We start from the raw sequence: 268,042 nt of genomic DNA on the forward strand, positions 1-268,042 counted from the left end.
GAGAAGGTGGCATGTGGATACAGTGGCACCTCGGGTTAAATACTTAATTCGTTCTGGAGGTCTGTTCTTAACCTGAAACTGTTCTTAACCTGAAGCACCACCTTAGCTAATGGGGCCTCCTGCTGCCACCGCGCCACCAGAGCACGATTTCTGTTCTCATCCTGAAGCAAAGTTCTTAAACCGAGGTACTATTTCTGGGTTAGCGGCATCTGTAACCTGAAGTGTATGTAACCTGAAGCGTCTGTAACCCGAGGTACCACTGTACATGGATTTCTACTGCCGCTGCCCCTTTCTCTGCTACTAGAGGAAAGGAAGCACTTCTTTCCTTTTACCTAGAGAGCAGAGTGGTGGTGTGATGTTTTTCTCCAATGCTTTTTAAAATAAATATTGTTACATAGCCCTTAGCTGTGTTCCTTATTTGTTTACACAAATAATAAGATGGTTCCATTTCCACATTTAAAAGTTTTTTTAAAAAATCCTCCCATAGTATATATTGAAATGTGCATTTGCTCAAGAACTTAAATTTAGATACACATTTTGAGACAAACTACTAAGAATTGTCACAACATTCAGAGCAGTATGGAATCTAGCGGGTGATGAAGCAGCAAGCCAAACATTAGTTTTAGCAGTGCACAGATTGGGATAGTTCACTTGGGAATTTGCAACTATCGAATCATCAATAATTTTTACCCTCACAGTGGACTTATTCAGTGGCTTTGCATTTGGTGGTTTGTTTCAAGTAGATGACAGTCCACATGTTAGGAGAGGGGGTTATTCATATATTGATTATGTGGATCAGAGGGTGCAGACCTCCAAATTCAGTATCTTTCATAGAATCATAGAGTTGGAAGAGACCACAAGGGCCATCGAGTCCAACCCCCTGCCAAGCAGGAAACACCATCAGAGCACTCCTGACATATGGTTGTCAAGCCTCTGCTTAAAGACCTCCAAAGAAGGAGACTCCACCACACTCCTTGGCAGCAAATTCCACTGTCGAACAGCTCTTACTGTCATATGCTAGGAATATGCAGAACATGTCTTTCTAAAAGCCCAGCTTCTCTTGTGCCTTTTAAATCCCACAGTGAACCCAGCAAAGTTTCTCCACAAGGTGGCACTAGTTTATTACTTTTAAACTCTTGCAGCGCAGTCACTGTTAATGTTTTATTCTTGGGTTACGTATCCTTGGAAGTTCCATTTCATTTCTAGACGTTGCCCTGACAAGTGGGTTTAGGAATAATGTCAGAGCTTCCAGGAGTTAGTCATAGGACTTGAGACTAATCCAATAAATAAACCATTTGTGCCGAATCTGGGTATTTATTTACAATCGGTGTCTGAACCTTCGGTTTATTAGGCAAGTTTGAAATTGTTAAAAGTGTTCTTGCTGTAATTTGTACTGAAACTGTCATTGCAAGCTCTGGCTCGTTGAATCTGCTGCTAAACATCTAAAAACTAACTTCCAGGGCCAATAAACCATTCCACCTTAGTTTATGGGTATAATTTTGCCTTAATCCTTTTTCTCCCGGTTGGCGTGTTCCATTACAGCATCTTTCTTGTACGGCACTAGGTGAACAAAATGCATGGCCATACATATGGTCTCAGAGCTGAGGTGGAGGAGTGGGCCGGTCATTTTATAGCTGGCAATATATCTCCTACCTTCCCTTAGGCCTCCTGACATAAGACAGGGGAGGGTAATTTGCGGGGTGTTGGAGGGGTCAAGGGCCCCATTAGCTCATGATTAAGGGCCACATGTTAAAGTAGGTGTGACTTTTTTTTTTAAAAAAAGGGACATTTGGGGGGAAATTGGGTGAGGGAGTACAGTGGTACCTCGGGTTAAGTACTTAATTCGTTCCGGAGGTCTGTTCTTAACCTGAAACTGTTCTTAACCTGAAGCACCACTTTAGCTAATAGGGCCTCCCGCTGCTGCTGCGCCACCAGAGCACGATTTCTGTTCTCATCCTGAAGCAAAGTTCTTAACCCGAGGTACTATTTCTGGGTTAGCAGAGTCTGTAACCTGAAGCGTACGTAACCCGAGGTACCACTGTAGTACAAACCTTTTGGCATTATGGCAGGAGACTAGCAAGTATGGTTGGTAATCATTTTTTAAAAAAGAATAATTAAAAATGGATGATTTTTTTGGCCACAAGAAACCTTTTGGCACTACAGCAGGAAACTATTAAAGCAGTCAAAATTAATTTTATTTAATGACAAGTTGGAGGGTGCTGGGTTCAGCCCATGGACCATGGGTAACTTCCCCTCTTTCTGTGGGGCACCCCTCAATAAAATATTCAGCCACCTGTTGTGATCCTGCTGACCTTCCAGCTGAATCTGTAGGTCTCTGACTTCCTCAGATAAACAGTTTTGAGGCATTAACCCAGTCCTCTTCATCATTCATTGAATTGGCTGAACCAATTCCTCTGCACCTGACAACTCAGCTTTGTCTTCTTTGCCATTTTTCCCTTCCTTTGCTCAGTGTGATTGCACCATTATTGCCTTGTCAGTTTTATCTGCAGTGTCAAATGAGACCTCTTTCCTGCATGGGTGGGAAGCCAACTTACTTTTTTTCTTCTTGCCATGTTTGAACCTTTTGTTGCATGCTCTCACTTCAGTTCCACTTTAGGAGCAAATGCGAGTAATGATTTTAATAATAATAATGATAATAAATTTTATTTATATCCCGCCCTCCCCAGCCAAAGCCGGGCTCAGGGCGGCTAACAACAATCAAATAATCAAACAATCAAATAATCCAACATTCTAAAACATTTCATTATAAAAATTAATTAAAATCAAATTAATGGCAACCGTTAAGCAAAGTTCTGTGCAGGTTGCCAGAGGAGGGAGTCAGGCTGTGCCCTGACCAAAGGCCTGGTGGAACAACTCTGTCTTGCAGGCCTTGCGGAAAGATGTCAGGTCCCGCAGGGCCCTAGTCTCTTGTGACAGAGCGTTCCACCAGATTGGAGCCACAGCCGAGAAAGCCCTGGCTCTAGTTGAGGCCAGCCTAACCTCTCTGAGGCCTGGGACCTTCAGGATGTTTTTATTTGCAGACCGTAGGTTCCTCTGTGGGGCATACCAGGAGAGGCGGTCCCGTAGGTACGAGGGTCCTAGGCCGTATAGGGCTTTAAAGGTTAAAACCAGCACCTTAAACCTGATCCTGTACTCCACCGGGAGCCAGTGCAGCTGGTATAGTACTGGATAAATGTGATCTCGCAGCGAAGACCCCATAAGGAGTCTCACCGCGGCATTCTGCACCCGCTGGAGTTTCTGGGTCAGTCTCAAGGGCAGCCCCACGTAGAGCGAGTTACAATAATCCAGTCTGGAGGTGACCGTCGCGGGGATCACAGTGGCTAGGTCAGGGCGAGAGAGATAAGGGGCCAACTGCTTAGCTTGGCTGAGATGAAAAAATGCCACCTTTGTTATAGCAGTGATCTGCGCCTCCATAGAGAGGGAGGTATCGAAGATTACACCCAAACTCTTAAGGGATGGTGCTGGCACTAATTGCACCCCCGCAAGAGATGGGAGTTGCCCCCCCAATCCCATATCGTCCCGTCCCAGCCAGAGGACCTCTGTCTTCGAAGGATTTAACTTCAACCGGCTCCCACGTAACCATCCAGCCACAGCTTCCAAACATCTGGTCAGTGTGTCTGGGGCCGAGTCAGGATGGCCATCCATCAACAGATAGAGTTGGGTGTCATCGGCATACTGATGGCAACCCAGCCCAAAACTCCGGACAAGCTGGGCGAGGGGGCGCATAAAGATGTTAAAAAGCATCGGGGAGAGTATCACACCCTGAGGCATCCGTTCGTAAATCTTGCCCATCTGTTTGGCTTTGGAAATATAGGTTTCATACGCTTATAGCTGCTTCATTTTAGATGATCTAACAGAGTTGTCATAAGGCAGCCAATTCCTAGTTGCCATTCCCAGAATGCTAACTGGTGTCCAATGACAGCAACTGGTAGCATTTTTCAGATAAGGAGATGCATGCCATTTTTAAGAAGTTGACTTAAACTATTGCTATCAGTCTTCAGAACACAGTACAGAGGTAACATTTTATATTTGATTGCAAGAATGTAGCACACACAATACACCCTGTTCAACTTTAACCAGCCAAGGTTTGCACAATTTCCAATGCATACTAGCTTGAATTTTGTGGCCTTGTACTGCTCACCAGCCTAATGCGAGTAACATTGCTTGAATTCACCAGCTAGCAACTGTGCATAAATCTGAGTTAGGGATGCAGAGGGGTTGCTACTGGGGACATGCTGACATAGAAATGCAGGCTTGCTTCCTTCTCTCAGTTTGCAATGGAATCTTGCCTGGAGCCCTATTGGGGGCTTGCATTTTGATCATCTCCTAGTGGGTTGCTGAGTCACTGGGTCTCCAAGCACTTGCTCTTGCTGGTTCAAGAATTCAGTGCCCGGAGGAGACGAAACTTTAAACTGGCTGGCACACTGCTTCTGCTAAATGAGCCACCCAAGTCAGCTCTTCCGTTCATTCAGGGACAGCTTTTATCTGAATGAATCTCAGATTTGGAAAAGAGCACGTTCAAACCCTTGCATAACTACTGTACCTTGCATACTTTTCTTCCCCTGCTTCTTGAAAAACATGAGGCCACCTGCTTTCTCCTGCACACCTTTTCTTTTCATGCCTCTTGTTTGGAACAGGGGACAAAAGAGGGGAAGAAATGCTCTATGGGACAGGAGGGGACTTTTTCACAAAAATTATAAATGGCTGCTTGAGTGACCTATTTGATCCCTCCTGCAGACAATGCGGGATTGTTCCTGCGATGAAATCTGTGAAGCTTTGAACCTAGGTAGTTTTCTACCATCAGGTGTTTTCTCCAAACAATGTCTTTCTAACAGTATATTAACACAAGCTAAACTGGTTCTTTGATCCAAACCTAGCAAGCCTCCCACTGTATTCTGAAAATTGTGCAGGTACATCAAGTGGTACCTTTTGACCGATCCATTCATTGTATCCCTTCAGCTTCTTAGTTTGCTGCTCCTTACACACTTGTGTGCTTATAGCACTGTGGGAAAGAACAGCCAATCTGTTGTCCTCCAGATGGTGCTGAACTTCCTGAGCCCGGATAATTGGCCAGTTGTCCACTTTAGATGGGGCCGTGCTCTTCTTGGAACAGCAGGTTCATAGTTTAGGCGTGCTCCTGGATCCATCTTTGTTGCTGGAGGTCCAAGTGACCTCTGTCTAGGAGTCCCTTCTACTAGCTTCAGCTGGTAAGACAGCTACTGTCGTTTCTGGACCTTGATAACCTTACCACTGTCATCCATGCGATGGTAACCTCCAGGCTGGATTACTGCATTGCGCTCTATGTGGAGCTGCCCTTGAAGTTGGTTCAGAAGCTGCAGCTGGTGCAAAATGTGGTGGCAAGGTATCACTAATGTGTTATCCTGCTATTGAAAGAATGGCATTGGCTGACCTATCCCAGGATAGGTTCAATGTGCTGGTTTGGGGTATAAACTCCTATAAAGCTTAAGGCTGGGATGCCTGAAAGATCATATCATCCCTTATATACCCAATTGATCACTACACTTTGCAGGTGAGGGTCTCCCGCAGATACCATTTCATCAGGCGGTCCATTCCGCACAAATTAGGAATTGGGCATTTAGTGTTGTGGCGTTTACCCTTTCAAACTCCCCTTAGACAGATGCTGAAGACCTTCCTCTCCCAGCAAGCCTTTTAAGTTGAGATCTGCATCTGCACTGGGATTATTATAAGCAGTTTTTAGAGTTTATCCCTTGTTTGCCACCCTGGTCTCCTTTGGGAGGAAGGGTGGGCTATAAATTTAACAGCGAGTAAATAAAATAAATAAAAACCTCCTCTTTAGAGCAGTCAAGAACACACAATCTGGAAAACAGGAGATCAGGGCAAGCATTCCTCCAACTGCTTGCTGGGGGAACTCCCAATCCTGGGTTTAGCTCATTGTTTCGACTTGTTTTCAGGGTGAATGGTTTTACAGGGGTTGTAATTGAAGTGCTTTCAGCTCCCAGGTCTACAATGGAAGTTGTAAGGTAGGATGTGCAGGGAGTCTTTCCCCTTTAGAACAAGCTGCTCCTTTGATATGTGAGAAGTACCTGCTTGGAATTCTCATCTCTTGCCAAGTGACACTCCATAGCAGCCAATTGTCTGTAATTGCCTCACCTGAATTAAATTACCACCCCCTCCCCACTTGGGAATGGCTGTTGATGCTCATCATAGCTACAAAGCACTGCTTGTCCTCAAGGAACCCTTCCACCACAAAGAGCTGCCTGAGATTAAACGAGAAGGGCTGTCGCTCAGCACCCTTCCGGCTGCGTTGGATCTACTCCACTTGCCCGTATTCTTAATTTGATTGGTACAGGGGAGAGCTGCCCCTGCCTCAGATAGCAGGGGGTAGAATGCAACACAAACCTGAAACACATTAGCATATGTACAGTGGCTCAGTGTGTATTGGCAGTGCCCAGCGAAATAAGTGCACCCTCTAAGTTTGTGGGCATTGTACGGGAGGCATTGTACACAGGCGGACTTTGCTGCCTGTGTATTTACTTATATCCGTGATATTGTGGGGGGTTGGACTATTCAGGGTTTCCCAACCTTGGGTCTCCAGCTGGTTTTGGACTACAATCCCCATCAACCCTGACTGCTGGTCCTGCTAGCTAGGGATCATGGGAGCTGTAGTCCAAAAACAGCTGGAGACCTGGACTAGATGACCCTCAGGCTCCCATCCAACTCTCTATGAACCAAGGGAAGGGCCTGTTCTGCAGCAGCACCTCAGCTATGGAATGTCCTCCCCCCTGAAATGTGACTGGTGCTGATGCCAATAAGCATCTATCTGGCAAGTATCAGAACCAAATCCCACACTGTCTTTGCTTGCTGTTCCCTTTGGCCACACCCACATTTAAAGCCACACCACCTTAACTTTCCCTAAAGAATCTCAGGAACTGTAAAGGGTGCTGGGAACAGTGCCTTGGTGAGTGGTAAAGATCTGTTTTGTTTGTAAGTATCAGTAAATATGGGAAAGAATGTAGGAAACAGTGCCTATGAACCCCATTTCAGCAAGGATTCAGGAATCCACTGCTTTAAATGTGTGGCATGGATGGGACTGTTACAAGTGGAAGATGATTTTGTAGCATCTGGTGTACACTAATATTCAGGATGAATCAAAAGCTTGAGGCCTTTTGCGATGTATCTCTAGATCAATACCAATCTCTCTAGTGCTCTCTTTCTCTTCCAACCTTTCCCTCTTTTGTTGGTACTAAAGCACTTACTACCACTAGCATTCTCCCCCTGCTCTGATCCGCAACATTAACAAATGGCAGAAGAGGGAGCATCTGGGCTTCTTAATATCAAAATATTTCTCTGTCCTGGCAGGCAGGGTCATTGCTTCCTTTGTGTATGTAGAGTCCGGATGTGCAGGGTTTGGCAGCGACATTTATTGGATGCAAACATTTCCCAGCATGACCTCGTGCGCAGTTGTGTCAGTGACCTCACAGTGAACGGCTGTGAGATCTGATCTAACCACCGTACCTTTGTAGCTTACGCTCCCAGACCTTTTCCTTGCTATGACCAGCACTTGGGCATTAACGGGAAAAGATCCTAAAACAGATCTGGGGGGGGGGGGGAGGGAGAAACAGAACAAGAAAGGTGTTAATGAATACTTGGCAATAACAGGTGCCAGACTTTTTCAGCAGGCCTGGAAAACCCCAAGCAGTGCCCACTCCCTGGCTGTGCAACCAGATGTGCTGCCCTTGAAACAGCTGAGCTGGGTGGCACAGTTGCCTATTTGGGAGGAGATATGAGGTCATCTCAGATGGGGCTTTATATGGGAGGGGTTCCCATAGTGACAGACAGAGGTTCACCTTAGTAAGGGGTAGGGTGGGTAAAGTTCTCATTTTTCCATCTTCTCTGGAGCAGGCATTCATCCAAAACACTGCAAAAATCAACAGAACCAGCCTTCAAGGGAAGAACACCCAGGGCAAGCTGCATCATGCCAGCTGCACAAAGAAATGCTCCCTGGTCCCAGCACAAGCGTATCGGTGCTGGGCTCCAGGGGCTGTGCACAGATTGTCTCTCTCCCCCCCCCCCCTCATTTGCAAGCCTGATCCCTTGTAGAATAAACTGGGCTGGATTTGCAGGGAAGGCTCGGCTGCTGTTGGGCAGAGAGCTCTTCCATTAGAGGGGTGAAGTCAACAGGCTGCTTGCTGATGTGGAAAATGGTGATAGCAGCAGCGCTGCAAGTCTCACTGATGGGCACTGGGAAATGGCAGACTCCCATGACCTGCAAAGAAAACAATCAGTGTAAAAATGGAGCCAGTGAAGGAGCTGTAATTTTGGCTGGGTGCTGTCACCATGCTGCAAAGGAGCATGTGTCAGTGATGTGTGAAAGGGCAGGATGTAGGAAATCTCTAGCAGAGAGAGAGTTCTTCTGCACGTTATAAGACTGTTTACAAAGGTTGCATTCCACTCCTAATCTCTGCCAAGCAGTAGCAAGTTTCCAGGGGGTTCCAGGATTGTATTTCCATTGGCAAAATTGAGGGACAGTGGAGCCTAGTTTCTTTAAGAAATATGGTTTCTTGTACACATATTTACACCTGGAGGTTTCAATGGAGGGGGTATAGACCATTATGTTCCAAGAGTGTTTCTCCTTGCCACTCTCATAGCTTCAGCAAGCTTGGGTCTAGAGCAGCAGTCAGTCATAGCTCCTAATATCTTGGTGCAGCCTCCTCCAGCCAACCCTATGATGGCCTTCCATACTTCTTCCTCCTTGTTCAAGAAACAGAGGTGAGAGGAGTCTGGGGTCTCTCCCACAGCAGCACACAAGCTTACCCTCTAAAGGAAGCTGATGATGCTATTCCGCATGTACCTCCGAAAACAGCCTTCTCAAATGTATGCATGTATAATTAATTTTATATTTCACCTTCCCTGCTAGGAGATAACACTCCCCCTCCCCATTTTATCCAATGACCCTGTGATGCAGGGTAGGTTGAGAAAAAGTGACTGATCCCAAGCCATGCAGTGAGTTTCATGATTGGTAAGCCTCTCTAAACTAAATAGCACCAAAAGCTGCAACCTTTCCTTATAGGGGAGTTTGAGAACTCTCAAGGGGATGCCATCCAATTCCAGCAATTTGTCCATTTCTATTTTGCCTATTAGGCTGAGTGCCTCTGTTCCTCCAACTCCCATCCTACAATAGTCAGTTCAGGCAGTGGAAAGAAAGATGCAAAGAATCCATTCTGCTGGTGTTAGGGCAGGGATGACTGTTAAATGGAATGCTCTCCCTCACCAGATGTGATCTTTACTGTGTTTATAGAGCACAAACCCAGATGGAGCATCTATAAAAGAGGATCTTGAGTGCAGGGAGAGGAAGAGGAAGAGAGGATCAGGTTTAGGGCCTAGTGATTTTTGGAGCCTTCCTGAAATCTGCTTTCCCACAGCAGGGCTGAGGACATAGAGGGCATGGGTGCTGGCTCCCGAAAAGCTATAAATATGCCTCTTAGCAGCTAGCCTCCAGTGAAAACATGGGGCTATGCCAGGGCTTGGTTGTGGCATCTGAAAAGCAGGCTGGTGTCATGGCACCAGGCATGAATAGCAAGGGGCTGTTTTGCTCAAATAAGGCAATCGACTCACACGGAGCAGGACCCAGGGAAAAGCTCCAGATTCCCAGGCTCCTAACCAGTAAGTCATGATGGCTATGTTCTTCCTCCAGTGACAGAGGCAGCATGTATTATTAATATGTCATATAATGCCAAGATGACGTCTTGCAGATTCAACCCAGGCACTGTGAGAACAGGGTGCTGAACCTGAAGGACCTTTGGCCTGATTCAGCTCTTCTTATGCAATTAAGTACATTGAAAAGGTCCATCTTCATCTCTCTCCCCGCTTCCACTTTGAATGCATCCCATTGTCTTCCTCCCAGAGTGTTCTTTCCTTCTTTCTCCCACCTCGTCAAGTCCTCATTGCTTCACCCATTCCGTCTACTCTCTTTCCTCATCGCTCTCGCGGCACATTGTGCATCTTCACCCATTCTGGAAGTGAAGCGTGGAGCTGCAGATAAATCGATGCTCACTTGACCAGTTCAAACGCCTGCCAGTAGTGATTGAAGGTGTGATTGAAGGTGCACTTCCCTGGTTAAAACGTCTCTGACTTTCGAGAGGACCCACATGCATCCCTACAGGGGGTGTTCTTTTGGAGGGTGGGCAGAAGAACATGGTTTCCAAAGTCTGGGAACACACAAAAATAAAAATATAACGCTAATATTGTTGCACAAACCAACAGCTGTTGCTTCAAACCTGGAAGGGCTGTGGCTGAGTGCATGGTTTGCACACCAAAGGAGAGACCTTCATCTGAAACCTTGGAGAGCTGCTGCCAGTTGGTGTCTACAGTCCTGAGCTAGATAGACCTATGGGCTGACTTAGTATAAGGCAGGTTCCTCTGTTTCCCTGGGTAAAAGGTGATCTTAGAACTTTTAATGTTATGCTATAGGGAAACCTTGGTAGACTGAGAAACTCCTAACCTGCCCCAGCCTGTACATCATGGCATGCAGCCTGCCTGTGTCTCCTTGCCACCAACTTCTATCCCATAATCCTATGGCAACAGAGATAGGAAGTATCACTCCTGATCCAATCCATCCTTAAAATAACCCCATGTTACTGCACAAAACAGGAGTGTAGGCACACAGACCTGGTGAATTCTCTTGTCTTTACAGTGGATTCCAAACCAGTCATGGGATTTCGACTCTGCCCAGGAAAAATGTGTGACTGGCTGCCCCGACCCACTTGCTTCTCAGATTGCCTGTTGTGAACCTGGGAAGGGTCTGCTGGAGACTCCAGAGCAGAGAAAAGGAACTTATGACCTTCCAGATGTTGCAGGACTACAGCTCCACTCATCCCTGACCATTCACCATGAAGCCCAGGGCTGATGAGAGTTGGAGTCCAGCAACACCTGGAGGACCACAGCAGGCTCTCCACCCCCGCTCCAGGGATGGATGCTCTGCTAGAGAAGCAGGATACGGGGGAAGGCAGAGCATGAAGCAGCCCATCCACGAGTGTGTATGTGAGAGAGTGTCTCCACTCTGGGCAGTCCTATTCTATTTGATTTTAGCTGCGGCTGGGTTTTTAGCATAACCATATGGCTAAGTGTTCCTGGAGGCAGTGGGAGGACGATTTGGCTTGCGCAGCATAAATATGAGCTGACCTGCTGTTCGTAACTTTTCAAAGGCAGAGAAGTCTGAAGCTGTCGGCAGCCAGATGCAGGGTCCCTCCCCCACCCCCTCTGTTCAAAGAGATCCCTGCAGGACTTTTGCCAAGGTCTCCTTAACCCACCAGCCCCCTCAGCTAGATTCGTGTGCTGCAAAGGGAGAAACCCCCCTTCTTGGCTCACGCAGCCTAGCTGCTTTCTCCATTAAATGCACTTATGATACTCATTTTTTTTGTATATACAGCTGGCCAAGTGCAACATCCAGTTTGGCCTGCTTTAGCTACCGGTCTGCCTGAGAACAGGGTCTTCTTTGGCGCCAGGGAGAGAGAGAGAGAGAACTCTGGCTTGTGGGCATCTTTGAGGTTGAAAAGGAGAATGGAGCAATAGCTTGAGGGGGGATGTCACACTGATGGTCAGAAAGCAAACGTGCACAAGTTCAACTGGTTGGTAAGCCTGCCTCTTGTTTGTTTCCTTCCCCTGCAGCACTTGGCACAATCCTCTTTGTTGCGGCCATCTGGATTTGCTTTACAAGATGTGTGACTTGCCTTTACAAAATGTATGACTTGCTCCGGCACAATGCATGAGGCTCGCTTGTCCTCTCTGCTTGCTGATGGTGATAATGCAGGCTAATCCATCCGGGGTGTTGATTGAAGAAGGTTTTTGTCAATGGGATGCCTGGGAATAGATTGACCATTGGATCCCATCTAGCAATAATGGGTGGAATTCAACACCACACTAAGCTGAAGTTCCTCAGCAGACTACAAGGGATGCTAGTGAAATGGGTTGTGGAAGATAAGGAGCTGGAAGTCAGCATGGCTCTCGTGACTGGTTGCTGTAGCTCCGATACTTCCTGCTGCACAACAAGCTTCCTCTAACACAACTGTTCCACTGGATTTTCATATTATTCTCAGCTTTCTGATAAGGCAACAGTGCTTGTGTTTGGTGGTCAGAGAGGGTTGAATCTGGGCCACGGTAATGGGTATGACTTACTAGCAAAACATGATGGAGTTCCATCACCCACATTCAGTCACTACAATGGGAGTTGGGGAAATAATGCCAGCTCCCAGGGCCTGCACGGGACATTTTGCTGCCAGAGGTGAAGCTGGAGCAACTGGCTGCTGAACCTTACTTCAACACTGGTGATGAGACAGTGGCCACATGCACACCATATATTTAAAGTGCATGGCCTTCCCAAAGAACCCTGGGAAAGGTAGTTTGTTAAGGGAGCTGGGAATTGTAACTCTGGGAGGCGTACACTACTATTTGCAGGGTTCTTTGGGGGAGGCAGTGTGCTTTAAATATAAGGTGTGGATGTGAGCAGTTCCTCTTTGGCAACCACTCGTAGCCGAGTAAGATTGTCTTCTGTGAATATGGTCTTAATAGTGAGTCTGTAGGTGACTGTGGAGGCCAATTCTGGATCCGCACATCCTTCCACAGTGGGGACATAGGTTTCTGGGTGGGAGTTGATCACGATGAGGATTTGCCAAATGTGCCTTCCTCTTAGCTTGTTTCTCCCTTTTGTCCTGAGTTTGTGCTTCTTTGAAGTCCATGACACCTTTGGTAAAGGCTCTTTTCCAACTGGAGCACTCACAAGCCAGTGTTTCCCCGTTGTCGGTGTTTATACTACATTTTTAAAGATGTGCCTTAAAAGTGTCTTTAAACCTCTTTTGTTGTCCACCGGCATTACACTTCCCATTCTTAAGTTGGGAATAGAGTTGTATCCATCACTGCACTTGAGGGCAGCAGGTTGACCGAATGGTACACACAATTTAGTTCTCTGGACATCTGGCCACTGCTGCCTGCCCTCCAGCTTTGGTCCTGAGGCAGCTGTCTCCCTCTTGTCTAATGGAAGAGCCAGTTCTCATCAGTCTTGCATATCTTTAATTCTTTCACTTTGGTTTGTGAACCAGCTGTTTTCCTTTCCTTTGCACATGCTTATGTCTTGACCTTTGCAAAAGGTGCTGAATCGGAAAGCCGTTGATTACACTGAAGATGCAGCACTCCTTGAGCACATGCCTTGCAAAAGTTTCAACATGCACTTAAGCTCTTTGTTCCAGACAAAGTTTCCTAGAGCAAGGAAGCTGAGTGATGGATCGCAAAGAATGAGCCACTACAAAGATGTGGACTTGGCTCTCAGGACTTTGCTATGTCAGCTCTGTGGGCCAGCTGCTGGATGAGACCAGGGTGCTGTGACTCAGAACCGAGGAGGCTGTTGAGTCATGCATTGCGGATGCTCAACCACAGCCCATCCAAACCTGAGTGAACCCTTCAGGGATTCAGTCTGGGAAAAGATCAAAGAAGCCGGATGCAGTCAATTTCAGAGAGATTCAGAGATAATATCTTTTTCTGTACCTCTGACCAGCTTTATTGCTAGCCCCACTCTCTGCTGCTTTTCCTGTGGAAAGGTGACAGTACGGTGAGGGTAGATGGACACTGGCTGATGCCCCACATGGGAATCCTTCTGAAATGAGAGAGTCAGGCCGGGGTGGGATGGGGATTCAGAGCAAGGGAGCAAATTTTGTGCAGTATACTCTCCCAGCCTCATCAGCCACTCCCAAGCCATTTATTTTAGATTAGAAGGCTGCGTCGTCAACATGCATCTTCCTCTTCAAAGCATTTCAGGGCAATGCCGCAGACCCCATTCCATCCTGTACCGGCCACTCAGGGCCGCTTCCCAAAGCACATTTTGTCCTTGGAATCTGTTTCTGAGAACACAAAACACACATATCATGTCAATTGCAAAAGGCACCCCCATGTCAGCCCTTCCTTCCAAATATGTTACATTTTCAAACAATTTTTAAAAGGAATATGCCATAGATATTTGATCCCATATTTTATTAACCCATTGACTGCCTCTCAAGCAGTTTACTTTAGGAGGCCTTGCATCACATCCCGGGCTGCCGAAATCCAAGAAGCAGCCATAACTTAGGACAGGAGATTTGGGATGTCGTGCACTGCCTATGCTGCAAGGTACCATCAGGGCAGGAGTTGGGGGTCCCACTCAGCACAGGGAATAGGGCTGGTTCACCACATGTTGAATGAAGTGGAGTGACACACACTATCCTCTAAGATCATTCAGTCCAGAGCCTAGAGTTGCCTATCTGCACCACTTGCGCCTGGCCTTGGAGGCAGAGTCTTGGCCCCTTTGGCTGCCTATGACACAGCTCTGTGGAGCATGCCCGCCTTGAGAGACAGGGTTTGTCTGCAGTCCTTCTAATTCAAAGTGTGCCAACATGCCCTCAAGGGGCTGGCAATTAAGCTGCCTTTCTGAAGAGGCATGAAGCTTCCTTGTTACGGTCTGATAAATGCTGCATTAGTCATATTTCGATCTGGGCCAAGTGGGATCCGCTGCGGTTGAGGAGCCCAGCTGCTCCTGCCCTCCAGCCACTGAGCTGCAGAGTTGCCTGCCTGCCTGCCTGCCTGCCTCCTATTGCAGATCTGACCCCACCTGGTGAGGCTGAGCCGCCCCTGTCTGGTACATCACGTAGCGCTCCCAGGGCACAATGTTAGTCAGAGGTGGTGCGTTGTGGTTTCTCCACTTTTCCAGACTGCCGTGAGCACGGGTAGTCAAAGCAGCTCATTCTCCCCCCTCTTTTGTCAAAGACTCTTTGGCAGAGGATCAGTCCCCAGAGTCCATTTCCAAGCAGAGGCAGTTTTAGGGGGAGTACAGCCAGTTTCAGAATCAAACATAGGGAGCCCCGCAACTCCAATTTAGAATGGGGTGTGAGAGATGGGGGCACCAAATTTTGGCACCGCTCAGGGTGCTGCTGGAATTTGAGAAGCCAAGGTCCGCCATGGTTCAGAGGATCCATTCAGAGGGCTGAGAAGATAGTCTGAGAGGACCCTTGAACATCCTGAAGCCATTGTGGGGTTACTTCAGTGTTCACCTGGCTCAAAATACAATCTGCATTTCCTATGCAATCCCTCGGTTCATTTTTTTGCGGATTTGCTGTACATGCAGGTTCACACGTATGCCGAGTAGGTAATGAAGCAACTGCATTACCACACCATCATGGGCTAAATCAGAAGCAGCCAATGTAGTGCCTTCCAGTTGTCGTTGAACTCCAGCTCCCATCAACCCCAGCCAGCATGATCAGGGATGATAGGAGTTGGAGTCCATCAGCCTCTGGGGGATAGCAGGTTGGCTATCCCCAGGCTAAATTCTGAACAAATACACACTCAGCCCACCTTCTTAGGACATTAGTTTGGTTGTGTGAATTGGCCCTTGATCCTTCAAACTCAAGAGTCCAGACACCCCTTTGGCCCCCGGGATTTGCCAGTCAGGTCAACTGCATTGTTTGCATAGATCTAGTGATGGAACATCTTCTCCTGGTGTACCTCTGTAATGGCACACAAATATATAATTCATTGTGTGAGCCTAGGCTGTCTCAGGGACAGAATGACATCATAAACCCTGAGTTAAATAATTTTCACTCTTAAGATGGTGAGTCCGGTGGCTGAGGGCTGGTGCCTAAAAAGGGAGCTGCTGGCCTGCTAGGTAGGTCTTCTGTGTGCTGCTACAGGAGGCATCTTGAGACCCAGCATAATTGCTGTTGCACCTGCCTATGACCAGCGCAGAACCATACATACAACCTTGCCTCCTGCTCCCTTGTGCTACTCTTGGCATTTTTAGCCTGGTCAGAAACAGACAAAGGCACTGCTTGCTATGCTGCGAGTGCCCAGGCAACCTGGCCTTGGCGATGTCTAACTGGAGCTTTTTCTTTCTAACTGCGCCTCTCCTTTCTCCTTCGGCTTTGTTGCTGCAGACGCCTCCCACCCTCACCCCAAAGAGCAGCTGGAAACAAAACGGTGAGCACGCCTTGGCCTGTTCCTCCTTCGAGGTAGCAGTGGAGGAGGGGAGCAGGGCAAAGGAGGAGAGGCAGGGAGGGGTGTGTGTGTGTGGGTGTGTGTGTGTGTGTGTAGCAGGAGACAGCTCTCTGGCTCTCTTTGTTAATATACATTGGATTCCTTGGGGATGAGGCTGGCTCTGCTCGGCCATGTGGGTGGTCGCTCACTTTGCATCTTCCTCTCAGCAGGAAGACGGGGAAAGCCTGGTCCAGATGTAGGAGAGCTCTAAATGGCAACCTGCTCTGGCCAGTCCCCAGCAATTGCCTCCCTCCCTCCCTCCCACTTTCAGTCCCTTGCGGAATCTCAACCTCCCGCTTCTTTTCAGCAGGCAGGATGGGAGCTGAGCCCCTGTTGAGCAAGGGTGACATCATGCAGCCTCCGCCAGGAGGGAGATCAGAAGAGGAATTTAAAAGGACTGGCATGCTTCGGCACAGAGAGATTTCACGTAGGGCGTGCCCATGCATCGTACCCAAGAAATCCCCCAAGTTGGGGTGGGTGATTGTCAGTGTCGGGTTCTATCAGTTTCACATGTTCCCACTCTTACTTCTCCACATTTCCACTTTTTTTCTTTTAAAAAAAAACCCTCAGCATTTTAGTGCAATTCTCACCTTTTTATCTGCAGTTTTAACTAATATATGTATTATTTTTTTGCAAAGCAGTCTCCCCTAATATAATGCATTTTATATGCTATTTTCACCGATCTATGCATTTTTTGCACACATGACATGGCTGGAGGACTACACTGCAAAATTCTGAGAAGTACAGTTTCAAAGAATAACACCGTTTCAGTTTGTGTATTTCTTCCAGAAAGTACTTAGGTTGGTTCACTTTTACGTGTGAACTGAATCAAAATTCTCCCTCAGGAGGGGTGTCTGCTTTGGGGGGAATTGTAAGTTGTGCAGTTGCTGTACAGTGATGGCCTATATGAAGGAAGTAGTGGCATAGTGACAGAAGGCTTGCGCCTCATCAGTTTTTTGTTTCATTTTAGCATTGATATGTGCTCAGGACATTTTGCTGCCTGAGGCAGAGATGGTACCCTTTCATTTCTGGCTGGCCTCGCCTCTGATTTCAACCACACCTTTCATTTTATTCTGTTGGCAACATCTGTCACAGAGCATCTGTCATATGGTGCTAGAGTGGAACTATCAAAGAAATATGCAAAAATATGAGTATGGACCAATAAATGCAGCAAAATGGTGTACACACCAGTCTCACAAATGCTGCCCCAATTCTTATTCTGGTTTCAAGTTACTGTTGTGCTCTTGATCATAAAGCCAAAGGAAGATTTTTAACAATGGCATGGGTGAGTCCATGCTAGGCTTTTCTGCTGGTAGAGTTCCAGGTTTCTATTCCATGTACCGTATTTTTCGCTCTATAAGACGCACCAGACCACAAGACGCACCTAGTTTTTGGAGGAGGAAAACAAGAAAAAAAATATTCTGAATCTCAGGAGCCAGAACAGCAAGAGGGATCACTGCGCAGTGAAAGCAGCAATCCCTCTTGCTGTTCTGGCTTCTGGGATAGCTGCGCAGCCTGCATTCGCTCCATAAGACGCACACACATTTCCCCTTACTTTTGGGAGAGAAAAAGTGAGTCTTATAGAGCAAAAAACATGGTAATTCAGTGGAAGAGCAGCTGCTTTGAATGCAGGAAGGTCCAGGTTCACTCCCTGGCACCCCCAAGATAGGGCTGAGAATCTCCCCTCTCTGAAACCCTGAAGGGCCACTGTCATTCAATGTAGACAAGACTGAGCTAGATGAACTAATGCTCAATTTAAGGAGGCTTCCGGTTTTCCTATATACGCATCTTCTCTCAACATCCCAGATGATGCAGCTCCAAAAACACTGTAATGATTCCATAATTTTGCCCAGTGGAATTGATTGGCAGTAGGTTTGAGACAGAAAAAGAAAAATGCTTCCTCGCCTAATGCCTGATGAACTTCTGGGATTTCCTGGTGTCATAAGAGCCACTAGATTAAATGGTATTAAAATGAGGTCAAACAAAGGCATGGAGTACATCTGTCCTGTATGAGAGCTAAGCGCCACCTCCATGAATTCCAGATACTGGAGAACAGGGCAAAGCTGCTGCCTTTGAAAACATAAGAAAAGCCTTAATGGATGAGGCCAAAGTTCTCACAGTGACCAATCGGATACCTATGGAAAGCCTGCAAGCAGGACTTGGGCACAAGAGCACTCTCCCCTTCTGTGAATGCATCTCAGATGCATCTGGTTGGCCAAAGCTGGAAAAAGCATGCTGGGCAGCTAAGCAGACCCAATTCAGCAGGGCACCTCTTATATTCTTATTGCCCATGATGCCAGAATCCAATGCTGCCCAGTGCAGTGTGTGAAGGAGACTGCCATCACAGCTGACATCTCTTTGGAACGAGGCTCTGCCTCAACAATCACAGTGTCTATTTGTGATGTATCCTTCCAAACCCGTGCCAAGTGCTGGCTTGTCTCCTTCATATACTGGCTGGCAGAGGTTCTGAAGGATTTGTACAATGGCAGAGAACAGCCCAAACATTCATAGCCTGGGGCCCAACCTGAAGCTTTTGCGAGGCTCTGGGGTATAAATTCGCTAGTGATTTTGGCAAACAGTGCTATAGCATCTATTTTTTCTTTTCCTATCAAAGAGGTCTGTCTTACCATTTTTATTTTCTACCTATGTTTACCAGGTGAAATGCCAAAAGAATTTATGCATACACTGTGCTTTTTCAGCTAGTCGTGATGTCTATCTTGTGTCAGAAGCTGAGCAGCGGGAACCATTCCATTTGTAATTTAAGCGTTAATCATGTTAGTGTTAAAGTCAGCTAACAAAGAGAGGGAAGCACTGCTTAGCAATGAAGCTGATTAGCATGATATTCACTGAGGCAGCACATATCCTGATTGGCTGTCTAGTCCTGATGGAGTTTTTAATCTCTGAATGTTTGGTTAAACGTCCTTTTGCTATGCACAAGGCCTGAACTAAGAAAGACAAAATCTCTCTTTTTATTTCTCCTCAAATTATAGGCTAGGTTTTATTCTCTCCCCCACTTCAGATTCATTAGTAAAGTGACATTGGACTTTATTTAAGGGACTTTCCTAACAAATGTAACATCCAGGATCAGAGGCAGAACACCTCTGAATACCAGCAAATGGAGAGGGTCATTGCCCTCGTCTCCTGCTTGTTAGCTTCTCAGGAGCATCTAGTCACCCAATGTGAGAAGCAAGTTGTTGGAGAAGCAAGGGTATGTTGTGCAGTGGTGATACGTGGATGTCATGACCCGGGACACACACCTAGGTTCATACCCTCTGTCACAGAATATGTGACCTCAGCCTGCTAAGTGCTGAGTCTGCATAAACATGTTACCACAGCCACAACCACAAGGTATCTGTGCCATTGCCCTGTATTGGTAATGTGTTGGAAATATAATAATCTCTCTCCTGCCTGTTTATTTTGTAAGGAATTCAGTGCTGCCTTGAAGCTCTAACTGTTTGCTACTTCTCCCTGCACCCCTTACCTGTGAATAAGGTGCATTTCTGTATTTTGCGGGCATAGCACCCATTGTGGGCCTCTCTTATCAGCTTCCAAAGCAGAGAAGAGCAAGCTAACCTTGAGCAGAAGAAATACTGGGAGATCTTCAAAGAAGAGAAACAGTAAATTCTCCTGACCCAGACAAGTCTTCATGCAGCAGATAATAGAAAAGCAACATTTTGTATGAACTTTGCTTAAAGATACCTGTTGTCATGGTAATTTTGGGCAGGCTGTTCTGACCAATGAAATTTGTTTTAGGGGTCAGCAAGCTATCCATGCATTCTGTTATCCAATCATATTACTGAAAAGGATCGCGCACAAGGTGATCACGCATGTAAATGTTATGAAAGTGTCTTGAATTTTGTATTTGGGGTCCAAAATTTGGAGAAATCCTCTGGATCATTTATTATTGTTGCAGCCTGCAATAAATATGTTCTCCTTCCATGATGCTGCTGTCTTTATTTGGCTAAAGAGGACCAGCGTATTTCCAGACTCCCTTTATAGGGTAACAGCGGCACACTCACAAACCTTAATACTTTGCTGCCATTTGCCACCACAAGCACCTGCTGTTTCAGGCAGCTGCCTCACTTTGTCTAATGGTAGGGCTGGCCCTATCCAGAGTGGATTGCTGCAGTCTACAACAGGCTAGGCTTTTATGGTCCAAACACACTGTGATATGTTTGCCTCTTTGGAGCACAAGAGGCCTCAAAGCCAGTATCAGAAACCACAGCAAAATATCTCCTGAGCCACTCTAGATGAACCCTTTGGAGAGCCAAGCTGGCAGTAAAATACCTGTCTCCTTGATGTGCTGGATGGTTTCCCATTCATGGGAAGCCTGCACAGCTCTAGCTCATAGCTGTCCTAGATGCAGCTATGCTTGCCTTCCTTTCCATGTATTTCCAGAAAGGGCCTGAAACTCGCTGGAAAGCAGCAGAAGCTGTAACTTCAGCCAAGATCTCTACACCACGTCAGGCCTCTGCCCAACTGGAATTGCGATGTTCAGCACCCGTTCTGCGCTATTGGACAGAAGCGATGGTGAAACCAATCTGTGGTTATCAGTCCTTGTTTTTGTTTTCCATGTGAAGAGCCAGCTCTGGTTCCTGGCTCCACTAGGCCTCGGGGGGCAAAACCGCCTGCTCAGAAAACAGACCTGTGGCTTGTTGCCATTTCTTTGTTGTTCTCCTCAAAGAGGGCCACTGTGGCACCCCATATTCTTGGCCAAACCAGGCTCAAAGGCATGTCTGAAAAGTTAGGTGGTTTTTAATGCTTTCTGTCACTCAGCTAAAATCTTTCTTAACTCTACAAAGCAATCTCAGATACAGTTACATCTGTTGTGGAGGAGTGGAGAAGGAGGATCCAGGCAGTGATGATCGGAAGAGTTTGTTTAGCTGTCAAGGGGTTGAGTGGGCCTGGAATTGTTGTAGGCCTGTTTTTTCACTGTGTCTGGGATAGTGGTTTGGCCTCAGGCACAAGAGCCTATGGGGAGGGAAAACGCAGTTTCATGGAAACATCTAACCTACTGCAGAGTTTAGAAGCACAAACTTCATCCCAACTGCTCTGAGGCCTTCGTAGGAACATAGGAAGCAGCCTCATCCTGGTCTATCTAGCCCAATATTGTCTACACTGACTGGCATCAGCTCTCCAGGCTTTCAAACGAAGAAGAAGCTGGGGGGGGGGTTGAATCTGGGACCTTCTACATGACAAGCAGGTGCACTGTCACTGAGTTATGATGCTTCCCTCTTCAAAACTACCAGGAAAGGGCCACCTCACAATTTCTGAAATGGACTCCTTTCATTCCCTACAGCAGAGCTTTCCAAACAACCATACAAAGACCTTGTAATTTGCCTCTGCACTATCATTGCAAAGCTGGTATTCGCAAGTATGACACTTTGCACTGGCTGAAGAATTGACACATAATAATAGAGTTTTAAGGGATTTAGCAGATCCTGCTGCATTTTACTCTATCTCTTGTAAATACAGGCTTGCAGAGAATTTGGCTTCCTACAAGAATCATTTTCGAAAGACACCTTGATTATAGAATCATAAATTTGGAAGGGACCCAAGGGTCATCTAGTCCAACCCCCAGCAATGCAGGAATCTCAGCAGAAAGGCACCTTGATATAAACCCTTTTCTTTCTATGAGAGTAGCAATATGTCATTGCCTTCTTACTCAGCTTTATAAAGGAGGATCACTACCCACAAGAGGACGCAGGGGGTGGAAATGTAATGTCTGTGTTGTGTATGACCTTCTTTTGTTTTGTCTGGCAATATTCAATTTTATTGTTTGCTACTCTGGAAAATACAGATAAACAATTTTTTTAAAAGGCAGCCACAGATGGAAATGAGTCAGAACTGGAAAAGACAGTCACAACTGGAAATTGTGTACAATGACCTAATGTTAAGAACTAGTAAAAATTATCTGTCTTCACTGATCATTAGAGAGTTCACCTAAGCTAACACCATAGACATATAACATGAATAAGTGCAGAATAGCTCTAATGTTTCAAACCTCATTACTAAGAGATGATATTAAGGATAGTATTATTCTTGCAAAGTACAATGGTACCATGCTTCTCAAACTTAATCCTTTCAGGGAGTCCGTTCGACTCCTGAAACCATTTGAAAACCAAGGCGCAGCTTCTGATTGGCTGCAGGAGCTTCCTGCACTCAAGTGGAAGCCACGTCAGAAGTTCGGCTTCCGAAAAACATTTGCAAACCGGAACACTTACTTCCGGGTTTGCAGCATTTGGGAGCTGATTTGTTCGGGAGCCATGCTGTTCGAGTACCAAGGTACCACTGTACTGACATTCTGGAGGCGACCCCGGTGTGTGTTGTGCGATTACCCTCCCTGGCTGCCTACCTTGCATTTATTTTCGCTCTTTCCCCTACATGTGCTGCAAGGAGTGGGTGCAGACTATCATTTCACTGCAGCGCTTGCCACACTTATCACTTGCACAGGGGCGTGGGGCAAAAATTCCCCTTGACGCTTGGCAGGATCAAGCTTGCCCAGGGTGAGAGAACTCTTCTTCTTCCTAGGATAATCTGCTCTGAGTCTGTATGGACTCAAGGCAGCAGCCTGGAGTATCAGTGACTGCTACTTCCTTCAAGCACCCACATTATTTATTGCTTTAGCTGTCACCCTTTGGCTGCTTGTCTCCTACAGGGCCCAGTTCGAGACCAACAGGAGCTAACGGGAACAATCCCAGCATTGTGGGGGAACTGAGATCCTGTCAGTTGCTGGCCTGGCACTCCAGTAACATTCCTGGAGCATGTCCCAGCAGGCTGGGGCAGGGCAGAGATTCCACAGCTCTTTTCTGCCTATCTCCATCCAGGGCACTGAGGCACTCCTTACTTCCTCAGCTTGCTGACCTCTGCACAAGGTCATTCTCTTCCCCTATGAAAGGAGTTAGCTGGCTGGCAGACCCCCTCTCACCAAGAATGATGAAAACATAAAGAGTTTCCAAGGCAGGGCAGGTTCATTGACCCTCAGCTGTCTGCATTCATAAGCAGCCAGTGCCTTCCACTTGTGTGTAACTATGGAAACCACAGGGGGAAACCCTTAAAATGCATTAGCACGTCACTTCTCTCCTACGCAGGATTTGCCAGTGTGCTTATGGGGGACGCGAGTGGCACTGTGGTCTAAACCACTGAGCCTCTTGGGCTTGCCGATCGGAAGCTTGGTGGTTTGAATCCGCGCAATGGGGTGAGCTCCCGTTGCTCTGTCTCAGCTTCTGCCAACCTAGCAGTTCGAGAGCACACCAGTGCAAGTAGATAAATAGGTACTGCTGCGGCGGGAAGGTATTTCTGTACACCAGCCAGAACCAAAGAATCAGAAACAGAGGCAGAACCAATAAAAGTGCACAGTTAAACTATGGAAATTGCTCCCACAATTGGTGGCAGTGATCGCTACCAACTTGAGTGGCTTTTAAAAAGGACTGGAGAAACTCATGGAGGAAAGGGCTCTCTGTGACTACTAGCTAGGATGGCTATGCTCTGCTTTTACAGTAAGAGGCAGCATGTTTCTGAATACCAGTTGCTGGCAACAGCAGGAGGGGAAAGTGCTGTTTCGCTCAGGTCCTGCCTACAGGTTTCCCAAAGGCATCAGGTGGCCCATCACGAGAACAGGATGTTGGACTAGATGGGCCACTGGACTGATGCAGCAGGCTTTCCCTATGTTCTTATTGGATAACAAAAATGATGCAATGGAGCATTGTTGGTACCTCACTGGACAACCTTCTGAACAGCACCAGCCTGAAACATATGATCTATGTCTGCATACAGCAGAGATATGCTTGTGTGCAGAAGATAGGCCTGCTTAGCCCACCAATGTGTGCAATTGCACAGTGAGTCTGGGCACACTAAGCTATGCCTCTCATTTCCCTCCCACCCACCCCCAACACCCAGCCACTAAAAGGAAAATCTGCTTGTTCAAAAAAGTTTTCTGTTTTTGTTTGCAAATTTAACAAGAGAAAAGAGAAAAAGACGATACAAAATTACAAAGAGGGAGGGAAATGATGATGATAAGTGATATACAAGTAGTAATACTAAGAATGATAGACCACCACCAGTTCACATTGCGGACAATCTGCTTTATTATTACTGTTTGTTCCAAAGGAATACTGAAAACCACAAAGAGGTTTTGATGACTGTTTTATTTACTGGTAGAGAAAGGGATGATGGGGAAACTGAAGCACTGGCAAGCGGGGAGTTCCAAATTGCTTGTTATGTATTGGTACCTGTCTTGGTAATGATGGCTTTTAGCTAGCTTTGAACCCTGGGCCCAGAGGCAGGCATAAGGCTGCCACAATCTTTTTCAGGCTGATTTTGCCTCTTTTGCCTGCTTTAATACTTTCAGTTATACAGCTGCTAAAGTCGCAGAAGACTTGTAGGAAAAAAAGAATGACAGACCTAGAGGGGGAAGCAGAGATTAATAGCCAAGATTGGCTTTCTTCCTGCAACATTGTAGAAAAAAAGATGTCAGTGCCCCAATCCATGGGTGTCAGATAAACAGTTCAACACGTCAGAGCTGCAGTGTCTGAAATACAAAACATCTGTCCTGTTGGGCACAGCTGTCATATTTCAAGATAAGCAGCAACTTTTAAGAATGTCTATCGAGATAAAGAGATCTGGCTCCTACACACAGTACCTGCCTCTTCCCCTATCTCATCACAATATCCCAAGTGTGGAGAACCTCACCCCCCCAAGGTCAATTGTGGCCCTCCAGGCCTCTCTATGTGGCCCTCAATACTTTCTCTAGGCCACACCCTTCCTTTGCATTGCTTCACACCCTCCTTGAATGTTTATCCATGGATGGAATGTGTCCTTGAACTCTGATGATGCCTCTTGCTTTTCTGGAAGGGGAACGGGGGGGTGGGGTGGGCGAGGATGTTTAGAAACTACATTGCTGTGTACAAAGGAACAAAATGACATTCGTTGCTCTGCTCACTTTTGCCTCTGCATTCCCTCTGCATTCAATATGAGCTGGATTTTGCTGGGCAGTGATATTCTTCATTAGATCACATTTCAAGTGCCTGTGTTTATTTCTTCTGTTTTGATCACACTGCAACCTGCTACGAGCCCTGAGGACTGGGCGGGAATTAATAAACTAATTCAACAATCGATGTCAGTCTCTTGTTCCTGCCTCGTGTCCTGTGGCTTGCCTGAATCTTGCACACATACATATAGTGCAAGGATCTTCATCATGGGATGAGGGGCTCCACCTGCCATTATGTCTGCTGGGAAAAGACAGGGGGCAGAAGGACAGTGAGGTGTGGCTGCTGTTGATGCTCAGCAGGGATGTAATTAGGGGATCCAGATTTGCAAACAGGACGCCAGTGTCTGTCTCTGGAGCTCCCTTTAATTTCCCAGCCCCGCTCTGCCTTTAACCTAATTAGCACTGCTGAGGCTTTGCGTGTGGCACCACCATGGAGCCTTGCTCGGGAGGACGCCTTCTCCCCTTGCATTTGGCAAACACAATCTCCCACACTGGGCCATATTGCCTGTCTTCACGAGGGATTTGCTCACTGCTGTGGAGTTCTTTTTTCTTTTTTTTCACGAGGGATTTGCTCACTGCTGTGGAGTTCTGTTTTCGAGGTTACCAGCATGAGTTTGACCAAACTGCGGGAGGCAGTGGAGGACAGAGGTGCCTGGCGTTCTCTGGTCCATGGGGTCACGAAGAGTCGGACACGACTAAACGACTAAACAACAACAACACAACAACAACAACAACAACAACAACAACAACAACAACAACAACAACGTGGAGTTCTTTGCGTTTAAAGGATTAGCACAGAGCCACACAGTCTCAGCCTACTGAGAGCAAAAAGGCCTTAACGTTGCCTTGAGAAGAGCCACTGGAAAACATATTCCATTCTCTTGGCTTGGTACAAAGGCTGTGTACACACTGCCAGCTTAAAATGCAGCTAGGTCAGTCCTTTTCTCAATTCAGATGGAAGCTGATCTGGGGGGAAACACATCAGTACGTGCAGGTCCTGTTTTACAAACATTCGCTATGCAAAAATTCACTAAGCTGAACGTGAGGAATTAGTACCTTGCTATGCACACTGCAGATTCAGATATCCTAACAGAGAGCATTTTTTACTTCTTTGTTTCATGGGTGTAGCCAGGATTTTTGTTGGGGGGGGGGGCAGAACCTTAGTCTGCAATGTATTTTTATTGATTTTTATTGATTTGGGGTGGGAAGCTGCCCCTCAATGCCCCCCTTGGCTATACCCATGCCTTGATTACCTCTTGCCGGTTGGCTGAGGAATGGAAGGCGGTCGGGAGCGATTGGACAAATCAGAGAGCATTTTTCTACTGGTCTCGCCAGTGTTTTTTGAGTGGAGGGGGGCAAAATTCCATGTTTGGGAACATATTAGAATTTTCCCCATAAGAATCAATGGAAATCATTGACTTGTTATGTGAACACATGCCTAACATACCATTTGTAGGGAATGCATTGTGTTTAGCATGTGGGACCTGCATGTATTTCACAAGAAATGACAAAATAGAGACAGGATAGATGGATTGTGGTTAACATCATGAGTACCCCACTTCCCAAACTAGCAGTAGGAATGCCAGATCAGCTGCTCATAATGATTTAATAATTAATAATAATTAATAATATAATTGTGTAAGTGTGATCTTTAAAAACGGATAAACAATTTTGGCTGCAAAATAAGGAAACCAGCAATTAAAGCACCCTTGCCCTAGGCAGAGGGTAGAAACTAAGTAAGCTCCAATTAAGGAATTTCATGGAAGAAAAGGGTTAGGGAACTAATTAAAGGGGCAGAAGCCAAAAAGCAGAAGTCATGTTAAAAAGAAAGCAACCATGTGGGAAGCAACTAACTAAAGGGCCAGGGGAGATGCCTCAGTACAGTGGTACCTCAGGTTACATACGCTTCAGATTCCAGACTCCACTAACCCAGAAATAGTACCTCGGGTTAAGAACTTTGCTTCAGGATGAGAACAGAAATCGTGCTCCGGTGGTGTGGCGGTAGCGGGAGGCCCCATTAGCTAAAGTGGTGCTTCAGGTTAGAACAGTTTCAGGTTAAGAACGGACCTCCGGAACAAATTAAGTACTTAACCTGAGGTACCACTGTAATGTTTTGCCAGTCCACACTAGGCACAGCAGACAGGAAGTGCAGCTACATTTTAAGAATCACCACAAATCAAATCTGAAGGGGGAAGAGAGGGCAACACAGAAGAGTTTGGGTGGCATTCTGTTATGTTTTACTTGGAGTAGACCCATTAAGATGAATGAATATGACTATGTAAGGGCCATCAATTTCAATGGGTCTACTCTTGAGTAAAATTTAGTTGAATATCATCCACTGGAATGCAATAGGATGGCAAGGATGTTGCCCAGTGGCATAGCCAACTGCTAGGGCGCCCAGGGCGGTGCACATACCCTGTGCTTGGGGGCAGGGCGAGCCACCCTTGGGGGGTGGGGCAATCTGGGAAAGGGCATGCTGTGTGGAGCCTCTGTGGAGTCCACCTGCCGCTTCCCCCTCGGCTGTAGGGTGGCTGAGGGAGAGGCGGCAGGCAGTCACAAGCCCCACGCTGTCGTTTTTGAGCAGCGTGGAGCCTGCAGGTGCCTGAGCCACCACATCACTCCCAGGAGAGACGCTTCGCTTGGGTGCGCTGCAGGCCCCGCAGTAAGTGCCACCCCCACGGTGTGGCATCCAATGTACCCCGCTGCCCCAGCTACGCCTCTGATGTTGCCTAGATTCTCTGGAAAAACAAACATGAGTGAATGAAATATGCCCATTCTGGGAGAAAGAGCTAGCACTGAAGCAATCTGAGAGAACTGGGAAGCCACAGAAATGTTCAGCCAAGTCTTACTAATTCCAACTTTTTTAAAACAACAACAACCCTGAAAAAGCTGTGAAATGGTTATGTGAACTGGTTTTGCTTCACATTTCCCTAAACTGCTCTCTGTGGCCACTCACATGTGATGATGTGATTTTACCGAAGCAAAATATTTGTCACTTGACCATTCGGCAGGACAGTGTGATACATCTTCTGCCCATGAATGCAATAATAATGTCCGATCACCCCTTCCAAAGGGTGGGCGGGGTTTGCGACACCATGCGGGCTTCCTGGGACTGGGAGCCACCTACCTTGCTACAGGGGGCCATCGCCCCACCCCCATCTCAGCAGGCCTATGGTCTGCCAGCTGGGGGTGGGGTGAGGGCCAGCAAAAGGGCCAATGCTCTTTGGCACAGGCTCCCCTGAAATTAAATAAAGTTGTGGCCAAATTTAAAGCCATACATTGTTGTCATGTCTCATTTCTGGGGAGGGGGCATTTAGCGTGGGGGCTCGTGATAATGATAATGATAATGATAATGATAATGATAATAATTTATTTCTACCTCGCCCATGTGGCTGGGTTTCTCCAGCCACTCTGGGCGGCTTTCAACAGAACATTAAAAACAGAATAAAACGCCAAACATTAAAAACTTCCCTAAGACCCAGTAGCACTGTAGGCTCTGGGTATGGAGTGCTAACTAGTAAGATGCACAGCATGTGAATCGCTCTGGGCAACTATCTGCAGTGGAGCTTCCAAGTTCTGATGCTCCACCCCCCACCCCGTTTGGTTGTGTGGGGAATACAGCCTACTGCTTGAGTCCCTAAAGCTGAAGATTAAGCAATGAAGGCTTTTCTTGGCAGAGCTTCTCCCTACCACTATCACAGAGGAAAGGTCACCTTTCCTTCCTCTGGAAAACCCCTGTTCTACAACTGTGAGCCTTAGGCAGTGGGAAGGGGCAAGTAAGTGGCCAGTGGAGATGGAGAATAGTTATTCTCCCCTATTATCTGGTGACTGTCCAGCACCCAAAACTCAAATGATCCGGTATCCTTCTCATCTGGCACTTCCGCAGGGAAATTAATTTCCTTCTTGGCTCAACCACCAGATTAGTTTTGCAGAAAATGAATCCTGCTTCCAATTTCTTTCCACTCTCCCTCTCCATCTCTTCTGATTTGCTTGACCCTGCCCTTCTCTTCTCTTAAACCGCTTTCTCTCGTCTCTCTCCTTGCCTCTTCTTGTCCAGCCACAGCATTACCATGAGTGCAATTTTGATATTAGATGTTTAATTCCTCCTTTCCATCATTGGCTCTGCTCCAGTTTCAGCACTGCTTAGCTAGGACAAGGACAAAGGAGGCTGAAATGCATGGCTAGCTGTCAATGGCAGGCTCAATCAGGAGAGTCACAGCTTGCAGCTCATCCAGTATTCTTAGGAGAGGAAGAAGAGGAATGCAAGAATAAAGGATCGTTCATAACTCTAAACCAATACATTTCAACGCCATTTTAATGCAGCCATGGCAATTAGGCCACCCTATCCACAAGGTTAGAAATATAGGAACATAGGAAGCTGCCAAGTCAGACCAATGGACCATCTCGTCTAAACAGTGGCTCTCCAGTGTTTGAGACTTCCTCAGCCCTTCCTGGAGATGCCGGGAATTTAACCTGGGACCTTCTGTGTGCAAAACAGATGCTCTGCCACTGAGCGATGGCCCTTCCCAAAAGAGGATTCCTGCCAAGACTCTCTTGGTGTTTCCTCTGTGGGAATGAAAATATAATAGAGACCACCCATGTGGAGTAAGTAATAAAAGAATACGCTGGACACATGTCCTTTGCCTAGCATGGAGCTGATTTAAGGGCAGAATTGGCAATGGGATGGCCTTGAAATGTGTCCCTAGGCATTTGTGTCCCCACTGGGTTTCCACTGGGACAGGTGGTCACCACCTGTGATCCTCAGCATCCCCTTTCTTGAGTTATGCTGCTGTCTGTGTCTCCACATCACTGCTGTGTCCATAGAGACAACAAAGTGATGTCTGTGAGGTGCCTGCAGCCTCAGATTCCTGAAGTTCCTCTCTTAAAGAGGTTCCTGAGAGAAAATGCATTTCCTCTTGGTGGGGGGATGACTGGAGGGCTTCTTTAGAATGACACCCACTCACCACCCCCAACCCCTATCTTTTCTTGCTGGCTTATGTATTAATTAGAATGGGAGACGAAGGGCTTGTATCTTATTCACACCTGGTGAGCTCTCTCAATAGAAGGCAGTCATTCTGCCTGGGGCTGGGATGGAGGATTCCTTTCTAAGCACAGGTATGTGAGAGATGAAGCATTTGATGGATTGAAAACAGCCAGGATTGAAGGAATTGTTTGCTGTTCCTTTTTTTTTTTTTTAAGGAAATTTGCAACAGTGAGGTCACTTTCATTTTTCTTACCTTGAAAGCCCAGCCTTTCCCTCTACCTCCCCTCCACTTAAAGCCAAAATTGCATGTCACTTTAGGAAACCTCACTGTGCACTCAAGTGTTCATGACCACCATTCACGTTTTGTCTCTTTAAATGCCACCACCGCCAATACTCATTGAAATACGGTACATGAGCACCATTGCCGACTCTGGATGGTGCTGGCCCATACTGCTCTGTGACTGGGCTCAGGGGCAACCCTGTCATGATGTGGCTAGTCAACGTCTGACAGTGTGGACCTCCTCTTTTACCTGCCCGCCCACCCACCTATACCACTGCAATTTTCCTCACCACCAACCCTTTCTCTAATCTTGAAACTGACAAGGTGGAAGCGAAGTCCTTTCAGTTTCGCAAATGCCATTGATGCGTCCTTCTGCCTCTCTTTTTGGTCCAGTGAAAAACTAAGCTAATAACTTTACCAATTTCACAATGCCCCTTTTTTTAAAAAAAAGTATTATTATGTTAGCATGTTGAAACTGGCAGGGTTTTCTCACAATATTGCACATTTCCCCCAGAGATGTGGAGTGGGAATGTGACATTTCTGAGCTTCTAGTGCCCCAGTTGGAGGGCACTATCTGTTCAAAAATGGCAGTGCTTTCATGGAATGCAATAGGATTACTTCTAAGTTTTGGAAGATGAAAGTGTTTGTGCAAATAAGAAAAATACAGACGTCTTTCCAACCCCCCCCCCCCCAAATTAAGCTTCCGTCCATTGTTTCCCACATAATTAAAGTGTGACAACTAGAAAAGCCAGAACAACGAGTTCATTAGTTTTTAATTGTGTGGCTTTTGGTTGATTTATAACCTATCAATTAAATTTGCATAAATTGTCATGTGCATTAAAAAAAACCACACCAATTATTCTGAAGTAAGAAGCATAATTTGTTTTTAGATGCTGTGCAAATGTCATCATCTTAGAAGAGACAAAATGCGAGAGAAAAGCAAGACCAGTTCCTTTAAGATGGTGCCGTCTAAATTTTTATGAGTACTTGCATTAAATGAGGTATGTTTTAAAAGATCTGTTGCTTTGTTAATTGAAGGTGCCTCTTTAGTAACTAAAAGTTTTTTTAAAAGTAATTTACTAATTAAACACTGCAGTCCTTTAAAAGATAACCATACTTAAGAGGGGAGATAAGGAAGAGGGCACATCTACAGTATGTGTTACACACACGTTTCACAAAGTTCCAGGAAATCTGACCAGATACTGTGAAATTTGGCCCTTGCTTCCTGCCTCTCAGAAGTTGTATGGTCTATTCCTTTACTAAATCAAGATTCTCAGTCCAAGCCTCCATATGCAAGGCATAAGCAGCTTTCCAATGTTGCAACAGCAGTCTTCTGCCCACAATTATGGCCCTCAAAAACCACAAGTGTTTGAAGAAATCATGGTAGGAGATGGCTGGCAGTAAGGCATACAAATGTATCCAGGACAAATTTAATTCTGTGTTCTACTAATTTCCAGAACAAGGTGATGCTCAGGTAGCAGCACAACAGGTATTATTTTGGGTGTTTCTCCTGACCACAGTACAACTATGTTTTTTTTACAATAAAAACCACTTTTAAAATGTTAGACCAGACTGTTGTGTGGAATATGCATAGTGAACCATTCACAACTAGCCATGTTTTCATTATTTTATTCAGTTGTATTATTTCCTAGTAGCAAAGTCCTGGGTTCAAGTCTACAAGACAAGTGAAGGCTGTAATCATAGACACACATATCAGAGTACATTGCCTGCCCTAGACAGCCTTGGATCTGAGCCCTAACTGAGCGAAGCTCTGTTCTGATTCTTTTCTCTGAAATAGAACATGGATATGGAATACATTCCACCCAGGATCTGGGTATATCTAATTCCACAACAGGATTCAAGACTTCTCCTACTGCATTTCCCCAACAGCTATACTTGAAGACTATCAAAGCAACACATCCACATTTAGGGGACCCCCAGACTGGTGTCTTATTGTGGGTGCATTCTGCAAGATGTTCTGGACACACAAATGGTGCATTTGTGGCGGGTTTATTCTGCGTTATTAGTTGTTCTGCAATGCTTCCGCAGTGCTACCACATTATTGTTGTCCGGAGGATCTATAGCTAAACAAAAGTGAGATAAAAATAAATCAGAACATTTGTCACATAAAAAGTAATAGGAATTAAGAAGCATTATAGGACATAACACCAATGGGAAAAGAAGCAGCGTGACAGCCCCAAAACTTTTGCAGCTCCAAGCAGTATTGAAAGCAGGATCTCATATAATAATAATAATATAACTGCCCTGATAGCATCGTGAGCACAAATACAGTGGTACCTCGGGTTACATACGCTTCAGGTTACAGACTCCGCTAACCCAGAAATAGTACCTTGGGTTAAGAACTTTGCTTCAGGATGAGAACAGAAATCGCGCGGCGGCGGCGGCGGCACAGCAGCAGCAGGAGGCCCCATTAGCCAAAGTGGTGCTTCAGGTTAAGAACAGTTTCAGGTTAAGAACAGACCTCCGGAACGAATTAAGTACATAACCAGAGGTACTACTGTAATCATGCATGCCTAATAAAAAGGACATCTGGGCGAGGGGGGGGTCTTCAGTCCAGCGTTGTGTTGTTGGGATAAGTCCCTGTTGCTTGCTTCTCAATTTATTGTAGTGGTAGCCATCTGAAAAAAGCAGAGTTGGTCTGACGAGAGAGGCAGATATGAAGAAAACTCATTTGTGTCAAGATCCCAGCTGATGCCTTCAGATAAATTTGCTCTCAAAGAACCCTACACTCCAGCCACTCCGTACACTCTAGGCCCGAGGCCAGATCCCAAACTCTTGGCAGTCCCATCCATTCTTTTTTTTAATGAACTTCCCTCATTTAATTGGGACAGGCTGCCCTTCCTTTGTTAATTACACTTCTGAGCAGGAGGCTGTTTCAGTTTGGATGACCGGTCAGAGGAAAGCGAGGAGGTTGTTTCCATTACAGAACTCAGAAGTGTGTGTGTACTGTGTATGCAGGCTGGCAATCTATGTGAAGGAAGCTGAAAGTTATTGTAAGTGTGTGAGCCTGTGGAACATTATCCTCCTCCAGAGGAAAAAAAAGATGATGATAGTCCTATGCAAGCAAAAACTAATGAGTTACCAGAATATGTTCTTAAGGGTGGATGGGATGTTGCACTACTGTCCCCCTTTTATGGTACAGCCCTCTTTCCCCAGTGAAATATCTTGATCCACCTTACCCTTTAATAAATAAAAATAATAAAGTATGAGCATGCCATTTAGACACACTTTGACAAAATTGCCTGCCTTAACATGATGCATTCTAACAACATAGGTTGGGTTTCCTAGATGCAGAATTTGAGATAATTAATAGCATAGGGTTCTCGACACCCCAATGGCACTGATGTTTTAATGGTTGGTTTTTACCATAGCTTATTCACTGCAATGCATTCCAATTTGCCAGTCTTGCAAGAACTTCTCTCTGCCCTGTTATTATTGTGCAACCAAGTTTTTCTTCATTCTTGCGCTAGAGGAAAATGGAGAGGAAGGCCAACTTCTTGTTTCCTTCTCTTTGTGAACATTCTCTTCTCTCAGGCCACGATGGAAATGGAGCAGTCTGCAAATCCCCATGTCTTCCTGTTTGTTTTCTTTCTGGCGGTTAGCTCCTGAACAACCTCTTAATTCAACTCTGGAGCCATTTCCCACAGCATTCATTGACTAAGGACATTTTCTTTGTCTCTGGTGTCTCAACCTTTGCCACACTTTAAGCTGGACATGCTAAAGTTCCCCAGATACCCTTGCAAAATGCATGGGAACCAGGATGTGGCAGAACAACTGAGCTCAGTTCTCTTTTGACCATATCATCTTGCTTCTTTAGGACAGGGATGGAGAACCTGTGCCCCCCACCCCGATGTTGTTGGACTCCAACTCCTGTCTTCCCTTAGCATTGGTCATGCTGCAAATTCAACATCACCTGGAGAGCCACAGGTTCCACACCCCTGGTGTGCATTCTATTCTCATACTTATCCAGACAAGAGCAAATGATGGAAGAAAGAACTCTCATCAGTTCAGCTATATCTATGTTCACAACCAATTTCATTTATACTTTGGGTATCCCTGATGCATAGCTGTCAACTTTTCCCTTTTCTTGCGAGGAATCCTATTCGGAATAAGGGAATTTCCCTTAAAAAAAGGGAAACGTTGACAGCTATGCCATCATGGAACAGCTCTGTCTGGTGAAATGCCACTCTTGGAAAAGCGATAAGCACTGCTCCTGCACATCCATAGGATAACATTATTTATGCTGCATGGCGATGCAGTTGGAAAAATTCCACCATCTCTTGCTTTCATATTCAAAGTCACTAAAGTGGATTGGAGTACACATTTCATTCACAATAAATTCTGAACTAGTTGAAAATGAAAATACTTTTGCAAGTCTGGTAGTGGATTCCAGATAATGTTAAGGAGCTTACCATTAATCCACTTTAAATGACCACAAATGCAGCACAATTACTTCTTAACACATCTTAACCTTTTGTGTGCATGGCCAAGAAAGTTAAAAGGATGGTTTCTCACTGTTATTAATAAAGCACCACCAATACACATGGCACATCGCAAGTGGACAGGTTTCTGACTTCAGGGTTGTTTTTATTAAAAAGCCAAAGTGACATGGATATTTCCTCCTTCCTTCCTAAGCCCAACCCACCATTTTGCCTTTGTGAAACATTTCCGGAAAGCTTCTTTCATTCTGTTTCTCTCTCCCCGCCCCCTCTCTCTCCCACACACACCTGGATCACTAAGCAGCCCCAATTTCTGTTTTATCATTACAGATCTTTCAAAATTCTGCTGACTGGTGAAAACACTAAAGGGTGGAATAATACCCTTTTCCAGGTAAAAACAAATATGCATATTCACATATTGGGAGGGGGGATACCTGGATTATGTAGCAAATGCATGAAAGCCATGCAGCTATCATACAAAAAAAAAGAGAGGATTGTTTAGAAAGACTCTGAATGATAGTTCTCTGTGGCAGGAAGTAGCAGTATTAAGGTCGCCTTCTTTACAATGAAGGCTAAGGTTAAGCCTAATGAAGGTTAAGGTCTGGCTACTGAGTGCAAGCCCTTACACCCTCTGCTGGTTGTACCGTGTCAGGCTTGCCTATAGGTAGAGGAAAGGAGGGAGGAGTGCTGTACCCCACCACCATGAGCTGAAATGTTCCTCCTCCTCATGGCTTCCAGGACAAACATCTGTCCTGCTGGGATCATAGGAAGCTGTCAGAGCATCATCCCATCTATCTCAGTATTGTCTATACCAGGCATCCCCAATCTGCGGCCCTCCAGATGTTTCGGCCTACAACTCCCATGATCCCTAGCTAACAGGACCAGTGGTCAGGGATGATGGGAATTGTAGGCCAAAACATCTGGAGGGCCGAAGGTTGGGGGGTGCCTGGCCTATACTGATTGGCAGCAGCTTTCCAGTGTTTCAGGCAGTGTTCTCTCCCAGTACCAGCCCTACCTGGAGATGCCAGGGATTGAATCTGAGACCCTTGGCATGCAAAGCAAATGCTCTGCTCTCATATGGGAGCTAAGTGTTGACACCTTAGAGCAGAGACCTGCATGGGTTGTCACCCTGGATATGTCCCTTGACTTCTGTCCCACCAAACTGAATGGAGCCCACCAGCCATGCATGATTGGCAGGCCATGTGCTTGATAAGCTGCTGCCGCACGTGGCTGGGGGCTTGCGTTCGACTTGCAGGATCAGAAGTTGTGCAGGCCTGCCGGAGTTCTGCATGGCTGGTTTGCATAACTGAGCAGGGGCGATGAGTCACACAACATGACAATTTATATGACCATTTTCAGTGCAAGCAATGGCTCTTTCAAAAACAGATCTCCCCCCTCCCAAATCTGGCTATGATACAAGGTCAAAAGGACCTAATGGAACTGCCTGTTCCCTAGGAAGCTGCAGCTCGAGATACTAGCTCGTCACAATCCTGGTGTACTATTGACTCTAGAAGACTGAACCATTATCTAAGTTTGGGCGGTTCTTTGCATTTTCTGAAGTAGGCTTGAATGTCTACCTTGAGGGCACAAATGAGGTTTTTTTCTGTCTTAAGTGCAAAAAATGGAAATTCTGACAAGGTCTTAGGCGAGCTAAGACAATACACCAATGTGAAGAAGATGCAAGATATGTTACTCCATGTGGCTAGCAACACTAAGTGAATTTTGTGAGTCTTCCTGGAGCCCAGGAAGACTTGGGATCATGTCGGTGCCTAAAACAATTGAAAACTGTTTCAGCAGGTTTTACTCATTTACAAATACAAAACAAAATTTAGTTGTGAGCAAAGGAAGCAATCAGCAATCAGTAAAATATTTTTGAGGTGTTAGGGAACAGGAAGAAGTTTACATTTCTTCTCTGGGCTCAATCTTAGATTCAGCTCTATTTCACAAAAGCAGTTTTTTCTGATGTCAACTCACATCTTCTTTGGAACACACAGAGAGAAGAAAACTTTAACATTCCATTGCTTCTTATAATATTTTTACATTGAGACAGGCATAGTTAATTTTAATCTTGCATATGGTAATCTTTACATGTACCGTAATTGGTACTTTATTATTTCTTAGATTTTTTTTCCTTCTGCCAAGATTTATTTATGTATAGTGTGCTGTTTATTTCTCTTTGATATTAGTATGATTATGTCTTTTATAAACCAAAATACATTCAGAGGTCTTCTGCTGATGCGTTCAAAATAAATATTTCTAAACCCATTGTAGCCTCTCAGGTTCTGCTTGGTCACTCACTCTCTCACCCACTGGGGGAAATTATGAATCTCACTTTCACTCATGGTGAACCTGTTTGTGATAAGCAAAGAGATGCCAGAGGAAAGGATAAGGGGTAAATTAGCAAAAAAAGATTATAACCATGTGCATTACCGTATTTTTCGCTCCATAGGACGCACTTTTTCCCCTCCAAAAATGAAGGGGAAATGTGTGTGCGTCCTATGGAGCGAATGCAGGCTTTTGCTTAAGCCTGGAGAGCGAGAGGCATCGGTGCGCACTGACCCCTCTCGCTCTCCAGGCTTCAGGAAGCTATCCGCAAGCCTTGCAAGCCCGGTGGGAGTTCCCGCGGGCTCACAAGGCTTGCAGGCAGCAGCCTGCAGCCCCGGCGAGTGTCCGCAAGCCTTGCGCGCCCGGCAGGAGGTCCCACCGAGCGCACGAGGCTTGGGGCAGCAGCCTGTCGCCCGAAGCACGGGGAGCCCTCCGGAGGGCTCCCCGTGCTTCGGGCGAGTGTCTGCAAGCCTTGCGCGCCCGGCAGGAGGTCCCGCCGAGCGCGCGAGGCTTGGGGCGGCAGCTTGTCGCCCGAAGCACGGGGAGCCCTCCGGAGGGCTCCCCGTGCTTCGGGCGAGTGTCTGCAAGCCTTGCGCGCCCGGCAGGAGGTCCCGCCGAGCGCGCAAGGCTTGGGGCTGCAGCTTGTCGCCCGAAGCACGGGGAGCCCTCCGGAGGGCTCCCCGTGCTTCGGGCGAGTGTCTGCAAGCCTTGCGCGCCCGGCAGGAGGTCCCGCCCAGCGCGCAAGGCTTGGGGCTGCAGCTTGTCGCCCGAAGCACGGGGAGCCCTCCGGAGGGCTCCCCGTGCTTCGGGCGAGTGTCTGCAAGCCTTGCGCGCCCGGCAGGAGGTCCCGCCCAGCGCGCAAGGCTTGGGGCTGCAGCTTGTCGCCCGAAGCACGGGGAGCCCTCCGGAGGGCTCCCCGTGCTTCGGGCGAGTGTCTGCAAGCCTTGCGCGCCCGGCAGGAGGTCCCGCCCAGCGCGCAAGGCTTGGGGCTGCAGCTTGTCGCCCGAAGCACGGGGAGCCCTCCGGAGGGCTCCCCGTGCTTCGGGCGAGTGTCTGCAAGCCTTGCGCGCCCGGCAGGAGGTCCCACCGAGCGCGCAAGGCTTGGGACGGCAGTCTGTCGCCCGAAGCACGGGGAGCCCTCCGGAGGGCTCCCCGTGCTTCGGGCGAGTGTCTGCAAGCCTCGCGCGCCCGGTGGGAGGTCCCGCCGAGCGCGCGAGGCTTGGGGCGGTAGCCTGCAGCCCGAAGCACGCGAGGCTTGGGGCGGCAGCCGCGGGGGGGGGGAATAATTTTTTTTATTCATTTCCCCCCCCCCAAAAAAACGAGGTGCGTCCTATGGGCCGGTGCGTCCTATAGAACGAAAAATACGGTAACTTGCAATTGCCAGCCAAGGAGCAATGGACACATTCTTTGCTGGAACTAAGATACTGTATTTTTCCATGTATAAGACTAAGTTTTTCCCCTAAAAAACAATGTCAAAGATTAGGGGGCATCTTATACACCAATAGTGCCAAGGGTGGGTTGGCGATTCGTGAGTCCCCCCAAATATACATGTGTGAGTGGGGGTGGGTGGGTGCTTTTGTATCAGGTTAGCCATATTGATTTGTATGCTGTTGGTGGATTCTTGTCGTTGTCTTGTTGGGCTGTGTATGTGATAAAGATGCTTAGAAAATTCTGAGACATTTTCCTGGCATGCCAAAAAGTGCTTAGATTAAAAATCCAAGTGAAAATTAAAGAGTACATTTTGTGATTTTTACTTCTGTGCAGTTGTTTTCCTTTACCCTGACCCACCCCAGTCTGTACCTTAAACTGTTATTGAAGGGATGATGAATGGAGATGAAATAAACAGTTTGGGGTGCCCTGCCTCTATAGAATCAACAAACCTTAAATATTTGTGTTGTGTCCCAGTAAGGCTTAAAAGAGCTCTTGCTGTTCTAAGCTTGACCTGTGAAAATCAAAAGTGGGAGTGGGAGTGATGTTGGCCCAAAGTAGGGTTGCTTCATGCTTAAAGGGGGTGGGGTTGGGGCTAGAACTGCACATCTAGGTAAGTGCATTTACATTATAGGTAAAATGAGGGTCTTCATACACGAAAGTGAGCATGTGCATGGAACCAAGAGATAGTTATTTCAGATGAATGAATAACATGAAAGTGATTTTGCATACATGACCAGAAATAAGGTCATTCTATTCATTGAATTTGCTTAGGTAAAAACCACTAGAATGTGATAAAGATCTTTCTGTTGTTTTAGAAAAAGGAGAGAATCCCTTAAAAAGACTCTGAAGGGGTTGGGCGATTCTCTCCACTGTCCAACTCAAAAGAATTCATTACATTTTCTACACAGTTTATTAAGGGAACCCATCAAAGCAATGCAAACATCAAGTTACAGAGAACACTTGTTGCTCATTTATGATTTGAAAGAGATCACGCCTCTTCAGTCGTTTTACAACACTGGATCCCAGAATCTAGAAGCCTGTGAATTAAGCACAACACTCTCAAATCCACAGTTGAGCAATACTTTCCTTTGGTTCCGCAGCACCAGCATTCAAATTCTCCAGAACTCTTCACTGGGCTGATGAGAGTTCTAGTCATAAATGCCCTGAGAGCACCAGGTTGATGTTAAAAGTAGCAGATGGAAACCAGCAAAGGAAGGAGAAAAACTAGGTTGGATGCTGAAGCCACTATCTGCATCAGAACCCATTCAATGATCTCTATCCCGTGTGAAAGGTTCAGGGGTGAAAGCCGAAAGGAAATCCCCTTGTTGCCGGTCATCCAATTTGATTTGCATGTTGGCTACTAATAAGGTACTAATGCACTGTTGTGATGATTTGCTCCTTTGGCACATAGGGAAAAATAACTTTTATGACAAGAATCATGATTTCCAGAAGCACATACCTTGCTTGTTACAGAAAACCTGGTCCAAAGGTCTCGTGTTGTGGCTGGGAACAAGGGGTTTATCCTACACCTGAGTTTCCCCACTGCAAAGTTAAACCTGACTTGTACACAGAAAGGCAGAGTGGTCTGATATGCAAAGAGCTAGGTGTGCATCTCAAGGACCCGAGTGTTAGTCTTGCCTTTGCTGGGACCTGCATGCATGGTCTTCCAAAGCAGCTCACTACCGTTATTCCCCTCCTTTGTGAAACTGAAATAATTATAGCCTATTCCCCTGGATTGTTGATATCTGTACTTGTTGTTGTTGTTTAGTCCTTTAGTCGTCTCCGACTCTTCGTGACCCCATGGACCAGAGCACACCAGGCACTTCTGTCTTCCACTGCCTCCCGCAGTTTGGTCAAACTCATGCTGGTAGCTTCGAGAACACTATCTAACCATCTCATCCTCTGTCGTCCCCTTCTCCTTGTGCCCTCCATCTTTCCCAACATCAGGGTCTTTTCCAGGGAGTCTTCTCTTCTCATGAGGTGGCCAAAGTATTGGAGCCTCAGCTTCAGGATCTGTCCTTCCAGTGAGCACTCAGGGCAAATTTCCTTAAGAATGGATACGTTTGATCTTCTTGCAGTCCATGGGACTCTCAAGAGTCTCCTCCAGCACCATAATTCAAAAGCATCAATTCTTCAGCGATCAGCCTTCTTTATGGTCCAGCTCTCACTTCCATACATCACTACTGGGAAAACCATAGCTTTAACTATACGGACCTTTGTTGGCAAGGCGATGTCTCTGCTTTTTAAGATGCTGTGTAGGTTTGTCATTGCTTTTCTCCCAAGAAGCAGGCGTCTTTTAATTTCGTAATAGAACTTTGGGAAGTATTGTGTGTGTGGCAGTACATCTTACAAGTTGCTGTCCCTTCCCGATTCGATTTGCTCTTGGAGCAAGAGGAAAAACTTAAGAGGCGATGAAAATAAATCAATAAATCAAATCCTTACCAAAGAAGAGAAGGCAGCCCCACATCAAGGGGGAAGCTCTTGGGTGTGGCCTCGCCAGCTCCACTCCCAGCCGCCTGACACGCGAGAAGAGAAGCCGCCTCTTCCACCTGAGAGGGTCGGAGGAGGGGCTGACGGGAGGTGCGGCCCGCCGGCTCTTCGCCCGCTCCCCATTTTCCGACAGCCAGCCGGGGAGTGCTTGAACTTAAGGGACTCCGGGGGAGCAAAAAGGCCGGAGCGGCGGCGGCGGCAGCAGCCAGAAGGAGGGGCGGACCCTCCGCACACACAGCCCCTTCGCGCCCCCCGCCCCCCTTGGCAACAGCGCCGCTGGGACTCCGTCCAGATTTCCTCTCGGCTGCCTGTGGAGAGCCGCTTGGTTTCCTTGTCTCTCCGATGTGCATCGCGGAAAGCGCTCAGGCGGGCTCCCGCTGAGGAGAAGGAGGAACTGCAGCGTTGCAAGGGGAGTTGGCAGATTATGCTCACAAGCGGCGGCGGCGGCGGCACCACCACCACCAGCAGGTAACTCCCGCCTTTCGAGGGGGAGCGAATTCCCCAGCAAGCGGTGCAGGAAGAGCAGCCGCTGCTGCTGCTTTTTCTTCCTTCCTTTCTGTGGCTCTGCAAGCCAGGTGGTGGCCGGTGCAGCTTTGGCTCCGGAGCGAAGTGATGCCGCGGCGTCCGGGCGCTCTCCCTGCCTCGTGCCGGCGGGGTGTCCTGCTGCCCCTCTCCGCCGGGGTTTGGTTCGGGGGTGCGCGCGCGCGTTGCCTGGGCTTCGTCCCCGCGCTCCTCCTCCCACGTGTTGCGCCAGCCGGGCCGCCTCCTCCTCCGTCTTCCCGCGCTGAGGATCCCGCGGCCCTCCAGATGGTGGCTGGACTGCAAACTCCCATCACTTGCCTGACCATTGGCGGTGCCGATGGGAGCTGAGGTGACGTCTGTCAACATCTGGAGGGCCGCAGGTTCCCTGCTCAGCGCGTTTACTCGGCAGTAAGTCCCGCGGAGTTCGGTAAGAGTGTTTACAATTGCAGCCTAATTGCACTTACTGGAAAGCGCGTCCCCTTGAACGGAAAGGTTCAGTTTTGCTAGTGAGTGACGTCCAGGGTCTATAATGGGAGGTGCTGGGTCTGAAGAGACTGGCATCTTTGCAACTTCTCTGCAGTCCTACATGCATGGAGCTGGTTTGGTGGTAGTTACTAAGTAGGAAGGAAAAGGCACTCTGCATGTGTTCAGAGGCACTTCACCCTCTGCATTCTCGCTGAAATGCTTCCCAGGATAAGTGGTGGCAACTCAGAAGAAGCCCTCTCTTCATCCATTTTCTTTCACAGTCTGCTTCTACTTCTCGTCTGGTTTTGTCCTCACCTGTACACCAGCTGTTAATAGTTTTTTTTAAAATAATAATAATTGTTCTTCTTCTTGTGGATGTTCTCATGCAGCCAAAGGAATGTCAGCCCTCAGGCCACTCCAGGCAGGGAGTCCCTTCTGAATTCTATAATACGTTGCATTGTCAACCAGCTGTTAAGCCCCCTGGGCCTGTCCTTTTGACAGCTCGCCCCCATGGAGCAGGGAGGGCAGAGTAAATGGATGATTGCAGGGGGTTGTCCTAGATGACCCTTGGGGGTCCCTTCCAATTCTATAATTCTATGATGGTAAGTTCCCCCCCCTCCCGTGGCCCATAATTTGTACAACACCTTTTAAGGCTTGAGGCACACTGTCACCATTTTATTCTCCTTTTACAGATTGGAAACTGAGGCTGAGGCCTTACCCAGATGGCCAATCAAAACACATGCTACCCACATTTCAGCCTTTGTGGGATTCTCCTGCTACAAGCCTCACATTAAAGGCAATGAAGTGATAGCCAGTCCATGAATAAGATGTAGAGGTGTGGGAGCCATATTTTAACATCTGTGCAGATGTACCATCTGGCTGTGGAAACAGAGGGAACAGCCTTCAAAGAACTAAGGAAATCATCATTTTTAAAGCAAAAAGTACATGAAATGAAAGAGGAACATAGGAGGCTGACTTCTGCTAGGCCAGATTATTTGTTGTCCGGTACTGTCTACAGGCACAGGGTCTCATGCAGACAAGGGCGTTCAGAGGGGGGGTGGGGGGGCAGTCCACCCCAGTTACCATTCCGGGGGGAGGGGAGTTTGACAAAATGCCGACCCCCAATTGGCGGCACCCCCGGGACGCGTGCCATGCCCCCTGGGACTCCGGGTACTGGAGCAGGTTGCTTCGCCTCTGCATGCAGAGGTCTTTCCCCATCATGTAATACTAGCTGGAGATGCCAGGGGTTGAGCCTGGGACCTTCTGCATGCCAACCACATGCTCCACCCGTGAGCTGTGGCTCCACCCTCCATCCCATACACCAATGCTGCAGGGTAGAGGGAAGCTTTGTTCACTATAATTAGAATGAATGCAATAACTTTTTTAGGTGGTGGTGTGGAAATTACATTTTTCCCTGTGGTGTGACAAAAAAAACAACACCAGAATCCAAGCTGCAGAAATGCAATAACTCTGCAACACATAAGGAACAATAATGCTAAAACAATCATGCATTTACTGTGGAAAGGACCCTGAAAGTTAGCAACTTTCCAAGACTTATCTTGTGGTTTGTGGCTGAGCTGGAGCTTCAATCCGACATCATATGGTAATGCTGTCCACTGAATGCACTTGCTCTTGCCAAGTCAAAAGTGGTTTCCTGAGGCTATGAATATTAGGCCAAGGTGACCCACCTGTTCATGCATATTGCTTTCAGGACTCTAGTGGAAGACTGGAGTAAGTAGCAATTAGTTAGGCAAAGAAAGTGGAAGGACTCCAGAGTGACGCTCTGATGATTTGAAATAACTTTCTGGCATGGTTTTGCTCAATGTCGAAAGGGGAATCCCCATATTCTATCTAGAGGGTGGGTCCCATTCCTGAGTCTCTGCTCACTTCGGTTACTTATCTTGCATCTTTCAAGGTCCAGAAAGCCTCGCACAAAACCCAGAGCTACTCCAGTGAAGTATGCCTTGGCACCTGTTTTAACAGTAAAGTGTCAGATGAAATATGTGCCCAGGGGGAGCTTGGAGGCAAAAGGAAAGGAAAATCCAAGGCACTAGAAAACCCGGGAACTTAGGAGTAGAAGCACAAAACAGTGAGCAAAAAGCAGCTGGAGGAGAGAGGTGCTGTGAAGGGCTGGGCAGCTGTGCCTAGGGTGGCAGGTTTTACTGTCTGTACTGTACACACCTTTTGCCCCAAGGCTGAGATCTTTTCTCAGCTCCTGCAAAGCTATTCAAAGACACTCATTTGTGAGCTTTGTTTGCCTTTCACAAGGGCTGCAGGGGATTAGTCTGAAGATGTGTAGTGAACACGGACTCCTCTGGATGAGCAGGACATGAAAGGGGTGGGAGACATAGAAAAGCACAGTTTTTACACTTATGTCTGTGTCTGTTCTGTCACACCTACACAGATGTATGTGCTCAGTCTGTTCTGTGTGCACACGAAGCATCTTAGATAGTAATATACGCCGTTTGCATGCAGTGAATCTCCTGACACTGCAGGCACTGTGATCTCCGGCACAGTTAGAATTGCATGTGGATAGTGATGTGTGTGCAACTTGCTGTGAGGCTGGCCCCAAAATTACTCAGGAGAACAACATAGTCCTGGCACTCTACTTGAGTCATGCATATGTCATTGTGTACAATGGTGCTTCCTCTTTGATGAGTATGCCTGGTATTAAAATGGAAAGAATCCCCAAATGTGTAAATGTGTGATACTTGGGAGCTTAATCCCTTGGCACGAGAGCGAGCAAGCAGTTCCATGAACGGATCACCGGGCGTTATTTCCTTTCCTTTTTTCCAAAAAGTGGCTTGGGATGCATGTAGCTTGGAGTAGGACTATGGGGCAGAGGGAGTTTTAACTCTTTGCCCCTGCACCAACCATGCAGTGCAAATGTATCGCTTTCCTAAAGCTGCTGTTAGCATCAGAGGGGGAAAACATACAGACACACAAACTGTACCTGTATCTCTTTCTCTCTCCCTCTCCTCCTCCTCCTGCCACAGCTCCAATCCAAATTTGGGCATGGCTGTTTTTTAGAAGAGGAAAATTGCATTGGGACTTCTGTGACTGACAGTGTAATCCTATGCAGAAGTAAGTTCTATTCAGTTCAGGGAGATTTACTTTCAGGAATATGTGTACAGGATTGCAGCCTGAATCTCCCATGTTGGCACTAGTTTAGCCTTCTGGTGCTTCTGTAGGATGAGAGCAGTAAAGCCAGGGCTTAAAAATTTTTTAGACCATCTAAATTCTGAGCAACCAAATTCTGTGCTAAGAAAAGCTGAATTCTGTGACTAGTATGAATTATGAACATTTTCATAATCTATCCTATTCTCCTTAATTTGTTCTGTTGTTTTTTTCCCCCTCTTGCGAAAAAAAAAAAATGGTTTGATGGAAGCCCTGACCTCTGAGCACTGCAACTTTTGTCCAGTCACCTTCTGATATTTCAGTAAGCGTTTCCCACGTTCCCTTGAGCATCTTTACAGTCAAAAGGGCTGGGAACTTGCAGTTTTAAAAAGGAAAGCTAAGATTGTCGGCACATTCAGCCAAAGTTACATTTTTCTGCACTCTTGTAAAACCGCATAGTAGGCACAGCACTGAGTAAAGCTCTCAGCAGCAGGCGTGGTTCTGGCTTGGCACGTAGGAGACTTAGGGTAGTTCAAAGGGGGGAAAGTATTCGACTCTGCTGCTTACCTTTCTTTTTTGACAGGGAAGCCCTATCAAAGTGTGCTCCAAACCAGCTGAACAGCTATGATGCATTGAGCCTGTTGCAAAAAAAGAGAGGATTGATATCTTTTGTGCAACATTCTTTGAATGATCCAATCCAGTATAATAGGTGTGTGTTTGCAGATCTTGGGCCTGAAGGCTGATGATGACTGTGGCCTCATCTGCACAGTACAGTTAAAGCAGCATTATGCCACTTTAAACAGCTCCCCCCCCCCCCCGAATCCTGGGAAGAGTGGTTCATTAACAGTGCTGAGAGTTCTTAAGAGATTCCCTGTTCCCCTCATAGGACTACAATTGCCGGAGTGGTTTTGCAGTTAGTCCCTTTTCCCATGGAACCCTGCGGCAATTGCGGCAGGAATGGGGAGTCTCCTAATGACTCTCAGCACCCTTAATGAACTACACTTCCCAGGATTCTTTGGGGGAAGCCATGACTGTTGAAAGTGGTATGATGCTACTTCAATTTATAGTGCAGACAGGGTTTATGGGGCATAATCCACAACACTGAAGAATGTCAATAGGCATCTTAATTCATTGGTCTTATGCCTGTTATAGCTCAGCTGCAGAGCTTGGGTTGCCATAGGCATCCCACTTACAATTAATAATATTAACTATGCAAAAACAAAGTACAAGGAGGTCTCTTGTCTGACTCTTCCAGGAGTACTTGATTGCTGCAAAGTAGCACATGGCTGGCCAGGAAATTGATGGTCTTGGAATTGAGACAGGCTTCCGGGAGGTAGGGTGGTAGGGAGCCAGTGTGGTGTAGTGGTTAAGAGCGGTAGTCTCGTAATCTGGGGAACCGGGTTCGCGTCTCTGCTCCTCCACATGCAGCTGCTGGGTGACCATGGGCCAGTCACACTTCTCTGAAGTCTCTCAGCCCCACTCACCTCACAGAGTGTTTGTTGTTGGGGAGGAAGGGAAAGGAGAATGTTAGCCGCTTTGAGACTCCTTCGGGTAGCGATAAAGCGGGATATCAAATCCAAAATCTTCTAGGGATTTCCAAGCTGCAATTGTACTGCAGGAGCTGAATGCAGCGCTATGACAATTCTCTGTGCAACTGACACCTCCAGAGTGCCAGCCCTTTCCTATTTATACAGTGGTACCTCGGGTTAAGAACTTAATTCATTCTGGTGGTCTGTTCTTAACCTGAAACTGCTCTTAACCTGAGTTACCACTTTAGCTAATGGGGCCTCTTGCTGCTGTCGCGCCGCCGCCGCCCGATTTCTGTTCTCATCCTGAAGCAAAGTTCTTAACCTGAGGTACTATTTCTGGGTTAGTTGAGTCTGTAACCTGAAGCGTCTGTAACCCGAGGTACCACTTTATGTCTTACCAGGATTTTCATTCTGTTCTTTGGTCATCTCCTGTTGAGGTACTACATACTTCCTCTAGGTCAGCCTTTCTCAACCTGAGGGTCCCCAGATGTTGAACTACAACTCCCATCACCCCCAGCTAGCAAGGCCAGAGCTCAGGGATGATGGGAGTTGTAGTCCAACAGCATCTGGGGAACTACAGGTTGAGAACTGCTGCTCTAGGTGTTGCTGTACTATAGCTCCCATCATCCCTGAGCACTGGTCATGTCTTTATCATGCTTGCAGTCGCCAATACCAGTGTGGATGACTAGAACTAGGACTGTCAAGTGAGGTGTTGCCGTGATTTTGAAGCAACTTGCAACTGCTCATGTTACGTTCTTGCCTCCTGAGCCATCATCTTCTCTCTTGTTCTCTTTTACAGACTCCCACAATGAGAGGGGAGATGCTGTTCCTCACTGCGCTCCATGCCACGCTCTTTGCTTCAGCGCAAGTTATGGCTCAGAAAAGGGAGAGAGGTAGGTGGATTGTGACATGTGTAACACTATGGAATGGTTCCATAGCTCAGAGTACGTGCTCAGCATCTGAAAGAGCAGGGCCTGGGCCGGGGGGTGGGAATCCTCCAGTGGAGACCTTTAGGGCCACTGTCAGTCAGAAGACCAGGGCTGGTCTACCTCAATGTAAGGCAGCTTTGTGTCTTCATCTGTGCATGCTAAGAACATGAAGAAAAAAAAACCCACACGGGTGCTATGCAACTATATGGTTGCACAAGCACAAGGATTAGCAGTAGCACAATGTTTCCCCCCTCTCCTCCAACCCTGTGCACCCTGCCCCATACCCAAATCTGTTGCAGAAGGTTGGAGGAACCCTCAGAATACATTTGGGAAAGGGAAAAGTAGGAGAATGTTCTGTTGTGCAAAGAGAATTTTTTCTTCTGATGGAATGTTCTCCTTAGCACTACTTTGAATACAACACCTGCCAGAGTCCTGTCCCAAGGATCTTAGTCTGCATTCCAGCAAGAGAGAGTGAAGGGAGAGGAGAGGGTAGCAAAAAGGGGGGGAAAGGGTGAAGGAATGGAATAGGAGAGGTGATGCTTCCAGCACCACTCGGAGGCTCATGCTAAGGGTGAACTTGGTTTGGCTGCATTGCCCTGCTGGAATGAAGATAGAGGTGGCATATGCATAGCTCTGACTCTCTCTGTTTACCAGAGACAGTCCCTGTTTTCTGAATTCTTTTTCCCTGGTGAAGCATTATCTCTGCATTGCAACCTTTGGAAGATGACAAAGATGGCTACCTGCAATGCACTAGGTCCCTTAGACACCAGAGAAGCTGCGAACAGAATGGAACTGCTTGCCATGCTAAGTTGTGCCTTCCCCATTCCTTTATCATGGGAATGCAAGGGACATGGTGTTGTGGAAGCAACTCTTTTGCGTGCGTAACCGTACTGCCTGCTGTGCCTTCATTTATTCATGCCTTGAGGAGAGCTGTGTATTGCCTGCTGTGCCTCTGCTTATGTATCATTTGCATATGTATCATACTGATTTGAGCATTAAAACTTTTGGAAAGAATCAGCACCTGAGTTCGTGGACTTTAGCTAGGATAAGCCAGGATACCTGGTGTAAGCAGCAGTGAGGCTGCTGGCAGGAAGTTGGGTGCACAGGTGCTCCTTCTCACCCATCTCTCCCGACCCCTTCCTGTCCTACTTACAGTCTCCAGGCATTTAACATCCTGGCTTTGAAATAAGCTGGGATTTGTTAGGCAACTTTAAACCATGGTTTAATGCTGGCTTCTGGCCCTCACTTCTTTAGAAGCATTCAACCATAGTCGCTAGCTCGTGTAACAGAAATATATGTTCATGTCATGAACCTGTCATGCAGGGTGCACACTGCTTGCGCTACCTAGAGCTACCCACCTGTCAAATGCGTGACTTTGCAAGTCTCCCTTCACTCCCATTTTAAACATCAAAATCTCTGGTCCAGAGGTTTCCCACCCATGCTACAGCATGACAAGCGGTTTGATGGTTCCACCTATCCTAACCACAACTTAACACTGATAATTGCTCTGGCTTTGCTTCGAGATAGTTTGCCAAAGGTTTTGTTTCATGTTGGAGTGTTTATTTTGCTGAGAAAGGTCTATTGCACTTAGTGACCTTTCCTCTTCCACCTTTTCTCATCCTTCTCTCTTGCCTGAGAGCTTCCAGATCAAAGATAAACATGCAAATGTTCTTGGCTACCTATCTAAAGTTTCTCTGTTCGCATTCATGTTCCATTCAGTGTCCCATTGGTACCAACACACTCACTTCCTCTTGATATCCAAGGAGAAGGAGTTCATAATTTTAAAAACTGATTTTCCCCTTGAGGAGCATATTGTGGCTCTATTGAGTGGAAACTGAGCATCTTATAGCTCCACTGAGGTCACAGAATCATAGAATCATAGAACTGTAGAGTTGGAAGGGACCCTGGGGATCATCTAGTCCAACCCCCTGCAATGCAGGAATATGCAGCTGGTCCATACAGAGATTGAACCTGCAACCTTGTGTTAAGGACTGGCTTCTCTGCAAGTGTTTGCAGATAGCTTGCACTTTACTATAGCACCTGGCAACAGGAGAAAAAAAACAATTAAAAAACCATCTTCAAAAATGTTGGGCCCCACTCCCTAACTGTGTGTCTGGGATGAAACAAAGGAATTTACCATGGTCCCTTTGTTACAGAAAAAGACACTCCTTCTCTATTCACCTCCTAAATCAAATATCATGATTCTAGATAGCATTTCTTTCCCCATTTCAGCTGTGCCAGTTATTAAGCCAGGACTTGCTGTCTCTTCTTTCCCCTCCAATCCTTCCATAGGATGGAGACTTGGGAATTTAGAGGGCCACTTATGGACTTGATGCACAAAGAGGGAACGAGTCTGTCACCCTCTTGGAATAGGAATGGTTCTGTCTACCCCTGTGGGAGCTGGAGCCCCAAGCTATCTCTTTCTGATGACTTAACTCTAAAGGAATGTGGTGTGTATGAGGCACTGAAGTAACTCCCAGTGTAAAGGACACTTGATTGGTGTGCAGATACGTTTCTGTCTGCTTTGTGAGTGGCTGCGAATGGCAGCAGTGAATGCAACGCTAACCTGAGAATACACAGCCCTTTCTGTAAAAGGCTTCTGGTACGGGCTTTTGGCCTGTATAGAAGCAGGGTGCAAGGCTGGCCATACCCAGCCTCTGACCCCAAAATGGAATGCCTATCATGTTTCTGTATTTCATGCCATAACGAACCATCTGAGCCATGGGTTGCTGTTTTACAGTGGTCTGCTCCAACGTCTACACGGCCGACATTGTGTTCCTGGTGGACGGATCCTCTAGCATTGGAAGAGCCAACTTCCAAATGGTCCGGAACTTCATGGAGGGGCTGGTTGCCCCTTTTGTCAATGTGGTGGGTGAGAGAGGGGTGCGCTTTGGAGCTGTGCAGTACAGTGACGAACCCAGGTGAGTCCCAGTCTCTCTGTCCTCCAGCAGTATTTGCAGGAGCTGCAAATTCATGGTAGATGGGTCTATCCAATGGCTGCGGCTGTCATATGGGACCTCTCTGATCAGAGGCAATGTATTGATGAATATCAGGTGCTGAGGAGGAAAAACCACAAGGGAGGATCCTTGCCTTCGTGCCCTGCCCATAGGCTTTCCAGAGGTGCCTGATGGATGACTGTTAAAAAGAGCATGTGCGCTGGCCCTCAGCCTGATCCAGCAGGGCCTTTCTCATAGTGCAGGTGGCTAACTTGTGACCCTTCAGGTCTTTGTAGTTGGACTCCTACCAGCCCTAATCTATATGGCCCAATAGTCTGGGATGATGGAAGTTGGAGTCCATCAACATCTGGATCTGGCACCCCTGTCTTATAGGCTACTATAGAATAGCCTTCCTCCAACCTGTTGGATGTTGTTGGACTCCAGCTCACCTCAGACCTAGCCAGCCAATGGCCAATTGTTGAGGATGATGGGAGTTTCAGACCAACAACATATTGAGTCCACCATGCTGGGGGAAGTGTTCTAGAGCTTTCCATTGTCATAATGTAGATTTGTGCTCAAAGTTCTCTGCATTCCTGCAGTATGATCCTCACAATGCCCAAGGGAGAGAAGGTGCTTCTTATTCACAGAGCTGACTAATTTAATAGAACTTCTGTACAGAGCTTCTTTTCAAATAGGCATTTGGCTGATTAACATTATATGGCCTTTTAAATGTGTCTGTGGGAGGAGGGATATTTGTTTGTTTTGCCTTTGTTTTATTATGCATTTTGTGTTTTCATTTTGCATGTTTATGTTGTGAATTGCCTTGTGGTTTTTGGATGAAAGGCGTTATACAAATTCAGTAACTAATGATGATAATAGTAATAGCTTAAGCTGGCTATAAAAATGGCTAGGGTGTCTTTTTTTTTTTACTTTCAACTTGAGACTTTAGCTCTTTTTTCAAATATAAAAGAAACCTGGATTCACAGCATGGTCTCATTTTCCTTTTCTGAAGAGCCAACCACTCCACTTACACCTGGAGAAACTCCTTAAGAGCACCACTGGGAATTTCTGAAAAACTTTTTGGTGATGCACAAAGCTGCCCATGAAGAAATGGTGGCTCATTCGGTGGACTCCACTCAAGAGATGGGCTGGCAGGTCCTGTGACTTCTGCTCCTGCCTCCTCCCCTGACCTTTCCTTTCGTTTTGATCCCAGGACCGAGTTCACGTTCTCCACATACCGCAATGGGACAGCGGTGATGAGGGCTGTCCGAGAGATGGCCTACAAGTCTGGGAACACGCGGACAGGGGCAGGCTTTCGCCATGTGGCAGATAACTTCTTTGGAGCCAGTCAGATCCGGCCTAATGTTCCAAAGGTACCGTGAGAGAGTGTCTTCTGCTAGATCAGAGAGAAGGGTGGCTGGATGGGTGGGAAGTCAGTGGCCAAAGCAGCAGGGTAATATGCTGATGGGACTTCTTAGCCTCCTGGTGGCCTCTCTTTTGGCTTCTGGCAGTGTTGGAGCATGCATGTCATGAAGCTGAATAATTAGCTATCACTCTCTTTGGGAAGGTTGAGAGAGACAGAAGGGGGGTGCTACCCCCAGGCTGTGATGATGCACATTCCCTTAAAATAGGTCGCATGCGGCAACCCCTCACCATTCCCTCTGCATCTGAGCTACCCAGCTTAGGTGAAGGATCCAAAAAGTTTGCACCAATGTAAATTCAGAAAGAGGCACTTTGCTACAACCCCTTGTTGAGGGTACCTCCATGGCTTATAGCTTTCCCTTCTCTGCATCAGATCTGCATCCTCATCACAGATGGAAAGTCTCAGGATGAAGTTGAGGGGGCAGCTGCAAAGCTGAAGGATCAAGGCATTAAAGTCTTTGCTGTGGGTGAGTGGCTACTGCATTCAGGTCCCGTGAGAGATTGGGATCCAGGAAGGTCAACATTCGCGAGAACTTCTCCCTTCCTCCATCCCCCATACAGTCGTATCTTCCTGTAATCTCTGGCTCCTACCATCTGCTCCCTCACCCTGCCGCTGGTTCTCTGTATGAAAAAGCAGAGCTCGGTGGGTGATGCTGGTTAACATCTATACCAGTTCCTACTTGCCACATGAGGAGGCCCAGGTAGGGAACAAGGACTTTGCAAGCAAGCAGCCTCCTAGTTTTGTTATCCCTGGCAAATCTTCCCTCTCACAGATGGCACATATACCTGGGGTGAACATGTGGACGTGGTTGGCTCTTGTGAGAGCAGGATGCTGGATTAGATGGGCCATTGGTCTGATCCATCAGAGCTCATATTAAGCATTTAACATTTTCAAAAAACCCTAATAAGAACAATACACACACACACACACACACACACACACACACGCCTCCCCAAATGTTATATTTCAACAGTGGTGAATTAATAAATCACATATGATTTTGAATGTTGAACACGTGCAATTGTCCCTTCTTCAACAAGCCATGAAATATCTTGTGTTGCAGTCTTGGCTGTAGCATTGCATGAGGGTACAATGCTAGCCTGTTTGGGTCCGTTACAATTAGGAGAGAAATTGGCACAGTCCTTGTGTGGGTTGCAAGCACTATCTGTACCTGTCACTTACAGCAGTGCTCACATGGTGGCAAGGGGAGGGCTGTAGCTTGGTGGTAGAACATCTGCTTTGGATGCAGAAGGTCCAAGTTTTAACTCCTGGAATGTAAGGAATTGAGGAATGAGAATCTCCTCTGTCTGAGACTAGAGAGTAGCTGCCTGCTCATTGTAGGCAATAATCATCTGCCCTTCACTGTAAACAATACTAAGCTAGAGTGACCGATGGTCAGATTTCCTATGTTCTTGCCTTAGCCTATAATCAAGGGCCATTATGTATCCCAACACTCCAGTGCATGGAGAAGACAGAGGGTTAGGAAACCCCAAAGAAGGGAGAAATGTAGGTCTGAAGGTGGTTGAAGACGATTGCTACCAGAGTCCTCTGTTTCCCACTCAGGCATCAAGAACGCGGACAGCAGCGAGCTGACCAAAGTGGCTTCCACCCCCACGGAGGATTATTTCTTCTTTGTCACTGACTTTAAAATCCTCTCAACTCTCTTGCCGCTGGTGTCGCGGAGGGTGTGCACCAGCACCGGGGGCATCTTACAGCCAGCAGGTAAAAGGTTCGGGGTGGGGTACAGGTGCCGCTCAGCTTTGAAGTGCTGCTTCGGTCCTGATTCTCTCTCTCTCTCTCTGGCAAGGGTTGCAAGGGGTTAATTCCCAGCCTGCCCTGTTTCCATGGAAATGCATCAGCAAATCCTGGAGGAAGCTCCTGATCTAATCAATGTGATACTCCACCAGGAACCCTGACCTAAGCTCAGTGTTGGTTTAACCTCACCCTGCGGGTGGGTAGCATTCAATCTTCTTACCCTCCAGTGCTTGCTGGTGTCAACATAAGTTGCTCATCATTCTACAAATCCTTCCAGCTTTTTTGTTTGTGTGGGTTGGGGGGGGGGGGAGAAAGGAACTGCTTTTCTGAAATTCTTGGCCTTTGCTCACCTTACCTTCTGGGCCTGTGGTGAGCTGCATGTGCCAGCAAGGATCTTGATTTATTCTCTCTGTTTCCTCCCCTCCACTTTAAGGTACAGAGACATATGGTGGCCCCTCGAATTTGGTCTTCCTGGAGCAGGGAACAGATATGCTGAGGATCCGCTGGACGGCGGCTGGTGGTCCTGTAATAGGCTACAAAGTCCAGTATGTGCCTCTCACAGGCTTGGGGCAGCAAATAACAGCTGAGAGGCAGGAGGTGAGGCTTCCCATTTCAGCGCAGTCCTATGTGTCTTTACCTAGCTGTAAGTCACAAAAGGCAGGCTAATCCTAACTCCCCACTGATGGGGACCCTGTGGAGTGGTGGAAACCAGCACCACATCCACAGCCTGGCCACTCATGGCGGGGAAGGGGCGGGGAAAGCCTGGAGTGGATGCAGGGAATGGGACCAACTCCAACCCTGTGAGAGCAGCTTGGGAGCCAGCAGATCCCAGACCAGCTCAGCCCTTCTCTTGGAACACCCTGTTGTAGCGCTTTGTGGATACTGCCAGCAAGTTTTTCCGCCTGGCTGCATGTTTGGCAGGCAGAAGCGGGGAAATCTGCGCTGACAGAGTGACACTTGTGTCTGTCAGTCCACCGGCAGCAACTAGAAAGAGGCCAGCTCAGCTGGCAGAAGCGAGCCGAACAACATCTCTGCTCAGTCCAAGCCCTCCTCCCCAAGCCCAGTATAAGGAAGGCTTGGATTGTAGCTTAAAACATAAATGGTGCATTTTATGTTGTTACCTCTGCCCTCCAGAGGTTTAAACTTAGGGTTGATAAGGAAGTAAATGTTGCAGATATTTTAGTCCAACCATCCCTACATATTGCCATCTTCCCTGGGGGGCGGAAATGAAATGGCTTCAGAATTTGTGGAAATTTTACTTTTTTAAGCACCCAGGAATAAACTTGACCAGAGCTGTGTGTGCATTTACATTTTACTTTTGCACTATTTACCCAGTTTATATGCCCTCCCTTACAAGCTGCAGTTAACTCCACAGAGAGAGAAAATAGAGAGGTCCATGGATCTTGCCTGTGTTTCCCCCCACAACTTTGGGGAGTTTGTGTGATTGGATAGAGATAAGGAAACCAGTGAAGAGAAATGGGTTAACCTGGGCTTGGTGCCTTCCAGATGTTTGGGGCCAACTCCTGTTAGGGGCTAGTCGGTGGGAGTTTGGGTCTGAAAGACCTGGAGGGCACCAGGTTGGCAAAGGCTGGGTTAGACACTCCTTCCTCAGTACCGTTGCTCCAGTTGAAACTCAAGGTTCTCCCTCTACCTGTCTTCTGTTGTGGCCCTTTGGCTGCTTCACCCAGGCTTTACTGTCCAGGTGCTAATTTAGTGTGAGAAGTCCCCCACACAGTTCACTATGTTATAGGAGGCCACTGGTAGTCATGGCTTCCTCCTTCATGTGCACACAGTTAAAATGGATACAAGTGTTTTTGTCACACATGACTAGGGACTGATGCATTCGTCATACTATCTGAAGCTATTTTTTCCATTCATTCCTGCTGTTGGACAGGTTAGTTTGGGACCTGGTGAGACGAGTACCGTGCTACGTGGTTTGAGGGGAGGCACAGATTACCTGGTGACTGTTATTGCTCAGTATGCCAACAGCATTGGAGAATCCGTATCTGGCAAAGGACGTACTCGTGAGTAACGACTTCTGCCTCTGATAATCCCATATTTCCACAACTTCTTGGAGACGTTCTGTGTATGTCTCTCTGTGGTGACTCTTCACAAGAGCGTGATTTGTTTGGGTTTCCTTGTATGCATGTGGGCTTTGTGCATTTTCCTGTGTGAGGATTGCTTTCTGTGTGGGAACATGGCAGTTGGTATGTGAGTTAGTGTGTGAGGTGGCCGCATTTGGGACAATTGCAGCAGTAGGAGGTTCAATGAATGGTGCTTAGTCTGTGCAGTTGTAGCCTATTTTTGAGGAGGCTCAGGGAGGAAAAATGTAAGGAGTTGTATCCAACTAAATTTCACTCAGAGGAAACCCATTAAGTGTCCATTTATTTTAATGAGCCTACTCTGAGTTGGACTATATGTGTATGCAGCCCACAGTTATTGAGGCTGACATTACTTTTGATCTTGGCATCACCATTAATACAGAAACCTTGGGTCTTTGGTGTCAGGCTCCAGATCCACCTGCTGCTTCCCTCCTTTTTAGAGCTCACATGCACCTTGCATGTACGCTGAGTTCATCATTGGAGACCTTTCTATGGGTGCCCGCACCTTCTGAAGTTAGGTACTTGGCAACTGATGGCTGTGTCTTTTTGGCTGTGGCACCCCTTGCTTGGAATATTCTCCCCAGATAGGCTTACCTAACTCCTACTTACATGTCCCTTTGGCAAAGACCTTTTTATTTCCCTGGGCCTCCTTAAATACTAGTTGAATCTGGTTTTTCACTGCTTTTGTGATGCTCATGAGTTGTTCTTTTAACTGCTGCTATTAAAATCAAGTTGCCACTGTTGTGTTATATTTACACTGCAGGTACCAACTGTGTCATTACCAGTGGTGTCTTAAATGGTTTTTATGCACAGTAGTTTTATTGCTCTGTTAGGACTCGCTTTGGGAAGGAAGGACTGATTATAAAGTACAGATTCCTGTACTGCAGGGGGTTGGGCTAGATGACCCTTGTGGTCCCTTCCAACTCTACAGTTTTGTGATTCTATCATTTGTTTTTATTGACTTAACTGTGTTTGTGTTCAGAGCCTATTACTGAATATTGTGTTATATATACATGTGTGTATATATATATATATATATATATATACACATGTATATGTGTGTGTGTGTACACACACACACACACACACACATTCCCAGGGGAACTGAAGGAGGCAGTGGTGCGCCCACTCTTAAAGAAAACATCATTAGATCCCTTAGATCTATCCAATTACCGCCCGGTTTCGAATCTTCCGTTCCTGGGTAAGGTGATTGAGAGAGCGGTTGCTGAACAGCTTGGTGGGTTTCTGGATGAAACATCGGCTCTGGATCCATTCCAGTCCGGCTTCCGCGCTGGTCATGGGACCGAGGCGGCTCTGGTTGCCCTAACAGATGATCTTCGTAGACAGCTGGATCGAGGCGGGTCGGGGCTGCTGATTCTTCTAGATCTGTCAGCAGCTTTCGACATGGTCGATCATGAACTTCTGGACCACCGCCTTGCCGACGTGGGGATCCAGGGCACAGTCCTTCAATGGCTGCGCTCGTTTCTCTCTGGTCGGGGACAGAGGGTGGCGCTTGGGGGGGAATTGTCATCGCGCCACTCCTTGGTGTGTGGAGTACCTCAGGGTGCGATACTCTCCCCAATGCTTTTCAACATCTTTATGCGCCCCCTCGCCCAGCTTGTTCGGAGTTTCGGGCTGGGTTGCCATCAGTATGCCGATAACACCCAACTCTATCTGTTGATGGATGGCCATCCTGACTTGGCCCCAGACACACTGACCAGATGTTTGGAAGCTGTGGCTGGATGGTTACGTGGGAGCCGGTTGAAGCTAAATCCTTCGAAGACAGAGGTCCTGTGGCTGGGACGGGGCGATATGGGATTGGGGGGGCAACTCCCATCTCTTGCAGGGGTGCAATTAGTGCCAGCGCCGTCCGTTAAGAGTTTGGGTGTAATCTTCGACACCTCCCTTTCCATGGAGGCGCAGATTGCAGCTATAACAAAGGCGGCATTTTTCCATCTCCGCCAAGCTAAGCAGTTGGCTCCTTACCTCTCTCGCCCTGACCTAGCCACTGTGATCCACGCGACGGTCACCTCCAGACTGGATTATTGTAACTCGCTCTACGTGGGGCTGCCCTTGAGACTGACCCAGAAACTCCAGCGGGTGCAGAATGCTGCAGCGAGACTCCTTACGAGGTCTTCGCTGCGAGATCACATACACCCGGTGCTATACCAGCTGCACTGGCTCCCGGTGGAGTACAGGATCAGGTTTAAGGTGCTGGTTTTAACCTTTAAAGCCCTATACGGCCTAGGACCCTCGTACCTACGGGACCGCCTCTCCTGGTATGCCCCACAGAGAAACTTACGGTCTTCAAATAAAAACATCTTGAAGGTCCCAGGCCACAGAGAAGTTAGGCTGGCCTCAACTAGAGCCAGGGCTTTTTTGGCTGTGGCTCCGATCTGGTGGAACACTCTGTCACAAGAGACCAGAGCCCTGCGGGACTTGACATCTTTCCGCAGGGCCTGCAAGACAGAGCTGTTCCACCAGGCCTTTGGCCAGGGCACAGCCTGACTCCCTCCCTCGGCAATCTTCGCGGAGCTCTGGCCCAATGGTTGCCAGTGGCTTGAATTAATTAATTTTATAATGAATGATTTTAGAGTGTTGTTTATCCTGTACTTTTGTATTGTTTTATTGTTGTTAGCCGCCCTGAGCCCGGCTTCGGCTGGGGAGGGCAGGATATAAATAAAATTTATTATTATTATTATTATTATTATTATTATTATTATTTATGTGTGTGTGTGTATACACACACACACACAGTGGTACCTTGTTTTATGAACTTAATCCCTCCTGGAATTGCATTCTTAAACCAAGGCGTACTTTCCCATAGCCGTGGGGGACTCAATTTACAAGTGGAACACACTCAACAGGAAGCCAACCATGTTCTGCTTCCAAGGCAAAGTTCACAAACCAAAACACCTACTTCCGGGTTTGCAGCGTTCTTAATCCAAGTTATTCATAAGCTAAGCTGTTCTTAAACCAAGGTCCCACTGTATATTATGTATTAGTGCTGCCATCTTGGATTTTGTAACTGATGGTAGCAATAGGGAGGCTATTGATAGAATATGTCATATTCTCATTTGTGCATCCCACACAGCTCTTAACTCTAGGTTGTGGTGGATATAGCAGTACAGTTTGAGACAATCTGAAATGCAGGGAGCAGGACTCACCTAAATTAGTTTATGACAACAGTTGCATGTTGGCTTTTGGTGTTACTCAGTTGCTCACTCTTACTCTTAACTTAGCAAACTCCTATTGTTTTTCTCCTCTCGACACCTGCTGGTAACTGAGGCAACTGCCTTCGTTTCATCTGGCACCCACTGTGTGCCTCAGTCCCACATGAAGGGCACACAGACATATCTTCTTTCTCTTACAGAGGCTGTGTCTGGAGTGGCAAATTTCCAAGTGTTGGATGCAGGACCCACCTTCCTTAGGCTGTCATGGGCCCCTGGTCTGGGTACCCTACAGGGCTACAGGCTCACGTATCTGGGCAGAGGTGAGTGAAGATCATGGCAGGGTTGGCACGTACGCATCAGAAATACCAATCAGTCCTGTTGTTAGGTGGAAGCGCTGCAGAACAACTGTAAGACTGACTCTGAATTCTTTCAAGAGCTGAAAGGCTGCTGCTTTCACCTACATTGTAAAGCATCATTGGACACAGTGTTTCCCACCCACCCCTTAAGCAGCTGCCGACTAAGCAGAGTAAATGCTGAGGGTGATGATGTTGTGCCTGAATTGTTGCCAAGAAGTACCAGGAGGCAACACGGGCTCTGGGCAGCCGTCATAGGTTATAAGCTAATTTGGTCCTAAGAGGATACTGAGAAGCAACTCTGGAAAATCTTTAGAATGCCTCCTGGTTTTATATCTGGGATAAGAATGTAAGAAGAGCCTGCTGGATCGGGCCCATAGTCCATCTACTGCAGCATCTTGTTCTCACAATGGCCAACCAGATGGTTGCAGAAAGCTTGCATGCAGGACCCGAGTGCAGTAGCGCTCTGCCCACCTGTGATTCCCAGAAACTAGAATTCAAAGACATCTTGCCTCTGACAGTGGAGATAGAACATAGCCATTGTGGCTGTTGGGTGGGTGCTGTTGTCATGTTTTCCTTGCTTTTCAAGGCTCCAGCTGCAGCAGGAGGGCAAGCAGTGCTCTTTGGTGGAAGGCAGGCTGTTGATCAGAAGAGAGAAGCTCAGCCACGCTGTAATTTTCAGAAGCACAGCTCAGCCCCGCTCTTGTGGCAGGAGCTCTTGTTGACGAGGCTTACGCTCTGTGTAATAGCACAGTTTGAAAACAAAGCCTTGAGACAGCGTGGGGTGGAGGAACAGCTTGTGCCAGTGCGTGGAGTCCCTCCGTGCAGCTGTGAACGTGCTGCCTGAGCATCTCCTCGTGTGCCTGAGTGTCGCAATACATGCGCGTTGTTGCCACAGTTTAGGTTGTGCTGCGAGAGAGAGTCCAGGCTTGGGGGAGTGGAGGCTGTTTGGAAGATTCCCTCTACCATTTCCTGTGTTTTGTACCTGTTGGAAGCTGCACCTGGAGCTGCTCCTCCCCAGCCTGCAGCCATCCCAGTGCTCAGAGCCCTGGCAGATCTCCCAGAGCCTCACCCACTGGGTGGCCACACCTGTTGCCATGGCAATGCAGAGAATGCTGGCCCTGTGGGCACCAACATGCTGCTGAGCTCAGCAAAAGCAGCCACCGCTTGGATGCTGTTTGGCTCTGCATGCAGGAGCCAAATGGCTGCAGTGTCAGCCACAGTGGAACCAAACCATGTCTACCCATGCCCCCCCCCACAAGTCCTTTGTCTATCATTGTTGGAGAGGTCACCCCTGGCACCCATTTTCAGCCCCCGTGCTCAGGTCCCTGCCCAGTGGTTTAGACTCCTGCAGTTGGCTGCAGTGATCCAGAAACTCAGAGATGTGTGTATCTGCTGCTAATTTGAGAGATGCCTACATAAACAAGTGGGGGCATGCAAGAATTCATGGTGGGGCAGGGATGGACCCCAGCTAGATGGACCACCTCTACCTGCTGCCATCAGCCATGCACACAGACATTTTCTCTCTCGCGTGCATACCATCTATTGCTCAGGAAGTGCTGCCTAGGTGAGACTTGGAGGGGGCAGTTTGACCCTCCACCATGAACCTGTAAGACTAGGTCGTATTTACCATAGGCAAAGACCCTCTCTGAACCTGCACAGCCCTCCAGTGTGTCTCCTTGGTTGTCCACATGTGGATTGATTGGATTCTCAAATAGACTATAGATTCCTCCAGGAAATGGAAGGAAGATCATAAGAGCATAGGAGGAGCCTTGCTGGGTCAAGCCAGGAACCCATCTAGTGCTGCAGCATTCTCTCTACTTGTGATTCACATGGGTATGCGGAGGTGAAACATAATCATGTATAGCCTTACCCTCCATAATATCACATAGAAGCTGACATGGCCACCAAATTAAAAGCTGGGGTTGCATCATGAAACTGTGATGCATATTCTGTTATGTATTGAAGATGGAGGAATATTCTGAAAGAAGGAGAAGTGCTTGCACCTTGCAGTGGCTTCAGTATGTATGTGCCCCTCAGGTCAGTGTGGGTGCTTTGACTTAGAGCTGTGAATCTCCTCACCTTTCAGTCATTAGACTTGGTCATGTTCTTGACTACATGCGGGCCATTAGCTTAAAATTTCAAAAATAAAAGAGCCAGTGAGGACTTGCTTGCCAGAAGTGTTTTGAAATAAGAAGCAGCTCACATAACCAATGATGTCATTTATGTGTGGGATCTCTGGTAATGCTGTGTGCCTTCACACTTCTGTTATTTGTGTCCCTGAAGTTCTCCTTGTTCATTTCCAATCAAAGGTGAAACTCAGCCCGAGGAGATCAGTCTTGGGCCCAGTGCTACTTCAGCCTTGCTCAGCAACCTTCGTCCCAACACTGACTATATGATCACACTCTACCCGATCTACCCCCGTCAGACAGTGGCACCTGCCGTGATCAATGGCCGAACGTGTAAGTCCCATCTCAGTTAAGACCATCAGACTTGGAGAACTGAGAAGAGAGAGATGGCAAACGAAGATTGTATTCATGCTTTGATTTTTACATTTTCCCCCTGCAGGTAGAAATAATTTCCTCGGCCAGTGATTCTGACAATCGCTGTGTTTTTAATACGTTAATATTCTTATTGTATTTATGAAACACTTTAATTTTTATTGCATCTGTTGCCCATTTCACGACTTTGGATGCATGACCCACAGCCATGATTCATCCTTGTTTCCTAAGATGATAAATCTGCATGTTGGGATCTGTAAACCTATACTTATTTGTGCTATATGAATTGTTTGTGTTATTTATTTAAACAGTTTAGTGGCCAGTGCATGGACAGGCAACCCCGAGTTGCCCCAGACAATCGCCAAAGTTGCTTGTCCCTAAACCTAGCCCCAGTGAGTTCCTAAGGAATTGCAGTCTCTCCCATGTTTTACATGCGTTTGTAGATTTTGAGAGATGTAGGCTGGCAGTGCTGTAGCACTTTTCAATCGACTGCCTATTTATCTTTAGCTGAGGGTTTTAAACCGATGTTTTAGTTCAGAGGAGGCATCCCATTTTAGATATTATTTGGTGCATGCTTAAAACATCAGTATTCATGCACCATGTTTAAAATACAGCTGTAAATACTGGGAACCATTCCCTTCATTCAGTTTGTGCTGCAGTTAATTAAGAATTAATTCTGTGAGGTTGTGGTGCACCAGCATCTAGACTATAGGGTTACTGGTAAATGGCACGTCTAATGGACATGGTAATGGGACAAGGGTAGCGCTGTAGTCTAAACCACTGAACCTCTCGGGCTTGCCGATCAGAAGGTTGGCGGTTCGAATCCCTGCAACGGGGTGAACTCCTTTTGCTCGGTCCCAGCTCCTGCCAACCTAGCAGTTCGAAAGCATGCCAAAAAGTGCAAGTAGATAAATAGGTACTGCTCCAGCAGGAAGGTAAACAGCATTTACATACACTGCTCTGGTTTCGGTGTTCCGTTGCCCCAGAAGCGGCTTAGTCATGCTGGCCACATGACCCAGAAAAACTGTCTGCGGACAAACGCCGGCTCCCTCGGCCTGTAAAGCGAGATGAGCGCCACAACCCCAGAGTCGTCTGCGATTGGACTTAACTGTCAGGGGTCCTTTACCTTTAATGGACATGGCATGTCTTCACATTTTTCAGTGTTGGGTTTTTTTTACCCCTTCTCTATCCTCAGTGGGTTTGTCAGGAGTGCAACAACTGTCTGCCCTGAACATCTCCTCCCAGGGCATGCTGGTGACCTGGCGGGGCGTGAGTGGAGCAACGGGATACCGTGTTACCTGGGGCCTCCTCTCAGGTATGTCTGTTCAGCTGATCCATTTTCTTCCTGTGCTCCAATATCAGGATGCTAGAGCACAGCATGATCAGTCAGATCTGTCACTGTGACTCCACAGATGAATTGACTGTCCCAGAATGCTATGAAAATACACTTTTTTACATGCCCAGTGGGACCTAATCAACTGTAATGATGCCTTATGAAAATACAGGGGTGTTTTCACTTTGCAAATAGCACTATTTGTGAGATGATGGTGTTTCAGCTGCCAGAAAAGAGGGATGCAATTATTTAATTCAATAGGTATATTTGAAGGTTTTTGCGGATGAATATGGAAAGTGCGGGAGGTGGTGTTTTGGGTAGTAAATGTGTTGATCTTAGCTGTTCAGAACAAGACTTCAAAGCAGCTTGGCCTAGGGCCTAATCAGATGGCTGGCTAAAAAAGAAGCAAGTGACTGGTCCAGACAACTCCTTACACACAGACACACACACACAAAGAAGCACCACTGTCTGTGTAAAAAGTATAACTATCATTTATCAAAAACCAATATGATACTAAACATAAACATTAAGCCCACAACTTAAGCTCATTCAACTTGTGCACATTCAGCTTTATGTGCATGGCTAAAAATAAATAAAAAATTTAAAGTGGGTAGACATCCAGGGGAAAGAAGGACTTTAACATTCTCACCAACCATTGCACCTAGTGTGTTTTGACTATATGCAATTTTGGCTTAAGGCACAATCCCCGGAATATGACCCCCGTTTAAGTTGCGAGCTTAAACTGTATATGAAGACCCACTCAATGTAGGATACATGACTATAAAATTTGTTCTAGATATGTGATAGAGTGAACTTTCATAATAAGACTATGTGGGACTTTCCTTGCGCAGTGTGGCAGCACCTATACTTTGGAATTCCCTGTCTATTGACATCAGGCATGCACCTTCATTGCACTGTTTTTGGTGCCTATTAAAAACATTTTTGTTTAGTCAAGCCTATTCAGACCTATAAAATGCTGACATGTGGTGTGTGTGTTTTTGTAACATAGTTTTATTCCCGTTCATCTTTAAACTGTTTAACATGGTTGCATTGATATATATCTTTGTTTACAAAAGAGCATATGGGATGCAACAATTACATAAAATTTAAATTAAAACAAACAGTCGGATAAACGTTAACAAAGTTGTGTTTCACATGTGTTTTAGTCTGGTTTTTTTTAGCTTATTAGCAGCTGATCTTGCCTTTATTGAAAGCCAGTCTCCTCAACTCTTTTAATGGGTAAACTTTCATGTGTGTTAAGAAAATTCCATGAGGAACCAGAAATTACTGTATTTTTGCTCTATAAGACTCACTTTTTCCCTCCTAAAAAGTAAGGGGAAATGTGTGTGCGTCTTATGGAGCGAATGCAGGCTGCGCAGCTATCCCAGAAGCCAGAACAGCAAGAGGGATTGCTGCTTTCACTGCGCAGCGATCCCTCTTGCTGTTCTGGCTTCTGAGAGTCAGAATATTTTTTTTCTTGTTTTCCTCCTCCAAAAACTAGGTGCGTCTTGTGGTCTGGTGTGTCTTATAGAGCGAAAAATATGGTACTCTGGATCGTGGAATCATAGAATTGTAGAGTTGGAAAGGGCCACAAGGGTCGTTTAGTTCAACCCCCTGCAATGTGGGGATCTTTCACCCACAACCCTGAAATAAAGAGTCTCATTCTCCACAGCTGTAGAACTTGAAAATGATAACTAGCCGTATAAACTGTTCCAGCAAGCTGTCAAAATCTCTGCTTTTAAAAAAGAATGTCAGTTATCAAAAGTATTACATCACATCCCTTCTAATAAATTATATAATTAATACCTTAATTACATCATGGCTATATTATATAATGAATTACATAATTCATAGCTTCATCATTATATAATTATCTTCCATTTAAAGCAGCATTCAAATGCTGTTTTTATCTGAAACTTTATCATGAAATATGGTACCACATCTGCATATGTGGTCACACTTAGTAAAGTGGATAACCCAGAACCAATTCGCAGGATCTGTTGCGTCACTGTTGGGTTCCAGTTCTCTTGTTAACTCATTCCACCTATTGACTGTAGCCATTCCATGCATTGCTGGGAGCCCTTGTGATATAGTTGACGGAGAGTGTTGCACTTGGACCAGAGAGGACGGAGTCCAGAGCTCTGCTCCACTGCTCACCTAGGCTACCAGACTTAAAAAAAAAAAAAATTATTAAGTTTTCCATTTTAACAATCCAATAAAAAACGCATTAAAGCATTCCAAATTAATATAATAAAAAAGTCAAATTTTATGCCAAATTATACATCTTCCCATGCTCTGAAGTTCAAGGAGTGATGATCTAATATTGTACTGCATTTCTTAATTAGTCCCAGTAGTCCCAATAAAACATTTCCGATGTTGATCCTCTGAGTTCGTTTAGCAAGTGGGTTAGTCCTTTGTAGTTCTGTGTAAAATATTTTAAGTTTCTTCTTTTTTATCTGCCACCACACTTAACCCTTTGTGAAATGGACAGGATCCAGACATGATATATATTGTAAAATAATCAGTTTGTTCCAGGGGAACTTTTTTCCTTGTTATTGTCGATACTCAGTATTGATGTGTGTCCATGAAGACGGCTGTATTTGTTTAGATGGGACATTGGTCACTTTCAGGGAGACTGCTGATGGCATCCTGTCTGCTAGGGACCATCCTCTCATTTCTGTTTTCTTAGAGTTTCCTATGTCCCTGTGAAGATTAACTTAGTAGATAGCCTCTCCTCCCAATTAAGCCAAGTGTGAGAAGTCCGCAGGCCATTTGAATGCAGACCACTCTAAGGTTCATCTCCGCACGCAGTGAACATCTTCACATGCATTAAATACTCTGCTGTCAACTTTTGTTTGTTTGTTCTGTGCTTTCTCAGGTCAGGATGTGCAGAGAGCTGATGTGGATCCCAGCAAAAACTCCTTCTTGTTGACTGGACTGCAGCCTGATAGTGATTACCTGGTGACTGTTGCTCCAGTCTTTGGGCAGGTGGAAGGGCCAAAAGCCTCCATCAGGAGGAGAACTGGTGTGTGTTGTGTGCCCGAGGGAGTATTTGTGGTTTGTTTGTTTTATTGTTGTTATTAGCAGTAAATCGTGCTAGTAGTGGCCAGGCAAAGTGAGGCCTGTGGTTTAATCATTATTGGTCTGTTCAGCATTCCGTTTATAATGCAGTGACTCAAGTTTAAACTAGCTTTACACAGAGGTACCAGAATTGTTCAGGGCACAGTTCTGTGGTACAAGTTTGATTACCAGCTCACCCCCTCCCCTCACACCAATACAGTCATACCTTGGTTGTTGAACGCCTTGGTACTCATCCATTTTGGCTCCCGAATGCCAACAACCTGGAAGTCAGTGTTCCGGTTTGCGAACGTTTTTCGGAAGCCGAACATCCGATGCAGCTTCCACGGTTTCCAATTGAGTGCAGGAAGCTCCTGCAGCCAATCGGAAGCTGCACCTTGGTTGTCAAACATTTTTTGAAGTCAAACGGACTTCCGGAACAGATTCTGTTTGACAACCAAGGTACGACTGTATTCAAAAGGGGGAGGAGAATGCAAAATACAGTGCACTGTTGCAACTCTGCTGAAGATTGAGTGAGACACCAGTAAAGATTGGTGTGTGTGTGTGTGTGTGTGTGTGTGTGTAGTGTATGTGTGTGTGTGGCAAGATCCCATTATGCATCTCAAAGGCAAAGCCCCTCCTTTTTAAAGAGTGACAGAGCTTGTCATAGTGGGTGTTTTGATTCAGATTGGCTCCCTACCCACCTCCACAAATGAACTTCTCCCATAGTCACAGGCATATGTGGAAAGTGAAGTACTGAGTACTGAGTGGTTCTCAAGCCATTCTAAGAGTCTCAATCCTCCTGAGTCCAGTTTCTCTTTGCTATGTTTAGAAGCCATTATACTCCAGACTCTGAGAATTGTCACTATTGATCCAACGTCTATCCAGTTGGCCTGGAACATCATCCCTAACATCCGAGGTTATCGGCTGGAATGGAGAAAAGCAACAGGTAACCCAGCCTGATTTCAACAATGAGTGGAAGGGAGGTTGTGGGGAAGGCTAAGACAGTGTGGGTAGACTGGGGAAGCTGTCTCTCACAAACTCCTTATGGGAAGGAGTGTGAAAGCTGATTCTTTTCCAGCCACTTCCAGATTTGCCTGAGACGTGATTTCTGAGGGTCCTCCATAGGCATGAGGCCCCTCTCTATAGAACAAGGCTTAAGAAGAAGAGTATAGGGTTGTTGCTGCAAAGCCTGGACAAAACAGGAAGATCTGATGAAGTTGGTGGGCTGGATGTGCAAACGATTGCTGTGACTAAGACGTGATGAATTTATTTCTGCTCCATGCCATTTTCACAAGTGTTCTCTTATAAATCTGTTCCGTTCCACCTTTGCATTAATCTCCAATTTATTTATTTTTAAAGCCACATGGAAATTCACATGTAAATATTTATTTATACACTTTTATGTATATTTTTTCTATCAAAATACACATTTCTAAACTCCTCCCCCCAATATGTGTGTTTTAAAAATGTATTTGACTACATTAAGGAAGGAAAACCTGTGTCAGGGAAATGCAAGTGCTTGTAGAGAACAAAGTTTCAATCCAGGCATTAGTCCAGGAGGTGAAGATCGGGTCAGCCAGACCAGAGCTCATAAATTCCCTAGCATCTTTAAATGTGATTTTGTGCTGATCTCCAGGTTTGGAGCCCCCCAGGACTGTGACACTGCCCACCAATGAAAACAGCTACACTCTGACAGGGTTGCAGCCAGGCACTGAATACCACATCACTCTCTTCACCTTGTATGACGGCAAGGAAGTGGCCACCCCAGTTACCATCTTGCAGACTGGTGAGTAAGTGATTAATGACTTGCAGCATGTTTAGCCCTTGCCACCTTGCTTTCACATCTGGAGAGAAGGAAGGGCCCTTGCAGTAGAGCTGCCAAGTTTATCTCTCTCAGCAGTAGGCTAATATTAGGATAAAGCTGCCTCTTCTGAACCTTGCTCTACATATTGATGAGATGTTTGTCTTTGGGTCAGTTTTGTTTAAAGTGCCAGGAAATGTTTATACCTTTATACAGAAGAAGCTTTTTTTTAATGATCAAAATAAGGAAAATGTCCTTGCAGAAGCTGGGTGGTTAAATGGTGGAATTCTGAATATCCAAGTTAATTTAAATTAAGTAGAACTAAGCCAAAATGCGCCTCCCACTTTAGATAATAATATGAGGCCGGGTGGGGCTTCAAAAGCAGGGGAAATGAATTCATTTGCTCTGTGTGTGGTGTTGTCATGTAAACAAAACAGAATGACCCTGTGCTGCCAAAATGTTATTTTGGTGACTGCATGACCCCTGACTGGCTAGACCACAAAGCATTGAAAATATGTCCCCACCTCTTTTTTAAAAAGAGGGTGAGATCCCCCTTTAAAAATATACCGATGCAGAGGAGTATTGAATGGGAATAAAACAATGCAAAGTACGATAAAATCCTGGGGAATCTTTGGGAAACCAAACCCTCATTTTTGTCACCAAAAACGATTGCTCACAGGAGGTTACTTTGCAATTAAGATTAGAAATCAAACACTGCAGAAAACCAATCTTAAACCAACAGTTCTCCCCTGTAATGTAATTTTTCAAAAATTTATGTAGACATTTCTGCCCCAGATGTGTTGCAATGCTTTTGCTTTCAACATACCTTTAGCGAATGGGATGTGAATGAATATAAACATTAAAGATGCCTTCCTCAGCCTGTTGCCCTCCATATGTTTTGGACTACATATCCCATCAGCCCCATCCAGCATGGCCAGTGGTCAGGGATGAATGGGAGTTGTAGTCTAACAACACCCAGAGGAGGGCACCACATTAAGGAATGATGGAGTAAAGCTTCTGAGCGTGTTTTATGGATGTTTCTTTCATTCGCCATATGGGACGCGGGTAGCACTGCGGGTTAAACCACAGAGCCTAGGACTTGCCGATCAGAAGGTTGGCGGTTCGAATCCCTGCGACGGGGTGAGCTCCCGTTGCTCAGTCCCTGTTCCTGCCTACCTAGCAGTTCAAAAGCACGTCAAAGTGCAAGTAGATAAATAGGTACTACTCTGGTGGGAAGGTAAACGGCGTTTCCATGCGCTGCTCTGGTTTGCCAGAAGCAGCTTAGTCATGCTGGCCACATGACCTGGAAGCTGTACACCGGCTTCCTCAGCCAATAAAGCGAGATGAACACCGCAACCCGAGTCAGCCACGACTGGACTTAATGGTCAGGGGTCCCTTTACCTTCATTCGCCATGGGTGTCAGGTGTAAGAGAGAGCAGGGAGCTTAAGGTCCTTGGAAGAGCCCAAGCCTTCCTCTACTAGGCTCCCAAATGCTGAATGGCTGTAGCTTGGAAAGCCAGGGATGATGCAAGTGGCAGGAGTCCTCTTTGCACTGGGCCACCAACCTGTTTCTTTGACTGCAATACATGTTTATTTCAAGCAGGGGCAGGAGACCCACAGGTGGGCAGGGAAGATCTCTGCAGGTCTGGGATGTTCACATGTGCTGCCTTTGTTTCCCCTTCTCTTGGGAACTGATCCCCATGGTTTCCTCCAGCCAATCAAGTACTAGAATTGTGGACTTGAACCTTCCACACCAGCAGTCACGGCTCATAAGCCAAGTTGGTTGCATAACGTTATGAAAAATCCCTATTTTTCTGCGGCAGAGCTCTAGGCCCCTGGTTGGCCTTCTACATACATCTGTTCCATGTTGATCAGATCTGTACATTATAGCCACTTCCGCCCTAAGGAGAAGGTGGGGTTGCGGGCTTCACGGCCCCTCCACGTGCCCAAGGGGTGGGAAACTAGCCCCCGCACGATTGGGGGATTCCCGGCTGCGTCACCCCCTGGCCAGCCAGTTGGGTTGCGCAGGGGTTGTGGCCTGCCCCTTAAAAGCAGGACGCAGCAGGGGATCTCCCTCTTTGTCCGCCCCCCAGCTGCTCCTGTTTTTCCCACCCACCCGCCCTCTAAGGTTTGCTTTCTCTGACCTTGCTATGGACCTTGGTTGGTCACTGTTGAGGGGCCTGGTAGGAATTTTTTCACTTGGCAAATTGGCACCAGCCACTTGGTTTTCGCCTACCTCTTACCAAATCGTCACAACTTTCTGGTTAGGCATTGGAATAGTTCTGTAGATGGAAAATGGGGAGGTAACGCCATCACCTGCCCCACATTTTGAAGGGTAGTCCGGTAAAGGATTCCGGGGTGGGCGTGGCCCTGTCCGAAGCCTAGGGCCTAAGGTACGCCCCCTATCGGTGACCCTGGGGGAGCTCCTAGTTGATGTGCATCAGCAGGACTCCCCCTACTGGTGATTAACCCTTCCTGGACTTCAAGCAGACGGGCTGGAGTCAGATATAGTCGGTTAGGTCCAATGCCTAAGCCAATACCGCTCATCACCTGTAACCAATAAAGTTGTGGCCTTTTCTAGCCCATTAACCTTATAACTGTGTCATGTGTCATTATTTCTTCCCGGGCGGGGGGGTCGGGAACTCGCCATGCAATAAGCTGTATGCTGCTTTTTTGTTTTTGCTGATGTTCAAAGTTCAATATGGGGGTCCTCTACCCCAACCCTTCTGCTGCAAGTAAATTATGGCTTTCCCTGTAATGAGGACCTGGTGCAACCACTCTGTCTGCTGTGGCTGGTCCTGCTGCTTGTCATGCTGGCACCTTGGCTCCCTTCACTGGCTTCCTTGCATTTGAGCTGTGATTTGTCTTGCAGGGGTGGCACAACCCGTGGGCAGCATCTCTGACTTGAGGGTCACTGAGACTTTGGGGAACAGAGTCAGACTGGCCTGGACGGGTGTCCCTGGGGCCACAGCATATAAAGTTGTGCTACGCAACACCCAGGGTGAGTATCTAGGAGAAGCGGAATTGTGGGGTGAGATTGCTTCACAGTGGTCCTGGTGCTATTGAAGATCCAGATTGCATCCTCAGTTAATAGGAGCAGGGATGCGGGGGGAAGCAGAAGAATTTGGTCCATTAGGGAAAATGGGGCAGTATCACATCAGCCTCAGCCAGAGCTCAGCCAGCACCCACCTACCTGCCTTCTTACTTGCATTCAGTCCAGGAGGACTGTCTGTGTCATCTTCCTCCTTCTTAATGTGAGTGTTGCCACTGTCAGAGTCAGAAGAGCAGAGAAGGGCAGTGAAACCCAAATTATATAGCTCGGCCTGTCATGGCCTGTCATGGCCCTGGCCCCACTCACTGTCAGCCTCTCTGCCTTCCACCCTACCAGTCCCAAATGGCAGCCATAGGAGAGGAGGCAGAGTTGTGCAGTGCAATGCAACAGCATTTGTTGACAGATGGATGCCCTGCCCAGAAATTCTTCCTCAGCCAACTCCCAATACTGTCTTAAATGTCTCTCAGTTTTACCTCACAACCAAGAGGGCTAGGAACTTTTCTGCCCTAGAAAACCAATGTGAGTGCCTCATTTGCAAGTGAAAATCGTGAATGTGTAGCACGTGGTTGCTTTGGTCTCTGCTGCAGATGGCACGGAGAAGACACGGCGTATCCCAGGCTCCCAGACCACCGAGGACCTGACTGATCTGAAAGAGGACGTTGTTTATGTGGTGCGCATATCAGCAGTTATTGGCAACCGTGAGGGTAGCGCTGTTCCTCTCAACATCCGAATCCGTAAGTGTCAACCGACTCATCCCAGATAGTCCTAGGCCCTTTTCAGAAATTAGCCTCCATGCATATGGAAGTAGGAGCAGGGCCACATATGCTAGCACCATCGCCACCAGCTCCACCCTGAGACCTTGGTGCAATGGGAGGGAGAGCCTGTGCCAATTAGGTAGAACTCAGGTGGGTCTTGAGAGTCTTGCCCTGCTTCCACAGCCAGAGGCAGTAATGCTTCTAAATATCAGTTGCTGGAAACCACAGATGGAGAGAGTGCTCTTGTGCTTGGGTCCTTCTGGAGAGTTTCCTGGTTGGCCACTGTAAGAAAAGGATGCTGGAGTAGATGTGTCATTGGCCTGATCCAGCAGGTCGTCTTGTGAGAAGATTTAACAGGTCACTTCCCATCTGCAGTATGGTGATAATAATTCCTCCCTGAGACAGGAAGCACTTCAAAAACTCGCAAGGCAAGAGGGGAGAACATTTTCCAGCCAGAGAGCCACATACTTTTATGGGTAGCTTTCTGAGGGCCACATATCAGTGGTGGATGGGGCCAGAGGGAAATGTGGGTGGAGCCATAGATATGACTCTTTGGTGCCATAGGCTGCATCACAGCCATGCAAATGCCAGGGGTTTCTTCATAGATGCACTCACTCCCATATCCCATTCAGACAAACCAAGGGCATCATCACATGTCAAGGACACATTCCAACTAGGCAATAGCACTTCAGGAAGGTGTGGAGTAGGGCTGGTGAGGGACATGGCCTGAGGAGGGGAGGGATGACCTGAGGAGGGGCGTAGTCTGGGGGCAATATAGACACCCTCTGGGCCTGAAGTTCTCCACCCCTGCTCCAAAGTGGCATGTAAGTGTTTGTGTGTGACCAGTTTTTCCTAGCCAACCCTCTCAATTCTGTCTTTGGACTTGCAGAACGCCCATCTGTGGGCAGCATCACCAACCTACAAGTGGCTGCCCTTGGACCCAGCCAATTGCGGGTGACGTGGAATCCAGTTGCCGGGGTTACCGGATATAAGGTGACGTGGCGGCAGAGAGATGGTGAGTTGTTCTGTGTGTGACAAAAATAATATATTCTGGCTTCAGAATTAGGCTTAATTGGAACTTGGGGGTCTGCTGTATTTAAGGACTAATGTGTAGTGTCAAAACTAGAGAGATGAAATATATCAGGGGTGGGATAGGGCAGGAAGGAAAACTAGTTTAGGACTGCTGCCCAGTTACAAAAGTGACAGCCCATTGGAACTCTGTAGACTCAATTAGCCTGATTAATTCGGGGAAAGTCTCCACATAGGTTAATTCTAAAATGCAATGCCATTTCGGACAGGGTAGTTTAATGAAGCTGTTTTGAACCATTTTTAATAATTGTGTTTTTATGTTGTAACCTGCCCTGGGACCTTAGGGTGAAAAGTGGAAAATAAATAAATAAATAAACAATCAACCAACAGGAGTCTAGTTTAATCAGCAGTCTAGAAATCTCTGAGTTTGTCTTTTATAACCAAGCAGGGAAACAGTTTTGTATTTCAAAGGTGAAATACAATAGCCAGGAATTCTTAGCTTGGGTTTAGCTTATATATAAAAAACCCCCACTCCAGTTGGAATTTGTATTCCTTTGGGCAGCAAAATCTCTCTCAACTGGTCTCTCCTTTTTTAAAACACACACACTCAGTGTTGCTGTTATGAAATACTTGTCTCAGAAGGATGTAGACTGGTTTTGTGGTATGCCTGGAAGCTGTTCTGTTGAAGGATACCTTGTTTGTACTAAGATATGCTGTTTCTGTTGGAAATTTCTGTCTGGACTCTTACTTGGCAATTGTGGCAGAAAAAGATTCCCAGAGCTGCTGTCTGGTAGCTTTCAGCTGAGGGATTTCTTGCCGTAATAGTCCACCCTGTTTTCAGCCCTGCTTTATGGAATACGCTTCCTCCAGCTTGATGTTGTCTTCTCCCCCAGGTCAAGAGTTCTCTCAAGTCCTTCCAGCTAATAGAAACTCCTACACTATTGAGGGCCTGAGGCCTGGGTCTTTCTATCTCATTGGGGTCTCAGCCTTGGTTGGCAACAGAGAAGGGAGTCCGGTTACCGCCACAGCTACAACAGGTGAGGTCAACTCTGGCTGTAGAACAGGGATGCCCACAGCAAGTCCATCTCAATGGCACTGCTCTCAATCATCCTTTTCCGTTCTTTTGTTTTGCAGCCCCTGATCAAGTGGGAATGGTCACCAGCTTACAGGTCCTGGAGTCTCGGAGCACGGATGTGCGAGTCACATGGGTTGGTGTGCCCGGAGTTACAGCCTACAGAATTGTGTGGGGCCGCAGTGATGGTACAGTAGCTGCTCAGTTTATCAGTAGTCTGCCTCCATTGGTGCTGTTTCTGATGCTAATGTTTCTCCCAGAAAGTGAGATAGCAGAACCTTTGCAAGTCCCAGAATCCAAAGCCCATTTGTTTTTCCCAAGTATGAAACAGGTTAAGACAGGGTTTAGAAACCTCTAGCCTTCCAGATGTTGCCAGACTGCAACTCTCATCTTTCTGACCATTGGCCATGCTGACTGGGGGCTGATGGAGTCCAACAATCTTTGGAGGGCTACAGATTGCCCATCCTGGTTGTAGGGCAAGGATAACCTTTTGTCTGTGAATAGTATCAAGATTTGCTCTTGTGAACTGGGATAGACTGAAATGATTTTGCCCATCCTTTTAAACTCTGCTCTGCTTCGAAGGTGGACCTGAAAACAGCAAGCTGGTCTCGGGAAGCACCAATTCCTTTGACATCCAGAACCTGGAAGGCGGAGTCAGCTACACTGTGAAGGTCACTGCACTGATTGGCAACCGCGAAGGAGACCCCGTGTCTCTCATTGTCACCACACGTAAGACTTCAATGGATTTGTGTGCCACATCTCTGTCTAGTCCTCATTTCAAGGAGCTCTGGACACTACTCTGGCCACTCTGTGAGTTAGGCTGGGGGTCTGGAGACGGTGATTTGCCCAAGGTTGCTGGTGAGCTTCATGGGCAAGTGAGTGAGGGGTGTGAGCATCAACTTACTCCTTTTAGGTGGGGTTTGGCACCCTGGATTAGGCAGCGGCTACATTTGTAGCTGTCATCCCAGAAGCTCCCTGGAAGCAGAGGCTGTGAAACAGGGTGTGGACAGGGGTTTTCCGGATCTTTGGAATGCCCATCTATGGGAGAGTGCTGGCTGTAGTACCTAAACAAAAGGTGAAAGGCCTTGTATTCATCCCACATTAAATACCCAAATGGACTCCTGGAGCACCCTACAGGATGAGTCCAGGTGCATTCTTCAGTTCCCCTCAGCAAGGTTCACTCCCTTTATCCCGGACAAATAGTTCCTACTACAGTGCCTTCTCCTATCCATAGCAGCAATTAACCTCCCTGGATCCTCTTCCTTTGCTAATCCTCCCAACCTTTCCTCTCAGCGACAGTCTCAGTTCAGCCAGTTGGGAATCTGCGTGTGACCGACTCCTCTGAAAAGCACATCCGGGTCGAATGGAGCCCAGCACCAGGAAGCACAGGCTATCGGCTTGTCTGGCAGCCGGCAGATGGCGAGTATTGTCTACACCAGAGATGGGGAACCTCAGGTCTGGGGGCCTCTCTCTCTGGCCTCCTTGCCCTTAGGACTCTCCTCAGCCACCCCTGCTTTGCACCCTCTTAAATGTTTCCTTCCTCCCCAGCTAGAACTCTGCCTGGGTGTGTGTGAATTTGCATTTGTTGCTCCACCTACTTTCGTTTCTGGACCCACCCACCTTTGGCATGTGGCCCTTGTAAGGTTGCCTATAAGGGAATGTGGCCCTTGGCCCAGAAAAGGTTCCCCAGCCCTGTTGTGCTACCTACACCTCTCTTCCGCCCAGCACTCAGGAAATTAACTCCCTCTCTCACCCGGGGCAGGCGGACCAGAGAGGAGCCAGCTGCTTCCGGCCAATGTCAACACCTATGACATCAGAGACCTGCAGCCAGGAGGGCGTTACGAAATCCGCATCACCAGCCTGGTGGGCAACCAGGAGAGCAGAGCTGTGGCTGTTGTTGCCAACACTGGTAAATCCTCCTTCCATCTTCTACTAAGTTGGCCAGCCTCTGCAGGCACAGAGATCAGCTAGAAGGCACATTCTGCCTATTTATGAATTTGGGAGATAGTCAAAACGTACCTCGCTCTCGCAGGTGGCCTTAGGTTGCCTCTTGTCTCCTGTGGGGCTCTGTCTCAGGCCTGGCTCTGCTTGGGGTAAGGTAGCCATCTCATGGCGGCATCTTCAAATTACATTTCATCGGAGCTAAAAGGCTTCGTTCACTGTGCTCTCCCGTCTTTCCTAAGTCTCACATATGTGACCTGATAAACGATGGTGGTTGGGAGTTGTGTGTCTTTCTTGTTATTTATTTACTTATTTGATTCCATTTATGGACCCTTTCCCATGAACTATGTCAAAGTGATTTCACAGTAAATTTCTTGGGTGTGTATACCCTGCCAGAGGAGTGGATTGGAGGGCTTATAACTTCAGACAATATTAAGGTGTTTGTATGTTGTCCCCAGAGATAATGTGATGTATAGGTTCTTCTGTTTCTGCCTTGTTAAATGTTTTAAACCCATCTTGCTGTTTTTTCCTTAACTTCTAAAGAAAGAGTTTTTTGTTTTGTTTTTACATCTACAGTGGTGTTTATATACTATATTTTTGTATTGCCTTTCCATGGAAAATGCTGAATGAATCACTGTAACAAACCAGTGGTGGCTAGTTGTGTATATGGCGCTGTTCTCACATCTGCTGTGCTGTGAAAACATCTTTGTGATGAGAACACTCTCACTTATACATGGTAGTTATAACTACTGCAAAGGACTTCTGCAAAGCTCGGGGATGTAAGTGCTTCCATGAGGAGTCAATGGCACTGGGGAGAATGTTTCACTAGTGTGGTAACTACTGTAATTGATCATGATTATGGAGGCTCAGTTGCTTCTCTTGGTGGAGGCAAAGATTGTCTGAAGGCCCCAAACAACTGCCTCACCTTTTTACCTCTGCTTGTTCAGCAGCAATGGGTCGTGTGACCAACTTTCGGGTGGCAGAGATTCAAAGGGATACTGCGATTTTGACCTGGACTCCTGTTCCTGGGGCCACTGGCTATCTCCTCACTTGGAAATCTCCACGAGGTAATGGCAGAGGTTGAGGACCAAACTACTGGGCCATTGAGGGGTGGGTGGGTACGAAAGAGGAAATATTGGCAGTGTGTCCTAGTGCCATCACCTCCTCCAGCTCTTGCACAGCTGAAGACTGGGTGAGGAAAGGCAGCTTGCAGCTAGCTAGCAAGAACAGATCTTGTTATATCTTGGCCTTCGTCCAGCGACCTCAGGGCAGCGTGCATAATTCTCCTCCCCCGTTTTAATCCCCCAACAACCTTGTGAGGTAGACTGAGGCTGAAAAACAGTGATTGGATCAAGGCCACCCAGGGAACTTCGTGGCTGAGTTGAGATTTAAACTGGAATCCATAATCCAATACTTTTTAAGTACTGCCCCACACTGGAAGATTATTCCTTCCTTGGCAGATGTAGCTGGTTCCCCCACCCTCCCCACCCCTCACTTTTCTCCTTTGTCCAGAGGTCATGCACAGGCCGAATCTCCCCATGGCTTATCTTCTGCCACTGGTTCCAAGACCCACTGCAGGCTTGAGATGTGTTACATGGGCACGGCGTCTGTACTGGGTCATCCCCTTGTGGATTTGCCCTTGTTAACTTCCTTCATGCTCTTGCTTTCTTCCAGACGAAGTGGAAGCACAGAGAACGTTGCCTGGGTCTGCCACATCGCACCAAGTGTCTGGCCTCCGCCTGGGCAGGAGCTACACCTTCACCATCCGCCCGCTGTTTGGGAGCGTCACAGGTCCTGAGACTTCTGTGACTGACCCCACAGGTGAGGTATCCTTGCACCTGGGAGGGAAATGCAGGACCTCTCCTATGTTGGAGGGCTTTCAAAGAGGATTGGACAAATTCAGGGAGGTTGCTGTCAGCAACAGCTATTAGCCATGATGGCTCTGCCTCTGCTTCAATGGTCAGAAGCAGTTTCTGGAAACCAAAGGAGGGAGACCACTCTTGTGCTCGAATCCTGCTTACGGGTTTCCCACAGGCATCTCCTGGTATGTCCCACGGAGGACCTTAGGGTCTTGAAACAAAAACATTTTGGAAGTCCCAGGCCACAGGGAGGTTAGGCTGGCCTCAACCAGAGCCAGGGCTTTTTCAGTTGTGGCCCCGATCTGGTGGAACGCTCTGTCACAAGAGACTAGGGCCCTGTGGGACTTGACATCTTTCCACAGGGACTGCAAGACCCTGTTCCACCAAGCCTTTGGCCAAGGCACAGTCTGACCCCCTCCTTTGGTAATCCTCACAGAACTCTAGCCCAATGGTTGCCATTAATTTGATTTTGAACTGATTTTGAAACAAATTGATTTTAGAATGTTGGTTTCTTTTATTGTTGTTAGCCGCTCTGAGCCCGGCTTCGGCTGGGGAGGGCGGGATATAAATAAAATTTTATTTATTTATTTATTTATTTATTATTATTATTATTATTATTATTATTATTATCTGGTTGGCCACTGTGAGAACAGGGATGCCGGACTCGATGGGCCATTGGCCTGATCCAGCAGAGATCTTCTCATGTTCTCATATTGTGCCCAAGGTCTCTCTCCTCACTCCCTGTTATGTGTTATGTTCCCAAGGAAAACAGGTGGAGCTAAGTTGGATCATTTTTGCTTGGGCTGTTTCTGCCAGGCCTTGACATGCCACCTGGACCCCTTCTGTGCTCTGAATCAAAAGCCATTTGGCTGTGCATAACCGTTGTGCACAAGGGCAGCTTCTCATGTGGGTGGGTGGAGAAAAGTCTCTTTGTTTTTATGTCCCTGACCTCTGCTTTGACACCAACCCTACTCATTTTGAAACGTTCCCCTCTACAGTCTGCCGAGACGCCCGCAGAGACGTTGTTTTTCTCGTGCATGCCACTCGAGACAACGCCTACAATGCAGAGGCCGTGCAGAGCATCCTCTCCAACACTGTATCTGCACTGGGCCAGTTGGGTCCTGGTGCCACCCAGGTAATGACTGGCATAAAGGGGCTGCAGCTCTTCCTTTTGGCTCAGTTTGCATGTGCTGTGGGTGTTGGGCCACTTAGTAAAACACCCATGCCAAGCCTCTGCTGCATGGCAAGCCATTCTGGTGCCAAGGCTCCCACTGCGGTCCTGGTGATTTTCACCTCTCTCAGTGCAAAACCTCATTTGCTATGGTTTGTGTCTGTAAGGCAAAAGTGGATGGAGCAGCATGGGAAGCCAGTGGCCAGCCACACAGTGTTTCAGGTGGCTGCCTTGCTGGCCTTCGTGCACCCTAAAGTTGGTCCTCAAGTACATTTCCTGTCTTGGCTGCGGAGTGTCTTGGCTGCAGTGCCCTCTTCCATACAACTCTCTTGCTCTATCTCAAGGGTGGGAAACCCCATTCAGCCTAAGCACTGCAACCCCTTATTAGTGGTAGTGGGCGGGACCAGAAACAAAAGAGGGTGGAGCAATAGATGTAAATTTTTAGCTTTGTGCAGTATGCCTGTTTCTACACAAACTCTCTCACACACACATACAGTACATCCCTTTGGCCATATCCAAGTCCAAGCACACACTCAAGCCTGGCAAAAATACCCAAGGAACATGTGAAGTAGGCTGAGGAGGGGGTGTGGCCTGGGGAGAGTCCCAAGGGCCAGGTGGAGAGGCCTGGAGGGCCACATCCAACCCTGGGCTCGAGATTCCCTACCTCTGCTCTGACTTTTTTTTTCTTTTTCTCCCCCAGGTGGGCATCGTGCTTTATAGCTACCGAGGCCTCCCTTTACTCCGGCTCAACCGCTCTAGTGACTTGCCAACAGTCCTGCAGTTTATCCGCTCGCTGCGCTATGATGAACCCAGTGGCAATGCCATTGGTAAGTGCAGGGCTGGGGGACTGAGTCGTGTGGTGCAAGTTTCATCGGTTCAGAGACTGGGGAGGGCATCACTGTAAGGACAAAACACACACACACACACAAAGGGGGCTTTACTCTAGTTGAAATCCAGAGCTGCGTGTCAGGAGTTGCTCTGTCCTCTGGGCCTGAACATCATCAGCTGCTCTTCTCTGGGATTTGATCTGGAGCAATGTGGGGCTGCTTCCAGTGTGGGACTGGTCTTTATCAAGGGAAAGATAGCCAGAACTGCCACTGGTTTTGACTGTAACTTTAAGAACTGTAACTTAAAGCACATGTGTTTGAGCTTGTTTCTTCCTCCTCCCTCACATTCCTTTTTTCCTTGTGTGCCATGTCTTTGTAAGCCCTAAGGGCAAGGGCAATCTTAAAACTGTTTTTTGCAAGCTACTTTGTGAGTCTTTTCAGCTAAAGGGCAGGGTATAAATGTTCTAAATAATAATGATGATAATAAATCTGTCCATGGAGTTGGCCAGTTACTTCTGTAAAGCCTGAACAAAGTAGTGGGCCAGATCCCAAATAAGAGGTGGCCACTTCCACTCCTGCAAATCTCTCTTGACAATGAACTCTCCCGCACATGCTTGCTTTCTGTGAGTAAGTGTATCTTGGGTCCTTTGCTTTCTTCACTGCAGGAGCTGCCATCAATTTTGCCAAGAGCGACATGCTGAGCCTCGCTGCAGGGCGCAGACCTGGTGTGCCTGGGACCCTGGTGATCCTGGCGGATGGTCCATCCAGCGATGATGCCATTGGGCCAGCCAGGGACCTCAAGGCCGCAGGTAAGGCACACAGGCCCTTAGAGTGTGGAGGGGGGCGGGAATATAAGAGCACCGGAGGACAGGAAACTTTCCTTGCATCTTTTGCCTGTCCTGAATCTTCCAGCATTCAGCTTCATTGGGTGGCCTGGGTTCTATGAGAGAGGGAGAATAAACTTATCTCTGTTCACTTCCCCCACATCTTGCCTAATTTTATATACCGCTTTTGTATGTGTCCCCACCACTGGCACCTATTTTTTGAACAAGATAGCTCCAGATATTGTAACCTTTCCTCATAGGGAAGTTGCTCCAGACCCTTGATTGTTTCGCTTGCCCTTGTCTTTGCAGCTAGAAAAAAAACTTTTCCAGAAAAAAACCTATCCCTGTAGGCCTGACTGAAGGTTCTCTTGGAAAGAATTAGTCAAGCTGCCAGTCTCCTCTTCGGAACTGTTAACGTGCCTTGCCCAGGGAATGGCCAAGCCACAGAACCCCTCGGTGGGCTTACTTTCTCATTCTGTACCTTGCAGGAATCCAGGTGCTGGCTGTTGGCATGAACGGGGCTGACCGTGAGCAGCTGCGCCGCCTGGTGACCAATGAGGACCGGCGCAATGTTTTCTTTGTGAGGAGGGATTTGAGCACTCTGCCAGAGGCGGAAGAGGGGCTTGTCAATGCCCTCTGCAGGGCAGCCGACACTGAAGGGGTAAGACTTTCCTCACAAAATGCAGGGGAGGGATTACCTGCAGTTTGCTAAGCCACTGAATGGAGGGAGGTGAATGGAAGAGTGTTTGCTCTGCCTGTTCAGGTAGCACCGTTGCAACACAAGACGTCTTGAAGCATAGAAGGACAGCCGCGCCTCCTGTTTGTACGTGGCCTGGATTCCTCACACACAAGGGTCTTGTCTTAAGTCATGGGTAGACAAACTAAGGCCTGGGGGCCGGATCCAGCCCAATTGCCTTCTAAATCCGGCCTGTGGATGGTCCAGGAATCAACATGTTTTTACATGAATAGAGTGTGTCCTTTTATTTAAAATGCATCTCTGGGTTATTTGTGGGGCATAGGAATTCGTTCATTTCTCCCCCCCCCCCAAAAAAAATACTCCGGCCCCCCACAAGGTCTGAGGGACAGTGGACCGGCACCCTGCTGAATAAGTTTGCTGACCCCTGTCTTAAGTGGAAATGCCTTGTGGCGTGCATATAACCACATATTAATGTTTAAATGTTTTTTAATTACCTCCAATTTTTTAGCAGTTCTCACTTTATCTGTAAGCCACCTTTAATGGAAGTATAAATAACATCATCATCGCCACCATCATTATCAATAATAAAAATAACCACTTGGTAAAGACCATCCCCTGGAGCACTCTGCCAAGTGGTGGAGGAAATTCACCTCTGGTTTTACATGGTAAAATGTTTGCATCTTGGCAGGACATCACAGGCCACTGGTTGTACCAATTGGTTACAAGCACACTGTGGTAAATTTTATCCAACGTCCAGCACAAAATGTTTTCATGCACCCACAGCAGCATTATAACTATTCTAACACTGGTCTTTTTATCCTTTGTGTTTCCCCACTTCCTCCCTCCCTCAGCCTAGACCAGAGCCCTGTACGGTGCAGTGTCCTAAGGTAAGTCACAGGAAGCTCCTGTTCAGCAGGACTAAGCCAGGACAAGGAGCCAATGCTCTTTCCTGTAACAGGCCAGATAAGAGTAGGAAATGGATACCAGGGGTGTGGCTTTTTTGAGGGGAGGGCTGTACTTCCATGGTAGAGCACATGCTCTGCGTGCAGAAGGTCCCTGGGTCTTCAGGTAGAGCTGGGAAAGTGACCCTGATCACAAACCCTGGAGAGCTGCAACCAATTAGTGTACTCAGCATGGAGCTAGGTTGACCCACTGGCCTGACTCCCTGTGTTCCTAAGTGGGCATTGGCAGATAGAGACCTGGTCAGAAATTGAATTGGCGGTGAAGCTGTAGACAAGTATTTCCAACCTGTATTTCAGACACCAGAAAAGGGTTCTGAGCCTGGGGGGAGATTCACACCCACACTCCCACATGGATAGAATATCTGAGGGGGAACTGTGGGACTAGTTCTGCACATGCCAGAAATGGGTGCTGTGTCCACAACCACCCATGTGCTTGGGCAGGGTGGGGAAGGGCTCTAGGGCATGCTCTGCTGTATGAGGAGAGCTTCTCTGGGCCAGGCCAGGCTAGGCCTAATCAGAGCTTCTCCTTGCATGGAATGAACTCTAGATGTGCATATCAGTATTTCTCCCACCAGTCAAATATGTGGATGGAATGGCGGGGGACACAGGGCAGAGTGTCCTTCCATGGCTTGAGGGCGTGGGAGTATCAGCTGGAGTAAATGAGAGATGTGGTGAGAGCCACCAGAAGGCTTTCTTATCTTGGACAGGGGCTGTACCAGGCGCTCTGACTCTAGGGGGCCAAAGGCACCTCAGCCCCCTTAATATTTGTTTCAAGGGGACAAGCCCCCCTCAATCTTTAGGTGGTCCTGTGCACCACAGGCCCAGGGGTCAGCTCCTCCAGAGCTCTCAGTCTCCTGTGACGTGTGCACAGTGTCACACATGCGCGTGGTGTTGCCCCCCCCCCAAAATTGGGGTCATTCCTGTGCCTCTGGGTTCTACAGTTTATAGGCCAAGGCTGGGGGGGAACCTGCGGCCTTCCAGATATTATTGTACTCCAGCTCCATCAGCCACAGCCAGGGTGGCCCGTGGTCAGCTTTTGACACTTGAAGGGCACATTTTTAGGGCCCACCTTATTTATATGTTTATATTTATTTATATTTATATGTTTGCAAGTTATTTTAAATTGTTTTTCTATTGTGTTCTAATGCTGTGATAATAATAATAATAATAATAATAATAATAATAATAATAATTATAATTTATTATTTATACCCCACCCATCTGGCTGAGTTTCCCCAGCCACTCTGGGCGGCTCCCAATCAAGCTTTAAAAACAATACAGCATTAAATATTAAAAACTTCCCTAAACAGGGCTGCTTTCAGATGTCTTTTAAAGATAAGATAGCTGCTTACCTCCTTGACATCTGATGGGAGGGCATTCCATAGGGCAGGCGCCACTACTGAGAAGGCCCTCTGTCTGGTTCCCTGTAACCTCACTTCTCGCAATGAGGGAACCGCCAGAAGGCCCTTGGCGCTGGATCTCAGTGTAACCTGGCCTTGGGCCTTAGTGTGAAGAGCAGGTAAGAAAGACAGAAAGAAAGAGTAGTCCAGCAGTATTTGCAGTGCCACGCATTAGCCAGCTCTGTGCTAGGCTGGCACAGCATGTGGAAGTGTGTTCAGTTCCGCTTAGAGACAGGATGGAGGGAGTCGGCAATGGTGGAGTCAGACCAATGATGACATGCGGTTTCCTAGGTGACGTAAGGCGGGTGGAGAATAGGAGGGACTTTGGCAGGCGTGGAAATGGCTCTGCACTGTTTCCCACTGTAGCTGTAGGCCAATCCCAAAGCTATTATTATTCATTGAGTTTATATACCACCCTATACCTGGAGGTCTCTGCACCATTTGAGCACTTCCCAAGAGTTTCTTTCCTTATAAGTTGCCCAGAGAGAAGCAGGGAAATGTTTTGAGGTATTTCTTCTTGCATGCAAACTGGGGCTTCTCTTTTCTTTTCCTCCAGGGTGAGAAGGGCGAGCCTGGTGAGATTGTGAGTATCTGAGATTTCCCAAGGAAGGTGATCTCACACTGAAGTCCTTTTAGGGCCTAAAGAGGTGTTGGTCCCTGGGGGTGGAAACAGCAGTTAATCTCTCTGATCGTTTTTGCAGGGACGGAAAGGACGCATGGGACTTCCTGGGCCTTCTGGAGAGCCGGTAATGTCTGCTCTTTTGTGTGGGTCCCTGGGCTGTATGGCATGGAGTAGAGCTCATCTTGTTTGTTAGGGTGCTGTTGGTTTGACTAGAGCCCTTTCCTTTTCAGACTATTGGGGGCGAGGCAGGTGGGGGGGGGGACATCCCTTGGCAGCATCCCAGCCTGTATTTCAGGCAGGTTATAGCTCCCACCACCAAAAGCATTTGGGGAAAAACCACAACAGCAACCAGGCAGGTTGTAAATAAAACAAATCCTATTATTTGTCTTTGGTTTTTTTTCAGGGGCGCAATGGGATCCCAGGTGCTCCAGGCCCAGTAGGACCTCGGGGTCCTCCAGGTGATGTCACTGAGCGGCGGGGTGAGAAAGGAGACAGGGTGGGTACTCACAGCATCTCATGTGGTCTTGAATATTTTACTCAAAAGGGAGCAGAACGCTAAGAATGATGGAGCTTTTATGGGCAGGAAGCCTTCCTTGTTCCTCCTCATCAATCTGTTCAAGATCAGAGAATCCCTCTGGGTTCATCTTAAATTAGAGAATTTAGCTTTATGGTGCCTCTGTTGATGAACTCCCTTTCCTGCAAGATGAATAGACTATGGGAGCTTGTTGCAATAACTTGCCTGCTTGGGTTACCTGGAGCTATCTGCTCTGCAGTCCTTTTGCTTTTGTTATTTGGATCTGACTGAGGGCCTGGCGAGTAACAGGCCCTTCCTTTCAGGTAAAGAACAAATTAGATGATCTGTGATCCCTTTCATTTCTAGTCTTCTAGGACTGTGTGATGATTATGAGTTACTCGTGCGTAAACTGGTGCTTCTCTAGGCTCATTTGCCTTGTTAAACCTTTCTGACTGCACAGCCCTTTCTCATCATGACTGTCTCAGTCACTAGCAGAATCCGTCAGTGGGCGTTTCTTGAATCTCTTCCAACATAAGAGTTGTTTGACACCCAATCTCCTCCGCCTCTCACTGCGCGGGAGCCTTCTGCGCAGGGTGGGCGTAGGTAGCGGAGGACCTGTCCCCTCCTCACTGAGTTCCAGTGAAGAGTCCGTGAGCCCTCTCTCCGATTTCCCCATCAGCTCACTTTTGTTCCTGGTGTTGCGCTTAAATGCTTCCCCCTCCACTGAGCTGCTTCTCCCCCTGCTGCTGGGTCCTTCTCCAGCATCATCTAGGAGCCTCCCCTTCGCCTCCCGCTCTGATGTCAGTTCCCTGACATCCACCTCCCCCCCAGAATCCCCTCCACCCCTGGACCGACCTGTGGGACCAACTTCGTCCCCTTCGTCGGTCGAGGAGGCGGGGAAACCCCGGAAGGAACTGTCACCATCTTCTGTGGATTCGAAACCCGCTTCCCAATCGCTCTTCCACCTACCAACGGGGTGGTCTTCCCCGTCTGACGCTTCTTCCTCCGAAACCTCTCCTCCCTCCTCCTCGGAGTCAGAAAATCCCTCAAAAACCTCTTCCTCATCTGTGGTTCCAAATTGCTCCTCCCAGAATCTCTCCAGGGGTTTGGGTTTGTCCGGGAACCGGCGGTGGAATACCTCCACCAGATACCTGTCCTCGACGGCTTCCGTGGGGACCCACGTGTTTTCGGACCTGGGTTCCCCTTCCCACGCTACCAAATACTCCACCCGGCGCCCTTGCCACCTGGAGTCCAGTATTTCCGTGGCCCTGTGGTGGTGTTCCCTTTCTTCTACCTGCGGGTGTGTGGTGACTTCTCCCTCTTGCCCCTGGAATTCCCGCCCTTCCCTATGCGGTGAGAGCAGGGACCTATGGAAAACCGGGTGTATTTTCATGCTATCAGGCAACCTGAGCTTAAATGCCACGGGATTAACTTGCTGTGTTACCTCAAAAGGTCCCAGCCGTCTGGGCTGCAACTTCTTGCACCCCCCTTTGAAAGGTAGCCCTTGGGTGGACAACCACACCCGGTCCCCCACCCGTATGGTCTCCCCTTCCCTGTGGTGCTTGTCTGCCTGCCTCTTGTAAGTTTCCTTGGCCCGCTCCAAGTTCATCTTAAGTTGCTGGTGTAGGGCCTCCATTTCTTCCACAAACTGCTCTGCAGCGGGTACGCTCCAGCTTTCCTCCCCACTCCCCGGGAAGGCCCTGGGATGACACCCATGGTTGGCCATGAATGGGCTCATTCCCGTGGACACGTGTTCCGCGTTGTTGTACGCGAATTCAGCCAGCGCTAGTTTTTCTACCCAATCGTTCTGCCTCTCGCTGACATAGCAGCGTAGGTATTGCTGGAGTATACTGTTCACTCTTTCTGCTTGCCCGTTGGTCTCTGGGTGTCTCGCCGTCGAGAAACCCACCTCCACCTGCAGTAAGCTCATGAGCTTCCTCCAGAACCGGGAAGTAAATTGTTTTCCGCGGTCGGAGATAACCCTCAAGGGGGCACCATGCAGCCGGAATATGTGCTCCACAAACAACCGGGCTGTTTCCTCTGCCGTTACAGCATGTGAGCAAGCTATAAAATGGCACATTTTTGTCAGTAGGTCGACCACCACCATGACTGCTGTCTTTCCCCGGGACTTGGGCAAATCTGTCATAAAATCAATGGATACCACCTCCCAGGGTTTCCCCAGCGTGGGTAAGGGTTCCAGCAATCCTGTGGGGGCAGCCCGCTCCCCCTTTGCCCTTTGGCAGCGGTCGCACCCCCGTACATATTCCCGTACATCCTCCCTCACCCTGGGCCACCAGAACTGCCTGGTCACAAGCATCATGGTTTTGTGCTGTCCAAAGTGCCCTGCTGTGGGGTTGTCGTGGAGTTGTTTGAGTACCTTTCCCCTCAGGGTCTCCCCCGGTACGTACAGCGCTCCCCTATAGTACAGTACCCCTTCCTTCTCCTCAAACCCTTCTTGGGTCCCTCTTCCGTCTCGTAGTTCCCGGATTTTAGTTTGCGCGAACACGTCGTTTCTGGTCAGCCCGGCTAGTTCTCGTTTCCCCACCAAAGTTCCCCCACACACCCATCGGTCCTCGGGGATCACGTGTCGTTTCTCCGGCGGCCCCTCTCCTTCCAGGTACTCCGGTTTACGCGACAGAGCGTCTGCTCTTACGTTTTCCTCTCCGGGCACGTAGCGGATTTCAAAGAAAAACTTGGAGAACTCCTGTGCCCATCGAATCTGTCTCTGGTTGAGTACTCGTGCGGTTCTCCAGTACTCCAAGTTCTTGTGATCTGTGCAAACCTGGATCTGTTGTTGCGCTCCTATCAGTAGATGGCGCCAACAACGAAAGGCCGCGTAGATTGCCAGCAGTTCGCGGTCATACACTGTATAGTTTTGCTCCGACTTGCTCAGTTTTCTCGAGAAAAAGGCACACGGTTTCCATTCCTGCTTGCTCTTCCCTGGCTGCAAAAAGACCGCCCCTACGGCTCTGTCGGATGCGTCGGTCTCTAGCCTCAGTGGTTTCTCCAGATCCACGTGCAGGAGTTGCTCTTCCGATGCGAACGCCTTCTTCAGCTTTTCGAAGGATTGTTGGGCCTCTTCTGTCCACACAAACTTCTTTTTGCTATTGAGACAATCCGTGATGGGCGCTGTCAAGTGGGCGAAGTTCTTGATGAACTTCCTGTAGAAGTTGCTGAACCCTAGGAACCTCTGTACGTCCTTCCGTGTTTTGGGAGCCTTCCACTCCAGCACTGCCTGCACCTTGCTTGGGTCCATCGCTAAGCCTTTGTCAGACAACTTGTTCCCCAGAAACTCGACTTCTCTGGCGTGAAACTGACATTTTTCCAGCTTGACCCACAACTGGTGCTTCTGCAGTCGTTGTAACACTTCCCTGACGTCTCTAACATGTTGTTCCTCATTGTCTGAATAAATTAAGACGTCGTCCAAGGAGGCTACGCAGTTCTTGTACAGCAGAGACCCCAACACGTGGTGCATGAAAGCTTGAAAACAGGCGGAGCCCGACTGTAATCCAAAAGGCATAACTAAGTACTCAAAGGCACCTAGGGGTGTGAACATTGTGGTCTTCCATTCGTCCCCCTCCCTCATCCTGATCAAATTGTATGCGCCCCTGAGGTCCAGCTTGGTAAAAATTTTGCCTTTCCTCACTCGCGTTAAAATGTCGTCAATCCTGGGCATTGGGAAGGTCACGGGTTCTGACACCAAATTGACAGCTCTATAGTCCACTACGAGCCTGGGTTTATTTGTGTCCTTTTTGTCCACAAAGAACACCGGACTGCCCCCTACTGCCTTTGATTCTCTTATGAAGCCTCTTTTCAGGTTCTTGTCAATAAATTCTCGCAACTCCTTCATCTCCCTATCTGACATGGCGTACAGCTTACCCACTGGCAGCTGAGCCCCCGGAAGCAAGTTGATCTGGCAGTCAAAGGGCCTATGGGGTGGCAGTCTATCTGCCTCTTTCTCGCTGAAGACCTCCCGCAGATCTGCGTATTGTGTCGGCACCTCCCCTTTCCGCTCCACCGCCATCCCAGCCACCCTGGCCACGGTCATTCTTGGGGCTTCCCCCCCTAGACAGTGTTCCAGGCAGTAAGCTGACCCAAAGGTGACTGTCCTCTGATGCCACGCCACCACTGGATCATGTTGTGCTAGCCAGCTCATCCCTAATATTATTGGGGGTCCTGCTAGTGAGGCGACGTGAAAGGCGATGGTCTCCGAGTGCCTGGACACCCTCATTCTCATTGGCGGGGTCTGGTGTGTCACTTCCCCTCCTAGAAGCTCCCTGCCATCAATGGTAGTCACTTGCAAGGGAAAATCCAAAGGCAGTAAGTGGAGCTGGTGCTCTAATGCAAAGTCTTTGCTGAAGAAATTACATGAGCTGCCTGAATCCAGCATCCCTTTCACCTTGACTGGGTGCCCGTTCGGGAGTTCTAGCACCACTTCGATGGCTATTGCCGCCTTGGGGGGGTCTGGTTGGGGCACTTTTACTGGTGGCTGGCCTGGCTGTTGTGCCCCTTGATTGGCAGCCAAGCGTTCCCGTTTCCCTGTTCCTGTTCCTTTACCACCTCCTCCTCACCCCCTGCGGTTCCCACCATTCCTTGCCAAGCCTTTCTTTGAGGGCAGGCTCTGGCAAAATGGCCTGGCCGCTGGCAAAGGTAACACTTCTTGGAGGTTTTCCAATCCTTTCCCTCCTTCTTGCGCCCTTCGCTGGTGCTTGAAACTTCCCGCGTGCGTGCCCCATCTATTTCCATTGGCTCTGCTGGCGGGGAGGGCTGCCTTGGTATTTCAGGAATGCGGTAGTCATGGCAACGTTGCTCTCTCCCTTCCCGCCTCTCCTGGGCCCGCGCTTCCTGGCGCACGCCAATCGCAAGCACAGCCTTGGTCAGCTGATCCATCCCCTGTGGGCGGGGTGCGCGGGAAAGTTCATCCTTAACCGTTGGGGACAACCCCTCCTCGAATAACATTTGTATGGGTTCGGAGCCCAGTTCCCACCCGAGGCGGTGAACTATCATGGCAAAGCGCGACCAGTAGTCCCTAACTGACTGGCTCCCCTGTTTACAGTTCATCAATTCCCGCCTTGTCACACTTTTTTGAACATCAGTGGAAAACATCGCGTCCATTGCTTGGAAGAATTTCCTCAGGTCCTGCATGGTGGCATTCTGCGTCGCCATAAGGGGCCTGACCCATTCCCTGGCCCCGTCCTGCAGGTGACCCACAACATATGCCACCCGCGCCGCGTCATCTTCAAAATCGTTATGCTGCAATTCCAATGCGTACTCTATTTCCGTTCGAAACGCACTGTATTCTTGCGGCTTCCCCCCAAACTTGTGCACCAGTCCCGGTACCTTCCTTGCTATGGGGGTGGGTCTGACCTGTGCTTCTTGAGACCGCCTTTCGTCCAGCCGCGCCGTCAGAATGGCCACATGCTGCTCCAACTCTCAGTTCCTCTCCACCAGCGTTTGCCCTCCAGCTGCTCCCCCCTGGGTGCCTGCTTCTCCGGGCTTGCTCATGATGCTGCCTGCCTGCTGCTGCGCACGAGCAACTTTTCAGGGTCTGACGGATTGCTGTGATGATTATGAGTTACTCGTGCGTAAACTGGTGCTTCTCTAGGCTCATTTGCCTTGTTAAACCTTTCTGACTGCACAGCCCTTTCTCATCATGACTGTCTCAGTCACTAGCAGAATCCGTCAGTGGGCGTTTCTTGAATCTCTTCCAACATAAGAGTTGTTTGACACCCAATCTCCTCCGCCTCTCACTGCGCGGGAGCCTTCTGCGCAGGGAGGGCGTAGGTAGCGGAGGACCTGTTCCCTCCTCACTGAGTTCCAGTGAAGAGTCCGGGAGCCCTCTCTCCGATTTCCCCATCTGCCCACTTTTGTTCCTGGTGTTGCGCTTAAATGCTTCCCCCTCCACTGAGCTGCTTCTCCCCCTGCTGCTGGGTCCTTCTCCAGCATCATCTAGGAGCCTCCCCTTCGCCTCCCGCTCTGATGTCAGTTCCCTGACAGACTGAAATCCTAGACACGCTTCCTACTGGAATAAGTGGGATTTACTTCTGAGTAATATAATTAAGATTGAAACCCTAACAAGCAGATGCCCGTGGTAAAGAATGACTTATCCATCTGGGAATGCCTGTGTGTGTGTTCTTATGCACGTGCTTCTTATTCTTAAGTGTAAAAGGCATTTTCACAATGGCATGTTCTTAATCGCTCTGTTTTCTTCCAGGGATTCCCGGGAGCTGATGGATTGCCAGGGAATCCTGGCCGCCGTGGTGACCCTGGTTCTTCCGGCCAACCAGTAAACAGCATTTTTCTTTTTAACATTTTGCCATCTGTCATTGCGCACTGGGGTATTCCCATTTCCCATGATGCCTTGCTGTACTGAGACATTTATTTGTCTTCATCCACCAGTTTGAACTTAGGAATGATGGGTCCCCCTTGAGCCAAGAGAACTATCTTCTCCTTGCACTAAGTTTGTAGTATTGCCATGACTTAGGTTAGCCTGACCTGACTAGTTGCAAATGTCCTCACCTGGTTATCTGAACTATGAGAGGCTTCAGGAATTCCAGTACTTAGCCTGAGTTTGGCTTCCTTTGGAATGTGGTCACTTTGGGACTTAGTGGCATTTTGTAATATTTGCTTTTATTCAGAGCTTTTTTCTGGGGGGACGCAGGGGCATGCATACCCCTAAACATTTTCAAAATAAAAAAATCCTTCCAGTAGCACCTTTAAGACCAACTAAGTTAGTTCTTGGTATGAGCTTTCGTGTGCAAGCACACTTCTTCAGATACACTGAAACAGAAGTTGCCAGATCCTTCTATATAGTGAGAAGGTGGGGAGGGGTATTACTCAGAAGGGTGGTGGGAATGGGAGATTGGCAGATAGCTGAGATGAGCCTGCTGACGACTCTTAACGACTGTAATAGGTCTTACAGGAAAAGGCAAGGGGTGAGAAGGTGAGAAATGGCTTAGTCATGTATAATGGGATAAGAATCCAATGTCTTTGTTCAAACCAGGTCTCTCCATGGTTTTAAGTTTGGTAATGAGTTGCAATTCAGCAGCTTCTCTTTCCAGTCTATTTCTGAAATTCCTTTGTAGTAAAACAGCTACTTTGAGATCTTGTATAGAATGTCCTGGGAGATTGAAGTGTTCTCCTACTGGTTTCTCTGTTTTGTGATTCTTGATGTCAGATTTATGTCCATTTATTCTTTGGCGTAAGGTTTGGCCTGTTTGTCCAATATAGAGAGCTGAAGGACACTGTTGGCATTTGATGCCATACACAATGTTAGATGATGAGCAATTGAATAGTCCCGAGATGGTATGTGTGATGTTGTTGGGGCCAGTAATGGTGTTGTCCGGGTGTATGTGGCAGCAAAGTTGGCATCTGGGTTTATTGCAGGCTCTGGTGCCAGTGTCCGTATTTTAGTTCTGAAAAGGTTTGCTGTAGATCTCTTAGGTGAGAGACAAACAGGCCAAACCTTACGCCAAAGAATAAATGGACATAAATCTGACATCAAGAATCACAAAACAGAGAAACCAGTAGGAGAACACTTCAATCTCCCAGGACATTCTATACAAGATCTCAAAGTAGCTGTTTTACTACAAAGGAATTTCAGAAATAGACTGGAAAGAGAAGCTGCTGAATTGCAACTCATTACCAAACTTAAAACCATGGAGAGACCTGGTTTGAACAAAGACATTGGATTCTTATCCCATTATACATGACTAAGCCATTTCTCACCTTCTCACCCCTTGCCTTTTCCTGTAAGACCTATTACAGTCGTTAAGAGTCGTCAGCAGGCTCATCTCAGCTATCTGCCAATCTCCCATTCCCACCACCCTTCTGAGTAATACCCCTCCCCACCTTCTCACTATATAGAAGGATCTGGCAACTTCTGTTTCAGTGTATCTGAAGAAGTGTGCTTGCACACGAAAGCTCATACCAAGAACTAACTTAGTTGGTCTTAAAGGTGCTACTGGAAGGATTTTTTTATTTTGACTATGGCAGACCAACACGGCTACCTATCTGTAACCCTAAACATTTTGTGCATCTAAGTTTGGCCTCATTGAAGGGCAGTATTTCAATATGAGTAGGAAAATGAGAGTACCCCTAAACATTCTTTTTAGAAAAAAAGCACTGCTTTTATTTACAGAAACCCAGGTTGAACATAGGTGGGAGTTCACAGCTTAGTGCTCCCAACAGATACCCACTAATCACCCAGAGCTCCAATTTAGCTACCTGGAAATTCAATCTGCCCCAGCCTGTGCTGTCCATTTATACCGTAAGTGAGGAACCTATGACTTTCCAGATGTTGCTGGACTGCAGTTCCTATTATTCCTAACTGGATGGTGGAGTCCAACAACATCTGGGAGGGCTAAAATCTTCCCCATCCCTGATCTTAGAATAATAAAATTGTAGAGCTAGAAGGGACCCCAGGGGTCATCGAGTCCAGCCCTCTCCAATGCTGGAACCTCATCTAAATCATACATGGCAGATCCAACAACAACCTCTAAGGAAGGAGAGTTCACCACCTCCTGAGGGAGTCTGTTCCCCTGTTGAACAGCTCTTAAATCCATTCACACCCACACATAGCTTGATGACATCACCCCCAGCCAAGAAAGGGGGCAGAAGATGGGGGAAGCAAGAAATGTCCTCCTTCCAAAACAGATATTGGCCACCCTTTAGGTCCTTTAATTTCCTCATAAAAAAAGATGAAACTGAGCTATTTTGCTGAATACCAGTTGCCGCAAACTACAGGAGGGGAGAGTGCTCTTGTAGTCAAATCCTGTTTGTGGGTTTCCCACAGAATGGCCACTGGTTGGCCACTCTGAAAAACAGGACCAAAACCAGGATCCCAGTCCTAGGGATCTTATGCTAGGACTACGTACCAGTGCAAATCTCCAGCCAGCTTGTGCCACAGGCAACTTTCACTAACAGAAAACCCAGCTCTAAAAGAATGCTGAGTCGGCAGCTACCCGAAAGGCCCATTCAGCCCAAATCCAAATCCCATGGCAGCACTATGTGGCTATACATCCCACCTGCTCAATTTATGATTCCTATCCCACCTGCTCAATTTATGATTCCTACCCTGGGGTGAGAGAACCCTTTTTATTACTGTCCATTACTGCATTTATTTTCTCCTCCACAGGGTGGCCCTGGCCTTCCTGGACTCCGAGGACTCCAAGTAAGTAAAGGGGTTGATTCCCATGGATCCCCTCTCACTGACTGGAAAGACTCTTACTTATCCTTACCGTTTTCTTCCAGGGAGAGCGTGGAGTGATTGGCCCAATAGGGCCAAAGGGAAGCAAAGGTGAGCCGGTAAGTGCATAGACTACCCCCTAGAAGGCTCAGGTGGGGTCTTAATTCCTAAATTCCTACAGGGCAGTGTTTCAAGACGCACCGCCAAGCCAAAGGTGCTGTGATGGTGAGAACCAGAGTTAGACAGGAGAAACTGCTCTAGCCTGCTCCTTCCCAACCCTGTGTTTCTGTAATCTACCATGGTCCCACAGCCAGTGAGGTGTGTTGGACTAGGAGCTGGGAGACCAGGGTTCAAATCCCCACTCGGCTATGAAGCTCACAGGGTGACCTCAGGCCAGTCCTTGCCTCTCAGCCTAAGCTGCCTCGCAGGGTTGGTGTGAGGGTTAAAATAAGGAAAGGAAGAACCACGTGTGCCATCTTGTGCTCATTGGAGAAAACAAAAAGGTGGGATATAAAATTAAATTAATAACTAATTAGAATAGAATGGAGAAGGATACCTGGTTGGGAGAAATGGTGAGGGGGGTAGGAATAACACTAAGCCCTCACTTTCTTATCTCTTCTGAAATTTGGCATTTGGGTGGTATAACTATCACACACACCCCCCCCTCTTCACACTCCCCCTCCCCACCTCTCTGGAGCAGGGGCATATTGGACCAGCATCTGTTGTAACCCACGTTCAGCTGGACATAGGTAGTCAAGGTTCAACAGCACCGGGACCGGGACCTCATGTCTGGGAGTCCTGGGACTGATTCTTTGTCTGCAACATGTTCTGTTATAATTTATCAGGGCTGCCCTTCCCAGATTCTGCTTCCTTATAGGGACACCAGAGAGCACCAGGAAGCTGAGGCCCAGATTGCTTTTAGGCTTTAAAGTGCCTCCTCTTCTCAGTCGATGACTCTAGAAATCTGTGCACCCTTCATATTTCACCCTGCGCAATCTAAATTCAGCCCCCAGCTTTGCTAGTAATAAATATACTTTACTTCTGCTCTTTGCCTTACAAAGGACCCATATGTTTGGTAAGTCCTAGGGACAGATCCGATTTTTTTATATTATCAAAGGGGGTGGGGGCTTTGTTCCTTCACCACAGCATACCTTGCAGCAGGCATGGCCAGCTCCATGTTTGGGGGGCTCCCCAGCAGTGTTGTGCAGCGTGTCCCCCCCCCCCCGGGTCATCAGTGGAATCCCACCATTGGGCTTGCTGGTGACAAGCAGCAGTGAGGAGGGAAGCAGTCACCTGCACGACTATAATCTGCGACAGATGGATCCAAGCTGCCTGCTGTTCAAAATCTCCTAGCCTAGCATCTCACGGGAAATTTTGAATGTCGGGTGGCTCACACTACGTAACCTGAACCAGAAGGTGCAGGCAAGAGCGTGGCTCAAATTCCACACCATGCATTAGCAGATATGGACTCTGCCTCCGATCCAGCAGCCACCCTTTGATTCTGGGCCCGAGGCACAGTCTAGCCCATTGGCTGCAGCCAGCGCAGCTTATGTATAGTCCAACGCATTTGGAGGACATCTGGTTGCAAAACATTTCCAATCCTTGTTAAAACTATTTAAAACTTGCAGGCATGTCTTTCCCCTGAACTTTCTGCTTTTGTTTTGTTTTTGCTTAACAGTCCAGCATGTGGAAAAGTTTAGGTGACCCTGAAAACTGGCTCATGATGTTTTTTAGTTGGTGCTGGTGGGTGTTACGCTGCTTTTGCTGTCACACATCGCATTTTAACATAACTGGCTGTATTTCCTCCCAAGAGAAACTGAGGCAGCCTCCCGCTTCATCCCTGAACTGTACTCTGTTGATGTGACCTTTGGCCTTTTGTCTTGGGCAGGGGGAGCCTGGAGAGGTTCTAAATGGAGCAGGAGCTGGTGGGCTTCCTGGCCGGAAGGGGGAGCCTGGCGAACCGGTACGTAGCATCTTACAGGCAAGAAATGAGAAAGTGGTTGAATGGGGGGGGGGGACCACGAAGGGGATGGAGGGATAGTTGTACTGCATGAGAACCTGAGCCCCTCTGTACATCAAGCCCCCATCTCTTGAAGCATTCTGCAGCTGTTCAGCACTGCTGCTCTCTCTGTGAAATGTGCGGTACAATCCTCCATGTTCAGTGAGATTTACCTCCACGCAGGTGTGCAGAGGATTGCAGCCAATTGCCTCCACAGTGGGCTAAGTACCGTATTTTCCATAAGATGCACTTTTTTCTCTTAAAATCTAAGGGGAAATGTCTGTGCATCTTATGGAGCAAATGTGTGGTACCTGGGGCTGGGGGGGGGGGGACCCGGGCTTCCCTTGCCAGCCCTGACAAGCTCTGGGAGCAGCAGGAAGGCTGCGCTCAGCCTTCCCGCTGCTCCCTGGGGCTGGCGGTTAGGGAAGCTCGGCTTTCCCCACCACCAGCCCCACAAGCTCTTTGGGGCTGGCGGTGGCTTTCCCCAAAGAGCAGGTCGGGGAGCAGCGGAAAGGCTTGTGGGGCTGGCGGTGGGGGAAAGCCGCGTTTCCCCCACCGCCAGCCCCGGGGAGCAGCGGGAAGGCTGCGCGCAGCCTTTCCGCTGCTCCCCAACCTGCTCTTTGGGTCGAGCAGCTCTGGGGTAGCCCGCGAAGCCTCCGCAGGGCAGCGGGGAGCCTTCATCCCGCTGCCCTGGGGAGGCTTCGTGCAGCAATCCCTGGCTTTTGCAGGAGGTGGGGGAAGGGACAGAGCGAGGCTCTCTCACTTCCCCCACCTCCTGCAAAAGCCCCCAAGAGCCACATTTTTTTCCCTTGAATTCCCCCTCCCCCCAAAGTATTTGCGCTTTATGGTCAGGTGTGCCTTATGGAGCGAAAAATACGGTAGGTACCAACTGGTGGGAATGGTCCTGTGTTTGTTAACTTCGTTCTTTCTTCCTGAAGGGAAGCCCTGGACTTCCTGGAATTCCTGGGTCCAGGGGACAATTTGGTGATCCTGGACCTCCGGGGCCTATGGGACCTCCTGGGCCTGTGGGACCTGCCGGCGAGTTTGTCAAGGTATGCTCTCCCTTCTTGCTGATGGCTGTGTTGTTTCAGCAACTGCACCTTATGCAGTCCATGCACGTACACGTTGCCCCTTTTGCTAGGTATGTAGGCAGGTGCTGCAGCCCCATGTGAATCTGTGTGCACAGGAAGAGGGAGGGAGAGGGAGAGAGAGGGCGACATGCACACACATGTGCTCAAACCCACAAATTTACAGCAAACAAGCTTTACTCTATGCAACAGCTCTTGCCATTTGTCTCTCATCTTCCTCTTTGTATCCCCTGGCACATATATCAGCCTCACATAAATCCCCTCCCTGTTCTGTCAGTATTCACAATCCTCATATCACTCTTCAAGTATGCAGGACTGGCCAGCAGCAGCATAAGCAATCCAAACGGCAAAAATATTTTTGGGGAAGCACCAGTAGAACAGCAAACAGCAGGAGAGACGCATCCGATCGGCCTCCTGTGACATAGCTAAAGTTCTTGGACCACATCTCCCCAATGGTGTGATTTTTTTGGATCATCCTTGACCCTGAAAGTGTGCTCTCACTGAATGCCCCAGGGTTTCTCATGCATATACATGTCACTGCGGTTTCTTCTTACCAGACATAGGCCTACAGAGTTTCCCAGCTCTCCTCTTGGTTGTTTCTATCCTGTAATGTGCATATTGTTGCGTCTATACCCTGTAAATGGCTGTTGCATGATGCACTCTGCATTTGGATGAATACATGGGGCGCTTGGAGATACTGAGCATAAAACTTTGGCTTACGTGTGGGCAATTTTTCTTACAGGGAGAGAAGGGCGACCGAGGTGAGCGAGTAAGTGATCCTTCTTTTCCCCTGGCTGTTTGCCCTTGCTGTTGTGGCACATTTGATCCTGGGAGTTTTGTTTGTGATTGCATAACAATTGAATGGGATTAAGGTCTTCTTTTCCCTGCCCTTGTGCAGCGACATCCTATATTGGCATACTGGTACCCATAGCATTTTTTTCTTTTTTCTTTTCTTTTGCACAATTATTTAGCCTTAATTAAAAGAGCTGTATCATCAAGTATATTTGTAGACCATGGATGGCCCTGTCTCCTCCAGCCCTCCATTTATTCTATATGTGTTCAGCTATTTTTGTTTATCACATTTTATCTGATTATCTCATGGTTTGTATATTCCCCCCCCCCCCTTCAAGGTAAGCTCAGTTTCTCTCCCACCCCCCTCACATTGACTCAGATATTTTTTGGATCTTCTGACTAGCCCACCCCAACTTTCTCATATGCATACCTATAAACATATTTTAGTGTCTTCGTTGCCTTCTGACTAATGGCTCTGTGTATTAGTGATCTGCCAATGTCTTGTTTCAGTTATGTATGCTGATAGTTTTGTTCTCTTCTTGACCTGGGAATTAGTGCAATTTCTACATTTGGCCAATCTCATAGTGTTTTGTTCTCCATCATTGTTTCTTACCTGTTTACATTCACTTCCTTTCAGTTGTGCTAGGAGCTGTAGAAGAAACAGATTTGCGCATACATCGAAACAGTCTGTTTGTTCTGTTAGGAAAGGTTTAGTAAAGCTCAGACACAGATTTCAGACTGCAAAGCTTTAACTGCATAAAATGAATTCAGAAATGAAATTAAATGGGAAAATTCTCTTACATCTAAGCTTAAGAGAAAATTGCACATCTTACTAAACTGGGGTTACTGCCATTCTCAGATGGGCTTCCTGCTTAAATTATATAGTGTACATCTGGACACTACCTCAGTAACTGTTGCTTGCATCTATTTACAATTTGAACTGCTCTTCTTTGAACATCACAACCGTATTAAATAAGCTTTACCTATGTTTTATACAGAACAATCTTCCTGTTCCAGGATTATGGATGGGTCAATCTTCAAGTTAGCTGTATTGTGCTGAGAAGACCATGCTTGTAACTGGTTGCACAATGTGTCCTCTGTTCCCTATGTAATATTATGCTGTGCCGAAATTGCGATTGCAGTGTTGTAGCTGTCCAGAGCCTCACTTTGGTTGTCTTTCTAGGGCCCTCCTGGATCAGGAGATGGGGGTGTGGTCAGAGGAGAACCAGGCCCCCCAGTGAGTATATCCTTTGCCATTCTTTTGGATAGGGGACCACAGAGAGGGTTAGAGCATATGGGCAAATGCAGTGTTTAAAGAGGTGGATGTGAGCATCTGAATGAAGATGCGGATGAAGGCATCTTAATACCCTGCACAACAACCGTATATGTCTAGCATATGAATTGCAAAGGACATAAGATCTTTTGTGTTGCCTTTTGTGCTCTAGGGTATGCCAGGAGATCCTGGGCCAAGAGGACCTCCTGGGCTCTCAGGACAGAAAGGAGACAAGGTAAGACAACCATCTATCTGGCCATGGACTTTGGAGTTTGAGGGCAAGCAGCTAGTAGGTGAACATAATTTAGTGTTCCTCTACCATTTCTCAGTCCCCTGCCAAAGCGGAAACCTGCCTTTTCTCTGCTTCTGCACAGACGCATCCGGGACAGTTAACGCAAGAGTTGTACAGATACGAATTAGTTTGCGATGCAGATACACTTCTTGCTTTTAATCCCTTGGTTCCCTGTAGCCTACTTGAATTTCATGGGTGTTTATTTAAAATATTTCTAGCCCCACCCTTCATCACATGCGACCCAAAGGCAGGGGTGGGACTTTTGATTCTTATGGGTAATAACTTATTTGTTCTGTGTCCAAAGGGGGATGGAGAAGAAGGTTTTCCTGGACCACCTGGACGGCCTGGAGACCCAGGAGATCGAGTGAGTTTTTGAGAGAAAAGAAATTCCTGCTATGTCCTGATGGGATTTAGAGCCTATGAAAACTAGATTATTAGTTTCGTTCTCAAGAGGAAGAGCCTCAGCAAAAGATCGAACAGTTCCAACAGTGTCCACAATGTCTGGGGAAATAGGCACAAGTTTTCTTGAGAGATAACGTGAGTCACGCGGCAGATTCCTCACCTACCAAGTAAAATGCTCTTGCTTTGTCTTTAGGGCCCTAGAGGACCTCCAGGTGAACAGGGAAGCAAGGTAGGTACTTTCAAAGCATTGAAGTGTCCTAGAATTAGGGCCACAGCATGTCTCTCTTTGACTCTTTCCATTTTCTGTCACCCATTCAGAGAATACTCTGCAGTAGGCCCAGCCTAGTTCTCTGGTATATAGGGTTGCTTTTCCTTCACAGGAAACTCTTAATTCAACCCCCCTCAACAATGATCGAGGTTAGAAACTCCTTGGTTGCTTTGTAATGGGCCCCTTCACCCACACTTGCACCCTCATCCATTGTTGAATAACTTGCACCCTTAAATGCTGCTAACACACCCACTATTTTTTTGTGACAGGGAGACCGAGGACAGCCTGGTGAGATTGGACCACCAGCAGAGAAGGTGAGCTCTGATTGGGAAAGGTGACTATATTGTACAGGTGGAGGCAGAATCTTGTTGAGCCAATATTTCTTTCAGAGATGGAAGATAACCAGCAACTTGGTTTGGGCAACTGCTGTGTATTACGTGATGAGACATCAAGTGATGTGCATTCATGTGTAATGAATCGGCCGCGTATCAGTCAAAAGCTGATTCGCAAACGTGTGTCCATCACTTGGTGTCACATCGCTTTATAGCCCTTGACGCTTTAACGTGTCAACTGCCTCCTTTCAAACAGAGCGATATGAAAGCCCTGTCTGTGGTGTATGATTTGGGATGCTGTTTTCACATGTGCATCTCCCGCTTTGGTGCTGTAGTCATCGAGAGGTGAACACACCTGTGTGAATCAGCTGAGTCAACAGTACCTCTTTGTTCCAAACAGGCTTTGCGTATGCTGGCGGCTTGCAGGTAACATTGTAAGGTGTTGTGTGAGATGCCTGTGTATAGGAGGAGCTGCCAGTATTTGCCTTAGGATTCTTGGATCCCTTCCCCACCTGGAAGAGCTTGGATCTGGGCTGAGGATTCCCCAGAAGGAGTAATGCAGGCATTGTGGTGGGTGCACACCTCTGCGTGGAAGCAACCTGCATTCTGTATCCTTGTTCTAATGGAAGCAGATCCACACAAAAAAGAGTAGACATTGGCTCCTCTCAAGAAGACAGTTTTTTCAGAACACTCTATGACTCCTTAATCTGCCAGACATGTACTAATTTTCTCATTTCCTTTTCCCTTGTAGGGAGACCGTGGATTACCTGGCCCTGAAGGAGAGAAGGTACATTCATTCAAGAGTAGCCCTTCTGTACCTGGGGGCTCACTAGATTCTAAGCTCAAAGGACTTCCCTCTCTGGGATAGTTGGTGTGGTATAGATAATTCATAATAAGTAATGCATCAGAATTAATTAGTGGATAATTAATCTGTTTGGCCTATACCAGGGAAACCTGGCTCAATCCCTGTTCCTTAAGTTCTTAGTCAGTGTTCCTCAACTTAACGTGCTTCTCAAGCACATTCTGGTGATAAACTGGAGAGAAGCCTATGTACACCACCCTGACCATGAGGGAAAAGGTACTTGCAGAAAGGAGCTGCTGTTGAAGAGCTGTTCTGTTCTTAGACCTCAGTAGTGAATCTGAGTGTTGTCCAGACTCCATTGCAGGGACATTGCTAGGTACTTCAAATCACTCGGGGCATGTGGCCATTCCACAAATCTGCATAAAATTTGTGTATGCAAATTTACATGTGCACTCACAGATGTAGGCCTCTGATCAAAGCCTAAAGGTAAAGGTAAAGGTACCCCTGCCCGTACGGGCCAGTCTTGACAGACTCTAGGGTTGTGCGCTCATCTCACTCTAGAGGCCGGGAGCCAGCGTGGCCAGCGTGACGAAGCTGCTCTGGCGAACCGGCACCAGGGCAGCACACGGAAACGCCGTTTACCTTCCCGCTATAAAGCGGTACCTATTTATCTACTTGCACTTAAGGGTGCTTTCGAACTGCTAGGTGGGCAGGAGCTGGGACCGAACGACGGGAGCTCACCCCGCCGCGGGGATTCGAACCGCCGACCATGCGATCGGCAAGTCCTAGGCGCTGAGGTTTTACCCACAGCGCCACCCGTGTCCCTTGATCAAAGCCTAGCTGTCCTCTAATCAAAGGGATTTTTTTTAAAAAATAAGAGCTTAAAAAAGTGGGGAAGAGGCAAGATATCTGGAGCCCAGCACAAAAGATCCAGGACTTAGATCATTTGAGCCACCTGCTAACAACTTCCCTGCACAGGTGCAAATATTCTCCTTGGCCCTACTAACTTCCCTGTTTTCCCTTGTTCCAGGGAGAGCAAGGACCCGCAGGTCGTCCAGGTCCATCTGGCAGAGATGTAAGTATGGGTCTTTCCTTAGGCTCAGTAGCTGACCCTGCTGGAGAATCAAGATGAGAACCAGCATTTAGACAGGAACCAACTGGTGATTCTACCCCTCTGTATATGCCCATCTGGCCACTCCAGAATGTAGTTAGTACTACTGCAAGCGTAACTGGTATTGCCAGGGTGAGATCCATGGGTGTTGCCATATTTGTGATGAATATGTTTCCCTTTGATTTTTTGGAACAGGGCTTGCAAGGGCCGCCTGGCCTTCGAGGAGAAAGGGTAAGGACTCTTTAAAATAATGAACAACTAAAACAATACAACGAGTGAAATAATTAACATATTTTGAACAGTAATCAAACGTTTCCAAAAATCTGGGTAAAAAGCCTTTGCATGTCTTCTGAATATCCCTAAAGTTGGGGCTAGGCACCCCCCCCTCCTGAGGTTGGGAGTTCCAGAGCCTGGTCACTGTCCCACAGACCTCTGAGGGCAGCCAGATTACCCACAAGGCCTACCCTGCGGATTTTAATTGCTGGGCTGGTCTCCTTGCGGAGGCTGGATAGAAATGTAACCACGTGGCTTGCCAGATTCATTGCGACCCCCTTGCTTTTGTAGTTCTAGGCAAGCGGGAAAACTGAGGCTCATCAAGCCCCTGAGAGACAGCTGGACATGAGCCACAAATTGTGCAGGCCTGGCCCACAGCATTCAGAATTCAGAATGTCTAGTTGGTTCTCCTAGTCAAAAAAAGCTTGACAAATCCACTGAGGAGAACTGAGCTGTTTCCAGTGCTACTAATTGCATATATTGATTAAATTCTGCTCTTTTGGCCGCCTCATAATATCTTTCATGGTTCATAAATAATTGGCTCCTGGGTGTTGACCCCCACTAGTGTGAGACAAGCGGGGTATTGAATCTGCATAGCTTGGTCTGGTGCCAATGAAGCCCCTAGTCCGAGTGAAACCTTTCTAAGAGGGTTTTGCTATACTTTCTGAATCTTCTTCCTGTGTCACTTCCTTCCACAGGGAGACCCAGGGGAACCTGGACTACCCGGGAAACCAGTAAGTGCCCCTTTGTTGAACCCACATAGTTGCCCATGAATGACTACCGCATATTTTTGTGTGAGAGGAGGATAACTGTTGGTGAAAACCTTTCCAAACGCATCCTAGCTCTCTTCCCTAACCCCCCCAACCCCCGCCCTGCTGGTGGTTTTACTCCTGGGCTGGAAATAGTGGCCAATGTATAATCTCTCATCCCCTCTCCTTGAGGTATTTCCACCTTCACATTAGCTACTGCAAGCAAATTGGGCAACTAGAAATTATGTTGTGTGCCATGTGTGAGAACGTGCATATAGCACCCCACAGAGGCACCTTGGTTGTTGCATGGATGGAAAACAGACGGGAGGCTTTTTATGCCACCTGCACCCCTTCACCATCTTGCACAGCTAATGTGCAGATGGAAAGCTTCATCACCTCCTCACCCTGAAGTGGGCAGATCCTGGCCTCCCTTCCTGCTTTGCGCACAGCTTGCAACCAGTGGGTAGGAAGTCCCTTTCCATGGGTTGATATTGTTAAAATTATACTCAGCAGGTTCTTCCCTTGTGTGTCTCTTCTAGGCTTCCAGTCAGTCAGGAATCAAAGGAGACAAGGTAACAGCATGGAAACATATCTGCTTCTCAGTAGGGACTTGCAGAGTAGGCAGTGTAGCTTAGAAACAACCCTGTTTACTATATATTCTTTTGGAGAAAACCACTGTGAATTAATTATTTCAAGCCCACCGTTGTGCCACACTCTTCTTTTTTCTGGTGGTTTCATCCCTCAATTTGGGTAGCGTCTTACAAAACAGCAGTGCTCATCTCCATTAATAGTATGGGAAGCAAGAGATTGTCACTATTAACTACTGAAGCTGTGTTGCTATCTTCTTTCTTTAGGGAGAGAGGGGCCTTGTAGGACCAGAGGGGCCACCTGGACCCAGAGGAGATGCCGGGAGCAAAGGAGAGCGTGTGAGTGGTCAAGATGTCTCAGCGCATGCCGGGTGTGATGATGCAACATGCAGAACTTGATTCTTTTGACTCCAGAGTCCGGATTTCAAGCCAAACTGAGATGCTCACTGCTACAAAGTTTGTCAGGGATTATATACATTTCTGGACAGAAGCCTAACAACTTTACTCTGAGAAGTAAAGGCAGGCTAGAAATTTGTTAAATAACAATCGTAGTAGATTTGTGTGGCCACCTATGAGGAAAGCAAATGCTATAAGGCCAAGCTAGAGAAAGTTGCAAAATTTACTCATTGTTTTGGTGGCAGGAAGCTGGGTGGGCAGAGCAGGATGGTGGTTCATCCTTGGTGGAGGTTACAGAGCTCCTTCCACCGGCTGCCTGTCGAAAACGAAAGATGGATTTCTCCCTCCATTCCACAAAACATTTTGCCAGGCTCCACTTCAAACCCCTACCGTTTGAGATGATTAATGATGACTGTGCCCATCCAGTTAAGCAAGATCTGACTAATGGTTGAAACTCTCTTTTTATGGCCATTTGATAAAAAGATAGTTCACTGCTACAGGTAATGAAATCCCATCTTTCCATATAGCAGGACCAACTTGCCCAAATCTTATTAATATGTGTTGTGGAACTTTAGAGTAAATACGATGTGAAATCAGTGTGCATGTTTTACATGGGGAATACATACATCACATCTCCTCAACTGGTTTTTATCCTGACATGGCTTTGTTTTTCCGTTTAGGGGCCGCCTGGACTTGGTGTCCCAGGCTCACCTGGTCCAAAAGGAGAGCAAGGGGACAGGGTGAGTCCTATCCTAATTTCCTAGATCTGTGTTCAGGCAATCAGCTGTGCACCAGGGCTCTGATGGTCCCCCTCTTTACTTTGAAGAAGAGGGATCTCTTCAGCCTCTGCTCTTGATTTGAAAATAATATTTATTAATAATTTCAGAATTACAAAAAAAAATAAAAAACAACACTACAATACATAAAAAGAAGAAAAAACGCAAAACATAAAAACCAATAGAACAATACAGCAAAAAGAAAATAAAAAGAAGAGGGGGGAAAAGACACAAATCCCATATTACATATCTTTAACTTCCATTTGCTTGTTTCGTTGACCTCCTCACACCTCCCTTTTTGTATTCTAGTTTAGTTAGTTATTTCAGCAAATTCTTTCCATCTTTCTCAATTTTTGATTAGATAATTTATCTTAACAATTTAACCTATTAATTAACTCGACAGATCCTTTCCATCTTTCCCCATATTCTGTTATTCAAATTACCTTAATTTATTTAACCTTATCTTACCATAAAATACCTTAAAGCTTGAAACTTATACTCAGTTATACATAGCTCCTGATATCATTTCTACTAGAGTCATATAGTTTCATTCCAACATTTTCCCTAATATTCATTAATTTTAAGCTAATTCCCTAAATAAAAATTTTCTTTATAAATTTTCTTCCAATCTTCATCCAACGTCTCTTCTTCCTGGTCTCGGGTCGTGTCAGTCCTTACTGTCCATTCCATCTAGTCCATCAACCTGGAAGTCTTATGTCCGAGGCCCTTAAGTCTCTTCCATGTCCCTTCTGCAGATCTTCTTCTTGTTGTTTATACTTGCACTTTTCCTTGTCTTTTGTTGGTTGCTTTCTTAATTTCTTTCCTTTCTCATTGAGGAGTAGGTCTCTGGGGGGTTCCAACCCAAAATTATCTCCGTCTCCCTTCATCAAACCAGCCCATTCCCCACAGTCCCACTCCCCACAGTCATCAATATAATCCAAAAAATATTTACGAGCATATTTCGAAGTCTCTCCAAAGTTAAGAGCCTCCTCAGCTCCAGACTCCCCCTGGCCCACTCCAACTTCAATCTTCAAAAACAGTGGCTTATGCTCCTGTAGGGCCTTGGGTCTCTCCATTTGTATTATTTGAGGTGCAACCGCAGCCTCCTCCATTATCTTCTGCACTTGCCCAATCAATACAGGTTCCTGAGTTGGTCCCTGGGTGGTTTCTGTATCACTATTCACTATTTGTCCACGGTTATTAGCCACAACAGTCATCAAATCCATTTTCTCATTCATCAAATCCATCTTCTCGTGCATCTGTTCCAACAAAGCACTTGTCTTGCATAAAGCAAGCACCAAAACTTCCTCCCAGCTCATATTTAGTCAAGGTCAAAAGGACTAATCCCACGATCCTAATCTCACAGCTGTGGAGTCTCAAGTAGACTGCAGCAACAATTTAGCAAGCTCCCTCTAGAGGAGACAATTTCTATTTGTATCCATCTTTTTAAGGCAAGTCCAACAAAGGAAAATTACTTTCATTTTTCAGATATTTTGTTTCTTTAGAATGCAAAGGGCAACATTGGAATCAGTTTATTTCTCTTCTTTAGCTATCTGTCAAAGTATTCCATTCACAGTCAATGAACCTCTCCAACAATTTCTGTCTCTGACACCCCGTTCCCAGGTTAGAGACGGTGGAAACTTATCTTTCTTCACTCCCTCTCCTGCAGGCGTTACACAAAGTCCCCCCCCCCTTTTCTCCTGCTTCCAAGGGGGTTTCAGTAGTTATAAATGAAGGAAATTTAGGCTTTTTAAATGACTTACCAGGCTTTAGCTTACAAGGTTTTTGCTTCAGTCTATATACAAAAAGCGGAATGCGGACTTCCTGTTTTGAACCTTCCCGCTTCGATGTCAAATTAAGATATTTCTTGATCCAATTTTCCGTTTCTACTCACGGGTGCTTATTTGAAGTCCAATTGTCCACAGGAAAAAGTCAGCGCTCTCCGGCGATGGCTGTGCGGCTTCACTCCGTGAAAGTAGCAGTCAGTTCGCAGCACCGCGCCGCTCACCCCACTTCACTCCAGAATCCCAAAAAGGGGTTCCCCGTGAGTGGGGGGCGCTCCTGGTGCCCTGCCGAACCCCATGTTCCCAGGCTTCCTCCGCCTGGGATTTCTAGCGGGTCCCCACCTTCGCCGCGGCGGGAAGACCCAGTTTCCACGGAGCCAGTTCCTCCAGTCGGAGGAACTCCGCCATTCGCCGATGACGCTAACCCGGAAGTCCCAGCCTCTGCTCTTTGATTTGACCCAATGGGCTGATGTCTGTGCAGTGCCTTGGTTCTCGCCTCTAGTAGGTTCAAAGCTTGCCATTATTTGCACAAGCAGCAGATGTGAGTCATGTCTGCTCAGCCTGCTATATATTCATGGGGAAGGGTTAGGACTGTGCATCCGAGGAAGAGTTATTTTCCCCCTTTCCCCCATGGTGTTAGCCCTTACTTATCTGAAAGAGAATGTGGCCTCGCCCTCTGTAGGAGCCTCTGCTTTCCTGAGTGACGTGGAACCGTATTAATTATCTGCTTCTTCCCTTCCAAAATAGGGGATTGTTGGTTTGACTGGCAAGACAGGTGCAAAGGTAATTATTGTGCTTTGGCTGAAGGGAGCAAAAGGGTGCTGATGAAGTCTGGTTTAGGCAAGTGGTGCTTGCATCATTATAATGTGTGTGTGTGTGTGTGTGTGAGAGAGAGAGAGAGAGAGAGAGAGAGAGAGAATGTAATGTGGGGATAAGGAACCAGTGAACCTCCAGGTGTTGCTGGATGACAACTCAGGTAATTCTTCATCATTGCTCATGCTGGTTGGGGCTGAGAGCTAAAGTCCCAGCTAGTGAGCTTCATAGCATAGCAGGAATCTCAACCGCCCCAGTTCAAGTCCAACACATTATCCTGGCTCTCAGAGAGTGGTTCTATGCAGGCTGCGTAGGCGTTGGGGGTAGAAGCACCTTTTAGCCTTTTCAGAGAGTGTTCCAGTGCCTGGTGGTCAGTTTGGGGCTCCTTTAGGATCCTGCATTATTTGTATTGATGTCATGTTCATTTCCTTGCCCAATGGTTCTCTTGCTTAGGGTGACCCAGGAGACCCAGGTGAGAGAGGAGAACCAGGAAGACCTGGACTTACCGGACAGATGGGTCAGAGAGGAAAAGAGGTAAGTAAGAGAAAAGAGACTTCACCTTTTTCAGACCTGGGATCTACCTTTAGCCTAAACTTGCATTTTGAGTACCAACCTTTTTTTTTTTTTTTGCCATGCATTTGTATGTGACCATGCTGCTGGCCTGTTGCTTTAGATTGCAACAGGGCAAGGCATGAGCATACTTAACAAGTAGATTCATTTGAGGGTACTTAGGCTTTAACATGGGACCTGTTGAAGGTGTGGTTGCATTGTGGTGATAATAAGAAGGATGGAAACAACTTCTGTGCTGTGGATTCTTTGCTTCTAGGGTGAAAGAGGTGACAAAGGAGATGAAGGAACCCCAGTAAGTAAGAGCTTCTCAATTTGCCACCTCCCACTCTGATGTTCCTGCTTTTTCTTTTACTTATCAAAGGCAAAATGCAAAAATAAGATATTTATAGTCCACCAACTGTCCATTTTTTAAATATAGCCTACATGTAATGTTTGCAATACCAAAATCATGTTCAAGTACTTAGCCCTCTTTCATTTCTTTCTTTTTCTTTCTCTCCCAAGGGTGAGCCAGGTCTACCGGGCAAACCTGGAGAGAGGGGTCTGCGGGTAAGTACGGTGGAAGCACTGCCCAAGCAGGTGATGTGTGGCATGAAGTTGGTAATTACTTCTAAGAAAAGTCATGGAGAAATAGAAGCAGGATGCTGTAAACACTGAAGCAGGGGAGTGGGGGTGAGATGACTTGCCAGCACTGACTTGCCATCCCTTCAGTGGCACAGCATAAAACTCCATCCTTTGAGCCTGGGCTTTGACATTGCAGAAGAGCTGCTGTGCAATCTTTTGCTTCTTGTATGGGCCTAGCCTGGAAGGTTGACATATTAGCATAAGCCAGAGGTTTTCAACCTTTTTGGGTCCATGGTTCCCTTGACCAACTGCATTCTTTCTGCGGCACCCCGTGGGACTCAGAAGCCCAGTTGTGTCACCCCTTGCCTGCAGAGCTGACAGTCCCTCACCCTTTATCAGGCACCCTCCCTTGTCGAGTGTTTCCTCAGCCTCCTCTCTCCTCCCATCTCCTTGGGAGTCCTCTGGGCAGCCACAGCTGATGCCCCTGGTCTTTGAGCTGCTTCCCCTGCTCCAAAGAGAGGTGCGTCCTCATACTGCCCCACATGGGGCTGGGAAACACCCCCTGGCCAGCCCTAGAGGCATCATTCGCCTGGGGAGCCTGTAGCCAGGGCTGCTACAACAAACAGCTGTGCAAGCCTTTGGGAGGCAGAGATGCAAGAGGGCATCAGAGGAGGGAGGGAAGGAAAGAGGGACAGAGGCCAGTGTTGCCTGCAGAACTCGCTTGACCATCATTCAAGGCACCCCAAGGTGCCATGCCACACTAGTTGAAAACCACTAGCATAAGCAGTGCTGATTAGTGGTGTTCACAGGGTGGAGGTGGCCTGCAGCGTGAAGGTTTGGAATCTATTGATCCTCCTTGTTCCTTAGATGAAGTTGGAGGATTTCCTTTTCATCACAGCCTTGAATTCCTCAGCCCTCTGATTGCCCCCTTCCACTGACTAGTTCCACAAGGCAATGCCCCAGGCCTTTCCCAGTGTGGTATTGACTACCTGATTATTTTCATTTCTTTTTCACATTGCAGGGTCTGCCAGGAACCCGAGGGCTCCCTGGTGAGAAGGGGGACCAAGGCGACCCAGGTGAAGACGGGAGAAATGTAAGAGCCCATTGTGCACCCCTTGACTCGGTTGCAGCACCCACCTACCCCAGGCTTGCTTTTACTATGTTGCTTCTTCTCTTTGCAGGGCAGTCCTGGAGCACCAGGGTCAAAGGGCGACCGAGGAGATCCTGTGAGTAGCTGTGCTTTTCCCACTAAGGGCTGCTCTAGCCAATCTATGTCGTCTGCTTGAGATCTTGCCCAGAGGCCTAGGCCTTGCTGTGGGGCTCCAGATGAGAACGGACAGGTGCATGGTTCCTGGCACCAAACAGGGCTGCAAAACAAACATATTATCTTAATACAGAGCCACCTGGAATGGCTGGGGCAACCCAGTCAGGTGGATGGGGTACAAATAAAATTAGTATTAGTATTATTACAACAACAGCAAGCTGCCTCCATGTTTCTTCCTGACCATGGGAACTTCCAGACACACACAGACACACACACAGATCCTTGTCTAAAATAGATGCAGTGAACATTCAAAACCTCCCAGCAGTGCCCTTACAGGGGCTGGCTTTTGCTCTCCGCACTCCTCGTTCAAATCTATTTCCCTTCCTTGTGTCCACACTGGCAAGCCGAGTCTCCTGTGCCCCCCAAGCTCTTGGCCTACACAAGTTCTGGCTCCTTTCTGTTTCCCTGAGCGCTCAGTGTGGCATGCTCCAGTGCCATCTGTTTGCGGTCACATCCCAAAGGTTTTTGGCACTGAAGATGAAACCTGTTGTCGCACTTCTTCACATCACACTAATAAGGGCAAATCCTGGCAAGGGGTGCTTCGTATTCTTCATATGTTGATGCTGGAGTTGGCAGCCTGCCTCCCAGGGAAATGACTCTGAAGGCTAATGATGCAGCAGCCTTGCTGGGGCTCAATATCTGATCAGTGCCTGGATGGCAAATCACCTGGGAAAGCTTCCTAAAATCCTACCATGGAAGAAAGGCAGGATATAAATGTCATTAATCATCCAAGCAGAGGAGGCTGAACTAGCTGGCCATCTCTGAACACCCAGCCCTTCTTGACTACATGTCCAGCATTACCTCTCTGAAAGAAACCTGGAGCCCTCAATGCCCGCTGGAGATACAGGAACGTGTGCTTTTTATAGTGTGCATCAGGGACTCCCCATCCTCCTTACTAACAAATGTGATGTTTATCTTTGCTCTTGCCTGGGACATAATGCTGAATCTTTGTTTTCCTTTCTTCTTCCCACTTACCCCCTTCCCCTTGCAGGGTCAGCCTGGACCCCCAGGCCAGACAGTAAGTTCCACGTTTCCCTCCCCAGAGGCAGTATTTTGCTTTGGCTCTGACTTTGCAAGTGTCTAACATACCCCTCCTCTTTTCTGCTCTGCAGGTTGGTACGGGACCTGGAGGAGGAGGGCAAAAAGGCGAGAAGGTGAGTAATCTGGCTCCAAGATCCCATCCGCTCCACCTGCTGGCGGGAAGATGGCGGGCTCTGGACTGCGGGCATTCTTGGTGGGAGCGGAAATCCCAACAGTTATGTCCTGCAAAGAGATGCTCCTTAGGGGCTAGACTAGACAGAACTTTGAATGTCTTTGCATTTAACATGGTGTCAGAGACACGGCCGGCAGAGAGGAATCCGCAGAGGGGGAGGAAGAGGCAGAGGAAAACAGAAGCTTGATTCTTTCTCACAACGAAAGGGAGATAAGCCCTCCTCGCTCTGGAATGCCGCCTGTATGTTTTCGCAGCAGCACAGAGATGAAGGAGCAGGAGGCAGGTGGTAGGAGGGGGGTGGATTCAACTCCAGAGGAATTGGCTGCACCTGAGTCTCCAAGAAGTAGGAGGCGGAGCAAACGATTAGAACAAAGGAAGACCAGCAGGAAGGCGTATTATCTGGCCTTGGAAGGGGCCGGAATTCAGTCAAGTCAACTGACTCCGACAGTGAGGAATGAGTTGTGAAAAGCTTGGATTGCTGAAAACCTGTTAGTGCTAAATAAACCTCAACTAGTGAAACTGCCAGTGTTCCATGTCTTGTGTCAGAGAAGTGCTAAACCTGACACATGGAGGGTGTTTTTCATAAAATAAATGCAAATAGAATCAATGGGGGGAGCTGATAAATAATCAAGATCACAGGAGGTGTGTGGGGGGGGAATTAACCCTCCCCCTTCCCCCCGTACTACAATCTTCTGCTTTTTACACAGGGAGGAAATCCCATATGGGCATATGAGCATCATGTCCAGTCTGACCCTCAGAGAAATCAGTCACCCTTGGGCATTCTTCAGAAATAGTTCTGTGGATATTGGTTAATGAGAAGCGAGGGCATGCTGTTGTTGTTTCCTCACCCACTGCACCACTGTTTCCTTTACAGGGGGAGCCAGGGGACCCTGGAGAAGATGGAATGAAAGGTGTCAAAGGAGATGCTGGTTTACCTGGCCTGCCAGGAGAACGAGTAGGTGCCAGTTCATTGGAGTTATATCTGAGGATACCCAAAACCTCATCAAGCTAAGACTGAGGCAATGTAGAGCAGCCATTGGAGAAGAAACAAGCTTTGGACATAAAGCTGATGAAGGGCAGGTCTTTAGGTTTGGAATGGCTTCATCTCCTGTTGTTTATGGCAGGGATTGCTGAACTTTTTGGGGTCTGTGTCTCATCTATATCGGGAGAAACCACACACCACAATCTGTTCTCTTGGCTACAGCAGAATGCTTCTTCCAATTTCAACAGGAGAAGACCACTGTGGGGGCCAGGGAGGGCCTGTGGGGGCACATGGGTGCCTGTGGGGGCCATGTTAGTCACTCGTGTTTATGGTTTTCTCTGTACATTGCTTTAAGTAGGAAGGGTTGGGGCATCAAAGCAAAAGGTCATCATCATACCTTAGAGAGGGTAATGTGTAGCAATGAGGGATAATCTCAGGGGTAAGTGACTTAGTAGTGGATAGCAGGTGGCTCCCAGGGACGTATTTCTCCTTTCCAAATGGGCCCTCGCTAGCCTTACTTCTAATGACCTTCCAGCGGCAGTCAATGGCATTTTTATTTAGACAAATCTCTGGCCCACAAGCTGACTTGTAAATACGTTTGAACTGGTTTTAAACTGGTGTCCTGTTGTTGATGTTTTAACTTGCCTTGTTTCTGAGTGTATTATATTGCTGTTTTATTTATCACATTTTATTATATTTGTATGACTAAGAACCCTTGGGTGGAAAGACAAGGTCTGTTGGCCTAAATGACCTAAAAATTTCTAAACATCAGCCAGACACTCCATTCTCACACCCTCTTTTTTTGCCCCTGTCTTGCAGGGAATTGAAGGCTCCAGAGGTGTCCCTGGAGTTCGTGTAAGTCTTTTTCTCTCTGCCTTGATGTGTCCTGCTCCCCATATGATTTCTGGAGAGCTTAATTCCCAGCTCTGCTTGGTTCTTTGCAAACTGAGCATGTGCTCACCTCTTTCATTTTGCAGGGTGACCCTGGAGACCGAGGTCCTGTGGGAGAGAAGGTAAGAGAGCTCTGACGTTTAGGATGCTAGAGGTGAGGGTGAGAACCATGGAAACCCACTGTATTTATCACTCCCCCATGTAAATGCTGCACCCACTTCTATCCACAATAGCAACAGCTTGTTTACTTTTTTAAAAAGAAAGTTGAGGTTTTCTCTGATGCCAATTTTTGTTTCGGATAGCGAATTTTGGATTTAAAAGGAGAAATTATAAAATAGCTACAACTTTATATACTAATGCAGTGCACTTCTTCCGTGGTTCTTGCTACCACTGTCTCTGATATTGCTCAGTACCTCAGGAGCTTTATGGAGCCACTGAAATTATGTCTGATGATAAACAATAGTGGCAGAGATCCCACAGCCCTAATTCTGCAGATAAGCCTCTGCCTACTGCCTCTTAAAGATCAGAGGCTTTTTCACTCTTTCTGCCTTTTAAAGACTGCACAGAGGCTTATCTCCAGTCTTAGTGATGGGAGATACAACTGTCAAAGAGTGGGCAGAGGCTTATCTCGAATCTTAGCGCTAGGCAGCACACTGCTAAGATTGAAGATAAGCTAATGTCTTGTCTTAATGCTGTGGTGCTTAGTGCTAAGGATCTCTTGTCTCCAATCTTAGCACTTAGTGCTTAGACCAGAGATAACAGAGCTTCTCGTGTGACTGACAGATGGGCATGGCTTGTATAATTAAGCCCATGGGCTAAAGGTTTTCCAAAGATCCAGAGCATACAAAACTTTTCCCACAGCTCCCATTCTTCCTGCTTACCACCTTCCAGAGCACTGTGGTCCAGAACACTGGGCACTCACTCTCATTTAATTCTCCTCCAGGGTGACCGAGGCCCTCCAGGGCAAGATGGCCGGAATGGGTTAGATGGGAAGCCTGGTCAAACAGGACCTGCAGGCCCAAGGGTAAGTGTAATGCTTGGTAAAAGATACAATTTGCAGGTATAGCTAAGCCACAGTGGTACTGTGTCAGCTGTCCTGTGAGCTGCTCTAAAGACCATACACAGAGTGATTAGGACAGGCAGCCATTTTGTAGCATTTGCCGTCTGCCTTAGCAATATGTCTGTAATATGGAAGCTGGGTTGATGGAGGTTGATCTTTTGGCCCCAAATTAGAAGAAGTCCTCAGAGTGTTTATTGGACCAGATTAGTTGGTGCAGGAGAAAACTTTTGACTTTCACAGCAGTCGTCATTAGGCAGAATGTGATTCTGACTAGTGATGAGAGCTTTGTAATGTGAAAGCTTGTACACTCTTTAACAAGCCTAATTTAGTTTTAATTGGATCATCACTGGATCTCATTGTGTCACATTAAAAAGGGACGTAAACACATTTGTCCAAGTAGTAAATGTGTTCTTATAGTCTCCTAAATGAACCTCTTGTTTTGCTCTAGAACCAGACCTGACTTTAAACGTAAGAAGAGAGATGTTTCTGTGAAAAAACAGACTTTGTGCCTCTCCAGCACTGTGTGTAGAGAAATTGGGGGTTGGGGTCGAGTACCAATAAATATTAGCTGTTGCAAATAAAATAACAATGATGTGATTATACCTGCCTCTGGGGCTTGTTTAAAGTATCTTACCATCTTAGACTTGAAATAAATAAATAAAATGGTGTTGCATCTCCTGCACACTAGATTCTAAGTTTGCTGTATGCCTAGCTCTCGATCACATCCATGTCTTATTTCCCCCCCTAGGGTGATCCTGGGAAGCAGGGCGATCCTGGCAGAGATGTAAGTATGGGTACCTCACATCAGGCTATGTCAGTTTTGAGCTCAAATGCTGATACTTTCTCTTGCAATCCTGTTTCAAAAGTGGGGTGCTACTTAGAAGCTGAAATCTTACAGCAAGTCCATCATTTACTGTTTCTCCATCTCCTTAGTCTGCTTGAGCACAGCTCCTGGCCTTTCTTCTTGTCAGTGATTAGCACTTAAACACCTTACTGTGGTCTTCAGGGACTACAGAAAACCCTGGATGTGATGGAGTTGGTCTATTTTAATTTTCCTCTTGCTGATCATAGTGCAGTCTGTATAGAGTCCCGTTGTCTACTTCTCACCTCTTTGCCTCCCCCCACTCTTTTTGCAGGGTCTCGCAGGTCTGCGTGGCGAGCAGGGTCCTCCTGGAGCAAGTGGCCCCCCAGGACCTCCAGGATTGTCTGTGAGTAATGTGCTTAAGCATGAAGGATGGTATTCTGCACCCACTGATAGTATCGTGCAGCTGATCCCTGATAATACACACCCAACATCATACTTCCCTGTAGTGACTCTTGTTATGAAGTTGCTCTTCTTCTGTGTCCCAACCTGTATGTCAATTTTACATGATTTGATAAGAGGAATAGTGAGTTTGCAGGACGATCAAAGAGAAACAGCTTTGCTGTTTGTAAGGACAGTCAATGGGTGGTACATTTAAGACTGGACCTGCACCTGGGCACTCCCAAGAGGCAGGTGGTGGAAGGGTGTAGTTCTTCTGAAAGGAGGAAAGGTGTGCTTTCGGACGACCCTGGCATTGCTTTGGGTTGAATGCAACCTTCTGCTGCATAATTGTACTAGATTGCCTCTGTTATGTATCTGCACAGGCTGTAGTGCAGATTGCATTGGTCGCTAGCACATCAACCCTACCAGCCAACATTTGACCAACCCACAGTTTTACATCATGTAATCACAGCCTTGAAACACATTCTCTGAGCAGCATGGCCCGTACAGAAACTGGGGCGTTTTAACATCTCCTGGAAAGGTCTCCCTTTCCTCTTCCTCCTTTTGAAATTGTTATGTTTAAATCTTTTTTCACTGAAGGATGAACGCCAGGGTAGAATGAATGAAGGGTGATCTTGTGCTCGGTTGATGCAGATTCAAATCCCAGTTTGTTTACGGTGATCTTGGGCAGTTCAGTGTCTCGGTTCCCTCTCTTGGCTCACAACTTGCATTTCTTTTCCAGGGCAAGCCTGGCGATGACGGCAAACCTGGGCTGAATGGGAAGAATGTGAGTGATGGGCCTGACCCCCATCCCCTGCTGGAGAAGTGGGGCTTCAGGCCTGACAGGCAAGGGATTGTATTGGTGGGGTGGAAGTGTGGGTGACTGAAAAAGCACTTTTTATCAGATATTGCAGCAAATGGGAAGATCAGAGCGGTTGGTATCTAAGCAGACCATGGAGCAGTAACATAGATGTGACATTTTATTTTCCAGGGTGAAGATGGGACTCCAGGAGAAGATGGGAGGAAGGTAAATGCCCTATATGTTTTCCTAGTATGTTAGCCAAACCTCCTCCTGATAGCCAGCCTACTTGCAGCCTATCAGAAAGCTGGGTGGGCATTATGATGAAACAAACCCCTCATCAGAGGTACCATTATTTCCAGCATGACCACTATCCTGCTGTAGCTCATAGCAGCCACTTTGCATTAAGAGTGTCAATGAGCTGTGCAGTGATGAGTGTAAGGCAGCAGCCACTGATGCAGTGGGGCAGAGCTGCCCTTCCAACACTGGTGTTGCTGCAGCTTACCTGGACTGGGCTGAAGCAAGGCAGGTTGGCAGCGAGGTTGGGACAGTACAGATACATGGGCAGAGGCAATCTGGCACTCCCACCACAACCCTGACCTTGCCACCACTCCAGCCCTGCCCAGGGTATGCTGCAGGGATACTAATCTGGAGAGTGCAGCACCTCTCCACCACCTGGACTGCTACTAGGTATAGGGATCCAAGGAAGCTTGGACCTCTCTCTTTAAGGAATACAAGAGTGGGAAGGCATGGCTCAATCCTGTCTGCACTGCACAATGGTAATTTTAATGATAAAATCTTGTTTTCATTTTTCCTGTTCAGGGGGACAAAGGTGAAGCTGGAGCGTCCGGCCGAGATGTAAGTACCATTGCCTTTGAAAGGTGGTATTATTATTATTATTATAATTATTATTATTCCCAAACAACTTTATATTTTAAAGAAAAGAATCTCACATCAGGTTACAGCACATTAAAACGCCACATAAAACATTACTGAAGAATGTCAAATATGAAGTATATATTCTAAGCAGCGTAATTAAAACATTAAACATTTCAGAAGAAAACATTACTTAAAGGAAGTCAAATATAAAATGTACATTTAAAACAGCGTAATTAACAAGAGAATAAAATATTATCATAAGCATAAAACAAGTTTGCCGGTATCCCCACCTCAGCTAGCAATATCCCTTAGGTGCCTGTGACTCTTGGGCAACTAGATCACAGGCAGTGCTGCCAACTACAAAATGCAATTGTATTTTCCCAGCAATAAATGAACAATATGCTTTGCATGCTGGGTAGATCTTCCATAAACAGCTCAGGAACACAGTGCCCTCAAGGACCACCTCTCTCCATATGAACCCATGTGATCATCATCTGAGGCCCTTCTTTGTGTGCCTCCCCCATGCTAGTTCTGGAGGGTGACAACATGAGAACAGGCCTTTCCTGTGGTGGCTCCCCACGTGTGGAATGCTCTCCACATGGAGGCTCACCTGGCACCTTCATTATTCACTTTGAGGCATCAGGTGAAAACGTCTCTCTTCAACCAGGCCTTTGGCTGATTAACATTCTGTGGCTTTTTAAATGTGTTTGTGGAAGAGGAAATATTGGTTTGTTTCTGTTTTATTTTGTGTTCTCACATTGTATTTTTCTGTTGTGAACTGCCCTGGGATCTTTGGATGAAGGGTGGTACACAAATTTAAATAATAATAACAATAATAACACTATTATTGGGGGAAGATATCTGAATCCCATGGGCCAGATTCAATTAAATAGTTGTGCTACTGGGAGGCAGCAGCCCAAGTCCTTCCTGGGGCTTTCCTTCCTGTGTGCACCTTCTCCCACCAAATCAGTTTTAGGAGATTGAGAGAAGTCAACTTGGGGGCATCACAGGGAGATTATTCCATCCAGCAAGCAGAAATGCTCGTGGTGACTGAACAATCATAGCAGCGCAATGTTGAATTCCTCCCCATGCAATACTTAAGCCTCTGTTTGTTCATATGTTTATTCTTTACACACTGACAGTATAGAAAAAGCCCTGTGACTGCAGCTGGGCATTGGGTGGGATTGTCAGCCTCAGCTTCTCTGTTGCTCAAAACTCACTGCTTTTCATGTCACTGTGACCTGACCGATAAGTTGATGTTTTTTATTTAAGATGCTATCTGAGTTTGAGGCACAACCTGACCCTGAGGATATAGCTACATCCTCCAGATTTTGGGGGGTAAACCTAAAAAGGAATCATTAGAAATTACAGGGTTTCTGGGACCTTTAGACAGGTATTTGGAGGCATTCAGAGGTTTTACCTCTACTGCCAGAAGCAGTCTGCCTCAGAACCCCAGTTGCTGGGAATGACATATGGGGAGAGTTTGGTTGCACTCGGACTCTGCTTGCAGGCTTCCCCCAAGCATCTGGCTGCCACTCTGAACTAAATGGGTCTTGGGCATAGCTGTCAACTTTCCCCTTTTCTTGCGAGGAATCCTATTTGGAATAAGGGAATTTCCCTTTAAAAAAGGAAAACGTTGACAACTATGGTCTTGGGCTTGCTCCAGGAGGGTTCTTATGTTCTGAAGGAATACAGGCTGTCAAGCAGTACAGATTAGAGAGAGTACTAGAAAATTACTGAGGGGAAGCTGTAGTTAATTACTAGAGCTTCATTTTCTTTTCAAAAAAATTGTGTGTGTATAAAATATGCATACATTGGGCTTTTCTCCCTTTTTTGGTAACGTACTCTACAATATGAAGTACCAGTACCTCTTTTTTTGCTGCCCCTGGCAGCCATTTTGTGCTGATGCCCACAGCACTTCTATCAATATATGAGTACTGATGCACCTCATTCACACACTCCCCCCCCCAAGAAAAGCACAGTGTGTGTGTGTGTGTGTGTGTGTGTGTAGTAAATTGCTATTGGATACCTCATGAGAAGAAATTAATCAATGAGATTGTTGATGATGATAATAGTAAATAAATAAAGGATCCCTGGTGAATCCCCAGCCCCAATGAGCTTAAAAGGGCCTCAGGCAGCAGGGCTGAGAAACCTGCGAAGCCACTGACAGTCAGGAAAAGCCAGATGGACTCTGTATAAGGCACCCCCTTCTGTATTACGTGTCACTGCATATGTTCTTTGCTGGCAGGGTCGTGAAGGTGTGAAAGGAGAGCGAGGGACCATTGGGCCTCCAGGCCCCCCAGGGCCACCGGGTATTCCTGGCGTGCCAGGGCAAGTTGGTCCTCCAGGCCAGGTGAGTAGCCTCCTCATGCATAATAAGCACCACATTATTTTTGCCAACCTCACCAGCAGAAAAGGGCGGACTCTCCCAGGATGCTGAACCGAGAGCAGAATTAGTGTTGTTTAGTGTGAAAGGGTGGCGCTGTGGGTAAAACCTCAGCGCCTAGGACTTGCCGATCGCATGGTCGGTGGTTCGAATCCCCGCGGCAGGGTGCGCTCCCGTCGTTCGGTCCCAGCGCCTGCCAACCTAGCAGTTCGAAAGCACCCCCGGGTGCAAGTAGATAAATAGGGACCGCTTACCAGCGGGAAGGTAAACGGCGTTCCGTGTGCTGCGCTGGCTCTCCAGATGCAGCTTGTCACGCTGGCCACGTGACCCGGAAGTGTCTGCGGACAGTGCTGGCTCCCGTCCTATAGAGTGAGATGGGCACACAACCCTAGAGTCTGTCAAGACTGGCCCGTACGGGCAGGGGTACCTTTACCTTTACCTAGTGTGAAAGGCAATCAGAGTTGGTCTCTCTGCCTTCTGCCCTATCAGTCCCAATTGGCACCACTGCTTCAAAGTCCTGGGGAACCTTGGACTTCACCTCACTGCCTAGCTGGTCAGACATTGGGAGGTCTGGGGGAGAGGTTTCAACTTCCCCCACCCCAGCATACTTGATTCAGTCAAGGCCACTGTCCATTGGATAGTGATTTTTGTTCCTCAGGAGCACAGGGGTTGGAAGTCTTTTTAAGTTCTTCATACAGTCAAGAATTCTGTCCCTGCACTCCTAATAGCTCACTAGAAGTGCTGGGGAAGAAGCTCCCTCCCCAGGATAACAGCCAAGGTCACTGCACACAGCAGTCTTGGCTCTGTTGGCTGGAGAGTAAAATGTGTGTAAGAGAGAGAATGGGGAAAGTTGTCTGTGAGCATGCACACTCATGAGTGTGCAGCCCCCAGCCCTGGTATCCCTTATACTGGGAGTCCCGGCAGAGCCCATGTGGTTAAGGATTCATTTGTGTTGAGTGTCCTTGCTTAGTTGCTGTTTTGCTCACCACTGTTTTGCTGTTTTCAGAGCATGCCAGGCCTCCCAGGGGTTTCAGGACAAAAGGTAAGCAAAGCCTTCTGCTTCAACTTGCACGCAGTTTGATGGAGTAAGAAAATATAGCTAGCACATTGCAAACCTGCCTCCGTGTCAGCTGAACTCTCTCTGGGATTTTAAAACTCAGCCTTGAAAGTATGGGGCATCCTCCTATGGCCACTCTCATCAGATGAGCTTATGGCCAGAAAATAAACAAGGTAGCTGCAAAGGAGGCATGCTGTGGACTGGAGTTCTCTGCATATCTGAATCCCTACTGGCAGTAGCAGGATATATTGCCCTGTGTGCCACAATCCATGTTGCATGACTCCAGGCCCCTAGACCCAAAGTACCCTATATGTAGAGCCAGAGATATACCGTATTCTGCACCCTTAGTCAGAAATGAATTTCTCTCTTCAGTACTAACTCCTTGTATGCATTGTGTTCCAGGGAGACAGAGGGGAGCCCGGATCCAAAGGAGATCAGGTGGGTATCTCTTAAAGCCACAAAGCACCTGAAAAAAATTAGAATGACATTGTGGCCCCAAGTGTTGGAGCCCCTTACAGAGGGGTCGTTGACTCAGTCTTGTGGAATCCCTGTTTTATTATTAGCTGCAGTTTGCACTGAGTTCCACCTGCCGCAGCAATCACTTTTCCTTTTGTCATGTAAAACTGTGATAAAATATATGCATCCCACTTTGAGAAAGTGTAGATTTTCAAAGGACTCAAAACACATTGGAACCAGGACTTAATGGAATCTTATTGGCAGATCACTTGGGTTCTAGACCATCCCCAGTCTGCACTGGGCTACATGAGGCCCTTTGGCATATCATGCAGCGATGCATATTAATGGGGGTATTGTCATGCGCAACACACCAGAGGCTTCTGCCCACATGAAATGCAGTCTAATGACCATCGATGGGGGCTGTTACATGGTGTACAATGCACACTTATTGAGTACTATAGCTATACACAATGAGCCTTATTTTGTTTTCCTTCTCTCTCTCCCCCACCACCCCATCACTTACAGGGAAGACCAGGGGAAGCTGGGCTTAGAGGTGAACCTGGAACAACACCAGTGAGTTAACAGACATGCTCTTTCACCTTGAGGGTCTGGTGGGGGGACATGACACATGTACAGATTTGCTCTCTGTTTAAATTAACTATAGACCCTGGGAGAGGGTGTGGCGGTGTTTGCCTTCTCCCAAATATGCCTTGTGGCTTGAGTCATGGAAGGAAGTATTTGCTCTGTAGGTACCTTTCTGCAGTACCTCTGCTTTCCACTTGTAGCACACTGTGGTCTGGGTTCCCACTGGTGGATCGGAGGGGGGACTGATGGATGTTCCTGACAATGTATAAGAGATGGTTTTTGTTTTCTCAGTTATATGGCATTACTGTGCCTCCTCATTCCCATAACCTCATTCCCATAACTGGAGTATTCTGGTGTGTTTCTCTGGAGCACTACTTGGAAAAGAAACTCACATGTGTAAAAATTTATTAGTAATGGAAGCTAGGGAACTTGTCCAGCAACAAACTGGTGAAATATAGAACTGTCTCAGTGGGAATCCTGTCCTAAGACAACCATCTGCTGGTATAGTTTCCTTTGTGTGTCTCCAGTTGGGAGTTCCCTTCTGCAGAGAGCAGCTTATATATAGGCACGGCATCAGAGGGATCTATCAGGTATGGACTCACCTAGCTCTGTGATGTTGCTCTGACTTCTTGATGGTTCAGTTGTGCTGTATTGTGATGTCACAATAGAGCTGATCACCATAGGGAGCAGCAAGACAAGGAACACAGGAGGGCGGCCAGAACCCTCAAAGCAAAGAGTAGAGAGTTTGATATTTGTTTGTAATTTATCTCCCCTTCCTACTTTTTTTGCTAATGGGTTTCCTCCTCCTTTTGTCTAGAATGTTGAACGTGTCTTAGAAGCGAGTGGAATTAAGGTATGAGTTGGCAGCCTCATCTGCCATTTTGCCTCCCAGGTTATGCTTTCCAGTGTATATCCATCGTGGGACCTGGTTCTTTCTGGTGAATAACTAGGCAGATGAAGGGAAACGTTTCTAGGCTCTCTCCAAAGCGCTAGAATTAAGCTTTAAAACCCTTAAAGAATTAGCACCATGGTACCTTAAGGACCATCTTACTTAGGGTTCACTTAGGATGCAGTGATGGTCACCAACTTGGATGGTTTTAAAAGAGGATTAGACTAATTCATGGAGGAGAGGGCTACTCCCATAATGGATATGGTCTGTGTCTACAGTTGGAGGCAGCAATGCTTCTGAATACCAGGTGCTGGAAACCACAGGAGGAGAAACTGCTGCTGTGCTTGAATCATGCTTGCTGCTGGTTTCCCAAAGGCATCTGGTCAGCCACTGTGAAAACAGGTTGCTGGACCAGATGGGCCATTGGTCTGATCTAACAGGCTTTTTTTAGGTTCTTATACATCATGAACATCATAAACAAATGAAGGTTCTCGGATGCATCTTACAGTATACCGTATTTTTTGCACCATAACACTCACTTTTTTCCTCCTAGAAAGTAAGGGGAAATGTCTGTGCGTGTTATGGAGGGCATGCCTACGGGTGGCATGCCTACAGATTTTCCTCCTCTAAAAACTACATGTGTGTTATGGTCGGGTGCGTGTTATAGAGCGAAAAATACGGTACCTTAAGGTTTCTGATGCAGGTACTTGGTACAGCATCAGCACAGGCTGCAGGGATGGTGGGGGGAGCTTCTGTGGCCCACTGTCCTTTGATCTCCATCACCAAGGATTTCCTCTAGGAGGGCCTGCACCTGGTGTTGGCCTAAGGAGGAAGTAAACTAGAAGTAATGCTGGTGTACCTTCTACTCTGCTGCCCAGAATGTCATTTTTGGGTGCTTTTAGCATCCATGCTGAGGTTGCCTCCAGTGTTTCAGCTTCATGCTCTCCATGATGACCATAGGGCTCTCTCAAGTTATCATTGGTCCGGCACACAGGGCAGGGCATGTATTAAGTTTGCCTTTTGCTCCAGATGGAGGAAGGGATGGTCTGGAAATAGGGTGTGTGTGGAGATCATGCTGTTGAGGTTTGTGCTTAAAGGTTTGTGCACAGGGTGGTGGACCAATTCTGCCTCTTTTCATTTCCTTAGCAGACAAACTCAACTCTCCCTCCTTCTTTTACAGATTTCCTTACTGCGGGAGATCACTGGTGCGTTTGAAGGGAGTTCTGATCAATTCTTGCCTGCCCCTGTCCGCTTGAAAGGCACGAAGGGTGACAGAGGGGATCCAGGAGACAGAGGGCCCGCAGGCAGAGAGGTGAGGTTTACAGTTCCCTAGCTATCGTGCTCTGATGTTCATGCAAAGGTCTGATGGAGCAAAAGAAATTTCACTCGGTGCCAAAAGCTGTTCACTATTGGTGCTAGTCCAACTTCAGGGGAGGGGAGTATTCTGCAGTGGTGGCGCCACTATCAGGAATGCCCTTTCGGAACTGAAGGATATAGTGGAGCTAGAAGTACCCAAAATTCAGTGTTAATGTTCAGAATCTGATTATCTGACATGGGAGGTTAATAGCAGCTGTAGCTGCTGTGACCTGGTTCAAAGCTCCTTGTGGAGGGATCCATCCTGTTGGAGTTACCAGTCTCCATGATGAAAAGCATTTGCAGAGGCGCTTTGCTCATAGAAATCTCTGAGCTTCCTGTTGTAGAGAAAGCTGATCTGAGGCCTGCTAGATGATGCTCTGTATTTTTTTGCAGGGGCTCATAGGCTTCCCTGGAGAAAGAGGCCAAAAGGGAGACAAAGGAGACCAAGGCCCCCAAGGCCCAACGGGGCGTGCCATTGGAGAGCGGGGGCCAGAAGGACCATCTGGCCAGCCAGGGGAGCCTGGGAAACCTGGAATACCAGGGGTGCCAGGCCGGGCAGGAGAACTTGGAGAGGCTGGGAGGCCTGGAGAAAAGGTAAGCATATTAAAAGGTGGGAACAGAAAGGGACACCATTAACTGGGAAGGCACCTAATGTGACTAGGAGCTCAAAAGCCCCCAAGTAACCTTGGCCTACCCCTCCAGTCACCACATTTTCCGAATTCATCACTTCCTCATAGTCATTGCATGAGTTGGATAGAGGCAGAGCAAGAGAGGTTCTCCTAAGTGGGATTATCTGAGGGAAACATGTCTGAACATCAGATTATTTGTTTATTTAAAACAATGGAAAGTTGCACAGTTAAACCAAAATAAAGCCATGTGTTAACAATATACATAATAGACTCATGGCACAGCAGCAATAAAACTATGCTTTCACATTTCCTGGATAGCTCATTAGTACTTCTTTTCCTGAAACAGTTTTGTGGTTCTTTCTAAAACTCATCATTTTCTTTTTCCAGGGTGATCGGGGTGAGAAGGGTGGACAGGGAGAGCCGGTGAGTGGGGGTTTTTGTATTATACTTTGAGTCCAAAGCTATCCATCTTAGGACAGGTGCTAGATAAATCATCTTTAAAATTATCCATGCTGGGGTATTCATAGAAGAAGGAATTTGCCAACTATTTGTTCACGCTAAAAATATATGACTTGTAGTGTAAAGTGAATTCTGGAAAATTAACTTCTTTTGATATTGGCAGTTGCATTCTCTTAAGTGAGATGTGAGGTTATGTTATATGATCATTAGCTGTGTGTGTACCTGGATGTTTTGTGACTAATTGGTTTTGCCCCCCCCCCCCCCATGTTACAATTTTGTCAAGATAAACATTGGGTTGGCTCTAGACTTAAGTTGGTCACACTTTACTCCCGTTGAGATCAGTTGTATTTATGTACAGCATGACTAATGCTCCACTGATTACAGTGGGACTAAAGTACTGTACAACTAATTGGGATCCAACCTATTAATCTGGTTCACACATAATACTAAGGCAAACCATGACTTAGCATAAATGCATGTATATATGGGTTCCCAGAAATCAGATCACAGCCACTTTGCTTCTCCTCTGGTTCTCGTACTGCTGCACTTCTGTTGCACTGAGTTTAGCTTCACATATCATCTGAACCCAGACTCACTCCAGACAAACCACAAACTGTCACCGACTTTTATTCTTAAGAGACAACATGAATCTACCTTGGAGGAGAAAGGGTAAGGTCATGTCCAACTATCATGGATGCAAGCTCCACTGATCTTGGATGCTCCTGGTTACCTAAATTTGCAGGGGGGTGGGGATAGGAAGGGTATGTTTAGATTGCTTTAATTGCACAAGAAAATACAGGTCTTAATTGGTTAATTTGGGAGAAACAGCAAAGGTGGTGGGAGGTGCCTTGTTGGCCAGAAAATGAAAAGGAGGCAGTGGAACAAATCTCTAGAAGACTGGAGTGCATGTTTGATATGCACATCCTGTATAAACTGAAGCTGAAACTATATACCAGATTTCAGAGGCATACAGAAAGTTTAAGGGAAATATGCTTGGGGTTTGGAGAGGTTTCAGAAGCAAATAGACAGCAACAATCAAACGAAGCTGTGGACCCAGTCTGAAAGCTTAAGGAGAGATTTGTGAAAGGGGTCTATCGTGTGGTCTTGAGAAGGGAATAAACATTGCTGCTTTGGCTAAAGTGGAGAAACTCCTTTCTTGGAGTTTAAGGAGAAAAAGTATTCAGGAAAACTGTCAACCAGACAGGGCACTTGTAGACTGGTTTCAGTATGAATACAACTATATACTTCTCTTGCTGTTGGGGTCTGGTTGTTATAATTCTGTGTATAGGCAAGAGCATAGGAAGAGCTATACTGGATCATACCAAAGGCCCATCTAGTCCAGTATTCTGTTCCCACAGTTGCCAACCGGATGCCCATGGGAAGCCCACAAGCAGGGCATGAGCACAATAGCTCTCTCCTGCTGTTTGCCTCCTAGCAGATGATATTCTGAAGCACTCGACCTCTGAATAATATATAGCCTCCATGACTAGTAGCCACTGAAAATTTTAATTTATTAGACTTCAGAGTGAATGCCAATCGGTCTCTCTGCATCTATCTCTGAGAACAGTGTGCATTTACAAATGCAGCTTCAGGACAAAGATTATATACTTGTTTTGAGGATATACATCCTTCTGAGACAATATATTTGCCTCAGGGTAATTGGTGTCAGTCCAGTCTGGAGCAGGCACTGAGGGCTGCCTTACTTGAAAACAAAGTAGAGAAAGTAGACAGTTCTTGAATAATGAAATACATGTGGGATAAGGAAAACCCACAATTCTGCAGATAAGCATTGGAGGGAGGGAAGCGGATGTGTACCACTATTGTGCTTGCTGTTTTTCTGCTCCAAATCACCCTCATGTGGCTTTTCTCCACCAGAGAATTCTAAACTCATGTTTATTTTTTTTCTTGTTTAAAATATTCATGAGTTACTTTTCTAGTAAGAAGTCTCAAAAGTGATGTACAATCATAAACCAAGCCCAAAGCACATGTAAATAACACTAAAATATTTAAACTGGAAGATTAAAAGCCAACACCTCAACACAAGTTTGGAACTCTGCTCAGGTCAGGGAGAAATCACTTGGGGGAGGGTAGTAAAACAGAGAGACAAGCAGACAAGGACAAGGTTAAGAACCCTCCCCTATACTGCTTTTTGGTTCTGAATCCCATTCTCAGGAAGTTTATTTTCTATATTTTTTTCTTTCTTTTTAAAAAGTGACATCTGGGCCCTGTTACAGATGTTTTGGCTGTAAAGTGTAGTTCTGAATGATATACCTGTGGTGGGCCTATCTCTCTGTATTCCTCATTCATCCCACGCCTTTAGGAGTTACTGGACAATGCTGTTGTGACACATTGTGGGTGGGGGTGAGTAAGACTTGGATCACTTCTTTGGCAAATCCTCCATGTATTTGATCATTACCCTGTTTCTCTTGTCCCCAGGGCAGAGATGGCTTACCAGGGCCACCAGGGCCACCAGGACCCAGGGTGAGTGATTCCTTCAACCATATATATGTGTGTGTGTGTGCCCGTCCCCTAGATGCTGAACTCATATTAAGCTTGTTTACATATTGTACTAAACACATCTAAAAGCTGTTTCTACACAGGCGCATATATTTTTGTAAAAGAATGTACACTTTTTTATTTCTGTAAAAGAATGCACATAGTTTGATTTGTACAGCCCAGCTCTTGTGAGCACAAATGGTACACTTATTGAATGTAACACGAGGAAGACCTATAATAAGTCAATGTAAAATGGTGTTGAGTTATATCCTGAATTCTTTGAACTCTGTGAGAAAATCCCTGTGAGAAAACCCAAGAAAAGGGGAGACATAGACATGTTCTTCTGCTTCTAGTCCTTGTGGATTGTACCCTGTGGTCATGAATGCCTTGCCCTAGACAGCCTTGTGTGCTTCCTTGGACTGGCAATTCAGTGTTTTGAAGCTCAAACAGATCCCAACCCTTTACTCCTTCCTCTGTTGCTATTTTGCCCTGCCTACTTACTGGCTAGATTTCTAATGGGAATAAAAATTAAAGCTTTTCCCTAGCACGTGCTGCTCTAAATTGATACCAGGCCTCAGAAGATAGTGTTAAGCATTTCCCATCTTCCAGCTGAGTCCAGGGTCTTCAAATTTCGCTGCCCACTTTAGTTAACTAGAAAAAGCTCAATGAGTAAGTTATGAATGCCCATCGATGTGAGGTCAATCTCACCCCCCCCCTTACACACACACACACACACACACACTTCTGCTCCTGGGCTTAAGTTTGATTCTGTGTGAACTTTTTTGAATTTGGGTCATAGCCTAGAAGAAGAGGAAGAGTTTGGATTTGATATCCCGCCTTTCACTCCCTTTAAGGAGTCTCAAAGCGGCTAACATTCTCCTTTCCCTTCCTCCCCCACAACAAACACTGTGTGAGGTGAGTGGGGCTGAGAGACTTCAGAGAAGTGTGACTGGCCCAAGGTCACCCAGCAGCTGCATGTGGAGGAGCGGGGAAGCGAACCCGGTTCCCCAGATTACGAGACTACCGCTCTTAACCACTACACCACACTGGCTCTCATAGCCTAGAAAAATCAACAGATTTAATCAAGCATGAGGGATAGCTTGGATAGCTCAGTTGGTTACAGCATGGTGCTGATAATGCCAAGGTTGCAGGTTCGATCCCTGTTAGGGACAGCTGCATATTCCTGCATTGCAGGGGGTTGGACTAGATGATTCTCAGTGTCCCTTCCAACTCTACAGTTTTATACCCAGGAAAAGATGGATCCTAAACTGCATGTGGAACAGACACAGGTACCCTGATTAAGTCAAGCAATTCCTATAGCTCTATTAGCGGTTAGTTCTTGAGAGGTTATCCAAGTATTGGAATATCCACATAAATGTTCTTTGCATGTAGTGGAGAACAGTATGTAACATTCTGTCGGAATACAGACAAAACATGAGTGTGCAAGGTCTTGTCTCTGTGCAGGAGGAGAAACCCCATGTGCAATTCTTCTTATTTTTCCAGGTGGATGGAGTGGAAGGGGGCCTCCCGGGGCTTCCAGGAGAGCGTGGGGCTGCAGGACCCAAGGGAAGCAAGGTTAGTGCCCTTTCCATGCCAGTCTTTTCTCAGCCAATGGAGACTTCCCTACCTATGCACATAGCAGCTTTAGGGAAGTTCCCCCCTCCTCCCCGGAATAGGGCTATGCTCCACTCTTCTAGTGGTTTTAATAATTTCAGTTCTGAGTCCTGTATTTTTCTGACCATGAATGATAACAGAACTGGCATTTAGCTCCCCAAATCAGGAAGCCTTTCAACCCACAACAGAATCTGAGACTGCAGTATTGTAAACTTTCCCCACTTTGAAGACCCTTTAGTGGGGCATCGGGGTTTTTTAACCAGTTGATTAAATATAAACAGAATTGCTGAGTCCCAAACCCGCAATTTATCTGCCATTTTGAGATAATGAAGAATGTGATGAGATAACATAAAAAGGCTATATTAGAAATCTTCAGTATGTTCTTTCTGCTTCCCTTTTAATACTCGTCTGTTAAAATTTGCTAAAAGATTCACTTAAATATTAGTTAGCTTGCATCACAATCCAGCATAGGTCTGCTCAAAAGTAAGTCCTTTTGAGTTCACTGAGACTTGCTTCCAAATAAGTATGCATAGGATTGCTGTCTTAAATATTTGCCTAGTAAATTACAGCCCTAATAATTTGAAAAATAAAAACAACAACAAAGGCGTGAACCATGTGATAGACACAATCTTGGGAGGAGCAAGGTAGCAATGCAGGCATCATTGTTGAGCTTCACATGATGGCATTTGTTACTACTTGGGCATTATGGGTGATGAAAAATAACTAGACCAGGAATGAAGCATCCATGACCCTCCATATGATGGATTCCCAAATCCCTTCTGCCATAGCCAGTGACTGGGTTGATGAGGGCTGTACTCCAGCAGTACCCCAGAGGGCCACAGAGTCCCCATCCATGGACTAGAACTCACTTCTTTGAGGCTTGAAGCAAACAATTCCCTTTTTCCTTCCGCTTGTACAGGGAGAGCCAGGAGAAGATGGCGAGAAAGGCTCTAGAGGCGATAAGGTCTGAGTATAGTAAGTCTCCCGCCCCTGCATCTCTCCGGCTTCCCCTGTGCCTGCTCTGTGCCTTCGCTTGCCAAGAGGGGGACCTTTTCTTTCCTGCCGAGTGTTTGGCTTTTATCTTGCTTTGAAAATTCTTCTTTTTCTCTATCCCTTTCATGGGTTTCATGAAGAACTCAGCAGTGCTGAGCGAAAAGGGGGGTTACTTGCCCTCCACCCAAGCAGAGGTGCAACAACAGCTATGACTAAGAGTGGGATATCCCTGCTCACCAAAGCAGGAATTTCCTGGCCTCGCCATGCTTTCCTTCAGAACTCAGCTTTGGGAGCTTGGCTTGCTTATTCCCATGGTTATTCTCCCCCACCCCACCCCCTTCCAATACCAAAGGATCCTACTCCACTCCCAGAATTGGGGTAGAAACCATGGATAATGACTCCTGGCACTCCATTCCTCAAGGGTTAGGGTCTTGACTCTCTCTGGGTTCATGGTCTTAAACTTCCTTTATGCCAGGATAGCATAAAGTTCTAGTTCAAGGGCCTGGAAGAAAGGTGGGACATGAATGTACTAAATAATATCAAAATAAATGATTCCAGTAGGACTTCACATGCTTACTTTTTTCAGGTTTGCTCTTGATGTGTGCATTCCCCACACGTCTCACTGTTTCTCGGGGGTGGTGGTGAGCCAGGGCTGTCCCAAAACATTGGCAGCCTCCATCCATGCCCTCGGTTGAACTGAGCCCAAGTCCCATCCTGGTCTCCTGGGGAAGCAACGCAGACGAACGCATCATAGTGGGCAGTCAAGGAGAGCTGGATATGGATTGGCCCTTGGGATGGAACGTTGAAACAAAGGGCCCGCCTACTTGCCTTTGTGACATCAAACAACATTTTGAATTGCAGGGTGAAACTGGGCAGAAAGGGGAGAGAGGTGAAGCCGGCGAGAGAGGCAGGGATGGCGCTCCAGTAAGTATTGGTGATGGACCACTGGTGGAAATGGTGGCAGGGGGAACATAGTTCTGAAATCGCAGTTGCCACTGCTTCTTCTAATAATAAACAACACCCTGCTTTGGGGAGCAGTGGGGTTTGGGGACATATTCCATGCCCACCTGCATTTGATGCTGCAGAGATGGTATTTGATGCCTTGTTGGCCTTCTGTTTTCTCTCAATGACCTTGAATTTTATTTTGCTCTAGGGCCTTCCAGGAGAAAGAGGCCTTCCTGGCCCAGAAGGGAAAGCAGTAAGTAAAAGTGGGGGGGAGGAAGCCTCAGTATTGGGGTGGGAAATGTGTGTGATTTGGGGAGTAGGACAGAAGGTGGGAAAGAGAGAGCAAAGAGAAAGATTCAGAGCTCAAATTTTAGGAGGAAAGGTGGAGGGTGGGCTTATAGAAATCCACAAGTCGTATTCCCCAGGTCCAGCCTAGGCTTTCTCTCCATAGCCTTCTGAAAACAGTTGCTAAACTGGCATTCCAGGAACATAAGTCTTGCTTCAAGGCTTTCTATCTGCCACCCATAAATCTGTATAGTACAGGGTGGCCTAAAAGTTTACAGTTGAATCAGTGAAATTCATCACAACGGATTATATGGGTACACATAACTAACACACAACAAAGTGGCAGTTAAATTTCAGGCTGGCAGTTGGAAAGTAGAGTGGAGTCAGATAAAAGGATTATTTTTCTTTACTGATACTGTGAAATGATGACAGCGAACTTGAGTCAAGAACAAAGAAAGTGGATTCTAAAGCAGTATACCTACTTTTGGGACACCCTGGCAGAGAGACAATATTTTTATATTTATTATATTATATTATATTATATTATATTATATTATATTATATTATATTATAATATTCAACTTGTTATTTCTTTTTATAAGAAGCAATACAATTACATACAGAAGCACACACTGTTACTTTCTGAATGCTTTGTGTTTGAGGTTTGTTTCATATTCTGCATATTTTGCAGAAGTTGTTTTGCGGAACTTGTCCATCTGAATATGTTATTCCAGAGGTTGTCTGTGTAGCTGGTGGTTTTATCTGACCAGATTGTTGGTTACTACAAGCTATGAAGCTGCAGTAGCAGCCTTGTTCCACAAAGTCATCCATTGTAGAAGTACTTCATGCTACCTCTTCTCCACTTTCTTAACATCTGTGCTAGCGTCATAGTCCAGACATAATTGTACCAGATCTCCAAAGAGATTTGTTCTTCAGTTTTCCAAAATTTATAAGTTGCTCTTATTTTCCCCTTTACATCTTGATAATAGTAGTGTCTGCTAGGCTGGGCACTTGTGATCTCCTCACTCTGACCCATGGAGTCTGGGTAGAATCCCTGAGGCACTGGGAGCCCTGAGTGGTGATGGGCAGGGGGTGATCCTTCTGCTTGTTGGGCAGACAGTGCTTTACCAGCAGCAGAAAGCAAGGGTGAGATTCAAGGAGAAGAGAGAGATATCGTGGGGATAGAGGATTCTCTTCATAATACATTTTCCTTTCACACCTGGTTGGAATCCATCTCTGTTTTGCTGTGTGCCTCCTTCCTTCCCCACAGTAATAACGTGCTTTGCCTTTTGTGTTGAGTGTTCTACGCTGATGTAACAAACCATTTCTAGGACACTCCCCACCCTCTTGTCTTGAGAACACAGTGGGTTTTTGCAGGAATCCACCTTCTATCGATGCTGTCCCTTGCAGGCCATCATCCTACTGAAGAGGACTCAACTGAAGGAGCTTCCTATTCTCCAAAACCTGCAGTGAGGGTTGTTCAACAGTTCAGCCCGGTTCTTCTACTGAGTGGAGCAGCCCTGCTCCATAAGAATGTTCAGAAGCATTCAAGCATCCAGACAAATGACTGGAAGCTTCCGCACACTGTCTGTGATGTCATGTCCTCACTTTCTTAAGGCCTAAGGAGCCCCAGTGGAATGGTCTGTGTGGTGTACACATAGGCCATAGCCTTAAATCTGCCTCAGTAGAGCTCCTTTGTGCAGGGGAGCTCCCTTTTAGGACAGAACTCAGCACTTCAGACAGCCAAGAGGAAACAGGATAGCAGCCTCAAATCTCCCGCCCCCCCCCCAAAAAAAAAATTACAGTCGTACCTTGGAACCCAAACACCTTGCAATTTGAACGTTTTGGCTCCTGAACGCCACAAACCTGGAAGTGAGTGTTCCAGTTTGCGAACGTTCTTTGGAACCCAAAAGTCCTGACACAGCTTTTGATTGGCTGCAGGAGCCTTGGTCCCCAAATGCTTTTGAAGTCGAACGGACTTCCGGAACGGATTCCGTTTGACTTCCAAGGTACCGCTGTATGTTTCCAGGCCATTCAGAGGACAGCCTGTCCCCTTTGTTGGAGTGCTTTATGTTGCTGGTTCATGTGTGTCTATTTTCTGTGTCATTCCCTCCCATCCAGGGCCTGCAGGGTGTTAGAGGGCCCTCCGGCCCAGCTGTAAGTAACCTTTCTTGGTAGGCCTCAGCTGACCTGAGTCATTGGCTGTGGTTGGCTTCCTCCGCTTGTTCGCTGTCTCTCTCTTCTCTCTCTGTCTGTCTGTCTCTAGTGCGGTAGGAGCAGCTCTGCCTTGGCATTGTGTTGTGAGATAAGGCAAGGGCCAAGCAAGGCTTGCTTGAGGGATTGCTCTGGGTCTTGCTAACTCTCTGGATATTTGAATTGGATCTTTGCAGGGCTTGCCAGGCTTCCCCGGAGTTCTGGGCAGACCGGTAGGTGCTCCCTTTGCTTCTCCCACCAGCTTGCTGTATTTCACTTGCCCCTCTCCTTGCATTTAGCTATATGCCTCTTGCTAACAGTTGTCTGGGGAGTGTTTTCGTCTTCACATTGCACTATAAGCTTTGTAGGGGAGAAGGTCGGGGCAGGGGGAAGTCGTTGGCAGAGCGGTCAAATCAGAGGCCTGGGTCCAGAAGAAATGAAGCCACTTTAACCTCTCTCTGTACCTGTTGAATGGGGGTTCAAGATAATGTTTAAAATATTAGCTTGCAGTTAATATTTGTAAACCATTGTTGATGTTGTTGGAGTAAATGCATGAGGGAGAGTCCACAGCTCTAATAGCAATTAAACCGTGAGGTCACTGGGTGATTGTAGACCAGGAGTGGCTAACCATGTTTTTTTGGCCTGAGGACCATATTCACCCTTAGCCAACCCTCTAGCACCTGCGTATCAGTGGTGGGTGTGCCCACTCAAAGGACTCACAGCTCTTCTCAGGTGACCCGTGCATATCAGCTGAGGAAGGAGGGTTATTACCCACTCCCTGCTCATCAAATGATTCATCTGGTGACAAGTGAAGGAGTCATTTGCTTCTGCATCCAGGTGCTGAGCTGTGTTGACTTTATTTTTCGTCCCTCCCCCCCTTTTTTGCTGCCACTACTAAAATAAGTGGGACCTTACAGGTGGCATCGAAAGTGCTTGGAGGGTCAGGTCAGACCCCCAGGCAGGGGCTAAAGATCTCTGCAGTAGGCCAAACGACCATCTCTCTGCCTCAGGCTTTCCTCCCTCACCCCAATAATTTAGAGGTTGTTTTTCCTCTCCCTGTGAACCATTTGAGAGATGTGATGTGTACAAATAAATTTATTTTCTGAACTGGAGACGTGCAAGTATACAAGTATGCTTCACAGGAACTTACGCAGTCATTGCAGCACCCAAAAAAGTACAGGTGTTGTTGTTGTTTGTGGAGAATCACTGGGAAATGTACTGTGTCTTGCCAGTTCACACAATCCTTTCCCTAAGTGTCTCTGAGCATGCAGAGGCTTGATTGCATTTTGGAAATTCAGTGGTGAAAATATCTGTGAACTGTCCCAAAGTGGAGAGCTCTCTAGGAAGAGAAGTTCATATACTGAGCTCTGGTTTCAGTGCTCCATTTCCAGTACTGATTATGTTTCTTCATTCATTTCAGGGTAACCAGGGAGATACTGGACCACCAGGCCCTCCTGTAAGTAAAACTGGCTTTTTTCCATGAGATGTTACTGCATCCTAAAATCTGCTTAGCCAACCATGCATAGAAAAATAAGGGTCCCCAGTGTTTGGGGTAAGAATATGTAGTGTGTGCAGTCTGGATTGTTCCATTATCGAGTAGGCTAAGTTCTCACAGGAGACAGGACCTCCGACTTGATCAGAGACAGAATATGATGTATTGTACAAGAGATTTCTGGCAATAGTTGCTTCCCTCATTCTGTATCAACCTTGTTGTGCTTTGGTTACTGAAAATAATTGCCTTTTTTCTTTTCAGGGTCCTATTGGCCCTCCGGGCGCTCAAGGTCCACCTGGAATAAAGGTATGTATCTGATATGATCACCAAGAAGCCAGAGAATGATAGGGCTTTTAGAACTGCTTTCTACCCAAACCAGTGACAGCTGGAGGCTTACACTCCCAGCCTTCACCATTATCTGTGGGGAACACCAGAAACACATCTCTGAATTCCCATGGAGAACTCCATATCTAAGAAAAAATGGCATTGGAACCCTATTATGCCAGGTGGTTAGTCCACACTCTTCTTTGCAGAAAATGAAGCAATTAAAACTTATGTATCTGACAGACACAGGTTCATAATAGTGAGTTGTTTCGTTTTATTCTTCCTATTTACAGGGCGATGCAGGAGAGCCTGGCTCCAGCATCCGAGTAAGTACCTCTAGCCTTCCCTCTCCAGCCCAGCTTTCCTGCTGGTTCCTAGTCTCCTAGCCTAATAGACGTCATTTCAGGGCCTTCACCCATTGCCTAAGTGGTTCTCATGAGTTTTACCTTTCCTTTCTGACTGTTGATATCTCAGCGTTTCTTGAAAAGCCTGGTTAGTTGGGAATTCAGTACCATCGGTCCAGCTGCGTGTAAGTTTGATCAGAGGTTTCTCATCTCTTCATTGCAGGGTTTACCGGGTCTCCAGGGGAATGTTGGACTCCCAGGATCAGTAGGACCACCGGGACCTGCAGTACGTGACCAATATGTTTCCCTAGCTTCAGAGCTATTGGAGAATTAGGTTGGGAAGTTCATGTCTCCTCCTTCATGTTTATTGATGCTTCTTGTTTGCGTTTATTTTCAGGGTCAACAGGGCCCTCCAGGGTTGCCAGGACAAGTGGTAAGCTTGCTTTGCACCATATGCCAACAGACTCCTCCACACGCCATGCCACTTTACGCAACTGATGGTCGTTCTTCAATGATTCAGGCTTTGGTGCCTGCTTGAGTTGAACCCCCATTGGTACATTTTGGGCCTAATGCCCTTGTGTTTCCCTTTTTGACAAAGAGCAGCTTCACTAACCAATTCTCCTCTTCCTGTGTGGTGGGATTCATTCTCGTTGCCCACTTATCCGAACACACCCAATATGCAACTGGTTCCCTGGCCACCGTGCCCTCCGAGCAAACCTGTTTGTCCAAAACAATATGGAATGATTTTGTTGCAAAATATATTTCCTCTGTTGTCCCCCGTGTACAGACAAGTGCAGGCACTAATTCCAGCTGTTTTCTCTCCATGTCTTAGGGTGAACCTGGGAAGCTAGGTGTGCCAGGAAGGGATGGAGTGCCAGGGAAAGACGGGGAACCTGGACTGCCTGGGAAAATGGTATGGCCTGCAGTGTGAGGTTGTAAGCTTCCTATCTAAACTGTGATTCTTTTCAAGACTGGGCAAGACACCAAGACTCAACTTACATGATCTCTTCTTGCCTGTGCAACCAAGGTTTGGTTACAGAAAATGAACTTGATGCATCAACTTTGCATTCTTAATACCTCTGGGGCATCATATGCAGACCAGAAAAAATCTTCTAAGCCACCTAACTCTATCGTTTTGTATGAAGCATGAGGATTAAGCTTGCAGGTTAGAGAGCAGTAAAGTATTTCCTGTAATGGTTCAGATCACATTTTTTGATAGGGTCAAGTTAGCCATTTTTGAAGCTGAATTCAAGACATAGGGCAGTGGTTTGAAAATGAATTACAGTAGTCATACTTTATGATCAAAGAGGCCACCTTTTATGTGAAGTCCTCCTCTTCAAAGAAGCAACTGCTCCCAAGCATTTGAGAGTCGCTAGCTGCAATCCTGATTGCACAGCCCAGGGGAGTAAGAAACATTTAACACAGTGGGACTTGCTTCCAAGTAAATATGCATAGAATTGCATTGTCATTGTGGGGCAAGGGAGCCTACCTAAAGTCTTACATGTTATTAACTGCTTTTCAGGGTGTCCCAGGACCAGCAGGACCTGCCGGACCCAAAGGAGAACCCGGGGATGCTGGGCTCCCAGGACAAGTGAGTAACAATCTCCTTTTTTTCCTGGAGCATATGCTTTATCTTTCTCTCATTTGTTCTACTAAATATTTTTGTTCTAGTAAATACTGGCTGAATTTCCCAAATATACATTGTTTCTAATGGTTATTTGTTTAAAATATTTTTCCACTGCACTTGGAAGCACTCAAGGTAACTTGCACACTAAAAAAAAAAAAAGACAATTATAATTTTTTTACAATGAACATTCTCTCTGTTTTGTTTTATTTTATTTAATGAAATTCAATATACCGTTCAATTCTAGTAAAACCTCAAAGCGGCTTACAAAACAACAAGAATGTTAAATTAAAATTACCAATAAAGGTAATTGTCTCACTTTGCCTTTAAGCATCCATCTCTCTTTCTCCCTGACTGTCTATAGAGTGTTGTGGGGCCTCCTGGAGCAAAAGGCGAGAAGGTAAGCTAAAAACAAGAAAACAGTACAGAGAACAAGGTGAGGGGCACCAATTTGGGGGTCACCTCTGATGTCAAAATGTATTGGACCCGCCTGGTACAGTGTACTGAACAACAGTATGATGCATTCTGGTGGCACAAGTTGACAGAAATACAGCAGACCTGGGTCCTTTGGCAGCTCAGTGAGGATTGTAGAAGCAGTTTTAGGATTATGACTCGAAATCTGCTTGCCATACAAATATTACCCCTTGAAAAGTGGTGGTGTCTGCAGTGGGTGCAGATCAGTGCTAATTTATTTATTTTATATTTTCTTACACTTCTAGCTAACCGTACTTCTGTCATGCAATCCAAGGTCATGTTTGTCTGGTTTGCAGGTGGTGGCCCATCCAGCCACTGACCCAGACCTGCTGAGCTTCCGCATAGTGGTGACCTCATATAGAGCTTTCAAACTGTATCATGGAACTCGGATGCCATAACTTGTCAGAACTGTGCTGCCTGTTCACTAGCGCTGTGAGCTATGGCTCTTCTGTTTCAAAAATTTTCCAGCAAGACTGAAAAAGGAGCATACTCTCTCTGTGTTCCATAGTCTTCATGGAATCTAAAGAGGGAACTAAATTCAGTCAGATAAAACAAATGTGCCTGGCACTTACTTTCTGGAAGTGTGGGGAGAAGAGAATACCAACTTTTGAGGGTGCGGTGGGAAGGTTGACTGGATTTGAAGGGAAGCTTCAGCAGTACTGATAATCTACATTATCTGTTTTAGGGTTCACCAGGTGACTTTGATGGGGAAATTTTTGGAAAACCGGTGCGTTGGCCTTTCTTATTACTTTTTTTTCCATTTCTGTTTCTCAGACTCTTGTTTCCCAAGCCAGGTATCAATGCTGATCTTTCTACTTTACAGGGTCCCAAAGGTGATCGAGGCATTCCAGGCCCTCGAGGAGAAAAGGTGAGAAACAGATTTCCAGGAAGGAGCCTTGGTGCGCTCTCTCTGAGTCTTTGTCTGTCTCTCTCTCTCTCTCTCTCTCTCTGGAAGCTGAGGACTTCGTGGAAGCCCTTGAAGCCTTGGCTCATTTTCAGTGTAGATACCTCTAGATAACTTTCCTTTCTCCATGCTAGGGTGAACCTGGGAATCAAGGAGATCCTGGAGATCCTGGAGAAGATGTACGTACTATGTAAAATGAAATGCTTGATCAAGTTATCACTGCAAGGAGGGACCCCTGTCCAATGAATGTGACTTGGGTGTTGGAAGAGTAACCATGCATCATCTGATTTCCTAAAATGGGGTGCCTGTTTCCCTAGGGAGGCAACCTCCTAGGGTGAATGATTGAACGAGTGTGTGTGTGCGTGTGTGTGACTGGAGGGACAATACGCTATGTAAAAACATAGCTGCCTGATATTCATGAAGCAACACAATCCTACCTAGATGAAAATATGTGGATAGGCTAGGCAGTGACAAAAGAACCTGAGGCAAGTCGTGGACAGGTGAAAAATAGACCTTGTAAAGTGTGATAGATTGAAATGACTTTATTTTTAGAGTGGCTATTCCTAATTTAGTGCAATACCCTGGGGAGGATACCCAGTACCAACAAAACTGGGCAACCTTTTCTTTAAAACCCCCAAAACAGAACTCAGTCTATAACATACCCAAGCAACTAGTTCAATGGTTACTAATGCTTAACAAAATCTGCCTTCCTGTAATTTAAATCCATTACTTGCTAACATCTTCCTGCCTATCCTCAGAGGATATGATGGCCATCTCTTTTATAGTGCCTTTTTTGTATTTGAAATGTGTTGCCACATTCTTTTCTCTCCTGCCACCTTAGCATCACTCTTAGCAATGCATCTAACACCTTTTGCTATTTTTCTGTTTTTGGATTTTAATAGGGAGCCAAAGGATCATCTGGAATCAAGGGAGAAAAGGTATACAGTGGTTCTCATGTGTTTTGTTGAAGCTTCTGTTGGTTAAAGTCCAAATGTTTATTAAATCTTATAAGTGTGCTTTTCTTGTCCATGTACAATATTCTTAGATGTTCCTAACTCTGCATTGTCCCAAGTATCTGTTAGTGGCCAGGAACTCAGTAGCAGTCAGAATGGTGCTCATAAATGGGGACTGAGGGCATCCATGTTATATTTCATCTGAACTATCCTGTTCTTGTCCAGTTTGTAGCCCACAGAGGAAGCTTGCCCAGTCCAGTCCAGTCCCCACTGAGCCTGCTAAGTTAGGGAAGTTGTTGTCTCAACCAGAGCCCAGAGTCATCTTGGGTTCTATCCCCTTGGAAGAGCTGTGAGCAGCCTTTAAAAGGCCTGTAGCTATTCTGCAGTCGCATGGCTCTGTGTGGTTGGGGAACAGGAGAAGCTGCAGGTGACTCAACCTCAGACACTGAAGATGATATGAGAACCACATCCTCATCCCAGGACAGTGTAGAAGTAAGTGCTGTCCTTCAAGGGGGACAGCCAATACACCATCTACATCCGCCTGAGATTGACACTGGGACCCCAAGGTAGGGACCATGACATCAACTTGCTTCCCAGTCAGTGAGTCACCTGAAAATGAACTAAATTATGCCATCCCTTCCATGTGAGCTAACCACCCACCATTAGTGCTCTCAGTACAGTCTATTTGGACATAAGCAATCAGATCTTAATATTTATTCATTATCTAGGCACACAATTGCTTTTTCTTTCATCCGCATCATTCAGGGTTCACTTGGGATTGGCCAACAGGGACCTCCTGGGCAAACTGGACCTCCAGGATTAAAGGTAATCCCTTTCTTGTTACTTCTGTGATCCCATGGTATGCAGCTTTTCGGAAATGTTCACGTTTCCCCCCATTTTGCTCCTTTGCACAGCTTTAGCCTCAGGATGCATAAGCCTCTTCAAACTATTTCAGCACTGCCTTTGGTGGACAGCTCCTGCTGAAGAAACTTTGCTATTCTTCTTATGGTTTGCAAATCAGAACCAGGAAAAAGTAACATCAAAGTACTATGTCTTAGAATACAGAACCAAATACAGAGGAATGTTAATGTTCCATACCTGAGATTGTAAATTTGGAAATTGCTTCATTCAGTACTATACTCTAAGCCTGGGTTTTGGGTTTCTGTTCCTTTTGAGTTTTAGCCAGATAAAAAAGATATTTCAAAGGCACATAATCTATTCAGTTCTATTGTCTAGGTGTATTCGAAAGGTTAGAATAATAATTATAAAACTATGAGTGCAAGCCTCATACTTAGTCACTTCCTTTATGAATTTGTAGTGAAAATGGTTGTCAGATGTTTGGGATGGAGGAAGAAGGGGGCGTGGCCATAAGGATTACCTATTTCTGGATCTGACATAATGTCATGCGGTTTCTTTTCAGGGAGACCCTGGCTTGCCTGGACCCCCAGGACCTCCAGGTTCACCAGGCGCAGCTGGGATTCCAGGCCAGCCAGGTCTGAGAGGAGAAAATGGACCAGCTGGCCTTCCAGGACCTTCAGGAGAGAGGGTAAGGGAGGTCACCGCCATCACCCTTCAAACTCCAATGCTCTTCCTTCCTTTGTTGTCAAGATAAATTAATGGTAGTCTTTGGGAGCCACAAGGAGCTTCAGGTGTGTAGCTGTTTCAGGACTGAACATTATTCTTTTGTCGGATGCTTTGTTAGGTGCCCCAGGATTGGCATGTGATTCTGAAGTTGTCCATAGCAATGAAAATTGTCCTGGTTTATTTGGGCTTCATTGTAGCTTTTGAGCAACCCAGCCTGGTTCTAAACGAAGAGGGACATCATGTGGTTCTGGGTTTGGGTTCACTGAAAAGGATGGATCGTTTCTAGCCCAGCTTAATAAAAGCTTTTGCAGTGACAGCTGTTTTCCTTACCAGGGTCAGACTGGCTTTCCTGGAAGGGAGGGCACCACAGGACCTCCAGGTCCACCTGGACCACAAGGACCAGCGGTATGTACAGCATTTTCAATGTGGGTGTATGGTGAGGATTGCATAGATAGATAGACAGATAGATGCATTCTAGCTGGATCCTATCCCATGTGCCACAGTGTTCCTTGTGTGTATTCCTGTGTGGGTGCTGCAATATTAACCTGTTTTTTTTCCCTCCCCCCCCCCTTTTCCCCATCACTTTTTTATTATAGGGTACACAAGGCATTCCAGGAGTGAAAGGTGACAAGGTAAGCCCTGATTTTGCCCAGTAGCCTCCAGAAGCTCTGAAAAAAAGATGGTGATCCACACATGGCCCCACCTGCTTAATTTGTACAGTGTGCTGTTGCTCAGGGCTGCTGGTCCTTATGAATCTTGGTGCGTAGAATTTGGTAGAATCTGGCAACTGGTTAAGAAATCATATTCATATATATATATATATATCAGTTTCTAGTGTAAGAAAGGCAGGTTTTAGCCCCTATAGTCTCAGATCAGATAGTATCAGTTTAAGATCTTGCAGGAAGTTTGTTTCTGCCCAATATCACACTATATAAACCCAAAAAAGAAGAACTAATTAACTGCTGCTCTTATGAGACTTAGTTTTTTGCATTATTCAGAGAATTGTTTTTTTAAAAAAACACCTTTAATACCTTATTACTTAAGTTATATCAAGCCTATTTTTTCCTTGGAAATATTCTGACAAAGTTTGAGAATCTTTAAATAGATGCAAAGCTTTGCTGAGTTGCTGGCTCCTTAAATTTATTGAGAAAAGGTTGCACATAGCAACAGGATGATGGATGGATTTTCATTTTCCTCATTTTTTAATTTTATTTTTTTTAGGGGGCCATAGGTATTGGGCAGCCAGGTGCTAGAGGCGAGCGAGGAGATCCAGGACCCCGGGTATGTATCTTGATTCTGCTTCTCAGACTTAGACCAAAACTTGTGGGGTGGAATCAGCTCACCTCCATATATAGGTGTGGCAGTCTAACTGTATCAGACAAGCAGCAAATAGAGACAGAGTAGTTGGCTATGTGGGATTTCGCACTATTGGAAGGAAAAGTCTGTAGCAACCCTTTAGTTTCTGGTTTCTATGAGGAGGAGGAACAGATATTTATGGCCATCAGGCAACAAAAACGACTGACACCATTTTGTCTTTCTGTAGAATAAACCTTTAGAAACCCAAGCAGAACCCCTACTTTGATATTTTCTGAAGATCTCCTTAACTCAGGTGTTGCCAGTTTGGCAACCTCCATATGTTGCTTGACTACAAGTCCCATCATCGCTGAAGAGTGGCCATGTTGACTGAGTCTGATGGGAGTTGGTTTCCAACAACCTCTGGAGGATGTCATGCTGGCTGCCCCTGCCTTCGCTTAACTTTGATATGGCATCTTCAGGATTCATCTGCTTGCTGAGTGTTGTGATAGGTTCTCGTGTTAGGTTCAGTCTACAGCTACAACCGCAACCTCTTCCCCACCCTGTGCTCTTTCCTTTCATCTGCTTCAATGCCCTTCTCTTCTTTTTTTCTCAGGGTGAAGATGGTCGCCCAGGCATGGAAGGAGATCGCGGGCCTGCAGTAAATATCTTGACTCCCCTTCATTCTTTCTCTGATTCCTCAAACCTGAGCATAAGCGTTGGTTGTCATTCTGAAATGACCTCCCTTCTGTTTTGTCTTTAGGGGCCTCCAGGAAACAGAGGGGAGAGAGGTGACAAAGTAAGTAAAGCCTTTCTTGTGGGCTGGGCTGGGGAATTGTAAGAGGGAAATGAATGAGGTAAAGGCTGCCTTCGTGCCCTTCCTTCCTGCTGACCATTGAAATAGCAATATTTTTAGGAATAAAACTCTGGATCTGGACCACTGAAGGAAGGCTAAATCAGATTATTTGTCTCCTAGTGTTACCCACTGGTGTAACCACTCTTGGGCTTATGAGCAAAGGGAAGCTTATATTGCAGAGACTGAGAGTCAACCTCTTTTTTTTTTTTAATGATATTTATTGAAAAAATTTTAAATTACAGAGAAAAAACAAAGCAGAAAAAGAAAAAAGAAGAAACAAAGAAAAAAACAAACCACATCAAACAATACAAATTCAAAAAACAAAAATACACCGCAAACAGACAAAAATAACTCCATCATTCTCAAATCCTCAACTCTCATTACCTTCTTTCTTTGACCTCCTCCTCCTCCCTTTTTTTGTATCCTAGTTAATAATTATCGCAGCAAATCCTTTCCATATTTCATAATATTCTGTCATTACATTACCTTAATCTATTTTCATCTTCTCTTATAGAAAACCTTAAAAACTTAAAACTTAAATCTTATTTTTACCGACTTCTCACAACCATAATATTCTTACCTAATTCTTTAAACATTTTTACTAGAGCCAAGTAATTTCGTTCCAGCATTTTTCTAACATTCATCAATTTTATAAAACAATCCTGGTAATAAAAAAATAAATAAAAATAATCGAGTCTTCCTCCAGCGTCCCTTCCTCCTGGTCCCGGGTTTTGTCAGTCCTTTGTATCCCATCGATCTAGCGCATTAACCTGGTAACCTTATGTCCGAGGCCCTTAAATCTCTTCCATGTCCCTTCCGCAGCTCTTCTTCATATTCTCCTTTCACTCGTGGGAACTCCAGCTTGGTGATGTTTTTGACCCTTTTCAACAAATCAGCCCCTTTTCCATAGTCCAGACTCAACTCCATGTGGTATTTAAAAACATGTTTCAGAATCCCTCCAAAATTGAGAGCCCCCACAGCTCCAAACATCTCACGGCCCATTGCCAGACTCGGAAAGTCCAAACATCCCTACATAGGGGGGTCTATCCAACCCCCCATTTCCAAACCAATCCAAACTTTATCTTTCCAAATCTGGCTTTTTCCAAGTTCATTTGTCAAATCCAAAAGCTCATGTTCCTGCAAGGCCGCAGCTCCCTCCATCTCTGGCGCCCAAGATTCAGCAACATCCTCTTCTCTCATCTGCTCTGTCAGGACACACTCCTGATCTAATTCCTGGGTGGGCTCCACATAGTTTCCCACTGCCTGTTCAAAAATTCTGGCCGCATTAGTCATCAAATCCATCTTCTCATTTAACTGTTCCAGTAGGGCACTTGTTTTCCAGAGAGCACACAATAGAGCCTCTGAATACATTGTCCTACAAGGTCACAAGTCCATTCCCACAATTGTAATCTGTGACAGCTGCAAGCTCCCTGGGAGAGTCAACCTCTATAAGTGACTTGAGGCAATGAAAACGTCTGGCTTTTTTAGCTTATTCTGTAAATTTTTATTTATTATATTTCTGTTTTGCTTTTCACTCACACAAATCACAAAGTGGCTCACAAACAATAAATAACAATAAGAGAACATCACAAATCCAACATGAATCATATAGTATGATTAACAAATTATCAGTAAAACATTTACAAATCATCAGGAAAGCAACGGCATTCTATAAAACGCTATTAACAAAACGACTAAAACAATAAGCTGAACAACACACCCACAACAAAAGTCGTACTATAAAATTCACAAAGCGCTACAGCACTCATAATCCACAAAACAATATTAACAACATGAACAAACTAGCAACCAAAAACAAATGAAGCACTCCCCACCCCCAGGACTCATAATCTTCCAGTCAGTTCATCAAAAGACACCTACACATAATGTCCGTGGTGGCAACATGGTTCAGAAGGTTCCTAGGGATGGAAGGTGGGGCAAGGCAGGTGGAAAAGCCATTGCCCGGTGGCCAGCACAAAGTCTCACTCCCTTTAATATTATAAATATTTGAAATTATATTGACAATTCTCCAAATACGTTTGCAGCTGGCCTAGTCTGAGGAGTAGAAAATAACCTGAGACTGGAATCTTGAGAATGATGAATTCAACAGACTTATTTTCACCTTTACTTTCTTCTCTCCTAGGGAGATGTTGGGCTCATGGGGCTGAAGGGAGACAAGGTGAGAGCTCCATCCGTGGCAGGATTGTGATGATTGAACACAACCTTGTGGGATTCCAAGCCCAAACCCTTCAAAGCAACGAAGGAAAAAAACACATCCCTGCTGGCAGAGCTACTTCTGCAAACACCATGTTTACGCCTGGTGCATGTTAGTCTGGCCTTGGGAAAGAAGATATCAGGGTGTTCACTGATGAGCTTCCATCCACATACAGCAGTAGCTCTGCTTATAGAGAGTCAGATGGTGTCTGTATGGGGAAGGCTGTAGCTGAGAGGTAGAGCACATTCTTTGCATGCAAAAGGTAACAGGTACAAGCCCCAGCATCACCAGGTAGGGCTGAGAAAGAAACCCCTGCCTAAAAGAGACCCACTGCCTGTCATTATAGACCATACTGAACCGGATACAGCGATGTTCTGACACACAATAAGGCAGCTTCCAATACTGGTATAGTTAGCGGTATGTGATGTTATCCCCAAACTGCAAGTTTTTTCCTGACCTCACAATTGCTCTAATCATTCTGTAGCTGTGAAGTAAGCTGGTGCTCTCTCCTGGATTTTGCCATGTTGTTACTGAAAATTTGAATTTGCCCAGGAGAAAGTGATTTTTGCTCACATGACCAACAGGAATGGGGGATGCAGGCATATGATCTGATTGGCAATTGCTTTATCTCAATTGCAGGGTGACACTGCCGTTGTGGAGGGCCCACCAGGTGCCCGGGGGAGCAAAGGGGAGCCAGTAAGTGTCTTGGCTTTATATTAAAAAAAACCCTCTACCATGTGGGGGCGGGGGGGGACATGTGGCACTGAAGTCTGCATCCCTAGTCCTTTCAACTAGTTTTCTTTCCTTGTACCTGTTGATGTTTCACCCAATATCATATCATATATACCGTTTGTACTCTTCCGACTGCACTGCTGGTTATTTACTTACAATCCCTCTTTCCCATCCTTTTCTAGGGAGACCGTGGCCTAAAAGGGATGGAAGGTGACAAAGGTGACAAAGGAGACCAAGGCATCTCTGGAGAGAAGGTACCAGAGCAAATCCCTGGGTACCTGCATACGTGACTTGCATTGGGTTGGGATTGTATACCTGTGTCTGAAGGCAATGAGCAGATATGGGGCCATATTTTACACAGATCATAAAGCTGCCAACTCAGAACAAGTGGTAGGGGGGGGGGGGTTTGGGGGGGTGCTGCAAAACACTTCATGGACATCAGCAAGGCAGGCTGAAAGAAGAAGGTTCAAATTCTGAATTCTTACTGGTGCACAATAAGGTTACCAAAAGATATAATAACGGTACAATCACTTAAAATTATCCATGACTTCAGAAAGCTTAAAGTGCTTCCTGAAATAAAAATGTCTTCACCAAGTTCCAATAGGGAGGAAGCTTGTCTGATCTCGGCTAGGAAGAAGTTGAACACATGACTCCTAAACTCTGGCTTTGGCCTATAGTAATTTTGGAAAGTGATTTTTGTCCCTTCAGCACCAGGATGGGGCAACCAACTTCTTTTCTCTGTTGCCCATATTTTTCATTAACGTTCACTTTTATAACTTATAGGGAGCGAGAGGTGAGCAGGGAGAGAAGGGGTCAGCAGGATTCCCAGGAGCACGTGGTCCTGGTGGGCAGAAGGTAAGAAGTTATCTCATAGTTCGCTGATTACTGTTGTCCTATATGACTTCAGGAATGACACCATTTGACTGGTGGGGATGTTGGGTGTGAAGAACGCTTTTTCGTTTAGGGTGGATTTAGGAGACAACTGCTTTCCTAAAGACTACTGCACAAATGACACCGCAGGTTTCATGTCTAAAAATATAGGATGGCCATACTCAAAGGTTGCAATCCAAAATATTGGTAATATGGCTGGTTGACAGCAGTTGGATATCGATGTGATCTCCTCTTCTTTTCAAGTATCATTGCAGGTACTTTGAAACTTCTGCTAGCAAGAAGGCTGCCATTCTGGAGTGGCCTGTGCATGTTAGAAAGTTCAAAGATGTCAGCAGAATGATGCCCTTTTGTAGTCTTCATTGTTTTTAGAGACTCATTGAGACCAGCAAAAGTTTTAATTTAGATTGTGAAGCTGAAATGGCCATCTCCCAGCCTTTGATCTTTATTGTATGCATATCTGTGTGCAGGTTTCTTCTGTAGCATACCTGCCCACTTGACTTCTCACCTTTGTATTAAGCATTTCCATATTGTGTATTTGCACAGGGAGAAGTTGGTGCATCGGGAGAACCAGGAGAGCCGGTGAGGACTTGTCCTTTGCTGCTCTTTCTGCTCTGTCTTACGCAGATCGCAGCCTGAGATTCACAGTGACTTTCCTTCCTCTTTATCCCTCCAGGGCCAACCTGGGAAGGATGGCATCCCAGGCACCAGAGGCGAGAAAGGAGACATGGGTCCTTTTGGGATGCGAGGTCCAAAGGTGTGGCATGGTGTGATTTGCTTTCTTTTGTGTTTCTCCCTGTGATCCCAAGAGATAGTTTCCAGACAAGGAAGTACTATGTGAGCCCTGCCACAAAACAGAGTGGAGCTGAACCTCTCCGGCAAAGCTATTTTAATATACTTGGGAACTATCAAAGGGGAGGTTCAGATTTTGTGGTTGTTGTGGGGTGTGTTGTTGCTTCTTATAGCCCGAGACTGCTTGCATTATCAAGAAAAGGTTTCTTCATCTTGTAATCCATGATTGCATGTAAAAGGTGCCTCTGTAGCTCATCAGCAAAGGGTGTGAAGATCCTTGGATTATACTGGCAGAATACATCCTCTGCTGGCCTGGCACAGTGGGTAAAAACCTTGGATTGGATGTGGGAGATCCATGTTCAAATCACTCCTCAATCATGCAGCTTATTGGGAAATTCTGTATTATTCATCCTGGTCCATTTCACCAGATGGTTATCATGCTCTTGTCACCAATGGGCTTGCTGTTGTTTTGTCTCGGCAGGGGGCAGGAAATGTATTCTAAAATCCTAATATTTTTTTGTAAAGAATGGCAATGAACTGTGTACACTGAACAGTACTATAAAAATGGTTTAAGACTCATTTGTGGTGTTCTATTTCTCATCTACCTGTTGTAGGGGGACCGAGGGATGAAAGGAGCCTGTGGCCAGGATGGAGATAAGGGGGAGAAAGTAAGTGCCAAAGTTTCTCTTGGTTCCTCCCCCCCCCCCTTTTGCATTATGACACATTGGGTGGTACTTAAATAAATAAAAATGCCAGTGTAAGGATTAGCGCTAGTGCAAGGGGATTCCACCCCCTCTCTAAAGCACTAGAAGTTTTCAAAACATTGGTTTGGGCAGACACAGAATCTGTATGTGTAACTGCACAGAAACTCCAATCAGCTGAGCAATGGGGGGGGGGGAAGGTTGCTGTTCCTGTTCCTCAGCAGTCCCAGCCTCAGAATGATTGCTGTCCCTGCACTGCTGTCAGCAGCACAGGGATAGCAACCACTGCTGCATCAGGATCACTAGGTATTCAAGTCTTTAGCCTCCCCTTTCTCCAGCAATCCTGATGCAGCTGAGATCATTCTGCGTACATGTGTAACTTGTGGCTGTGTGTGAGAGAGATGTGTGACAGTGCAGCAGCAGGAGAGGGTGTGTGTGTGTGTGATTGTGCTTATGTCCCTGCCCACCACTGTGCCTGCCCGTCACTTCTTGTTGCCCTTGAGGGCAAAAAGGTTGCCCCCCTCTGTCCAAGAGAGCAACCGCTCTTCCTATGAAGAGTTTGTGAGCTCACTGCCATGGTAATGCCCAGCATTTCCTTCTCTTGTGTCCTTTCTCACTATTGGACCCTCCATCTCTTCTAGGGAGAGCCTGGCCTGCCAGGCCGAATGGGACTTGCCGGAAGGAAGGGTGACCCTGTAAGTGTTCCAAACACATGTCAGTGAAGCAGTGTGTGGCAAGATATGTGTTTGGAGAGGTCAGCCTACCTTGTACTTTCTTTTCCTAGGGTGAGGTGGGCCTGCCTGGAACCCCAGGAATCCCCGGGAAAGAAGGCCTCATTGGACCCAAGGTATGGACTAGAGAACATTTATGTGGACTCAGTTAACTGGGCTGGAGGATGGCCAGTAATATGAAGCTGCATCCCAGCAAGATGGAAGTACCAAGGATGGGAACCAGGCAGAGGGCCTTCTCAGTAGTGGCACCCGCCCTGTGGAACGCCCTCCCACCAGATGTCAAAGAGAACAACAACTATCAGACTTTTAGAAGATATCTGAAGGCAGCTCTGTTTAGGGAAGCTTTTAATGTTTGATGCATTACTGTATTTTAATATTTTGTTGAATATTATTATTATTATTATTATTATTATTATGTGATTCTTGGGTCTGGTTTTTCTTTTGTGTGTGGGGGGGTGGTCTTTATGAAATGCTTACTCTTACAGACACATCTAAAAAGTCCACTTAAGTTATATACTTGATCAATATGTTGTTTTTTGTTATTAGGGCGACAGAGGATTTGATGGCCAACAGGGGTCCAAAGGAGACCAAGGAGAAAAGGGGGACAGGGTATGTTGTTATTTCCCTGGAAAGTGGTGAGGTTTCTGGTTTCATCAGAATCAAAGGTAGTCTCAGACTGCTGAAAAATTTGAGAGCATCCCTGCATGTCCCTTTTCTGTGCTCTGGCACACAATGCGATGCCCTCGGACATGCGCTTCATCTTCTGTGCGTCTGCTGGGCAACTTTGAGGGTGACGCTTGTGAAACCTCATTAATTGCTAAGCAAAGCTGTTTCCGTCAAAAATTGCAAGGCCCTTTGAGTAAAAAGTGTGGCGTGTGAAACGGGAATCACATTGTCTACATATAACTATGGTAGACGTATTTCATTCAAGCGCATGACGAAGGCAAAAAGAATTGCTCCATAATTAAGAAGGAATGGTATTGGCATCAATGAAAATGAACAGTGGGCCAGTATACTACAACATGTAGTAGGCATCTGATAAATGCTTCCCATCTGATAGCAAGAACACGGTTGTTAAGGGCTGTAAGCAGCTGTGATAACACTGGAATCCTCCTATCGGTGAAGTGTGTTTTGTTTTTGAAGGCAGGGAGAAAATCTTCTTACCATTTGAACTATTTTAGTCCATGTCGGCATTGCATAATATTGGCCTTATGCAGAAGCAAGGGGCAATCAGTTTTGTTTGCAGGTTAGGGATAGCATGTTCCTATTCTTATCCTCTGTTCCTTATTTCATAGGGTGCTCCAGGCATTATTGGCTCTCCAGGACCCAGGGGCAGTGATGGACCCCCAGGGCCCCCTGGTCCCCCTGGCAGCATTGGCCCAAAAGGCCCAGAAGGGATTCAAGGGCAGAAGGTAAGGGCCCATAATTTCCACACCACTTTCCTGAAAGCCAAATGTCTGTGCTTTTAAAAAAAAAAAAAAAAAAAAAAAAAAAAGTCGATTTGTTGCGCTAGGGCTTTGATCCGCTTCATTTGCGCAAATCTAAATCTCCAGTTTTGCGCTTGAATCCCTCCCACAAAATAGTGATGAACTGGAGGCCCTGTGTCCCCCAAACCTGCTGTCTCTTCTTCTTTTTAAAGGGCCACATAACTTTTGACAGGCTGGAGAGGCAATGCAAGAAGTGCTAAAAAAGAAGCAGCAAAATAAAGCAATTGTCTTGGTGTGTTTGATTTCCCCATTTTAGGGTGAGAGAGGGCCACCAGGAGAGTCCGTTGTAGGAGCCCGTGGAGTCCCGGGTCTGTCAGGAGAAAGAGGGGAGCAGGTTTGTAAATATGTCTGTAAGTCCCTTTGGAGAAGGCTAGCTGGTAGGATCCTTCATTTACTTTGAAATAAAGTAAGGGTGAAGGAATTCCATCAGTTCTGGTTTGGTGTTATTCAGATTTACCCAATGTGCACAGGCTACTCTGCAGAGAGTTTGAGCTATTGAGCTAGGTTGTCCAGGGGCCTGTAGGATTGTGGAACTGGTAAGTCCTTTCTGCACAAAATGCACACACACTCACTCCAAATTTCACTGGAGATTTCATCTGGCTGGGCTTTAAAATCTGCCACCAAAATCTCTCTGTCTGTGTTTAAGCCACAACCCTAGAACAGAAACCTCATCATACCTCAAGTCTTCTGGCAAAGTGAGAAAACTCAATTTGACAGGAAGCTCATTTCAGCCTCTCAAAATGCTGTACCTTTATATATATTTGCTACATGTCTTCATGAAACCTCGGTTTTAATTTGGAGTGGCAACTTGTAAGTGCTTTAATAGATAAAAGAACACATAAAGAACTATTTCAGGATCAGTAGTTACTTTGGTCACACTAGTATCTCCAAGCCAATAAAATGGAACCGACAGGCTCCAGACAACAGCAGCAGCAATGCCCAACTGAAGGAGCCCCAGTGTTGAAGTTTCCCAGGGATCACGAGGAAGGCTGGGGAAGGAGCCACACACTGAGCAGGCCAAGACTGGACAGGGTCAGGCAAAGGAGCAAGTTCTGTAGAAGAGTTGAGAACCATAGCTGGAAGGAGTTTGTGGTGGGTACATTAGCTGTAGCTGCAAGGAGGATACAGGAAAGAAAAAAATATTAGGCACAGCGGGGAGGAAAGGGAAGGGAGCGAGGGAATCTCTGGCTATCAGCCAGATCCATTTTCTTTCAGCCATAGGATCCTTGGATACCCTTGCTCTCTAGGCTGTATTCTCAGTAGTACAGATCTGGAACTAGCTGGAAAACTGGATCCTCACCTCCCACACCCTTATATGCCAGATTGGCGGGGAGGGGCACCCTGTTGGTCACCTGACATCACGATGGTGTCTGGTGACATGTTTTCCTTTGCCTGCACCATTTGAAATCAGACTTTGCAGGTAAAAGGAACAGCACTTGCGGGGTTGGCAATCAGCTGGTTGGCAGCGCTTGCAGAGCCGTTTGCTTTTGAAAGCAGTGCTGCTGTTAGCAGGTAGCAGAAAATGATTAATCAGGGCCATAGGTTCTGAATAAGGTGCAGCTCACCTGGGCTAGGTAAGGGCCAAAGGCTTACGTTATTTTCTCACAATGGCCAACCAGCTCACAGCAGGACATGAGCACTGTAGCAGTCACTTCCTGCTCTTCATTCCCAGCAATTCATATTCAGAGGCTTCCCACTTCTGACACTGAGCACCTTCTCTAGCTTATATTGCAGATCTTCCAGAAATTGAGTATGTTTCTTAGCATTATAGTGTATTGTCTTCTGTCATCAACTTGCTGAATTCCTTTGGTTTTTGTTGACAGGGAAGTCCAGGGCTTGATGGCCTCCGAGGAGAGAAGGGAGATCCTGGAATGACGGTGAGGAGAGAGACCTAAGTTCTGTGGCATGACATTCTGAATAAAAACTCTGGGATGGGATGGCCATTTCATTATTGCTAGTCCTATAGTGGCCAATGGTGGTCAGTGCAGCCAAGTTTCTTCCTTTAGCAAGATGTCAAATTCAAACTCTTGGTCCTGATTTCCTTTAAACTAAGGTTACCAGACGTCCCCGTTTCCCAGGGACAGTCCCCGGATTTACAAATCAGTCCCCTGACAAAATCCTATCATTCCTACTGAAGTTGAAAAGTGTCCCCAGATTCATTGGAAAAAATCTGGTAACCCTACTTTAAACTTGCTCCCTGCTGCTTCATCCATTTTGACTCTGCTCTTGCACTGGAATGTCTTTAGGCGACAAAAGTTTGTGCTCTTAATGTTCCCTGCGTATATCTCACATTGCTGCATCAGCCATGGGAGACTCATGCAGGGGTAATAGAACTCATCATGCTATGCACTGTCTCCTCTGCAGGAAGAAGAGATCCGTCTGTTTGTCAGGCAGGAGATGAGTCAGCACTGTGGTAAGGCTCCACCCGCCACTAGCCTTTGACCACCTGCACCTCCATCCTGCTGTTCTCTCCCTTGACTCTTCCGCCTTATTCTGTCTTTCTGAGCGCCCTTCTCCTCCTAGTTTCACAGGTACCCTAACTGGGCCTGAAACATACTTGTTCCATGGTGATAGGGACTCATGTATTTCTCAGGCTGTCCCTTCGGGAGTGTTCTGTCCGAGCCAAACTACACTTGCCGTGCAAAAGATCTGGGACTGGATTATTGGCTGGTGCCTTCTTTTTTTAATTGAACTGCAGTTGTGGGTAGGTGGGAGATGCAGCAGGCATGGGGGTTGTGGGGTGTTCAACTCTTCCCTCTAGTGCTGCTGTCTTAATCAAAATCCACCTCCAGGGGGTTTTTTTGTGGGGGAATAAGTTGCACAGGGGAAAAGGCAGGCGCTAAAATGGTTAAATTCCGCTTCCTCACACTTGCTGCTGCGCCAAAGAAATTGACAGCCCCTCACCCCATGGCTATGTTTCGGTTGGTTTCAAATCTTCCACATAGCATGTAGTTTGGCCTTCAGTGCCTGAGACCCAAAACAGGGTGCCTGGATGAATTAATCGCCTATTTCTCATTTCAGCTTGTGGAGGCCAGTTCTCCCCTCCTGATCGACGTGAGTATATTTGTTTCTGATGGATCGGCTTCCTCTTTGCCGTAATCAAAATCCCAACCAGCAGGAGTGGCTGGCATGGTGGGACGGTGCCAAGGACCTGCCCTCTCCACAACTGCGTTGCTGCCTTGTACCAGAATGGGGTGGGGCAGAACGGCAGCAAGTTTGGGGTGTGGGGGGGCACCAGCGGCAGCATCTGATTGGCTCTGCGCTGACCTCGCTGCTGCCAAGCCCCACCCCAGCACCTTCCAGGGAAGCAGCAGCAGTGCTGCTGTCAGGAGGGCAGCTCCTCAGCACCACCTCACCATGCCAGCTGCTCCGGCCAGTCAGCGGTAAAGAGCAGCATCCTGTACCTCATTGATACATCAATACGGTTTGTACTTCCAGGTATGCAGCAGGCTTCATCAGCTCACTACATCCTTTGTAATGGGCACTGTTTTTAATCAATTTATTAATTAGCGCTAGAATTCTTTTCCAGCTATATTTTGTAAATGTCAAAGTATTAATGACCTGTAATGTGAGTGTTTCATAGCACTATCATATTCATTTTGGGGGGGAACAATACAAGGCAGAACTTTCCAATGGCCTCCATTTTAGCAAGCTGTTCAATGGTAGCATCCGAAAATGGGTTATAATGCTGAGTTTGATGCTTGAATGGGAACTTAGTGAAATGAGCAGCAAAGCTTTGGGAAAACCTAGCACAAATTATCTTCCTCTTTGTTCTCAAGGGAGAATGGTGTGTGCGGGGAGAGGAAGCAGAGGAATACAAGCAGAGGAGGAATTTTGGAGGGGCTGTGGGAGACCATGAGGATCTCAACAGCACAGGGAGTCTCAATAGCATGCATATAAAAAGCATCCCCAGAAGTTCCAGCATCAGGGGTGGGAGGCTCTGAAGCAGGGCAACACCCCTCAGTCACCTGTGCTCAGGAGCTTGTGGTCAGAATTGTATTTCCAGAGGTGCTGGGAGGACTCGAGGGATTTCTCAGGACTCCCACCTGCCTTCACCTCCTCCTAATATCTCACAGATAAATGCTGCATACCTGGGAGCAGCCAGTGCTGTTCTTATTCGTCTCCCTGGCGTATACTTTCCGCTGTTTCGCTAGTAGAAGCTTTCCATGTGTTGTTGTGTAGTGCTGAAACGTTGATCCACCCAAATGTGCCAGGGCTCAAGGGCACAGTCCCGCTTCCAGCATGCAAAACTGGGACACAATTCAGCCGTGCAGACTCTGGTCTGCTTTGCAGAAGGGTCCTCTGCCACTACAGGAGGAAATGCCTGGCTGAATTGGAAATGCCATTGGATTGGGCTGCTGGTTACATTTGGCCCATCATGCAAACCTTATGTCAGGATTTTCCCTGTCTGATGTGTTTAATGGCCGACTTTTGTGGAAGAGGGCAACACCGGGTTGAACTCTTGAACTCTGGCTGTGGGGTGGGTGGGGGCCTGTGTTTCATGTCTGGAGTGGGAGGTAGTACAGCTTGTCAGTCACTCTTACGTGCTTGTTTATGTTTGTGTTGTGACCTTGCCCCTCCCAGGTCTCCTCCCCAACTATCCATCCACCCAACCGTTCCCATCTGTCAATGCTCAAATAGTCCCTGTGCTTAAGTTGTCCCACGCTGAGGAAGAGGAAGGTGAGTCTTGTCTCTTGCTGTTTCATGTGCACAGCATCACCTCTGCTAGCATGCGCAGGGGTTCTGCCACCAACCTCCCCTTTCCTTGTCTTTTTGCTTCCCTTATAATGCCAGCCGCAGGAAAATGCAAGCTGTTTCAAAGGCAGGATTCAGTGATAGGCTTGGATCTTTTGAGGGCAGGGCCATTTCTGCATAACGAACGTAATAAAGTGAAAATAGCAAAGCATCTTATGGGGATGTTGAAGACTTAACACATTCATTGCAGTATATAGCTTTGCAGACCAGAGCCCTCATTGTCAAATGTATGGTCTCCTTAGCTTATCCATTTGTCAACTGGGGAGGATTAAGCTTTCTTTATCTGGCAAAGTGCAGTCTAGCCAGTAAAAAGCTTGTGCCGTAATAAACTTGTTAAAGACTAGCAGTCCTTTTTGTTGGTTTTGCTACAACAGATAAACATAGATGGAATTGATAATATTGCATTTAGGGTGGTAATAAGGAAAGAAGTACTGGCAGATCCTTCTCAAGGTGACAGACCGTGAAAGGACCGATGGCTACAGAATATGCCAGATACGGAAGTAGCCCAAAGGTACCCTTTGTTGGAAAGCTGCCATTTGATCACCCAAAATACATAAAGTTGCTATGCCCTTATACCGTGGGGCTTGTCTTTGGGCAATTAACCGATATGGCATAGATCAACAACAAGCTGTGTAACAATTCTTCATTTCATGCATAAAACTAAGCCAAACTATGGCTTGCTGTGAACAAGCAAATGCGCAGGTTACCATGCTACCAGGGCTAAGTCATGGGTTGGCTTAGCATTACATCCAAACCCGAACTTTTGGTTTGTCTCCCCCAGACCAACCATGGGTGGTAAACCAAAACAGACTTTGGATACAATTCCTGGTTTGTCTGGAGCAAGAGCTCTGCTTCCACAGTTGGAGGCAGCAATGCTTCTGAATACCAGTTTCTGGAAACCACAGGAGGAGAGAGTGCTCTTGTGCTCGGATCCTGCTTGCTGGTTTCCCACAATCATCTGGTTGGCCACTGTAAAAACAGGATGCCAGACTCGATGGACCATTGGCCTGATCCAGCAGGCTCCTCTTACTTTAAGTGTGCTCAGGATGAGACCTACCCATTTGTTCTTCCTTCCTTGCCATCCATTCCTCATCATTCTTGGATTCCTTCTGAAGCAGCCGTTCCTGTTTTGTAGGGAGCCAGACACGACACGTAGTGAACGTAGATGACCCTGAGTATGAGTACATCTACACAGAGGAGGACTATGAAGAGGGAGCAGATGGGACAGAGAGCCCTATGCTGAGGGATGGTGAGCTCCATTGGTCTGCAGAACACGTTTGATGGAATTGGGACATGCTCTCCTGCAGTTGCCCCTTGGGTGGGGGTAGCAGCAGGCTGGCGCACTTGCCTCCTACTGAAGCCCAATGAAAGTGATTGGGAATCTGTGGGAATCTGTGTGAAACGAATTACTGGCTTTGGGTATCCCCTGCCCCATAGCATATATTATATTGGATAGAAAACCACGGCAGTTACTGGTGCTGCATACTCCTCCATGACCACTAGTTGGCAGCCTTGGCAAGAAATATTGTAATTAAAAAGCAGCTGGGTGGAGAAGTCACTTTCCTTGGCCATAGGACGAATGGGCTTTGAAAAATGGAGAGCTTTGGTAGATGTGCCTCCCACCTGTGGTAAGCAACAAAGTAGAGATCACAAATAAGCAAGGAAGATTCCATGCCCTGATTGAGAATAGAAAGAAGCTTCAGTATCCAGCAAACACTTTATTAATTTTGATAAGTAACACCCCCCACAGCTGAACTAGCCCCTGTAAGTTGGTAGACCTTAAATTTGCCTCTTGGGCTGGCATATCACTGACCAGAGCTTTCTAACAGAAGGAGTGTAGTGGACTAATAAAAAAGACTCCTTAGGAAGCCAGTAGTTGGGCCTATTCTGTTACTCCCATACTTCTTTTCCTTGCGAGTCTCAAGGATTTTTAAATTTTTGCACTGTGTGAACTATATCCATAGTACACAAGGTCCAGTTTTTTTCGCTTTTGATCTTTAATCTGCAGGGGCATGGGAATAGCAAGACTTGGATGATATAACAGCTACAGTTCACTTTCCTTTTTTGTTTTATTGTGTGTGTAGATAAGATGGTGCTAAACTGTGATCTCCTTTTGTTCTGGGTTTTGTTTTTGGCCAGAAATAAATTCTGGGTCTCCTGAAACACCTTTCATGCCCTCGCCACCCCATTCCTTCTTCCCATCCTGGGGTGGTAGGGAGGATGGGGAGAAGCCCAATACAGACACTAGAAGCTTCTCCTGTGGCCATGACTTCTTAAACCAGTACTCTGCTCCCTGTTTGTAGAGGTACTGAGCCCCAGGGCAGCTTCCAAGCATGAACGGCAAAAGAGAGCTCCCTCTGAGGAAGGTAAGCAGCAGACCTGCCTTGTGACCTTTCTCTCAAAGGAGCTGTCGTCTCCTTTGCTTCCATCCTCTTGGAATGAATAACGAGCCATTTGCTCCACCCGCTTCTGGTGTTATAAATTGTAAAAAGCAGCTTATCTAGGCCAAGATAAGGAACACTGAAACCGTGGGGTGCATGCGGCCTGCCAGTCCCCAACACCACCACCTGCACCATTACCATCAGGGCCAACCAAGATGGTGGGAATATCGGCAGGCTGAATATGGCTCTGCTCCGCTTGGATCCTGAGGTGGCCTAGTATTCTTTGTAGAGGTGGCATTTTCTGGCAGGGCCAGTCCTCAGACTCCTTTTAGAAGAACTCAAATCTAGTTGTGATGGCACTTGGAAGGCATGTTGCTCAAACTTCTGTAGATAAAAATAATGACATGTGTCCGCAGCTGCATGTTTCCAGTATAAGCCTTATGTCTATACTGTGGATGAGTAAACTTAGCTCCTTGTGAGGTGACAGAAGTTAGAAGGAAATCTGTAGGCTGAAGTACGTGAATGACAACATCCTAGCATAACCTGCTGATGTGTTAACTACCAACCCTGTGTGGCTCTTTTCCACCCTACTCTGGCACTGTCTTAGGCACAATAGAAGGTCTGCAGTGTTTTCTGTTGAGGTTCTTCTCAGTGTAACACCTAAGAGTGGATGCTGAAGCCCTAGGAAATCTAATGTATAGGTTTGTTTCTTCTCCCTGCCTTCCAGCTGAGCCATGCTCCTTGCCCCTGGACGAGGGAGACTGCAGCAAATACACGCTAAGGTGGTACTATAACCAAAGAGTGTCTGAGTGCCGGCCCTTCATCTACAGCGGTTGCAGGGGGAATAGCAACCGCTTCCATTCCAAAGAGGACTGTGAGCTTCAGTGCAAGTCATAGGCTGCTGCAGGTAAGATTGGTTCAAAGAGGGGCCTGGGAGCTGCTTCTCCATCTTTTAGCAATTCCTAGATCATCTTTCCTCAATACTGTGCCTCTAGACGCTATTGTACTACAGCTCCCATCAGCCTCATCCAGCATGGCTAGCAGTCAAGGGTGATGGGAGTTGTAGCCTGACAGCATCTGGGGGACACCAGCGACTCAGCTATACAGCTGCAAATAAAACATTTTAAGTGTGTTTTAAGTGCAATATACAATGTGACACTAGATGGCGATGGCGAGCCTTATGGAAAATTCAAGGTCTTTTTAAAAACGCTTTTTAAAAAAGCATTTTCAGAACGGTTTTTATATGTGTGTAGATTCCACCCAGGTTTGGGAAGTCTGTCCTAAACCAACATGTTGAAAGCAGGATCAGTTTTAAATACTGTTTTCAAAAATTGATTGGGTTCTCTCCCTCTCTCTCTCCCTCCCCCCCCCCCCCCATTTTGGTAGGTGGCAACACATTGGATCAGAACAGACGTGTATAAACTCTGAAGTGGGTTTTGGATTCTGGGAGAACTGACCAAAAGAAGAGCTCCGGCTCCTGAGGCTCCCAAACTATTCTTATCCTGCAAAAGGTCTTAGAGTTACACACACAGAGTACATTTGGTCTGAGACTCATCTTGCAGCCATTTCTACTGCCTGCAGCACAGTTGCGCGTGTTTGTGTGTGTGTATTTTCTATGTGTATGTGTGCGTGTGTGGGCTGCTTCAGCTGGAGCAGAGAAACGGTGCTATTCTTTTTTTAAAAGTATTTTGGTTGCTCTTGGTTTATTTTTTAAATTAAGGTGAAATTTTTATCAAATGAAAAACATATGCATAACCTCTTTTATATATAATATAAAAAGAAAAAGAAAAGACATATTTTAATTAGAGCTCTCTTAACTTATTTGATGCTGGCCGACTGATGACACATGGAATGTATTATATATAGCCACACCAAACTGATTCTCTCAATTCAGGTTTGCATCCTTTATGACCTTTTCCTCTTGGTCCCCTGTATGCCCTTTCTGTTGCAATAAGAAGTGCTATGAGTATCTGAATTCAGAAGTCCCATGATGCATTGCCAAAGCTACAGTTCTAGCGATGCTCCAAATGGTTTGTTTCTGCAATTCTTCTGTGAAACTTGACCCCCACCCATCCCACCTGCCCCAGCTTGTCAAATGAGGCTTGATGAGTACACCTATGATTTGCCACATCTGCAAATCTGGTCGGAGAGTTTGAAACTTGGGATGGACTAATAGGGTAAAATGATTCTTATGGAGTGTTTCTTAAGGACATGACCAGGAGGAAGGATCTTCTAATTAGCTTTTCCTCTTTCTCAGAATCTTCCAATGCCTGCAGTGTACGTACACCTCTTCGTTTTTCAGCTTTAGGCTTAAAATCTGCTTTGGGCAAAGTAACTGCACAAGAAATCGTATGCAAAGCAGATGAAGTCCAATCTTACCAAGACCCCTATAGATGTCACCTCCATGAAAAACAGGGAGTTGAAAAACTGGAACCTGAGTTTCCAGGCAAATTAGTGGTTCCATTTAGCTATTGTGATTAATCACCATTAATAAACAATAGTGGTTCCATTTAGCTTGTGATTAATCGCCATTAATAGACCCATTCACTGTGAATTTGTCCAGCCCTTCTCACATCCAGTGGCAGTGAATTCCATATGTTAACTGCATTGTGGCAAAAGAGGCTTCCTTTTTCCGTTCTGAACCTACAGATTGTTCTGAACCTCATAGTATTTCATCATATTTTAAATAACACTACTTATTTTATAAACCATCATCCTTTAAATGGCTTGATTTCTAAACAAGAGTCAAATGCTAAACCTTTTCTTATAGGTGAAGCTATTCAGTGCCTTGATCACTTTGATCGTTCTTTCCCATCCCTTTTCTAATGCTATTCTATTCTTTTTGAGATTGGGCAACCAGAATAGTAAGCAGTCTTCCAAATGTGGCTGTGCCACATATTTAAATAAAAGCATGATGAAACTGACAGGAATTATTAGGAAAGAAATTGCAACTATACTTAGCAATGTTTTTTCAGTGCTGCTGCACATTAAGCCAACGTTTTCAGTTATCTCTTTCCGAGGTACTTACTCAACCAATTCAGATCCCACCAAAGAGTATAATTGATTTTTATTTTTATTTTTGGCCAGAAACTTTCTAAAATACTGTTGTGGTTGTAAAACATTTTTTTTTTGTCAGAACCTATGGGGAAACACCCCTCCTGTGTAAATATCACTCTTAAAAAAATGAATTCATTTGAAGAAGTTTCACCTTAATCCTGAACAGCAAGCAATAGTCTCCAATAAGCAATAGCATTTTGGAAGACTCCAAACAAAAATCAGAGCACATGTATTTTGTATGAGGGGATTCTGTATGAAACACTTGTTTTTATGTTTACCTGCTGAACAATATTATGGAAATAATCAGTGAAATGCTGAGAATGGTGCTATGCTGTTATTATGTTGCTACCACTACAGGGCATTTTAAAAAGCTTGGCAATCATGTGCATTTCAACCTTGTGTTTTTGTTATCGCCCTTTCCTTTCCCAACAACTAAGCTTGCTATGCTATCTCCTCTGCTCAGTCCTGCTTCTCTCTTTTCTCCTCGCTCTTTTGGCATCCTGTGTGCTCTTACGATCAGCGCAGATTCAGACAAAGCGGCTGTTTTTTAAAACACCTTTAAAGAAATAGGGAAACAGCTAAATACAAACATATGGCATGTGAAGAATGTAAGAAGAGACCTGCTGAGTCAGGCCCATGCCCCATCTAGTCCAGCATTCCTGTTCTCCCAGTGGCCAACCAGATGCTTATATGAAGCCTGCAAGCAGGACCTGAGCCACAACACTGCTTTCGCCACTTGCGATTCCCAGCAACCGATATTCAGAGGTGTACTGCCTCTGATAGCGCTTCCCACTAATGTCCTTGTGGATGCTATCTGGTGCTATTACAGTAATTATTTAGTCATTGTGTATATAGGAAAGCAGCAATTTATAACCCACTGGATCTGGTGTGGAGTAAACAAGTTGTGGGTTGTTGCCTTTGAAGGGTGGCTATTAAAACACCTCAATCTTAAATGTGTTTGTAGAAGTACCTTTACTTTTTAGTGGAATTTACTTCCACCTTTTGGGCACCACCCAGAGGCCATTGCGCATGCCTAAGTCCCCTGGCTCAAGTACACAGTACCTGACCACATATGCACACCATTCGAAATCAGTTGGCTTAAGCACACTTAACTGGTGGGTTGTTGTCTCAATTCCTGTTGGATTTCACCAGAACCTGTGAAAGTTTTAAGGTGGTAGCCAAACCCACTGGTTTCTTAGAGCGGTACTTCATAGTTAAGGCTACCTTTTTCCTGTTAAGCTCTCTTGAGTTTGCAGAACATCAGGTGTTATGCCACCAAATTGTAATGCTGCTTGCTAGCTCCAGAGAGACTCTTTAATCCAGAGGGACTCTGACAATAATCCCAGCCCTTTCCCAGTCCATGAAGAGATGTTGCTTGCCTTTTGTATTTCTGGTGTGCAAATGCAATCAAATGTAAAGATGGCCTCCGAAAATCAGAGAAGCACAGCAAGTTAAGTGCAACAGGTGACTCAGGTAATAATTTAATACTGGCATCTGCGGGACAGTTTCTGATGGCATCACCTAGAAGTGTTCGTTTTGAACCCTCCTGTCCATAGGACACAGTTGACTATATTACAGTAGTTTATCTGCCTGGGGTTGGTAGTTTGATGTTGCTGACTTTGGACAGGATGGCTTTGAATGGACTACCATAAGTTTACTGTAGCCAACCTGATGTCCCACCTCAGATGCTGTGAACTACAACTCCATCAACCTTGACTGTTGGCCATGCTAACCGGGACTGATGGGAATTGTAATCTGCAACTTATGGAGGGCACTGTGTTGTCTACCTGTGCCTTAACCAGCTCTGTGTTCCTTTGAACAAAGGGAAAGTCACTGTCAATGTAAAATTACATGAGAAAGAACCAGCTATCTGCTATCTAGTGTTCATTGTCTCCATCATGGAAAAAGCATGAACATAGGAACCTGACCATTTTAACAAAAGATGGCAGGGCTTCAACCCTGCAAAGAAGTCATGTGCTCTACTACTGCACTATAGCTCTTCATCTATACTATCAGTACCTTGCAAATTCCAGAAGAGTAGCCAAGTTTAGTCTTTTGTAGAAACAACAAAGAGTCCCATGGCTCCTTAAAAGACTAACAAGGGTATTCCAACATGACCTTTCATAGACCCGGTATATGAATCTCACTGCTTAGTCATTCAAGCTGTCAAAAAACAGCCATTCCATCTTGACTGTACCTAGCTAGACCACTGGATGAACTGTATGGAGGAACTCAACATATTCCTTGCATTTTGTCCTCTGTCCAGTGTGTCTGCAAAGAAAGAAAGAAAGAAAGGTATTTTGGTCAAAGAGCACCACCCCCTTGGTGTACATATGATCTTTGCTGCCATCAATCACTATTTTATTCCCAAGATGCTGGCTGCAGAATAGAGATGCAAAAATAACTGTTGTTTCTTCTTTTTGTAAGATGCCTCTAAATATGTATGGTGCAAAATCCAAATGCAGTAAATGAATAAAAGTTTGTTTTACCTCATTCAGTCAAGTGTGTTTGTCAGCTGTTTTGTTAGAACCCACAACAGGACAAATCCCCTACCTCTAATCCCACAAGAAATCAGCCTCTACCTGAAGCTGGTTCTGAAGGTCTAATCTCCTCAGAAACACTGTGAAAGGGAACCACTTCTCTGTGTTCCCATCCCAAGGGTCCTCATTCACTTTTCCCTCTGCTTCTTGATGGAAGATTTGGGTGGTGTACCAACTGAAATAAAAATAACATTCTTGGCAATACATTCATTTTTATTACAGAAATCCTTCCCCATAGCAATAAGTTCATCCTTCCCCAAATCTCTAAATTTTTCTTTATGTCTTTCCAAGTAGTTATATAATTGTCTTTAAAAATATTTATGTTCTTATCTGTCAGCCATACACCTAAGTATTTAACTTTTTTTCCATAGATAATTCCACGGTTCGTTGTAAGTCTTTTTTATATTGCTCTGTCACGTTTTTCACCAAGACCTTCATTTTATTTTTATTTTATTTGAAACTTGCCACCTGACCAAACTCCTGGATCCTACCCAAGACCCTCGGTATGCTGCTCCTCGGGTCTTCCACAGTAATCACAAGATCAGCCACACCACCTTTCCTATGCCCCTTAAAATAGCCTGCTACCTTCTGTTGTGTTGTAGGACCCTGTCCCATCGTCAGTGCTGAAGGTTCAACTTACAGTCTGGTTGGTTTCTGCATGTGGAGTGCAGTTGGGAGGGCGGGTACACCACCATGTCCTTTGCCTCAGGTAACAAAACGTTTTGGGCAGTCCTGATGCAGTTATCATGTGTTGTCTTAAGCTGTAACATAAGAAGAGCCTGTTGGATCAGGCCAATGGCCCATCTAGTCCAGCATCCTGTTCTCACAGTGGTCAGCCAAATACCTGCAGGAAACCTGCAAACAGGACCTACACACAAGAGCCCTCTCCCCTCCTGTGGCTTTCTGGCAACTGGTATTCAGAAGCATTACTCTCTCCAAGTGTGCAGTTTCAGCCCCTGACTCAAGCCTCAACACTCCATTACATCACAGTGGCTCACGCATTGTGAGTGGCGCTGGCCACTGTGGCTTCAGAGGCACTGTAACAGCCAATCCCTTTTGTCTAAACTTTATTCTTGGCTGTCCACGTGCCAGTAAGACTATTTCAATTAAGAAAGGCCAACCTGATTCCCTGCTTTCCTCCCCTAATGGCTGTGGATAGCAGAAAGCAACAAACCATAACTGTTGTTTGTGCTGCTACTCTTGAAGGTCAAGGCAGCCATGAATTTGGGAGCAGAGCAATGGATTTGGCTCAAATGGGCTCCAGCACATGCTCTCGTCTACCAGTTGCAGTGAACAGAAGGAGAGAACTGCTAGATCAATCAATCCAAAAGCCCATCTAGACCAGCATATCATTCTCGCACTGGCCAACCAAACGCCTATGGGATACCCACGAGGAAGACCAGAGCATGAAGTGGTGAGGGCATCAGCTGAACCTTGCTCTGTGAGGCTTGGCATGGAAAATAATGTTTTGAGGCAGCCCTTACGTAGGGCTTCTTAACCTGAGGACAGAACTCCTTTAGTCTCATCATTTCTTTCATCTCATCAGCACTACAGCAATGCAGTGAGGCACTGTCCCCTGCAAAGTAGTTTTTCCTGCCTTCCTCCCCTGCCGCAATATTATAAATAAACCACATTAAATGAGAAGCATGTGTGTGTAGAGGTAGACATCTTACTCACACCATAGTTAACTTTCTATAACAATAGCTAAAAAGAGCATCAGAAAAAGCTGTAAGGTCATGCCTCCCACCCACCCTTGATGTAACTGAACACTATGGACCTTGGGCTTTCAAAAAAACGTGCAACTGCATACAAAGGTGACGTGTCCTAGTTTTCACTGTATCATCTGGGCAGCTAGAGTTCAGTTAAATAAGGTATAAGTGGTGGTGTTGCTTATTTTTAAAAAAAACAAACATTTGGATTGAAATGTGTATTACCTTGGGCTTTGAGACTGCATGTACACCCACATGCATGTACACCCACACGGAGGTTGCCTGTTGTGCTTGGTTTTGTACTTTCCAACAGAATTTATGCTTGCAGTAGAGTAGCTAAAGAAAGTAGGGATCGGGGGATCTACTGTATAGCCCTCCAGATATTCTTGGATTATGACTCCTCTCGTCATTCTAGATCTCTGACCATGTTGGTTGGGGACTGATGGGGAATTGGGAGTCCAACAGATCTCCTTACCCCTGATGTAAAAGAAGCTGAATTACTCACTGCATATTAAACAGGCTTCCAGAGCTTCTTGGATATAAAGACTGACTTTGGAATCAGCCCCAATTCCCAGGTTTCTGGTTAAGATGCCATCCTGGTTTGGATTGTATATACAACTCATATAAGACTGAAAAATATTGTGACAATTCAAGATGCATTTTCCTTCTAGCCTAACTATTGTTTGAAAACAATAGAAGTAGAAAATGATAAGGGGTGATACATTGTGTAGCTTAGATGGAATAAGTCTCTATGTTTGACATGTCCGGATCACTACTTGGGGTATTATTCTCCGGAAAGAATGCTTTTTAAAATGTATCCATTAGAAATTTTATGAACTGCTATCTCAAAAAAAATTTTTTTAAATCCTAGCAGTGTACAAGTCCTATCTAAATATAAAAGTTGACTAAAATACATAAACCAATGTATAACAGAAATAAAACCACAATAAAAACAGATAAAATCAGTAAGACATTGAAAGCAAATATAACCTAACAGTGAAGTTTTCAGCAGTGCAGTGATGGCACCTGCTGCAAAGCTAGCAGGGAGCAAATCTGAAGCGTCACCTTTTGTTGCTGGACCCTGACTCCAGCTTCTTTAGTGAACATTTTGAGATAACAGCGGCTGGCAGCTTGGTGCAAAGTACACAGGCCACTTGTGTAGTGTAGGTACAGCACAAGCCGCCACAAGACGTCCCTGCGTACTCTAGCTGAAGCTCACCACCGTCAACATGTTCTTTGAGGACCACTGGATCGACAGTAGGTACATCTCTCTTTTTGAATATTTGCAGAATGTAAGAGATTGGTATGAGGTATTTTGAATGAGCTTCTTGCTTGCTTTCACCTTGAAAAGGACAAAGTAGCATTCCACAGCAGACAACAGGAAGTGTTGATAAGCGTATAATTATTATTAAACTAATGGAATCTACAACTAGGTCTCAACAGCACAATTGAAGAGACCGGTGGTGAAATTTATTTGGGGAGGGGTCTTTACACAATAGTTAAGATTCTGGTCCTCATGCTGGTTAGGTTAGCATTTTCACAGCAAACCTCTAAGCATATGTTGTTAGGAGTAAGCTGCACTGAGTAAGTATATTTAGTAAGAACATTTAGGATTGCAATTTTCATTTGGTCCCATTGCCAGCCTATTCTTTTGTCTGGTGAGCAGGGAGAAGCTTAAATTCCTCTGACCCGAGGGTTTCTTTTTTAAATTCAGTTCAAGGAACAGAATATTCCACTATGGTTATGCAAAAGCATGGGACTACTTAGTAGCTCATTTAAGACTAGTATCTTGCTTGGCAAGCTTGTCTCTACTGCCGATTCAGTTCCAGGTTGAAACAAGCTCTGCTGGTTTACAGTGCAGTGGTACCTCGGGTTACATACACTTCAGGTTACAGACTCCACTAACCCAGAAATATTACCTCGGGTTAAGAACTTTGCTTCAGGACGAGAACAGAAATCGTGCTCCAGTGGTGCGGCGGCAGCAGGAGGCTCCATTAGCTAAAGTGGTGCTTCAGGTTAAGAACAGACCTCCAGAACGAATTAAGTACTTAACCCGAGGTACCACTGTATATGTCCTTGATATGCTTCACATTTCCACCACCTAATACACCTTCAACCCCTAACATTTTGTTACACGGTTAAGTGATCCCTGCTTTCTCCAAGTGATGGAAGGCCAACATTACAAAATTACAGGATTGTTATCTTGGATGAGAGAACCCTGGATACTTAGGCACTGAGAGAATGCTTATGGGGTCTTCATTAAGGTTTGTTTTATTTACGAAGTATGTTGGAAGAAATAGGCCCATACAGGCATGACTAAGCGAAGCATGATATATCCCTTTATTTGCCCCTATTAACAGTTTAATAAGACAAATTCTTATGGGGGGGTATTTTTGTTTGTTACTACGTTATGTATTTTTGTGTTTCTATATTGTAAACTGCCCTATGATCGTAAGATGAAGGGCAGCATAGAAATTTAAAAAACAATGTAACAAATAAATTTGAGAGGTGCAGCTTTCTCCCAGAATGGGAAAATGGGGAAACACTTCCTTGACTGACTTCTGTTGTTAGGCAGCTAATCAAGGCACTAAAACCTTGTCAGGAAAAAAAACCAAGAGAAAACACAAATAAGAATAAGCAGCAGAGGACTTTTACTCTTATTCATGAAAACCAACTCAAACGATACCATAGGATAACAGCCGTATTGGAACAATTAGAATTAAGCACTGGTGGCTCTCCAAACAGCATCAATGCAAATGTTCAGAAAGGAACAGCCCTTCTTTTCAAGTTTTATTTTTGTGAAGTTGACAGTTCCTGGCAAGATGCAGTTCTTCCAAAGAGGAGGGACTTTCCCACAGTCAGAGTATGGCCATCCTGAAAGTCAATTAGCTTGTCCAGATGAATATATACCCAACTGCGGTTGCCCACTAATTAGGAGAGTCCAGGAAGCGGAAGCAGTCGCTTGCGATCTTCCACACTGTGCTGTTGTTTGTGGTCTGTGCTGTCAGCAAGAAGCTCTGGTTGAAGTACTGCTGCTCGTTCCCATCAAACTTGACGAACCCGTATGTCACGATCAGGATCGTGTTGTGGTTCTCTGTCGCTTGCTCGTGAACAGGCTGGCAATCAAAGGTGGTAATTTGAAAGTCGCTTGAAGGCAGCTTTTCGAAGAACTCCGCAAGGGCTGCTTGCCCAGAGACTGCATTCCCATTCCAAACGAGGGTCGCTTTGTCCTGGTAGAGTTTGGTCAGCGCCCGCCTCCTTTTATCCATGGTTTCATAGTAAATATTTGCGAATTCTTCCGCAGCTCGGCAAGCTTGATCCACATAGGTTTTAAAGTTCATCGAGGTGGCCATGTGGGCGGCGTCTCTCAGCGGCTGAGGCGGGAAAATAAGAGGCGGAACCTCCCTTCTCTTGCCCGCAAGGGTCCGGAATAAACCCGATTCCCTCAGTCCTGCTCGAGATTTGCTCCCGCGCTGCCCACGCGTAGCTCTCCCCTCCGCCGCGGCACTTCCGCTTCCCTCCTTCTCAAATATCCGCGTTCCTTGAAAGCGATTGGTCAGGATTACGTTCTCTCAGTTCCCAATCCGGCGCAGCCATTGGCTTGAGAATCAAGGACGCCTCGCGGTCATCTCCCCGCCCCGCGCCCCTCCATCTCCGCCCTACTGCTGGCAGCCACGTCGAGCCCTCGGCTGCCCACCAGGCGACGAGGGCGCATGCGCGCTGCTGTGGTGCTGAGCTGTCCCGGTGACATGCTGGCAGGAAGTGGCGCCTTTGCAGGAAGTCGGAGCTTCAGGGATGCTCAGGGAGGCGCAGTCCACCTTAGTAGCCTGATAGCCCTTCTCGGGGTCCGCGCTCCTTGCCTCTCCCCTTGGCCGGGCTGGGTCGCCTGCCGGCCTCGGCTCTCAAGCTTCTCCGCGACCCCTGCAGCAACACAGGGACAGGATGCTGAAGAAGTTCGATAAGAAGGACGAGGAGTCCGGTGAGTTAATGGGAAATAGCAATTCATTTGTCGTCCCAGTTGGGCAGCAATGAAACTACTAGAACGTTTGCAAAGCTAAGCAGGGTCCAGTATGGTTTCGAATAGGATGGGGAGCCGCCTCTTGACATTTCTGCATTGCAGACAGTTGGGCTAGATGATCCTCGAGGTCCCTCGCAATTCTACGATTTATATGTGAAATTCTTCTTACATAGGAATTCTTTTAGGCATGTATGTTTTGATTGTTGAATTGCTACAAGATGCTTCATGGGAAGCGATTCATCAGATAAATAAAGGTGATCTTAAGGGAAGTGCATCTATATCTCTTGCACATCTTATTTTAATAAGGCCTGAAACTGTTATTATGGTCTTTCTGCGCAAGGTTTCTTTTGTTCAACCATAATATACTTTTACTGTACGGTGGTTCCGCAGTTGTATACTTTCCCAGTTCCATTTCCGTTGGAACATTTATCTACTGTTTTTGCTCCATCTCTCCTAATCTCTTGGGCCTCGCTTGGCAACTTATAAAGCCCTAGGCAAGCGCTCTTGGACTGTTTTAGTTGTACAGTTCCAAATGTGACATTAGGCAGTCTATAAATAAATAGTGCTTACATTTGACTGGTGAGTTTTTTGCAGGTTTGGAGAGAAAGCAAAATGACACCTTCTCCTTTCCTCTCTCTCTGTGTGTATAAGGCAAGTGCCTGTCGAGGGCTTTCTCTCTCCATCTTTATTTCAAATATTGTACAGCTTTGTTGATTGATGTCTGCAAGCCACCCTTCTTTTGAAACAATAGGGGTGCTCATTTTAGGGCAGAACCTTGGGTGGATGAGGGAACAGCTAATGAATTTGGTTGACAACTGAGTTTCTTTTGTGTGTAAGCTGTGAGTACAAAGGAAACTGCCTTATACCAAGCCTGACCATTGGTCAGTCTAGCTCAGTATTGCTGACTCTGGTGGGCAGCAACTCTTCAGAGTTTCCAGACAGAAGACATTTTCAGCTCTGATGGGAGATGCTGGGAATTTGAACCTGTTTTATTCTACATGCAATGCATATGCTTTACCGCTCAGCTATAAACTGTAGATGAGACAGGACTGCATAAATTTTATTAGTTTTGTTTTTGGTTGTACACTTGCTTTTTCTTGCTTTTTCAGCAAAGGGCTGGGAAGTGGTATTTGAATTCATAGCATACGTATCAGAAATAGGGTTAATAGGTGTACCTATCTTGAGGTTAATAGCAACTGGGGGGAGGATAGAATTGAACCTGAGACCTTGTTCACACAAAGCATGTGCTCTGTTGCTGAGTTATGAGATCTTCTCCCATCACAAGTTTTTCTGTATGTAAGACTCTTTTACAGAGTTGGCAAATTTCCAAGCTTCTGGTTGCTCAAGTAGCTAAATATATCTAAACTTTTTGAAATACTTCCTTCGCTTTCACAGGGTTGGTTACAATGGTGTTAATTGCATATAGCTTTTCAGCCTCAATATACGGGTTGACTTGTAGAGGTCTTAGCCTATCACATATGAGGAATTCCCAGATCTATATTAAAAGTTCTTTTTTGAGGATTCCAAGGTGATAAATATTCACCCCAGCAAAGTTGATGGTGGCTGAAATTCAGGGTTTCCAGCTTACATAGTGAAAAATCCTTGGTCGTGATCACATTTGATGTTCCTTTGTTGCAGGTGGGGGCTCCAATCCATTCCAACACTTAGAGAAAAGTGCTGTGCTGCAAGAAGTAAGTTCTTTAACAGTGCCGGTCTTTTTCTCAAGGAAACACATTTTGGCATATCTCTGAGATTTCATATCTTTCTTCCTAGGCTCGAGTATTCAATGAGACACCTATAAACCCTCGGAAATGTGCTCACATCCTTACCAAGGTTTTGTATCTCATAAACCAGGTAATGGGGAGACTTTTATTTTTTCATTTACAATGGTTTCTTGTTAAACCAGAACTTGTCTGCCTGTTAATGCTCATGAGCGGAGCTTGTGCTGTGCTGCTTGGAAGAACGGCTGTTTCAGTAGCAGTGGGTTGTGAATTGTCTTGGTAGTGTTTCCTTTCCCCCCTCCAGGCTGATGAAGCAGGTACTGTCATCAGGCAGCAACCAAGTAGCCTGTGCCAGTTCTCAAAGTGACTCTCTTTTGAAGAGGTAGTTGGTTCTTTGCACCTGGGAAGGTAGCCTCCTTCCAGCAATTCCTGTAGCCAAGCTGGTGCCAAAAGTATTGCTCTGCTTTCCTTTGGACCACATCAGTGAGGCCAAGAGGGAGGTCACTTCAGTGCTGCTAATGCAACAGTTTGACTTCATGCCCAGAGGCACACTCCATTGTCTCTTGAGACAATGGGGACAGACAGATGCCAGCAAGAAGCTCTTGTAGCAGGGGTCCTCTTCCACAAATATGATGTTAACAAAGTTGCTTCTTTCTGACCTCCCAGCTGAGGCAAACTGTTGACATGCACTTCCATCTCTTGCTTAAAGCAATTGCTAATGTAAATGTGATTTCTGCAGCAATGCTCACTGCAGTTTATTCCACCATTGATTCTAGTTGCTAATAAATGTTGATGGGTTTCTGCCCTGCGTTCCAGGGGGAGCACCTTGGTGTGATGGAAGCCACAGAATCCTTCTTTGCAATGACCAAGCTGTTCCAGTCCAATGATGTAAGCATGCCAAGTCTGCCTCTATATGTTCACATAGGGGAGGGGAAGAGTACGAGAGGCCTATCCTTTAGTGCAGGGCTGTCCAAACCCCAAGAGACTGCAATCTACTCCCACTATAAAACAACTGACAGTGATCTACCCGCTGGATTGTCCAAAGTTGTTGAGCTTTTTTTTAGGGAGCCAGAGTTGTTGAGTTGAGGGTCCTAGGATCGACCACAGACGTCCCACGATCGACCAGTAGATCACGATCAACCTGTTGGACAGGCCTGCTTTAGTGTGCAGTCCTGGGCAAGAAATCCTTTTGCCAAAGAGCCACTTTGGCAAAATGGTGGGGTGGCAGGTCCACTCCCAAAATGGCCTGAAGCCATTGTTACATTTGTTTCTCATAGAGTCATAGATTTGCAGAGTTGGACCCAAGGGTCAGCCTCCTGCAATGCAGGAATCTCAACTGAAGCATCCATGACAGGTGGCCACCCAACCTCTGCTCATATGCAGCCTCCTTTCCTCTCATGACAAAACAGTTTATTTTTTGATATATGCTATTGATCAAGTGCAGTCATGGGAACATAGGAAGTTGTCTTATACCAAATCCGGCCATTAGTCCATCTAGCTCAGTATAGCCTACACTGATTGGCAGTGGTTGTCCAGGATTTCAGACAACCAATCTATTTCAGCCCGACCTGGGGATGGTGAGGATTGAACCTGGACCTTCTGCATGCAAAGCAGATGCTCTGTCACTGAGCTATGACTCGTACCAAAATATGTTCTGGTTGAGACAATAGCAAATCTTTGGCGACTCCTGTTCCCCCCCAGAAATGATAGCAATATTGATTGATTGATTGATTGATTGATTGATTGATTCATTCATTCATTCATTTATTCATTGATAGGTATCCCACTCTTCCTCCCAAAGGATCCCAGGGCAGTGACATTATACCCTGTCCATTTTTTATGCATCGTAACACTTATCTCCCTTGTTTTTCTGCCAGCCAACTCTCCGCAGAATGTGCTACCTGACCATCAAAGAGATGTCCAGCATCTCAGAGGATGTCATCATTGTGACTAGCAGGTGATTCCTTCTTGAGCTGTTCTCCATGCAACTGTTTCCCCTTTTTTTATTTAAGTTGTGTGTGTATGTGTATGTGTATCTCCTGAGACCCTTTTAGCCCAGTAGGGTTGGCAGCAGTGCCTATAGGAAACAATGAAGTTGGTGGGAGTTTGAGAGGAAGAAATGATCTTCTTGAAAAAGGGTATTGAAAGACAGGTGCTGAAGTCCTCTCAGTGCAGTTGGGCAACTCCAACCTGGAGCAATCCAAGCATGTTCACTGCAGCTGGGAAATCAAGACAAAACAACAAGATAATAGTGCCTTCTTTCTTTTCCCCCTCTTAAAAAAAACAACCTATTGCTTTTTTATCCTGTGGGTACTTTAATGAGGATCTTTCTAGCATACATGGAGATAAGGAATGTTTTGACTCCGTAGAAACTGTTAACAGCAATGCTTGCCAATGTTTGCAGGCAAATTTGAGCGGTAGTTTGCACCTTCCTTTTGAGTGTGTGAGAGCATGCACATTTTGAAAGACAACGAACCACATTGTTAAGGTGTAGCAACTCGTATTTTAGCTTTTGTGCTGTATCTTGTGATTTACGTATTAGCTGTTTTCCTGCCCCCAATGAGGCCGGCACATGTTGCGAAATCATCAGTTTCATAAAGTAACAGGCTACCATAACTTCTCTATTAGGAGCACACTCAAGGATTTACAGGGGTACACATTATCATATTTATTGTGGCCCTTTGGGCCACTCCCACCAAGGCATTTCCATCTTGTTGAGAACGTGCTTCTGTTTCTTCCAGCCTGCAGCTCTTGTTGTGGAGGTGGTGGAGGAGAGATGATTAACAAAATTAATCCTCCTGGCAAACTGGGAATATCCTCTCACTCACCCAAGTTTAGGATATTCCAGCATTCTTCAGCAGAGTTTCTTTTTCTTTGAGAAAAATAAGTGGCTCACGTAAATGTAAACAAGCTTTAATAATAAACTGAGAGAAAACTGTAGCAAAGTAACATGATGAGCGAGACTAAAACAGCATCATGAGTCAAGTCTGAGGCAAGAAAACAAGAAGAGGCAGTTGGTCCCTCTTAACGGACATTCTTAACTGAACATATCGGATCACATTGAAGAGAGGGGCTGATTCCGGATCAGAACACACAATCCCTGCCCACCAGATACCAAACATTCTACTGATCAAATTAGGTCCCAGTGTTTTTCTTACAGCTCTCGCCACTGTTGTCTACTGTTTATGAAAGCAGTCCTAAAAACTTCCTTATTTTAATCCAGTTTAACCAAAGATATGACGGGGAAAGATGACAACTACAGAGGCCCTGCTGTACGAGCCCTCTGCCAGATTACCGATGTAAGTGCTGCAGTGTAATTCTTTGCCGGCGGATCTTTTTCTTCCGGCTACCCTTGCTGTCTTTCCGCATCCTTCCAATCACTGCCTCTCTTGAGTCCGCTTCTTCTCCCTTGCTTCCTGACTCGCTTGCTTCTTTGTTGCTCATTTTGCCCCTTCTCTGAAGTCCTCCTGCCAAATGGCCTCCTGTTTCTGCTCTCACAAGCATCTCTCGCTTTGCCATCCCCGCAGACGACCATGCTGCAGGCCATTGAGCGCTACATGAAGCAGGCGATTGTGGACAAGGTGCCCAGTGTCTCCAGCTCTGCCCTTGTGTCGTCTTTGGTACGTAGGTTCTTGACACACAGCCTGTGCCCTGAGCGAGAAGGGCTATGTTCAGATAGGAGGAGAGTTACATTGTTTGCCCATCTGTAATAATAAGGGTATACGCTTCTTTTTGTGAAATGCTAGGACCGGAGAATGTACTTCTTTCCAGGAACTTGGTGTGTCTCTGTTCTTGGTTCCTTGGTGGGCCATTGCTGCATTTTGGGGAAGAAGCAGTGACGTTCTGAAATGTATACCTTTTGCCAAATTACTTTTCAGAAGCATTGCCTTCCTGGGTTCTGAGACTGTTTCAAGCCACAGGTGGAAAGGGGGTGGTGGTGATAGGCTGAACTTAACATGTACAGCTCATAGAGCCCAAAACTTGTGCCAGATCTTTCTGGGGTCTTCCCTTGCTTCTGCTGGAAGGACCCTTATTTGGATTGCAAAGGCCACTTCTTTATGTGCCTCCTTGTTGTTATTTTTCTTGACAGCATCTTCTGAAAACAAGCTTTGATGTGGTAAAACGCTGGGTGAATGAGGCTCAGGAGGCAGCTTCGAGTGATAATATCATGGTCCAGGTAAGAATCTTAAAGCCACTTTCAGTCATTTTTAAAAAATGACATTGAGTTTTAGGTGTGTGTTTCTGGGTTGATTTGTGGCAGGGAAAGGGAACCTTTGCTCCGCTGGCTAAACTTGACCCACCAGGGGTTCATAGGTGCCCCACAAGTCCTTTCCCCCCAAACCACACCAACCTTATACATGATGTCCTATGTGATGTTAGGTGGGGGGGCAGGTAGAGATATGACTGCCAGTTCACAAGCAGGAACCTCAAAGTGCAGACTCTACTGCCCATTGGCTGGTGGGTGGTAAAGTTGAAGCTTTGTGCCCTTTAAGGCACTATGTAGGGTTCTTTACAAGATAGGCAACCCTTCCAGCTCTACAATTCTATGATTCTAAGCCCTGTGTGGTGCTTTGACGTCTCAGCTTTGGGACTTCAAAGTGCCCAATCCCGTGACATCAAAGTGATGTATGGTGATTGACAGGTGGACTACCACACCCACCTGTCACATTTGGCCCTGATAGCTAGGATCTGATGAAGTTCTAGCCTGTGAAGTAAAAAAAAGTGGAAATAACCTTGACCCCGATACGACCCATTTCCCCCTCTCCTTAATGTCTTCCAGTATCATGCCCTTGGCTTGCTATATCACGTGCGCAAAAATGACCGCTTGGCTGTCAACAAAATGCTGAACAAGTTCATGCGCCATGGCTTAAAATCGCCTTTTGCCTATTGCATGATGATCCGAGTGGCCAGCAAACTGCTGGAAGAAGAAGCTGGAGGGTAAGTCCTACTGCTTGCTATTGTTTTTACATCCCAGGAAAAAACATTCTGCATAGTGCTACACCAAACATTCCTCAAATTTGATATTGGGCTTTTTTTTAAGTGTTGGAAGGTTTCCCCAAAGCACCTGCAAGTCTTACCTTTCTTACGTTAGAGAGCCAGTGTGGTGTAGTGGTTAAGAGCGGTAGACTCTTAATCTGGGGAACTGGGTTCGCTTCCCCGCTCCTCCACATGCAGCTGCTGGGTGACCTTGGGCCAGTCACACTTCTCTGAAGTCTCAGCCTCACTCACCTCACAGAGTGTTTGTTGTGGGGGAGGAAGGGAAAGGAGAATGTTAGCCGCTTTGAGACTCCTTTGGGTAGTGATAAAGCAGGATATCAAATCCAAACTCTTAATAAAATGGGGGGGGGGGAGGTCTCCTGCTTCTAAGAAAGTAGGAAGTCCATTATAGGAACATAGGAAGTTGTTTTGTAATGAGTCAGACCATTGGTCCATCTAGCCCAGTACTGCCTGCACTGATTGGCAGCAGCTCTCCAGGATTTCAGGCGGGAGTCTCTCCCAACCCTACCTAGAGATGGATTGAACCTACGACCTTCTGCTTGCAAGCTGGATGCTCTACCGTTGAGCTGTGTCCTTTCACCAATCAGTTTTGGCTGCATCAGAACAGCACTGAGAGCAAGCAAAGCTATTTGGTCTGGGAGGCATGGCCCTTGATGATACTGCCTTGCAACCAGATCTGATTCCTCCCACCCTCTAAAACTCATATGCCGCTCAATGGTGGCAACCCCCCCCCCCCTTCAAGTGGATAATACACCTCCAAGCAGTTGGGTCATTTCTGAAAGTTCAATTTGCTTTCCCAGTGGACAGCCATGCAAGTTTTTAAGTCAAGCAGTTGGCCTATGTGTGGGAACCTGACTCCTCCTTTTCTTCTTCCTCCTCCTCTTTTGGTGTCCTAGCCGTGACAGCCCCCTGTTTGATTTCATTGAGAGCTGCTTACGGAACAAGCACGAGATGGTGGTCTATGAAGCTGCATCTGCCATTGTTAACCTGCCCAGCTGCTCGGCTAAAGAACTGGCGCCGGCTGTGTCTGGTAAGTCTTTTCATTGTTGAAGGAAAGGGAGACTTGCTGGACGCAGGCCAGTTTGTTACTGGTCGTAAAACTAAAGTCTCGCTGTCACTTCCTTGCTGGGTTCAGTGCAGGATTCTCCAGCATCTTGAGGGTTGCTGTGTATTGCAAAGCAGGCCTGTGAGTGCTGTAGGATAACATCAGCAAAGTGACATGCAGGCAGGCTCATTGATTGAGATGGTGCATTTGGGCCCTGGGAAGATTGGGTATGTGATGTAAGAAAGCCTTTGCCTAATGTTAGGCACCAGGCCAAAATGTTCCTCTTTAACCAGGCCTTTGCTTGATTTGACTGACATTCTATGCCCTTTTAAAATGTATTAGGGGGTGTTATTGGGTGGTGGTTGTTTGTATTTTGATTATGTATTTTGTGGTTTTATAGTCTGGTTTTTCCCCCTGTGAACTGCCCTGAGACCTTCGGGTATAGGGTGGTGGAATAATAGTAGTAGTAGTAATAATAATAATGGTGATAATAATACTAAATTAATAATATAATATTTGCTAAGAAAAGTGTACTCTAAAAGGAATCAAAATCCACTGTGAATATTAAGAGAGGCGTAAGTGAGTTGATGAACAACAACTTGATGCAGGAACAAAAACCGGGCCATGTCTTGTCATCTCCAACAGGCAGCATCAACCAGGGGTAGCTAACATTGTGCCCCCCCAGATTTTGTCAGACCTCAACTCCCATCATCCCAGGCAGGCTGGTCAGTGGTCAGGAATGATGGGAATTGTAGTCTAGGAACATCTTGAGGGCACCACATTGGCTATCCCAGCTTAGATTTGGTGACTGGTGGACAAAGCAATGTGCATTTGCCTCCTCTGGGAATGAGAGAAATATGTCTCTTCTGCAAACTTCTTGTGTTCCAGTTTCACCCCTTACGCAGGCTGTGAACTGAATCATTGCAGTATGGCTGGTGTGACTATCTTGCCAATAATACTCTATCATTATTATTATTCATTTTACAGTGTTACAGTTGTTCTGCAGTTCACCCAAGGCAGCACTTCGCTATGCAGCAGTTCGAACCCTCAACAAGGTAAGAAGGCTCAAAGAACTCTGTGGCCAATTGGGTTTGCCTGCTTGGGTAGGGCTAAATTCTTAGTCCTTGGATAGGTGAAATAATAAAAAAGAAGTGCCATTGATCCTATGAGACCAGCTGATAGGAACAGATTTCACCGGTTCTTTGAACCACCTCTCTGGTTATGTGTCCATTTCTTGGTTTTCTGAACTGTGGTTTAAGAAACTGGGAACAAGTTTTGAGGCCCACATACTTCTTCCCCTGCACACTGTCTTACTTTTAAGTCGCAGCTCCTTTTTGTATCCCAGACAAGAAAATCTGGGTCAGTGTTCCACTAGCAGGATCAACTGTGAAGATATGTATTGCTAAACTGGCATTAAACTCTGCATTTTGTATGCAAGGTGGAACTGTAGCTCAAAGATAATAAGACAAGAGCTGAAGTTGGAGCACAACAAAAACAGTTTAATAAATGGCAGTTTGTGTCAGAAACTTTATGATTCTTGCCCATTGTGCTGTGTTGTGAACTCTCCCAGGAGCTCTTGTATTGAAGATACTCTATATTCTTGCTTACAAGTTCAGCCAGCCTGCAGGGAGCAAATTCTTCTTTCTGTTCCTCGCCACTAGGTTGCTATGAAGCACCCGTCTGCTGTGACTGCCTGCAATCTTGATTTGGAGAATCTGGTCACAGACTCCAACCGCAGCATTGCTACCCTGGCCATCACCACCCTGCTGAAAACCGGCAGCGAAAGTAGCATTGACCGGCTCATGAAGCAGATCTCCTCTTTTATGTCTGAAATCTCCGACGAGTTCAAGGTATGGAAAGACTCGTGCTTGGGGCTTTTATTGAGCTTTTCTGCATGTGGGATGTGGGCTGGTGTGAGACGCAACTCCCATTATTCAGTGTGCTTGTTGCATTCCATGTTCTTTCCAGGTTGTTGTGGTACAGGCCATCAGCGCCCTCTGTCAGAAGTATCCACGCAAGCATGCCGTCCTCATGAACTTCCTCTTCACAATGCTGCGTGAGGAGGTAAGTGTCGCCATTTGCATCGCTCTCCTCATTATTGGCTCGGGGCAATCTTTCTCCTGCAACCTGTGCTACCCAAAATGGAAGCCTGCGTGACAGAATTATGACCTTCACCTTACAGCTTGGACTGCAGGAATCTGATACGATGTAGAAGTCTTTTAACCCAGTATGTTTCCGAGCACAATTCATAGTGTTTGTGCTGACTTTTAAAGCCCTAAACGGCCTCAGCCCAGTATACCTGAAGGAGCGTCTCCACCCTCATCATTCTGCCCAGACACTGAGGTCCAGCGCCGAGGGCCTTCTGGTGGTTCCCTCACTGCAAGAAGTGAGGTTAGAGGGAACCAGGCAGAGGGCCTTTTCAATAGTGGCACCCGCCTTGTGGAACACCCTCCCATCAGATGTCAAGGAAATAAGCAACTATCTGACTTTTAGAAAACATCTGAAGGCAGCCCTGTTTAGGGAAGTTTTTAATGTTTGATCTTTTATCGCTTTATGATTATGATGATTATTAATATTCTGTTGGGAGCTGCCCAGAGTGGCTGGGAAAACCCAGCCAGATGGACAGGGTATAAATATATTATTACTAATTTATTAATTTATTATTTCCCCACTTGAGTAATGTCAGTCAGATGCTACCACTGCTCATAGGGCACATGCCTACTGCAGGCATGTTACATACTTGTCAATACAGTATTAGCTAAAACCCACTCACCATTTCCTGCAGAAAAGCATTGCTTACTGATTATGCTGTACTTATTTGGTGAACATCCTTAGAAGCCTCCACATGACTGGGAACCTTGATAAGGCAAAGCAGTCACAAGGAGACTTTTACATGCATTTAGTCAAGCCTGCTTAGAAGACCACATCGGACCTTCTCACTCAACATGGTTCAGGTGCACACAAGTGCGCATGAGGACAGTGGGGGCTCTATGCAGTCTGTTTAATATGTAAATAAGGCTACAGTTTGGGTTGAGGGATTTTCTAAGGTGCTGCTTGGTGTTAGATTTTTTTTAACTGTCAGCCTGTCTCCATATTTTAGATTAGGGAAAGGGAGATGTTTTGGGTCCATGGGCCAGGTCCTTATCAGAATTGGCCTTGTGGACCAAATTTGACAGGTGGGTGCTAGTTTTGCCAGCCCTGGGTGCTAGTTGCCACCTGTCTTGCCACCCCCTTTGGAATGGGCACCAGCTCCCAGCCAGTTGTTGCCCATTTCAGCATACTCCCCCCCCCCCGAAAATCTGCTCTTGGGAATCTTATTAGCAGCCTGAGTTGTATCAGCTCTTTCCTTTGCCAATGCCACAGTGCTTGCCAAGGAATGAGTTACCCCCTTAACCATTTTTACAGGCAGATCACTGACAGAAGTCAATTATTTTTCCAGATACTTTTTTCTTCTTCAAAAAAGCAATCTGATGCAGTGTCTGTTTTTCTAAATATATTAACCAGCTGGCAATATTTTCAGTTGTATTGCTTTCTAGTAAGATCTGGATAAAACTACGGCTATTTAAGCTGATTTTTCTTTCCCTCTGAAAATGGAATGTTCTGTTCTGATAGCTTTTTGTGTGGGTGGAGAGTATCGTCCTGAGTATTCTGGTTTCAGATGTTCCTTCCATTCCGTTTATTCCTAATGGCTCCAGGGCAGACAATCTGAGACGGCCGCAGCTTCAGATATGGACCGAACTTTAGATGAGGCAGCACATTTTAAAATCCTATAGGGCAAACAATGGTCTCTTTCCCTGCAAACTGTGATGGGACGATGAGCTGCTTGTGTGTAAAATCCTAGTCCCTCAGAGTTTGGTCAAGTTTGCAAACCTCTGTCTGTAACGGAGCCCCTTAAACATGGCTCCGTCAGTCGCTGGCAGATTCCGACAGTGGTTGCTTTCGGAATCGCTTCCAACATAAAAGCTCCTTAACGGAAACACGTCTTCTGGACTCTCTGCGTGACAGTTTCCGGCGAGGAGTGGGTGTCCCTACAGGAGGTCCTGAAACCTCCCCACTGTTTTCGCTGGAAGTGTCTCTGAGCCATCCCTCCAGCTCCCTTTCCCTCAGCTCAGCTCCTCTCCCCCTACTGGTTCCCTCTTCAGCTGCTGAGTCTCTCCCAACCTGTGTGAGCCCTTTCACTTCCCTTCCTTCCGATGGCAGTTCCCTGACATCCACCTCCCCTCCAGGGCCCCCTTCATCCCCTCTCGCCCCCTCCTCTACGGGCGGTGAGGAGGCAAAACCCCGGAATGAACTTCCTTCATCTTCCGATGTCCCGAACACTTCTCTCCACCTGTTGCGGTTCCTGGTCTCGAAGTACTCCTCCTCCTCAGAGTCCATCTCCCCTTCCCCTTCCGATTCCGAGAATCCTTCCAACTCCTCCTCCTCATCGGTGGTCCCAAAGTATTCCCTCCGGAACCTCTCCACAGGCTGAGGTTTCCTTGGGAACCTTTGATGGAACGTTTCTATCAATACCTCGTCATTGATATCTTCTGCCATTACCCAAGTGTTTTCTGACTCCGGTTCTCCTTCCCACGCTACCAAATACTCCACCTGATCCCCCTTCCATCTGGCGTCGAGGATTTCTGCCACATGGCTGCTGCATTCCCTTTCTTCTATGACCGGTCCCCGAGTGGCCATCCCTTCTCGTCCCCCCTCATACGGTGACAGTAACGACCTGTGAAATACTGGGTGCAGTTTCATGTGGTTGGGTAACCGGAGCCTGAAAGCCACTGGGTTGACCTGTTGAATGACCTCAAAGGGACCCAATCTCCTGGGTCTTAATTTCTTACAACCTCCTTTGAACGGCAACCCTTGGGTTGACAGCCACACCCTATCTCCCACCCTTATGGTTTCACCTTCCCTTCGGTTCTTGTCTGCCTGCCTCTTGTATTCTTCCTTCGCCCTTTCTAAGTTGAGTTGGAGCTGACGATGGATTGCTTCCATTTCTTCTACAAAATGCTCGGCTGCCGGGACACCCCATCTCTCCCCTTCTCCCCCTGGGAAAGCCCTGGGATGACACCCATAATTAGCCAAGAAGGGGCTCATCCCTGTGGACACATTCTCGGCATTGTTGTAGGCAAATTCCGCCAGCGCCAACTTTTCTACCCAGTCATTCTCTCTGTCATTGACATAACACCTCAGGTATTGCTGGAGGACCCCGTTTGCTCTTTCCGCCTGCCCGTTGGTTTCAGGGTGCCGGGCAGTCGAAAAGTTGACCTCCACCTGCAGTAAGCTCATGAGCTTCCTCCAGAACCTGGAAGTAAATTGTTTTCCTCGGTCTGAGACCACCCTCAATGGCACCCCGTGCAACCTAAAAATGTGTTCTACAAATAACTTCGCTGTCTCTTCCGCCGTGACTGCATGCGAGCAGGCTACAAAGTGGCACATCTTTGTTAGTAGGTCTACCACCACCATGATGGCTGTTTTCCCCTTGGACTTCGGCAGATCAGTCATAAAATCTATCGACACTGCCTCCCAAGGTCGTTCTGGGGTTGGTAAGGGTTCTAATAGCCCCGCCGGTGCCCGCCTCTCCCCTTTGGCTCGCTGGCATTGCTCACACCCTCTTACATACTCCCGTACATCTTCCCTCACCTTAGGCCACCAAAATTCCCTGGTGACCAACCACATGGTTTTGTGTTGTCCAAAATGCCCCGCCGTGGGGCTGTCGTGCAACTGCTTGAGTACCCTCCCCCTTAAGTCTCCTTCAGGGATATACAGTGCCCCTTTGTAATACAAAGCTCCATTTCTTTCCTCGAAACCCCCTGGTTCCTCTCCCTCACCCCTAAGACCTCTGAGCTTATTCTGGGCGTATTCATCATTCTCTGTTTCCTCTACCAGTTCTCTTTGTCCCACCAATGCCGCCCCACACACCCAGCGGTCACCTGGAATGACATGTCTCTCTTCGGGTGCTCCCTCCCCCTCCAAATATTCAGGTTTGCGTGAGAGAGCGTCCGCCCTAATGTTCTCTGGGCCTGGCACGTAACAAATCTCAAAGTTAAATTTGGAGAACTCCTGGGCCCATCTCACTTGCCGTTGGTTGAGCACTCGTGCCGTCCTCCAATACTCTAGGTTCTTGTGGTCAGTGCACACTTGCACCTTATGTTGTGCGCCAATTAGCAGGTGCCTCCATCTCCGGAACGCCTCATGAATGGCTAGTAGTTCTCGGTCATACACCGTGTAGTTCCTCTCGGATTTGTTCAGCTTTCGCGAAAAAAAGGCACACGGTCTCCACTCTGATTCCTCCTTCCCTGGCTGCAGAAGCACCGCCCCAATCGCTCTGTCTGATGCGTCAGTTTCCACTCTCATCGGTTTTTGTAAATCCACATGCAGGAGTTGTTGTTCCGAGGCGAAGGCCCTTTTTAGTTCCTCAAATGCTCGCTCCGCCTCCTCAGTCCAAACGAACTTCTTCTTACTGCTGAGACAGTCCGTAATGGGCGCCGTCAGGTGGGCAAAGTTTCGGATGAACTTACGATAGAAGTTCCCAAATCCTAGGAACCTCTGCACATCCTTCCTTGTTTTGGGTGTTTTCCATTCCAGCACCGCCTGGACCTTGCCGGGATCCATGGCCAATCCCTTGTCTGACAGGCGATACCCCAGGAATTCCACCTCCTTGGTATGAAACTGACACTTCTCCAGTTTCACCCACAGCTGGTTGGCTTGCAGCCTGCTCAACACTTCTCTGACGTCTCTCACATGCTGCTCCTCATTCTCAGAATACACCAACACGTCGTCTAAGAAGGCCACACAATTCTTGTAAAGCAAAGGCCCCAGGACGTGGTTCATAAACGATTGAAAGCACGCGGAGCCTCCTTGTAGGCCGAAGGGCATAACTAAATATTCAAATGCCCCCAAAGGGGTGAACATGGTGGTTTTCCATTCATCCCCCTTCCTTATTCGTATCAGGTTGTACGCCCCCCTTAGGTCCAGTTTAGTAAAAATCTTTCCCTTCCTGACCCTTGTCAAAATGTCGTCAATCCTGGGCATAGGGAAAGCCACTGGTTCTGACACTGCATTTAAGGCCCTGAAGTCACACACAAGCCTCGGCTTGTTCGTGTTTTTTTTATCCACAAAAAACACTGGGCTGCCCCCCACCGCCCTGGACTCTCTGATGAACCCTCTCTTCAGGTTCTTGTCAATGAACTCTCTTAGCTCCTGCATCTCTCTGTCTGACATGGCGTACAGCTTGCCTACAGGGAGCTGTGCCCCAGGGAGTAAATTGATTTGACAGTCAAAGGGTCTATGCGGGGGTAGTTGGTCAGCTTCCCTTTCGCTGAAGACGTCGCGGAGATCTGCGTATTGTCGTGGTACCTTCACGTTCTCCGTTACTTCAGTCCCTGCTAGGGTGGCTTGGGCCCCTGCCAAACCCTTTCCCTCTTTGCAGTGTTCTAAGCAATGTGCTGAACCAAAAGAAACCACTCTCTGATGCCAGCCCACCAGCGGATCATGTAACGCTAGCCAGCTCATCCCCAATATAATGGGAGCTCCTCCCAAGGTGGCCACATTAAACGCTATCAGTTCGGTGTGCCTTGCCACCTTCATTATCATTGGGACGGTCTGCAAGCTGACTTCTCCTCCCAACAGCTCCCTGCCATCGATCGTGGTCACCTGCAGGGGGTTGCTTAAAGGGATCGTCTGTATCTGGTGTTCAGCTGCAAACTCTTTGCTCATGAAATTGCAGGAGCTGCCTGAGTCCAACAGCGCCTTTATCTTTAGAGGGTGTCCGTTTGGCAGCTCTAGCGCCACTTCTATCACTAGGGCGGGTTTAGGAGGTTCTGGCGTGGGCACTTTCACTGCTCTTTGGCCTGGCTGCTGTGCCCCGACGGTGGCAGCCAGGCGTTGGCTTTTACTTGCTTCGGTATTTCTTCCTCTCTTCCCTCCACAGCTCCTACCATCCCTTGCCATTCCTTCCTCTGGGGGCAGACTCTGGCAAAGTGACCTGGCTGTTGGCAGAGATAGCATTTCCGGGCGCCTTTTCCCTCCTTCTTTCCCCCCTCACTGGGCTTTGAAACTGCGCGCGCGCGCGCTGTTCCGATTTCCATCGGCTCTGCCGGCGGGAAAGTTGGCTCTGGAATGTCTGGAATGCGGAACTCCTTCCAACGTTCCCCCTTCCCTTCCCGCCTCTCCAATGCTCTCGCCTCCTGGCGCGCTCCTATGGTCAGCGCTGATTTGGTCAGCTGGTCCATAGACTCCGCCCTGGGCGCCCGGGAAAGTTCGTCTTTCACAGCCGAAGAAAGCCCTTCTTCAAAGAGCATTTGAATGGGTTCCGCCGATAGATCCCACCCCAATTTATGGATCAACATGGTGAACTCAGTCCAGTACTCACGGACAGATCGGCTCCCCTGTTTGCAAGCCATTAACTGTCTGCGGACCACTCCCTGTTCAATATCGCTGGAAAACATCAGATCCATGGCGCGAAAGAACTTCATCGTGTCCTTTAGGGCGTCACTATTCGCTGCCATCAGGGGTCTAACCCAGTCTCTCGCCCCCTTTTCAAGATGCCCAATCACGAAAGCCACTCGTGATTCCTCGTCAGGGAATTCATCAAACTGCAGATTGAGGGCATATTGCATCTCTGTCCGAAAGCCATGATAGTCTTTGGGCTCCCCCCCAAACTTCTGCACCAATCCTGGTACCTTTCTGACGAGCTGGGTGTCTTTCCCCTTTTTGTCTGCATCCTGAGCCCTCCTCTCCTCAAGCCTCGCCGTCTGCAGCGCTAGCTGGACCTCCAACACCCGGTACCTTTCTTCCAGGCTTGGACCCGCTCCAGCTCCTGCTTCTCCGGTTCCGGCTGGGTTGCTCATGATGCCTTCTCCTGCACAAGCTGCTCACGAAGACTGTCGGAATGCTGTGATGGGACGATGAGCTGCTTGTGTGTAAAATCCTAGTCCCTCAGAGTTTGGTCAAGTTTGCAAACCTCTGTCTGTAACGGAGCCCCTTAAACATGGCTCCGTCAGTCGCTGGCAGATTCCGACAGTGGTTGCTTTCGGAATCGCTTCCAACATAAAAGCTCCTTAACGGAAACACGTCTTCTGGACTCTCTGCGTGACAGTTTCCGGCGAGGAGTGGGTGTCCCTACAGGAGGTCCTGAAACCTCCCCACTGTTTTCGCTGGAAGTGTCTCTGAGCCATCCCTCCAGCTCCCTTTCCCTCAGCTCAGCTCCTCTCCCCCTACTGGTTCCCTCTTCAGCTGCTGAGTCTCTCCCAACCTGTGTGAGCCCTTTCACTTCCCTTCCTTCCGATGGCAGTTCCCTGACACAAACATAGCCTATTCTACTTGTAATAAGCAGCTGTTGGTTGTATCTGGGAAGATGAAATGCTCTTGTTTTCCTAGTATGCCATTTTATGAAAGAACCCAATATTCTGTTTATTTGGGGGCTTCATGGACATGAAAACATTATTGCTTGATGGGCTGTCCCACCTCTGTCCATCCATTCTGTTTGATATGTGCCTTAATTTTGTTCTTGAAAACCTTCCTGCCAACACTGTGATTTATAGCCAGTCCCTGGGGACTCTTCAGCAGAAGATTTAGGCTTGGAACAGAAGAAATGCAGAGCTTCAAAACCCAGCGCTCTGCATGCTGGAGGCTGTACTCGGGGTCCCTCCAGGCTGTCGGTGTTTTGTGGAAGGGATTCAGGCGCTTGCCGGATCATTAGCTTTATGCAATTAAAGTGGATTAAAGTGTTCTGTCTCCCTAGCTCAACAAATCCACTATTGAAAAAGGACACTCTTCGATTTGGAAAGTGGCAGGGAAGTGCACCGAAGTGCGAGTTGAACAAATGATTAATGGGAAGATGTCTAACTACCCAGCAAGCAAATTGGGATGAGTGCAGGATGAATGCTCATTGTCTCTACAACAACCCAACTGGCACGAATGCTCAGCACAGATTGGACTTGATCTAATCTCTGTATAAGCTTTGTGCAGACAAATTGGGAAGAATGCTGAATAAACAGGTTGTCTTGAACAGCCCTAAGGCTTTTGCACCTGTGCCTTCCAGTAAAGTCTGTCTCTGCACTTTTTTCAGGCTTTTATTCTCGTCCATATGCATGAGAAACCCTTTTTGGTATCCTGTCTTCTTTTTCCAACAGAAGGCAGCAAGCAAAAGAATTATAAAAATGCAAATGGTTGGAGCAGGACAATGGAACAGGCAGGGGAGGTGGCAGGATGTCCCTTTATAAAACGAAAGCATAAAAGATTCCAGACTCTTTGCTAAACAGTGCAGATGAGTAAGCGCCCTGACACCCTCTTGCCTTGAAATGCAGTTGAAAATTAATTATTACCCAGTAGCTTTTCTTTTCTTGTTAAGAAAGGTACTGTAAAAATAGAGCCACTATCCTCCACTGAGCTTTCACCCTGACTCATTCATGTTCCTGTCCAGGGTGGCTTTGAGTACAAGCGAGCCATTGTTGAATGTATCATCGGCATCATTGAGGAGAACTCGGAGAGCAAGGAAACCGGACTCTCCCACCTGTGCGAGTTCATTGAGGACTGCGAGTTCACCGTCCTGGCCACCCGCATTCTCCACCTGCTGGGCCAGGAAGGGCCTAAGACCAACAACCCTTCAAAGTACATTCGTTTCATTTACAACAGAGTCGTCTTGGAACACGAGGAAGTCAGGGCAGGTACATGCACACATACAAGGAGCTTATTGAGTCAGGTTGTCGGTCAGTCTAGCTCAGGATTGTCTGGGCTACCTTGCTGTGCCTCTCCAGGATTCAGGCAGGCAGGAGTCTTTCCTGTCCAGAGGTGCCAGGATTGGAACCTGGGACCTACTGCCTGCAAAGTGTGACAGCCTCTCCTCCTCTTTATGCCGTTGGGGGTAGATGAACTTTCCGGACTTGAAATCAAATCAAGGTAAATGGTCACTTGCTGGAATGGTCAAATCGAGGTAAATGGTCACCCAGCTGGAAGGGACAATGGACAGGGATGGTGGAAATTGTAGTTCAGCAGCATCTGGAGGGCCACAGATTCTCCATTCCTGATGTAAAGAATGTACTGATAAAGAAAGATGATACCTTACATGTTATAAGAGGATATCAGCTGCAAGGGATCGTTCAGATACTTGTGTTATATGTTAGTTCAGATACTTGTGTTATATGAGGTTCTAATGATAACGTAAAAGCTATTTGTTCCTGGTTCAGTCCTGTGAATATATTCCTATTCCATGCTTGGCTAAACCTTTAAGGCAGTGGTTTTCAACCAGTGGGCCATGGCACCCCGGGGTTCGCACCATGCATGATGGTGAGGGGTGCTGCAGGCAACACCAACCTCTGTCCCTCTTTCATTCCCTCCCTTCCTCTGATGCCCTCTCGCGTCTCTGCCTCCCAAAGGCTTGCACAACTGTTTATTGCAGCAGCCCTGGCTACAAGTTCCCCAGGTGAATGATGCCTCTGGGGCTGGCCAGGGGGTGCTTCCCAGGGCCCTGTGGGACAGCATGAGGACGTACCTCTCTTTGGGGCAGGGGAAGCAGCTCAGAGACCAGGGGCAGCTCCAGCAGCTTCCTGGAGGACTCCCAAGGAGAGGAGAGGAGAGAGGAGGCTGAGGGAATACTTCGCAAGGGAGAGTGTTTGAAAAGGGGTGAGGGACTGCCAGCTCCGCAGGCAAGGGGTGACATAACTGGGCTCCTGAGCGCCACAAGGATGCTGCAGAAAGAAGGTAGTTGGTCAAGGGAGCCGTGGACCCAAAAAGGTTGAAAACTTCCGCTTTAAGCGGCTTCCCACACTGTCTTCTCCAGCTGATCATCCCTGTTTCCTTTCTTGCTTACAGGTGCTGTGAGTGCTCTGGCTAAATTTGGGGCTCAGAACGAAGAAATGCTCCCCAGTGTCCTTGTGTTGCTGAAGAGGTGAGTTGTGATTAGAGCAGCATGACCACATAGATCTAACACAAAAAAACTCTCCCTGGGAAAGATGTGTAGTTTTTTGCTGTTGAGACAGCTCTGGAAAAAGCCAGACATGCTGACTGTGTGGCCTAAGCTGATTTCATAATTACTCCTGCTGCTATGTGGTCAGAGAGGGCTGGCATGGACTACAGTACCCTGCAGGAATCTGATTGGATGTGGAAGTCCTGCTGATTTCCCCCAAGCAAACGATGCACAGACCTGCTTTAAATTTCTGACTTCCTTCTGATTTAGAAAAACTGGCTGGCTGGTCAGTGCTACTGGAAACCCAGCCAGATAGGCGGGGTATAAATAATAAATTATGTTGTTGTTGTTGTTGTTGTTGTTGTTGTTGTTGTTGTTGTTGTTATACCATTGCAGCAAGGACTGTTGCTGTTGGATCCATGTCCCTGGCCAAAGAGGCAGAGCAGACAGAATTGAGACATCAGGGTTTCATGTGGCTGGATTTGAGGATAGAGTCAGTGCAAAAGGCTTAAGAAAATGAACAAAACATTTTTAACGGGAGCAGTAACGTCTCACTTTGCAAATCCCCAAAATAATAAAAACCGGGGGAAGGGAAACGCAAAATTGGAAAATGCCGGATAAAAATATAAGACTTCCTCAGATGGAATGGAGGAGAACTGTTAGGGGCCTAAACATAATAACCAAAAAGTGCTGACACAGCCTTGGGTTTGCTTCCAGAAGGAGGACTGAAGGAGGGCAGGGGTTGCGTGCATTGATGCAGTTCTCTGATCTTAGTCTCTGCAACAGATTAGGAGCTTAGCAGGGTCAGCACAGATGCCTTGGTCGAAAGAAGGGATTGTTCCCAGGCTCAGATGCACTGAGGTGGCCACCCATTGCAGATTCACTCTTGTATTCGGCACCACAAAACAGTCTTAATGGGCTCTGAGTAAGCAGCTGTTTCCTGACAGTTGTCAGCACTGGGACAGGCTATTTATGCTGCTGATCCCTTCACCACAGAGCATGCCGTCCTCTTTATTGACCATCTGGATTGGATTAACTTGGATAGATCCATGTGAATTCAAGTGATTCCCACTGAGCAGAGCTCTCTGATCTTGATTTCAGGTGTGTGATGGATGATGACAATGAAGTGAGAGACAGGGCCACGTTCTACCTGAGTGTCTTGGAGCAGAAACAAAAAGCCCTCAATGCTGGCTACATCCTGAACGGTAACCAAGATGCCGGTTTGGGGGCATGTGAAACGTAAAGTCATATTTACGGCTAGAATTTGCCAGAATGTGGAACAGGTGTTTTGGGGAGTTTAAAAAATAAATAAATCTTGAAGACTGTGACAAAGATTTGACAGTTAGAATTGTAGGTGCTGTAGTTTGGTTTGAAACTTCTGTTGTGTTTTTCTTTTCTTTTCTTTTTTAAAAAGCTGACTTTCAAATTGCTCAGGTTAGATTGGGAAGCTGTTTTGTAGCCCAAAGTCTCAGGGCAAGTTTTATACTGATATCAAAATTGTTCACAATCACATAAGACAAACCAAAAGGAAGGTCATGCATACATCTGCTGAATAAATCCGTAGCTCTAACTCAGGGAACTTAAAATTCTCAGCTTGTTCACCCTACCACCCCAGAACAATGCCACCCCTAGCTTACTTTTTAAAAACAAATAAATAAATAATATTTTATTGATATGTTTCAGTGAGAAAATAAAGTAGAAGGAAGGGGGGGAATGAAAAAGGAAGAGAGACCCGTAGCTTACTTAACTTTTATTTTTGCTAAAATTCACCACATTGGCTCTTGCCAAAGCTATATACAGACTGACAAGGCCAGCTCAAAATGTTTACCTGCCTGAAGTGAGGCAGAAGTCTGCCCCTTCTCCTCCCAATTCCCCATTCCACATGGAGAAGCCAACTGGCCTGGCCTCTGAACCTTCCTTTGACACTGGTGATGGGATAGCATCCTGTGCTGCGTGTGAGACAGCTGGCTAGTTTTGGGGAGCCAAAAGAGGCTGTGCAGCATACGTGCAGGTCTATCCTCCAATGGAAGGGAATGACCAGGAGGCTTAGGAGGGACCGGACCCTGCTGCCCATCTACCCCAGTATCTGCTGCCCAAGGCACTTTGCCTAACAGTAGAGCCGGCCGTGCAGATTGATTTCCCTTCTATCCCAACCTAGTAACTGTCACCTTCCAACCAGCTCATCATTTCCACCTTTAACATAGTGCAGTTCCTCTCAGCCAAGGGGGTTGGTTAGAAAGAAGGAACAGGAAGGAAGGCAACAGATGACTCCTTATTTCCACACCCGCCAAGCTAGAACACCAAAGTGCATTGTGCAGCATTGATGAATTGGTGGTGGTGTAGGGGAAGGCTTGATGGATAGCTCTGAAGGCTCCTTTTAGGTTGCCAGCATTTACTGATACTTTTCAGGTCTGTCTAATCTATTTGTGGGTCAGCAGAGATGGCTTCGTGTAGCATGAAGGGCAAATGGGGATTTTAGCCTGATTTCCAGATCTGCTTCTCTTCCTGTGCGGATTGTATAATAAGGGATAGCAGAGCCTCTGTGTCCCCTGAGCCCTGAATGGGAACAGATGCAAGCCAGTTGTTTTGTACGCAGCTCTCAGGAGGAGAGTCGTCTCCATAGGTACCCTTTTGAGGTTATGTCCCCAGCTCCCTGAAATGCAGATATTCATCAGGAATGGATTTGCAGTGAAGCATTTGGTTCCTTTGCATCTGGATAGGAATATCTCCTCAGTGGGTAGTTGCTCCTAGCTCAATCAGCAACCCATTTAAGCTGTAGGGGATTAAATTGGCCCCAAGCCAAGCCCTTTAAGCAGGTTTTGGGATGAGGCCATATGGAAGAGCAGATGTGGAGACTTAATTGAGCTCTGATTTATAAGGCGACAAAGAGGTCCCTGGTTTCCTGTTAAGTTCAATTTTGGTCACCCTTTCTCTTCTCCAGGATTGACTGTATCCATCCCTGGCCTGGAGAGGGCGCTGCACCAATATACACTGGATCCTTCTGAAAAACCCTTTGACCTGAAGTCTGTTCCCTTGGCAACTGCCCCCATCACTGAACAAAGAACAGGTAATTGTAGAAATAACAAGGGACAAACTTTCTCATCAGTGTCTAGCACAGCACGTTTCTTGGGGACTTTCCAGTTCTCTCTGCCCTTTCAAGGTGGCCCAGCTTGAATTTCATGGGCCCTTTTCACAGCAGCACCTGCGATATTATGAATTGCTTCAGTTTCATCTTGCTAAGACATCAGGGACCGTTTTCTTTTCCCCTTATGCTGCTACCTGATCAGAATATTGGTGCCATCTTCTTCCATTACAGTAATCAACCTGCTGTTTGTTCCAATTCTGGCTCTCCTCCCACCTCCTGTCCTGGTTTTCTAAATGAGCACCAAAAATAAGGTGCTGTTTCTCTGTAAGAGGTTCAGTTCCCCCTTTGAATTACCACAACAGAGCTTCAGGTTAGCAAACGTGAATTACTGTACATGTGCTGTGTTTTTCTTGCTCCATTTGCAGAAAATGCTCCGGTGTCTGCCACCAAGCAGCCAGAGAAAGTGGCAGCAACCAGACAAGAAATATTCCAAGGTACGATATCACCTTGTATTTGAGTATAGAATGTGACAGTTGAGCAATTTGTAAGATTATTCCCTCAGTCTTTCGATATCTGAGATTTTTCTGATAGATGTAGTGTGTTAACTAGAAATGTTTTTGGGGAGAGTAGAGTCAAGATCAACTACTTTTTAATGTATATAGCAGGTGGGGGAACTAGATCTGGCCATTGGGCTAGTTCCTTATCTCCCCCACTTGTGGGCCAACTTTGACTAAATAAAAACGGACAAATTGCCAGTTCCAGATGGCATCCACCTCAAGAACTCAAGTGTGAAATTGTTGATCTTCTAAACAGAAATGTGAAACTTGTCCCTTAGATAAACCTGCATACATTAGCTACTTTCCAGTTCTCAGGTAACACCATTTTTAAAAGAGGGATCCAGCGAGGATCCTGAAAGTTATAGGTCAGTTAGCTTAATGTTTGTTTGGGGGAAACTGGTGGAAAGTATTGTTAAGGATAAAATAGCCAAGCATATAAGAACAAGTCTTGCTGAAGTAGAACGAGCTTAGCTTCTGTGAGGGAAAATCCTTTCTCACAAACCTATTAAGAGTTCTTTGACAGTGTCAACAAGCATAGAAAGAGGTGATCTGTGGTGTTCTTTGACTTTCAAAAAGCTTTCCACAAGGTACCTCACCAAAGACTGCTGAGTAAGCAATTCCTGGATCAGGAATTGGTTAGGTGCTGGAAGCAGAGAACAGGAATAAATGGAAGTCAACCAAGGATCAGTACTGGGACCTGGGATCTTTAACTTGTTCATAATTGAGTAGGATGCTGGACTAGATGGGCCATTCTCCTGATTCAACAGGCTCCTCTTCTGTTGTTCTGTACTTAAATGTTTTTATCCATGTTTTACAGATGAGGGAACTGAGGCTGGGAGTTGTTTATTCCCCTAAAGCTATAGTCTAAGTAGAGCAGAAATCTTGAATAGGTTCCACTTGCCAATTCTCTCTGTGTGTGTGTGTGTATTTTAGAACAATTAGCTGCTATCCCAGAGTTCCGAGAACTCGGCCCGCTGTTCAAATCCTCTTCCGAGCCAGTGGCTCTTACAGAATTGGAGACGGAGTATGTGATCCACTGTACCAAGCACACGTTCACAAACCACATGGTGTTCCAGGTGGGTACTGCGTTGAAAATACACAAGTAGTGACAGTAGTCTCTTCCATTTATAGATGGGTTAATGTTTGGACATCTCAGAGTTGTTTACAGTATAACAGATGCACAGTGGGTGCAATAAAAATAATGTCACATGGTTTACCTTCAAATAAGCGCCAGATATGGTTTCCATATCCATGAAAACGGTATCAGTATAAATAAAGTCAAATAGCATTTGAGGCAGCATAAGGTAGAATCCTAACAAACATAAAACACCCTTTTCATACCGCCACTTGCCCAGTCTCACGCTCACAACATCCGTTCCCTAATCACTACAATCATTCACTACCTCTGTCAACCAACCAATTGCACTCAGCACCCACGTACAAAGAATTGCTGCCAATCATATACATATAAGAGACTCTCCTTCTCTGGAGGGTAGGACCCTAGCCAATGGATTCAAATTACAAGAACGGAGTTTCTGACTAAACGTCTGGAGGAACTTTCAGACAGTAAGAGCTGTTCCAGCAGTGGAACGGGGGTCCCTCGGGAGGTGGTGGACCCTCCTTCCTTGGAGGTTTATAAGCAGAGGTTGGGTGGCCGTCTGTCATGGATGCTTTAGCTGAGATTCCGGCATTGCAAGGGGTTGGCCTAGAGTAGACGATCCTCAGGGTCCCTTCCAACTCTATGGTTCTGTGGTTCTGCATATGCTTGCACACCTCTCTGTCCTCCATTCAGGCAGTCAAGAGGCATACCTAGAGGTCAAGGACATATTCTCGCGAGATAAAACACTCAGAGGTTCGAAGCAGGGCTGTGGCTGGTGAAGAGATTGTGGCCTGGGTAAAGTCTCAAGAGGCTTCTTAGTTAGAGAGCTGCCTTTGGTCCCTGGTTCTGAGGTTCCCCATCCCTGCCTTAAGACTTAACCACATTGGGTCTGGGTTTAAACAAAATGAGTAACTGTGGTTCATTAGAAACAGAAGCAGAACCTTCCAATCTTCTTGTGGCTGAACTGGAGGAGGAGAATGGGGGGCATGCAAATAACATGGAGGCCTGGTGCCTAGAATGATTCATTTGGGGTTGTCCCTGCCAGAGGCCTCAGACCAGAGCATTTCCCTCAGCTAAGCATGGTCAGATAATGGATGCATGCACCACAGCTCCACGAGGGTAGGTTGGATTAGCTTATGGCAAGGCACAGGTTCCTTTTTATATCTGAAAGATGGGGAGATGTCCTAGTGGGTGTCTACCTGACCCCATTACAATGCTAAGAATCACTTTTGATGCTGATCCTAAAATATATGCAGATTTGTTTTACTACTGAAACTGTATATGCCTTGGGAAATGTGCACTCCAGTGGGGATGCTGGAGGATGGAAAGCCATTCTTAAGGATGTTTCAGCCCAAGAAATATTGTAGCACAAGAAGCCAATGCAGGCGACTCTCAACTTACACTGGGGTTATGTTCCGGGGATAGGGTGTAAAGCCAAAATCGTGTATTGTCAAAACTCATGGGGCTCCATGGCATGGCAGGTGGGATTGCCAAAGTCTTTCCCCCCCGAAATATGCCTCTTTTCCACCCATTTTTTATATTTGATTGATTGCCAAGCACTTAAAGCTGAATAGTTAAATGTGTGTAAGTTGTGAGTTATTGTATATGGAAGTTGGATCTTCATGGAAGCAGGCTCTGTGCCTATGCTGGCTCAAGAACTGCACTGGCCTACAGCTTAGTTGGGTGTGGAGGGTCAACCCAGGACCAGTGCAGGCACTATGTCTGTAGATGCACTAAAGCAGATGCCTTCTGCAGTTATCGCCTTAAATGTGGGTCTTAATAGTGTGTCTTTGAAAACTATTGATGGAAACCAGTTAACCTGAAAGACCGCCTACTCCTCTGTAAACCAGCAAGATCATTTATATCCTCTGTATATCTCACCTTACAGAATGTTATAGGATGGTGCCCCCAAAATGGGCATTTTCCGCTCTTGCCCCTGTATTATGGAACACCCTTCCCTCTGAAGCAGCAACCACCAGTCACTTCAGATATCTTATAAAGACACATATTTTGGCCCAGGTTTTCCTTAATCCCTAAGATCATACTCTGACTTAATGTAAATTCCCTGAATTTTTGTTTTTATATATTACTTTTATATTACCCTTTTACTGAGCCCAGGATCTCCGTACATAGTGCCCAGGTTTGCGCCATGGAGAGGTCCCTTCGGTGCTGCTAACACAGCAAAAGCAACATGGGGGGGCAGCAGTTAAGAGTTTCTGGTCTCTGCAGCCACAGCAGGTTGCTGTGATTCTCTGACAGCCTGGCTTTGCTCCCAGAAGGACACTCCATTATCTCTTGAGACAGACAGATACCAACAATTGGTTTTATGTTGTATTTTTTGTTTCGTTTTTGTGTTGTATATTGCTCAGAATTATTTTTAAAGAAAGATTAAGTGACTTAGAAATGCTTTTAAATAAACAACCCCAAACTTTACATTACAGCACAGTAAAGTACATTCTGTATTTTGTGCCATGACGTTCCTTGATTTTCCCTGATAGTTTGACTGCACAAACACCCTGAATGATCAGATCCTGGAAAATGTCACAGTGCAGATGGAGCCAACTGAGGCATATGAGGTCATTGGTTACATACCTGCCAAAAGTTTGCTGTACAACCAACCTGGCACTTGCTATACATTGATTGCATTGCCCGAAGAGGACCCAACAGCAGGTAACAAGATTTTCTCTGTTTTCTTCCCTTCTCAGTCAGACCAAGCTGCCTTATAGTTCTGAGCTTGCAGCCCCTGTCCATTTTAACAGACATTAAATGACTTTTGAGAATTCACGTACTTTTTATTTGAAGACTTGTCTGAAATGCAGTGCTTGGTCCTGTCAGTGCAAGGATCTATTTTGCACAGTGGGACTGACTTTGCCCGCACGTGCCCTGCACCCGACTAAAATGCTCCAAATGGGAGCCGGGTGGGGGGGATCCTGGAACAGATTTAGAGGCATTCTTGGAGAGAAAGGGGAATGTACCATTGTGCCAGTGTAAATCCTTGTGCAGATGGGACAGTTTATTAGCACTGCCTTGGACATAAGCCTATAATAACAGTGTGTGAATTGTAGGCCTAAAGACTTCTAGACACCCTTTCTGTGGAAAAACCTTGTTTACCTTGAGTGAGGTTGTTAGGTTAATTTGACTTTTCTGTCTAGGGGAGAACTGTCTTGTTGGGAAATTATAACATTACAAGCACTCCTCTCAGTCCTCAGTGACTTTTTAATAAATAGGCAGACTGGACATAGGAGCTGAGACAGGAATATAAATTAACTTGTACATTTCACATTTCTTTGTGCTTGATTTTTTTCTTTTTCTTTTTCCCCTTTCTGCAGTGGCCTGTACGTTCAGCTGCATGATGAAATTCACTGTCAAGGACTGTGACCCGAACACCGGTGAAGCAGAGGAAGAGGGCTATGAGGACGAATATGTGGTAAGAGGAGATTTAGCTACTTTCCTGTCCCTTTTTCAATGTCTCCTGGTCAGGTGGTGAAATGTGAGCCAAGGCAAGGCCATCCAGGGTGACATAGCTTTGCCTCCTGACCTCCTCTGGGGAGCTGTGGCTTGATCTAACAAATGCATTAGAAACCCTGTCTCATCAGGGCCAGAGGATGGATTGACCAGCTTCTGAGCTAACAGGCTGTTCAGTCTCAGCATGTCCAGATGGCTAAGTGTCAAACCTGGGGTGCCCCGTCACCAGCTGCTCACACACAGACCTGGCTTATAACCAGCTGAATGTTGGCAGCCATTTACTTGAAGGCTGTGACGTCTCCTGGGGCATGACTACTCTCAGCTCCCTGTTCTATCCCCACATTTCTTGGATAAAATGCTCCAGCAAAGCTGTTTCGCTTGTAATCTTTTGGGTAAGGGAGGTTTTTTTTAAGCAAAATACACCCTTCCCGGCACACTTAAAATACCAAAGGCTCTATTCCCCCCCCCCCCCAAGTATGAATACATAATAATATGCTCTAGAGAGTGTAGCTGATGCGCTGTGTGGAGGATACTGATGAGCCAGCTTTTATGCTCAGTGGGTTTCATTTTCTGTATCAGGGCCATTGATTTCCTGTCAGCTTAGGGCACCGTGGAAGTGTTCTGAGTGTCAAACCTACAGGAACATTTTGCAGGGAGGGCTCCTTTTTCCCCCTTGCCTGGGAGTTGTTGTTTTCTACTCCCACCTGCAACTGATATTTTGAGCCCGGGCTGTTTTACCTACTCCTGTGCAGAGATTTTGCTTGCCCTAAGACTGTCTTCGCCCTGCAGCTTCAGTCCCATTACACAGGGCGGCATTTCTTATTTCTGCTCTGAAGAGCAGACTGCACAATGCAACTTGAACCTGGCTCTGATCTATTGATTTTGCTTCTCCGTTTCTTCCTCCCCACCCCCGCCCAAGTGTCTGGCAATTCTGCTGAGAGTCACATCCGCTGTATGCGCTGCTCCAAAAGCTGCCCACTAAAAAGATCATCATTTAAGAATGGAAAAAAGTGATAGCGTTCAGTCTGCATTTATGTCGTATTAGAAACATAAATGACACACTGTGTCATGCTGCTAAAGGCTCAAAACATATTCTTTCTCTCTTTTGGCTGGTGTGCAAAGTTATTTCTTAGAAGGGCAGCACAAGCCCCTCCTTCATATGCAGACCATAATGTGAGTCAGGCTCCCTACAAGGAGGCCTTGTGTTATGAGGAGACCAAGCTTCCTTCCTCACCCTCAGGAAATATCATGCAGATCAGTCTGTTTTGCATATTCTTCTTCTTCTTTGGCGATCACTCGTAGCCGAGTAAGATTGTCTTCCATAAGTTTTAACAATGAGTCCGTAAGTGACTGTGGAGGCCCATTCTGGACCCACACGTCCTTCCACAGTGGGGACATTGGTTCCCGGGCGGGAGTTGATCATGGTGTGGATTTGCCAAGCGTGCCTTCCTCCTAGCACGTTTCTCCCTTGCGTCCTGAGTTTGAGTGTCTTCAAAGCCCATGACACCTTTGGTAAAGGCTGTAGAGCACCCAACTCACGCATAGCGGGCATGATTCATGGGATGAACTCTTGTCAGCAGAAGCCCAGTGGGAGTGCTGCTGCTTGTGCAGCAGGGCTTTTCCAACCACCTCTTCCACTGTGTGCCCCCTCATTGGCTTTTGGAGGAGATGGTCAGGAAAACACTCAGAAGAGCATGCAGGGAGAGGGGCAATTCTTCCATCTGGCAAGCTGATGTTTGTAATGGCGTGACTTGGAAGGGCACACCACTCCTCCGTCCAGCGTGTGATTTGGGTGCTGGCCCAGTGATTCTGTGGAAAGATGGGCATTAAGGGATGTTGAAGACTAGATGGCTGGTAAAGGAGAGGGAGTATAGAAGAGGAGGCAGAGTCACAGGCATATAGAGTACAATGCAAAATGCAGAACACCGTGGGGACCATCCCTCTAAATCCAGGGGTGAGGAACCTTTTTGACTCCAGGGGCCAAATCCTCATTAGGATCAGCCTCATGGGCCAAATTCTGTGGGTGGGTGTGGCTGCTGATCTGTCAGTCACATGACACATGATTGGCAGGTGGCCAGCCTGGGGAAAAATGCAAGCCCTTTAAACCATTCTCCTGTCTTAAAGCTGCTAAGTGCCCTTTGAAGCAGCCTCCAAACCCACCTTTAAATTGGAAGGGGAGAGTTGCCTTAATGTGACGGGGGTTACAGCTGTTCAATGAGCCAATGGCAAAGCTTGATACAGAGTGATATCATTTTAAATATCCTTTTTTTATATATTAGTTGGAAGACATTGAGGTGACCATAGCAGATCACATCCAAAGGGTTCTGAAGCCAAATTTTGGAGCAGCCTGGGAAGAAGTTGGCGATGAGTTTGAAAAAGAAGAGACTTTCACGTTATCCACAGTGAAAACACTGGAAGGTAATATTTGCGGGGCTCTTGATATGCTTTCTCCCCCCCACCCCACCCCACCCCACCCCAAGTTTTTAAGTATTTTCTCTTGGATTCTGATATGGTCCCCAATATATTTCTTTCCACAGAGGCAGTAGGCAATATTGTCAAATTTCTAGGGATGCAGCCCTGCGAGCGGTCAGATAAAGTGCCTGAAAACAAGAACTCTCATGCCTTGTACCTGGCAGGTGAGGAGTTGTGCTAATATATTGGTTTCAATTTTTGTGGTGATCCTAATGGGTATGGCTGAGTAGATAACTTATAAAGTAACTACCAAAGTATAACACTGGATAACTGTTAGCCAAAACATTATTAATGTAAGAGCCATTCTAATTTTCAGGTCTTTTTCTTTTTTCTTTTTAAGTGTCGTATGTTTCTTTGGAATTTTAGTTTAATGCTCTCGAGGTACCAGAGATGCAGAATTCTTGTAAGCATTTGAGATGCTGATGGATAGCCTAATGCTATTGTCGTACTCATATCTACTACAGGTGTATTTCGGGGTGGCCACGATCTCTTGGTTCGTTCTCGTCTTGTCCTGACAGACACTGTGACAATGCAAGTCACAGCACGGAGTGGAGAAGAACTTCCTGTGGATGTTGTCATGGCCTCTGTTGGTTAAACACAATATAGGACTTGATATTTCAAACTCCGAAGCCAAAGGGGGTGTTGGAAATGTATCCCCACTACTCTGGACGCTGAGAGAATCATTAGAACATTAGCTCTTTTTCTAATTAGGGGGGTGGGACATTGTGTGAGTTTAAAGCTATTCTTCAAAGTATGATCAGAGGTTTTCTGAGATACTGAACCAGTAATTTTTTTCAGGATCTCTAAACCATTTCAAAAGAGCATCCTTTTCATATCAAACTCTGCAGGATCCCAGTGCCTAAAGGTGCTCACACCAGCTCCTGTTGTAGTAACAGTGTGTCAGATCTTTTCTGTGATCAGTGAGAGCCCTTCCCATTATGGCAATTTCTATTTGTGTTTGACATGTTTTAAGCCCTTCAAAACAGATCATAAAACTAAAAGAATGAATTTACTCTCATTGCCGCTACCAGTTTAGTTTCTTTATGGTGGCATTAAAACAGACCTTACCTGTATCCAATAAAATACAGTAACGCAAAAAGGCTGCCTTGGTATTCTCAAGAATTTGATAGGAAAAAAATGCCTCAGAGTAGTATCTCTTGCCCACATTAGAATGCAATTGCAACCACAGAGTACAAATTCAGTGGACCTATTACTTGTTCATATGAAAACTGACTGACTTCCCTTTCCATTAAGGATAGTTGACCCCAGTTTTTCTTTCATTAAAACAATTAAGTTATGCACAAATGTAAAAAGATGTTTCTGGTGGCAGTAATTGGCAGCAGAGAAGCAGCAGGGGTGATCTAGAGTGGAGAAACAGTGAATAGAGAAATGTTTAGCTTCTGAGCCCACTATATTGCTCCTATTCACCCTCTACCAAAGCAGTTTTTCTATGCTAACAACAGCAAAATAAAGCAATTGGCCTACCATGTTACACAGTTTGCTCCTAAAATAGGGTGTCTCTTTTTTGTATTTTGCAGTATCTGGAAAAAAGAATTGGTCTAATAAATTGCTGATCATCAGATTGCTTCATTGATTGTAATGCAACTGTTTAAATAATTAGCCAGCATTTTATTTTATTGAAGGTACTTGGAGTTTTGTTTTATTTATACGTGCTAATATTGTGCTTTGTTCTACTCTGCATAATTTTGTACATAAAAGTTGTGCCATGTAAGCCAAGATTTAAACAGTATAGTGTTCTTTTTGAAAAGTATGTGGTTGGTCATTATGGTTGTGAAGGGGGTTGTGTACAACCACATTTCATAATTATATGGCTTTGGCAAGGAGAGGAATAGTTTTACAGAGAGCATATAAGGGCAAGTTCACCCATAAGTTATAATGCTCAGGCTTTACATTCAGCAAAGCTCCTGCCAGTTCTGGTTCCTTCAGAGTCCATACATTTTCAAACACATCACTCATATTCACATTATCATTTATAGGGGTTGTTCCCCAAATACCTTGCATGTAGCTCAAAAAATGTGTGCAATGGCCCTAAGAATTGTCAAAGACGGCACCAAATATATTCAGCATTAAAACACTTCTCTTCCATCTGCTTCAAACTCCCATTAGCAAGATGCCTTATATTAAGTCAGATCATTGGTTCATCTACTCCAGGCTTGTCTACTCTTGAACAGCAGTGACCCTCCTGGGTTTGAGATGGGTCATTCCCATCCCTACCTGGAAATGCTAAGAATTGCACCTGGGAGCGTCCATTTGCAAAATAGTTTGCTGTTCCACTGAGCTACAGTTCTCCCAGCAAGTCTCTTGCTGTCTTGTGATCATTCTCCCACCCTAGCAAATGCACATCTTCTGGTTTTGCCTTACACATTGTCTTTTCACAGCTCAGAAGTTTGGGGTGCTGATATTCAGGGCTTGTGACGCCTGTTTTTATAGCTGTTGCTAAAGTCTGTCTTTACATGGCAGTGGGCTATCCTGCACCAGAAACATATCCCCTGGATTCGTCAGCTTGATTATATTTCTATACTCTTTTGATGAAGTCAGCCTGCTGTCCTTGTGCATTCAAAGCGTGTGGGGAAAGCACATGCAGTGGCACAAACGGGGGGGGGGGGGGGGAGATAACCAAACAGAAAACAGCCAGGTGCAATGACTGCCAACATCACTTAATGGCCTGTAGAAAAAGAGAACAGGTTATCCTCTCAGAGGCAGAGGATGGATGATGTCAGGGTGGAATTCAGGGACAGGGAGGGCAGCCAGCCTACCTCCATGTTTTAAAGAGTGGCGTCACCCTTGGAGTCTCAATATTAAACCTTTAATTGTCTTCGTTTAATAGAAATATATAGAACATACATAGAGATAACATAATGGAAGATGACAGGGTCCCCAAGGATGTGCTCTACGGGGAGCTGGCTTCAGGCACCAGGCCTGTTGGCAGGCCAATTCCATGTTACCAAAATTTCTGCAAATGTGAGCTTAAAGGCAGGGAACATCAAGCCCGCTGTGTGGGAATCCCTTGTAGGCGACTGCAGGACCTGGAGACAAGTAGCCATGTCATATATCCATAGTAGTGACCAGAGGAGGAATGACCACTAGAAAGAATGCAGAAGGAAGAAAGGCCATGATGCATCTGCCCAGCTGCAACAAAACAGGTCTCACCTGTATCAGATTTTACAGCCGCAGCAGGCGCTATAGTTCTCCAACACATTGACTTCACCCCTGAAGGTGCACTCCTCCATTGTCTCCTGAGACAGACAGATGCCAACAAGCTTGCAAGGAACCATGGCCAATGTAGTAACTGCTGAGAGTGAATTCCTGTTTAATTATTATTTGTTGCTATTTTGAGAGTTAATTTTATTGTGTACTATCCTAATGCATTATTGAATATTACTTAATTTGATATAAGTTGTTTAAGTCTATTTTTTTTATGATTTATTTGTATTGGATCAGATTGCTAAAAGATGTGTGATCTTTACTTTTTTCAGCTGTAAACCACCTTGTGTTAGTAATATAGAAAGGCGCTACATATGCAAATTAAAAGTGGAATGACATGAAAACGAGATGTCCCAAGTGTGTGGCTCCATACTGCAATCCAGACTGCGATTTAAGTAATCCGCATTGAATATTGCAGGATCTGCCTCTGAGTAAACATGGCCTAAGATTGTGCTGGATAGTTTTACTGCAGAAATCCTGGGGCATACACGAGAAGCACGCTTGGTAACATGCATTTTGGGGCACGAATATTGCCTGTGGTTTCAGCTACTTTGGCAACTACAATACTGTCATGATAAGGTTGTATAACCACCCTGGGCTCTTGCAGGAGAAAGGGTAAGATAGGGTAAGGTAGAAATGCAATAATAATAGTAGCAATTTATTATTATCATTATTATTATTATTAGCATCTCTATCCTCCTCTTTCTCCTGCAGGAGCCCAGGGAGATTAATAATTGCCATTATTATTATTATTATTATTAATGTTTTATATGTGTTGGAAGCCGCCCAGGGTGGCTGGGGAAACCCAGCCAGATAGGTAGGGTATAATTAATAATAATAATAATGTAACAACAACAACAATTTTATTTAAAAGTGGGCCTTTCTTGGCATTCCCTTGAAAAGGGCCGAGTTGTAGAAACCCTAAGTGTGCCTAGTGCTGCACCTATGTAAGGAGGCCAGATCCCGAGGGGCCCCGAATCCTTCCCCCGCCCTCGCGCGCCCCTTCCTCGCTCGGCGTAGCGCAACGGCCCATTTCCGAGGCGGCGCTTTGAAAGGCCCGCCGGGGCGCGGCGACGGGGTGGAACCACCGGGCCGGGCTGCTGACGTCACCACCAGGCCCGGAGCCGGAGCTGCGACGCCGCCGAGGAAGGCGCGAAAACCCCGCGAGCCGCCCCGAGAGGGAGAGCTCTCCCTCCGCCTCTTTCCCTTTCCCACCCCGTCACGCGAGAGCGGAGCGCGCGCAGAAACACCCTCGCTGAGGCGAAGAGCGCTGCGGATTCCGACGTGCGAGTCCACACACTGGACGCCGCCCCGGGCCGAAGGTTGCCCTCCTCAGGGCAACACAGTCCGCGCTTCTTTCCCTCGGCAAAGGTGGTCGCCGCCTTTTTCAACCCTTAAAGACATCCCTCAGGTAAGGAAGGTGCCCTCTCTCTCCCTTCCCCACCCTCCGTTGTTTCAGAGCTGCTACTTTTTCCTTCTTAAACCAAGAGCGGAGATTCGTGGGGAGGGATAGTTTTCCCCTCTGTAATAATGCGTCTTTGTCAAGTTGCCCGTTCTGATGATGACTTTTTACTGGCTCAAATTTCAGTCTTTTTTAAAAAAAATAATGCAGGAAAGCTGTTATTTGCCACAAGGAAGTTAAACGTGGGCTAGAGGTGTCGCAGAAGAGCTGGATTAAGGGTTTTTTGGGGGGTCTTTTCTGCAGCAGAGATAGGGCAGGTACCCACATCTGAACTTTTTCAGGAAGGAAGCGTATACTGATAGTGAGCTGTGAAGCTCTAGGTCTTACTGGCAAATTAAAATTTAACACACACGCTCCAATAAGCTCTTAACTCGAATGTGAAATTGCTAATCTTCTGACAAAAGTATGTGGCTTGTTTCTACTTTGGGCGTTAGTACCTGAGAACTAGAAAGTGGCTAATGTAGCAGCTTTTTTAAAAAACAAAGAGGGATGTAGGGGAATCTCGGAAACTGTAGGCAGGTTAGCTTCTGTGTGAATGAGTGTAAAGGAAAATTTAAAATAGAATTATCCAACATATAGAAGAAGAAATCTTGCTGAAGAAAAATCTGCATAGTTTTTGCAAATGTTAAGTCCTGTGTCTCACTAACCTTTTAGAATTGTTTTAGAGTGTCAGCAGACATATGGATAAGGGTGAACCAGTAGATATTGTGTACTTTCAAAAAGCTTTTGCCAGAGTCCCTCACCAAAGGCTCCTGAGTAAGCTTAGCAACCATGATACCAGAAAACAAGTATCCTTATTGACTGCTAACTTCTTAAAGAACAACCAGCAGAGAGTTGGAACAAATTGGCAGTTCTTAGACCAGAGGGATGTATGAAGTTGGGTTGTTGGCATCTGTCTATCTTGAGAAACAATGGACTGTGCCTCTGGTGGTGAGATCAAACCATTGGAGAATCACAGCACCTGCTGCAGCTGCAGAGACAGGTAGCTTGTAACTTGCTGCCTCCCAATATTGTTTTTGCTGCATTAGCAGCACCGAAGTGGCCTCACTGGGGCACAAGCCTGGACACTGTGGGCTGCCCACACTAAAAGATCCCCACCTCTCAACCCATCCTGGAATGATCTCTCCAGAAAGGCTTGGGATTCTATGAAAGGTGCACATCATGGGCACATGGAATACTAGGATTTACTTCTCTGTGTTTGCATTTCTAGAACTGAGACATTGGAGATTGCAGGGGTGTCAGCCAGATTCATAGGCCTTTGGTCTGAGTACATCAGCTTTTTGCAGGCCACTGAAGAATGTGTGGGCGAACAGCTGTTGTACTGGGAGCAGATCGTATCCGCCGTGCCTGTGAATACCGTGATAATCAAGGAAAGAGAAGGTGTCCAGAATGGAAAAATGCTGACAAATATAGTCCATCCTACAATAAGAGCCCACAGTCTAATAGCCCTGTGCTTCTCTCCCGACAACACTTTGAAAAGGTGAACCCCCCAAATATTAGATTTGTGCTTAGCGTAACTTTCTGTTCAGCTACTTTTACATGTATAGGTGCTTTATGTTAGCTTTGCGAGATCAAAATTTCACAAATAAGGGGAACTGTGACTGTCTGCTCAGTGGAGCATTTGTGTTCCAAAATTAGAGACATCTGTTATATTCTGTAAGTCTAATCATCTAGAATAGAGAGCTTCTGAAGAAGCAGTCTTTCAGAGTAAGACATTTGTCACTCTTTGCTTTATACGTGAGGCCAAATTTTGTCCAATCCATCTTTATTTAAGACACAGATGTGGAACTTGTGTTGCTGGACTCCAACTCCCATCAGACCCAAGTAGCATGGCCAGTGGTCAGGAATCCTGGGAATTTTCATTCAACAATGTATAGAGAGCCACAGGTTTTCCCATCCCTGATTTAGGGCATTATGGTCAATGTTGCCTTCGTCAATGACTCCAGCAATGAGGCATGGTTGCAATAATATTTAATGTTCACTGTGTTTCCAGTATTGCTGAGGGAATGTTTCCGTGTTTCCAAGACTACCAAACCATCTTTCAGCAAAATACAGTTTTGGTATATCAGTGGGGAAATGGTGTGAAGGTGTTGGATTCATATGAGATGTTAACTGCAGCAGCCCCCTATAGAAATTTCCCACTATCCAACAGTGTGTTGAGCTGGATGTTCTCAGTAGCACTAGATCCAGCTGACCCCCGTCATGCCATTTCATCTTCATAAGCTCTTGACTAGTGTTGATAGCAGCCCTAGTAAAGGAGCCAAGACTGAAGTCTTTGTATCCAGGCATTGTGATGGCATCACACAGGTCTTTTGCAATACATAAATAAGAAGAAGAAGAAGAAGAAGAAGAAGAAGAGTTTGGATTTGATATCCCGCCTTTCACTCCCCTTCAGGAGTCTCAAAGCGGCTAACATTCTCCTTTCCCTTCCTCCCCCACAACAAACACTCTGTGAGGTGAGTGGGCCTGAGAGACTTCAAGGAAGTGTGACTGGCCCAAGGTCACCCAGCAGCTGCATGTGGAGGAGTGGAGATGCGAACCCGGTTCCCCAGATTACGAGACTACCGCTCTTAACCACTACACCACACTGGCTCTCATTTTCTTTTCCTTCTGCATCACCCTATTTTTTTCAAATAAAAGTTAGATTTAAAAGTTTAATAAATATGCTTACATTCATCTTTATATGTACAGTGGTACCTCAGGTTATGTACATAATTCGTTCTGGAGGTCCGTACTTAACCTGTAATTGTTCTTAACCTGAAGCACCACTTTAGCTAATGGGGCCTCCCGCTGCTGCCGCGCCACCGGAACACGATTTCTGTTCTCATCCTGAAGCAAAGTTCTTAACCTGAAGCACTATTTCTGGGTTAGCGGAGTCTGTAACCTGAAGCGTATGTAACCTGAAGCATATGTAACCCGAGGTACCACTGTAATACAATCATTAAATAACAATTCTGTATACTGAGAAATTACTAATAATTGCAAAGCTTACATTTCATTTAACTCAATCTGCATAGGCCTTCATATGGAGGATTGAGTTGCTAGTCTAACTGAGAGTGATAGGAGAAATGTATGTTGGGAAGTGAGAGATAGAAACCCTTCCATCAGCCAGAGATGATTATTTATCTGTAATGTAGCATTACAGTCTAAGCAGGCTTCTCTGCACTACCTTGTTTCCACAGGATGCTATAATTGTGTGTGGTGGTTCTGTTTAAAAAACAAATTCCTGCTCCAGCAAACAGACAAATACAATATTGGATTGGTGGTTAATTATATTTTCTGATTTGCAATAAAGCTGAGTTCTCAAATCTTGGAAGATAAGCACTTGTTCTGACACGATTTCACTCACAGTACAAGAGTAAAAAAGGAAAAAAGTGAATTTTAAAATAATCTGTGTCTCAAAATAGTATAAATGCACAAACCTGAAGCCCCCGCCCTGTCACCTTTTCAAACCAAAAATTTGCAATCCATTTCCTCTTTCATTTTCCTGCCTAGACAGGAAGCTGCCCTAAGTGCTTGTGGTTTATTAGTTCTTTCTCAAATGCACATACCAAAGGTATCTTGCCCTTGTTGGCCAGAGGAGCACAACATCATTGCCTTGTCTAGGCAGAAGAAGAGGGTGTATATGCAGGAGTGTCAGGTGGATTTCAAAACAGCAGGGAGGTCAGCAAGTTGGAGGAGTGAATGGGTGTCTGGAGTCCTCAGTACACTGCTCTTCTACCACGGATGTCAATAAACATTTGCTACACTGTATTCCTTAACAAACTAGTTTCAGTGGTATTTACCATTAAGGAAAAGTTATCATACATATTGATTCAATATTGAATTAGAGCTTGTGCTGTATTTTCTGATGTTTACATGTGTATGCATGCTTTAAAATCTCAGACCAGTAAGACTATTTTGGTATTTGTTTTCATTGAAACCATTTTAAAAGTTGCCCTCGGGATAACACCGAAACTGAATTTGAATAGAAACTGGCAAACAGAGAAATGAAACCCGTTGGTCTGTTTCAATTGTTTCAACTGAGAAAAATGAAAGAAATGACTCATAAAAACCGGAAGGTACATTGTGAAGAGGGTAAAATAGCAGATTTCAAATTCTGACAGCACAATCCTACACACGTTTACTAAAAATTAAATCCCACGATGTGTTCTACTTGCCTGTTTTCAAATTGTATTTTTTAACGTGGCTTGCCTGGCTATAACTCATGTCTAATTTACCCTTGCATTTTGTTGGTTCCTTCTGTAACTATTGTAGTCATATAGTAGGGTCTCATCACAACACAGAATTAGAGCAATGAATCCCAGAGCTGTTAAAGTGATAATTAACTTGCTGCCTTCTTTTTAAATATAAAACTTGGTATTTTTGTCAGTAACCGACTTGATTAGAATCACTTTGCTTATATAATGAGAGACAATGTAGAAATCTAGTACACCCTTTCACCCCAATCTACCTAGGAGGCATAAGTGTATAGAAGTTTGCATCTCTAACTGGACAAAGAGCTGCTTGTGCAAACAGGCGCTCCACACACGTTTTCCAAATCTGAACACCTGGGGCTGTGCACCCAGCCCATTTTAGAAAGGTAAAAATCCCTCCAGTTTGGAAAGGTGAATTTATCAACCATTTTCTGCATTCCAACATGATTTTTCAGCAGGAATTTTGCTGTTTTCTGTGTTCACACTGTACACACTGATTACTCTGAAATCTTCTTTCTGTGTTTTTGGATGCTTCTCAATATTTCTTCCTGTTTCCACTTTATTAAAGGATGCCAACTCTTCTGAACGTGTCCTTGTAGCTATGCGTTGGGGGCTGGTTCCAGCCTGGTTTAAGGAAGCTGACCCATCTAAAATGCAGTATAACACTGCAAATTGTCGGAGTGATACCATGATGGAGAAACTTTCCTACAAGGTTAGTTTTTGTGTAGCCTTCCATTTGAAAATAAACTTCTTCTTTTTTTTGAAAGTCTGTCTCCTCCTGGCCATGCTATTTTCGGTATGTCTTTTGAGCTATACACAAAAAGTGAAGCTTTTTCCTAGAGGTATTCATAACAGTTGCCTTGCCGCACCAAATGTAAACAATCCTGAACTGCATGCTGTGAACACAGCATCATGATTTTCCTGAAAGGGAAGAGCCCAGCAGGTGATAGCTTTCACATGCTGTGCTTGACAGAGCAGCTTCAAGATAACTGGCTGTTTGGTATCTGTGCAGGTTCGATTAGAGAAGAACATAAGTAATGTTGCTGGTATGGGAGGCTTTGGGAAATACAATAGCAGAAGTGGAAGTCTATGAAAACTCACTGGAAAAACGGTTTGCTCTGGATACTGTCACCTCTTTCCATTTGCATCCCACCAACTTCATGCACACAAATGGACAGTCTCTATTGGGGGGGAAGCAAAGGGTCATGAAGAAGTAACATGCATTCGACTGAGGAAATGAGAGATCACATTGGAAAGTTAACCCTCCTTGTTTCTCTGTAACTCATTTATTCATTCATTCTGTCAGATTTCTTACCCACCTTTCACCAAAATGTCCCAAGGCAGGTAACAATATAATCATACCACTATAAAAACAGGTAAACAATTCCAAACAAAAACAGCTCAGTATAGATTAAACAAAATGGTGGGTCCTCAAAACCAAATATCCTCACTATCAAAGTCTAGAGTAAAGAGGTATGTATTCAGCATATAGTAAAAGCTACATGATAAAAATGCTAGACACACCTCTGTGAGTTCCACAACAGAGAGAGGCCCACTTCTGACCACCTTTTCCTGCACTTTTGAAGGATGGTGGAACTATCAAGAGAGCCCCTTCTGCCAACCTTAACACCTGGGAGTCTTTTCCTCCAGCAGCACAAGTCATCATCTAACTGTGGAAGAGCCCCCTCAAGGGCATGTTGCCATCACACAGCAGTTTAGTCGATGTTTAGGAGGGGAAACCTCATTGTTCCTCTGACTTTGTAAATCTCTCATTTTCCAGCCTATAAACACATTCCATACTTCAACACTTCCTTTTTATTTCTGAGCACAGTAAATGCCCTAAAATAGCTAAACCCCTTGACTCAGTATTATGTAGAAGTTGGAATAGGTCATGGATAAGCTTCTCTCAGAGCATGCCAGACAGTGCCTTTTAGCACGTAGATGGGTGTCTTTCTCTGGTCATTAAGTAGCATTCTCAAACACTTGTTCATTAATGTTGGATTCGGGATGCAGGCTTGAACCTTTTTTCAGTTCTCTGAAATTGATCATGGTATTGACCCATCCCAGGAAGAAATCATTTGCTAGAGAGGCGTTGCAAGGCTGTCTTATGTGAAATGATTTCACCAGTGAAAGTGCCTTAGCACTCAGGAAGTGTGAGTCGCATTGGTGCTAGGAATAGAAAAGCTTTCATATGAACGGTTGGTGCATCAGACTCCTGAGAAATTGGAGAATTTGCACCATGCAAATACAAATTTAATTAACAACAACAGAATGCGAGGTGGTATGGTGCTTGTTGGCAGCAAGACTCTTTCTCCCCAGTTTCTCCACCTGCTTCACAGCTCCTTTTGAGAGCCTTTGAATGCAGATCAGCTAGCTTTGTTGCCAAATTCTTCCGTTCCAAAACACAACACTGAACTGCCTCTTACTATGTTGCTGTCACAGTCTGGGCTCTTAAGAGCAGAACTGAGCAAAGTGCACTGGACCCTTTCTTTTCCTCCAGTGACATAGCCTTGCTGCAACTGCACATGCTCCCAACTTTTTGTGAGAATTTTGTGTGATGCTCCGATAGTGTGATTCCTGTCAGCTCTTCCATCCTAATTTCTCTGACTACTTCTCGGAACAGGAGCATGGCAAACCTTGGGGATTCCTCCCTGTTGCTCTCCTACCTTTTTCTATGTTACAGGTGTGTGTTCCTCTTTTAATAGGTGGCTTTGTTTTCATAAAAATTCAACTTTAGAAATGTATTACATTCGATCCTAAAAATAAGATTTGTCCTCAAATCTTCATGTAGAGGCACAAATAAGACTCATAAGACCTTGTGGGAAAGTGGCCTAAACTCTCATCTACATTTCTGGCAGGGATGAGCAGAGGCTTGTGTAAGGAAGGCCACTTTAGGATACATCTCTGAGATCAGTAAAAGCATCTGTTAGGCTGATAACGCGAGTTAATTAGAAAGGTGTAACAGCTAGAACCAGAGTAGAGAAAAATACAAATAAGCACTCTAAAGGGATGGTAAGGATTCTTAAACATGACTTGTAAGTGGAAAGCTCACAAACATTCATTAAGGAGCAGAATGATAGGGGATAGGGGAATTGTTCCTCACACTCTGTATATGTAGAAACCGTTGCAATAGTATCCCCAAAAAGCACCTGAGCTGCACCAGGAACTAGCACAATTGTAGGACTGTTGCCAATCACCACCATTTTAGAATCCCTGTTGTGTTAGGAATGTCATTGGGTCAATAAGTGTAGATGTAGTAATTAAATTTCTGTTTCCTTCCAAGGATTGTAGTGAAAACAAATGAGTCTGTCAATTTTGTCAACAGCTCCATGTGAATTCACATTTGCTCTGAAGATCATTTCTTTAGAATCCTATGTGATACTATTAAAGTTGTCCCATCCCAAATGTTTGTTTTTAACTATTTGACGTTGCTATTTGCATGAATTACCAGTAATAAAACTTGCTCCCCCTTCCCTACATCTCTCTCTCTCTCTCTCTCTCTCTCTCTCTCTCTCTCTGTCTGAAAAGGGGCCTCTGTTAAAAGGCAAACGCTGTGTTGTGCTGGCTGATGGCTACTACGAATGGCAACAACAAAATGGACAGAAGCAACCCTATTTCATTTATTTCCCCCAGACCGAGGATAAAAAGGTACAACAGCAATACGTTCATATTTAATGCTGAAGTGCTCATTGGCTCTTTCATTTTCATTTAGTTTCCCTGGAACTCTTAACTTGCTTCAGAAGGTTTTGGCTTTATTATTTTGGTCAGACTGCCTTTCCCCATGAAGCAAGGCCACCTGAGGGTAGCTGTTGCTGAAGGTCATACATTTCTGTTCTCCTTTGGCCATGCTGAAAGTTCAGCATAACAGTATGTCGGAATTGTTCATCTTTTATACATGTAATTTTTTAATTTCATTTCTGAATCTCTTCCCATGAGGCATCCTGAAGCAATTTACAATATTTAAAGTATTTTTGCATTGCCGTTCAATTCAAAATTCCCAGGACAGTTTAAAATAACTGAATTCTTTTAGTTACTAAAAGAGTACAATAGAATGCTAAAAGCAATTGCAGCAAAGTGCAGAATACATCACAGGTTAAACCCATAGGGAGAAATGGGTATTTGCCTTGCACCTAAAAATAAACAAAAAAGGCAAACCTCCCTAACGTGAGAATACCCCTCTCCCATAGCCACCCAGAGGCAGATTTAGGCGTGTGACCAATTCATTTGCACTGGGCATGGAGTCTCAGGGTTGCCGCAACTTTGATGTAGAATGGAAGGGGGGAGGCACTGAATTTTGGCATCGCACAGGGTGCTGCTGAAATCTGAAACCCCAAGATCTGCCCCTATAGCCACACAACTCACTACAGATCATGAAGGGAACCAGAAGAAGACCTCTGAGAAGATACTGGCAGGTTGAGGTGGGAAATGTGTACTTAAGTAGCCAGGTCCCAAGCTATGCAAGGGTTTAAAGGTAAGCACCATCAGTTTGAATTGTGTGCAGAAATAGACCAGAATCCAGTGGATCTCTTTAAGAACTAATGAGTAGTGATTACAATTCCTGGTTCCCAGTTAGTAGCCAGGCTGCTTTGTTGTGAACGAAAAGCAGTCCTGAGAGTCTTCAAACACAGCTGCATGTACAACATGATACTGTAGTAAAAGGTTACCAGGGCATGGATAAGTGCAGAAAGTTTGTTTTATTCCAAAGGGGTGCAGCTAGTGTACCAGCTTCAGTGGATGAGCAGGCTCCATGCTGTTGCGACCACTTTATCCTCTAGTACAGGGGTAGCAAATGAGGTGTCCTGCAGATGTTTTTGGACTCCAACTCCTATCAACGCCAGCATTGCCAGTGGTCAGGGCTGATGGGAATTATAATTTAGTAAAATATGGAGGGCACCACACTGGCTACTCTGCTCTGGTGACATAGCTAGAGCAATGGACATTTCTAACTAGATCAAAGCACGTTGGGAGCTGACTAGAACACAAGTGGCAGAAGTCTCTAGGGAAATGTCACTGAATGTACTCCCGTTATTGAGCTTACTCTGGTTGAGCGTAGGAAATACTTCTCTGCACCTTTGAATCCTTGGGGTCCTATCTAAAAGAGCTTTTCTGAGTGGCTTAGTGTCTATTCCAGCTTGGCCCACTGGGCGATTTTAGTGACATGTTTGTTAAGCACTTGTTAAGGATGATGTTTCTCATATCTGCCTCAGCCTAGATTCTACTGATTCAGCAGTTCAGTCTATTGATGTGTCCAGAGCACCATCTAGTCTTGGGTTAAGGAATCAATTTCACATATTGAAGTCTGAGGACTTGGAGAAAAGCAGCCTATCAGTGTTTTCTCAGCTTGTGGCCTTAGCTTATTACATCTAGTAGGAGAGGGATAATCTGGGTCTAGAAAGTAATAAAATTGCTTGTTATAAAGAGTCCCGTCTGCCTTGAAGGAGGTAGTTGTGATGCCATTCTTAAAGGAACCCTTCTTGGACTCCAATAACTGCAGTAACTATTAGCCATTTGCAAAGATGCTTATGAAGTGTTGCAATGCAACTCCCGACAATATGGGATGAAAAAGACCCTGTGGATCAATTTTGATTTGGTTTCATGAATGGTTTTGGCGCAGAAACAATTTTGGATAACATTCACTGGGAGAAGGACATGCCCACTGAGATTCTTCTGTATATCTCAGCAGCTTTCAGTACTGTGGACCATACTATTATTCTTGATTCGTCTTCTGAGTGGGGGCACAGTGTTTCTGTCAGGGTCAGCCCACTCATTAAGTGATGCGAAGCAGCCACCTCGGGCAGCAGAAACCCCCGAGCTGATGCATGACCTGCCTCTATCGCTGGTGGAAAAGCAGCCCCAGCATCAGCACTGATTTCCCACAAGATCTTGTGAGATTTCATCTTGCCATAAATTGGCACAGATGCTGGCACAGCTACTGGCACAGTTTCTTCAGTGGTAGAGGCACTGAAGATGTGTGGCGCAGGGACAGGTGGCATGGCACTTCCTGCTTTGCCTCAAATAGCGAAACAGGGCTTGCTGCCCCCGGTTTCCGTGGTTCTGCTTGTAGCTGAAATGCCAGTTCTAGAACTTCTGAGCAGCAAAATGGCACCTATGCTGTGGGGTCCTGCTGGGCTATTGTAAACACACAACTTATGCTCAACACTAGTGTCTTTTTTACATCAAATGAGAGTGAAATCATGGACGTGTTGAATTGCTGCCTGGAGGCAGTGATAGTCCTTATGAGGCTGATGGTCCCAATGAGGGCTAACAAATTGAAACTTAATCCTGAGAAGATGGTAGTATTGTTGATGGGTGGTTCATCTATCCAGGGAGGTGAATTCAACCTTCTCCGGAAGGGGTTGTGCATTTGAAATATTTATGTTTTTTTAAAACACGATTCCTTAATTTTGCAGCTCAGCAAACCAGATATGGAAGGTGAGGATGAAGATTCAAAGGACAGAAAGTTACTCACCATGGCTGGTATTTTTGATTGTTGGGAGCCCCTTGATGGAGGAGAAACATTGTACAGCTATACCATCATCACAGTAAATGCTTCAAAAGATCTAAGTTCCATCCATCACAGGCAAGGGAGAATAGCTCAATAAGTGTTTGGTGAAAATCATATTGTACAGTGGAACTAGTTGAGAATAAGGCTGCTTAAGTCTCAATTCCCATCACTTCGGTGTACCAACTAGTGTAGCATATGATTTTTATATTATATATAAAAAATAATCACACCTCTCTCTCTATATAATGTATAACTTTTAAAGGAAGGTCAGAGAAATACCCCCCCCCAAAAAACCCCCTCCTTTGTCCTCTTAGAGAAAAGGATCTGAGTAGAAGTTACTTGTTCTGAGTTTTGGCTCATAAAGAATTATGTTTATACTATATTTTGTGGTTGTCATTTGAATTATTCCAAAACGGTTACCTGGCTTCGTCATTCAGACCCCTTGAAAAATAGGGCCTCTTTTGAATGATTGTGCTGCAAATTCATGCAGATCTTAGTTGCTGAATTTTCCTTCCTTTATCTCCATCTAATATTAGGAATCTGATTCTTATTGATGCTTCAACTGTGGTGTGTCCCCCCCCCCCCCAACCATAACATGCTGTATACTAATTTGGGTTATTCTGTTCACTGAGATCTGTACTGTTTAACTTGTTTAGAATGCCAGCTGTCTTGGATGGGGATGAGGCAATCAGAAAATGGCTGGATTTTGCAGAAGTACCCACACAAGAAGCTGTTAAGCTTATCCAACCCACAGAAAACCTTGCTTTCCACCCAGTCTCAACCATAGTGAACAATTCCAGAAATAATACACCAGAATGCATTGTACCCATTGAAATGGAGATCAAGAAGGTAAGATTTGGGATTTTAAGGTTTGGGAAAATAGGTAGGGTTATTATTCTCACATCATATTTAACTTCAACTAGGGCTACATTCACACCATACACTTAAAGCACCATGATACCAATCCAATCCAAATCACTTTATTGTACAGTGGTGCCTCGCAAGACGAAAAGAATCCGTTCCGCGAGTCTCTTCGTCTTGCGGATTTTTTCGTCTTGCGAAGCAAGCCCATTAGAGGTTTAGCGCTTAGCGCTACAGTATTAGCTGATAAGCGGCTTAGTATCAGTTGTTAAGCGGCTTAAAGATCAGCTGATAAGCGGCTTAGCATCAGCTGTTAAGCGGCTTAAAGATCAGCTGATAAGCGGCTTAGCATCAGCTGTTAAGCGGCTTAAAGATCAGCTGATAAGCGGCTTAGCATCAGCTGTTAAGCGGCTTAAAGATCAGCTGATAAGCGGCTTAGCATCAGCTGTTAAGCGGCTTAAAGATCAGCTGATAAGCGGCTTAGCCATCAGCTGATAAGCGGTTTAGCGGCTTGGGGAAAGGGGGGGGGGGGAACCCCGCAGGAACTCGCAAGACATTTTCGTCTTGCGAAGCAAGCACATAGGAAATTCGTTTTGCGAAGCACCTCCAAAACGGAAAACCCTTTCGTCTAGCGGGTTTTCCGTCTTGCGAGGCATTCGTCTTGCGGGGCACCACTGTACTAGCCATTGGCCATGACAGAGCTGAATGAAAAATAAATACAAGCTAACAGGGTGTCGCACCACACTATGATACCACTTTCAACAGTCTTGGCTACCCTTGAAGAATTATGGAAACAATAGTTTGATAAGGATGCTGAGAGTTCTTCCCCTCACAGAGCTACAATTCTCAGAGTTGCCTAGGAAGAGGAATTGATTGTTAAAACACTCTGGGTATGGCTCAGGGAGGAGAAATAGGGATCAAATAACAGCTCTCAGCACCCTTAACAGACTACAGCTACCAAAATCCTTTATGGGAAGCAGATTGTTTAAAGTAGTATCACAGTGCTTTTAAGGGGTGCTCCAAAAACCATGATGGTAATAGGTAGATTCTCTAAACTACTCTCATCATTCCTAATCAACCTTTAGTTCATGATAGTGGTATACTTTTCTAATGGTCCTTGTTCTCTGTCTCCTAGGATACCAAAGTCAGTGCAAGTAGCAAAATAATGATGAACTGGTTAAAAAACAAATCTCCCAAGAAAGAAGATGATTGCGACGGCTTACCAAGATGGTCCAGCCAGTTTATCCAAACCACACCACCTAAAAAGACCAGTTCAAGCTTAATACACCAGTGGCTCAAGAAGGAAGATGGAGAACCTTCTGCAAAGCATCCCAAAATTCAGTGACTTATTGTTACTTGCACTTTATTCTTAAAACACATTTGGCAGTTTCTACTGATTTGAATTTGTGGAGTGGGATTGCAAATATTCTGACTATGTGGGCCTTGACATTTAACACTTTTTCTTGTCTGTAGTACAAACTGGGGTGTGCATTTTATATACAGTGTTGCTATTCCCCTGCCAACCTTGGGAGAGCAATTGTACTTCAAATATGTGAGACACTTAATATATTTCTCCTCCTAGGAGAGAAACAAAGATTCTGTAAGGCATGTTTCTTGTCCTGGTGTCCATCCAGTACACTTATTGGATTCTTTGGCGAGAACAGACCACCGTTACAACTAAGATCTCCTGTTGCAAAAATAAAAATAACTGTTCTTAAAGCATTATAAATATCTTATGTTCATCTTATGTGGCGTGGGGTGTCTCCTTCACATACTTTGTAAGTATGAGCTGTATTAGTGGGAAACTGCTGTGGTGGTATGTCTGTAGCTACTGTTTTAATTATAACTGCCCAAATTTGTGATGAGAAAATGAATAGCAAAAATTCAGTACACTGGCATTGTAGAAGGAATGAGAGTTTGGGCCTATTTTTCTGACATCAGACTTACTCATAGTCGGAATTGTACATGTTTTCATGTTTTCATGTTTTAAGCAAGGTTGCCTGTTTCAACAATAAGAGATACTTCTTTTGGTTTAGTTTCTGGCTAGCAGTGTTCTTGGCATATCAAAGGATTATTTTGTAACCTCTTTTTAGTACCATTGAGCTGCTCTGGTACTCTGCTGTGTTGAACAACACCTGCTAAAAATTGATCTTCTAAAAGGGACAAAGCACATGCTGTGATGTTTGTGGTCTTAAGTTTTGAATAAGCAGGTGCAAATCTTACTAAAGCTCACTATTTGAGCACAGTTTAGCAGAAGCCAGGCTCTCTGGAAAAACATTCATTGCTTTTATTTAAATAATGGTTGTAAAAAATAAAATGCGTTTCTATCTCGTTATTTTTTTGTGCATTGCCCAATTCCAGCTAATCATCAAAACACTCGTTTAGGCTACAGTGTTTACTCAGAAGTAAATCCCACTTACTCCAAGGTAAGTGAGGTTAGGACTGCAGCCTCAGAGGCACTGAACAATATGCCTGTCTTGTCTTGAAGACTACAACAATGAACATTAGCACATGAATTTGTAAGAACTCTGGCTATGTTAAGAATTAATGCTGTAAGTGTATCATGCTAGCCCATGAGTGTTTGCAACATTTTATAAGTTCAGTACAGTGGCACCTCAGGTTACAAACACCTCAGGTTACAAACTCCGCTAACGCGGACGTAGTACTTTGGGTTATGAACTTTGCCCCAGGATGAGAACAGAAATTGTGCGGCAGCGGGAGGCCCTATTAGCGAAAGCACACCTCAGGTTTAGAACGGTTTCGGGTTAGGAATGGACCTCCGGAACAAATTAAGTTCGTAACCAGTCTTCAACAAAGTCAGATAATTGGTCCATGTAGCTCAGTATGGCCTCCACTGACTAGCTGCCTCTTCCAGGTTTCAGTCAGGGGTCTCTCCTAGCCCCACATGGAGATGCCAGTCATTGGACCTGGGACCCTCTAGATGCAGGGCAGATGCTCTACCTGGGCCTTTTGACACAATGTCTCTGAATGCAGTTCATACTGCCTTGTAAGTAATGTATATGAATGACTTGTGTGTTTAATAATGATACTGCAACGGCCCGGTGCTCTTTTCTTATGAGTTATGGAATATGTGTTCATCAGAAGCCTCTCCAATTCTTTCAGCTCTGGAAAGCCTCCAGAAGCATGAAGGCAAATTGTCTCTATTCTAGAGCCTTCTTACAATGTATATCACAGTGCTAAGTCCACCAAATAAATTGGTTTAGGCTTGGAATGTAAGTGTTTTGGAGGATGCCTCAAATTTCTGTACAATTATGTCCAAAGTTGGTCTTCCTACGCATGGGTTGTCCATTTCAGTAATTTAAGGAAATAATTAACCTAGCTTGCTTAGATTCTTCTTGCTTAATGTCTAGCTGGGCCTAATTTCTGCTGAACCTAGAAACGATTTCACTCTCCCCTGGCCCTAGAAGTGTATCCCTGACTCAGCGGTTTCATCTGCCCCCTAAAGTCCAGTCTGGCAATTACAAGTGTTGGGGCATGCTGGAGACTTAAGATTTATTGCAGCAAGCATTTGTGGACTAGAGTCTACTTCAGCAGATGCATATTCATCCGTTTCATCTGGTAAAATGAGACACTGGTCCACAGAAGCTTATGCCATAACAAATCCTGTTAGTCTCTAAGTGCCACAACATTCTACTGTATTTTGCTGCAACAGACTAGCACAGCTATCCCTGTGTGAAGTCGCTGGTCTGGCTGACAATGTTTGATTTAGCATTATTTGCAGCAGGTATTTATTTATTTATTTTTAAACTAATTTAACTAGAATAGGAATGCTTGTGATTGGAGCATGGCCTGCTTGGCCCAACATACAGTACATCACAGAACAAGCTTGTTGGCCAGGCTCTTCTAAATACAGATGGCTTTCTCACCAGCCACAAAAACAGTAACAAAACTAGGCCCAGCATAACAGGCACAATTTGCTGATCCATGAAGGTGGCACAACTCTTACTACAATCCTAACCCCCATATAATCTCAACCTAAATCCTTCCAGATGGGTATCCCCCCTGCCCCCACCCATCAATTTAAACTGGTGTAAACCCTCACATCTTCCCCTGCAGATTTCCTGAGTTAATACTGCTCTGCCTTTCATTTCAGGGTGACACAGTATGCTTGTTTTAAGAATGCAATGTGACTCTTAAGACATTGACTTCAAATTTCACTTCTATCCATGAACTCACTACAACTAGGTGGCTTTAGGCATGCCACTGTCTCTTAACCTCCCCTGTAAGAACTTAGCAATACTGACTTTTACTAGATTGTTAAATCATACCAGGATAACACATGCAAAGTGCTCTGTGCAATAAAGGCACTATATAAAATTCTAATTCGTTATTGCTGGATTAGGTTTCCCCACCTCAGATGTGTCAATCGAGAAACACTTGATTTGGCCTTTTGACTAAGGTTTGGTTGGGGTTTGGGCACAGGCTTGCCTGCCTGCTTTGGGATAGGCCAGCATCGTCTTTGACATAGAGTACTGCAAATTAGGCTTATAGAGAGAAAGCAATACCCAACCGAGAGGATCTATAAATAAGTAAGAAATGTCCTCCAGAAGGGCACCCAGATACCGCACAAATAAATGGGAGGAGGTGTGTAATCCTATCATGCTCTTCCTCCTCAGGCCCTGCCTGAGTTAAGCCCCCTTGTGAAAAACCAGACGGCCTTAAATGTTTGCCTTAATTGCGGGTGCTGCATTTGCCCTAGGGCGGGGCGGTCGTGATCCTAAACTTGGATTTGCACCTGCGGGTTAGTCTTGAGCTGGGTTTGGGGGGCAGACCAAGTATTTAAAGCAATTCAGCTCGAGAGAGAGGGGATTGGGGAAATTACGCTAACCTTGGCTGCCTTCTCACCCAGAGGTGCGGCTGCTCCAGGTGGCATTATCAGGAGCAAGTGCAGCAGCCGCCTGCCCGCCTCCTCTTTCCCCCGGTGCATCCCTTTGTCACGCCGCGCCAGAGACCCCCCGCGTCTCCCAAAGCTGCTGCTGCTGCACATTAATATGCTTCACCAGCAGCTCTCATTGCAGGCGGCCAAGCCTGCGCGTCTGTTGCCGCTCCAGCTCCCTCCGAGTCCGAACATGGACGACGCGAGCTCCTATGCAAATCAGGGATCGGAATACCCGCCAATAGCGGCGCGGCTCCGCGCTCGCCCCTGCCAATGGGAAGCCGCCGGCAGGCTGGGCTTGGATTTATATCCTCCAGCATCTCGCGCTTGTTATTGTCACTGCAGCTGCGGCTCTCGGACGGAGCGCTCCGCTTGGCGAGGCGGCGAACGGTGAGGGGAGGGAGGTGACCCCTGCGCGCGGCGAAGCCGGGAGCGCGACCTGCGACCTGCTCCCTGCCAATCCGCTCCGGGGTTGGGTTGCAAGGCGGGGAGGGGGCGGAGTTGCTCCGGAACACGCGTCAGGCTCGCAACCTGCGTTCCCACGTTACTTTGCTAACACTCTGTGGTGGCGGTGTTTTTCTCCAGGTCTTTCTCCTCCTCTGCCTGCTTCGCGCCGGGCCTCGGCTTGCAGCCCTTTCGGAGCGCCCCCCTGCCCGCCCCCTCCAGCCCAGCCGCCTGCCCGCGATGTCCGGCCGAGGGAAGTCCGGCGGCAAAGCGCGCGCCAAAGCCAAGTCCCGCTCGTCCCGCGCCGGCCTGCAGTTCCCGGTGGGCCGCGTGCACCGGCTGCTGCGGAAAGGCAACTACGCCGAGCGGGTGGGCGCCGGGGCGCCCGTCTACCTGGCGGCCGTGCTGGAGTACCTGTCGGCCGAGATCCTGGAGCTGGCCGGCAACGCGGCGCGGGACAACAAGAAGACCCGCATCATCCCGCGACACCTGCAGCTGGCCATCCGCAACGACGAGGAGCTCAACAAGCTGCTGGGCGGGGTGACCATCGCCCAGGGCGGGGTCCTGCCCAACATCCAGGCCGTGCTGCTGCCCAAGAAGACCCAGAGCTCCAAGAAATGAGCCCGGCCCTGTTTCCGAAGGGGAACAACAAAGAATGGGCCGGTGATGTGTCCCCGCCACCCCACCCGCAGGATCCGACCCAGCGGGCACCGGACATTTTCTCCCTTTTCTCTCTGCTTCACTTGGAGCAGCCAGCGCCGGGCAGATCTCTTCCTCTCCGCCTCCTCTGCCTTGGCGCAGCCATCGCTGGGCCGCCTCTGCGCCTCCTCTCCTCGCTCTGGTCCTCCCTGTCCGCCTGGCGCTGCAGCCGCCGGGCTTCCCTCTCGCCCTCGCCACCCTCTTTCCTTGGCACTCCTGCCCTCTTTCAGTCCCAGGGATTGATGTGGGAAGAGCAGGCTTAAATCATTTTTCTGTGTCGCGAGAAGGGCACGTGCTGCGGGCCTGGTGGCTGCCACCTAGTGCCCTGCAAATTGATTTCTGTATTATTTTTCCTCCCTCTGTCTCTCTCTTCTCATTCTCCCTCCCATCCCCATGATTTATCCCCTAATCTACTACCCTGAAGCTGCTTATACCTGCAGCATCTGTGCAATTAGCTTTTCTTTTCCCTCCCCCTCCCTCCCTTAAAGCCACTGTTAATTTTTCGGGAAAGGGGATTTGGAAAGAAAGGACAGTTTTGGAACTAGAAGAATGATTTGTGCATCTTGTTTTTCTTGCATTGGGACTAACTGGAAGAACGGAAGTCACGAAGCAAGGTGGAAGCTGCAAGCCTGCCCTAGGAAGGCAAGGGACTTGGCAGTGTGCCACCATTTGTGACCATGGAGGCTTTCTGCATCCTGTCTGTGCACCTGTCAGGGAGGGAGGATGAAGGCAGAGCCTCTCCATTCATTACTGTTCTGCACAAATATTCCGTCTACTCTCTTAAAACTGCTCTGTCACGGAGCTCAATACAGTGATGGATCTATCTACCTGTTGTTGCTGCACATCCCCATTCAATGTGATCACAAACTTAATAAAATGTTGGAGGGGGGAGGGGAGAAAAGGAAGCTGCCAGAAAAACCGTAATGTGAAAAGAGCCACTACTCTTGTTGAGAGAAATATTCATCTCTTCTCAAGTGCTAAGCTTTTTTTCTCCCCCTTCCTTGTTTGCTTTATGATGAGGTATTGTGTCACTGTATTTGTACTCCATTCCTAATTGTGTGCTCGTGTTAAATTTTGATTTTATTGTTGCAAACCTTTTTTTAAAGAAAGGGGGAATCTAGTTTATGAAGTTAACAGCCTTGGGCTGGAGGCAAACAGTTGTGTGAGTGAGTGTGTGTGTGTGTGTGAGAGAGAGAGAGAGAGAGAGAGAGAGGGGAAGGTTATCGGACAGTGTCTTCGGTTTCCTAAGGTATACACATCTTGTCCTACTGTCACTTCTGGCCAAACATGTTTGGGGTAGGGTTTTGAATGATGTGAATCATTTGGGCCAGACACAAAAGTGAGATGAGTGCACAGGCCAAGAACAGTAATTGTCTTTCAGACCAGCTATTCGGAGAGGGAGGGCTCCTATTATCTATCTCTAGCCTTGATTGGTGCTGCATTCAGATCTTCTGAATGCGCTTAGCAGCTTAGCTGGAACCTCATTTTAAGCAAGAGTTCTTGGATTTAGGTCATATTTTTGTCCTGTTGACGTCAGCAGAGCTAAAATCAAAAGTATTTTAGTATAATGGCTTTTGTGGTTTTTCAGCCTAAGTGATGGTAGGTCTGGAGGTGCCTGAAGCTTCCTTGAGACAGAAGCAATTACGTTGTATTGTCTGTTCTGTCCTCCTCCCACCCCCATTCCCTTTTGGATTATTAATTCTGTTATAGACCTTTCCCCAACGATGGAGGTTTGGCATTCTGTATCTTTGTTTTGCACTTTAAAACTATACACAGTTTTTTCCCTGTTCAGAATTTCACGCCTGGTGCATAAAATAGAGTGCAATTGTGGCATCTGTTTAATTGTAATCCTCAGTGGATTAATTTTTGGGATTTGGGTTTTTCTAGGGGAAAAAACTGAATTTATACTAGAGTAAAATATCTAGTTAATGTGTTGGTTTACTAAATTGGTGTTTGGGTAACGTATGAGCATGGAAGATGGCCTAGCTAGTCCTGTGGTGCATAGTAGCTATGGTACTCTAGAGATGGTATCGGAGCCAAATCTTGCTTGCTTGCCTAGGTGAAAAGTTTATAGAACCACGTGCATGCAGCAGTGTCTGGGCTATTGAGCAAGTAGAACTTGTAATATTTATGGGCAACTGTGTATGTGCTGTCAAGTAGCATGTGTTCAACCTATCAAGTGAGGTGTAAATCTGTGGATGAAGTATTGTCTTGCTCTGGTTCGACTAATAACGCATAGGTTAGTGGAACTTGGATGCTTTAATACCTGGGTAATGAAGGTGGTTTGTTCACTCCTTAGTGATACCGGAGAGGTAGAACCTTGATCTGCTCCTGTCTGATTTGTCTTGCCTATCTCCCACTGCAGACCCAGGAAAAAAGACCCATTGTTTCTAAGTTGCTATCTCATTCCTCTGGCACTGGACCAGTGTAAGGCTCTTGCTTTCTTCTAGAATGAACATGGATTGCATAATTGTGGGGAAGAGATTGTTTAAATGCAAATAACTACTGAAAAATAGGAAATGAGAGTTTGTGTTTTTCTGTCTTATTATTTCAAGATCAATATTTTGTGTTCTGTCAAAAGACTGCTTTGTATTTATTAGAAAATGCAGAACTTGTGATACTGGAAAAGTGCAAAACCAATATTCTTATTAAACCGATTCAGTCTTGAATGCACGTCAAAGATGTCTCTTGTCAACACATCACTTAATTAGCTGTTTGGGGGTTACTGAGTCCATGAAAGGTTTTTTTGTGGTTTGAGGTCTGTAATGTGCATTTATCCCCTACTGTCCTGAAAATACTGCTGGAAGAGAGGGAAGGTGGGCAGTGGAAGGTCAAAGGTTTGGTCTAGTAACTCTGACTTGACTGCAGTGTGAGCCATCTGTCTTTCAGCTCCCATGTTCCCTCTTTCTATCTAATAGCAAATTAAATGGTGTTGATTAATAAATGGGAAATTAATGTTCGTATCAAATCTTAAAGCCCATTTTGCCCAAAGTATCCTTCTGTGGTCCTGGCAGTGGAGCCCATTTTTAAAACATTTATCTGACTTGCACAACCAAATGCCTCATATCTTCCTCACTTCTCTGGCACCCAAATGGCACCCTGATCCCAATATATTCCCCTGCATGCAGAGAACTCTGCACAACCCAAGGTTTCCCATTATTCCTGACATCAGTGAAACCCATGCTCTATTAATCTGTGTTAGAACCCGTCAAGCAGTTATTTGGTGGTGCCCATTCAAAGTTGACATGACTTGCTTCCGAAAAGTGCTAGCATCGGAGTATGAAGTCCTGAGGAAGCCAGTTCAGTTGGATGCAGTATTCAAAGTAAATGGGGACAGGATTAAGCTGTGCAGTGCATTTCTTGCTGGTAGAACTTGCATTGTGCTCTCATGTATTCTCTGTTCAGAATTAATGAAATCTGTTTAGCAATTAACAAATATAACCTTCCTAAGCCCTCATCGCATGGCCCCTTGGTATATTTTAATTTTAACTGTGTTTTAAATGTAAAGCTGAAGGGAAGAGAACATGATTAAATCAACAGATGGTAAAAAGTAATATTAGAAAGGGATGTCAGTTCTACAAAGGGGCTTCGCTGTGAAGAGCTTAGGGTCCCATATGTGAGCATCTAAAAGGCTGGTGCTTCCCTGCAGCCCCTCCCTTTAGTACCTTTCTGCCATCTGTTTATGGCAATGGGTAGAGCTGGTGTGTGGGGTTGTGAAAACTTAAATGACACTAAAAGAAAATAATTGCTCTTGTCCAGAAATGGCATTCCTTACAATAGCAGCTAGTTTGCTCTTCTATCTGTGGGAGTCTATAGTTAAGTTTGCAAGTAACACTAAGCCAAACCATGAATGTATCGATGTCCAGACTGCCAGAGAGGAGAGATTGTGGCTGCTTTGTTCTTCCTCTGAGCTAAGCTGTGATTTAGTTTAGCATATTATCCAAACCCAGACTTGTAGTTTGCCTTGCTCCAGACAAACGAGGAACTGTAAACCAAAAGCAAACCTTGGAGTTTACTGGAGCAAGACAAGCCATGAGCCTGACCTGCATTTTGATGACATCTAAGCTAAACCATGACATAGCTCACAGGGGCAGGAGCTAAGTGGCTATGGTCTCCAGGAATCCTGATGGCTTAGCATGGTGTATGAACTGTGTCTGTATATTGCTTGAATTAATGGCACAAATGTGAGTTTTTCTGCCCTGTCATAAGTGTCACCGTTAACTTTCCCCTTTAATGCAGATGGAAATGAATGAATGGTGGAAAATAGATTCAGGAAGAGAATGCAGGTGGCAAAGTGTGTGGAAAAGCTTAGAAGTGACTTGAAAGCAGCAGCCTTTATATCCATTTTGGAAGATAACTCTGGATTGAGGGTGAAGACAGGAAGTCTTGGTGATCGGTCAATTCAAATGTACAGTATTGCTTAGAAGCATAAGTCGTTGCAATATATGAGGATCTTGGTGAACAGCATTAATGACCACTCTACAGAGTACCAAAAAATAAAAATTTATTCTAAATTTATTAGATTCCCAATAGTGAACTGAACAGCCATCTTTAACAAACTGGGGATATGCATTTAAAAGGCCTTCCATCCATACTATAGAATACTGTTGAAATCTGATGTGAGCCGCAGCAGATAGGTCAGGACTAGCACTGTGTTGCCACACGATGCCTCTCAACACATTATTTAATATAGCACTTGGATTGAAAAATGTGCTTCTATAATCCTTAAAACAGTTTAAGGTAGTGGACACAGAGCTTGTGTAAAAGGAATGAGAGATCTTCAACATAAAAATGTCTCCAAACTCCCAGCGGACTCTGCTACCTGCTACTCTTCTGTTTGAACCTGTAGCCTGAGAGCCTTGCAAATTATAGAAGGGGGTGCTGTGGTTTTTCCCCTCTGCCTATTTTTCACGTGCCTGTTTCTGCCTTTTGGAAATATCCTTGCAGGGAATTAGGGTAATTATGGCTCCTTTTGGAAAAGGTGAAGTCATTTAATGTTTTCCTTCTCGGGGAAACATACCATGCTGCTACAGTGGTGGTTGTAGCTATCTGCGCTTAGATATAACAGGGGTAGCCAGAGTGGGGCCCTCCAGGTGTTGAACTACAACTTCCATCAGCCCCAGCCAGTAGTTCCAAGGTATTGGATGGTGGGAGTTGTAGTTCAACAGCTGTAGCACATGGTGTTCTTTTCCCCCCTGTGTACAAAGCCCATAGCTTAAGTGTGGCTTAGTTGGATGCTGCTGGTTAAAGCTTGAAACTGTCGGATCATTCTGGAATGGACAAAGTTGAACAGTAAGAAATGTGAAAATACCAGTTCACAAAAGTGAAAGTATCTCCATGCATGATTTGAATAAAGTCTATCAATATAGTTTGCAGGGGGGTGCCTTGCTCCTGTATGTGCATTGGGTTGTGAAGTTGGGAGAATATCTTACCATCCTGTCTTCTTAAGTAGTTTATCAAGATAGAGGTTTTTCCTGAAGTGCCAAAATCTAGCCCACTGCAGTTAGTTCTAGGCTACAACTCAGGCTATATTTATTATAAGGATCTTTCTATGCCACTAGTTTTATCTGGACATTTAGAATAGTATTATCACCCTTTTTGTACAATTTGGATACCCCTTACAGCGGCACACTTGCTATGTATTATTACGTTCTTCAGAACTATATGGTGGTGGTTATATTTGCAGGATGGTGAGTTATGGCACCTATTAGGGACCATTTCATGGTGGGTGATACATTCTCTTACCCTCCCCCTTAATTGTAAACCTGAACTGTGTGCTGTGTGTTTTCTTTTATGTAGAGGATTCCTTATGGACAAGTGCCAAGATTAAAAGGGAAGGAGAAACAGTCAGGCTGCTCCTTCTACAGGCTTGGTCTTAGTTCCTGATCCTAATGTGCTCAGCTCTTGGAGCTCCTTTAAGTGTTCTCCAAGGGGCTGAAAGTTAGACCATAATTTAATATGTGGGGTGATATTTGTAGTTACAAGGTTTGTATTAGCAGGGCCCTGCTCTACTGCACCGTTTCTGCCACCCTAAGCAGGTGCCCTCCAATTCCCTTCTTAAGGTTATACACTTCCCTGACCTGAATAGCCCCATGGCAAGATCCTGCAAAAGCAGGCCTGGGGCTAGCCCAGCTTCCCTCTTTCCCAGGCAATATTCTCCCTAGACGACCATTCCCCTATCCCAGATGGCACCACGGTACCAGCCTCTGCCGTTCATTTCCCACTTTCACCTCTTCGTTTGCTGCGACTGCCCCTTCATATCGCCGCCACTGACAGGTAACGAGCCACGGAAGGTGCAGCAGTGAAGTCCCTTTTCCAGCTCTGGGGTGGAGCTCTTGTTTTTCTTGCAGTGCCAAGCGGGCCACTGGCAGGAAGGGTGGGTGAATATGCAACTACCGCCCAGCATCATATGGGATAGTTAAGAGCAGCACTGACTATATATATAGTCACATATAGTTTTTAGCTTAGGAAGTGAGCTACACTGCAGGGCTGTTGTAAGCCACTCCCGCCCCTCACGCTGGATAAACGAGAGGGCGGGTGGCAGAATGCAGCGGTAGCAGCTCCGGAGAGACGATCAATTCACGACTTAGTTGAGCACTTTGGTGCCGCCTCCCCCCTTTCAACCTGCTATCTGCGAAAGGAGTGACGCTACCGGCGCAGCCAAATGGCTTGACGTAACCGCCCCGGCCAGCCAACCAGCGGGCGTTTCCCCACTCGTGCGCACTGGCGCCCGATGACGTAATCCCCCATGTACGCAAAAGCTAGGCTCGCCCCCTAGAGGCTTCTTTTTAGCAAGGTGCATGTGCGGGGTTTTGGAGGGGAGGAACCGCCAAACCAAAGGATTGCCGCCGCCTCCCTGGAACTTCAGGTCCGGCTCGGATTTTTATGTGGACGACGACCTCCAACTTGCAATACCTACTACGATATGGGTGAAAAGTGACCAAGGGCAGAGTTTTTGGTAACAGGGCAATGCAATGCCTGCCGGCCTTTGCAGAAAATGGAGCTCAAATCAGAGAGGAAAGAGCTCGTTTGAAATGATTGACACGCCCACCTCCGGAAAACTCCACCGGCAGAAAATTAAGCGGGTGGAATGCGCATCCTTCCCCCCCCCCCACGCACAAGCTACAGCCCCCCCCCCCGCCTGGTACCCAGCCTCCTCCACCCTATAGCCGCACCCCCATTATCTCTGGTTAATCCCACTAGGGCCACCTTTTTCCTCCTTCAGCGCGTGTCAATTCTAACGCCCCCATTTCCCACCCTCCCTCGCCATTTTCATTTGCCTCTTGCACACTTAAAACACACGGAGGAAGCAGCGAGTGAAAAAAAAGCATTTTAAACGATTTATTGAACAAAAAACCCAAAAAACACAAGTGCGGAGGGGAAAGGCTACCGAAGGCAAGACACCTTTGAAGGCAGTATGATGATCTTCCACGAGGAGGGAGATCCCCTCCGATCCCCACCTTCCCTAGAACTGAGCATCTACGCATCCCGCCCGGTAATAGCTGTGCAGGCCTTTCAAAGGCAAAAACGAAATAAAAAAAGCACCCCGCCACAATCCCACTTGGTCCCAACCGCTCCCCATTTCTCCCCTCCCTCCTTGCATCCCGAGAAGCGCCTTTTTAAATGGAAAAGCCAAGACGCCCTTGCAAAGCCGTTGCCATGGCGCCGCAGCGGCATCCGAGGGGCGGCCACGACGGCCGGGGAAACTTTCGGAAGGCAGCCAAAACGCCCCCGTCAGCATGGAGAACCAGGGGCAAGCAGGGAAGCGGCGCCGCCTATCCTCCATATTTTTCGGGGGAGGGGGGCAGGAAAAAATAAACTCTTCCAAATTAAAAAACAAAAGAACCCCGCACAAGCCCTCAAGTCATCCCCCCCCTTTATTAAAAAAATAAAATAAAGGGCTGGGGCGAATAACGTATTCCTCTCCCCTCCAAGGAACCGGCGGCTATGAAGAAAAGGTGCGCCTCCAACCCACGCCCACCCCTGACCCCCCCCCCCAAAAAGAAAAAGCTACAGAAACGAAACCGGGTAACATGGCTGTGCTGAGAGCAATAAGTCACAATGTCTCGAGGCTCCACAAGTCCAGGGCCCCCTGCCCTCTCCATCTGCGCCTCATTCATTTCCTGCTCTTGAGCGCCTTGGGCTTGGCCGACTTCTTCACCTTCTTGGCGCTGGGCGAGGCGGCCGTCTTCTTGGCAGCCTTCTTGGCTTTCACCTTGTCCTTCTTGGCGGCGGCCCCGCCGGCGCCTTTCTTGTGCGACTTCTTCTCCAGCTTTTTGCTCTTGGCCACGGGCTTCTTCTCGACCTTGCGCGACGCGGGCACGGCCACCGCCTTCTTGTGCGACTTGGCGTGCGAGGCGCCCCCGCCTCCTGCTCCGGCGCCCCCTTCTCCGCCCTCCAGCTTCTTCCTGTTGAGCTTGAAGGAGCCGTTGGCGCCCGTGCCCTTCACCTGCAGCAAGGTGTCGTTCTGCACCAGCGCCTTGATGGAGTACTTGAGGTAGGTGCGCCCGTTCTGCTGGTCGAACCAGGCCACTTTCTTGGCTTCGTTGTAGATCTTGGCCAGCGAAGAGCCGTTGCGCTCGCCCAGCTTGCGGATCGCCTCCACCACCAGCTGGCTGTACTTGCCCGGCTGGTTCTTCTTCTTGCTATTTTTCTTCTTCTTGGAGGGCGACAACACCGACCCGCCGCCGCCTTTGGCTTTCTTGGCGGCGCCTTTCTTCTCCGGAGCCAGAGGCGCCTCTTCCGCCTCGGCCAGGGGCAGGTCGGCTTCTTCCAGCTCAACAGACATGCTGGATAAAGCGAGACGGCGCTCTCTCCAAGAGAAAAAGACCAGGCTCGTGTGCGCGCTCAGGAAGCAGCAGCAAACGCAGTCGCCGAGCACAGCTCGCCTCTGCTCCGCCCGAGAGAAAGCCGTCTGCCTGGGCGGGCTCCGCCACAGCTCTTTATATGCGCCAGGAGCGGACCACGTTGAGAACAACAACAGGCAGCGAGGAGGCCGGCTCCAAGTTGTGCTTTTTGTGGCCCCTTCGGCGAGCTCTCCCGCCCGCGTCCGGCGGCCTAGGGTGGGGCTGCCGGCGCCAGCGGCTGCTCCCGACGGTGCCTGACGGAGCTGCCCGGGCGCCGCAGCCTCCCGGGGCTGGGAAAGGTTCCCTGGAGGCGATTTTAAGGGCGCACCCTATGCTGGGGGAAGGCAGAGGATGGGGGCGCCCTGTATGGAGGGCTCTGGGGGGCCCCGAGGGATCCGCACGGCACGGCCAACGTGCGGACCCGGTAGAGAAGAGGGCGCCGCGTGCCGCTGGCCAGTCGTGGGGCGCCGGCGACCCTCGGGGGGGTGACTAGCCCAGGGTTAATTTGTTGCAACTAACACACTGGACGCCCTCACGTGGTCGGCTGCAGCAGCAACGGAGCTGTGGAGCTCATTCCAGGGGGGTCCCCGCCCGATCTGGAGGGGCCGTGACTCAAGGGGTTGCGGGGCTCAGAGAGGGCAGGATTTGGCCGCCCAGGGATCCTCGGTTGTAGGGCGGCAGCACCTTCCAGTTTGGGCTAGAGGGGGTTGCAAGCCCTCCCCCTACCACGCGGGCACTCCCGACGGAGGCGCGTTTGGTCTCTAGTATGAAGTGGTATGGAAGGGCAAAGGGGCGCTGCTATCTGTGCTGCTTTTGGGGGGCGAGGAGGCGCGATGTATATTTACCATAGGAAATGCCCAAATTGGTGAAACAACCGATGAAGCGAAGGTCGGGAGGGGGGATTCTTGAACAACCAGGTGGAGGAGCCTGCAGAGAAGGCGTTGGGTGCTCACTCACTTTATTGCTTTTGAGTTTGTATATATTTATATTTGCGAGTTCATTATATCAGCCTTGGTAACTCCTGTTAGATGGGGTTGGGGTGGCCATGTCTCAACTTGGGCTTCGTGCGGGGAAATGAATATGGAGGATGTTTTCAGGATCTTGCCACTTGTCTTTACAGACACGGGTAACATTGCAAGGCACCCGGAGATAAGAGGGTATGTAAAGTCTAGCCACGAGAAGTCTCTCCGGGCAACTCCGCACCCCACTTCGAGCTACCCAGGGAGGGGGCGGCGCCCTTTAGTTTCTGGTTAAAAGAAAGCGATAATCGGAGGCGTGCAAAACGGGGAGAAGATCAGCGCCGCGGGGTGGGGGCGGTTTGGTGCAGCGGCTCCTTTTCAGCCAAGGCGCACCTTGGGGCTTTTTTCCCTTTTCCGGATTTGATTGGAAACAGATCGGGTGGCAACGGACACTTCCTTCGGGGAGCAGCTACTGGCGGCAGGAGGCATCTTGCTCCGCACGCGGGATGCCATGGATTTATCGCGTCTGCCAAGTCTCCTTCCCGCCCCCCAATTTGAACAGAATTTAAATTCCCTTTTACCCACGTTAGCTTATAAGCTATCTGAGAGGGCGCCCGATCCGGACGCATTTAAATAAGGGGGCGCGCATATGCCCCCCCATAGGAAGGGGGCTGGCAGGGAAAGGGGGGGCGGGGCGGCACCACCTCTGCTTTAGAAGTGCAGACAGCCCTAGCCAGTGTTGCCAAGAGCACTGTGTAAAATATGTGTGTGTGTGTGTGTGTGTGTGTGTGTGTGTGTGTTTCTTTTTATATTAGGGGGTGGGGAGAGAGATCTTCATGCAGGGAAGAAAACGAAAGCAACCCAGCGCGGTTACTGAAGGCAAGGGAGCTTTTTAGCCATGGAATCCGCCTACACCATCAAAGCCTCTTCTCTGCTGCCACCTTTTAAAGCTGGTTCACGATCGCTCTGGGAGGGAGAGAAGCAGGCGCGTTACACCCACTTTCAACTGCATCCTCCTGCGCAGGAAAAGTTACCCCCACCTTCCTTTGCCTTGAATCTGATTTGCTTCTTATGCCAAAAGGGAAAGGGGGGCGGGGAGGCAATTCAAACCCTCGAGCTCCGCAGCTTGCTTTCTCGCTCCCCCTCCCACTTTCGATAAATCTGACACCCGTCCTCTTCCTCCTCCTCCTCCCGTGTCTTATTATTTTCTCCGCCATTTCGCTCGCTCTGCCTCCCTCTTGCACGGCTTTAAAAAACAGCAGTTCTGTGCAGGAGGTAAAAACCGCGCTCTGGGGAAGAGCCCACCCCGTAGACGTCTTGCAAAGCATGTTGGGATGAGGTGGACCTCGGTTTACCACACAGCTTCTTCTGCTCTTAAGCAAAGGATCGCTTTTAAACCCATTGGTTATGCCTTAGAACAGCCTGAGGTTTCTATGTAGATGTAAAAAAGCACGTTGGTGAACCGTGGGGATTTTATTTTTAAAACCTGCAAAGCTGAGACCTTATCACCACACTGCTTCTCATCTAGGTAACTACCGACTGGTCAGTTTGACATTGATACCTGGACATTGATACTAGAACAGATAATTAAACCGTCCATCTGTAAGCACTTAGAAAAGGAAAAACCCAGCATGGGTTTCTCAAAAACATGTCATGCCAGACGAATCTTATTTCTTTTTTTATGGAGTTACAAGCTTGATGGATCAGGGGAATACTGTGGACATGGTGTATCTTGATTTCAGAAAGGCTTTTGACAAAGTCCCCCATGATGTGGAGAAGCTGGTAAAGTGTGGGCTAGACATGGTAACTGTTAGATGGATTTGTAGCTCCTTGACTCACCGAACCCAGAGTGCTCACTAATGGTTCCTTGTCTCTTGGAAAAGTGACAAGTGGGATGCCACAGGGTTCTGTCCTGTGCCTGTTTCTGTTCAACATCTTTATAAATGACTTGGACAAATCAAGGATAAGATAATCCAATTTGCAGATGACATGAAACTGGGAGTGGTAGCTAATGCTGCAGAAGACAGAATCAGGATTCAGTATGATCTTAACAGATTGGAGAACTAGACCTAAACTAACAAAATGAAATTCAATAGAGACAAATGTAAGGAATAAACTTAGGCACGAATAACCAGTTGCAAACATAAGATGGGGAACACCTGGCTTGCCAGTAGTACATGTGAAAAGGATCTTAGTACCACAAGCTTAACATGAGTCAACAGTGTGATGTATCAGCAAAAAAAAAATAATGCTACTCTAGGCTGCATCAACAGTAATGTCCCAGTCAAGGGAAGCAGTAGTCCTGCTCTGTTCTGCCTTGGTTGGATTACACCTACAGTACTGCATCCAGTTCTGGGCACCACAATTTAAGAAGGATGTTGACAAGTTGGAACGTGTTAAGAGGAGGGCGATCAAGATTATCAAAGGTCTGGAAACCAAGCCTTGACAGCCTTACAAAACTGAATTCTGCACTTTTCCCCAGGCTCTGATGGAATCACAGTGTACACACATCCCCAATAATAGGGAGTACAGTGTAAAATATGGAAATGCCAAAGAGCATCAGCTTATAGGTTGGCCAAATTTCCACATGGAACCCACTAGAGAAAAGGGAGTGTTAATAAACAAGCTAAAGAATTACCAACCCAGTGTGGTGTAGTGGTTAGGAGCGGTAGTCTGGTAATCTGGGGAACCGGGTTCACATCTCCGCTCCTCCACATGCAGCTGCTGGGTGACCTTGGGCTAGTCACACTTCTTTGAAGTCTCTCAGCCCCACTCACCTCACAGAGTGCTTGTTGTGGGGGAGGAAGGGAAAGGAGAATGTTAGCCACTTTGAGACTCCTTCGGGTAGTGATAACGTGGGATATCAAATCCAAACTCCTCTTCTTCTTCTGACCAAGGCAATAGAGTAGGCCTGTTACTTCCCTTGAATGGCTTCCATAACTTCCTAGCCCTTCTTATTACATGTGTTAAAGATGCACAGCACTCAGAAGTTTTAATAAATTTTATTCCAAACTGCTTTGGGGCTAGTGGCATTGGTGATTTGGAATACATGGTCAATCCAAGAGTTTACCGCTCTGTCAATGCATTATTAGCTCCTGCTTTTGCCTTTTTGAACCATAGCAGCTTTGCATGTGTGCGGAATTGACAGAGGACATGCTCAGTTGCCATGCATCTCGAGCCTTGTTAGAACCCAGAAAAAATAAAATTTCAGTTGACATGCAGGATATCATTATCTACTACACTCCTATGTCCTATACAGGACATTGCATTCCCCCAAACAGGCAGACTCCCAAGAAAAAAGCTAACCTATTTTGTCTAGTCTTCCAACTTCCAAAAGATTCTAGCTGATATTTAAGGATACTCAAGTGACAATGATGGGGAAGGCTATAGAAAATCCAAATTGTTCTATGCCTAGGAGAAAGGAATTCATTATAGACCAGTTACTAGAAATGAAATCATTAATATGAACTTTTCATTGAATCAGCTGGTCCAAAACAGCTTTTGATCTAATAAAAGGAATCAGCTGGGGGGGAGCCCTTTTTGCTGATTACCTCTGTACCGCCACCAACTTCCACCCTGGTTTTTTTTTGGGGGGGGGGGCTTTGAATCAGCAAAACTCTCTTCTGTTAAAAGATGCCTCTGCTGGACCAGAAACCCTTCCCTGGGGTCCAACCCACTGATGCCAATTCAAGTCATCACAGAGCAAATATGAGGTTTTCTAATGAGGGTCCATCAATATGCTTTTGAAAGAATGTAGATCGAAGACAGTGATCAGACCATTCCAATTTCTACAGAACTATGGTATAAGTGAGAGCACGGGTCCAAAGCAAAATAGCCACTCCAAGTTCAGCAGCATTTTCTAACTATACTACAATGGCAACAGCCATTCCCTGTATCACAGCAGAAGTTTCCTGAAGGTATATTGGAGGGCAGCTGTCAATGGTTTAAAATCCATAAGTGAAGACTTGTTGCCATGACAATTTTATAATTCACAAGCATTCTTGGTGTTCACAACACAGAAATTAATAGTGGGCTCTGCTATGACATTTTCAGTTCCTCCTGGGTTGTTTTGATTTGTCAGCTTCTACTTCACTGGAGCCCTGGGAGGCCTGGTGTTACAAGATGCGGTTTTGAACAAGTCATGCTTTTCAAGTGGCAATTTAGTTTGATCAGTGAAGTACGCTTGAAGATACTGAAGCAGCTGGCTACACTGAAACCTGCAACGGCAGAAAAGGCTGTGCCATCGCAGCGCAGCTATGAAGTAAATCAGCTGCAAACCTCTTTTGGAAGACAAAGAGAACATTTCTGAGAAGAAACCATAGACCATGAAAAAGGCAAAGAAATTTAGAGGAGCCCAAACCATGTTGCAACAACCATAGCACATATCCATTTTGTGGCATTCATGTACCATATAGCCATGGGTGGATGTTTTGACAAGTGAAAGAAACTAGCTGCACAGGCAGAACAAGTGTACAGCAATCTGCACTGAAAAAAACAGTTCTCGATCTACCTTGTCAAAGGCATAAAGGTGGGACACTGCAACAATCCTACTGACAATAACCATACCAGAAGGCCTGTGCATACATGGTAACGGAAGAGGTTACATTATATACTGGCCTAGATCATCCAATTATTCCTGGCATTGGAGGTGAGCTCCATCACTGAATGCCCGGAGGATAAAGAACAGCAGCAGCTCCTTGAAAAATGTTCTAAGCCTTTCCCGCTATAGAAGAATTTTACTCTGAAATACTACCAATTAACAGTGTTTGCTTTCTAGAGCTCAAGGCTTTTTGAAAATCACATTGACCTCATACACAACCCACTACCATGAATGCATGGTTTCAGCATTGCCAATGTTCAGAGAAGCAGAAGTGCTCAGTATTTTTATCCATGTTTAATTTTGGAGGGATACTCCACACATGAGATGCCTTGAATCTAACTCTTTCATGAGTCATCTATATGGCTAGTGGCCTATATAGTGGTAAGGTTTTGGAGCCAGCTATTGCATTAAAACAATCCGTCCTACATTGTACAGCAAGGATTTGACCCCATTTCTGTTAAACAACATATACAAACTACAGAGTGGAGGAACTAAATATCTGTTCCTTCTGATATGGAACAAGAAACTGCAGTACAACAATGAGAGCTCTATTGTTCTCCAGGCAATTAGTTAGCTATACAAGACAATGGCCCAATTTGCACTCAGTGCTAAGCCAAACCATGGCTTAGCACAAATATGCAGGTGTGTGGGTTCCTGAGATGCAGAATGCAAACACTGTGCTCCTTCCCTGGTCCTGCTGTGCTACATAGGAATAAGTCAGGGTTTAGCATTGTATGAACCTGTGGTTGTGGTTGGTTTCTGCTCAAGCCAAGAACAGCAAGCCAAGAACAACAAACCTCGAAAATGGGCTCAGTTGCAATGCCAAACCTTGGCATAGTTCTGGGTAGCTAGCAGTAACAGGACAGGGCGTTTGGGAGATGGCTTTCAGCAGAATTTTCACTCCAGGAATGCATTTGCTCATTCATGCTAAGCCATGGTTTGGCTTAGCTTACATGCAAACAAGGTCAATGTCAAGCCACAGAAACTATTCATATAGCTCATGATGAGAATTAGCATGGTAAGTCTGAGCATGTTAATGTTTGCTGTCACAACTTTTCCCTAACAAGAATTAAAAATATTAAAGCAACACAGCTTTACTTCCTCGCTGTTGCAAGCAGTAGCTGAGATTTCTGCTTCATTCTACCCTTTCCCTGGCTGGCTAAGGTTATGCTAAGGGGAAGTAATAGAACAGTTAAAAGTGGGCAGTGGACAAGAAGAGATTAAAATTAGCTCAGGAGCTTCAGTTTCAGTAACGTGATAAAAATAGAAACAGGAGCAAGAAGTTTTGTTCTTGTTAAGTTTATTGGCATGTTTCTTTACAGAAGAGCTCTGCCTACATACTAGAATGTAGACCTCTGGGAAAAACAGTAGAAGGGCTCCATTTAAGAAAGCTACAAATGCAAGAACAAGGAGAGGGCAGAACAAAGTTGCCAAGTTTCCATCCAGAAAATCCAGACTAGTGACAGTAAGAGAGAAAGGGGAAGGTGCTCTTAGTCACCAAGAATGACCATCACAACCCATATGGAGATTGTTCTACAAGACAGACATGTTAGATTCCTCTTTACATTTGCAGAATTAATCATGAAGGGTGGTGGTGGTAAAAGGCAAACAAAGTGATCATTCTGAAAGCTGTATTTAATTTTTCTTTTTAAGTCCAATAATCCAGTGTGCAAGGTTATGCAAATCATCCTTTGAAGATTTAGCTACAAAGAAGCCAGACAATATTTTTCCAGAAGATGAAGCTTTTTGGCTCTTAAAATCAATAAAAATGTTTACATAATTCTTGCTTCTACTGTACAGAATACTGCCTCTATCTGGACTTGTGTTGCTAGCACACGGCATTCCACAAGTGTCCTGTTCACTTCCTAAACAACCTGTGTTTCAGTACTTAAACATGTAATTCAAGAATTTTACACTAATTTATACATTTTAATTGGTTGCATATATTAACATGTACTATAAGATTTCTCCTAAAGAAGCCATTACATAATACGTGGATACTGTAAAAAGATCTGATTAGTTAAAAGTAACAAGCATTAACAGATACATACAAAACTCAACCTAGTTGGATCGAATGCTGAGCTTGCAATGAACTATGAGTAATCAGCCTTTCCAGTTGCAGCCTTCACAGGGGAAACACAAGACATTAAAAGGTAAATTGTTACAGATTCTGTACATAGTTTCTTTCCGCTGGGACACCTGGAAGTAGCTTAAGTTCCAAACATAGTTTCCTCTTTTTAAAACTAGGAGAAAGGTCTGCTACCATGAAATAATGAGATGGGATGTAGGGACATGGGAGGCGTGAAAAGGAATGGGCTTACAAGTTGTTCATGGTAAAATGGGTGATTTTGGCCACTGAAAATAGGATCTTGTTTTTCTTTTTACACAGAAGAGGGGCTGTGTGTGTATGTGTTTGAAGGCCTAAGTGTGATATCTGTTTGTGAAGGACTGTTCTCAACCCCTCCAGCCCCACCTCAGCAGCTGCAGCTCTCCGCAGAGGCTTTCGCCCGGTCATTCTTGTCTAGTTTGATAGGTTCGGGAAATTCATTGTAAAGCTCCACTTCAGTTTCCTATAATGAAAGAAAGAAAATGTCACCAACTACAATTTGGTCCTTTTATTCAACTAAGTGGGTGCTAATAGCACCACTTCACCATCATGCCCAATACCTGCTTCCCCAACTCCTGTTCTCTGGAGGAAACAAGCAAAGCAAAGTCTTCCTAACTTGGATGGAACCAAGTTAATACTACAGTTTATGACAGGAGAAGGTGCAATGTAAAAACCAGGTGCAGCACACCTTGAAGTGCCATGAACTGAAACACACAATTCCAACTGTTGATGACGTAAGAGGCATCACTGCCTATGGGGATGTATGTTCATCCCACTTTTGCCTTTGAAAACAGGTTTTTGCAATGTTTCAGAATCCTGTTCAACTGGAAAACATATTGGACAAATGCCAGTGCACAAAGGCATCAGTGCCTCCATCACCTATCTCCAGCCATCGCCTGGTTTGATATTGCATATAGAATAAGGACCGGACTGCCAGAAGAGGGCACTAGAACTCATACCTGCTTAAGTGCATTTCGTGCAATTGTTTGGAAAGCCTGTTCCACGTTAATGGCCTCCTTGGCACTGGTTTCAAAATAAGGGATATTGTTTTTGCTGTAGCACCAGGCCTGTGCTCGTTTTGTAGTAACCTGTAATAGAAGCAAACTCCTTTAAGCTCTTTATAATTACCAAGAGTCAACCGCATTCATCTTCCATGTCCGTACCAGCCATCTTTTTTCACTGCCAAATAGCAAAGCAATTTGCATTGCTAAATGTAAAACCCCATGTTTCCCAGAATCCCCAGGAAACATTGTTCACCAACTGTTCTCCCCATTTCCCCCCCCCCCACTCCCATTGTTTTCTCTTCACTATTTAAAAATAGCAGGCTTCTGCAGACAGGATTCAGTTTAGCATCCTTAGGAGATCCTGGTTAATGGTGGTAGATTCAGAATGTTTGCTTTGATAATTATTCTAATTAAACCCCACAGTATGCATCAACCAGCTTACTTGTCTGTTTTCAAGGTCAATCTTGTTTCCCAGCACAACAAAAGGAAAGTTCTCAGGATCCCGCGGACTGGCTTGAATGAGAAACTCATCTCGCCAGCTGTCGAGAGTTTTAAATGTGTTGGGAGCCGTTACATCAAACACCAGCACGCAGCAGTCTGCTCCTCTGTAGAAGGCTACTCCCAGAGACTGAAACCGTTCCTGCCCTGCTGTATCCCATATCTGCAAGACATTGGAGAAGAACTCTTAGGGACAAGCTCAGATCAGGCCTCAAAATCATACTGACTGAAGTTCCTCAATGCCATAACGCTGCTTGTCAGAATGTCATACAAATTTGGAAGGAGCACATTCGTGCTTTTGGAAAAAGTATCAGCATGCCCCTAATGGAGAGTAGGTTCTTAAAGACCAATAGTGCCAATAGTTTGGCAAGTGAATTTGGAGCAGCCTGCCAAATGTGGGAAGGAAGTGCCTTTACCCCTTAAACAAAGCAGGACCATCTAGAATTACAAACCATTCCCCATCCCACCCAGTTCAGAAAATTGCAGGCCATGCAGAGGAAGCTCCATGCCATGCTGAGCTATATAAGAGCAGGCTAGTCTTTAGTCTGCATGGCAGAAAATAAGCCTCTCCTTCTCAGCTCTCCTGCATCCTATACTTGTGCCTGTGATTTTTTCTACCTAGATGCAGGACTTCACATCTATCTGTTTAATTTCATCTAATTGTTTTTGCTCAGGGTTGTTTTTGCTTGTGGTGTTGCTGGGAGATGCCCAGCATTAGAGCAGGTTGCCAGAGGGAAAAGTTTTGTGATGCTACTCAATTTGCCCTCTGACACTGCAGGGTAAGGGGCAAGCCACTCTCACTTCTGTCGCTACTAACAAGACACCATAACATAATTTAAGCATTCTGTAGATATTTGACAACGGCTAGTTTAGAATAGTTGTCCAACTATCAAATATGCCATCCCTAGTAAGATCTGGATTCTTTTCCGCTCGTGTCATCGCATCAAGGGTCTCTGTCTCTCACGCACACTCACGTTTGCCACTGCCTCCTCCAGAGGCTCGAGAAGAGCAAGACATGTTCTCAACAGTGTGCTGAGCCTTGGGACCACCAGTCAATCATCCTATTGCTTTCCAAGCATCAATGCAGGGCCTGGTGTGACTGGCTCTTTCGAACTGGGCATTCCTCCCTAACATGCTGTTAGCCCTATCAATGCTGTCTAGCAGAAAGGCAGATTATATACACCTAAACACAAAATACAATTTGTAGATCTCTGCAAGTTGCAGAAATGCAACAGATACAATTCTTACCTGCATTGTGACTAGCCTGTCATCCACCATCACTTCCTTTGTGAGGAAGTCGGCTCCTATTGTAGCTTTGTACTGGTTACTGAATTTCTTGTTCACATACTGGTTCATGAGAGATGTCTTTCCCACCCTATGGGAGGAGGAAGAGAGAAAAGCCATAAGGATACAAAGAATACATGTTGTTGTGCACATACAGTATGCAGCCATATTCTAATTACAGAAGAATACAAGTTACCCTGCATCACTCTTGGATTTATTCAGGAGTGTTTTAATCCTTAGGACTACAAACTAAAATGCTGGTGCATTGGTGGCAAACTTACGACTCTCCAAATGTTGTGGGACTCCTAACTCCAATTAGCCCCAGCTGGCATTGCCAATGGTCAGGGGTGATGAAAAGCTGCAGTCCAGCAACGGGGGGACGGGACGACAGGATACGCACCCCACCTTAGATCTGAAGGTACGTGAGACCACCACATTGCTGAAGCTAACAGGCCAGAGTCTGGTCTGAGTCTGCATGTAAGACTGTTTGGAAAGCACCTACATTGCATTGGGTTTCATGATATAAGAATAGCAGTATATAAATGAGAAAGGTAAAGAAATCCAAACAACTAACTCCTCTCAGGGGTCATTTCCGTAGTGGCCCTGTATTAAGGTGCATCTGGGATCACTTCCTCATAACCCATTTAACTGAGAATACATCCTAATTTGTTCACAGGGAGATCAGAAGATGTTGCACCAAGCAAATGTCACCCTCCTCGCCAGTGCATTTACCTGTCACTTTCCTTCTTGCAAAAAGTATGATCTTTTGTTGAAACAGTTAGTTGAGCAAGACCTCAAAATCAACTTTAACTGCATTAACTTGAATTTGCCACAATAGAATTTCACCTGAAAATAGCAGCAGTCTGGAAGCACCCAAAGCCTGTCAGTTGCTTTTAAGTGGGCTTTGAGTGTTTTTATTGCCATCTGTTTTTTACTGAAATGATCTTGATCTTGAAATGCCATTGCTCAGTTTTCAATTAGAGTATAGCTGTTTTCTGGTCTGCCTGGAAATTTTTGTATCCTGCTGTTTAACATGCATTTTTAAATACATGTTTTTAAGTTAGTTTCAAGTGTTTTTGAAAGGCAACATAAAACCCTAAAAAATAAGACAATTCAGCCCCGTGTTTAGCATTCTACTTATGAAAGAAATAGTTCACCCTCCAATACATCCCTTTAATAATTTGAGGCTGAATTAGGGTCAGGAACAAGTTATCCCACAGAATAACTGAAACAAGAGGCTCAAAGAGATTGCATGAGTTATCTGAAGCAGCACTTTCAAATATAATGATTAGATGAATACATCAAATGCACTAACAGTAAGGTGGGTGATATATTCTTTGTCTGGAAAATAAAGGATTCATTTCAACATGCCAACCTTCACAAATGTGGAATTAAAACAGCAAATTGTGCTGAAAGCCTTGTGTCTTTACTGGACTAGGCTTTAATTCCATTAATATCTATAGGTGCTGAAGTGAGCTCTTTCACAAGACCAGTATCGAGATGTGGCCCAAATTTATTTTCTATTGAAGCGACTCTGCCTATTAGGTGATACAGGGTATGAAAATATGTGAACAGTCTGTAACTGAGGAAAGGAAATCAGTATGGATGGAATAGTTTTGGTCTTTCACTTACACCTTTCCTCTAGTATGATACAAGATCATATGTGTGTACAACAGATTGTTTAAGGAAGCTTCACTCTATCGACTGAGAGGCTGGTGTGGCACATTAGCAGAATTTGCTATTTCACAACTATGACTGCAGCGGCCAATCTCTTTTACAGAGATGTACTCAATATGGCCACAACATCTTTCAGAAGCCTGGGCCAAGTGACATCAGATCTGTTTATTAAGAGTAGAATTTGGGTCACATTACATTCCAGGCAGCAAATATGAAACTGCTTTTCCACTGACGGTTGTGAAACAGCTTTACTCACAAAAAAACCCCATCCATTTGCATTAAGCATTTGGTATTCTATGACAGCATGGTTTGTACCACGCTGCTTTAATGCCTAGAGCACTGCTCTTAAGAGAACTGGTAGAGCTTTATGATCATTGATTTTTCTGTCGCACATCTGCTCTCTCTCTTGTGGGAAGCTCCAAAAAGCCTGGATTTCCTCAGCCATGCAGTATGTAGGTGAAGCTGTTAATTGCCTAGGCAGCATAATGCAGGTAGGATGTTTTGACAATTTATTCAGCACTGAAGGTTAGATCAGGCAGCAACAATATAGTTGTTTTTAAGTTTACACACCATCTGACTCTGAAGAATTACTCTACAATAAAAAATAGTCTTAATTCTACCAGGGTTATGAGTTTTTGTAAAAAAAAAAAAAAAAAAAAAAGGGTATCTGTGTAATTTGAGCCTTTAAACAATTTCCCCCAGCAACTACGGACTGAAAGCGGAGTGCTGGTTTATTTATTTTTATTATTTTCTTCATTATTCTTGAACTTGTTTCAAAACCTAAATCCACTTCTCCCTTTTGTGGTAATTCACACAACACATGCAACGCTGCAGGCCAAGCTGCTTCCTTTACTTCTGATCACAATTCCATGGCAGCAACAATTTGCATTTCAACAAGTGTTTTCCTGGATTCTGCATGGCTCACTGATGCTGCACAGCAATTTATACAGTGCCAGTAAAGCAAACAAAACTTAGGTAGCTTCCCAGGTAAGATAGATAGGTCCCCGTTTGTAAAGAGCTTCCAACTACCCCAGCCATATGCATTTCAAGTGAGCGTTTTATGATGCAGCAAACATTGTGCTACATCCAATAGTAACAGACACCACTTTGTTGAGGCTCCACTTACCCTGAGTCGCCAAGGATGATGACTTTGAGTAATACTTTCTTCCTAGAAGTCATTGTTCAAGGGTTCAGAAGATCAGTTCCAAGTGCACTTACTGGACCAAAAAAGAGAGAGAGAATACTATTTTAAAAAAAAAAAATGCAGCTCATTTGCTGCTTGCAGCATCTCAAAGTACAGGACAACCGATGAGCAGGTTGTGTGGCTTCAAGCTAGGTTAACAGGTACGTACTGCCTCTTCAGATGCATACTTGTTAAACCCGTAGGGTTTGGCCTACTCTTATGACTAGAAAACACGAGGACCCATCAGGCTCTTCAAGTTCTGGGAAAGTCTGGCCATGAAACACAAGTAGTAAGGAAATAAAATGTATCCAAGCAAGAGCAGCAAAAAGTTGCTTGACGGGGAAACTAGGCTGCCACACTATCTAATAATGAAGAATCCCAACGATTAACAATGGCTTGCATGCAACATACTTTTTTTTTATCCAACTGCCTGAATGCTAACAGTCTTAGTCAATGCTACTATGCACACCGCAACTTCAGTCCTCTTTAGGCTTCAGATTTCACAAGGATTATCCCTTGTGAAAGAACAAAGAGTCTCATCTTACCCCTATTCTATGCATGAATCATGCATTACTAACCAGATTAGACTCTGCAGCAAGGACTCCAGTTCAAAAGTCTTAATTTTCACCAAAAGATCTATAACAAGTTTAGAAAGCGGTTTGGCTATTGCATAGGGAGAAAAAAGATGCTCCACAAGATTCAGGTTTACACACACCCTTCAGGGATAAAAACCCCTTCGATCTACAGTGGCCCACTGGCAGTTAGTTGCAATGCTCTGCAATGTTTGTATACCAAGTGCTGGAGAATGAAAACAGGCAGCAAGGAAGCTTTCACAAGCAGCCTCTTCCAAAGGAAGCAGGATGAAGGAGAGCAGGGGCTTTTAAGAAGAACCGATGAAGGCACAAGAGCAAGGAAAAGGTTTCACAGTTCTTTGAATGCTGGACAGTCACTATTGTCAAGGTAGCAGCATCTGTAAGTAGTTCATAAAACAGCTATAAAGTTCAGCTGGTCAGCAAATGTAGAAGAGGAAAATATCACAAGGGGCATGCAGCAATTAACCAAAAGTTCTATATGCAATTCATACACCAGAGATTGCTAAGCTGCACTGATAGCTTATGACAGCAGCCTTTTGCAGCTTCTTTAAAAAAAAAAAAAAAGTACGGCAATGGTTAATCACTGGGCTTGCTCATTGAATGGACAAACTAGTATCTGTACTCAGTTCCTTAGAATTTGTTGTTTTAGCTGGCACTTAAGGGACCCAGACATTGTGCAACGGACTCACTGCTGTAAACTTCTACTGCAGGCAAGGGAAATTTCCATCCTGTGTACCATATTAGGCCCACACTATTTATTATTTTGATAAGCATGAACTAATATGCAATTGACATAAGTGACACATTGTTAATATCACATTTTAGCAGAAATTGTTAATACACATTTTATTTGGTGTTTAAAATAAAAATATTGGTACCATACTTCAGTTTTCAAAACACTCTACTCTTTATTGTTAAACTCCTTAGCATATTGTCTATCCTTAGCATATACTTAGAGGCTTCAAAGCACACACATTTCAATAATCCTTGAGTGTCAGTCAAGCACAAAAAATGGCACCCAGATTTTTTGAAGTGCTCACAAATGGAGAATCTTTAGATGCAAAATGCACCTGGTGCCCTGCTAATTTCAAGCCCAGTATCACAGTGTCAGGCGAATGACAGGAGGGCAGTCCCACCCTCTTCAAAGTGGTCCACAATAGGTGGGTGAGGTGAGGATCCAGCACACCAGAGGTTCCCAACATCTGTTCTAGAACTCTGATTTTCCACACTGACAAACCCAAGGCAACTCTTACTTCAAGACTTAAGTGCACAGCCAAACTCTAAGTGAAATCATTTTTAAGAGATCACCTAAAGTATCCATGAATTTTTACTTGTTTCATGCTTTTGAAATTATATGCAGAAATGCAGCTTGTAATAGTTCTACAGAAATTCTCTTTTGAGCTGCATAAAAGCACTACCACATAAGCTTCCCATTCCTGCAGTGTTAGAAACTCAGATACAGTCGTACCTCGGCTCCCAAATGCCTTGGGAGTTGAACGTTCTGGCTCTCAAACGATCGGAAACCGGAAGTGAGTGTTTTGGTTTTCGAATGTTCTTTTGGAAGCTGAACGTCCAGTGCTGCTTCCACTATTGTTTTCCGGTGCGCCTGCGCAATCGGAAAACAATCAGAAGCCGTGCCTTGGTTTCCAAACGTTTTGGAAGTCATACGGACTTCTGGAACGGATTCTGTTCAACTTCCGAGGTATGACTGTATACAAGTTAGGCACCAAATGGCTCCTTAAACCAAGGCTGCAGTTGCCATTTTGGTTAAGACGGCTCTAAAGTCTTATTTTTCAAATGATGGACTGACTGATAATGATTCTCAGTTCAGCAGACAATTTTGAGCTGGTTTAAGAGCTTTTAGAACTTAAAGTAGAAAAGTCACTTGATCCAGGGCCTATTCTGATTTTTTTTCTTAAAGGTGACTGCTCCTGCTCAGGCTGCACAATAAAAGCAATTTGGTTCCAGAAATTCATTCCAATTGTGCAGATAAAATGTAACTGATAAAATTCTACAGGATTGGGTATTAGTGTGTGAAAACAGTCTAGATCCAATGATCCCCAGATGATGGAGATGTCAGACCCCCAGGCATCCTCACTTGGTTACAAGTGGTCAAAAGCCTCGTGCCATATGCGCCTGCCGCTTGGCTAATTTCAAACACTGCATTCCTGTTTGAGGCATTCAGTCTTAAAAACCCCACACAACCAAGGAACGCTAGCAGTGCAGCAGCAGAAGCAGTAGTGCTTATGAGAGTGTGTTACTGCCCACAAAAAAGAAACTAGAAAAGAGTTACAGAGCATGTCAGATGATCATGGCCACCTAACATTTTTTAAGGTGGGAAATGTCATGCTTGGTACACATTTTGTTTTCCATCTAGACACATTGAAAGAGCTAATGATTTTGGTTACAAGGTGTCTCATGTCTCCTGTTCGCTATTCACAGCAACAGCATTGCATTTGAGCCAACTAGCTTAAGAGGAGCTACACAGGAACAACTGGTATGTGGAAACTTCCACGTAACTGAACTGCTGTACAGTGGTACCTCGGGTTACAGACTCCGCTAACCTGGAAGTAGAACCTCGGGTTAAGAACTTTGCCTCAGGATGAGAACAGAAATCGCACAGCGGTGGCGCGGCAGCAGCGGGAGGCCACATTAGCTAAAGTGGTACCTCAGGTTAAGAACGGACCTCCAGAACAAATTAAGTTCTTAACCAGAGGTACCATTGTACTAAAAAATGGGTGAGTTGAATACAGTGGTACCTCTGGTTACAAATTTAATTCCTTCTGGAGGTCTGTTCTTAAGCTGAAACTGTTCTTACCCTGAGGCGCGTTTTCACTAATGGGGCCTCCCCCTGTGCATGTGCCTCTGGCGCGCGATTTCCGTTCGCATCCTGGGGCAAAGTTCGCAACCAGGAGCAGCTACTTCTGGGTTAGCAGAGTTCGTAACCCAAAGCGTTTGTAACCAGAAGCTAATTCCTCTAACTGCACAATTTCCAAGGAAACACTAGTGACTGCAGATCAGTTTTTCTATTACTGCTTGTCAAAGAAGCCTTGTCCCTTCCCACTGAACGATTTTGTCAGGCACAAGGCAACTTGAGCCATTATAATTCTGTTGCAAAAGCACGAACTGTAATAGCCTCAAACATTTTGGTACTGAAATTGTCTACTTAAGAAATGGGCACGTGATATAGGCATCTTTGATGAAGCAGCACAAAAATATTAAGACCAATACTAAGATAATCAGAATATCCTGCCTTATGTCAACTTGTTATTAACCTGAAAATTGGCTTAATAACTGTTCCTTTAGACACCTCAGATACTGCCCCAGCATTCTCTCTTGCAGCAAAATAAACCCGAGACAGTTAACAGGACTTTTGCTTCTTACTGAATTCCAACAGCTAGCATTGCTCACACATAGTAAGGATGAATACTACCATTGAAAAGTAGTTTTTTTGAGTCACTTGTGAGAAATACTTAATAAGTCCATGTGACAGCCACAATTAGGAGAGTCAATTGTTCAAGAGTGGCTGCCTCATGCTATTCGATATACAGCCTTGGCCAGTTCAAGCACTTCTACCACCAAGGCATGACTAAGGACTCCTGAAGACTCAGAAGGATCACATGCTTTGTAAACATCCACAGAGCCAGAGCTTCCTAGTGACGAGCCAACAACGCATCTCAGTTTCAGGCTTTATATAAATCCTCCGTGCCCTGCTGCAAATTCAACCTTTGGTGATCAGCTGGACTAGTTTAAGTACCGTATTTTTCGCCCTATAGGACGCACTTTTTCCCCTCCAAAAATGAAGGGGAAATGTGTGTGCGTCCTATGGGGCGAATGCAGGCTTCGCACACCTCTCCGCAAGCAGCGGGAGCCCAGCGCTGCGCTCCCGCTGCTTGCGGAGAGGTGCCTGCATGCTGAAGCCTGCGCGCGCTGAGCTCAGCGCGTCCAGGCTTCGCGGACCTCTCCGCAAGCAGTGAGAGCCAGCGCTGGGCTCCCACGGCTTGCAGAGAGCTGCCTGTTTGGGGGCTGGGGTCGGGGGAAGCTCGGGCTTCCCCAGCCCCGCGCCTGGGGGGGAAATAATTTTTTTCCCTCCCCCCCCCAAAAAAACTAGGTGCGCCTTATGGGACGGTGCGTCCTATAGGGCGAAAAATACGGTACATCATGAGTAAAGTCAAATTCAGCATTTAGTTTTGGGCCATTATATTCCAATTACTCCAGAGGCCTGAACAGTTTGGAGTTTGCCACAATGAAGGCCAAGGTGCTAACAACTACCTAAACCAGTGTTTTCCAACCTTTTGCCAACCATGGCCCTTTCAGACCGTGTTTCTTTCCTGTGCCCACCCCCTACGGTCCTACCGGTAGAAAGGTAGCTATTTAAATGTTTTGTTTGTAAATAGAGTATGTTTTATTTTATAATTCATACCAAATACAATTACATTAAATGGTAGGAACCCAATAAAATATTGTTAAAGCAGAAAAAACACAGAATCATAGAGTTTGAAGGGATCCAAAGTGTCATATTTCTAGTGCACCCCCCTGCAAAGCAGGAAACTCAGCTAAAGCATCCATGACAGATGGCCATCCAACCTCTGCTTAGAAACCTCCAAGGAAGGAGAGTCCAGAACCTCCCAAGGGAGATCCATCTTTCATGTATTATAAAAAGTAAACAACACTTATTTGACTTCAGTTATTAGACAAAGAGGGGGGAACATACAGATTACAGTCCAAAACCATACCCTCCAACATTTTTCCAATGAAAATAAGGATGTTGTATTCCATAATAATAATTTTACTATTTATACCCCACCTATCAGACTGGGTTGCCCCAGTCACTCTGGGCAGCTTTCAACATATATAAAAACCATAATAAAACATTAAACGTTAAATAAACTTCCCTACACAGGGCTGCCTTCAGATGGCTCGGGGGTCAGATACCCCTCAACATTTTTCTGGTGAAAATAGGGACGTCCTAAGGAAAAGCAGGGCATTGTGGAATGAAATCAGAATCTGAGACAATTTCTGTAAATCCGGGACTGTCCCAAGTGGTCCTCACTGACCTGGTGCAAAAAGATCTTGTCATCTAGAGCCCTGGCTGCCTAGATAAAACACTATAGCCCCACACACCTTCACCTGGGAGTAAGCCCCACTGAGGTCAGTGTGGCTTTCTTCTGAGTAGACACTTAGTAATTTACTAGATACAAGTCAGCAGCACCAGACCTTATTGGCTAGGCTCTGGGGTGGATCCCTGATCTGCTAGGTGCTGAGGTGGATTGCACCCCAGCGACTTGCAGAGTGTCCCAGGCTGCCACCAGCACTGGCAACAGCTACAAGCAGTGATCAAAACAGCAACCTTAGCAATCACCCTCTCCAGCTGGAAACAAACCAGGACTGCTCCAAGAAAATGCACGTGGCAAAAAGAAGCACTAGGCCACCCCCTTACCTGCTTGTTATTGGCCAAGCATATAGCCAGCCAATCAGATTTTTTTTATTTTTTAGGAAAAGATCTTTTTCTTTTCTTCTCACTTCACTCTGTGCCCCGCCCCCATTTATGTAATTTTCACCGGGGGGGGGGGGGGCTGGAATATCCTGGAGGCCCCAGCTGGGAAACACTGACCTAAACCATACAGTCAGCAGCTGTCATGATGGAGATTGTAAGGAAAACTAAGAGCTATGCATTTTTAGGATTTCAGATGCCTTCTGCACCAATTAGTACCCCTGGTATTCCATCAACTCTAATTTATGAAGAAGTTGGACTTCCTTCAATTGTGGCCCAAGTCCATAATTAACTGTTTTTAAAAACTTCAGATACAGTAAGATTCTTATTATCTTATGATACCTCAAGTTATAGAATTGGCTCTCCCGGAAACTCTGGAGATAAAAAATACTCTCTCAACATCAGGGGCTGGAAACCTTTCCGGCCCAAGGGCTGGATGCAAAAGTAGGCATGCAAATGCATGTAACTCTTACCTTTGTACAATAGATTTATATTCCAGCTGCACAAATGCCATAGGTTTTTACAGACAAAGCTCCCTCCCTCCAGAATGAGAGGCATTTGCACTATTCAAGGAAACATTCCAGGCAGTCAAAAACAGTGTGGCCTGGACAGAGTCCTGAGGGACAACTAGAAAGGTCTGGAGGGCTGCATTTAGCCCCTGGCCCCCAAGGTTCCCTATCCCTGCTCTATATACCCTTGGATTACCCAAATCACAGATGCTAAAATTATTGCTCTTAAAATTGTCTTTGTTCAAAAAGACTGAGTTTTAAGTTCAAAAGCTTCCAGCTGAACTTGACTATGTAAAGATAAACACTGTAGAGCTCCTATTTGGTTTAATCTTGCTTTTCCCAAGCTCAAGCAAGCCTTTATGGCTATTCTCAGAGTATGCCATTGACCATGATTGATGGCCAGTACTGCTGGGCTCATCTGACTCAGGATGCAATGTGGAAGATCTATTTTATGCTTCGTACTTAATCGTACTTTGCCTACTTTATCGGGATTACATTCAGCATCTTTTTTCTGGAATGGTACCTTTTTATACTGGTTGCTGCATGGCTATCTATTTATGTATTTATATTTATATTTAGTTAGTTAGTTATTAAGTACTGAACTTATATGCCGCCCTATACTTGGCGGTCTCAGGGCGATTCACAGAATAAAATCAAAACATAAAACCACAAAATACACAATCAAAATAAAAACAACAACCCAATTATCCCCCCTCCAAAAGCCACATTTTAAAAGGGCATAAGATGTCAATCAGATCAACCAAAGGCCTGGTTAAAAAGGAACGTTTTTACCTGGTGCCTAAAGGTGTATAATGAAGGCACCTGGCCAACTTCCCTAGGGAGAGCATTCCACAGACGGGGAGCCACTGCAGAGAAGGCCCATTCTTGTGTTGCCACCCTCCAGGAGGAGACACATGAAAAACGACCTCAGAAGATGATATCAGGGTCCTGGTAGGTTCATATGGAAAGAGGCGGTCCTTGAGGTATTGTGGTCCTGAGCCATTTAAGGCTTTATAGGTCAAAATCAGAACTTTTAATTCGGCCCGGAAACTAATTGGTAGCCAGTGCAGTCGGACCAGGATTGGTGTAATATGCTCAAATGATCTTGCTCCAGTGAGCAACCTGGCTGCTGACTTCTACACTAGCTGAAGTTTCCGAACCATCTTCAGAGGCAGACCTATGCATAACACATTTCAGTAATCTAACCTTGAGGTTACCATAGCATAGACAACAGTAGTTAAGTTATCCCTGTCCAGATAGCGGCGTAGCTGAGCCACCAGTCGAAGCTGATGGCAGACACTCCAGGCCACTGAGGCCACCTAAGCCTTGAGTAACAGCTAAGGATCCAGCAGCACCCCCAAGTTATGAACCTGCTCCTTCAGAGGAAGTGTAACCCCATCAACAGCAGGTGATCTCCCACCCATCTGGTCTAGGGTACCACCCACTAATAGTGCTCAGTCTTATGTGGACTGAGTTTCAGTTTGTTGCTCTCATCCAGGCCATTACTGAGGCAAGACACTGGTCCAGTACTTCCACTGCCTCGCCTGCAGATATAAAGGAAAAATAGAGCTGAGTGTCATCAGCATACTGCTGACAACATACTCCAAACCTCCGGATAACCCCACCCAGTGGTTTCATGTAGATGTTAAACAACGTAGGGGATCAATGCCCCCACCTTCAAATCAGCTTCTTGCTGCCCAGCCAAGAAAACAAGGTCCAGAGTGTGGCTTGCCATGTGCTTTGTGCCGGGGACATACTGGGACAGCCCCATGGTTGTCATGGCAGCCATGAAGTCGTGAGCTGCCCCAGAGCCTGAATGTTGAAGTCTCCCAGAACCAGCAGTCTAGGAGTACCCAACACCTTCTCTGAGACCAGTTCTGTCCGCTCAGGCAGGGAGATTGCTGGGCAGCGAGGCAGACAGTAAACCAGCAGAATCCCTAATCTGTCCCAATTGTCCAATGCCAGGAACACACACTCTAGATTCCCACCCCACCCCACCCTGGACAAAGAGCCTGGAGATAGAGACTTTCTATAAACCACAGCAACTCCCCCTCCCTGACCCTCGAGTCTAGCCTGATGCTGCACTGAGTGCCCAGGCGGGCACAGCTGGGTGAGACCAACTCCACCCTGCTCACCCACCCAGGTTTCAGTGAAAGATGCCAGATCAGCCTCCTCATCCATAATCAGATAATGGATGAGGGAGATTTTATTCTGGACCGACCTGGCATTCAACAGCATCAGTCACAGACCCGAGGGCTGGCTGATATGACAACCACAATTCCCCAGGTTGGAGAAGGGGGCTGGCACACAGGACAGTCACTAACTACCTGTGCCATGTGCACCTTAACTGGCCTGCCCCACCTCCCATGCCATACCTTCCGCTACCCAGAACCACTGTAATTGGGCCTGCCCCTGCTTTCAGAGAAAGCTAGAATTATCAGGGTGATACCCAATTTAATTTTATTGCTTTCTTCATCCTTTGTTTTACTGCTTTCTTATCCTCGAGTCTGGCTTTTGTTTACTGTGCTTTCTATACTTTTTTTAAACTATCTGTATTTTCAAATATAATTTGTTGCACACCTTTGAGCCGGTTTGAATCTCAATTTTTGCAAAGGCTCCAAGCAATAGAAATTTGACCTGCTCAATGAGTGCAGAATTAGCAGTTAAGGTCTGCATTACATTTTTAAAGGAATATCTGGCACCTTTAACACTCTGGTAGTTACCACTGCTTAAGGAATGCCATGAATTCACACAATGTTTGCTACTTCAGCAGTCAATGGCATTTAGGGGCATGGTGTGTATGACCCTCCCTAAATATTTTTCTTTTGAAATAACAGTTTAAAAAACTATAACCTGTAACCTATCTACTGTGTCTGTAACAGCAGTACTTCACTACATAGAGTATGTTTTCAGATTTATATATACTTCGCCAAGAACCTTCCTGTTTTAGAGTTATGCTGGAAAGAGGCTCTTAGGAGTTTGGAAAAGGTTTGCAAGCTACTTCTGATATGCCAGATACTACCTAATTCACACCATGTTCCAAATTCTGTAGTTCCAAAGCATTTTCTACTCATTAGAATTGTGAAGATTTTTTTTGCTGTTTTACTGTTTTCTATCACAACAGCAATTTATTTATCAAACAGCTTGCATAAAACAAAAGCTGAATTAAGTTATTACAGGAGAGGTGGGGAACCTTCAGCCCTTGGGCCTAGTTAGGCCCAGCACATGCCTCAATTTGGCCCGCCGAAGTTTCCCACAGACCACAGCCACCTGCCACATACCTGAGGTCACAGGCAACATCAAATGTGAGGAAAGGGTGGGTCCATTTGTTCCTTTGCAAGTGTGGCTCCCTGTCAGCACCAATCAGCTGATTGATGCTGAATGGAAGCCCTGCTGGGAATTCTCTAGAGCAGCTGTGGGGGCTGAAGGAAGTGATTTGAATCAGCAACTTCCTTTGAACTTGGACAGGTGTCAATCACCTGACAGATGAGTGACCATGCCCACTTACCCAAGGTGGCCTATTTTTTGGGGGGGGGGGTGGAAACTGGCCCATCAGCAGGATCCAATTCCAAACCCCTGCATTATTAGGGTGGTCTCCAACCAGGTAATATTCAGAATACAGCAAGAGAAACTGACTTTTAGTCATTCCTAATTTTAAGCACATTAATTTTAATGGATCTACTCAGAGCATGACTTAGATAGTACCCATAGTTAATTTGCATCTGCTAATGTGTATATATTACCTCACATGGGGCAGATTATTCTGTATTTGGCCGCTAGGTATTTGGCCACAAGCAACTAAACCACCATTTCACAATCACTACCAGGTAGAATGTAAATTAGGAGACTGCAAATTTAAAGACTACAGGGCGAACTATCAGTCACACAGGTAACAAGTCAGCCTCTACTAGCCTTGCTACTTTACTGATTTCCTGTACACTTGGCCTGAATATGCCTTTACGCTCCTGACCAGTTGCTCCCTCCTTTAAAGAGGTATTTGGACACCAGGCCTGTCAAGTGCCAATCTGGAGGAATGTAAAGAGTCAGAAGCTTCTGGAAAAGTACAGGTGGCATCCATACCGGTTCAGCAGCTCTACATATATTGCATCTGATGAAATTGTCAGTTCTCCCATATAAACATGGGACCTACACTGTGCCACAGATAGAACAGGCTCTTTCTGCATTACCCTTAGGAGTCAGAAGCTGTTCTACTGAGTTAATATACCGGTATGTCTCAAAGCCTAGCACACTGTGGCAGGTTTGTGCTTCTATATTGTAGAGCACAACTATGAGGGGAGGGGCCAAAAGAGAGGATACCTTGAACATGCTATGCTACTTTGAAGGAAATAAATTCAGTTAAAACTGAACAGTATTTCAGTTTCTGCACATATTAAGCAAGTTCCTATTGCCAACTTTCTTTCTGGTGGCATGTCTTCCCTCCTCCTGTTCACTCCCTCTGGTGTCCATAGGAACAGTACTTGGCTCAAGGCTGCACAGTCAGATTACAGCATCATGTGTGGGCTCAGGGTGCTTAATCACTTGCCCCCCCCCTCCTTGAGAAAACACTCCATGTCTGCTTCCCCACCCTGTCAGAATGAGCCTTTGATTTTCTATAATGGTTTTATATGCATTGTGAACTCAGCACAGTTGAATGATTCTTTTGGAAGTGAGCAGAAGTATAAGCGATCAGCATTTCTCCCCTGAGTTTCTAAATGCAGCTAGGATAGAGCCACACATTTGAGTGGCAAGTTGTACTTTTCCTATAAATGCCCCTCCTCAAATTGAGAAGCAGCAAAGACACTAGCAAAAGCTTCTGAACAGCTGAAAGTGGCAGTTCAGCCTCTGAGGAGGTAGGGTGGAACTAGGCTTTGCAGTCTGATGTGCTCACTTGGTTGTTGCCAGACCCTAGATATATTAGAATGGTTATTTCACATGGTTTTTCAAAGTAAGCTCAAGGGCATGCAACACAAAATCTCACTGCTAACGCATGAATGATTCAATGGATTCGTCTGCCTTCAAATCCCTAACTCTTCACCACCTAGATCGACAGTCAACTTTGGCACATCAGCCCTGCCTCCCACAGATTCTGGAACCACTAACAGTTGATACCTAAACATGACTGCCAGTGCTTGCTTACTTTTAGTCCTTTAGTTCCAAGCTTGAGGCACATGAAAGCAACAGAAAAAGATTCAAGAAGGGCTCAAGGTAGGAGGGTTCCATTAGCATTACAATGGCATACTTACGTTACAAGGGTTTGGAAAAAAATAAGCTAGATACAGAAAACCAGATAAATCTATTGAGTTAACAACAAGAACTAAAATGAGTAATTCGTTAAGCAGCAAGTACAGGTAAAGAAGTTATCCTGCCACACAACCTGTCCACAAGATAAAGCAGAGTACTGGACTAGTTTTAGATCAAGTCTTATTTCATCATTATAAAAACTTCTAGCAAGGGAACAACTCACCTGGTTAATGTAACTTGTTTCCTTACCTAGCCACAAGGAATTACTATCCTCATGCTAGTTTATCAAATATAAACCAGGCTTCCATCTTACCGAGCCTTCACTTTTAATCTGGGCACAATGGGCAGTTTCAAACTGCCAGATCACACAGGCAAATGTATTAGACAACCTGTGTACAAGCTGAATTAGTGAAGCACTATGATTAAGTAACAGATAAGCCCCTCCCCTCTTTGAGAAGACACCCTATGCAATTTTTATTTAAGAAGTCAGCAATGCTAGATCTTGTATGATACAGGAATACTTTTAGTACTCAGGAGAACAATGCAAATCTTTCTATCAAGCGTTTATGGTCTCAACTCTGAATTAGCCTTTATGGCAATTAAAGTGCCACCTCCTTTAAATTTCACAACCCTCAGTAATTTACAGGTTCGTATTTCACAACAGCATCTAAAAAATTTAGTTAAGAATAACCTGCTTGCTTAAACAGGCAATACTTTTTGCCAACCCCAAGGTTTATTGAGTGCTCCATGTTCTGGACAAAGTTGTGCTTCCACTAAAAGATCAGGTGGGCAGCTTGGAGACCTCCTGGCTCTATTACCACCATTGGAGGCACAAGTGCCATCCCCCAAGTGCAGGGTGCCTTCCAGTATTAGAAATTAGCCAGGCACCAGCTGCATTTTGTGACTGACGTGGGTCCAACTGCAACCATGTGGAGATTTCTGATGCCAGGTTGGTGACTCAGAAAAGCAAAATGTCACTTAAATTGAAATATTTCTCTTGAAGCTCGAATTATTCTGGATTGTTTTAATATGTTGCATACCGCTTTCAGATTTGTTCTGTAAAATATGAAGCAGTATAGAAATGAAATGAACAATAATAATAATAATTCCGGGGGGGGCAGGGTGCCAAGACATTCCAATGTGTCAACCACATTGGGTTTAAAGTGCTATTGTGCAATTATATTATATATCTGAGTTTCTAACACTGGTCCCTTCTGCTGCCTTTCACAAATAACCCTACAGCAATCCTATCTAGACATACAAGAGTTTAGCTTCAGTGGTCTAGACTACATTACTGCAACACATTATATGTATTATTGTCTTTGAAGCTGCCATTATACTGCAGAACTCAGCAGCCAGATTATTAATGGGAACTAGAGGGTCTGAATATATCTCACCAGTTCTGGTGAAGTTGAATTGACTAACAATATGCCACTGAGCTCAATTCAAAGTAATGGCTTTTACCTATAAAACCTTACACAACTTGGAACCACAAAACCTAATGGATGGCTCTGCCATATGAATATATCTGGAGCCCAAGATAGTCATCCAAGGCCCTTCTCAAAATTTGCAAGTCCTCCCTAGTGAAGTCCAGAGGCTAGCTATGAGTTAGCAGGCCTTTCAGCTGGCAGCCCCTGCCCACCCTCTCTGTTATGCTCTCACAGGTCAAGGCTCCTAGAATCAACTCTTTCTGGCACCAGGAAAGATGTTTTGGTTTTAGCACTGCTGCTGTTTTAGAGGGCATTCTGTTGGTTTTGTGACAAGTGTTCTTTGGTGAATGGAAAGGATATTTCCTCAAGTATTATTGTTGGATAGACACTTCTTAACGTGCTTTTGTATGGATTTTTATTCTGCAAGCTGCTTTGGGACTGTTTTGGTGCAAAGCAACTCATCAATATAACAAACAATATTAGCTAATCAGGCTGGTAGGCTTGACCAGACTTTCTACTTTTGAAAGTTTACATTAACAGCACTACTGAGAAAACCTGCCATGTAGTTAGGCTCTCTTCTATGTAAGAAATGGCTTTATAGAACAGCAACAATGACATCACCAAGGGCAGACCAGTGCTGGGCAGAGAGCTTCAAGCACAGCTGCTGCATGTAAGCTGCAGCTTTGCTTTAAAAAAACAAAAAGGAAAGCTCATCAGCAGATATGCTTGTAGCAATATGTGCCAGAACGATAGCAACTGATAACAGAATGCTCCATGAAATGCCTGCATGCTATACAGCAACTCCTAGTCTATTCATCTACCTACCAATCATTCAGCTGTGATACATAACCAAGCCATGTTTATACAACCTACCTTGTTCTTACGAGCCTGTCCTGACCTAAGTCAGAGCAACAGTCATTGAACCAGCCCTCTGCTGGCTGAATTCCAAGTCCCTGAATGGACTGAAAAGCATCAGGGTGCAAGTGCAAATTAGTGACTATCCCACTACACACAAAATGTTGTACTCCAGTACATCCAATGGTGTTAAAAGGGTGCTTCAAACTTTGCATTTGGGGCATTTGTATAGTGCAGAGTGGTTTCTTGAAAACCTATTTCTCAAGCTTAACATTAGATGTTTAATTCTACACTAGTCAGGGTAAACCCAGAATTGAGCTATGTTGAAGCTATGCAGGCTCTCTTTAACTGCATCACTGACCCTCATCATATATTGTTATAGAGTGCCATGGGAATCATATTGATGCAAAGCAGTGTTAGAAACTCAGATACATAAGCTAATCACCAAATGGCACCTTAAACTTAGGTTATGGCCACCACAACGGAATGTCTAGTTGCCTTTTTTTGCAATGGGATTTATTATAATTAATTTCATTTATATATTTCTTTATATTTTAAAGAGAATTTTTTCAAAGAGTTATACAACACATTAAAACAAAACAATCCAGAATAAAACAAATTCAAGCTTCAAGGAAAATATTTCAGATCCTTCTCTAAATGACATTCTGCTCTTCCCATATTTATTTACCTACTTAATTTATATACTTAATTTATATACTTTTGCCCCACAGCAGAAGTACTCTAGGAAGCCTCTGTGGTGTAGTGGTTAGAGTGTCAGAATACGACCTGGAAGATCAGGGTTTAAATCCTCTCAGTCATGAAGCTCATTGGGTGACCTTGGGCCAATCACAGCCTCTTAACCTACCCCACAGAGTTGTTGTAGGGATTAAGTGAGGAGGGGGCAAATCATGAACTCCTTGGAGAAAAAGGTGAGATATAAATGCAATAAATAAGCTCTTTTGCTTACCTGCTTAAGAAAGCTGGAGAGGCTAGCCAGATGGAGAATCAGAGATTCTCCAAATCAGAGATCTCCATGTGGTTGCAATTGGATCTACACCAGCAGCAAAACACACCTGGCTAATTTCTAACACTGAAAGCAATGTATATGGACCAATTCACAGTGCCTCCTGCCTGCACACAGTTCTATAGTACAGTGGTACCTCTGGATGTGAACAGGATCCGTTCCAGAGCCCCATTCACATCCAGAAGCGAACGCAACCCGCATCTGCAGATTGCGATTCAACGCTTCTGCGCATGATGGCATTTGACCGCATGCGTGAACGGCGAAACCCAGAAGTAATGCACTCTGTTTCTTCTGGGTCGCCACAGCGCGCAACCCGAAAATACTTATCCCGAAGCTACTTCAACCCGAGGTATGACTGTATTAGGTTGAGCTCTCTGGGCAGGCTTCATCTGAGTTGTTGTATATGTGGCCTACTCATGCAACTTATCCCCCCTCCCACTCCTGAATATGCTCAGGGGTGTGGGACCCCTAAAACAAGATTAGGGGGCATGCAGGGGAAGAAAGGGAAATGTTTCCTTACACAAGCGAATTCCACTTAGCATTACATTAAATTCCAGCCTGTAGTTTAATTTTGTTATTTTTCACACACTTGCATGAAATGGCAGATTGGAAGAAACATATTTACCAGCACTGGGGAGGGCAGAGAAAAACGTTGTTAAGGAAAGCACAGAAGGAAGAGTTTTGGACAGCTGAATAATGGCACAGAAGATAGAGGGAGATATTATCTAATGGGGATGAATATAATTGTCAGCTAGTGTTAGGGTGAATGCTTCCAGCAGTTCACCTGAAATGCAGCTACTGTAATGAGATCACCCATCAGACATGGATGAGGCCCCTGCAGAGTTTGCTCATACTTTCTTCCTGCACCTTATAACTAGTCAAGGCTAAAAGTATAAGACTTGCAAGTCAGCATCAGTGAGTGGATAGATAACCCCGAGAGATGGTGTTGCTGCAACAGAAATGATCTTGCCAATGATATTACAGAGAGTACCTCCAGCTATTTCACAGAGGACTCCAAGAAGGCTTCGTGCATTCATCTCAGTATCACAAACCTACTCTGAGTTGGCTAATCCCAAGTGGGGGGTGGGGAGGGAGAAATCTACCTTAATGTTTTATCTTCTGAAGCTATCAAGAGTGTGCTACACGGCTAGGATCTGGATTTAAGAACATTACCCTCATGCATCTCACAGAAAATCAAGTACATACACATTTAACTTATCTGCAAAACTGGTTGAGGGTGTGCTTCCCAAAGAAGGTAAGGCAGGGCAACAACTGGTGCATTATCTGTCTTCAGGCTACTGCAAGAAAACTGTCACCCCAAAATTAAGGAGACTATGGTTACTCAACGTGGTGCCCTCCTAATGCTCCTGGACTACAGTCCAACTCTAAACAATCCCACAGAGTTTTCAAAATTAGCCAGGCACATTTTGCACCTGGCTTTCGACCACTTGCAACCAAGTGAAGATGCCAGGATGCCAGGATGGTGCCTGACATCTCCACCATTTGGGGATCATTGGATCTGGGCTGTTTTCATAATAATATAATAATAATAATAATAATTTATTATTTATACCCCGCCCATCTGGCTGGGTTTCCCCAGCCACTCTGGGCGGCTTCCAAAAGAATATTAAAATACTATGATACATCAAACATTAAAAGCTTCCCTAAACAGGGCTGCCTTCAGATGTCTTCTAAAAGTCTGGTAGTTGTTGTTCTCTTTGACATCTGGTGGGAGGGCGTTCCACAGGGAGGGCGCCACTACCGAGAAGGCCCTCTGCCTGGTTCCCTGTAACTTGGCTTCTCGCAGTGAGGGAACCGCCAGAAGCTAATACTCCATCCTGTAGAATTCTATCAGTTATATTTTATCTGCATGATCAGAATGAATTTCTGGAACCAAATTGTTTTTTCTGTGAAGACTGAGCAAGAGCAGCCTGCCTTAGGAAAAGCAGTCGGAATAGGCCAATATATATGTGGAGTGTCCCCTGAATCAAGCGACTTTGCACTTCTCAAAGCTCTTAACCTAGCTCAAGGTAGTCATCTGAACTAGCCAGATGTTTAACTGAGAATCAATCACAGGCAGTCCATCATTTGAAAAATAAGACTTTAGAGCTGTCTTGCCTCAAAATAGCAACTAGACATTCCGTTTTCGCAACTGCAACCTTGGTTTAAGGAGCCATTTGGCACTTAGCTTATATCTGAGTTTCGAACACTGCAAGCCAGCATGGCCAACATTCAAGGGTGATGGGACTTTTAGTCCAGGAATATCTGGAGGGCACATTGGATACCCCCTTCAAGTTTTATCTACTCGGGCTATATACCAATTGCAAAAATACCTGGATGGATGCATCTTGGAGAACAATTATGTATGTGGTTGTAGCTGCCTATTTAGATTACTGCAATGCGGTGTACAAGGGGCATCCTTTTAAAAAATGGCCAGGAAACTGCAGCTAGCTCAAGACAGAAACACAAGATCATCAACTGGGGCTGGACACTCTGGTGATATTATGCCAGCACTTTACCAGCTATGTTGGCTTCCAATCTCTTTCCATACCCAATTTCAATGGCTGGTTTTAAGCTTTAGTTCCCTTAATAGCTTGTGGCCAGGTTAACTGAAAGGTTGGCTTCTTCCATATATACCTACCTGAACCTTACATTCCTCTTTGCACTCCCACCAAGTAAGGCCAGTTGGATGGCTACTAATACGGCCTTTGTGGTGTGGGCACCAAAACTATGAACGAGGTTCACTAAAGAAGCTTGCCTGGCACTGCTTCTAATTGTTTCTTCAGTGCCAAGTGAATACATTTTTATCCATGCATTTTAAACTAACTTATTTTAATAAAACAAAAAGGCAGGCTCTAACCATTTACTGTTTCGTCTGTTTGCTAGAAGCAAAGTTACATTGTATTTTTATTTTAACTGTTGCGTGCTTTTAATATTGCATCTTGTTTAGTTGGGGTTTGGGGGTTGGCAGATTGCTCTATAAACTGACTACAGAATATTTGTTGATGGGTGTCCACAAAGCTAATAACGATGATGCCAGCTTTCAACAGCAAGGTAGAAACTAATCCACTGTATAAAAGTAAAATTAACATTCTTTGCCCTGGCCAATTTTGCTCTAGTTGCACTCACTGCTGGCATGCTGCCCAAAAGGATATCCAGAAAAGAACACAACCATCAGGTTCAAACAGATTCACCAACTATAACTACCATTTTTGGCCCTATTCAGTGTACTGCTCCCTTCAGACAAAGGCAGTCTGCCACCTACATAGACATTCGTTTTAACAGGGAGCTTCCAACTATGGAAGGAAATCCAGTACCGTTTCAGTTGATTTAACATCAAGTGGCTTGCATTAAAAATGTTTGCTATAACACCACACTTCCAGGATATCCCTTGCCATGTATAATTTTGAATACAGGTTGAATTCAGAGCACACATATATAATTTAACTGTTGTCAGCTTTCTTTTTCCTAGGAGGCTGCCTTACACTAGGTCAGACCACTGGTGCACAGAGTTCAGTATCATTTACTCTTACTGGCAGTAGTTCTCTGGTAGCTGGCATAAGTCAACACCTGCTACTCTAGAGCCGGACTGAAGCCGAAACCTTCTGCACACAAAGCATATGGTCTCACACAGTATGAAATCAAATTTGTTGAACTGAAAATGCCTTGAGTCTTGCTTTAATAGCTGCCAGGTAAAGTAAAAAAACTTCAATACCAACTTAAAAGTAATTTTTTTTTTTAAAGCTTTGTACTGCAGCTTGCAGCTCTAAGGTGATCTATTTCCTGTATTCTGAGCAAAAAAATTCCTTCCAGTAGCACCTTAAAGACCAACTAAGTTAGTTCTTGGTATGAGCTTTCGTGTGCAAGCACACTTCTTCAGATACCTGGTATCTGAAGAAGTGTGCTTGCACACGAAAGCTCATACCAAGAACTAACTTAGTTGGTCTTTAAGGTGCTACTGGAAGGAATTTTTTTGTTTTGACTATGGCAGACCAACACGGCTACCTATCTGTAACTGTATTCTGAGTTTATCCTTTCTTGCGTCTGTTTTTAAGAACCCTTGGCTGGAACTTTTATAAGTACTGTATTGCATGCAGGAAAACATATGCAAGAGCATCTTTCTATTACTGAGACACTGAATGAAGCAGACATTTCTACAGATTTTGTACTATTTGTATTTTATAAGACAAAGTTATTTTAAAATTCATCTAGAACATAGAGGTTATGTTGATGAAGTCCAGGATGTGACCATTTCCCCCCTAAAAAGTGATTCTGCATAAACATGCCAGGATTTCGAAAGACGAGAGTGACATGTATTTCTTTGCTTCCATTAAAGACATGGCATTTATTTGATACCTAGTCAAATCATAGTTAACTATTCATAAACTAAATCATGTGCTTAATCAGCTGCTGCTGAAGTCACAAGCAAGACAGTATGTTTGTTCTTCCCAACTAAGAGGGCATGGCTTAGAACAGGAAGAGTTTTCTGGATGTTTCACTTTTCAGTCTCTGAACAAAGTAAATATATTCTGAAAATGTATGCTGCCTATAAGAGATACTAGATTACATATGTTACATCTGACGAATAATCTGCATCCAGGAGTGTTGCGTTATTGTTGACCTAAATATTACGCTGGTCCGATTTTCAGCTGGCTTTAAAAAAAAGGGTTTTCTTTTACGTACTATGGTAGTTAGTATTTGGTAGTCATTAGAGTAAAATCAGTTTTAGGGCCCAATACGTTTTTGTTCTTACCATTTGGCTGATGCTTTAGAAACAACATGCTTCTATTGTGCTCATGCTGAAATATTTTTAGTTTAGCAAACTGGTTTAAAAGAATCAGCCTGACAAGATCTACTACAATAGGACTAAGATAAGATAAGATCTTTATTTAAGGACATCAGCACTTCAAACATTGGAGATCAGAACACCTGCAGTCTTGCTCTGACCAGTGACTTCTAAAGCATTACTCACGGGCAACACTCTAGGATGAGAAGATCACATTTTGTTTACCATCCCAACTTATCAATGACCTCATGTTTAGCTAGTAAGATAACATGTAGCTGGCCCCATTTATTTAACATTCAAGGTATTCAGAGCAGATTCTGTAATAGATTCTTCAAATAACTACTCTCTTAGTTCTCTGTGTAAATATCGCCACATCATTCCACACATGCAATTCACCAAAACTAGTATTGTCAAGTCACAATCATTACTAATAGCTTATGTGCAACACTCCACTCAGGATTAAGTCCAGTTGCATTCAATGGGACCGAGTGTCTGGCAGCATGCTGCCCACTAGGAAAAAGCACCGCCCTCCACCACAATCCCCCCCACCCCAAACTCTGCATGCACTTCGAGAGCTCCTTTTTAAGCACGGCAAAGGAACAAACCAACCTCCTCGGGTAATCACAAATATAAAGCTACACGGGAAAGGTGGAGAAGAGAGCAAAGGCTATAAAAGTTCGGCAGTAACACGAACAGGGCTAGCACCCCCACCGGGAAGTCATGCAACATGCCTTGCTCCAGCCGGCAGCTACGGGAAGCTTTATTGTTTGGCCGGGAGGGGCGGGGAGAAGGAACTTGGGCTGGGCTTGCAAGCTGCTCCTCCGCTCTCACCTTCCAGAGCTTCCCGAGGACTCGGGAGCCGCACGGTCCCGGGCGGCCCGCACCGTGACAGCACCCTGGGGGAGGGCGACCCCTTTCCCACGTTTCTTTGTTCCGGGAAGGGAGCTGGTGGAAGGGAAGGAGGGAGCCAGACAAGGAAAGAGGAACCAACCCTCCCCCGCGGCCCGGGCTTCTCTTGCCGGGTCTGCCACACAGGCACGGCCGGTGCTCGCGGGGGAGACCCGCTCCTGTGACACCCAGGCGGAGGGTAGCGAAGCGGGTAAAATATCCCACCGCCACCCCCGCGCCGCGAAAAAACCAACCCGACTTTGCTCCCCGCCTTCCTAGAAGACCAGGGCGGGGCCCAGCCAGCCGCTCCTCGACGCCCCAAACCCCTCAGCAAACGCGGCCCCAGCTAAGAGGCAGGAGGAGCAGCCGCAGCCGCTCCGGCGCCGTTAACGGAGCCGCACCCAGCCTCCCCTCCTTCAGCCCCGGCGAGCGAGCCGAGACCGCCGCACCCGGGGCCTCGCACCCAGCACCGGGCCCAGCGGCCCTAGATCCCGAACAGCCTCCGCCTCCGCCCTCTCTGTGTCTCTCGCTCTCCCGCCCTCCGCCCCACAGCATCGCCCCCTCCGCCCTCACCGTATACGAAAAGCTCGGCCGCCGCGCTGACTCGCCCCTCCGCTACCTTCGGCTCCCTCTATTAATGGGGCCAAACACCCTCCCCGCTTTCACTTCCGCCTCTTGCTCGCCCTCTTCCGGTCACGGGACCCGCCCGCCGTGTTGACGCTCTGACGTGATGGGGAGGCGCGAGGGTGGGGCTGGCACAGGGCGGGGCTTGGTGTCCCAAGGCGGCTCGGGGAGCGTCTGGTGCGACGACGGGCGGGCCGGGCTGATCTCGGCGGTGTTTGGCCGGCGCCCCACGTGACTTAGATGCGGTTGAGGGGCTTCTGGGAAATCTGGGGCGGACTGCTCTTTGAGCCTTGGCAGCCTCCCGGTGCCGGGTCGAGTTTACTTTGAAGAAAGCAGGCCGCAACTCAGTTCCCCCATCTTGGCTCAGAGGCTTCTGGCATTATATACCGTGCCTCTCGCTTTCTCTCTCCAAGAGTTTCTGGCGCTGTAGTACTTTGTGCCTTTGCACTAGCTTGTTCTACGCCTCCCCCATTTAAAATGTTGTTATAAGAATTTTCAATGTCATCAGCTTTTTATCATCTTCATACTCGGCGAGAGGTTCTTTCAAACTAGATATGCCTCAGTGTCTTTCCTCTACCCCCCCCCCATCAGTTTAAAAGCTGTTCTCCCAGTAGTCTGGTTTCATCCTGGTTCAATTGGAGCCCCCACCACATTTGTACTAGTCCCAACTTGCCCCCAAATGTTCCCTGGTCCCTAAGAAATTAAAAAGCCTCCTTCCGACACTGTCACCCTCGTCTCAGCCACACGTTGGTCCACGTGGAACCAGTTGTACCTGTATTTCAGAGAAGGCTACCTTGAAGGTCCTGGCTTTTGACATCCTACCCAGCAACTTAAATTCTGATTCCAGGAGCTCACAACATTTTCCTATGCCATTTATGTATTAATTAAATTTGTATACCGCCCAATACCCATAGATCTCAGAGCAGTTCACAACCTAAGATTGCTAATGGGTCATGGTCCATATTGTAATTTTTTGTAAGTCAATGATGATAAGTCCCATTGAAAGCTAGAGACCCCAGGATTTACTTCTGACTCAGAGTAAATTCTGAGTAAACAAGCATAGGTTTGTGCTGTTAATTCCCCCAAGGTAAAGGTTCCCCCCCCCCCAATGTCGGGAGTTTTTCATTAAATGTTTTTAATTGCTTTTCTTTTGTCTTTTTTGTAGAAAATTGGGCTATCTCACAAATAAAAACCTGGGAGAAAATCATAGAGAAAATCAGTAATTAAAACCTCTACTATACTAGGAACAGAAACACATTTGTGCAACTGAAAGAGGTTATTCAAGAGGCTATTGCTTACTAATCCCCCTCCTGGCACTCATCAGAAAGCAATAAAATGGACTGAAGCCACAAAAGGAAATATTTAATTCACTGCAAAGTACCTGTGAGGAGGGAGCAAGGAAGTGTGCCAAGGGGCTCCCAGTCTGACCTGGAAGTGGTATTGTAGGGAGAGAGTCCTGAGGATGCAACACTGCTCTGTCCAACAGAGGATTAAGGCAGGGGAAAAGACACATCAGGTGTGGGTCCTAACTATCAAGAAGGGGAAACGAGCTAAAGAACCGACACATAGCAAAGGAAGCCAAAGGGAGCAGCAGCAGAGAGCACATAGATGAAGGAATGAAATTTTATTATGTTATCTCCAAAATTGATTGAGCTATAATAATATGCTGATATTTTGGCTTTATAATAGCCTCCAAGATCTTCAGGATGAGGCCTGTTTTCATCACCCCTGTCCCTGAAACTGGGATACACCATATTTCCAAAGATTCTCGGCCCTAGGGCAGGTGTCGAGATCCTTTGGTCCTTCATCAGTTCCATCAAGCATTGCCAATGGCCAGGGATTATGGGAGAACATCTGCACCATTTCTATTCCAAAGGCCACATTTCATTGTGAGTAACCTCATCCCAGTCAGGCAAGAGCATTTGTGAAGGGGGGGCTGATGAAGAGTTTAGCCTGGAGAATGCAGAACAAAAAGAATGTCTGAAGGGGCCCTAGGCAGCAAAAACAATGCAGGAGGCAGCACTCCAGAGGCGTACTCATTGTCTCTCAAGACCTAACAGCTAACAGTAGTAGTGTAATCCTAACCATTTCCTTAGAAGTCTCACTGAGTTCAATGCACTCTTTGTGTTGTTAAAAGCCTCTTCATTTTCTAACATTTTTCTCTCTATGCAGAGTGAAAATTTCACTCATCCTGCAAACACTGATTTGCACACCTGTGACAAATGAAACAACTGTGTTTTGATTGGCTGAGGTAGAAAGCATCTCATTCTGACAAATGAGAAGTCTTGCCATAAAGAGACGTGCATGACAATTTTGCTCTACACCAATGAATTATTTTTGTTATCTTGGAATGAAATTGGACTTAGAAGGATGCTGGTTAAATTTGGACAGCTGTGTAAAAAAGAGCATCTAAAAACTACAATAAAACCAAGGT

The 268,042-nt window shown here is 46.0% G+C and overlaps 6 protein-coding genes, 5 long non-coding RNA genes and 1 pseudogene across 22 annotated transcripts; 4 read left to right on the forward strand and 8 right to left on the reverse strand.

Moving 5' to 3' along the window:
* Window positions 1–6,735: 6,735 nt before the first annotated feature.
* On the reverse strand, window positions 6,736–16,327 carry LOC308472207. The gene is made up of 3 exons (XR_013983350.1): window positions 15,376–16,327; window positions 9,933–10,211; window positions 6,736–7,598 (listed from the first exon to the last, which is right to left on the reverse strand). It is a non-coding gene; the product is annotated as an uncharacterized lncRNA (long non-coding RNA).
* A 14,929-nt stretch (window positions 16,328–31,256) lies between these two features.
* Window positions 31,257–47,538, reverse strand: LOC308472202. 2 transcript variants are annotated; one of them, XR_013983343.1, is made up of 3 exons: window positions 47,453–47,538; window positions 40,965–41,491; window positions 31,257–32,390 (listed from the first exon to the last, which is right to left on the reverse strand). It is a non-coding gene; the product is annotated as an uncharacterized lncRNA (long non-coding RNA). The 2 variants fall into 2 exon arrangements; XR_013983344.1 differs by lacking the exon at window positions 31,257–32,390 and having other exon boundaries at window positions 39,414–41,491.
* COL7A1 (collagen type VII alpha 1 chain) lies at window positions 41,363–163,609 on the forward strand. 6 transcript variants are annotated; one of them, XM_080996632.1, is made up of 120 exons: window positions 41,363–41,480; window positions 47,445–47,538; window positions 50,315–50,495; window positions 51,724–51,883; window positions 52,306–52,399; window positions 53,497–53,655; window positions 54,122–54,285; window positions 55,583–55,712; window positions 59,164–59,283; window positions 61,629–61,778; window positions 63,013–63,132; window positions 66,029–66,175; window positions 67,040–67,156; window positions 67,847–67,996; window positions 70,884–71,012; window positions 71,651–71,797; window positions 72,708–72,833; window positions 73,741–73,884; window positions 73,982–74,107; window positions 74,502–74,648; window positions 75,213–75,338; window positions 75,682–75,828; window positions 76,808–76,927; window positions 77,535–77,681; window positions 78,718–78,854; window positions 79,591–79,717; window positions 80,383–80,526; window positions 81,030–81,202; window positions 82,090–82,125; window positions 84,157–84,183; window positions 84,302–84,346; window positions 84,626–84,718; window positions 90,951–91,022; window positions 93,873–93,908; window positions 93,989–94,042; window positions 95,812–95,886; window positions 96,861–96,974; window positions 97,753–97,779; window positions 98,986–99,039; window positions 99,248–99,310; window positions 99,672–99,731; window positions 99,963–99,998; window positions 100,307–100,351; window positions 101,121–101,156; window positions 102,202–102,246; window positions 102,478–102,513; window positions 103,254–103,289; window positions 103,844–103,876; window positions 104,159–104,230; window positions 104,968–105,027; window positions 107,595–107,630; window positions 108,114–108,194; window positions 108,487–108,522; window positions 108,732–108,776; window positions 109,813–109,884; window positions 109,973–110,017; window positions 111,107–111,133; window positions 111,228–111,269; window positions 112,203–112,283; window positions 113,130–113,165; window positions 113,288–113,323; window positions 114,145–114,225; window positions 115,010–115,045; window positions 115,398–115,469; window positions 116,247–116,291; window positions 116,496–116,531; window positions 117,126–117,161; window positions 119,431–119,535; window positions 120,575–120,610; window positions 121,028–121,063; window positions 121,607–121,654; window positions 122,484–122,519; window positions 123,736–123,867; window positions 124,305–124,505; window positions 124,928–124,963; window positions 127,436–127,480; window positions 128,999–129,070; window positions 130,029–130,073; window positions 130,964–131,026; window positions 131,256–131,300; window positions 133,454–133,489; window positions 134,946–134,981; window positions 135,279–135,323; window positions 135,635–135,667; window positions 135,909–135,971; window positions 136,083–136,118; window positions 136,518–136,598; window positions 137,208–137,276; window positions 137,674–137,709; window positions 138,469–138,510; window positions 138,607–138,651; window positions 138,822–138,866; window positions 139,590–139,625; window positions 140,406–140,465; window positions 141,061–141,186; window positions 141,558–141,629; window positions 141,821–141,856; window positions 142,446–142,505; window positions 143,134–143,178; window positions 143,281–143,316; window positions 145,517–145,552; window positions 146,228–146,284; window positions 146,503–146,574; window positions 147,104–147,175; window positions 147,755–147,790; window positions 147,885–147,965; window positions 148,615–148,668; window positions 149,343–149,396; window positions 149,486–149,548; window positions 149,979–150,041; window positions 150,728–150,844; window positions 151,176–151,253; window positions 152,743–152,796; window positions 153,284–153,332; window positions 153,941–153,973; window positions 155,504–155,599; window positions 156,810–156,923; window positions 157,978–158,040; window positions 158,783–158,962; window positions 159,442–163,609. In XM_080996632.1, the coding sequence occupies exons 2-119, from the start codon at window positions 47,454–47,456 to the stop codon at window positions 158,950–158,952; spliced, it is 9,015 nt and encodes a 3,004-aa protein (XP_080852758.1). In that variant the 5' UTR covers window positions 41,363–41,480; window positions 47,445–47,453; the 3' UTR covers window positions 158,953–158,962; window positions 159,442–163,609. The 6 variants fall into 6 exon arrangements, with proteins under 6 accessions (XP_080852758.1, XP_080852760.1, XP_080852761.1 ...); XM_080996634.1 differs by lacking the exon at window positions 133,454–133,489 and adding an exon at window positions 133,723–133,758; XM_080996635.1 differs by having other exon boundaries at window positions 76,811–76,927.
* On the reverse strand, window positions 120,683–130,957 carry LOC308472212. Of its 2 annotated transcripts, XR_013983355.1 has the most exons (5): window positions 130,680–130,957; window positions 123,240–123,377; window positions 122,269–122,336; window positions 121,835–121,921; window positions 120,683–121,091 (listed from the first exon to the last, which is right to left on the reverse strand). It is a non-coding gene; the product is annotated as an uncharacterized lncRNA (long non-coding RNA). The 2 variants fall into 2 exon arrangements; XR_013983356.1 differs by lacking the exon at window positions 130,680–130,957 and having other exon boundaries at window positions 123,240–123,718.
* LOC308472217 lies at window positions 151,769–152,734 on the reverse strand. The gene is made up of 2 exons (XR_013983360.1): window positions 152,485–152,734; window positions 151,769–152,030 (listed from the first exon to the last, which is right to left on the reverse strand). It is a non-coding gene; the product is annotated as an uncharacterized lncRNA (long non-coding RNA).
* Window positions 163,151–164,599, reverse strand: LOC308472195. 2 transcript variants are annotated; one of them, XR_013983324.1, is made up of 4 exons: window positions 164,497–164,599; window positions 164,293–164,413; window positions 163,695–163,827; window positions 163,151–163,383 (listed from the first exon to the last, which is right to left on the reverse strand). It is a non-coding gene; the product is annotated as an uncharacterized lncRNA (long non-coding RNA). The 2 variants fall into 2 exon arrangements; XR_013983325.1 differs by having other exon boundaries at window positions 164,293–164,579.
* A 1,973-nt stretch (window positions 164,600–166,572) lies between these two features.
* On the forward strand, window positions 166,573–201,454 carry COPG1 (COPI coat complex subunit gamma 1). Of its 2 annotated transcripts, none has more exons than XM_080996745.1 (24): window positions 166,573–166,618; window positions 171,018–171,070; window positions 171,153–171,233; window positions 171,917–171,988; window positions 172,978–173,057; window positions 174,324–174,399; window positions 174,628–174,720; window positions 175,191–175,277; window positions 175,881–176,038; window positions 176,995–177,128; window positions 178,131–178,198; window positions 178,805–178,993; window positions 179,112–179,207; window positions 187,558–187,801; window positions 188,946–189,021; window positions 190,141–190,244; window positions 191,981–192,106; window positions 192,550–192,618; window positions 193,615–193,757; window positions 196,279–196,450; window positions 197,110–197,207; window positions 199,525–199,663; window positions 199,783–199,881; window positions 200,182–201,454. In XM_080996745.1, the coding sequence occupies exons 1-24, from the start codon at window positions 166,591–166,593 to the stop codon at window positions 200,310–200,312; spliced, it is 2,616 nt and encodes an 871-aa protein (XP_080852871.1). In that variant the 5' UTR covers window positions 166,573–166,590; the 3' UTR covers window positions 200,313–201,454. The 2 variants fall into 2 exon arrangements, with proteins under 2 accessions (XP_080852871.1, XP_080852870.1); XM_080996744.1 differs by lacking the exon at window positions 166,573–166,618 and adding an exon at window positions 169,157–169,340.
* On the reverse strand, window positions 167,990–168,867 carry LOC308472194 (NTF2-related export protein 2 pseudogene; annotated as a pseudogene). Its single transcript has one exon. The product of its transcript is annotated as an NTF2-related export protein 2 pseudogene (transcript).
* A 2,554-nt stretch (window positions 201,455–204,008) lies between the features above and the next one.
* HMCES (5-hydroxymethylcytosine binding, ES cell specific) lies at window positions 204,009–218,301 on the forward strand. 2 transcript variants are annotated; one of them, XM_080996581.1, is made up of 7 exons: window positions 204,009–204,353; window positions 205,615–205,884; window positions 209,169–209,312; window positions 212,129–212,248; window positions 215,011–215,180; window positions 215,762–215,954; window positions 217,102–218,301. In XM_080996581.1, the coding sequence occupies exons 2-7, from the start codon at window positions 205,702–205,704 to the stop codon at window positions 217,309–217,311; spliced, it is 1,020 nt and encodes a 339-aa protein (XP_080852707.1). In that variant the 5' UTR covers window positions 204,009–204,353; window positions 205,615–205,701; the 3' UTR covers window positions 217,312–218,301. The 2 variants fall into 2 exon arrangements, with proteins under 2 accessions (XP_080852707.1, XP_080852706.1); XM_080996580.1 differs by having other exon boundaries at window positions 204,011–204,353; window positions 205,691–205,884.
* A 2,820-nt stretch (window positions 218,302–221,121) lies between these two features.
* LOC308472189 (histone H2A) lies at window positions 221,122–224,686 on the forward strand. Its single transcript, XM_080996850.1, has 2 exons — window positions 221,122–221,253; window positions 221,449–224,686. The coding sequence occupies exons 1-2, from the start codon at window positions 221,137–221,139 to the stop codon at window positions 221,926–221,928; spliced, it is 597 nt and encodes a 198-aa protein (XP_080852976.1). The 5' UTR covers window positions 221,122–221,136; the 3' UTR covers window positions 221,929–224,686.
* A 4,637-nt stretch (window positions 224,687–229,323) lies between these two features.
* H1-10 (H1.10 linker histone) lies at window positions 229,324–230,934 on the reverse strand. The gene has a single exon (XM_080991518.1). The coding sequence runs from the start codon at window positions 230,792–230,794 to the stop codon at window positions 230,123–230,125; it is 672 nt and encodes a 223-aa protein (XP_080847644.1). The 5' UTR covers window positions 230,795–230,934; the 3' UTR covers window positions 229,324–230,122.
* Window positions 230,935–237,694: 6,760 nt separating this feature from the next.
* RAB7A (RAB7A, member RAS oncogene family) lies at window positions 237,695–265,696 on the reverse strand. The gene is made up of 6 exons (XM_080996973.1): window positions 265,558–265,696; window positions 244,108–244,198; window positions 241,269–241,395; window positions 239,965–240,183; window positions 239,478–239,606; window positions 237,695–238,981 (listed from the first exon to the last, which is right to left on the reverse strand). The coding sequence occupies exons 2-6, from the start codon at window positions 244,158–244,160 to the stop codon at window positions 238,886–238,888; spliced, it is 624 nt and encodes a 207-aa protein (XP_080853099.1). The 5' UTR covers window positions 244,161–244,198; window positions 265,558–265,696; the 3' UTR covers window positions 237,695–238,885.
* Window positions 265,697–268,042: the final 2,346 nt, after the last annotated feature.

The sequence above is a fragment of the Podarcis pityusensis genome (genome assembly GCF_964106645.2).
Source record: "Podarcis pityusensis genome assembly, chromosome: 2".
Classification (NCBI taxonomy): Eukaryota; Metazoa; Chordata; class Lepidosauria; order Squamata; family Lacertidae; genus Podarcis; species Podarcis pityusensis.

Coding starts and splice junctions, on each gene's coding strand:
- HMCES (XM_080996581.1), top strand. CDS start 205,702: ATGTGTGGGCGAACAGCTGTTGTACTGGGAGCAGATCGTATCCGCCGT. Junction 209,313..212,128: donor TGGAGAAACTTTCCTACAAG/GTTAGTTTTTGT, acceptor CTGTCTGAAAAG/GGGCCTCTGTTAAAAGGCAA. Junction 212,249..215,010: donor CCCAGACCGAGGATAAAAAG/GTACAACAGCAA, acceptor TTAATTTTGCAG/CTCAGCAAACCAGATATGGA.
- LOC308472189 (XM_080996850.1), top strand. CDS start 221,137: ATGGGAAGCCGCCGGCAGGCTGGGCTTGGATTTATATCCTCCAGCATC. Junction 221,254..221,448: donor GCTTGGCGAGGCGGCGAACG/GTGAGGGGAGGG, acceptor GTTTTTCTCCAG/GTCTTTCTCCTCCTCTGCCT.
- COPG1 (XM_080996744.1), top strand. CDS start 169,304: ATGCTGAAGAAGTTCGATAAGAAGGACGAGGAGTCCG. Junction 178,994..179,111: donor AAATCTCCGACGAGTTCAAG/GTATGGAAAGAC, acceptor TGTTCTTTCCAG/GTTGTTGTGGTACAGGCCAT. Junction 187,802..188,945: donor ACACGAGGAAGTCAGGGCAG/GTACATGCACAC, acceptor TCTTGCTTACAG/GTGCTGTGAGTGCTCTGGCT.
- H1-10 (XM_080991518.1), bottom strand. CDS start 230,794: ATGTCTGTTGAGCTGGAAGAAGCCGACCTGCCCCTGGCCGAGGCGGAA.
- COL7A1 (XM_080996632.1), top strand. CDS start 47,454: ATGAGAGGGGAGATGCTGTTCCTCACTGCGCTCCATGCCACGCTCTTT. Junction 136,119..136,517: donor CAGGGTTGCCAGGACAAGTG/GTAAGCTTGCTT, acceptor TCCATGTCTTAG/GGTGAACCTGGGAAGCTAGG. Junction 137,710..138,468: donor CTGGAGCAAAAGGCGAGAAG/GTAAGCTAAAAA, acceptor TATCTGTTTTAG/GGTTCACCAGGTGACTTTGA.
- RAB7A (XM_080996973.1), bottom strand. CDS start 244,160: ATGACTTCTAGGAAGAAAGTATTACTCAAAGTCATCATCCTTGGCGAC. Junction 240,184..241,268: donor ACAGGCTAGTCACAATGCAG/GTAAGAATTGTA, acceptor AATGTCTTGCAG/ATATGGGATACAGCAGGGCA. Junction 239,607..239,964: donor TTGACCTTGAAAACAGACAA/GTAAGCTGGTTG, acceptor CTTCTATTACAG/GTTACTACAAAACGAGCACA.